The sequence below is a fragment of the Oryctolagus cuniculus genome, chromosome X (genome assembly GCF_051225735.1).
Source record: "Oryctolagus cuniculus isolate XC-2025 breed Fujian yellow rabbit chromosome X, ASM5122573v1, whole genome shotgun sequence".
Lineage (NCBI taxonomy): Eukaryota > Metazoa > Chordata > Mammalia > Lagomorpha > Leporidae > Oryctolagus > Oryctolagus cuniculus.
The window spans coordinates 109,476,657-109,765,014 of record NC_142888.1 but is presented as its reverse complement, the minus strand read 5'-3'; the positions used below and the strand labels follow the sequence as shown (position 1 = coordinate 109,765,014).

The 288,358-nt window shown below is 40.2% G+C and overlaps 1 protein-coding gene, 1 non-coding gene and 1 pseudogene across 14 annotated transcripts; 1 reads left to right on the top strand and 2 right to left on the bottom strand.

Moving 5' to 3' along the window:
• Nucleotides 1-50,227: 50,227 nt before the first annotated feature.
• Nucleotides 50,228-130,452, bottom strand: LOC100344611 (RING finger protein 214-like; annotated as a pseudogene).
• A 2,759-nt stretch (nucleotides 130,453-133,211) lies between these two features.
• On the top strand, nucleotides 133,212-258,426 carry MBNL3 (muscleblind like splicing regulator 3). Of its 13 annotated transcripts, none has more exons than XM_089324353.1 (10): nucleotides 133,770-133,956; nucleotides 188,267-188,404; nucleotides 223,706-223,870; nucleotides 239,448-239,639; nucleotides 240,666-240,902; nucleotides 243,527-243,677; nucleotides 245,970-246,005; nucleotides 248,356-248,450; nucleotides 249,351-249,424; nucleotides 251,207-251,684. In XM_089324353.1, exons 3-9 carry the CDS (start codon nucleotides 223,817-223,819, stop codon nucleotides 249,405-249,407), a joined length of 822 nt encoding a protein of 273 aa, XP_089180479.1. In that variant the 5' UTR covers nucleotides 133,770-133,956; nucleotides 188,267-188,404; nucleotides 223,706-223,816; the 3' UTR covers nucleotides 249,408-249,424; nucleotides 251,207-251,684. The 13 variants fall into 13 exon arrangements, with proteins under 13 accessions (XP_089180481.1, XP_089180479.1, XP_051683757.1 ...); XM_008273217.5 differs by lacking the exon at nucleotides 133,770-133,956 and adding an exon at nucleotides 134,636-134,944 and having other exon boundaries at nucleotides 187,506-188,404; XM_089324355.1 differs by lacking the exons at nucleotides 133,770-133,956; nucleotides 188,267-188,404 and adding an exon at nucleotides 133,212-133,345.
• LOC127485103 (U6 spliceosomal RNA) lies at nucleotides 177,947-178,053 on the bottom strand. The gene has a single exon (XR_007912276.1). It is a non-coding gene; the product is annotated as a U6 spliceosomal RNA (small nuclear RNA).
• Nucleotides 258,427-288,358: the final 29,932 nt, after the last annotated feature.

The window sequence follows — 288,358 nt, the reverse complement described above, 5'->3', positions numbered from 1 at the left end:
TAAAACACTTGTAAATGTTTTAAAATTTTAAAAATTATTTTTATCTACTTTACAGGCAGAAAGGGAGAAGGAGAGGGAGAAGGAGAGGGAGAGGGAGAGGGAGAGGGAGAGGGAGAGGGAGAGGGAGAGGGAGAGGGAGAGGGAGAGGGAGAGGGAGAGGGAGACATGGTGGTGCTAAAACCAGGATCCAGGAACTCAGTCCAGATTTCATATATGGGTGACAGGAACTCAATTACTTGAGCCATCACCACTGCCTCCCAGTGTCTGCATTAGCTCGAAGCTGCAATCAGGAACCAGAGATGGGACAAGAACCCAGGCACTCGAATGTGGGACATGGGCATCCTATAACCAATAGGCTAAAAGCTCACACCCTGTAAATTGGTTTTTAAAAATGTATTAGAGTAACATTATCACCATATTAAGGGACATTTTTATAAGAAAATGTTTTTTTACCATGTTTTTAAAAGATTTTATGTATTTGAAAGGCAGAGTTACAGAGAGAGAGAGAGAGAGAGAGAGAGGGAGAGGGAGAGGGAAGGAGATGCAGAGAGAGAGAGAGAGAGAGAGAGAGAGAGAGGTCTTCCATCCGCTGGTTCACTCCCCAAATGGCTGTAATGGCCAGAGCTATGCCAGGCAGAAACCAGGAGCCAATGTCTTCTACGTCTCCCACTGGTGCAGGGGCCTAAGCACTTGGGCCATCTTCCACTGCTTTCTCAGATGCATTATCAGGGAGCTGGATCAGAAGCAGAGCAGATGGGACTCCAGCTGACACCCACATGGGATGCCGGCACTGCAGGCTGTGATTTAACCCACTATGCCACAAGAAAACGTTTTAAAATTCTACCAGCTGAATACAAATATTTTCATTTCCCCTCACCCAAACATTTTGTATACACTTACAGAATTTACTTAGTTATCATCATGGTAAATATACAATTCTGTATTCTCCTTTTATAAATACTCCTTATTGTTACACAGCTTCTTGTCTATAATTTCCAGTGTCTTCCTATTATTCCAAGCTGCTGTATTATAATTTAATAATTTCCCTACTGTTGAACATTTTAAACTACTTCAACATTCTTCTCTTTGTACTGCTATAACTGGGTTTGTGCATATCTTCTGAATTGTTGCCCTAGGAGAAATTTACCAAAATGAGTTTACTCAGTGTGAGACTGGTAACATTTTATAGATCCTGGTAGAAATCAAACCCTAAAAATATGGAATCGAAGTATAACGATACCAGTACCTATTAGGTATATGTGTTTCCATTAACAGCAATCTAAAAATTATTTTCTTTTGTTTCTTTGTTGAATAATGTGTATGAATGATGTATTTATTCAATATACTATAAGGTATTTGATTCTTAGTGACTTAGGCATTGGGCCAGATGCTTTGGACACTGAGTTGAATAAAATATGGGCTTTACCTTAAGGGAGTCAGAGTTTTGTGACATTTTCATAGGAACATAAATGAAGAATGTATTTAAATTCTGAGTTTACTTCTGTTTTCCTGTAACATAGACATTTCATGCAATTTTTTTCCTACAGAACACACACAAGTTTCCCAAAAGAAATGGTACCTTGCGTTGGTTTTATTTAATCTACATTCACTTATTATGTTCATTTGCAACATGCTTGTTTATTGTTATAATCTCTCTTGTATGTATTGTCAGTTTGTTTTATTGAACAGTATTTTCAAATAGTATTTATAGTAATATTTTTTAAAGATTTATTTATTTTATTTGAAAGGCAGAGTTACTGAGAGGAAGAGGAAGAGAAAGAGAAAGAGAGAGAGAGATCTTCCATGGGATGCTGGCACTGCAGGCTGGGGCTTTAACCCGCTGTGCCACAGCACCAGCCCCTATAGTAATATTTGTGTCAGCTTAGTATCATGATGATGCAAAGCTAACAACCACAATAATATCCTAGCATCCACTTTTCTGGAAGAATAAAATAAAGGATCATGATGTTGAGTTGACAAGTGAAGGTGTTGGTAAAAGAGCATGGTTGTCTATCTCTGAAAGAGTGGCAAGAAGTCATTTTGATAATGACTTAAAAAAAAAGATGTGTAGAGTTTCTTCATGAATCCATACTCAGTTTTGCTGTAGTGCTTGGTTTTAAAATCATTTTATAATTTGCAAGGATTCGTTATCCTTAAAATGTGGTAGAGTACTTCCCAAGCTCTAGAGCAGATTCTTGAGCTGGCTCTTCACGGATTAATGACAAGTAGCATGAAGTAGCAGAAAGAGCATGGACTTTGGTGCCGGAGAAGTCTGGGTTCAAGCCGTGCTTTGATCACTTGCAGCTTATGAGAAGTCTTTTAAAAACTTTGTGGAAAAATGCATATTATGAAAAATATGCATGAATTTCAAAATTTTGCATCAAAATATATTTATTTTAAGTTCTATTTTCCAAGAGTTTCATGAGGTTCCCTCATATTACCTTGTTTATATTTCTACTTCCTCAGAGCCTGCTCTATCATCCATTCTGTGAGAGTTAATCATACCTACCCCTGGAGAAAGTGTTAGTTTTAACTTATATAACATATGTAAAACATTTAGCATAGTACATGGTACATAACAGACATCCCATAAAACCTAGTCTTATTATTGTTGTTGTTGTGGGGTTGGGATGATAAGACACAATTCTAGGAAGGGCTAGTTCTGTTCTCCCTGTTGATTTTAGCATGAATTAACTAACGAATCCTGCCAAAGAGATTCCCCACACTGTAAAAATGGGGAAAATTACTTTAGAAACACATGAATAATATGGTAAAAAGCAAGTGGAATGGTAGAAGCTCTCAAATGCTTTGTGGGCAAAGAGAGCGCAAGGATGCTACTTCTACACTTTGGTATGCTGAATAAATCCGGAAGCCAACCAAGTGTTTTTTGCTCTTAATCAATCAATCAATATGTTTCAAGAGTACACTTCAGTAATATCACCTTTCCATTTACAAACTGAACAGAAGCTCAGGAAAATTGCAAATCCGAGTTACAAGGTCTGGCCTTTAGAGCCCTTGAGCTCAACTTTTTTGTTTTCCAAATGAGGATATAGATGTCATCATTGACATCATCTTTCTGCTTAGTGGAGGTTTGATTCAGAGGGGGATAAAATTAGCGTTCCTTATTCTGGTACGTTTCCATTAGATCAATGGTCTCCAACCTTTAGAACCATAAAGAGGTTGAGAATTAGTTAGACGCACCATGGAGTGCTTGGAAAATGGACTGAAAGCAATTTCTGGGTGCATTTTGTAGTGGTTGTTACCAGGTGGGGATGAGTCCTTTTTGCTTAGTGTCTCTGGAGTGTGTGTGCTGTGACAAAGGCTAGCACTAAAAGGAACACACATGTGAAGAGGCCACTTAGCATCATTCTCCTCGCTGCACTGACACAGCCATTACTTTTCATTAAATAAGTAATATTCTGTGCAATCCACTTACTCATCATTAAAGGTCATTAGTACTCTTTGTCACACGTAAACCATAATGGAGCCCTATTGAGGGTTTTACTAAAGAGCTGCTAATTTTCAAAGGGAAAATTAGTGATACTGGAAGCAGAATTGAGATTCCCCTCTAAAGCTCTTCTGAATATCCTCCCCTTTCCCCTCTGCCCTAGAAAACAAAGTCTCTGTATGGTCACCATAGTGAGGCCTTAGCAGGAAGGGCCTCTGCTCTGGGCACCTCCTCTGTGCTGCAGTTCAATCTTTGGTCACAGGGGAGCACACTGATCTCTCATTTGAAAGCTCCGAAAATATTTGCCAGCTTCTCGAATCTTTTTGGAAGGTAGTCTGTCAAATTTGAGGGCCAGGTCATTTAGCAGGGGGCAACAGGCAACAGAAAATACCGCCTTTTATTTATTTATTTATTTATTTGAAAGTCAGAGTTACACAGAGAGAGAGAGGAGAAGCAGAGAGAGAGAGAGAGAGGGAGAGAGGGAGAGTCTTCCATCCAATGGTTCACTCCACTCCCCAGTTGGTCGCAACTGCCCCGATCCAAAGCCAGGAGCCAGGAGCTTCTTCCAGGTTTCCCACACGGGTGCAGGGGCCCAAGGACTTGGGCCATCCTCTACTGCCTTCCCAGGTCATAGCAGAGAGCTGTATCGGAAGAAGAGCAGCCGGGACTAGAACTGGTGCCCATATGGGATGCCGGTGCTTCAAGCTAGGGCATTAACCCTCTGCACCACAGTGCTGGCTCAGAAAATACCTCCTTTAAACCAGACACAGAGACCAACTCTTGTCTGTCCCAGTGTTTTAATTGAAGAAGTTGTCCTAGGCTAATGTGAATATGCAACTATAGAATAATTTGGCTGTGATAACAAGTTTTTGTTTTTCCTCCTGATGGCAAACATGCTTAGCGGGGCTAGAGAGGTCCCAAGTTTAAAAACATGGCAGAGAAGTAAGGTGGCCTACCTAGATGACATCTGGATAAGAGTTGTGAGAATTCCTTCTCCATTTCTCCACTTTTTCTGCTCTCGCCTTCTTTTCAGTACACGCCATTGGCTTGATTAGTGTCTGCTTTCAAACTGGAAATTCCCTTAAATTTTTTTAAAGTTTGGTGTAAACTGATTGAGTGTATCATTCTGAAAGTTCTGGCATGCACATCGCTGCTATTATTTGACTAGTAATTCAGAGATAAGTAGGATCAAGGAGTAAGAAACCAGAGAAAATTAGAGCTAAAAAGCTTTAAACCCTATTTTTACTAACAAACCTGTAAGAAAACTTACTTTATTTCCTTGGCCATTTGGCTGTTCTTCATTTTAATTTTGGTTTTGACGTGCTAAGTAACAGACAAGTGGATGTCTTTAGATGAATCTTGTTCCTTTGCTGGTTAATCCCAAGACTGTGCTGTGTGTATTCTCAAAGCTTGTAGACATTAAATTCATCAAGAGGCAGCATACTTTGTGTTAGCCAGAAAACAATTCCAGTTGCAAATGTTTTTTAATTAACAGGGGCTTTGTATCAGCTTTCCTATCTACCCGGTTAGCAGTCCCATGTCTGGGCAGGTGCATCCTGTTGTGTATTATGGAACAACAAAGGGGAGTGCAAGGGCAGGGACACTTCAGACAATTATGACTAAATGGCTGCATGCTTCCCCATGCTCCGGCTCCTGCTGCTTCTGTTTCTCCTCCTGCTGAATTACCCAAAGGGGTCTCTATCGAACAAACCATAGCCCCTTTCTTTGATTCACTCATCCATTCAACAAGCACTTGCTGATCATGTGTATACAGTGCTGAGCAAGGAGGGATCATGATCTAAAGCAGAAGGCAGTTATTAATAAACACACAAAGGGAAAATGAGGTGGAGATTTTAGTGCCATAAGTCTTGGGAAATTTTTCCACATGAATTCACTGCATTTTCCTCCTAATGGTGTTACATTCTCTGCCTTTATGGGACTGCCTTTCCCATGCAAATGGACTACTCCACTCTCTGATGTCATAGAATCCCACAGACAATGGTGCTGCCAACTTCCGGGCAACATTTTGACGTGCTAGAGTTGTACGAAAGCCAAGATCAGAACTGTTGTCATACATGTTATATACAGCATACAAGAAATTAGACTTAGCATTTGAGTCATACTGAGGCAACGGTCTTCCTAGTTCCTCATTTTTCTACTTAACCCCACCAGCAGACTCATCAAAATCCCATGTGTGGGGCCAAAATTGGCCTAAAGTGGAGAGAGGCTGAAGTGGGAAGAGACATTCAGAGGTAGTAAGGTCCTCAATACCTTGATACTCATGCTGCGGTCTATGTGTCAGTAGTGTTAACATCACATGGGAGTGTACTCAAAATGTAAAACCTGAGGCTCTACTCCAGGCCTAATGATTCTGGATATGACTTTAAAGAAAACCATCAGTTGATTTGTAAACATGTGGAAATTTGAGAACCATTGCTGTAGATCAGTAATTTTCAAAATTGTCCTTGACAACCACACATTTAATGGCGATTCTGTGCAGGACACATTTCCCTGAATGTGGTTGAAGTCATGAATACTTCTGTACTGTGAGTGAAAAGTGATCAGAGAGCACAATGCACCAACATCATATCCTGGTTGTGAACAAATGATTCGTTTTATCCCCCCTATTTTATAGATAAAGTGAATTGTCTGGGTCTCACATGGCAAGCTCATGGCAGAGCTTGGACCAAGAACCTAGGTCTTCAATGGCCCTTTGTATCAGCCTCGAGCCAGTGACTTCCTGCTCTGCCTTTATAACCCAACTCCTCATAGGCTGTGTTTCTGTCATTTGTATCTCAAGTTCAAGGTGCCAGCCACTAATATCTGCAAGTAGGTAACATGACTGTTTGGTTGCCCATTTACTGTTGGACAGCATGGTGATCTAATCTCTATTAATCATAAAAAAGTATTTGCCTGCCTGCAGTATTCTTTCATTGACAAAGAGTTTTCTCTTCTGACCTTGACCTTCCAGTTTTCTTGCATGTAACTCTTGGGTCCTGGACTTAACCTTGACCTCTGTGAAGAGCACAGTAGTTCGCTTTGAGGTTTCCATGTGAACTCATATCTCCATGTGAACAGCCCCTGTAAAGCACATTCCACAGTGAAGTACCCATACTTAGATTTTTCCAGACTCTAAGGCCTATCTGAGCTCTGGACCCTAGATCCAGATTTTTCTATCTTGTCCCATTTAATCTCCATCTAATGTCTCTAAGGTCAGATCCTGGATACCCCATCTTTTTTTTTTTATTTTCAGAAATATGCAGGCCACAGTAACAAGAAGAGGATATTAAGTAAAGATGGACAGAACATTCAAATTAACACAGGGTGGGGAGAGATTGAAGAGAACAACCTCTTCCCTATGTTAAGAGTTCAATGTCAGTGCTGTGATTTGGATGTAGTTTATCCCCCCGCCCCCAAAACTCATGTTGAAATTTGGTTGTAGTGGTGTTGGGAGATGGGGCCTCTAAGAGGTGATTAGGTCACCAGGTGGGATTGACACCTTTCTCTCCTGGGAATGGATTAGTTCTCACAGAGTGCACCATTATAAAGTGGATTAACTCCTTTGTTTCCTTCCTCTCTTCTGTGCAACCCTACTTTCATTCTTGCTTGGCTTCCCACCATGTGATACCATCTGTCATGTTATGATGTAACAAGGGGCTTCCCAGGTGTGGCTACCTGATCCTGAACTTCCCTGCCTCCAGAAACAGCAACTAAACAGACCTCTTTTCTTCATAAGTTACTCTATCTCAGGTATCCTGTCACAGCAACAGGAAATAAAATGCCCTGACTGATTCAGTACTCAGACTTTAGATGCTCTGAATATTAATGTTAAAAAGACAACATAATATGTAAGTAGATGATGTCTTAATTATAGGACAATTTATTGCCTCTAAATCTTGACAGTTTTGTGATTAACAAAGAATATATCCCTGGACACATCTTTAACAAACATGGCAAAGTTCTGAACCACCTTATGTATCGCTTGTGGATCAAGGCCTGCTCTAGGCACCATGGAAATTTTTTGAAGCTGATTTAAAATATCCTCCTCTCATAGTAATCTCTGGGGCCTGGCCCTTTTGGGTAATGCTTGACTTTTACTTGATTTCTCAGTATCCCAGTATTCTCGCTGTCTGTTCTCTCCCTTAGCAAAGGAGAAATCATCTGCAAAAATACCCAGTGCCACCTAACCCATTGTTAGAGTATCTGCGTGTGAAAAGAGCCATAGAGAGGACAAAAATTAGTGGAAAGGAATGACAGAACTTGAGGCATCAAAGATGGCAGGCTTCTATGGGCAAAGGGGATTTCAGGTACCTGTGAGATCCCATCAGTGGTTGCTTGCTTGCTTCTCCCAAAGAGAAGGTCAACTCTGAAGAGAAAGACCTACCCCTACCTTGCTTCATAAGGAATTAGTAAGGGTAAATTTAGGCCAGAGATATTAAAGTACTTTTGACACAAATCAAATCAGAGATTGGATTGTTCTCAATCTAATATAGCCACTGCATTCAGATCAATTTTTGCCTCAATCCCTCCATCTCTCAAAATGAGAAAGAATATTGTACTGTAGCATGTCTTTGGAAGGATGCTGGGTGGAAAGGAAACAAATGTGTTTATTGTCATGCTCATTGGCCAAAAAAATGTGTGAGATGGTTGCTGATCGTCTTAATGATACCAATGGCATTGCAGAAGGAACAAGTGGTTATTGTCAATCTACATTTCAAATTAGTCTTGGACAAAGAATTTCCCAAGCAGGTGAAAACTTGGCACCTTTGAACCATTCATCAGATAAATGTATCCCCCTCCTGTGCTTAATGGCTTAAGGGAGGAAAGTGTCCCACTTCAACTTAAGAACAGGTTCCAAGCCATTACCCTTGTTTCTTGTCTCAAAACTAGCCTCAAAGCCTTCCTGCAACAAAAGTAATGGCTCCGCAGCACTATTTCTGAAGGTGTGGTCTTGGGATGTATTAGAATCACACACTTGCTACAAATGCAGATTCTTGACTTGGGCATCTTGCCAAACTCACTGATTTAGATTCTTAGAGTGAAATGCAGGAAAATATATTTTAAACAAAAGGATAACTCTTTGGCATACTAATGTATTTGACCCACAATCACCAGTTTATTGCATTCCTCAAATATTGCTACAGGGTAGCGGTTCTCAACCACAGCTACACACTAGAATCACCTGCAGGACTAGGAAAAAACACAACACCTATGGCAAGCTTCATCCCAAAACAATTATGTCAGATTTCCTGAGGAGGTGAGTTTGTAAAGCTCTTCTGATAATCTTACCAGTACAAAGAGGGCTGGGATCCATTGATGTGGGGCCATCACTAGGCTAACTTCCCCTCCCTCCTTGGGGTGCAAAGGAACTACTCTAAGGTCCTCATGCATAGTTTCTCTGATCCCCCACCAAGCCCTTCTCAACCTTCTTGTTTCCGGATACATTAAAGATCAGCAGAACTTACAGATCACTTACTATGTGCTGCATACTGAGGAAGTCAACAATTAAACAGAAACTGACTTGCTCTAGATCACCACCACTCACAGAGGAGACTGGATTGAATTTTTTTTTTTTGACAGGAGAATGGACAGTGAGAGAGAGAGACAGAGAGAAAGGTCTTCCTTTGCCGTTGGTTCACCCTCCAATGGCTGCCACGGCCGGTGCACTGCGCTGATCCAATGGCAGGAGCCAGGTGCTTCCTCCTGGTCTCCCATGTGGGTGCAGGGCCCAAGGACCTGGGCCATCCTCCACTGCACTCCCTGGCCACAGCAGAGAGCTGGCCTGGAAGAGGGGCAACCGGGACAGAATCCGGCGCCCCGACCGGGACTAGAACCCAGTGTACCGGCGCCGCAAGGTGAAGGATTAGCCTATTGAGCCGCGGCACCAGCCTGGATTGAATTTCTAGCATTGTGGGCACTTACAGAATAAATCAGTGGATGGGAACTCTCTCTCTCTCTCTCTCTCTCTCTCTCTCTCTCTCCTACTTCTGCTGCCACTGCTGCTCAAGTAAACAAGACCTGATTTGGGGGGCAGATATTAGGACTAATAGTTAAGATGCCTGTAGGGAGGCCCACTTCTGGGCTTGACTCTGGCTCCAAATTCTAGCTTCTTGCTAATACAGACCCAGAGATGCAGTGGTAGTGGTTCAAAATATTGGGTGTCTGCAACCCATGGAGAGGACCTAGATTGTATTTCTGGCTATTGTGGGCATTTGGAGTGTGAGTCAGTGGATGCCTGAGAGCTCTCTATCTCTTTGCCTCTCAAATAAATAAAGAAGTAAATAGATAATTTTTTTAAAAAAATTGATTTTGAAAGATCCTAGAAGGCATTGTAGTTTATAAGATATTTTGGACCTGTATGAGTTTCTCCCCAGATCCTGAAATTCCCTCAAGTATGAGTTCCAAACTGTTAAGTCTTGCCCCTTAGGCATTGGCCTGTGTTAGCACATGAGTTCTATAGAATAATGGTGCTAGACTGACAAGTCCTGACTCATGAGGTTAAAGAATGAACTGCTCTTCCCTCTGCCAAAAAGCATGTCTTTATCTGAATTCAGTGCCTGTGAAAATCTCTTTATCAAAAAGGTTTTATTGGATTTTATCTGGAGATAACAGAGCTTTTAGGCAGCTCTTTCAGTTCAGGCTAATGTATGGAATAATGTATAACCTGCCCTCTTTGTACAGAAGGACTTACTTAAAGTTAGGATTATGCTGCTTAATCATCCAACGTGGAACACAGGGCATGGCCACCAGATAGCTCAAAGTATCAAAATGTGATATTGTTAAATTGGCAGCATAGGTTAAAAAATGTTAGCTTTTGCTTCTTTTCCTTCCTGTAATAATTAATTTACGTCTTATATAATTTCTCCACTGAAAAATTATTTGTGGATACATTACCCACAGTCTGTTAAATCATGTGCTACATAACATCAAAATGTGTACTTTTCATTAACAGGTAGAAGGAAGTTCTCAGTGGTCATGACCTTGTTTAGTTTGCCATTTAAAGAAACCACAAATAAACCTTTCCCATTTCATTTGCTGGATGCATATGCTCTCAGTCCTAACCTGATCTGCTATGCCTTTCTGAAATCTAGCTTTGTGAGAAAAACCATTTTTATTTTTAACCTCCACTTGGACATGGCGAACGTTTGCCTATAACAAACAGTTTAAGTCTCTAGCTTCTCATTTTTAACATTAAAGCATATTCCTTTTATGTATTCTCATTTTGACATTGCTGTTAATTTTATATTGACTAACAGGAATTTGAAATTTCCTGAATCCTCTTTTCAAAATTATGTTTTATTTTATTTGTTGATGTGATAGGGAGGAAAGGAGGGAGGGAGGGAGAGATAGAGTGAAAGAGAGAGCAAATGAGCGAGGGAGAGAAATACGAATCCATTATGTGGTTCACTCCCCAATGCTCACACCTACTGGGGCTGGGCAGAAGCCAGGAGCCTGGAACTTCAACTAGGTCTGCACATGGGTCGGAGGGGCCCAAGCACTTTGAGCTGTCTTCTGCTGCTTTCCCAGGTACATTAGCAGGGAGCTGGATCAGAAGTGGAGCAAACTGGACTTGAACTGGTGACTATAAGGAATGCTGGAGGTGCAGGTGGTGACTTAACCTGCTACGCCAAAAGACCAGTCCTGTCATTCTTCCTTATAGCTGAAAAATATTCCATTATATGGTTATATCACATTTTATTTATTCACTAATCAATTGATGGTCATTTAGGTTATTAATATGTTTTGGTTATTATAAATAATTCTTCTATGAACATACATGTACACATATTTGCATGGACATGTGTTTCAATTTGTCTTGGGTACATTCCTAGAAATGGAATTGCTGGTTCATATAGTAACAGTATATTTAGCCAATGGGTTCTTAGCCATATTTCTTAACATTCTTTTCTAAGCTTAATTGAATTTAAAGAGTATAAATGAATATACTACATGGACATAATTATGCATAATTTTCCTTCATAGCATTTGTGAAGTTAAATTTAGAACTCACTGTAAGTTCATACAAAAACGTGAATCCTTCAATTGGACTTCTAATTTGATCAGTAGTCATATCTTTTGTAGATACAATGTCTGAAAATTTTTTATCATTATCTGTTTGATAATGCATTAGCTAACATCTATGACCTTCTGCATATTCTTCCCTTAAAATGAATTCACCTGTGGACCAGCCTTGTGGCATAGCAAACCTGAATGAAGCACCTGGTTGCAGCCTGGCTCAGTACTGGCTGTTGTAGTCATCTGGGGAGTGAACCAGTGGATGGAAGATCTCTGTGTGTGTGTCCCTCTCTCTCTCTGTCACTCTGATTTTTAAAATAAATAAATAAATCATTAAAAATATGAATTTTCCTGGAAAGAAGGATGGAAAATAGCTTTTCCCATTTTACAGGTAAGCAGTTTGTTATATTTCTAGTAGGTATGGCTCTTGGTGTGAAAATACTGAAGCTTATGGGGCCAGTGCCATGGCTCACTTGGTTAATCCTCTGCCTGCAGTGCCAGCATCCCATATGGGTGCTGGGTTCTAGTCCCGGTTGCTCCTCTTCCAGTCCAGCTCTCTGCTGTGGCCCAGTAGGGCAGTGGAGGATGGCCCAAGTGTTTGGGCGCCTGCACCCACATGGGAGACCAGGAAGAGGCACCTGACTTCTGGCTTCGGATCAGCATAGCTCCGGCCGTGGCGGCCATTTGGGGGGTGAACCAACGGAAGGAAGACCTTTCTCTCTGTCTCTCTCTCTCTCACTGTGTACAACTCTACCTGTCAAATAAAAAAAAAAGAAAATACTGAAGCTTAGAGGTCCTACTAAAGGGTGGTCGAGGCAGAGTCAAATGGTAGGAAATCAAAATATAGGTCTAGAAAATCTTTGGGAAAACCAGTCCAAGTTTGAAGCTCATTGGTCTTCCAAGACAATTTTGGCAGATAGTACTCAGACAGTAACAACAGCATATTTATGTAGTCCATTTGCATGTGCCTGACATGTGCTAAGTGTTTACCTACATAATCTCATTAAACCTACTTTATAACTGGGAAAATAAAGGCTCAACATGTATAATTAGTAAAATTCAAAATCTAGATCTGTCTGATTCTGGAATCCACACTTTGAATGACCTAAGATGTACTTCAATGAGAGCCTGGATTCGCAGCTTCTAAGATTCCTAGTACCACCCAAGGGGGGAAAAACACAAAGAATTGTTATTTCTGCCTTCCATATATTCTATTCTTCCTGATTACTAAGTGACAGTGCAGTTAAGTGTCTCAAAAGAGTCCTTTCATTTATCAGGTGCCCCACACAGACAGCCTAGAAAGGAGCATTCTGTTCTTCTGGTTATAACTACTGTACCTACAAGTTCTGAATTTTCCCAAAGGGGAAGAAGAGGAAAAGAGGGCCTTCCAACACTTTCCTTGTGCATATCTCAATTCTCACCCCCGGGAACTCCCTCTCTCATACACTAAACGTGGGCAGTACTTAATGATGGCAGTACCCTGATCATGCTATGTTGTTTCTCATCGTTCTTACCTCTGGCCCTTTGCTCAGTTTGCTTCCACTGTGTGGAATGCCTTTCCTCTCCCCTTCACATAAAAGAGTTCCCAATTAACCTGAGGGCTGCTTGCCTGCTCCAGGAAGCCTTCCCTAGCCTCTCATCTGTTATTTTTCTTTTTAAAGATTTATTTATTTATTTGAAAAGCAGAGCTACAGCAAGAGAGAGAGAAAGGGAAAGAGGGAGGGAGGGAGGGAGAGAGAGAGAGAGAGAGAGAGAGAATCTTCCATCCAATGGCCACATTAGATGGGGCTGGGCCAGGCTGAAACCAGGAGGCAGGAGCTTTATCCAGGTCTCCCACGTGGGTTCAGGGCCCCAAGTATTTGGGTCATTTTCCTCTGCTTTTCCCAGGCACATTAGCATGCAACTGGATGGGAAGTGTTGTCCCTGGTACTGGAATCTGCCCCCTATAGGATGCCAGTGCTGCAGACAGTGGTTGAACCCACTGTGCCACAGTGCCAGTCCCTCTTATGTTCTTTCAAAATAGCCCATGTGCATTTTATATTGTGGCATTTTCCCTAGAGAATCTTGATGCTCCAGTTCTGGGTCTCCTTATTTTCACTGTGACCTCTTTAAGAATGGACCCTCAATCTCATTTGTCTGTAGTCCCAGTGCCTAGCACAGTGAGTGTTAAATAAATGTTCATTGAATGAGTACATGAGTGAATAAATGAACTAATAATTATGGAGCACCTATTATATGCAAGGCCTTTTACAAACGTCAGTACATTGAGACTCTCAGACAAAGCTGGAAGGTATGTAGCAATACATCAATGTTGATAGGTGGAAGAACTAAACAGATCACTCAACTAGGATTTTGCAGTGGTGCAATTCAAACCCAGCCCCAGGGACTCCAAAGTCTGGTTCTCTCCATGTACTGTCTCCTACTGTGGAAAACTGACTCAGAATTTCAAATATCTGTTATCTGTGGCCATACCATGGGAATGGTCCCCACTTTCCAGCATTTTAAAATACATGGCACACTGAGCAATAGAATACAACATGTCTGTCATACAACATATTCTGATTTTTCTTTGATATCTTTGTGAATATGGTCACAGAAGCTTGGCTAAAAGTAGATCTGACTCTTTTTTAAGGTGTGCAGATTTTTAAATTTATTTATTGATTTTTTTACTTATATTTTTTTATTTGAGAAGAGAGGAGAGAGAGAATGCTCTCATCTATGGGATCTATGGGTTCATTCCCCAAATGTGTGCAATGGCTGAGGCTGGACAAATCTAAAGCTGAGAGTCAGAAACTTATGTTGGGCCTACTAGGTAGGTTATTGGACTCCAACTACGTGAGCCATCATCTGCTGCCACCCAGGTTGTGCATTAGCAGGAAGCTGGAATCAGGGGCAGAGCCAGGACCTCAACACAGGCACTCCAATATGGGAGCATTGTAATGGCTAGGTCAAACATTCACCCCAAGATCGGATTCTTTATGAGGGTCTATCCTCAAGAGCTTTAAACGGACATTTATTTACCCTTTGTACATGTCAAAGGCAAGAAAAAAGGACTTTCCACTAACTCATAAGTATGGAAAACAAAGTCTAAGGAACATAGCAAAAGGTAACAATAGAGATTCAAAGGTGATGCATCATTTACTGTCATTGCTTTTATAGGATGAGCTTTAAAGGGCTTTATCCGCTTTAATTCCCACAGAATCTAATTGCATCAGCCAGTTGGTGAGCAAAGGCGGCTGCAAAGGTCCAGAGGCTTTTGGAAGTCATTGTTAATGCTTACCTAGAGTGTCTCTTACACCTTCTTTCTGAAGCCCCTGCACATCTTTGCCTGATTCTATCAAGCAGTAATGGAACAGGTTTATGATCTCTGAAGCATTACTGAATACCACCAAATTGGCTCTAAATAGTTTTCTTTTACGTAGACCATTGCACTCAACCAGCACAGACTTCATTCTATTTCTACCTAACCAAGAAATCATCTCAGGCCACTATCATTATTATAGGCCGTGAAACTATGTTCTTTTAAGTTACCATGAGGCACTTTTCCTTTTTTCTCTTCTGAAAGTACTCGGCGTAAAAATATAAGTGGCAGAACCAGAATTAAAAGCCTCATCCTGTTGCAATACCCATGTTCTTTCTACTACATTAAGCTGCTTCTCAAGTTCAAATCCGTAACCCTTACATGCCGTGAAACTGTCTGTTAAATTCTAAGATTTCAGTATCCAAAGCATTTCTTCTTTATGTCCCCTTCATTCCAAAAAGCAAAAACAAAAGTGTTACCGCCCCTAAAAGTTTTTTTTTTTATGTCATTCAGAATAAGTTGTATTCTGCTAACTAGGACTCTAAGATATTTACATTAATGATTTTCGCGAAGACTCTTCTGGCATGATTACACAAAACACTTCAATCTAGCTTGTCCCTAATTACCCAGAAGCCCTTCCTCCCAATCGTCAATATATCTTTATCTAAGGGTAGGAATGCTAGTTCCTTATCCCCTTCTAACACATGTGGCTGTGTTGTTTTATCATTCCTGATCTTCTGGAATAAAGCGGCTGTGGCTGTATTTTCTTACACTGGAGCAGAAAGCTCACCTTCTTTTGATTTTTAATCTCTATGTTGTCATCTACACATGCCCTAGAATCAGATATATCTGTTTTTGAATGAAGAGTTTAGACTTACAGGTATAGGATATGGATGGCTGCTGAGAAAAAGGGAGGAGGAATTTAAACATTCCAATTTCTCAAATGATGGGGGGAATGATGTGATGCTTGCAAACAGCACAGAACTTTTAAAAGCATGCAAAACTAGCTAATGTGTGCCACATTAATTTGTCCAACAAATATTTATTGAGCATCTATTATGTATCAGTCCTATTCTATTGTAAATGCTGGCAATACATCAGTGAACAAAAACAAGAGGTTCCTACGTCAGGCTCTATTCTACTACAGCTAGATAGGTGTTGGGCTCTGTAATTCTATTACAGATACTGGATATACATCAGGGAGTAAAAACAAGGGATTTCGCCTCCCATGGAATTTGTATTCTAGAAGGAAACGAATTGTACAAAGCAATAAATAAAAAGTAATACGTTATATAGTATGTTAGAAGATAGAAGAAGTACTCTGGAAATTGTAACCAAAGATAGAGCAGGGTTAAAGGATGAGTATGTGTAAGTTTGCTCTACAGAAGAGAATGGTCAGCATATACTTTATTGAGAAAGTAACACTTGTACAAAAAGCTGAAAGAAGGATGGGAATTAGCCATCCAGAGATCTAGGGAAAAATATTTCAGGTAGAAGGAAGAGCCAAATATGTCAAACTTTCATCAGTGTATAAAAACCCAAGCCACCTGCTACCACATCAAAGTAATGTGTGTCTTTTCCCTTTTTATATTTAGTTGCATTGTGCCTGTATTTGTAATTATAAAAATCAAGTCTGTCCCTGAAACTGCTCTCTAAATAGCTATCTCACCTGTAGATTAAGTCACCTTAAAACAACGACTAGAGGGTAAAGCCACTGCCTGCAGTGCTGCATCCCACACAGGTGCTGATTCACGTCCCGGCTGCTCCACTTCCGATCCAGCTCTCTGCTATGGCCTGGGAAAGCTGTAGAAGATGACCCAAGGACTTGGGCCCCTGCACCCATGTCAGAGACCCAGAAGAAGCTCCTGGCTTCGGATCAGCACAGCTCCGGCCATTGCACTGGTTCACTTCCCAGATGCCACAATGGCCCAAGCTGAGCTGATCCGGAGCCAGGAGCCAGGAGCTTCTTCCGGCTCTCCGACATGGATGCAGATGGGCCCAAGCCTTTGAGCCATCTTCTACTGCTTTCCCAGGCCATAGCAGAGAGCTGGGTCAGAAGACAAACTCTTTATTTTTAAAACATAAAAAACAAGTGTTTTAATTAAAAAGGGTAGGTACATCAGCAGTCCTGGATACAATCACAAAACAATTGGAAAGTGTGGAAGGAAGACTACATCTGGATATGATCACATAAAGAAAGCCACAGGGTTCCTAAGCCCCATAGAAATTTGGATACAATTTTTGTAACTTTTCAATAATGGAATTTAGCTCTTTCTCAAGCAAGTAACATTTGGGAGGAAGCCCTTTGGAAGGGAGGGGCGTCTCCAGGCTCCCGCACCAGGGACGGTGGGATGACCTGAATGAGAGGACACAGTTGGAATCTTTTTAGCTTGTGTCTTCTAACAATTCTTAGCGGGTAAAAACGCCCATATTGCCCCACAGTATTTCTGAGGCAAGGTAGGGTGGAGCTCCTGCCGCCGCTCTGAGGGATTACTGAGCTTGGATTCCTCTGGCCACTCTCTGGCCTGGGGGTCTGGGGCAGAAGTGGGGGTGGGGGTGGGGGCTGCCTCTGCCAGAGCTCAGAGTCCTCAGAGCTCCGAGCTCAGAGCCAGGGTGCCTGTGCCCACCTGCTGCAGGCAGCCACACCCGGGCACACTTGCTTCTAATTCCCTGCATAGCTACTTTGTGTCACGTGGAACCTGCAGCTCCTCCTGCCTCCGCTGTCACCATTGCCTCAATGCAAGGGTGTGCTTGTGGCCTCTTATACCCACACAGAGGCCCCTCAAACCCTTCTTGGAGCTGGTGAGGAGACTGGTTTTCACTAGATTTTTCAGACTGTCACAATTCTCTATGTCCATTACAACTGGGTATCTAAAACTTAAAACAGTAGATCTGCATTTATTTATCTTTATTTATTTTTTCCTCACTCTCTGAAAAAGGTACAGCTTGCCCAAAGATGGCTAACCAGGAGCAAATCTATGGCCTCTGCCATCTGTAGCCACTCCTCCAGCTATTGGTCTTCTGCTTGCCCTGGGGGTGCTGGCTGCTTTCCTTTCCCTCGCCCCCTGCCTCAGATTCTGGCTCTACCTGCTTTGCATTCCCATTTTCTGAGCCTCAGATATGTGCCCTCTTATCAACACCTCATCTCTGCTTTTGCTGCGCCCAATCTGCCCACCTTTCCTGGAGTGCCTCTTGAAGCCAGCAGTCTCACCCGTTCCTACTCGCTTTCCTCTGTGCCAGTCGCTGCTAGCACTGTCCTTTGGACTTTTGGGGGGTGGGGGTGGAGGGGGTGAGGGGTGTTCCTGCCCCATATAATGTGTCATTTCCCTTCCACCACCAACACTTTGCTCTCCTCTTCCCTTCATTCTTGCCAGGTGTATGTCTTTCCTGCCATTCTGAAAGTTGTCTTTTCCTTTTCCCGATGGTGTTTCTGAAGCACAAACATTGCCAATTTTGATAGCATTCAATTTCTTTTTGCTTTTGTTGCTTATGCTTTTGTGGCTTATATACAAAATGATTGCTAATTTACAGTCTGAAATTTTAATCATATTTTTTCATCTAAGAGTTCTATAGTTTTAGCTCTTACCTTCAGGCCTTTAATTTCGAGTTAATTTCTATACATGGTGGGATGTAAAACTTCAGCTTCACCCTTGTGCATGTGAATATCCAACTGCTCTAGCACTAATCTCTTCCCTTTGAATTGTTTTGGCATGCATGACAAAAATAGATCAGAAATATGAGGGACTATTTCTGAACATTCAGTTTGATTCTGCTGATCTATATGTCTATCCTTACACAAATGCCTCATGCTGTTTTGATTATTACAGCTTTGTTGTAAGTTTTGAAATTAGCAAGTGTGAGTTCTCCAACTATTTTTCTGCCCAAGATGGTTTTGACTATTCTTGGTCTGGCGAATTTCCATATGAATCCTAGTTTCATCTTTTGAATTTTTGCAAACAAACAAACAAAAAACCCAAAAGCCAAACAAGTTACTAGGGTTTTGATTGTGACTGTATATCAATTTGGAAAGCATGACTATCTTAACAATCTTCAATTTTCATATATATGAATATGGCACATCTTCCCATTTATTTACTTTTTCTTTTATTTCTTTCAAAAATGTTTTATAAGTTTGGGTACTTGTGTCTTACACTTCCTTTGTTGATTGTCATGCAAAATATTTTATTCTGTTGATGCTATTTTGAATGTACTTGCTTTCTTAATTTTGATTTCAGATTTTTCCTTTGACACTGTTTACGAATAAAACCGATTTTGTGTATTAACCTCTTATCTTACAAGTTTACTGAACTCTTTTTTAGTACTAATAATTTTTAGTAGATTCTTTAGGATTTTCTATGAAGGAAACCATGTTGTCTTCAAAGAGAGATTTGTTTCCTTCTTCCTTTCTAATCTGTCTGCCTTTTATAACATTTTCTTGCCCAGTTGCCCTGACTAGATCCTCCAGCTAAATGCGAAGTAGATCTGACAAGAGTGAATACAGGGAAAAATTTCAGTCTTTCGCCATTAAGTGTGATCTTAGCAGAATTTTTTTATATGTGTACTTTATCAGGTTTACGAAATCCCTTGTTATTTCTGGCTTGTTAAGAGATTTCCTCATGAACAAGTATGAGATTTTGTTAAATGCTTTGTGTACATTGAGATGCTCATGTGGTTTTCTCCTTTATTCTATTACTATGAAAGTTACATTGATTTTTTTGTATGTTGAAGCAACTTTGCATTCCTTGGATAAACCCCTTTTGGTCTTGCATGTAATCCTTTGTATATACTGTTGCATTCAATTTACTAGTAGCTCACTGGGTTTTTTTTTTTTTTTTTTGCATTTGTATTGATAAGAGATATTGGTCTGTCATTTCTTTCCATGTGATGCCTTTCAGTTTTGTGTCAGAGATAAAATGACCTCATTGGATGAGTTAGCAAGTATTCTTTATATTTCTATTTTTGGAAGAGTTTGCTAAAATTGGTGTTAATTTTTCTTTAAAATTTTTATTAATTAATTAATTTTATTTTAAAATTTTCTTTAAAAATTTTCTTTAAAATTTTTTCTTTAAATATATGATTGAGTTCACCAGTAAAGTCACTGGTGCCTGGGATGCTGCTGCTTCTTCTTTTCTAAAATTACCAACTCAATAATTCTCTTTGCTTATTGTGCATTAGATTTTCTATTTCATTGTGTGCAATTTCTGTAATTTAGGTCTTTGGAGAATTTTGTTCATGTCATCTATGTTATCTGATTTGTTGGCATGTAATTTTTCATAGTATCCCCATAATCCTTTTTATTTCTATAAGGTAGATAGTAATGTTCCATATTTCATTCATGATTTCAGTAATTTGGTTCTTCTCTCTTTTTCCCTTTGTCAGTCTCACTAAACATTTGTGAATTTTCTCAATTTGTTCAAAGAGCCAACTTCTGGGTTGATTTTTCTCTAGTGTTTTCCCATTCCCATTTTTATTTATTCACACGCTAATCTTTATTTTTCCTTCTTGCTGCCTGTCTTGGGTTTGAGTTTATCATCTTCTAGTTTCTTACAGTGGGACTCTGGTTCCTTTCAATTATAATATATTAGCTAAATTTTCATGCACAACTGCTTTGGAAGTTAACCTCCTTAATTACTTTTATGATTGGTTAATATTTTTCTCCTTTTCCCTCTCTTCCTCCAGTATATACCTGAATTCAGTAAATACACTGGTATCTCATCCTCAGTTCCACTGAGCCTAAAATCCATGTTAAATTAGCCGCCTAACACATTCATCACTCCTTGAATCCTAACTCCTTGAAGAAGTGCTCTTCCCCTGAGATCTCGCACTTACTCTTCCTCCATTAAACGTGACTTGTGCTTCTGCTTTCAAATCCATTTCGCAAGCACAGTAAACTGGCCTTTAACCTTCTATTTACTTTGCCTCTTTTCAGTTCATAAAGTCCACTAACATTCTCCTGCCCACAGTTAATACCACATAGTCTGGAATTCATGAATTTCCAGTTCAGGTCATCCTTACTATTGTACTGTGCATGGCTCTGCCCCTAAATCAAAAAGTGCATTATAAAAAAAAACTGCATGTATTTAAAAATCACCTTTGCCTCCAAATTAGCTCATCTTATAATTCCATCTTCCAAGAACTCTTTGAAGTTCCCTGTAGAGTCACAAAATCACTTTTTGCCTTATCCTTCCTTATGCTCAAACCCCGAGCCATGCTGATTTCAATTCTTCCCATTTCAATAATGGTCATTATATATTCTTTAAAAATTTTAATATTAATGAATTTAATTTTTATTAACTTGTAATATTGTATATTATTATGGCATACAGTGCTGTATTTCAATACATGTGTACAGCATGAACTGATCAAATCAAGCAGTTAGCGTTTCCATTTTCTTATCATCTCTTTATGCTTGGAGACTACACACTCCTCTCTTCTAGTTCCTTATAAAATGTAGAGTGCCTTATTCTGAACTATGATTTCACTTACCAACATCACTGTTTTAAATCAAACACTTTTAACATGCCAGAGTTAGTCAAATAGTCTCATAATAATTTTCTTTCCTATAATTTATCCTCTATCCTTTCCCTGCTGCACAAAGTCACAAGCTTTTTTGTTTACACTCTCTTGGCTATGACACTTCCCTGCTCACAAAGCATCAAGGACTCTCTCTTTGTAATGCAATTAAGTCACTGTACATTCTGGCTCCAATCAACTGCACATTGTTCACACATCTATGAGAACCCTAATTACACTGCTGTGCAATTATCCATTAATGTCCCTGTCACCCACATTGAGCTATGAGTTCCTAGAAGTCAGGAACAGTGTTGTATTCATCCTTGAAGCTTGTAGGCTTAAGTTTTATTGAATATTTAATATGTAGAAGTTAACTTGAATAAAATTGTTGTGACTTAGGATCACAGAAGTCACATAAAGGGTAGGATGGTGGAGTGTATAATATCTGACCATTGAACAAAGGCACCCATCTTTCTAATTTTTCCCTCTTTCTTACTCCTCAAATGGAAAACCAAACTTTCAGATTTCAGGATTCCAGTTTGCAGTTGTGGATTTTATTACACTGCTTTGCTCTGGCACATACTCTTACTCCCCTTTGACTCCAGAAATATTCTCTCATGAAACAAGACTGTCAGAGAGTGGTCCAGGTGTTCTGAAAAGGAAATTTTAGGCACACTCTAGTTCCTCACATCTGTAAATGGCTCTCCAGAAGACATGTTCATGCTCTACCTTTCACTGAAAATTAGCATCCTTCTAAAGTCTGAAAATACTGATGAAATCATAGCCTGTGTGCTATTATAGATGTTGGGAATCTACATGGTAAAATGCTTAAATCAAGTCATTTAACATATGCATTACCTCCTTTCCTTATTTTTGTGTGATAAAAAGACTTAAAATCTGCCCTTAGCAATTTTCAAGCATACAATACTTGTATATTGTTATTAATTGTACTCATCATGATATAATAGATCTCTTGAACTTACTGCTACGTTTGGAATTTTGTTTTGTTTCATATTTCCGCACCTCTCCACCCACCTACTTTTGGTAACCGTAATTTTACTCTGTTTCTATGAGTTCAATTTATTTATACTCAACATTTAAGTGAGATCGAGTGTTATCTGTGTTTCTGTGCCTGGGTTATTTCACTTAAGATAAAGTCATTCATGTTCATCGACATTGTTGCAAATGACAAGATATGCTTTTCTAAGGTTAAATAGTATTCTATTGTGTATATATGTGTATACCACATTTTAAACGTCCATTTGTCTATGGATGAACACTTAGGTTTATACTATATCTTGGTTATTGTGGATAATGCTGTAGTGAACATGGAAACTCAGCTATCTCTTCAGCATATTCATTTCACATCTTTTGTATATATACCCAGGATTGCTGGACCATATGCTAGTTTTATTTTCAATTTCTTTTTTTAATTTTTAAGATAACATATTTACAATTTACTTCATAGTCAAGGCCTAATGCTCCAACAAATAACGAGCTCAACAAGTAAAAAGTCCGGGCCGGTGATGTGGTATAATGAGTAAAGCTGCTGCCTGCGGCGCCAGCATCCCAATATGGGTGCTGGTTCAAGTCCCAGCTGCTCCATTTCCAATCCAACTCCCTGCTAATTTGCCTGGGAAAGAAGCAAGAAATGGCCCAATTGCTTGGGCCCCTGCACCCGTGTGGAAGACACTGAAGAAGCTCCTGGCTTTCTGGCTTCAGATCAGCCCAGCTCTGGCCATTGCAGCCATTTAGAGAGTAAACCAGTGGATGGAAGATTCTCTCTCTCTCTCTGTCTTTCAAATAAATAAATAAATCTTTAGAAAGGTAAAAGCACCTCAGTTCAGCAGGAATATAGGTAAAGATTATAAACAGTAATCAAATGAAAAGATGTCCATTTTGCTCATATACAGTAAATTTTAAAATAATCAAAGATTGTTAAAATATAGTAACATATAATTCTTAATGTTTTTGACAAAGATAAAGCAAAGTTTGAGAAAGCTATATTTGCAGAATACTGATCCACATGCATTTCTTTCTTTTTTGTTATTTTTAAAATTTAAGCTCCCACATACAAAGGAGAACATGCAGTATATCTCGAGAAACCTTTCTAATGCTTTCCAGAATTACAGTGTGCAAAGGTTCCCTTCAGTCTGCATTCTCACCATTTTTTTTTTTTGTACTTTGGGATAATAACCATTCTAACAGGTATCAGGTAATCCTATTGTGGTTTGAATTTGCATTTCCCTAATGATTGGTGATGTTAAGCATTTTTTTTCCATAAACCTATTAGACAGTTGTATGTCTTCCTTTGAGAAATGTCTATTCAGGCCCTTTGCCCATTTTAAATTGGGTTATTTGCTTTCCTACTCTTGAGTTGTTTGAGTTCCTTATATATTTTTGATATTAACCCCTTATCATATATTTAGTTTACAAATACTATCTTCAATTCCATAGGTTGCTTTTTTTAACTCTATTGATTCTTTCCTTTGCTGTTCAGAAGCTTTTTGTTAGTTTGATGTAATTCCATTTGTCTATTTTTGCTTTTGTTGTCTTTGTTTTGGAAGGGGGTCATAGACAAAGACCAAGTTCACTGCCAAGATCAAAGTTGTAGAGCTTTGGCCTTATGTTTTTGTCCAGTTGTTTTATCATTCTAGGTATTATGCTTAAGTCTTTAAACCATTTTGAATTGATTTTATATGTACTGTGAGTGAGGGACTGATTCAATTCTTCTGTATGTAGATATCTAGGTTTTCCAGTAACATTTATTGACAAAATCGTCCTTTCTCCATTATGTGTTCTTAGCATCTTTGGTCCAAAATTGGGATACAGATTACTTAAAAGACAGAGGTAAGACCCCAGGAATCACAGAGAAGTATGGGATCAGAAACTCTGTACTGTAAGGGAAGAAGACTTCTTTAATACAAATAATTGCCTATTCTGATATATACAGCTCTTAAATTGAGATTTTATTATATCATATTTTATTAAATCAGGACCTACTTCAATTTATATATACAGCTCTTGTCAAAGTACACAGGAAAAAGGATTGCTGTCAATTTTACTGTCATTTCTAGATGGAGGTTTATGACAATTACTATATACAGTGCCTGTTAATCGCAAAGTAGTTAAATATTCCCAATAGTAGATTTAAAATTTTTGAAAAACCTTCCTCCAACTTTAGTAACATATACAAATTTAGCTCATCATATCTAAACTCTTAAAAATTAGCAGCAACTGCACTCTGGCCTCAGAATCAGCCCTTAAGGCATTCAGATAAGGCTCAAAAAGCCCATGAGCATTTCTCAGGCGTGGAAAGCCAAGACACTCTGGCAAAAAAAAAAAAAAAAAAAAAAAAAAAAACACCCTAAATGAAAGATCTCTGTGAGTGAGATCCCAGCAGAAACAGCAGGCCATCAAAGAAGGAGGCACCTTTGTCTGAAGGGAGGAGAGAACTTCCACTTTGACTATGGCCTTGTCTAAATAAGGTCAGAGTTTGTGAACTCAAGAGGCTTCCATAGCCTTGGCAGCTCATGACAAGAGCCTCAGGTGATTACTGATGTCATAAATAAGAGTGTCAATTGTTAAATCAACAACAGGAGTCACTGTGCACTTACTCCCCATGTAGGATCTCTGTCCTTAATGTGTTGTACTATGCAAATTAATGGTAAAACTATTACTCAAACAGTACTTTATACTTTGTGTGTCTGTGTGGGTGCAAACTGTTGAAATCTCTACTTAGTATATACTAAGTTGATCTTCTGTATATAAAGATAATTAAAAATGAGTCTTGATGAATGGGATGGGAGAGGGAGTAGAGGATGGGATGGTTTGCAGGTGGGAGGGTGGTTATGGGAGGAAAATCCGCTATAATCCAAAAGCTGTACTTTGGAAATTTATATTTATTAAATAAAAGTTTAAAAAATTAGCTGGAACTCCCAAAGTCTATAGCAACATCCAGGCTATGATGTCATCAGTGTTTTCAGCCTTGTACATGGATGTTGCCTGATGTTTTGTGTCATTTACCATAATTAAATACAATTTTAAATTGTGAATTTAAAAAAAAACTTGTATTTCTTTAAAGATACATTATGTTTGATACAAGTTAAATTCTCTGATTCCTATAAGCATTCTTTATTTATCTGAGAGGCAGAAAGAGAGAAAGAAAGAGCTCCCATTCATTGGTTCATTTCCCAAGTGCTGCAATGTCCCCACCATCAACTAAGTCAGGAGCTGAGAACTCTACACAAATCTCCCCTGTGTTTGAGAGAGAGACCCAATTTCTTGAGCCATCATCTGCTGCCTCCCAGGGCACACATTAGCAGGAAGCTGGGGTCATGGGCAGAATTGAAACTCAAACCTAGGCACTCTGATATGGAATTCAGGCATCCCAAGTGGGATGAATCTTAACTCCTAGGCCAAACACCTACCCCCATAAATTTTCTTTTTGCTTATGTTTATCTCCTTAGTCATAACAATGTCAAAGTAGGTGTTACTATTTTACTTTAATACAGATAAAGAAAGCAAATCTAGAGAAATTAAATAATTTGCACAAGGACACAGCTAGTTCCTAACCAAGCAAAGAAACAAATCTAGGCCTCACGCCAACATCCTGTGTTTCCTCTCAGTTCCCTAGTTTCACTTGCCTTATTGCAGGATCTTCTTTACCCATCCTTTATGTAATGGTATTCCTTCTGTTTCTATCTGGGACCCTTGTCTCTTTGCACTCTATGCCCTTTCCTCTTGGACTTAATAATCTTCTCCATGGTTTTAGTTATATGTCATATTCTGAGAACTTCCACTTCAATGCCTCCAGCTCATAGCACTCACCTGAGTCCTAGCCCTATTTTCCAACTACCCACTACTTATATGATATACACTTGAATGTTCTGTCGGCACCACACCTCAAACCCTTTGTGCTGAAGACTGATTTCACCCCCTTCTCCTTGCACCAAACCTACTCCTCATGTATTTCTTGGTCCAGTGAATGCCACCATCTACCTAGTTACCCCAGCCAGAAACCAGGGAGTCTTATTGGGCATCTTCCTCTCCTCCTTCACCAACCCCTCCTATACAACCAGTTGATCACCAAGTATTTATTGTTGATTCTCTTGCCTACTATCTTTCCCAACTCTTCACTTAACTCCATCATCTACTGTACCATCTCTTACCTGGACCACTGCAACACCTGGTAATTGTTCCTCTTGCATCTATACTTGCTATGCTTTCCACTTCCACCAGTTTCAACACACAAGAGAATGATATACTTTCCATTCCCCTGCTTGTAACCCTTGAATGACATCCTATCCCCTGAAAACTAAACTTCTTATCCTGGTATGCCTGCCACAACTCCAAGCAAAAGATTGTATCATGGTCCGGCTGAAAAGCCCATGAGAGTATTTCAGGCATGGAAAGCCAAGACACTCTGGCAAAAAAAATGACCTAAATGAAAGATCTCCACGAGTGAGATCCCAGTGGAAAGAGCAGGTCATCAAAGAAGGAGGTACCTTTCTCTGAAGGGAGGAGAGAACTTCCACTTTGACTATGACCTTGCCTAAATATGATCAGAGTCGGTGAACTCAGGGGGCTTCCATAGCCTTGGCAACGCATGACAAGAGCCTAGGGTGATTACTGATGCCATAAACAAGAGTGTCAATTTGTTAAGTCAACAACAGGAGTCACTGTGCACTTACTCCTCATGTAGGATCTCTGTCCTTAATGTGCTGTACATTGTGATTTAATGCTATAACTAGTACTCAAACAGTATTTTTCACTTTGTGTTTCTGTGTGGGTGCAAACTATTGAAATCTTTACTTAATGTATGCTAAACTGATCTTCTGTATATAAAGAGAATTGAAAATGAATCTTGATGTGAATGGAAGGGGGGAGGGAGTGGGAAAGAGGAGGGTTGCGGGTGGGAGGGACGTTATGGGGGGGAAGCCATTGTACTCCATAAGCTGTACTTTGGAAATTTATATTCACTAAATAAAAGTTAAAAAAAAGATTGTATCATGGATTCCTTCTATGTGCTCCCCATGTACCCTGTGATCAATTGCTTTTCACACTTGATCTTAGCCAAAAGGCCGAGAAGGAATGCCCAATTGCTTTTCAAAACACTCATCCTGGATTGAAATTTGTTTATTTCTTTGTTTCTCTTCTCAACTAAGCTGAAGGCTTTTGGAAGGCAATGGATGTCTTCATCTTGTATCTTCAGAGCCCAGCCCAATACCATTGAATGTTTGTTAAATGAATTAACTCATACAATTTTTTTGTGCTTATGTGTTTCTCATTTGGATTGGCTAGCCCTTAGATATCCATTAGTGAGAAAGTCTGAAGGGGCAAGTCGTTGATGGTCCTGAACTTCTTAAAGCTACTAGTGATTGGGGAAGGAAGCAGAAGGAAGATGTTTTACTTGGAAGAGCTAAGGGACCACTTCAGGTGATCACTGATATCATAAATAAGAGTGTCAATTGTTAAATCAACAATGGAAGTCACTGTGCACTTGCTCCACATGTAGGACCTCTGTCCTTAGTGACTTGGACTATGAGAATTAACAGTAAAACTTGTCTTCAAACAGTACTTTATACTTTGTGTGTCTGTGTGAGTGCAAACTGTTGAAATCTTTACTTAGTATAGAGTTGATATTCTGTATACAAAGATAATTAAAAATGAATCTTAATGAAGAATGGAATGGGAGAGGAAGTAGGAGGTGGGACAGTTTGGGGGTAGGAGGGCGGGTATAGGGAGAAGAACCACTAAATTCCAAAAGGTGTACATATGAAATTTATATTTATTAAATAAAAGCTTTCTAAAAAAAGAACTGAGGGACCAACCAGTAGACTTTTTTTTTTTTTTTTTGACAGGCAGAGTGGACAGTGAGAGAGAGAGAGACAGAGAGGAAGGTCTTTCTTTTTTCCATTGGTTCACCCCCAGTGGCTGCTGTGGCCGGCGCACCACGCTGATCCGAAGCCAGGAGCCAGGTGCTTCTCCTGGTCTCCCATGCGGGAGCAGGACCCAAGCACTTCGGCCATCCTCCACTGCCTTCCCGGGACACAACAGAGATCTGGACTGGAAGAGGAGCAACCGGGACAGAACCCGGCGCCCCGACCGGGACTAGAACCCGGGGTGCCGTCCCCAACCAGTAGACTCTTGCAAACAGCTTAGAGAGTTTAGGCAATGAAAGAAGCTGCACATTTGGTGCTGTGTGGAATACTGTGAGTTCTATATGAACAGACTATAATAATGCTCTTTTGTTGAATTAGCAGAACAGAGCAGTGGAAATCTCTATTTCTCATCTCTCTCTTTTCCAACTTACATTTCTCATTTTCTTCTACAAAATGTCAGATATACCCACCAAAAGTAAGAAATCATTTTGGGGGAGGGGGGAGAGAGAGAGAGAGATGAAAGAAAAGAAATCAATGAATGATTACTATCCAGTTATATAATTCAAGTTTGAGAAAATTGAAACTTTCCTGCTGTAGTTGTATTATGACCATGTCAATGAAATCTTATGGTTGGGATACACCAGTGTACAGAAACCACAAGTGACAAATTATGTTACTCCCAGTGGTGGAGACTGCATTAGCTTGTCACTAAATTGAAAGTTTCAAGGTAGAGTGTGTGTGGGTGTATTTTCATACATAAACTAAATGAAAATTAAATCAATTATCAGAATAATCCAAGCCCCAATTCCCCACAGTTTGCTTCAATTAGATAATTGATGCAATTAGGTGAAAGGTTTGGGGGTAGATTTTTCTGGCTTGAATTATCTCAAATTACTTTAATTCTCCACTTCACTTTGATTATGTAGACCCAGCTCATGCTTGAGTTTGAGTGAATTTAAGTAACTGTTCCACTGCTAGTTCAGATAATTCCCTGCCATATGGACATATTTTTTTTTTGCCCATGAAATGTAATCCTCAGACTATGTTTATTAGCTAATTTCTAAGGGTAAAACCACCACTTTACAGAGTAAACACATAGGGCTTGCTATTTTGATATGTAATGGGAAATAATGACTGAAAATGAATAGTTTACTGAAACTATTCTGGACGGGACATTGCTGCCTATGTTATTTCCCTATTTCTGCTGGAGAGATTAGGCTTGCAAACAAAATGGACTAAAAAAATACAAAATTTATGTAGATTTGGCCTAAACCGAACCTATTTTACTTGAATAAGAACATATTGCCATGTGGTGGGAACACCTGATTTTCTCCAGATCAGATTATTAGCAGTTGCAACCAGCAGTCCACGGGTTTCAATGGGGAGGTCAGTGAAAAAGGATTTGGAGACGCATATATGAAACACTGAAGGTACGGTCTCCTCCGGTCAGATTCTATTGGCTTAGAATTGGATAGAAATTATGGTTTAGTGTGTTTGTTTATTTTGCCTTTTTTTTTGCAATACAATTTTAGATTATTTGGATGGGGAGATAGACAGTGGAAATAAAGACAATAGAGGAATGTTGTAGTCAACACACTAGGAAAGGTAGTGAAAGAAAAATTGGATAGTCCAGGGCCAGTGCACGTGGAAGTGAAAACCCAGAAAAACTCATGACTTGAATCTTCAAGAAAAGTAATAATAATTAAACTAAGTTAAGTGTCCACTGTTCAAGTAGAGGAGTATGTGGTATGTTTTAGCCCAAATAGCTGAAATGTAGCTGATTTCAAAATAAATATAGTTCAGGTTTCAGAAAATTTTTACAAGGAACTACTAATCCCCTGATGATAGTGTTTACATGATGTCGTCAAATCTCAAAAGTACAATTTTAGAGCTGCTTGCTATTCATCTTGTCTCAAAAATGACTAAGCAAAATGAAAATGTGCATGTCCTTTGAAACCTCAATTCTGTCCAGAAATTTACCCCAGAATATAATCACTAAAAAGATGCATGGATGTTAATTGATCTTTCTTTCTCTCTCTCTATCACAATGAAGCATTGAAAATACCACCAACATCTAACCATTGAAGAATAAATACAAAAATTATGAATGACTCATACAATAGATATTAAGGGACAATTAAACATGGTATTGTGGAAGAACATTTAGTAATACTTGAGAAAATTTTCACTTCAGTGAAAATTTATAAAATATCACAGAGCAACATATCAGATGTGATCTTAATATTTTTATTGTATATATTTAAGATGTACAATTTGATTTGGTATGTATCAATGTACATTGTGAAGCAATCATTATAATCAAGGTAATTAATATATTAGGTACCTCACATAGCTTTCTGAGTTGAGAACACTTAGGATACATAGAGCCTCTTAACAAATTTCAAGTCTACAGTACAGTATAGTCACCATGCTATACATTTACTCTCTAAAGGATTTTCTAAAGGATTTGCCAGTCCCCATTGTGCATATCACTTCATGGGCATGTGGAGTACGTTTTAACTGAAGACCTAGATTTTGTTTTTTTTTTTATTTTTTTGTCAGGCAGAGTGGACAGTGAGAGAGACAGAGAGAAAGGTCTTCCTTTTGCCGTTGGTTCACCCTCCAACAGCCGCCGCGGTTGGCGTGCTGTGGCCGGCGCACTGTGCTGATCCAATGGCAGGAGCCAGGTGCTTTTCCTGGTCTCCTATGGGGTGCAGGGCCCAAGCACTTGGGCCATCCTCCACTGCCCTCCCAGGCCACAGCAGAGAGCTGGCCTGGAAGAGGGGCAACCGGGACAGAATCCGGCGCCGCAAGGCAGAGGATTAGCCTAGTGAGCCGCGGCGCCGGCAAGACCTAGACTTTGAAAATGTGGGGAGCAACTCTGACTAGACTAAGTTACTGGAATTAAGACTTATTCTATGCATCTGCTCTCCCACAATATGGCGCTGAGAAGGGAGAAACAACTTCTACGCAGCTGCCTCTTGCCAATTTGATTGACTGAGCTGCAGGAGCTGATCTTGCTCCCGATTGGAGGAGAGCAGCGTACTCGGCGTGTGGGTAGCAGAGTTGGGATTGGTGGAAGAGGACTATAAAGGAGGAGAGAGACAACATGCACCAGGAACATCTAAGGGGAACATCTATCTGAAGGAACACCTGTGCAGCCCCCGAGAGAGCCCGCCGGCGGTGTGCCGCTCCCCCGCGGAAGTGGGGAAAGTGGCTGGGGGAACCGCCCTTCCACGGAGGTGGAAGGGTCGGTAGCCAACCCGGGAAGAACCAGCAGCAAACCCGGGGAGGGCCGAGCAGACGAAAGAATAGCGCAGGGTCCTGTGTCGTTCCTCCGCGAAGAGGGGGAGCGACATAATGGTGCCGTGACTCGGATATGAAGCCTAGGCAGGGTCTAGTGTCGTTCCTCCACGAAGAGGGGGAGCGACAGAAAACATATCCTACTCATCTGTAAGCAATGTCATAGGACTTCAGTGTTTCTTCTCTTATTTTACATTTCAGTTGTTAAGTAATCTGGTATTTAATTTCCTTTAAGGCACCAGATACAAGGTAACATAATCTTCTCCCCAGATGACTTGCATTTTGTTCCAGTATTATTTGTTAAATAGTTGTTCCATTTCCTTACCTTTTACCTTGTAATTCCCTGTATGCCAGTGAAATGGAAAAGATTACTTACTTCAATATTTTTTAAGCACACTGGAAAGTACAAAACAAAAGTGTACCTGCACCCCACATTGGAGTGTCTGAGTTCAATGGCTGGCTCTGGCTCCTGTGTCGTTTCCAGTTAGTGCAGACCCTGGGAGGTAGCTATGTTGGCTCAAATAATTGGGCTCCTACCACTTGCATGGGAGACCTGGATTGTATTCCTGGCTCCCAGCTTCGACCTAGTCAAATCTCAGCTGTTGCAAATGAGTAGAGAAACAGCAGAGGGAAGCTCTCTGTCCAGATCTTTCTCTACCTCTGTCTCTCTGCCTCTCAAATAAATAAATAAACAAAAACGATAGTAGGCTAGACTTCTGATGTGTGTGGTCTGTACCTCAGGGTCTTACATACACACTCAATGGCACTCTCTCTCCTAAACAAGGGGGAGGTGTTTGGTGTAGCTACCAACACACCACTTGAGATACTCATATTCCATGTTGGAGTAACTAAGTTCAAGTCCTGGATCCACTCTTGATTCCAGATTCCTGAAGATGTACATCCTGGGAGCCAGCAGATGATGGCTCAAGAAACTGGCCTCCTGCCATTCATGCGGGAGACCTGGATAGGTTTCCTGGGTCCCAGCTTCAGCGTTGTCCAAACTCCGTCATTGTGGGTTATTTGGGGAGTGAACCTAGTGAGTGGGATATCCCTTTGTGTCCTGTCTCTGTCTCCCTCTCAGTCTCTGTTTGCCTTTCAAATAAATAAAAACACGTAAAATAAAATAAACTCTGTACTTTGCAAGTCTAACGTCTTTACCTCTTCTAATATTGATACATGTGCAAATGAAAATCTAAACTTTTGGGCAAAATTGTAGGCTTAAATTAGATCACACTCAGGTGAAACTTATTTTTTGCCAAATCACTTCAATGTGATAGAAAATTATCTTCGCACACAGGTATGTGAACACTGTAGTACATGCAAAATCTGTATGCAATTTTTTTATGCTACCTCAAGAGTTTTCATCAGCCCATATACTATCATACTATCAACTATAAAATATGACATTTAATTATATTGATAATATGTAAATCAATGTGTATTTTTTAATGTACCCAAACCCCATTAAACTTTTGTTTCTTGGGAAATCAACCAGCAATGTAGCTCTATCATATATCTTGTTAGGAATAAAGTCATCAGCAGTTTGCAAATAGTTTGTCTGGGTAATCTTTATCATCTTAAAAGGTGTACTTGTTCTCTTTACCTAGTAATTAAGAAAATGAGAATAAGAACTCAATGCCAGTGACAAATTAGAAAAATGTGGTCTAGTGTGCTACATGATTCAGAAATTCACCTGAGCCCAAGAATAATAAACAAATCAAACAGTTCCTACTACAAAAGTGATCACAGGGGCAGGTGTTGTGGTATAGCAGATTAAGCTGCTACATGGGATGTCCACATCCCATATGTCTCTGCAAGTGCTTGAATCTTGCCACCCATGTGGGAGGTCTGGATGGAATTCCTGGCTCCTGGCTGCTGTTTGGCCCAGCCTAGGCTATTGCAGTGATCTGGGGAATGAACCAGTGGGTGGAAGATTCTCACTCTCTCTATCTCTTCGTGTGTGTGTGTGTGTGTATGTGTGTGTGTGACACTACCTTTCAAGTAAATGAAAATTTAAAAATAAATAACATTGAAAAAGACCACAGACAGGGGCTGGCATTGTGGCATAGTGAGTAAAGCCTCTGCCTGAGATGTCAGCATCCCATGTGGGTGCCAGTTCAAGTCCTGACTGCTCTGTTTCCGGTGCCGCTCCCAGGGTAAGTCAGTCCCATCTTTGGACCTGGAGTCGTTGCCTTCATGCTCATCAAAATGAAGAGGCTGCTTCTGTGAGTTTAAGATTTCTCTCTGTTTAGCAGTGTGCATTTTAAATTCACTGATGCAGTTTCAAAGTTTATTTCTTCGTAGAAACTGCCTAGAGGGAGAATGTGGCAGGTTTTTGCCAAGCACACACATATATGGATTATGTACTGTCATGTCCAGACGTGACTTTATGGGTGGTACACAATTTTCCCTATCATGGAAAGAATGATGGATGGATTGTTACAGAGCTTGACAGCCCCATGCAACGCAAGCCAAAGCAAGTTCCCCAAAGGCTTAGTTCTCCTTTTTTGCTCTAAAAGTGCACAAGGTACAGGCTGTACCCTGTGCCACTAGGCATGTGTCCAAATGACTTATGAAAAGCCATATGTGATATTTAGATAGAATATAGAGAGCAATATTAAAATCAGATAGACTCCACATTTAAAAAAGATCCTTAAATTTTTTTCATGCTTAATTTCAGAATGCTGAACTTTAAAAAAAAAAAAAACAGATAAGCTATGCATCAGTGTAAGAGTCTGGGAATCTATGATTTCTGTTAAAATGAACAAAGATAGGATGAAAAGATTGACTCACTTGATTATTTACTTTTTATAGAAAAAGAGTGTGGGTGGTATTATTGAGGAATGACCAGGGACAAAACAGGGCTTCAAAAGTGAAATTGCATTTCTCTGTCTCCATTACTTTTCCAATTCCTTCACATTGTATTTCCTGCCTCACACAATGCCTCAAGATGAAATGTCCATAATTAACTCACAAAGCAAAGAGCAATTCTAGGATATTACAAATAATATTAGATCATTAGCTTTATAAATTGAAGAATTACATATTAAGCTCCAATTAGATCTTTCCTTTTAAAGCAAAGTAATAGTTTTGTGACTCCAGAATATGTGACCTTCAACAAAAGAATTCCATTGAAAGAACTCTGGGCAGCAAAATTTGAGTCGCATGTTATTTTCACATGTGCTCTTGTCCAGTACATTGGGAACATTGCCTTTTTTGTGAGGTTAAATGTGGGGCAGTGAGGAGGATGTCTCTAGCAAAGTCTGGGTCTCTTAGTATCTGCAGAAGGAGGGAGAGCTATCTCTACTCAGTTGCCAGCTAAGTCCAGACAAAGTGTACCTGTGTGTCATGGATTTGGAGCAGATATTTCACGAGTCTCAGGAAACTGCCTTGCTTTTGGAGCTTTTAGAATTCATTAAGACAATCGGTGACAGGATGGGCCTATAGAGTGAGTGTATTCCCTTGTGATTTCTAGAGCTAGGATTATACCAGGAGACTTCTAAATATTTGTTGGAAAATGGAATTAAGAAATAAACTTACTTCAATAAAAATTTTAAATATATGAGCTGTTTTTTTCATAATATACCTTTCCAGATGCTTTTAGATTTACATTTAAAACATTTTGTGATATTTTACTTGCTTCATAAGTAAAAATATGTATAATATTTACATTTATAAAAATCAGGGGTAGATATGTTACTATTACATAATGTGAGATTCATGAGAAGGATCATAAAATGAGGAAAGAAGGGTATGTTATTATGCAAGGGGTACAATTAAGTGAATAAACATTTAAAAGTATCTGTATGCCATTTTATTTTATTTTTTATTTTTTGACAGGCAGAGTGGACAGTGAGAGAGACAGAGAGAAAGGTCTTCCTTTGCCGTTGGTTCACCCTCCAATGGCTGCCACGGCCGGCGCACCGCGCTGATCCAAAGCCAGGAGCCAGGTACTTCTCCTGGTCTCCCATGGGGACAGTGAGAGAGAGAGAGAGACAGAGAGAGACAGAGACAGAGAGAAAGGTCTTCCTTTTTCCGTTGGTTCACCCCTCAATGGCCACTGCGGCCGGCGCACCACGCTGATCCGATGGCAGGAGCCAGGTGCTTCCTCCTAGTTCCCATGCGGGCACAGGGCCCAAGCACTTGGGCCATCCTCCACTGCACTCTCTGGCCACAGCAGAGAGCTGGCCTGGAAGAGGGGCAACCAGGACAGAATCCGGCGCCCCGACCGGGACTAGAACCCGGTGTGCCGGCGCCACAAGGTGGAGGATTAGCCTAGTGAGCCGCGGCGCCGGCTGTATGCCATTTTAATTATATATATGTATGTATCTAAACTTCCACATATGAGAAAACGCATGGTATTTGTGTTTCTGTGTCTGGCTTATCTCACATAGCATAATGATCTCCAATTGCAATCATGCTGTTGCATATATTTATTCTTTTAATTTCTTTATCCATTCACTCGCTGGTGGACATCTAGGTTGATTGCACATCTTTTCTATGGTGAGAAAGCTGCAGTGAACACAGGAGTGCAGATATCTGTTTCATATACTGACGTCATTGCCTTTGGAGATGTTTCCAAATACATGGCTGAGTCATATGCCAGATCTACCTCTTAGTTTTTTGAGAAATCACAATGTTATTTTCCATAATGGCTATATGAATTTGCATTCCCACCAAAAGTTTATTAGAAGTCCCATTTTCCCACAACCATGACAGCATTTTTATCTATCCGAAGTGAGATGTTACCTCATTGTAGTTTTGATTTTCATTTCCCTGATGGTTAGTGACAGACCATCTTTTCATGTGTTTGTTAGCTGTTATTCTGTCTTTTCAAGAAAATAGCAATTCAGATCCTTTATCCATTTGTTAACTAGATTAGTTTATTGTAATTGAGGTTCCCGAGGTCCTTCTATATTCTGAACATTAATCTTTATCAGATGCATAGTTTACAGTTAATTTCTCCCATTCTGATGGCTGTTTTCTTTCTGTTGATTAGTTTCCTTGAATGTGTAGAAACTTCTTAATTTTACAAACACTCAGTCATTTATTTTTTGTTTTATTGCCTTTGCTTTTGGAGTCTTATCCTAAAAATCATTGCCTATGCCAATGTCTTGGAATGTTTACCCCAAGTTTTGTTCTATTAGTGTCACAGTGTCAGGTCCTACATTTAGATCTTTGATTCATCATGAATTCATTATGAACTTGGTTCATTATGAATCGATTTCTATCTGGAGCCTAAGACAAGGTATTGTTCAAACTTCTGCACACGGAAATCCAGTGTTCCCAATGCCATTTGTGGAAGAGAATGTCCTTTTTTTTTCCAGGGAGTGTTTCTAGCACCTTTGTCGAAGTTGATTCTAGATGCATGGATTTATTTCTGTGGTTTCCATTCTGTCCCGTTTGTCTATATGTGTATTTTTGTGCCAGTACCATGCTGTATTGGTTACAGTAGGCCCTGTCTTGAAATCTTGTTTTGTGATCTCTTTGGCTTTGTTTTTATGGTCAACATTTTTTCAGCTATTCGATGTCTTTTGTGTTTCTATCTAAATTTCAGGATTTTTTTTTCTTCTAATTCTATGAAGAATGTTATTGGTGTCTTAATGGGGATTGAACTGGATCTGTAAATTGCTTTGGGTAGTAGAGTCATTTTGATAATATTGATTTTTCCAATCCATAAACATCGGAAGTCTTTCCACTTTTGTGTCTTTTTCAATTTTTTTCATTAGTGTTTTTAAATTTTCATGGTAGAGGTCTTTCACATCTTTAGTAAATTTATCCCAAGTTATTTAATTTTTTGTAGATAGCCTACCATAGCTAAATATCCAATCTTTCAGTGAATGGTAGGAATTTACAGCTGTGGGTTACATTCTGATTGGTTTTGGTCACTAGTTGATTAATTCTGGACAGGTCATGTAACCCAACTAAATAACAGTTTTTTGTTCTGTAAAATAGAAATAACAGTAATACTGAGAAGAGCTATTATGAAGAAAAAATAGGATAACTATGGGAGATCTTACAAAGTCTATAGAATCTAAAGAATTCTGAACTGCTTTTTTATATAATTTATCTTTCTTTAACATGCATTATGTTTAATTTTGTATATCTTAAACTCTTAGCATAATTTAAAATTATTTTTAAAGATTTATTTATTTATTTGAAAGTCAGAGTTTCACAGAGAGAAGTGAAGCAGAGAGAGAGAGAGAGAGAGAGAGAGGTCTTCCATCTAATGGTTCACTCCTCAGAAGGCCGCAACAGCCGGAGCTGCACCGATCCGAAGCCAGGAGCCAGGAGCTTCTTCTAGGTCTCCCGTGTGGGTGCAGGGGCCCAAGTTCTTGGGCCATCTTCTACTGCTTTCCCAGGCCATAGTAGAGAGCTGGATCTGAAGTGGAGCAGCTGGGACTCTAACCGGCGCCCATATGGGATGTCGGCACTGCAGGCAGCGGCTTTACTTGCTACGGCACAGCACTAACCCCACTTATTGACATTTTCCCTGATGGTACAAAAGCCATAGAGGGTAAATCTTCTGGTGTCTTGGCATGAATCAAGACAGTGACATCAAACTGTACTAGTCAGTAACTGTATTCTTTACCATCATGACTCACAGTTAAAAAAACCTACAAAGCCATTTTTTTTAACTTTCATTTAATGAATATAAATTTCCAAAGTACGGCTTATGGAGTACAATGGCTTCCCCCCCATAACGTCCCTCCCACCCGCAACCCTCCCCTTTCCCACTCCCTCTCCCCTTCCATTCACATCAAGATCCATTTTCGATTCTTTTTATATACAGAAGATCAGTTTAGCATACATTAAGTAAAGATTTCTTTTTTTTTCAACTTTTATTTAATGAATATAAATTTCCAAAGTACGACTTATGGATTACAATGGCTTCCCCCCCATACCGTCCCTCCCACCCACAACCCTCCCCTTTCCCACTCCCTCTCCCCTTCCATTCACATCAAGATTCATTTTCGATTATCTTAATATACAGAAGATCAGCTTAGTATACATTAAGTAAGGATTTCAACAGTTTGCTCCCACACAGAAACATAAAGTGAAAAATAATAGATGATTTTTTAAATGATGATGAAATCAGATCAGACTTATTGTCATGTTTAATCCCAGCGAGAGTCAACTTGGGAATTGCTAATTTCTTCTTCTTTTTTTTTTTAACAGAAGATCAGTTTAGTATACATTAAGTAAAGATTTCAACAGATTGCACCCACATAGAAACACAAAGTGAAATATACTGTTTGAGTACTCGTTATAGCATTAAGCCTCAATGTACAGCACATTAAGGACAGAGATCTTACATGAGGAGTAAGTGCACAGTAACTCCTGTTGTTGACTTTACAAATTGACACTCCTGTTTATGGCATCAGTAATCTCCCTATGCACCAGTCATGAGTTTCCAAGGCTATGGAAGCCCCTTGAGTTCTCCGACTCTTATCTTGTTTAGACAAGGTCATAGTCAAAGTGGAGGTTCTCTCCTCCCTTCAGAGAAAGGTACCTCCTTCTTTGAAGACCTGTTCTTTCCACTGGGATCTCACTCACAGAGATCTTTCATTTAGTTGTTTTTTTTTTTTTTTTTTTTTTTTTTGCCAGAGTGTCTTGGTACAAAGCCATTTTTATATAATGGTGTTTTTGATAAATTACCAAATATTGTTAACTTTATTAAACCTTAGTTCTTGAGTATCTTTTTATATTTTTATTTTTAAAGATTTATTTATTTATTTGAGAGGTAGAGTTATAGACAAAAAGAGGGAGAGACAGAGAGAAAGGTAGTTCCATCGACTGGTTCACGCCCCAAATGGCCACAATGGCCAGAGCTGAGCCCATCCAAAGCCAAGAGCCAGAGCTTCTTCTGGGTCTCCCACTTGGGCGCAGGGGCCCAAGGACTTGAGCCAACTTCTACTGCTTTCCCAGGCCATAGCAGAGAGCTGGATCGGAAGAGGAGCAGCCAGGACTAGAAATGGTGCCCATATGGGATGCCGGTGCCCTAGGCAAAGGCTTAGCCCACTGCACCACAGCGCCGGCCCCTTGAGTACTCTTCTCTTTTTTTAGCATTCTACGTTACTTAATGGAAACTACATATAATGTGTTTCTCTTGTACACTGAAGTAGGATGATTGCCTTAGGCACTGCTTCTGTGTAGTTGAGGTGTGAGTTGTACTAGCCACTTTTTTAAGTGGAACACTGTTTTGCTTGAAAGAACTATTAGCGTAAAATTATGATTATACAGGCTTAGATATTTTGGAAACATTTTCTTAAAACTAAAGTAAGTGAGCATGCCACTTCAAGGAAAACAACTGATGATATTTTTCCAATGGAGGAAAAAATGTGCTCTCAAGTAGAAATTACAATTTTGAAACAGTTACATCTGCAACTACAGACCTGATAGCTCTCCAGTACAAAAAAACCTTCTAATGAAAGTGGAAGCAATATTTTTAAAAAACATTTTATTTAGCATTTTTATTTGTTTCATTACATCCAGTTTGATTTCTTTGATAAAAAATACTTGAATGACTGATAATTTGATGGGAAATTCAGAGAAATTTTTATTAGAGAAAATATGCTAGGGTGTTTTTTTTAAACTTTTATTTAGTAAATATAAATTTCCAAAGTACAGTTTATGGATTACAATGGCTTCCCCCCCCATAACTTCCCTTCCGCCCGCACCCCTCCCATCTCCCGCTCCCTCTCCATTCCATTCACATCAAGATTCATTTTCAATTATCTTTATATACAGAAGATTGATTTAGTATATATTAAGATTTCATCAGTTTGCACCCACACAGAATATAAAGTGTAAAATACTGTTTGAGTACTAGTGATAGCATTAATTCACATTGGACAACACATTAAGGACAGAGATCCCACATGAGGAGTAAGTACACAGTGACTCCTGTTGTTGACTTAACAATTTGACACTCTTGTTTATGATGTCAGTAATCACCCTAGGCTCTAGTCATGAGTTTCCAAGGCTATGGAAGGCTTTTGAGTTCTCTGACTTCGATCTTATTCCGACAGGGTCATGGTCAAAGTGGAAGTTCTTTCCTCCCTTCAGAGAAAGGTACCTCCTTCTTTGATAGCTCATTCTTTCTACTGGGATCTCTCACTCGCAGAGATCTTTCATTTAGGTACTCTTTTTTTTTTAAAAAAAATAGGGTGTTGAATAAATACCAAAATCATTACTCTTCTCAATAAATGAGATATGTATCCTCTGGAAAGTAGTTTTGCCATCATTGAGCCCAGTCTAATCATGTCCTTGTACTATAGAAAATAGGAGATTCCGTTGAGGAGAGCCTATTTTTCTCATATACAAAAAGAATATCAACTATGGAAAATACAGTTAAACATAATGCAATTTAAATGTGTTAAGTTAAATTGTAATTTAATATGTGGCTCAAGTCCGACTTTTTTCTTATCTCTAAAGTAAAATCTAGGATCATTGTAGATGAAAAAACGCTTTTATATTTTATTTTTAAAAGATTTCTTTGAAAGGTAGAGCAACAAATAGAGAGGGAGAGACAGAGGAGGGGGAGAAAGAAGAGAGAGAGAGAACAAGAGAGAGAGAGAGAGCAAGAGAGAGAGAAATGAGTTTCCGTCTGCTGGTTCGTTATCCAAATGACTGCGTTAGCCAGGACTCAGCCAGGCCAAAGCCAGGAGCCAGGAATTCCATCTGGGTCTCACACCTGGGGAGCACTGGCTCAAGCACCTAGGCCATCCTCCACTGCTTTCCCAAGCACATAGGGAGCTGGATAGGAAGCAGAGCTGGTGGGACTCAAACCAGCACCCCAGTTTAGGATGCTGTCATCACAAGCAGTGGGCCAATCTGCTGCACCCTAGTGCTAGCCCTTAAGTTTTCTAGAGGCAGTTTTTTGACAGGCAGAGTTAGACAGTGAGAGAGAGACAGAGAGACAGAGACAGAGAAAGGTCTTTCTTTCCGTTGGTTCACCCCCCAAGTGGCCGCTACGGCCAGCACGCTGTGCTGATCCGAAGGCAGGAGCCAGGTGCTTCTCCTGGTCTCCCATGGGGTGCAGGGCCCAAGCACTTGGGCCATCCTCCACTGCACTCCCGGGCCAGAGCAGAGAGCTGGCCTGGAAGAGGGGCAACCGGGACAGAACCCGGCGCCCCGACCGGGACTAGAACCCGGTGTGCCGGCGCCGCAAGGGGGAGGATTAGCCTAGTGAGCCGCGGCGCCGGCGTAGAGGCAGTTTTAAAAACATTTATTTTATGTATTTGATAGGCAGAGTTACACACTCACATACACACACACACACACACACACACAGAGACAGAGAAATCTTCCAATTGCTTGATCACTCCCCAAATGGCTGCAATGGCAGGAGCTGGGCCCAGCCAAGGCCAGGAGCCAGGTGCTTCTTCCAGGTCTCCCATGTGGGTACAGGTGCCCAAGCACTTGGGCCATCTTATGCTGCTTTACCAGGCCATTAGCAGGGAGCTGGATTGGAAGGTAAACGGTGGGGACTTGAACCAGTGCCCAAATGATTTGCCTGTGTCACAAGCAACAGCTTTACCTGCAATGCCACAACACTGGCCCCTCTCTAAAGGCATTTTACTTTGTATATTCCCTATAGCACCTGTATTGAATTTTCAAATTAATTTCTCCATTACTTGGTATTTCAGTAAAACTCTATTACACACTATTCATGTTTTTTGTTGATGTCATAACTAATTACCACAGACTCAACAATTTAGAATAGCACCTATGTCACTTTTAGGTCAGAGTCTTGTTGGGCTTAACTGGGTAGTCTGCCAATGGTCTCACACAAGGATGGAATCAAAATGCTGGTTAACCTGGACTTTTAATTGGTTGTCTTGGAGAATCTGTCTCCAGAGGCACTCAGGCCTTTAGCAGAATTGAATTCCATGTAGAATTCTTCCTGTCCTTGGTCAGGATCGTTCTCAGTTTCCTGAGGCCTCACGTATCTATTGACATGTGATCCACTCCATCATCAAAACCAGTAGTGATGCGTTGAGTCAGCAATTTCCACTTTTCCCACATGTCTTTGACTTCATCTTGGCTGGTAACCAGGAGTAGCCTTTGCCTCTAAGAGTTCATGTGATTACATTGGGCATATCTGTATAATAAAGACCAATTTCCTTAACTGGCCAACTTAACTCAATTGTATCCACAAAGTCCCTTTGCTATGCCATTTATCATATTCACAGGCATGACACCAGAGCACAAAGATAATGGTAACCATAATTCTGCCTGCTACACACACACACACACACACACACGCACACACGCACACACGCACACATGCATACGCACACACATGAGTATTTTAGAGAAAAGAGCTATGTTGAAACAATAAACCGGAGAAACAAGTAAAATTGAAAAGAAAAAACAAGTGAATTCTTCGGTGGAGGATTTTAAAATTTTCATATATGAATGTATTATTACAATATATTCTGAGATTTGATAAAGCAGCATTTACAACATCTAAATACAGAACCTTGTTTTTGGCAAATACCTTCAAGAACAAGAGTTCTGTGATACTGAATATTAGAAATTCTGGTATAAACAAATCCCATATACAAGTGTAGGTGCTAAATTCCTAAATAAAATGTTAGCATTTAAAATTAAGCAATCCTTTAAAAGAATCATTCATAATAGTCAAATATTTCTTTAGCTCAAGAACATAATGATGATTTTTAAAAATATTTATTTATTTGTATTTGAAAGGCAGAGTTACAGAGGCAGAGGCAGGGAGAGAGAGAGAGAGAGGTCTTCCATCCTTTGGCTCACTCACCAAATGGCCGCAATGACCGGAGCTGGGCCGATCTGAAGCCAGGAAACAGGATCTTCTTCTGGGTCTCCCACACAGGTGCAGGGGCCCAAGAACCTGGGCCATCTTCCACTGCTTTCCCAGGCCATAGCAGAGAGCTGATCAGAAACGCAGCAGCCCAGACTCGAACTGGCGCCCATTTGGGATGCCGGCACTGCAGGTGGCAGCTTTACCCACTATGCCACAGCGCCAGCCCCTAAAGATGATTTAATATTTGTATAAATATCAATATATTATATTAATAGAACTAATGACTTTATTACATGCTAGAAAGACTTTCAATACATTTCACTACCCTACTTAATAAAGAAATTTTCTTAAAATATGCTTATGTACCATAGTGAGGAGTACATATCTCACAGTAATTGCCAAAAATAATAATTAAAATTTAAATGATACAGGCATATAATACTAAATATTAAGAAAAATAATATCTGCTGTAAATATTTTCTTTGACATTGAAGTTTTTACTAATAATAATTATACATATTTGAAACTTATGGACATCTAGATATGGGAAGCTCAAGGACCTCAGAAACACCCAATCAAAAAAGACCTTGTCCAAGGCATGTTAGAGTCAAATTTTCTAAAATTTAAGACAAGGTGAGAATTCTAAAGAAAGTGAGAGAAAAACAAGTGACTTATAAAGGAAAATCCATTGGAATAAAAGCACACTTTTCACGAGAAATCATATAGGATAGAACAGAATGGGATGATTTATTCAAAGTACTGAAGGATGAAAAAAACTTCCAACTAAAATACTATCTCCAGAAATGCTATCGTTTCGAAGTAGAGATGAGCTTAATGGATGTGAATGTTTGATGTTGCATAATATAATGTATCAACATCGGGAAGATTTGCATTACTCACTGTACCAGTATTTCTCAGATGACCAAGAAAAGATATTAAAAAATCACGTCTGGGTAAAAGATCGATTCTAAGTGCAAGATGGACCAATGAATTTTTTTTTTTTTTTGACAGGCAGAGTGGACAGTGAGAGAGAGAGACAGAGAGAAAGGTCTTCCTTTGCCGTTGGTTCACCCTCCAATGGCCGCCATGGCTGGCGCACTGCGGCCGGCGCACCGCGCTGATCCGATGGCAAGAGCCAGGTGCTTCTCCTGGTCTCCCATGGGGTGCAGGGCCCAAGCACTTGGGCCATCCTCCACTGCACTCCCTGGCCACAGCAGAGAGCTGGCCTGGAAGAGGGGCAACTGGGACAGAATCCGGTGCCCCGACCGGGACTAGAACCCCGTGTGCCAGCGCCACTAGGTGGAGGATTAGCCCAGTGAGCCGCGGTTCCCGCCTGGACCAGTGAATTTTAAAATATGCATTTAGAAAGTTTGTTGATATGATTTCTTTTTTATTTTTTTACTAATGTAGCAATTTTTATTTTTTTAAAAAAATTAACTTGAAAAAGAATCAAATCCATACTGACCATGTCTGCATTGCAAACAAATACGATACAAACACTTGTTTCACATTCTCTTTAGAATTTTAAACCTTTTGACTTTGAAATGTTAACAAATTGTAAGGCAGTTTCTTACTTCCTCCCTCTCTATTAAACTGAGTAATATTAGGAAAAATAAAATATTTATTGAAAGTCTATGTTATTCTTCCATTATCTCAAATCAATTAAATAAATTAAATCAAACCAGTTAAAATGTACCAGAAAGTTTAGGAAATATATTGAGTGTTTGGGAAATAAGCTGTTTTTGGTTTTCTGCTGTGTCAAAGAACTAGCTATCTAGATTTTGTACATATTCTAGAACATCCTAAATCTCTAAATATTTTAAGCCAATGTATAAGTAGTACATAAGTACTGCTTTTCACATCCTACTCACATTCAGTTATTCATGGACCAAGAAATTGCAAAACCAATTATTCTTCATAAAACTATCCTGTATTTTCCAGCAAAGTAGAAGATATAAAAATCTCATTATCTTTACTCCTTAGCTCCATTCAATTGTTCCAGGAAAAGCTGAGAGAGAATGGAGATTAATGGATCCAGTGTCTTCTTTGTTGTGTTTAGTATTATATAGTAGTAAGTTTGAAATGCTTTGTTGATAGTGAAATAGTTATAGCTTTAGGTTCAACTCCAAGCTCTGTTCGTTACTACATTTTTTTTTAAACTTTTATTTAGTGAATATAAATTTCCAAAGTACAGCTTATGGATTACAATGGCTTCCCCCCCATAACGTCCCTCCCACCAGCAACCCTCCCCATTCCCACTCCCTCTCCCCTTCCACTCACATCAAGATTCATTTTTTGATTCTCTTTATATACAGAAGATCAGTTTAGCATACATTAAGTAAAGATTTCAACAGTTTGCTCCCACACAGAAACATAAAGTGAAAAATACTGTTTGAGTACTAGTTATAGCATTAAATCTCAATGTACATCACACTAAGGACAAAGATCCTACATGAGGAGTAAGTGCACAGTGACTCCTGTTGTTGACTTAACAAATTGACACTCTTGTTTATGGCCTCAGTAATCACCCTAGGCTCTTGTCATGAGCTGCCAAGGCTATGGAAGCCCCCTGAGTTCACTGACTCTGATCATTTTTAGACAAGGCCATGGTCAAAGTGGAAGTTCTCTCCTTCCTTCAGAGAAAGGTACCTCCTTTGATGACCCGTTCTTTCCACTGGGATCTCACTCGCGGAGATCTTTCATTTAGGGTTTTTTTTTTTTTTTTTCCGGAGTATCTTGGCTTTCCATGCCTGAAATACTCTCATGGGCTTTTCAGCCGGACCCGCATGCCTTAAGGGCTGATTCTGAGGCCAGAGTGCTGTTTAGGAATCTGCCATTCTATTGGTCTGCTGTGTATCTCACTTCCCATGTTGGATCATTCTATCCCTTTTTGATTCTATCAGCTAGTATTTGCAGACACTATTCTTGTTTATGTGATCCCTTTGGTTCTTAGTCCTATCATTATGATCAATTGTGAACAGAAATTGATCACTGGGACTAGTGAGATGGCATTGGTACATGCCACCTTGATGGGATTGAATTGGAATCCCCTGGTATGTTTCTAACTCTGCCGTTTCGGGCAAGCCCGATTGAGCATGTGCCGAACTGTACATCTCCTCCCTCTCTTATTCCCACTCTTATATTTAACAGGGATCACTTTCAGTTTAGTTTCCACACTTAAGAATAACTGTGTATTAATTACAGAATTCAACCAATAGTATTAAGTAGAACAAACAAACAAAAATACTAGGAGGGATAAAGTATTAAGTTGTTCATCAACAGTCAGGGCAAGGGCTGATCAAGTCACCATTTCTCATAGTGTCCATTTCAGTTCAACAGGTTTCCTTTTTGGTGCACGGTTAGTCACCACCGATCAGGGAGAACATATGATATTTGTCCCTTTGGGACTGGCTTATTTCACTCAGCATGATGTTTTCCAGATTCCTCCATTTTGTTGCAAATGACCGGATTTCATTGTTTTTTACTGCTGTATAGTATTCTATAGAGTATATGTCCCATAATTTCTTTATCCAGTCTACTGTTGATGGGCATTTAGGTTGATTCCAGATTTTAGCTATTCTGAATTGAGCCGCAATAAAAATTAATGTGCAGACAGCTTTTTTGTTTGCCAATTTAACTTCCTTTGGGTAAATTCCAAGGAGTGGGATGGCTGGGTTGTATGATAGGGTTATATTCAGGTTTCTGAGGAATCTCCAGACTGACTTCCATAGTGGCTTCTATGACCCAGTGTTCATTTAGGAGCATGTTGTTCAATCTCCATGTGTTTTTTATATGCTCTAGGGATTCCTGGGTTGCTAATTTCCACCTTCATTCCTTTATGGTCTGAGAAGCTGCATCGTATGATTCTAATTCTCTTGAGTTTGCTGAGACTTGCTTTATGGCCTTGTATGTGGTCAATCCTAGAGAACGTTCCATGCACTGCTGAGAAGAATGTAAAATCTTTAAATGTAGGATTGAAAGTTCTGTAGATATCTATTAGATCCATTTGGGCAATAGTGTCGATTAAATCTGCTATTTCCTTGTTGATCTTCTGTACGGTTGATCTGTCTATTTCTGAGAGTGGAGTATTGAAGTCCCCCAGTACTATTGTATTGGAATCTAAGTCTCCATTTATGTCCCTTAACATACCTTTTAAATAAACCGGTGCCCTGTAATTAGGTGTGTATACATTGATAATTGTTATATCTTCCTGTTGAATTGAACCCTTAATCATTATATAGTGCTCCTCTTTGTCTCTCTTAACAGTTTTTGTGTTAAACTTTATTTTGTCTGATATTAATATCGTTACACCTGCTTTTTTTTTTCTTTTCTGTTGGCATGGTATATCTTTTTCCAGCCTTTCACTTTCAGTCTGCATGCATCTTTGTTGGAAAGATGTGTTCCTTGTAGGCAGCAAATAGATGGGTTTTGTTCCTTAATCCATTCAGCCAGTCTGTGCCTTTTAACTGGAGAATTAAGTCCATTAATGTTCAATGTGACTATTGATAAGCAGTGACTTTGCCCTGCCATTTTCCCAAAGATATTTTCTACTATATGCTTTAAGCTTCCTATGATCTTTTACTGGTAGGTTTTTTTCCTTTACGTTCTTTCATATTGATGGCCGTGTTTCTGTGTTTCTGTGTGCAGCACATCTTTAAGCATCTTTTGCAGGGCTGGACGAGTGTCAACAAATTCTTTCAATTTCTGTTTGCTATGAAAGGTCTTTATTTCACCTTCATTCATAAATGAGAGCTTTGCAGGATATAATATTCTGGGCTGGCAGTTGTTCTCTCTTAGTACCTGGGCTATGTCTCGCCATTCCCTTCTAGCTTGTAGGGTTTCTGATGAGAAGTCTGCTGTGAGTCTAATTGGAGCTCCTCTGAGAGTAATCTGACGTTTCTCTCTTGCACATTTTAGGATCTTTTCTTTCTGTTTCACTGTGGTGAGTTTAATTACAACGTGTCGTGGTGAGGATCTCTTTTGGTCATGTTTATTAGGGGTTCTATGAGCTTCCTATACTAGGACGTCTCTGTCCTTCTCCAAACCTGGGAAATTTTCTGCTAGTATCTCACTGAAAAAGCCTTCTAATCCTTTCTCCCTCTCCATGCCTTCAGGAACTCCCAGAACCCGAATATTGGGTTTTTTAATAGTATCCTGTAGATTCCCGACAATATTTTTTGGATTCCTAATTTCCTCTTCTTTTCTTTGGTTTGACTGTATACTTTCCTGTTCTCTGTCTTCTAAGTCCGATATTCTCTCTTCTGCTTCACCCATTCTGTTTTTAAGGCTCTCTAATGTGTTTGTCATTTGATCTATTGAATTCTTCATTTCATTATGATTTCTCGTCACTATCACATTTTCATGTTCTACTAGTTGTTTCGTTTCATTTTGATTCCTCCTTAATATTTCATTTTCACCAGAGAGATTTTCTATCTTGTCCAGTAAGGATTTCTGTAGTTCAAGAATTTGTTTTTGAAAACTTCCTAATGTTCTTATCAATTTTTTGAGATCTGCTTCTTGCATTTCTTCTATCTCGTCATCTTCATAATCTTGAATTGGGGTGTCTTTATCATTTGGGGGTGTCATAGTGTCTTCCTTGTTCTTGTTACCTCGGTTTCTGTGTTTGTTTGGCATTGTGGAGATATTCTTTAGTTTCTTTGCTGTGGTGTTTTTTCTCGTTATACTATGACTCTAGATTAAGTGGACTGTCTGCTTTTGATGGATCCTTAGAGGCTGTGATGGGTGTGGCCAGAGAGCTCTGTTTGGTTCTTCAGGGTTAAGGGTGTGCCAAAGGTGACTCACCCAGTTTGTTCTCTCACTCGCTCACTCTCTCTCTCCTTTTTGACTCAGAAGGGAAGTAATTCCGCACAGCTGAGTGGAATTGAGGGCAGTTGATGTATGAAATGTGTCCCCTATGGGTATTAGTCTGCTCTACCCCAAGGACCAGACAAAGGTTCTATGCAGCCCTCAGTGTGGTCTCAAATTTCTCAGCAGTCTCTCACCAGGTTGCCAAGGTTACTGAGTTTGTGTACTCGGTGAGTTCTCTCACCCACCCTTAGATTTTCACAGTCTCAGTTCGGTAGCTCCACACTTTCACTAGGTTCTAACCTCCAGTTATTTCTCCCCACGAGAGTCAGGTTTTTCTGCTTGGCTGATGGCAGGCACCACTTAAGTATGTCCAAAATGGCACCTGCTCTTTGTCTTGCTCGGCTTTGTAAGGTGCGTGGAGAGAGAGGCTAGTGTCCGTGCCAGTTCCCCTTATTTATTCATTTTTTTTTCTCTCCTCCAGTCAGCCTGGTGAACTTTCCCCAGCAGGGCTTCAAGCCTCGTTCCCTCTAGGCTCTTTGTTCCTTTCCCTGCCAATGTCTCGGGTTACCGAGGTTTTTGTCTCACCTCCCCTTCCAGCGCTGGCAAGCAGACTCCGAGGCTCGGCTTCCGTGGCTTGGCTTCCACGCCATGGGCATCCTTGCTCTCCGTGTCACACCACTAGATCCAGAAGAGTTTCCTCTGTAATTTTTTCCCGAGCCTTTTCCTGAGACTACAGTAACTCCACTTTTATTAAACTATCTTTTCCCGGACTATCAGTGCGCACCCTCACTATTCCACCATCTTCTAAGTAAATATTTTTAAACATTTTCTAGATTTATTTTTTCTAGATAGCTTTTATATTGTATTTGAACACAGCCATAGGTAGTGAGATCATAATTTTGAGGCCAAACTAAGTATCTTCCATAAAGTCTGCATCCCCCCAAAGAAATGCAAGGTGAAGGGGGAGATTGTTTCTACATTAATATGCATACTTTCATTTATGAACATTTAAATACAGGCTTTCTATATGCATATTACCTATTTAATAAAAATGTACATAGTACAAGTATATCATACTGTATAAATATAGAATTCGAGAAATCTTGAACCTGTACTTCCTGTTCACATCAGTTTCTCCTCTTCTTTCTTCGCAGTCAGGTCCATCATTTCAGAGTTGAGCAAAAGGGACAAGTGTCATTTGTGTTGGTTGGGGCCCAGAATTTGACATACTCTTTGTACAGCACATGGGTGCGTATCATTGGGTGCAGCTCACTGAACTGGACAAGTTTCTGGCACATCAGACACAGCTTACAACTGGCTGGTGCATGTGAAGGCCTTCCCAGATATGAAACTTGGGCAGAAGGCAAGAACATTGGGCTACTGATTTGGGCCGGTGGAGCAGGGTACAAGGCCCAGATCCAACCACATGACTGAGTACTTGCTGCTACCCGCTCATGTTTTGCCAGCTGTGTAGCTACCAACTGGATCAGTTCTTGTATGGTCAGGTCTGCCATGGTGGTATGTGCTGACTTGTTTTGCTGAAGAATATTGGTCATCTGGGCCTTATTGCACTACAGAAACTGAGTCAGCAACTTTTCCAGGATCTTCTGTAGTTTGTCTACTAGTTGGGACCTGGGGGATTTAGAGGAAGCCTTAGCACTGCCCAAGCCTGTGGGACGTGAGATGGGGGTGATAGTGGGCATGCAGAGCTATTTCTTCCATGGGAGCCAGGAAGGAGTAGGGAAGGTTGGTTGGGCTGGAAAAGGGTAGGGTTCAGGATTGTGAAAGACAAGGAATGGGAGATCTTCAGTTGACATAACCTTGGGCATTGTGACCTGCCAATTGGAAAAAAGGCATCTGAGGAGCCAAAGAGGGATTGGGCTGAAACACCTGAAGCATGAAGTCTGTCTCTGTTAGTGGTGGAGGCAGAGGGGGAGTAGGGATTTGAGGAAGCCTGCTCAGTTTGGCTCCATTGCTCACTAACTGGATATGACTATTAAACTGATCTCGAACATTCTTCTTCATTATCCAAATGCCAGTCTTGTCTCCCACTCTTGTTTGGAATGAACTATCTGCAGCGGTGGTGGTGGTGGTGGTGGTGGTGGTGGTGGTGGTGAGGTGAGGCAGTTCTGCCTCCTTTTTGGCTTCTGCTATTTTCAATACCAGCAACACTCGCCAGCTCTCTAGTGATCAGATCACTGCCTTCCAGGCCTGTTCTTTCTCTTCCATAATGTTCTGATTTATTTCACCATCCTGATTGTTGAGTCTATCCAGTTCCATTTCCCACACTTCTCTTCAGCCTTTCTCAAAAAACTTCTCAATTTTGGCTTTCAGGTCCTGATTCTTCTGTAAAAAACTCTTTCTTTTCTGTATCTTCTTTGTTCCTTCTTGCCATGTTGTCACATCTCGAATGGCCTTTCGTATCTCCTGACGATTCTTCATTTCTTCCTCTCTCCTCTTCTGGAGTTTCTTTAACTGCACTTGGAGCTAATTTTCCACTTGCCTCTGCTTATCTAGAGCCTACAGTAAATATTGATAGACATCACATATATAAACACAAAAGTGAGAACTTTTGATAATTTGTAAGACCATGAAAGGATTTTAAGGCCAAAAATGTGAGAATCACCACTGTTTCAGAAACAAGACCACTTTTTTTTTTTTACCATGGTTCTCTATCTCTTCAAGTCACTCATTACAATAAAAACTGGCTTGTTTTTAATCCTCATACTTCCATGTTTCCCCCTGCCCAGGACCTTTGCAAGCTTTGCACCTTTGCACATGCCAATCCATTTGCCTGCAACTGTCTTCTCCAATCCTCTTTCACTTCACTGAGATAAATAAATAAATATATATATATATATATATATATGGCCTTCAAGTTTTAAATCTCTATAGGTTTTCTTTTTTTAAGCTTTATTTGTTTATTTGAAAGTCAGAATTACACACAGAGAGAAAGAGAGGCAGAAAGCCAGAGAGAGAGAGGTCTTCCATCTGCTGGTTCACTCCCCAGTTGGCCACAACAGCCGGAGCTGTACCAATCTGAAACCAGGAGCCAGGAGTTTCTTCAGGGTCTTCCACATGGGTGCAGGGGCCCAAGGACCTGGGCCATCTTCTACTGCTTTCCCAGGCCACAGTAGAGAGCTGGATCTGAAGTGGAGCAGCTGGGACTCGAACTTGCGCCCATATGGGATTCTGGCGCCGCAGGCAGATACTTAGTCCACTACGACACAGTGCCGGCCCTGAGGGCACCATTTCTTTCCTGGGTACTAGCCAGGAGTCATTGTCAGCTTCAAGAGGCAGGAGCTGAGCTGATCTGAAGCCAGGAGCCAGGAGCTTCCTCCAGGTCTCCCACACAGGTGCAGGGGCCCACGTGCTCAGGCCATCTTCTACTGCTTTCCCAGGCCATAGCAGAGAGCTGGATCGAAAAAGGAGCAGCCAGGACTAGAACCTGTGTACATATGGGATGCTGGTGCAGCAAGTGGAGGATTAACCTACTGTGCCACAGCCCTAGCACTTTTAAATGATAAATAAGTGTCATAATATAATCTGTTTTCAACCATTGTTTTCTCATTGCCTTTACCCAAAGCTATATGCTTCTGTGGATTCTGCCTCCCTTGAACTAGTTCATCCTCAAAGTCCCAGCTTGGAAGAATGTATATTTCAAGATTGATTTTCAATCTAATTAAGACTAATTTAAAAATATATATATGCTATTGCTATTTTTATTGCTTTCCTTGTTCATTTGATATGTTTAATCAATCTTTAGCTTTATTCTCTCTCTTGTTATAAAAAGCATTAAAACAACAGGTGCTTGGCTTTCCACTCCAATCCCATTGTTTTTTCTTTTCTCTTTTCTATGGGGCTCATTGTTTTTCTTCTGTGCCCCAGATAGTCTTCTTGATGTGAAGAATTCTGTTGTTTAGTTAGAAGGATGATCTTGTTTTTTCTCCCTTAAGGTAGTTGATCCAGTTATTTAATGAAATCATTAAATGTTCCAAAATGATTGCTGTGATTTTATTTATTTATATTTATTCTAAAAAAGAATATTACTCAAAAATGTTTACAAACTGTTTCTCTTCAAACCTGTACTACGGAAACCATCGCAGCCCTCATAAAACTCTGGAAGATCTGTTCGTTTAAAAGAAAAAAAAGGGACTGGTGCTGTGGCACAATGGGTTAAGCGGTGGCCTGCAGTGCCAATATTCCATATGGGTGCTGATTCGAGTCTTGGCTCCTCCACTTCTGATCAAGCTCCTTGCTAATGCTCCTGGAAGGCAGCAGCAGATGGCCCATGTACTTGGGCACTGCCACCCACTTGGGAGACCGAGATGAAGCTCCTGGATCTGGCTTCAGCCTGATGCAGGCCGAGCTATTGCAGCTATTTGGAGAGTGAACCTGCAGATAGAAGATTTCTCTCTCTCTGTTTCTCCTTCTCTCTCTACCTCTAACTGTACCTATCAAGTAAATATATAAATCTTCAAAAAAAAAAGGGAGGGAGGAAGAAGGCAGGAAAAAAAGAAAAAAGGAAAAAAGAGAACAATGAAGAGGAAAGAAAGAAAGAAGGAGGAAAATTAAACTACACATAAGTCATATTATTATGAATCTCAGTTCAATTCTCCAGAGCAAATGGGAGCTACTGTTAGATCAGATTCATGCTTATCTATTTATTTCAACTCTCTTAAGACAACAATTTAAATTCACAGGTGCTAGGGTTGGTTCAATTATTTTCTTCATTCGTTCTACAACTGTCCACTGATTGATTTTTCTACACACAACACTATGCAAGATGCTATGGAGAATACGAAGAAATTTAATACACGGCTAATTCTTGTTAATGTTCTAAAAAATCATTAAATGCCCTTGTGGGAACAAGAGACACACGAATTTAATTAAAGTTCGTCAGGCTGAGAGTGATTCATGCTTCAGAGGACCTAGTTCTCTGAAGTTCAGATTATGTGATTCACTAAGGAAACATCAGATACTGAAAAATAAAAAAAAAAAAAAACACACACACCAGCAACAAAACTGTCAGAAATGTAAGATTTTCTAACAAAATGATGCTTGTAAACTTCAATGTACCCCCACTCCTCAAGAAACCTCACCACTTTGAATTTGAAGGATAGAGTTTGGCCACTCATCAAGTATGTATTTATGTTTGTTAAATATTTCAAGCATTCAAAATCCACTATCTTCATTTATTCATTCATCTAACAAATTTTTATTGAGTGCTTCACATGTACCAGATACTAGCCTTGGGTTGGGATACAACAGTGAACAACAGTGTCGGGGGTGGGGGGGGGACCTGTTCCACTAGTTTGCCTTTTAGCAAGATGAGATAAAGAAGAAAACAAATAAATCAACTAGGAAAGCGTCAGATAGTGTATATCACACAGTTTGAAGCAAAATCGGCATGTTCTTTCCCAGTATAGAGGAGGGAATATGTGACTCTTTTTTTAACACATTGCCCTAGAAAGGGAAGAATGGAATTAACAGTGCTTTCCTTTTTTCACTTTCTTCTAGATATTGACTGTTAATAAACTCTATCCCCCATACTAAAACCCTTTATTATTATGAGAAATGTTTTTGTACATTTGAAGATTCATAGAATCATAGTCTACTTTCTTCAGGTGGTATCAGTCGTATTATAGTGAGGCTGTATTGTAAGTGTCCAAATCTTGGCAGCTCTGTCAGGTCTCACCTATCTGTTGTCTATATAACCAACATAGGTAATTATTAGCCAATACATGATTTGAGATACCTCAAATTCTTCTGATAGTTATCACAAATGTTGGCAGTTGTTGACAAGTTCATGGTGGTTGTCAGCAGTCATATATCACTTAGCAGAGCCTAGAATCTACAGATGCGGGCCCCAACTAAGCCCAAAAAGGTCTCCTCTTAGACTGAAACCAGAAATCTACACTTTATGTTGGTGAAGCTGAAATACAATGTGCCACACTGCTGGAGATCCTTATCACTGCTCCTGCAAAGTGAGGACACTCTCTCCATTATTTTTGGTTCATTCCCCAGTTGGTCAAAATGGCCGGAGCTGAGCCAATCCAAAGCCAGGAGCCCAGGAGCCAGGAGCTTCTTCTGGGTCTCCCACATGGGTGCAGGGATGCAAGGACTTGGGCCATCTTCTATTGCTTTCCCAGGCCATAGTAGAGAGCTGGATCATAAGTGGAGAAGCCAGGACTTGAACCAGTGCCCATATGGGATGCCCGCACTGCAGGTGGTGGATTTACCCACTACGCCACAGCGCTGGCCCCCACTGTCTCCATTATTAACACCAGTGAGCAAGGCTGCCAACAGAAAATTCTACCCTCCCCTAGGGCACACAAATTCTGTTAGACTGGTATCTGGAATCACACTTAACTTTCCAAAGGCAGGCTTTGTTTTTGTATCTGTGCACCATTATGCATTCCTTATTCAATCCTTCTAAGTTTTGAGAATCTATTTTATTTCTCTCTACTTTCTGGCCTCAAGGTCATTTCAGTCTGTGAGACCACCTGAATGGTGATCACAGGTTAAATGAAATAGGCTCTTAAGCTCATGGAATAAGTTGCTGTTTTGGGGGTTGATTTCTCAACTTTTTAATTTTAATATGCAGAATTAGCTCTTCCCCATTATCTGCTGCCCAGATGTACCACTGCCAAAGGGTTGGGTACATAACCCAAAGCTAAGCCAAATGTTAATCTTGCTAAGATGTACCCGAGGGTGGAAAAATGGCTGAAGCTCAGTTATTTCAGTTGTGTCTGCAAGAAGGCTGTTGAATAGCTCTTGTTCCCCATCCTTGAAGCTGCTTATTCACGCTGTTATGTAAGCTTGGTTCTCCATCTGTACTATGAACAACTTTCTATCAGTCCAATACATTTATTTTCTGCTTAAATTAGGTAGAGTTTCTTGCAACCAAGGGACCCAACAATAGAGTCTGAATGCAAATCATTTATTGCAAACACATATGGCGCAACAAAGGTGTCTCCTAATTCCATTCACATGAAGCATTCAAACTCCAGTGTTTCCTGGTTATAACACCTTGTTACAAAGTGTCAGAGCCTATACTCCTCATTTCCTGGATAACCTATGTCCTGCAGAAAAGAAGAGACTTAGCAATCTATAAAGATTGTCTATTGGGTACAGGCATTGTAAGCACTTAAAAAGACATGCTCCATCAACAGATGAATGGGCAAACAAAATGTAGTATATAGGGGGCTGGCATTGTGGCATTGTGACATTGCGTTGTAGCAGTTTAAGTTGCTACCTATGATGCTGGCATCCCATATACACACAGGTTTGAGTCCCGGTTGTTCCATTTCCCATCCAACTCCCTGCTAATGCACCTGGAAAAGCAGTGGGGGATGGCCCAAGTACTTGGACCACTGCACCCACATCAGAGACCCAGATGAAGCTCCTGGCTTTGGCCTGGCTCAGCCCAGGCCATTGTGGCCATTTGGGGAATGAACTAGCAGATGAAAGATCTTTCTCTGTCTCTACTTCTCTCTGTGTAACTCTCTTTAAATAAATAAATATTTTCGAAAATGTAGTATGTGGAATATTACCCAGTTTTTAAAAAGAAATACATTCTGGCACATGCTGCAACATACATCATGCTTCATGAAATAAACTAGAAACAAAAAGACAACTATTGAATGATACCACTTACATGAGGTACTTAGAGTAGTCAAATTCATAGAGGTGGAAGGTAGAATAGTGGTTGCTAAGGGATGGAGGCAAGGGAGCAATGGGGAATTGAATTACTGTTTCAAGGGTATAGAGAGGTTCAGTCTGGGATGACAAATGTGTTCTGGAGATGGACAGTAACAACAGTTGCACAACAATGTGACTGGACTGAATGTACAATTAAAATGAATAAAATGGTAAGTTTCATGTTATGTATATTTTATGACAATTTTTAAAAAAGAAAAGGAAAAGAATTAGACACAAATGTTGTCCTTAGGGACAAACTCTTTAATGGCATATAAGCCATCTGTATAAATACAATTTAGGTTTAAAATGTTAAACACTAGAGAAAAGGAATTGATAATCTTCCCTGGGAGCTGTGACATGGGTGGGAAAGATTTAATTGGATGTGTCTATTGAACCGGCCATGCCATATGAGATGGAAATGGAGGGGAGGCAAATTTAGGCCATGGGTATAAAAAGTCATGCACATCCACACTTTCCCAGAGAAGGGAGGAGGGGAGAAGAAATGGCGGACCCATACTCTTATCCATAAAACGTGCAGTCTAAATGTGGACTGGGTTCTCAGTCTCTTCTGAGATGCCCACCTGGTCTGTCAGGTGTGGAAGTTTCTGTCTGGTTACTTTTTAAATAAAACTTGGCTACCTTGCTTACCACTACTCTCTGTCTCATGTGGGAATCTTTTCCTGTGTGAAGTCAGGCAGCCCAGAGCAGCCAATCTCCAGTAACACCACCAGACTTGTTGTGACAAGTGAAGGCTCTGTCTTCCGATAGCTCCAATGTATTATGTGGTCAGGAAGGGCCAAGTCCCCCCACCAAGAGAAGTAATGAACGTGTTCCATTACAGGGGCAGCAAGGATGTTTCTTCCACTGTTCAGGAAGTATGCCAAAGGCAAGAGCTTTATAAAGAAAGAACCTCCACAACACGGAATGGAACACAAGTTTTCCTGGATTCCTGCTGGTTCCTCATCCTGCTGTCCTTGTCAGTGCCCAGTCCTGGCCACATAAATCAAGGATGTGAAATGTTTTGTCCTGACTATTGAACCACAGAGGGGAAAAATCAAGGTCAGGGGAAGTAAAGAATCAATCTTTTTCTTCCTCTGGAGGAACAAACATGAGATTTTCAGTCTTTGGGCTTTTAAATTAACAGATTGCATTATACTGCATATTACCTTTTTTAAACCTTGTTTAATGTTATAGTAAATTAATGGATGTTGGGCAAAGAAGGATGGGGAAAACAGATGTTACTGGAACAACTATTGGTGGAAAAAGCAAAAGAGATGGGTATGCTGGGGCTGGCGCTATGGTGTAGTGAGTAAAGCTGCCACCTGCAGTGCCGGCATCCCATGTGGGCGCTAGTTTGAGTCTTGGCTGATCCACTTCCGAACCAGCTCTCTGCTCTGGACTGGGAAAGCAGTAGAAGATCACCCAAGTCCTTGGGTCCTTGCACCCACGTGGGAGACCCAGAAGAAGCTCCTGGCTCCCACCTTCAGATTGGTGCAGCTCCAGCTGTTGTGACCAGCTGGGGAGTGAACCAGCGGGTGGAAGACCTCTCTCTCTGTGCCTCTCCTCCTCTCTCTGTGTAACTCTGACTTTCAAATAAATAAATAAATCTTTAAAAACAAGTAAAAAAAAGAGATGAGTATGCCTGTGGTAACCAAGGCATGAGACTACAGAAGATGCTAGAGACTCCCCTAAATATTTTGGTGTGGCTTCTGGCCTTTGACAAAACTGATTAACATTTTAACAGTTTTTCAAAAGCCAATGAGTAATCTCTCTCTCTCTCCCCTCCCTCCTCTCTCCTCTCTTCTTGTAAGACAACATTTCTGCCTTTACTCCCAAAGTTCAAAATAGATCTTAAAAACTTGCCATGGGACCCCAAATCCCCTTAAGTTGGGTGGTAAAAATACCATCTTAAGTGTTGAAGTGTTCATATGAATAGGATTAAGTGTCTGGTAATAATAATAGATAGAATTAAAAAGAAGTGAATGCTCCAACAAGGGAAAGCTGTCCACACAGCAGACTCACAAAATGACAATTGCTTTAAATAGCACTCTGACCTCTGAAAAGCTAATGAGAGCATTTCAGGAAAGGCAAGACACTGTGGCAAAAAATATCCTACATGAAGGATCTCTGTGAAAGAGACCCCAGTGGAAAGAAGTAACCATCAAAGAAGGTACTTTTCTCGGAAGGAAGGAGAGAACTTCCACTTTGGTTTATTTATTTTTTTTTCCACAGGCAGAGTTAGACAGTGAGAGAGACAGAGAAAAAGGTCTTCCTTCCATTGGTTCACCCCCTAAATGACCGCTACGGCCAGCGCTCTGCGCTGATCTGAAGCCAGGAGCCAGGAGCTTCCTCCCAGTCTCCCATGGAGCTTCCTCCTGGTCTCCCATGCGGGTGCAGGGCCCAAGCACTTGGGCCATCCTCCACTGCCTTTCGGGCCACAGCAGAGAGCTGGACTGGAAGAGGAGCAACCAGGACAGAACTGGCGCCCCAACCGGGACTAGAACCTGGAGTGCCGGCACCGCAGGCGGAGGATTAGCCTAGTGAGCCGCAGCGCCGGCCAGAACCTCCACTTTGGCTATGGCTTTGTCTAAATACTGATGGACTTTGTGGATTCAAAAGGCTTCTATAGCTTATGCAGCTCATGTCTAGAGCCTCGAATGACCACTGACGTCATACATAAGAGTGTTAATTGTTAAATTAATAATGACAAGAGTCACTGCACTAACTTCCCATGCACAAGCTCTGTCTTCAAAGAGTCATATTATAATTTTGTATAAGTTCTCACAGAAGATGTATCATTCTTTGGTGCTTCTTTAAAGTTAATTAAGTTTCTAGAAAAAAAGTAAAATTAATTTCAAATGCAATGACTTTGAAGAGCTCTTTTCTCGACTGTTGAGGAACAGTTTTTTTTTTTGTTTTCTCATGCAAATTGTTGAAGCCTTTACTTAGTATAGAGTTAGTCTTCTGTGTATAAAGTTAATCGAAAATGGATCTTAGTGGAGAATGGAGCTGAGAATGGGAGAGGGAGGAAGAGGAGTGATGGGAATGTGGGTGGGAGGACAGGTATGGTGGGAAGAATCACTATATTCCTAAAGTTGTACTTATGAAATGCATGAAGTTTATATTCTTTAAATAAAAGTTTTCTTTGGGGAAAATAGATTTTAAAAAGAAGCCTTTATTTTCTCACAGGATCAGAAACATTTTGTATATGTGGAAAAGAATAAGTTGTAAGGCTGCTGTTGTGGCACAGCAAGTTAAACTGCCACTTGGTATACCAGCATCCCATATCAGAGCTCCAGTTCAACTTCCAATCCAGCTCCTGGATAGTGCACCTGGGGAAGCAGGGGAAGAATGCTTGGCCCCTGCCACCCATGAATGAGAACCAGATGGAGTTCCAGGACCCTGGCTTCAGCCTGGCCCACCCTTGGTCACTGTGGCCTTTTGGGAATTAAACCAGCAGAAGGAAAATCAATCTCTCTCTCTCTCTCTCTGCCTGTTAAATAAATAAAAGTAAATTTTAAAAAGGAATGACTTTTCTGTTTCTTTTGAAGATTTGGAAGTGTTTTAAATTCACTAGCTATGGCTCCAAAGTTGTGCTATTCTGAAAATAAATTACTTGGTTACCTTATTAACCTTTTCCCTTGTTTTCATTTATTTATTTGCTTATTTTCTTTTGTTTTCTTCCTGGACATTATGAGGAAATAGTGTGACACCTAGGTGAACTGAAACTTCGTGTAGTTACATTTAAGAACAAGTACACGTTTTGCAAGATTGGATTCCATGAACTGAAAATCTTCATTCTGATAACACTTCCCTAGACCAGATGACATATATGGAACACTCAACAGTCTAGAGACAGATTCATGTTTCCTTGGTACCACATGTATCGTTTATCAGTTACTAGTGGCACCTGTCAGTGTAGCATATATTTCTGTAGTTCAGCTCTCAGCAAGATCCTAGTATTGATAAGCCAGTTAAAAAGGTGTGATTGAATCAAATGTTGCTGCTCCTTTTCTTCTTTGTCTTGTGAAAGTAAAAGGTAATATTGCTGTTATCTATAGAATATGATTAAATATAAAGACATTAATTTTATGATACAAAGGAAAAAGTTAACACATTTTCATCAATCTCAATTGAATATATTTTTAATTTATTTGAATGTGAATAACTTAAATATTGAATGAGTTATACTCTTGCTGAGTAACAACTTCCTTAAGCTCACTTTAGTCCTTTTAAAAAGTATTTATTTTCATTTTATTTGGAAAGGAGAGAGAGAGAGAGAGTGAGAGAGAGATTCTCCATCTACTGGATCACTCCCTAAATACTCACAGTAGCCAGGGTTGACTCAGGTCAGGAGCCTGGAATTCAGTCCAGGTCTCCCACATGGGTGGCAGGCACTCATGTACCTGGGCCATCATCTGCTGCCTCCCAGAATGCGCATTAGCATGAAGCTGGATTGGAAGCCAAGGAGCCTAGGCTGAAACAAGGCTTTTACAATTATTTCTCTATTTTGTTATTTATTTTAGATTTATGTATTTATTTGAAAGGCAGAGTTAGAGAGAAAGAGAGAGAGCGAGAGCGAGAGCGAGAGCGAGAGCGAGAGAGAGAGAGATGTCTTCCATCTGCTGGTCCACTTCCCAAATGGCCCCAATGGCCAGAGCTGTGCTGATCCGAAGCCAAGAGCTAGGAGCTTCCTCCAGGTCTCCCACATAGGCCCAGTCCTCCACTGCTTTCCCAGGCACACTAGCAGGGAGCTGGATGGAAAGTGGGAACAGCCAGGACTTGAACTGGTGCCTGTATGGGCTCAACAGACACTGCCTTTATTTCCTGTGCCACAGCACTGACATCTATTTATTTATTTATTTATTTGAGAGCCAGAGAGCAAGACAGAGAACTTATATCTACTGTTTCACTTCACAAATGCTGGTGATGGCCAAGGCTGGGCCAAGGCTCAAGGTAACATCTGGGAACTCAAGGATGGTCTCCCCCTTGAGTGTCAGGAACCCAACTACTTGAGCAATTGCCACTGCTTCCCAGGGTCTGCATCAGCGGGAAGCTGGAGTCAAGAGTCAGAGCCAAAATTCAAAGCCAAGCACTGTGGTGTAAGTCACAGGCATCTTAACTGCTAAGTCAAACACTCACACCTCACCTTGGTCTTCAGTTCAGTGTAACCTTAGAGTCCTTCCACTGCTAAGGCAACCTCCAGTGTTCCTATTTATACAGAGGAACACAATTGGCTAATTCTCAGCTGCTTGTGGCTCATCAGAATCTCATACATGTCTACTTCATCTCACTTAAGGCCTATCATTCCTTAACTCACTAGCTGACTATATTCTTTCTGTTAGTCTACTATGTAGACATTTAGGAACCTCTGATTTTGTGCTACCATAATATACCCGCCCCCCAAAGAGTAACCAGAAGTTTAGAGAAAGTCCTGATTTCCTGATTTATACTACATGAAAAATGTAAAACTTATCTATTACCAGAAGGCATATAATTCTTAAAAGATTTTTATTTTGATTTTGTTTTTCAAAGCTTTAAAATTATTTGAACACACTAAACTGTTTTGAAACAGTTTCAACTTAATACCTTCACAATGGACCTATACCCTTCTGCTTATGGGTACTTGCCCCACTCATCATGGGATTCAGTTAAAATTTTGGGTTAATGTGTGTCTTGTCATTTTTGCTTATTCATCCTGTCGTTCAATCCTTTATTTCTTTTCTGCTACTCCTTACCAAAGCATCATTGCTATGATAACTCTGGAAAGCCTTGTAAGGAGTCAGAATAGGCATTATAATCATCTGTCTTTGGAGGCTCCCAATGGTATCTGATGAACCCCTGAAGACAGGAACCCTCCCACAGTACTATCATCAATTTCTATTCAGAATAGAGTCTCTATTTGCAGAGGTCAAATATTTCATTTAGGGACAGGTGTTTGGCACAGTTGTTAAAGAATTGCTTAGGGAGCTTGCTTCCCATATCAGAGTGCCTGGGTTCAAGTTCTGGTTGTCAGCTTCCTAATGATGTTCACCCTGAGAGGTAGCAGGTGATGGGTCAAGTACATGTGTCAGGGCTACACACCTGGGAAACCTGGATTGAGTTCTGGACTCCCAGATTGGACCTGGCTCAACCCCAGCCATTGCAGGCATTTGGGGAGTGGGCAAGCATGTGGAAGTTCTGCCTTTCTCTCTCTCTCTCTCTTTCTCTCTCTGTGTGTGTGTGTATGTGTGTGTGTATGTGTCTGTCTTCCAAATAAAATAAAAAATAAAATTGCATTAAAAATTTTTAAAAACATTTCAGTTTGCCTAAATCTTAATGTGAGTGTCAGAAATTCCTATTCTTTTCTTTCAAGTTTGGGGCAAGGACATTATGTTTACTTCAATTCAGTACACTAAAGGAAACCCTTACCTGGTCTCTGCCTCAAACTCATCCTAACAAAACTCATTCAGTTCTCCAACCAAGTGTACATTTCCCAAGAAGGGTGCAACATTCTGCTAACCCTCTGAATCTCCATCCCTGTGAAGAAGATACAAAGAATAGTTGGCCCCTTTTTAATTTGTTGTTGTCACTGTTAATAAACATGTACCACCCTATCTTTCCTTGGAATATGAGGGGCTCTTTCATTGATCAGAAGGGTCATATACCAAGGTGCTGGCTGTGTTTTCCACTGAATCCTTGTGAAATCTGTCAGAAGAAGAATGAAGAGGAGGAAAAGAAATAGAAGCAGTTGGAAAAGGATAAAGAAGAGAAGGAAGGGAGAGGAAGAGGAGAAAGAATATATTATCTATCCATTTATCTAACTTAAAATCCAGGAAAATGGTTAATTTTTGCTCCTTTTTAATGAATAGCATTAACTGATTCTCAGCTTTTGTGTGCACGTTTTACTGTTTTTATTTTTATTCACATTTCTGTGGGAAATATCAACTAAGATATAATGCAAACTGATACTATTTGGCATTACTCACTATATAGGAAATCATGTAGAGTTGGGGTAGTAGAGAAAGGAGGTGGGAGTCCACATGTATAGAAAACCTGTTGTATATCAGGCACCATGCTAGCCACTTTTAAAAAATTCTATTGAGGCCGGCGCCGCGGCTCACTAGGCTAATCCTCCGCCTAGCGGCGCCGGCACACCGGGTTCTAGTCCCGGTCGGGGAGCCGGATTCTGTCCCGGTTGCCCCTCTTCCAGGCCAGCCCTCTGCTGTGGCCAGGGAGTGCAGTGGAGGATGGCCCAGGTGCTTGGGCCCTGCACCCCATGGGAGACCAGGAAAAGCACCTGGCTCCTGGCTCCTGCCATCGGATCAGCGCGATGCGCCGGCCGCAGCGCGCCGGCCGCGGCGGCCATTGGAGGGTGAACCAACGGCAAAAGGAAGACCTTTCTCTCTGTCTCTCTCTCTCTCACTGTCCACTCTGCCTGTCAAAAAAAAAATTCTATTGAGATATAATTGTTGCACAATAAACTGCACATAATCCAAGTGTACATTCTAAATTTTGGCATATGCATGCACCCACCATCACAAGGTAACATTCATGATCATTTACCTCCACAATTTCTTATGGGCTTTTTTAAAAACGATTTTATTTTTTATTTGGGAGGTAGAGTTAAGGACACAGAGAGGGAGAGACACAGAAAAAGGTCTTTCATTCCCTGGTTTACTCCCAAACAGCAGCAAGGGCCAGAGCTGGGCCATTCCCCAAACGACCAGAATGACTGGCAATCTGAAGCCAGCAGCCAGGAACTTCTTCCAGGTTCCCCACGTTGGTGCAGGGCCCCAAACACTTGGGCCATCTTCTACTGCTTTCCCAGGCCATATCAGACAGCTGGATCGGAAGAGGAGCAGCCGGGACTAGAACTAGTGTCCCTATGTGATTCTGGTACCGCAGGCAGAGGTTTAGCCTACTACGCCACAACACTTCTATCATTTATAATTACTTTGCAATTTCTAGAATTTTATATAAGTGATATCATGCAGTGTGATCTTTTATGTGTCTGCTTCTCTCACTCAGCATAATTATTTTGAGAGTGTCTGATTTGTTGCATATACCAATAATTGGTTCTTAAATAAGAAAAGGAGGAAAGATGGGAGTGAGGGAGGATGGGAGTGAGGGAGGGAGGGTAGAGTGGGAAGTATCGTTATGCTCTTAAAACTGTATATATGAAACACAAAATTTTTTCTGTTAAAATAAATTTACAAAATAAAAAAAAAACAGTTAATTTGTTTTGTTGCTAAGTAGTTTTCTACCACAATTTGTTATCCATTCACCTGGTTATGGACATTTGGATTGTTTCCAGGTTTTGGCTATACAAATAAAGCTGTTGCAAAGTTTTATGAAGTCTGTGTGTAGAAACATGCTTTGACTTCTCTAGGGTAAATACCTAGAAGTGTAATAGCTGAGTCCTATAACTGACAGCAGGTTGCACAGGAAAAGTAAGTGTCAAAATATCTTTTAAAGTACCCATGACATTTTAAGTTCCTATCAGCAGCATGCAAAAGTTTCAGCTCTCCCACATCACAATTCTCCATTAACACTTGGTATGGTCATTCTTTAATTTTATAATCTTATTGTGAAGAGATATAATGTTATAGTTTTAATTTGCATTTCACTATTGACCAATGAAATTGGACATCTTTTCCCAGTGAAATTGGACATCTTTTCATGTGGTTCTTTTCTTTATTAAAATTTATTGTTATTTATTTTAAAGGCCAAGTTAGAGAGAAAGAGGGAGAGAGAGAAAGAGAGAGATTGATTCCATCCACTGGTACAATCCCCAAATGGCCTCAATGGCCAGGGCTGAGCCAGAACAAAGCCAGGAACCAGCAGCTTCATCGGAGTCTCCCATATGGGTGCAGGGGCCTAATTACTTGGGTCATCGTCTTCTGCTTTCCTAGATGCATTAACAGGGAGCTGGATCAGAAGCAGAGCAGTCAGGACATGAACAGCACCCATATAGGATTCCAGCTCCACAGGCAGCAGCTTAACCCACTACGCCCTAATACTGGCCCCATATGCTTATTTTTCTATGTACATTTCTTCTTTGGAAAAATATTTGTTCAAATGTTTTCCCTTTTTTCTTGATATTTTTGTTTTACTATTTCAGTTTAGAGGGTTTTTTATATATATTATAGTTATAAGTCATTTATTTGGATACAAGTGTTTTATATGGTTTGCAAGTGTTTTCCCCTTAGCCTATGGCTTATAATTTCATTTTCTTCACAGTGTCTTTCAAAAAAAAAGGTTTTATGTTTGATGTACTTAGTTCCTGGTAGTGTATCTAAGAAATATTTGAGTACATAAAGATGTTTTATTTGATCCACTTGAGTTGATTTTTATATAAAGTGTAAGGTATGGATGTTGTTGCATATTTCTGCACCCAGAGATCCAATTTTTCCAGCACCACTTGTTGAAGAGTCTGTCCTTTCTCCAGGGATTGATTTTAGCTCATTTGTCAAAAATTAGTTGGTTGTAGATGTGTGGATTAATTTCTGGGGTTTCTATTCTGTACCATTTGTCTACACGTCTACTTTTGTGTCATTATCCAGCTGTTTTGATTATAACTGCCCTGTAGTATGTCTTGAAGTCTGGTATTGTGAGGTATCAGGCTTTGTTTTTGTTGTTTAAGATTTCTTTAGCTATTCAGGGTCTCTTGTGTTTACATATGAATTTTAGCATTTTTTCCTAAATCTAAGAAGAATGCCATTGATATTTTTATTGAAATCATATTGAATTAGGATCATATTAAAATTCCTCTTGTTAGAATGAACTTTTTTTTAATTAATTATTTACTTGAAAGGCAGAGTTACAAAGAGGCAGAGGTAGAGAGAGGGGGGTCTTCCATTCGCTGGTTCACTCCCCAAATGCCCAAATGGTTGGAGCTGGGCCAATCCAAAGCCTGGAACTTCCTCCGTGTCCTTCATGTGGGTGCAGAGGCCCAAAGACTTGGGCCAACTATTATCACTTTCCCAGATCATAACAGAGAACTGGATCAAAAGTGGAGCAGCTGGGACTCCAACTGGTGCCCATATAGGATGCTGGCATTGCATGCCGTGGCTTACCTGCTACACTACAGTGCTGGCTTCAGTATAGACATTTTGATATTAATCCTTCTAACCCAAGAACATGGAATATTTTTCTATTTTCTTGTGTCTTCTTCTATTTCATTCCTTAATTTTTGTAATTTTCATCATAGAGATCTTTGACATCCTTGGTCAAATTTATTCTAACATATTTAAATTTTTGTAGCTAGTGTGAATAGGACTGATCTTATAAGTTCTTTCTCAGCCATGACATTGTTTGTGTATATAAAGACTATTGATTTCAGTGTGTATTGATTTTATATCCCTCAATTTTACCAAACTTTCTTATGAATTCCAATAGTCTATTACCAAACTTTCTTTTTTTTTTTTCACAGGCAGAGTGGACAGTGAGAGAGAAAGACAGAGAGAAAGGTCTTCCTTTGCCATTGGTTCACCCTCCAATGGCCGCCGCACTGCTCTGGCACACCGTGCTGATCCGATGGCAGGAGCCAGGTACTTCTCCTGGTCTCCCATGGGGTGCAGGGCCCAAGCACTTGGGCCATCCTCCACTGCACTCCCTGGCCACAGCAGAGAGCTGGCCTGGAAGAGGGGCAACCGGGACAGAATCCGGCGCCCTGACCGGGACTAGAACCCGGTGTGCCGGTGCCGCAAGGCAGAGGATTAGCCTAGTGAGCCGCGGCGCCGGCCCACCAAGCTTTCTTATGAATTCCAATAGTCTCTTACATGGATTAAGGATCTAAATCTATAACTTCATACCATCAGATTACCAGAGGAAAACATTGGGAAACTCTGTAGGACATTGGCATAAGGCAAAGAATCTTTGAAAAGACCCCAGAAGCACAGGCAATAAAGACAAAATGAGACAAATGGGATTACATCAAGAGAAGAAGCTTTTGTGCTTCAAAGGAAACACTCAACAAAGCAAAGAGGCACCCAACAGAATGGGAGAAAAATATTTGCAAACTATGCATCTGATAAAGGATTAATATCCAGGATACATAAAGAGCTTAGGAAACTCCACAACAAGAAAGCAAACAATCCGGTTAAGAAATGGGCAAAAGACATGAACAGTAATTTTTTCAAAGCATGAAATACAAATGACCAACAGACACATGAAAAAATGCTCAGGATCACTAGCCATCAGGGAAATGCAAGTACAAACCACAGTGAGGTTTCAACTTACTGACTTAGAATGGCTACTTACTGACTTAAATGGTTACCATCCAAGAATCAAAACAGCAATTGCTGGTGAAAATGTGGAGAAAGGGTACCCTAAATACACTGTTGGTGGGGATGTAAACTAGTGCAACCATTGTGGAAGACAGTATGGAGATTTCTCAGAAATTTGAATATAGATCTCTAACATGACCCAGCCATCCCATTTCTGGGAATTTACCCAAAGGAAATAAAATTAGTATATGAAAGAGCTGTCTGTACCTCCATGTTTATTGCAGCTCAATTCACAATAGTTAAGATATGGAATCAATCCAGATTTCCATCAACTGATGACTGGATAAAGAAAATATGGTGTATATATACGCTATGGAATACTATTCAGCGTTAAAAAAGAATGAAATCTTGTCTTTTGCAACAAAATGGATGAAACTGGAAAGCATTAGGCTTAGTGAAACAAGCCAGTCCCCAAAAGACAAATATATATCATATATTTTCCCTGATTTGTGATAATTAATATACACAGCACAAAAAATGTGATGTATATGAGCAAAATTGACATTCTGAGATTTGATTATTGTTTATATCCCTTGTATATACTCTTGAGGAACAGTGATTTTTCTACTTACTTCTTGTTGATTTCTTTGCTTGGTGGATGGTTAAGCTTGTGATTATAAAATAAACTGAAAGCATGTAATTGTAAAAATTAAAGGAAAAAATAAAAAGGAGGAGTAAGGAGGGTGGGAACATGGGCGGGAAGGGGATAGTGTGGTAAGTATCATGATGCTCTAGCCCTGACTGTTAATGAACAATTTAATACATTATCCCTCTTAGTATTTTTTTTGTCTGTTCTACTTAATATGACTGGTTTAATTCTGTAATTATCAGACAGTTATTCTTAAGTGTTGAAAATTAACTGAAATGTGATCCCTGTTAAACATAAGAGTGGGAATAAGAGAGGGAAGAGATGTATAATTTGGGACATGCTCAAGCTGACTTGCCCCAAATGGTAGAGTTAGAAACATAGCAGGGGATTCCAATTCAATCCCATCAAGGTGGCATGTGCCAATGCCATCTCACTATTCCAAGTGATCAATTTCAGTTCACAATTGATCATAATGAAAGGACTAAGAGTCAAAGGGAGCACATAAACAAGTCTAGTACCTGCTAACACTAACCGATAGAATAAATAAAGGGGAGAGTGATCCAACATGGGAAGTGAGATACTCAGCAGACTCATAGAATGGCAGATGTCCTAAATAGCACTCTGGCCTCAGAATCAGCCCTAAAGGCATTCGGATCTGGCTGAAAAGCCCATGAGAGTATTTCAGGCATGGAAAGCCAAGACACTCTGGCAAAAAGATCTCTGTGAGTGAGATCCCAGTGGAAAGAACAGGTCTTCAAAGAGGGAGGTGCCTTTCTCTGAAGGGAGGAGAGAACCTCCACTTTGACTATGACCTTGTCTAAACAAGATAAGAGTCGGAGAACTCAAGGGGCTTCCATAGCCTTGGAAACTCATGACTGGTGCATAGGGAGATTACTGATGCCATAAACAGGAGTGTCAATTTGTAAAGTCAACAACAGGAGTCACGGTGCACTTACTCCTCATGTAGGATCTCTGTCCTTAATGTGCTGTACATTGAGGCTTAATGCTATAACAAGTACTCAAACAGTATATTTCACTTTGTGTTTCTATGGGGGTGCAAACTGTTGAAATCTTTACTTAATGTATACTAAACTGATCTTCTGTAAAAAAAAAAAAAGAAAGAAATTATCAATTCCCAACTTGACTCTCACTGGGATTAAACATGACAATAGGTCTGATCTGATTTCATCATCATTTAAAAAAAAATCATCTATTATTTTTCACTTTATGTTTCTGTGTGGGAGCAAACTGTTGAAATCCTTACTTAATGTATACTAAGCTGATCTTCTGTATATTAAGATAATCGAAAATGAATCTTGATGTGAATGGAAGGGGAGAGGGAGTGGGAAAGGGGAGGGTTGTGGGTGGGAGGGACGGTATGGGGGGGGGAGCCATTGTAATCCATAAGTCGTACTTTGGAAATTTATATTCATTAAATAAAAGTTAAAAAAATAATAAAATATTTAATGAATAAAAAAAGTATCATGATGCTCTGTGATCTGTATATATGAAATACATGAAATTTGTTCATGTTATATAAATAAAAATTTTAAAATAAAAAGTGAAATAGAAAAAAAATGAAATCCTGTCCTTTGCAAAAAAAATATGGGTGTAACTGGAGACCATTATGTTTAAAGAAATAAGCCAGACCCCGAAAGATAAATATGTTTTCTCTGATTGGTTGCAGCTAATATACAGAGTACCAATAACAAAACTTAATGTACATTGATCTAAACTGACATCCTATGATTTTATAGATGCCTTGTCTACACTGCTGGGGAACAGCAGTGTATCTGTTACTTATTGAGTTAGAGAAGCATTGATCCTGTGATGATGAAGTAAATATGTTATCACAAAAAATTAAAAGGGAGAGGAAAGAAAGGAAGGAGGAGAAAGTGAGGGAGAGAGGAAAGTCTCATTGTATTCTTGAAATCTTATCTATCAAATTCAGGAAATCTATTCTATATACGTTAATAAATAAAAATGTAACAGTAAAAAACACATCTGTATAACCTTATCTAGCTTTAGCTCTTTGCATGGTTGCTTACTTCTCTCTCTCTCCGTCTCTCCCTCTCTCTCTCCTTCTCTCTCCCTCTCTCCCTCTCTCCCTCTCTCTCTCCCCTTCTCTCTCTCTCTCTCCCTCTTACTTTTTATCTGAACAATTTTAGGCTAATACATCACATTTCTTGATATCTAAATACTTCAATGTATGCTATAATTTCTTTTTTTTTTTTTTTGACAGGCAGAGTGGACAGTGAGAGAGAGAGACAGAGAGAAAGGTCTTCCTTTGCCATTGGTTCACCCTCCAATGGCCGCCGCGGCCGGCGCGCTGCGGCCGGCGCACCGCGCTGATCCGATGGCAGGAGCCAGGAGCCAGGTGCTTTTCCTGGTCTCCCATGGGGTGCAGGGCCCAAGCACCTGGGCCATCCTCCACTGCACTCCCTGGCCACAGCAGAGAGCTGGCCTGGAAGAGGGGCAACCGGGACAGAATCCGGCGCCCCGACCGGGACTAGAACCCGGTGTGCCGGCGCCACTAGGCGGAGGATTAGCCTATTGAGCCACGGCGCCGGCCAATGTATGCTATAAGAATAACTTCTTCAAGAAAGTTATCATCTTCATAACTTTATATTGATATGCCACTGTTAACTGATAAACTACCTATTATCCATATTGTACCTTTTTTCTGTTGATCTAATAATATCTTTTTTTGCACATCACCTGTCAGCACCGATGTTAACCTTGGGACAAATATGGCATTTAGTTGTCAAGTTTATTTACTCTTCTTTAATCTGGAACATTCGATACACTTTCTTTGTTTTCTGTGATGCTGGTATTTTCACTGTTCCTTTGGAGGGGTTTGTCTGATGTTTTCTGCTGATTAAACTCAGGCATAAGTGATGGTGTGATGTTCTCAGGGCATTTAATTTACAGGTACACACTATGTGTCTGTCCCACATTTGTGATGTTAATTTGGATCACCTGGTCAAATAGTTATCCAATTTCTCCACTGTATAATTACTATTTTCCCCTTGAAATTAATGAGCAGTCTGCATGGATACACTTTAACTCTATGCAAATACCTTCCTCATAAAAATTCCACCTAGATTTAACATCCATTGATTTTTATTGTATCCAATCTTTATTCCCATGCTTGCAAAATACTGAGTTTTTGGGCCGGTGCTGTGGCATAGTGGGTAAAGCCCCTGCTTCCAGTGCCGGCATCCTATATGGATGCCGGTTTGAGTCTCAGTTACTCCACTTCTGATCCAGCTCTCTGCTATGGCCTGGGAAAGCAGAAGAAGTTGGCCCAAGTCCTTGGGTCCCTGCACCAACATGGGAGACCCGGAGGAAGCTCCTGGATCCTGGCGTCTAATCAGTGCAGCTCCAGCTGTTGTGGCCAACTGGGGAGTGAACCAGGGGATGGAAGACCTGTCTCTCTCTCTCTCTCTCTCTCTCTCTCTACCTCACCTTCTCTCTCTGTGTAACTCTGACTTTCAAATAAAGCTTTAAAAATGTTTAAAGTGCTGACTTTTCAACTCTAGCACTTTCTCCCCAGTCAAGCACTTAGATTTGATTGTAAGTGCTTTTCCTTCTCCTATTTATTATTAATATGAATTCATGATTTTCTACATTTTCTACTATATTTTCTATTTAGTGCTTAAATACTTCAGTACTCAAATCATCTCAGATTTGGCCAGTGGGAGCTGCTCCAGGCTCAGCTTCTGTGTCCCTGTGACATGCCCCTATTATTTTCTGATCATTTCATTGCTGTCTGTATGATATGACCAGATGGCCCAGGCTCGTCTTGTACTTTCCCTGCTCTGGCTCTGGAATCAGCCATTTCTCCACGTTTCCCTGGTTGCTTTAGGCAGACAATGGTGTTAGACACAGATCAAACTCATCAGTATGTATTCACTTGACATGTTAATTTACAGATGCTAAGTCAAGTAGCTGCTTGGAGAGTTACTAGACTAACGTGAGAGTATAGTTTTCACCACAAATTATATTTTATACTTGTCATAGATTTACTAAAATAATATGCCATTAACCTCAACTGATTACAATGTGACCAACACAGTGAATGCGAGAAAGCAGAGCTGCACGAACCCTTTTTTTTCTCTTTATTTTTATTTTTATTTTTATTTTTTGACAGGCAGAGTGGATAGTGAGAGAGAGAGACAGAGAGAAAAGTCTTCCTTTGCCGTTGGTTCACCCTCCAATGGCCGCCGTGCTGCAGCCGGCGCACCGCGCTGATCCGATGGCAGGAGCCAGGAGCCAGGTGCTTCTCCTGGTCTCCCATGGGGTGCAGGGCCCAAGTACTTGGGCCATCCTCCACTGCACTCCCTGGCCACAGCAGAGAGCTGGCCTGGAAGAGGGGCAACCGGGACAGAATCCGGTGCCCTGACCGGGACTAGAACCCGGTGTGCCGGCACCACAAGGTGGAGGATTAGCCTATTGAGCCACGGCCCCAGCTAAGAACCCTTTTTGATCAGATGTTTTGTCGCCTCATTTTCCAGATGGTGGGACTGAGTGCCAGACAAGATCAGGGTATTATCTAAGATCATAAAATCAGACAATGGTAGGTGTCATCTCATTTCTGTACAGTATTATTTTTCTAATACTGTATTACTTGCCACATTTTCCTTCCTAAGAAATCATATCAATATGACTTCTTTAAAAACAATCAAAGTACCTACGTAAGGAAGATCCTTGTGAATTGTAAAGCATCTGAAAGTCTATAAGCTTAGATAATAGCTACATGCTTTGGTTCCAGTCTGAGTATAGCTGTCCACCAAGGGGTTAGTATTGAGCACAATTTCCTTAATAACTATTTTTTTGACAGGCAGATTTAGACAGTGAGAGAGAGAAAGAGACAGAGAGAAAGGTCTTCCTTTTCTGTTGGTTCACCCCTCAAATGGCCGCTACGGCCAGCGCACCGCGCCGATCCAAAGCCAGGAGCCAGGTACTTATCCTGGTGTCCCATGGGGTGCAGGGCCCAAGGACCTGGGCCATCCTCCACTGCACTCCCGGGCCATAGCAGAGAGCTGGCCTGGAAGAGGGGCAACCGGGACAGAATCCGGCGCCCTGACCGGGACTAGAACCCGGTGTGCCGGCACCACAAGGTGGAGGATTAGCCTAGTGAGCCGTGGCGCCGGCCTCATTAATAACTATTAATGATTTCAAAAGTATGGAAGATAGCTCTTCACCAGTCTAGCAGCCTTTAGAAAACATAAAGCTCAGAGCCAGGATTTTAATTAACTAAACCCTCACAACAGTGTGCCCACTGCTTGTGACTCCCATTTACCACACAAGGTTTTAGAAATGCAGTGAGCTTAAGTGGCTTGTCCAGGATCAATATGTAAAATGACAGTAAATAGCATTTGGTGTGAGACCGTGTGTCTCTAACTCCTTGTCGCTGTCACTGGCTCCCTGCTGTTCACCTGAAGGAACTACATGTGTTGGCTCGAGGAGAAGCAGTAGGTCTGGAAAAACGAAAACCGGGTTTATTGCATTTGGCTGACACAGATGTCTGAGGCTGGCAGGGAGCCTAGAAGGGAGGGCTGATGAAGCACTGCAGCATCAGCTTGTAGAATGGGAAGCGCAAGCCTGTGGCTTCTGCACGGCTGGAGCTGTTTCAGATTGCTTGTACAACCCCTCCTCGGCAGTTACTCAGGGAAACTGCCTTGGAATCAGGGATTCGTCTACACATCAGGTCTCCTAAGCTGTGGCTCACTGGGCTATTGGGCAAGGGATGGCTTCTGGTAACAGAGGTTGTATAGACTTATAGGCCCCAATACATAATGTCTGCCGACTGAATAAATAGTACATCTCTAACATATGTGTACTCCTATTTTTCAAATATGTCTAGATGTTGTCATTCACAAAATATTGTTCCTGAACTCATAACAGGTTTTTTTTGGTCATTTGTTCATTTTCTAATTCAAACTATAGCAAAAGTCCAAAATGCTATTGTGGAAGTGCCACAAACTTTTTACGCTTACAATCTAAAAGGCCAGTGTCATCTGGACTATAAAATCACCGAAGGTTTCTTAGGCAACAGAACATTCTCTATCTGCGAAATGCATTTCTGGAAAATTCTACAAAATCCACTTCCACCGCTCAAACAGAAAATAAATTGCTCAGGGCTCTTCAGGACCCGAAAGAGAAAACAAATTAGAGGGAGTTCTGAAAAGTGCACTGGCATGATTAAATAAGAGATGGATTACAAAGACTTCGCATAAGGTAAATTGAAGTGGACATGGATTTGAATAAGCACCAGCAGGAGGATAAACAGGGAGGGGTGATACATAGCATCATGATTACCTGGGAGATGCAAATGCCAAGAATACTGAAGTATTATTTTGCTGTATATGAGCTATAAGTAGGCTATCTGGGATTAAAGAAAGGAACAGCAGAAGTTTGCATTTCCCACAGGTACTTCCTATTTCACAGAAATCACGACACAATGAAATTCAGAATAGAAAAGCAAAGAAGTAAATCCATTGTGCATGCAATATTTAGAAAGGGAGACCTTGGAAAAATTGTGAATGTCAAGGAAAAATCTAAAAGGTAGAGTACATGCAGTAAACTGCAGGATATCTTAAGACTATTTTAAACCAACTTATTCGAAGCTCAGTACAGAAATATGCCAGAGTTCAAAATTATCACATGCTTGGAGAAGAAAGTCCTCTACGGCTTGATGAGCTTTGAGAGACTGCTTATGTTTGTTTTTAATTATGATCAAATATATGTAACGTGAATTTAGCATTTTAAATGCTTTTAATTGTACAGGTCAGTAGTGTTAAATGTGCTCACAAGGTTGTGAAACAAATTCCCAGAAGTTTTTCATTTTGAAAATCTGAATCCATATCCAGTAAACAAAAACTCCACTTTTCTCCCTCAACCTGCCCCTTGATAGTCACCATTTTGCTTCCTATTTCTATGGATTTGGCTATAGCTATCTAAAATAAGGAGACTCATACAGTGCATTGGTCTTTCTGTAACTGGCTTATTTCACTTAGCATATTGTCCTCAAGGTTCATCCGTGTAGTGGTCTGTGGCAAGATCTCCTCCCTTTGTAAGGCTGAGTGATGGTCTCTTGTATGCGTAGATCACATTTTATTCTTCCATTCATCCCTGGAGAGACATTTGAGCTGCTTTCACCTCTTGATTATTGTGAATAGCACCTACCAATGTCTTTTGCTTGTATTTTCATCTTGGTCTTAATCCATTTCTATGAACCCACCTGAGTATATTTGCTGTTCCTTCAAAACCCAAGGAATAGAGAATCAAGTGTATAAAGCTGTACTTTTCCCTCCTCAAGCAAACAAGTAAACAAAAGCAAAAATAAAACAAGACCGAAACAAATCCTGTCACCAATAACTATACAAAACATACAAGCAAAAAGAACCCTGACTACTTAAACGTACTATCACCCTCAAGTCTTGTTAAACTATAGTTATTAAACTATGGTTATTCCCTGCCTCGGAAAGGGTTTGGGTAGGAGGTTATGCTCAAATATCACAGACTTAAAAATAGAAAATTTCTGTAAATTCTTTAAAACTATTTTCAAACCAGTGGGACAATATGGTCTCTGATGGATTCACTTCCTTTGACAGTTTCTTCCCTCTAAAACAAGCCTGGTAACAAATGCGAATACCCCAGACACCTTGAACCATGTGCATTCCTGGTTTTCTTACCTGACTATCAAATCAGAAACTTGAGGGGACTGAACTTCTGCTTCAGTTCGAACCACAGTTTGACTGCACTGTAAGTCATCAAGTCATCTTTGGCTGCCTTGGAATCGAAAGTCCTGCAAAGAAGGCTCTGATTTCTTGGAAATCAGTCATGACTGTAGCTTTTCTATTTCCCCATGGCTCTGACGCATTTCTGGAGCCTCTTCCCTATCAGTGCTCGCTCACTCCGGGTTCCACCTTCCAAGCCCATTGCCCATTGCTCTCCATGCCCATCCTTGTTTTGTCCTATCACCACACCCAATACAACATCCTCTGTTCCCTTCTTCACATCAGAACCTCTGGAATTCTAAGACGGAACTTACTCATACTGTGAAATTATTCATTGAGATGTGTCAACAGGTCATCCCAAGCGACATGTTCCTTTTGTCAGAGGCTTGCAATGACTAAGGCTTTACCTTTAGATTCTGTCTCCCTCTCTCTCTCCCTCTCCCTTTCCCCCTCCCTTCCTTCCACCCTCCCTGGCTCCCTCCCTCTCAAAACTCTACTATTTTCAGGACCATTTTTATTGTAGTGCAGTGGGTTGAGCCACTGCTTACAAGGCCTGCAGTCCATATCAGAGTGCAGGTTCATTCTGCCAGTTCAGGTCCCACTGCTCTGTTTCTGCTCCAGCTTCCTGATAATGTGCTTGGGAAAGCAATGAATGATGGCCCAAGTAGTTGTGTCTCTGCCACTCACATGGGAGACTAGGATGTATTTCCTTGTCCCTGGCATTGACCTGGACTAGATCTGGCTCTTGTGGGCTTTGGGGGAATGAATCAGCAGATGGAAGGTCTCTTTCTCTGTCCGTCATTTTCTGTCACCCTGACATTCAAATAAATAAATCTTTAAAAGAACTATTTCCATATTTGTTGCCTCCTCTGGGAAATACATCCTCACAAAATAAAAAAGGGAGGGAGAGAAAGATTTAATATATTTCTCATTAGGCTTTAAATAATCAAATCCCTGGCCTATACTCATCCATACCCAGCTACAGATGTTCTCTAAATTGTCACGTTTGTCATCTCTCCTCTAGCTTAAATGTTCCCAAACTAACAGGACATTAAATGAGAAAATGCTTCTCCATAAAATGTGCTTATTTTACTATTTGTCTCCCTCCTCATAGCATCCTTCTCATCATCTGTAATGTGTAATCAATTGCATACCCCCGGGAAGGTTGTTCATTGGTCATTTACATGATTAAAGAATGGAGACAATGAGACACTTCAAAGAATTGAGGTGTTTTAATAACCTCCAATTTGAAACTCTTCTCACTACCTACCCCCTACTAACATAATATAATATCATTACCTTCACCCTCTCTGAAAAGAAATTTCAGATGTGCTCCTACGTAATATAGTATTTTATCTATTAAGGATGCCAGGAATATGCCAGGCCTTTAAGCCCTGTGGGATTCCCTATTCTGGCTGGAACAGGAAGATCACCATGGATACATCTCTGCTCCACTGTATGATCAGCAACAGCTGTTGAGCCGGGCTTGGGAGTCCTCTCAGACTGCTTATCACACAAATTACATTAGGTAAAATCATAAGTGCCTTAGTGTTATAAGTGTCAGACAGCTTCCAGTAGCTTTGCCTCAAAGCAGTCAACAGTTCCCAGAATCTCATATAACTGTTTGAAATTCTTTGACCTTTGATTGCTCTTACTATCAAGTTCCTCTGTAGTGCATCTGCACCTAAAAATTCACCTCAAGTCCAGAGTTTAGCAGGAGAATGAAAGCAGGAATTTGGGGAGCACCATGTTCAGAGACATCTTAGAATCCTTGCTTCTTTGATACTGGGTGTCACAAATGTATGGCTCCTACAAAGTACACACGGAGCTTTTCGAGAGTGCCTGAGTTGCTGTAGGATGTATTGTGACCCATTTGCTTTTCAGAAGGATGGTAAACCTTGCAGAATCTGAGGTGGATTGACAGCTAGGAAAGAAGCAAACTACTCTGAGCATCCTCTAGAAGTGTTACAGACAATTAACTACAGCTACATCGCGAGCACAGAGAGCCCGAAGCTCAGGTGATATATTCACAGGGTTTGCCACTCTTCTGCTGTGCTTTGAACAGGCTGAGCTCTGCTTCCGGGAAGAGTGGCATCTGTTAGTAAGGAGAAAAGTGGCACTGGGAACAAAGTGTGATCAAGTTCATCTCAGTGATACCAAGTCAGAGTCCCCTGCAGAGTCCAGATGAACTCTTGGCTGCCTACCCAGCCTGGTCTCAAACTTGATGCAAATGTAGAGCCCGGATTCCTTGCCGAGAAGCAAAACCCTCAATTTCTCATATATACAGCCCCATGGATGACCTTGCCATTCAAACAAATCTTTCCAGATAACCCTTTATTTATTTATTTTTAAGATTTATTTATTGGCCAGCGCCGTGGCTCACTAGGCTAATCCTCTGCCTGCAGCGCCGGCACCCTGGATTCTAATCCCAGCTGGGGCACCAGGTACTAGTCCCAGTTGCTCCTCTTCCAGTCCAGCTCTCTGCTGTGGCCCAAGTGCTTGCGCCCTGCACCCACATGGGAGACCAGGAGGAAGTACCTGGCTCCTGGCTTTGGATCAGCACAGCGCCGGCCGTGGCAGCCATTAGGGGAGTGAACCAACAGAAGGAAGACCTTTCTCTCTGTCTCTCTGTCACTGTCTATAACTCTCTCTCTCTCTCACTGTCTAACTCTGCCTGGAAAAAAAAAGATTTATTTATTTATTTGAAAATCAGAGTTACACAGAGAGAAAGAGTGGTAAAAAGAGAGAAAGAGGTCTTCCATCTGCTGGTTCACTCTGCAGTTGGCTGCAATGGCCAGAGCTGTGCCGATCTAAAGCCAGGAGCCAGGAGCTTCCTCTGGGTCTCCCGTGCGAGTGTAGGAGCCTAAGCGCTTGGGCCATCTTCTACTGCTTTCCTAGGCCACGGCAGAGAGCTGGATCAGAAGTGGAGCAGTTGGGTCTCGAACCGGAGCCCATATGAGATGCTGGCACTGCAGATGGAGGCTTAACCGACTACGCCACAGCACCGGCCCCAGATAACCCTTTATGTATGTACCTTTGTACTTACATGATGGGACAGTGTTTGTCCAGATAGCTGAAAGAATAGAAAAGCAGTAAATAATATAAACTCTAAGCAAACAGAGCAATAAGGAAGAAAACACATTAGTAGGGGACGGCAGTGGGTTAAGCCATCGCCTGCAATGCCAGTATCCCAGTGAGTCCTGGTTCATGTCCAGAATGCTCCGCTTCCAATCCAGCTCCCTGCAAACACACCTGGGAAGGCAGTGGAAGATGGTCCAAGTACTTGGGCCTCTGAATCCATATAGGAGATAAAGATGGAGTTCCAGTCTCCTGGGTTGAGCCTCGTTGAGCTCCTGTTGTTGCTGCCATTTGGAGAGTGGACCAGCAGATAGAAGATCTCTCTGTGTATCTCCCTCCCTCCTTGTAATTCTACCTTTCAAATAACTAAATAAGTCTTAAAAAACAAATACAAAAGAAAATAAATTAGCAAATAAATAAAAATCATTCTCATTTTCTCTATAAACAATGCCATCAGAATCTTCTCCAAGTAAATATACCAAACCTGATGAACTTGTGACTTTCAAGGGCTCCTAATGAAAAAACTAATACAACTTGAAAAACGCCAACCTGTTATATGAAAACTGAAGCAGATCCTCAATCCAATTATTGAATAATTGATGAAAATCAACTGAAAAATGCCGTGCTGGAATAACCAGAGTAAATAAAGCTATGTATGGAAATAGGATTGTCATGAAAAGGAAGGCCCTAAGTTAAACACTCGAGAAACAGCTCTAAGATTTGAATTTTTTTTTTTTTTTTTAATTTTTTATTTATTTTTTATTTTTTTTTTAACTTTTATATAATGAATATAAATTTCCAAAGTACGATTTATGGATTACAATGGCTTCCCCCCCATACCGTCCCTCCCACCCACAACCCTCCCCTTTCCCACTCCCTCTCCCCTTCCATTCACATCAAGATTCATTTTCGATTATCTTAATATACAGAAGATCAGCTTAGTATACATTAAGTAAGGCTTTCAACAGTTTGCTCCCACACAGAAACATAAAGTGAAAAATAATAGATGATTTTTTTTAATGATGATGAAATCAGATCAGACCTATTGTCATGTTTAATCCCAGTGAGAGTCAAGTTGGGAGTTGATAGTTTTTTCTTTTCTTTTCTTTTTTTTTTTTTTTTTTTTTTTTTTTTAACAGAGGATCAGTTTAGTATGCATTAAGTAAAGATTTCAACAGTTTGCACCCCCATAGAAACACAAAGTGAAATATATTATTTGAGTACTCATTATAGCATTAAATCTCAATGCACAGCACATTAAGGACAGAGATCCTACATGAGGAGTAAGTGCACAGTGACTCCTGTTGTTGACTTTACCAATTGACACTCCTGTCTATGGCATCAGTAATCTCCCTATGCTCCAGTCATGAGTTTCCAAGGCTATGGAAGCCCCTTGAGTTCTCCGACTCTTATCTTGTTTAGACAAGGTCATAGTCAAAGTGGAGGTTCTCTCCTCCCTTCAGAGAAAGGTACCTCCTTCTTTGAAGACCTGTTCTTTCCACTGAGATCTCACTCACAGAGATCTTTTGCCAGAGTGTCTTGGCTTTCCATGCCTGAAATACTCTCATGGGCTTTTCAGCCAGATCCGAGTGCCTTTAGGGCTGATTCTGAGGCCAGCGTGCTATTTAGGGCATCTGCCATTCTATGAGTCTGCTGAGTATCTCACTTCCCATGTTGGATCACTCTCCCCTTTATTTATTCTATCGGATAGTGTTAGCAGGTACTAGACTTGCTTATGTGCTCCCTTTGACTCTTAGTCCTTTCATTATGATCAATTGCGAACTGAAATTGATCACTTGGACTAGTGAGATGGCATTGGTACATGCCACCTTGATGGGATTAAATTGGAATCCCCTGGTATGTTTCTAACTCTACCATTTGGGGCAAGTCAGCTTGAGCATGTCCCAAATTATATATCTCTTCCCTCTCTTATTCCCACTCTTATGTTTAAAGTCATAATCATAAACAAATAAAGAGTTGCATATATTTCTTTGTTAGAAAAGCAAACAGAAAAAACATATGCAGTTCAATATCCACTGGGTTAGGCTCTAAGAGGCAACTCAACAATGGGTCACATGCCAGCAAAGAAACACCTATAGATAAACCCTGACCATTCTATTGCTGAAACCTGAAGACTAAAAGGCAGAAGCTAACAAGAATGACAAGTCTGTGAAGGAGCTGGTTATCTTGCTTTATGAAACTGCACTCATTTCTTCTGGCTTCAGTCAGGAAGATCTTTAGAAACGTGATAACAGGATCTCCAGAATGATCAAACTTCGTCCGGTCACAGATGAAGATGACCCAACTGCTGATGACATTAATGCTGCTGTAACCACAGAAACGCTGCCCCTTGAAGGCGAGAATGACATGTCACGCATGGAAGAAATAGACTAAGCTGTGCCTGATAGATGACTTGTACACGTGTTCAATATTTTATCTTCATTTCCTCTGATAATATGTTTTCAAGGATTTTTTCTGTATTTTTGTTAACATTAAAAATCTGTATGGCATGATAATAACTACTTAAGAGGAAGATAAGATTTCTTTCTGCTTCTAAGTGACACTGTGATATGTTAGGCAGAGCAGACATAATAATGCTTTCTAGTTTCACATGGGCTTATTATAATGCTTGTGGTAAGATGTATGTAACTCATCATTAACTTTGTGGTCTAAAGTGTTTAGCTATCAATCCAGATTCCTTAGTAAACCAAATCTTTTTGTCACTGAAGTATTCTAAGATATACCTTGGTGTTTAAAAGAAAAATGTTAGCTGAAATGGCTTGAGTTTCATTTCATAGGATATACTTTGTAAACTTTCCCCTGTAGTTACAGATCCTGCATGCACTCATCCTCTAGAAATAGGCTAAGCTGAAAAAACCTGATGGGAGGAACTCTCCATGGGACTTGTTTCCAAAGAAAAGTATTGTTAAGGGGAACAAAATTATAAACCTATGTAGGTGTGCTGTGAAAGTGTTAAAAAGTAAGTCAGTGAGCTTTTTGGATGCAAATGTAGTGCCCAAGTCATTTTGCTTTAGAAGGTTGTAACAAATACAGATGGGTTTTAAAAAAATGGGTCAGTACAAATATTGCAGCTAGGAGGAAGAGAAGCACCAATGCATGGGGACTTTATCATCAAAACCCAATGTGCATCCCGGAATGTTTTAGCAAGATTTTTAAACACAAGAATGAAAGACAAAATCCAAAAGGAGGGAAAGCATAGGGGATCCTTACAATATTAAAATAAGCCTATTATTTCATTTCAAAATATAGCATAAGAGACATCAAGAAATGGACAGGAGATGAAAAAGTTAACAGAAGTCCTAATGACTGTGAAATGTTGAAGACCATAGGACAGAGGACTCAACAGAGAGGTAACATCTTGTCTACAAAGTTTCCCACATGGGGACCATACAAACCAAGGAATATGGTGTGTGACTTATGTAGTCACACAGGGCCTCACACTTACAAACAACCTACACTTTGTCTAATGCTCTGTTATTGTCTTAAATTTTGAATAGTATTTTAAAAATGGGCTCTGCATTTTCATTTTTCATTGAGTTCCCAAAATCATGTATCCAGTCCTAGCTAGGAAGCTAATACCCAAGAATTTTTGAGAATGGAGGAAAATATAAAGGTGAAAAACATGCCAGATTAAATATACAAACCAACAAAAATGAATGGAAGTTGCCAATATTTCTATGTTCTAAATTCTGTAATACTCCTTGAAATTATTGGTCCATTAATTAGAAATTTCATCTCACATTAATGGTATCTTTCCAAAATTTCCCCATGTCTTTACTGTTGGGAATTTTGTGGTATTTTTAAAGAATTAGTTATTTATTTGAAAGGCAGAGTCACAAAAAGAGAGAGCAGGGAAGAGATCTTTTATCAGCTGTTTCACTCCCCAAATAGCCACAATGGCCATGGCTAGCCAGGTTGAAACCAGGAGCCAGGAGCTTCATCCAGATTTCCCATGTGAGTGCAGGGGCCCAAGTACTTGGGCCATTTTCCAATGCTCTCACAGGTGCATTAGCAGGGGAGCTGGATCAGAAGTGGAGCAACCAGGACTGGAACTGGAACCCACACAAGATGCCGGTGTTGCAGGTGGCGGCTTAACCTGCTATGCCTCAATGCTGACCCTTATGGGTTTTTTTAAAGTGAATTTTCTGTTTTCATAATTCACATTTAAAAATTCAGTTTCTAATATTTTTGGCAATGAAAATGGCTTTACAACCAAAAAACTGTGAATTTTTCATTAAATTATATTTGAAGATTTGTAATCCATACCAGGAGTAGAAATGGTTGAAGCTATCCAAAGACAATTGATGAATTTCTAAAGGATAAAACCTAATGTGGTTGGGTTACAAGAAATATACAACAAGTTGTCTTCCCAGCCACTACTAAATTATGAATACTTTAAATGTCAACTTATTGCTTCAGGGATCACAAAAGCAAGAGGTGCTGCCATTCTAATTGCTTAAAACTTCCAACTTGTTGTCCAAGGGCTTGATATAGAGCCTGATATGTAATCTTACCTTAGCTAAAGGCAATCAGCTGAGCAAGTCATTAATAAGATACTTGCTTTAAGGGTGATGTGCCCACAAAATACATTTCAGAGCTCAATCCTTTAAAAAAGGGTTTAAGATTTGGTGAAGACTGATGGATAAGTAGCAGACTCTAATGAGCTATAGAATGCAGATATATCCAACTTCATCTGTCACTACTATGGAATCAAAGCATCTGGGCTTCTCACTGTTGCCATCTTAGTTGCAGAGGGTACAGGCCATCTATAGGAAAATACATATTGCTTAAATCCAACTATCAAAAAAATTACTAGCTTGGATTATCTTATAACTTCCTCAGTTTGAGCGTGTCTGTGTGAGCCAATATGAACAACTATGCTGGCCAACATTGGCTGGGTCTCTTTAAAGCTTTATGAGCGGAGAAACATGCAAAGGACCTAGAATGGAGGCATCATAATTCCATTTTGTGAGGAAGCAGTGCTAATCAAGCTTTTAGTTACAACTAATTTCTCTCATCACCCCAATTCTTCACGTGAGTTGCCTTGTATATTGTTTAAGAGGCAGTTAACGGAATGGTTAAAAGGATCCCCACCATTGCCACCTCAGAACATATAAAACTCTGAGTAGCAGGTAGTCCTTGGAGAGAGAATACACCGATAGGACTTCCCCATTGTCTCCCAAAATAATGGTGATAAAGACCAACATGCATTTTGCACATATCACTGTCAAATATTTTGTAGCATTATTTCCCTAACTTCTTGAAGTCTAATTTTGCAGATGATGGAACAGAGGCTCAGTAAGGACATACCATGAGTTGGTGGCAGAGTCAAATCTGCAAGTCTGTCTGAATGCAGAACTGGTCTGTTTCATTGCCTCTCAGCAACTGGCTGGAGATACTGTGAGCAGAATGAAAGAAGTACGAGGGAAATTCCCAGAAGTTTGTGGAAATGCTATTAAAAATGAAGTTTATTTCGGTGTAAAAAATTTTGAAATCCATCCAGAGTTTGTTCATTGGTGGCATTTCCCCAAACTTTGGAAAGATTCCTTTGTGTGCATTTCACATGCACTCAGTAAAATCCAGGATGATTAAATTTGGACTCTTCACTTAAATATCTGTATATTGTCACTTCTGTATTCAAAAATTTTCTAGAATAATACATTTCATATATGGAATTCAAAGCCCTCTATCATCTAGCCCCGCCCACATTTCTATATTTTTGAGGGTACTTCAAACAGTTTCTGGAAAGTGCACATTATGAAAAAACTTGTTCATGGGTTTCCAATATTATGTGCCAAAATAAAGTTACCTTTTATTTCAATTTTTCCTCATTTTTCCAAGAACAGTTATGGAAATAAGCATGTCAGTTTTTATCCCAAGTTCTTGCAGCCACAGAGATAAGAATTCAAAGCAGAGACATAAACACAGTGCACAAGTGAGAGCAGAACTCATTTAAAGGTGAGAGAATGAACATGCATTTACACATGAAGTGTGGACAACCACATTGGGAGAGATACTTGTCATGAGTGGGCTAGAGAGTTGCCTATGAGGACAAATCATGGAAGGAGGCCAGAAAAGGAATCAAAATCCAAGGGCTGAAAACCAAAAAGCAAAGGTCCATTCCCATATGTAACAGTTTTACGGGATAGGGGGTGGTCCCCCAATTGGATATACAAATGGGGTGGAGTCTGGGTGGAGGCTAGTGTGCTGTGAGGCTTTCTGAGAGCTTCATGGTGCCTCCATGTGGAGTTTAACTTCCATGTGGTCATCATGGCATCTGCTCCTTCCTGATCCCTGTTGGAATACTGGTGCATCATGGGAAAGTGGTCATGTTGCACTGACAGGTAAGCGGTGGAGTTTGTAAAACTGAAGGCAGAAATTATCAGTAACATCTGCCAGCTCACCTAGTCTTAACTAAGCTTCCTACCTAGATCTTCCATATCAGAACCTTCATATTTCTCTCTACTTTATATCACATATTTTCTGACTCAATCATTCATTGAATAAAAAATTCAGCAGAGGTCTGTATTAATCAATGTGGGCTACCCATAACAAAATACCATAGACTGGGTGGCTTAAGCAATACACAGTTGTTTAAAATGAAACACCTTTCTTTCTTGCCCAATCACTAGTAAGTTTAAACAGTTTAGGGTTACCAACCATTTGTCTCCTCATAATTTGCCACTAAGAGTCTTTAGAGGATGATTCCAATTAGATTGATATCATGGAGAAAAACACAGAAGTACATACAATCGGAGGTCTTGGCTGGGATCTTGGTGTTACAAGACAAACACAATCCCTGCCCTCCTGGCATTGCCAGTCTAGAACACCATGAGCTCTTCTAGCTGCCGCCTTGATGTTTTCACCTTTGTAATTAAACTTCTTGAACAGTATATTCATCATGTACATTTTTGTATCTCCAGCTCACTGCATAAGCAGCTGCAGTGTATCATTTCCCACTCAGGGAAATGCTTCGTACCAAATCCATCAGCTGTCTCCATTTCCCCCACCTCCTACTAGTACAAATCCAATAGACCTAGTTAGTTACATTTTACTTGACATCTCTGGAATGTTTGACATCACTGGCCCATCAGAGTACACGGAATTCTCTCTTCCTATCCTTCTTTGTGGTTCTTGATTTCCCCCTCTAACCTCTCCTACTTGATCATCCACAGTTTCTCACAATGCTGGTGTTTCTCAAGGTTCTGCTCTTAGCTCTCTTTCATTGTAGACCTGCTAAGTAAGTTGAGCCAAATGCATGTTTATTTGTTCATCTTAAGGAAGTAATTCATTTTTTTGTGGCTGCAAAATTTTTCAAACTATACAGTGACACAAGCCAACTCTATGCACAAAGTCTGGTTCAATAAGATTCAAGGAGTTTTTAAAAAATATAATATGAGACAACAGTCATAGCAGAGTAAAACATTCTTGCAACTCCAAGTACAATAATGATTTCTTCCAATGTGGGGTTCCTTTTACACAATGTCATGGACAAGCATGTTGAAGATAATCTATATCCTATTACCACATCAAAGAATAATGTAAATAGGATGTGATGATATAAAAAATAAAATAAGACATAAAATCCTCCCTAATTTTCACTGAATGTCTTGGTGACTAATTCTTCTGGAGTTGTTAAGGTATATTATATAGCTTGGATTTATAATGTGAAATATATAGACGTATATGTATATGTACATATGTATGTATACATATATAAAGAAAGATTAGCTATAGATATCCTGACATTTCTACATATAAATTTGGAAATTTAGATATTTATATATGAATGAAACGTATGAATATCATGGCCTTTGGTAATTTTAGCATCAATCACTCTTACTGGAATCTGCACTTGTGGAAGAAACAGTTATAGTCCCCTTTAGGATTTTTTCTTTCATCCTTGAGAAATCTAGTACTTTGTTCAGGAACACTCTCCTTTCTCTCAAAGTAATCCTGAAAGACACACTGGTCAAATCCAATGCTAATGAAATCTGAGGGTCTAGTGTTTTTATTATTGCTGGAAATCAATAAGTTGTAACTTTGTGCTTTGAGAAAGTTTGTTATATAGGTTGCAATTGTCTAGAAACAGATTTTAACATTTATAGTGGAGGTTAGCGTTCTCTCTCCCCAAAAAGATGCTTACCTCAGACCAAAGGTAGAGGTCGAAAATTTTCTGTGGTAAATTGAAGAGGGCAATAAAGATTGCAGGAGTTGACTATTAAATAAAAAGTGAAGCCATCATTAGATGAAATGGTGTGTTGCAGCCAGTTTATTTATGTTTGAAGTTGAACATTAAATTCCACATACAACCTATCACAGGTGTTTCATAACCTATGATGGTACTTTCCATCCCTGAAGTCAGAAGCCACTTATTAACATTTTATTAAGACTACATCACAGTATTCTCATTGGAATGAAATACTCAAAAGAGTTCTGAAACCACCCCGCAATTAGCTCCTTTGCATATACAAGAGCTAACACCTGCTCTGAAACTATATTTTTCAGGAGGACCTACTGGTCTCCCTGAAAGTGAAAGAAAATGGCTGCTACCAAGAACAACAAGTGAAACCCTGGGGGTGCAAACTGTTGAAATCTTTACTTAATGCATACTAAACTGATCCTGTGTAAAAAAAAAAAAAAAAAAAAAAAAAAGAAACTATCAACTCCCAACTTGACTCTCACTGGGATTAAACATGACAATAGGTCTGATCTGATTTCATCATCATTTAAAAAATCATCTATTATTTTTCACTTTATGTTTCTGGGTGGGAGCAAACTGTTGAAATCCTTACTTAATGTATACTAAGCTGATCTTCTGTATATTAAGATAATCGAAAATGAATCTTGATGTGAATGGAAGGGGAGAGGGAGTGGGAAAGGGGAGGGTTGTGGGTGGGAGGGACGTTATGGGGGGGAAGCCATTGTAATCCATTATTCATACTTTGGAAACTTATATTCATTAAATAAATAAAAAAAAAAAAGAGAAACCTAAAAAAAAAAAAAAGAAAAGAAAAATAAATAAGGCTAAAATATCCCCCTTCATGGCTAGGTGAGAACTACAGGTTGTGAGAAAGAAATATGGGGCAGGTTCATTTTTACAGTGAGGTTGTTTGAGAGAAAATCCCATTGGACGGTCCTGGGATACATGTTATTGGGAGCCTCACAGGGAAAACATTGAACAGTTGTGTGCAAGAGGCAGACAAGGTGAGAGAGGCCCAAGATGGGGACAGGTACCCCAATTGAAACTCATTGACTTTACAGTTTTTTGAAAAAAAAGTTCTACTGATCAACTGAGAAATTATTCTCTCTCCCCCCCAACATTCTGCCTTGCAAATAAATGAATAAATACAAGTTTAATATACAAATTAAATTGTGTAGGTACTATATGAGAGAGTCAGGATGAGGGGCAAACATTTGGAACATCTGAAACATTTTCTGGAACACAGCAAGTATCATGCACTTGTGAAATAAAAAAATTTAAAATGGTGTTGAGGATCTTGTTTTTCTAACTTAATTAAAAATTGGGGGTGGGGATAGGATCATGCCATTGATACAACAAAAGATGTTTCTATCTCTGCACACATGGATTCACCTCATTCCTATTAATGGATGAAGGTGCACGTGAATATACCATAGTTTATTTATTTATTTATTTATTTATTTGACAGGCAGAGTGGACAGTGAGAGAGAGAGACAGAGAGAGAAAGGTCTTCCTTTGCCGTTGGATCACCCTCCAATGGCCGCCGCTGCAGCCGGCGCACCGCGCTGATCCGATGGCAGGAGCCAGGAGCCAGGTGCTTTTCCTGGTCTCCCATGGGGTGCAGGGCCCAAGCACCTGGGTCATCCTCCACTGCACTCCCTGGGCATAGCAGAGAGCTGGCCTGGAAGAGGGGCAACCGGGACAGAATCCGGCGCCCCAACCGGGACTAGAACCCGGTGTGCCGGCGCCGCAAGGTGGAGGATTAGCCTATTGAGCCACGGCGCCGGCTCTATACCATAGTTTATTTAACCAGTTCCTTCAGAATCTACATTTAGGTAATTTCATGTTACTTCCTATTACCTGACTACCTTCCTCCTACATATACCTTCACCCATTTGGGATAGTAACCACTGTCATATTCTAAAATGATTAAAAACTCCAGAACTTATGTGAAAATCAGAACTATGTGTGATAGTAAAATAATAGATGCTTTCTTGTTAAAGTCATGCTTGTCAAAGCACATTCTCATTATTTGCATTGTCATTTTAACAGGGTTCAGAAATAATAGTTAAAGCAGTTTGAAAGGAAGAAATAAGGAAGATAGATATATTTTGGAAAGTAGAATAATTGCCATATTTTGAGGAAAACATGTGAGTGTGGATCTGAGAAATTTGGGATGATTAACTGGAAAAAGAAACAGAATTATCTGCCACACAGTTTAGTATCAAAACACATTTCAGTTCCTATCTTGCCTAACTAAACATTATAGGATTTACCCTATGGCTGTAGTTACGCAGCAATATCTCCAGTGAGTTAAGAATCCATGCTATATACACCTTACAGCTTTTGTGGATAATTATTATGCTTTATTCCTTCAGCCAGAAAATAATGATTATTTACTACATAACCAGTACTAGTCATTTTTCATAATATGATGATAAATAAGATAAATCTTTTGTTTCCCAGGGACTCACAAGTCTAGAAAAGGAGTTAAATCATACATGCAAACAGGTGAAATATCAGATAAGAAATGAGGATCAAGTAGAGTTCTATACTTTAATACACTGATTACAGGAATATGCTACTTTGCATAGCAAAAAGGATTTTTCAGATGGAAATGAAATCATACACATTGAAACAGAAGATCTTCCTGAATGATCTGGGTGAGCCAAATCTAATCACATGGGTTTTTCAAAGTAGAGAAGGTTCTCTGGCTGATATAAGAGAGATTCAGTAGAAGGCAAAGTCAGAGAGATTCCAAGCTTGAGGAGGATTAGAGGCCCAAGGAATGGAGTGCTCTAGGCACCAAGGGGGACCTCAGAAGACAGCGAGAAAGAAATAGGGACCTCAGTCCTAAAGTCACAAGAAACTGGATTCCACCAACAACCTAAATGATCTTGGAAGAAAATTCTTCCCAGAGTCTCCAAGTAAGAGCCCAGCTGGCAAGCACATTGATTCCAGTCTCGTGAAACTTGGAGTGGAGAAACCAGCCTAGCCTGCCTGGACTTCTGACTTACAGAATTTGAAGGGCATAAATTTGTATTGTTTGAAGATGCTCAGTGGGTGGCAATTTGACATGGAAGCAATAGAAGACTAGCAAAAGTGCTTGAGAATTCAGGGTGATGAAAAGATGACCTCATAGAAATGTAATCTGGGAAGACTCATTGTAGGGCAGGTTGAAGGAATATTTGGCTAATCCATTTTTTTCAAGAGTTGCAAGAAGGCTGGAAAGGTGAGCAGGTGTCAAATCACAGGACTCTCACATTCTTAAAGCAAAAGAACCTGAGATTTTTCCAGAGACATCAGAATACCATGGTTTTGAGCAAAGAAATGATATGATTTGACTGGTACTGTGGGTGCCTGATCTGATATCATTATTAAAGATCTTTCTGAATATGTTGAAGATATTGTCCAGTTTGTCTCTTGTGCTTCTCTTATAGATGAACTGCTAGAGTTTGCTGTTTGTGTCCTCCAACATCTCACACATTGAAGCCTAATTCCCTATGGGAGGGTATTAGAAGGTAGAAATATTATGTGGTGATTAGGTTATGAGCACAGAACTCTTATGAAGGAATGCGTGCCCTATCAAACGGATGCCAGAGAAAATACTGGCCCCATTCCATTATGTGAGGACACAAGAAAACTGCCACCTATGAACCATGAAGTGGGACTTTACTAGACACTGATTCTGTGCCCTGATCTTGAACTTCTCAGCCTCCGTAACTGTGAGAAATAAATTTCTGTTATGTGTAAGCCACCAAATCCATGGTTATTTTTTTTTTCTACAGCAGCTGAAATGGATTAAAATGAGGATGTTAGGATCAATTATTCCTTGAATGCAAGAGAAATTAGAAACGATTTTGACCTGATTGAAAAGAAAATATACATATAAAAATTTGTGTGATGTCATGAAAGCTATGTACAAGGATGTTTATTGTGCTAAATGCTTACATTAGAAAGAGAGGGCTGGCGCTGTGGAGTAGTGGGCTGGCATCCCATGTGGGCATCGGTTTGTGTTCCAGCTGCTCCTCTTCCAATCCAGCGCTCTCCTTATGGCCTGCGAAGTTGGCAGAAGGTGGCCCAAGTGTTTGGGCCCCTGTACCCATGTTGGAGACCAGGAGGAAGCTCCTGGCTCCTGGCTTCGGATTGGCCAGCTCTGGCTGTTGTAGCCATTTGGGGAGTGAACCAGCAGATGGAAGACCTTTCTACCTATGTCTCTTCCTCTCCATAACTCTGCTTCTCAAATATATAAATAAAATCTTTATAAAAGAAAAGACAAAAGTCAGGATTGGTCTTGCAGCATAGTGAGTAAAGCCTCCGCTTGGGATGCTGGCATCTCATTTGGGCACAGGTTCATGCCCAGCTGCTCCACTTCCAATCCAGCTCCCTGATAATGCACCTGGGAAAGCAGGTGAAGCAGCAGAAGACGACCGAAGTGCTTGGGCCCCTGCACCCATGTGGGAGACTCAGAAAGATTCCTGGCTCCTGGCTCCTGGCTCCTGGCCTCTGACTTCAGCCTGGTCCAGTCCCACCCATTGTGGCCATTTGGGAAGTGAACCAGCAGATGGAATCTCTTCTCTCTCGCTCTCGCTGTTTCTCTCTCCACCCCATCTCTCCCTCTCTCTCTGTAATTCTGACTTATAAATAAAGTAAATCCTAATAAAATTATTAAAGGAATAAACGAGAGCAACTAGCCTCATAATTCTTCATTCTACACAAATAGAATGCATCCTATGCATGTAGATCCATTGAAACAGGCAAACGACACTTACAGATGTTTGAAACTATATCTCATGTGTTTGAAGACACATAGACTGTCCAGTAGCAATCCACAGTCAGGAATCCTCCCTAAGGTCCAGTTCAGATATATATGGTACTCCGGCTTCCTGCTCTCACTGTCATTTCTCCTCAGGTTCTAGTTAGAGAGACAGATGTTCTCACATGTGTGCAGACCTCAGAGTGGTCCTGAGGATTGGGCCCTGGTGTCAACCTCTCTTTCCTGCTTTTCTTCTTATGGGTATAATCCCAGCGTTGCTTTGGGAAGCTTCTAAGCTCTCAGTCCATCCTCTGCTCCTCACCTTACAAAAATCCACTCAGCAGCTCTCCAGAACTAAACTATATTTGCAGCAATGTCTCCACCAGTCACCCTTCCAGAGGCCTCTGTCCTGATGGAGTTGATGACAAGAAGTCCTTGAGTCAGACAGCAGAACTTTCCCCAGGAAGAGGAGGGATCCTTGTTAAGTTGGGTAGCCAATGCCAGTGGCCAGACTCAAGAGGAGCAGTAAATCTTGCTGTTTGCTCAGGTAGGAGATTTTGCCTAGGCCACTTGGATGAAGGATCCAGCTTTAAGGGTAATAGCCATTTGAATGCTTTTTCACAGACATGATATCCAAGAGGCAGCATAGTCACTGACAGCATCAATTTTGAAGCTAGCTCATGTTAGTTTGTAAACCAACTCCATTTAACCATTGCAAATCACTTTTCTGTGCCTCAGTATCCTCATAGTAACTATAACTACCTCATAGCACTGTTGTAAGCATTAATGAATTGATAAACTTATGAAGCACTTGAAATAGGGCCACAACATTATAGACACAAGACAAGTCTCTACTATTATGATCTCTGCTGACTTGTCATAACCTCTCTATGAACATTCAAGGCTGCATTCAGTCTTCTCCAAAAGCAAGCGCGCACACGCACACACACACCCCTTAGCCACTCTGAGAAGACTCCAAGGCTCATAACAATTTCATGAACAAATTCTGGGACTGGAAAACAAAATGTCAGCCTACAAGCAAGCAACTACTTTGTTGATCCCTGATGGACATTAACCAGTGCACCTTGTCTGAAGCATACAGCTCTGCATTTCTCTTTTAATGGAAGGAGGTTAATCCAATCCAATCATAACACACTTAGACTGGACAGATTTACTGGATTGCTTACGTCTGGAAGGATATGAATCTTTTAAAACACTTACATAAAGCAATTGGCCTTTGAACGGCAGACTACTAAATTAGTGAATTCACTATTTCTAGATGGTCTGATAATAGAGGTTAATAGGACAGCTAAACAAACAGGCAAGAAGCTATATGGAAGTAGGGACCCCAAATTCACAAACTAGGACAAAATGACCAGATATCTAGATTCTATCTACCTCCAAGGCAGTTCTGCCCTTTTACTATTATGTAAAGTACTAAATTTAATATTAGGTAAAGCACAGTCTTATGTAAAGTATTAAGGATGTGCGTCAATTGAACAACATAATGATCCAACAGATATCATCAGGGGACAGAAACTAAGCAACGATGTGCAGAAAAGTAACAGTGAATGAAACCCTGGTAACCAACTTGTCTTTAACAGCACTGATACTAAGATGGAAAGAAAGCTGCTGCACACTGATTCTTCATTGCAGCCTCTACACGCTGCTGATTACACCCATTCCTTGCAAGTTTCTGTAGATTTTTACTATTCCCATTTTGTGGATTCTGAAACAGATTCCACAAGAATTCTCAAAATGCCCAGAAAATAACCAACCAGGAAATTTGCCAGCCCACCAGTTCAAAATTTGATAAGGCAACACTCGCCAGAAAGCCTAATGCTATGTGTGCTATGTCAGTAGAGTAATTGTTTTGGAAATTTCACCACTGCTCATGGACCCCCTAGTATGTTCCAGAGGAAAGTGGGAGATGAAGAGGGGGGAAGGAAGATTAACAGAGCAAAAAGGACAAGCAGCAAGGACACAGTAAAGTCACATGACAACGCATTGCTTTGAATTTTAGCCCTTTGTGTGGATCACTTCTACTCAGCTATGACAAAAGCAGAGAGGCAAACAACTGACCAATTTATCTGAAGCATTTGGGAAGGTAGAAAAACACTGAAATTTGGTTCTAGCCCCATCACCATCATAGACAATTCCCAATTTCTCTGTGCTTCAGTTACTTCCTCTATTCAAAAAAAAAAAAAAATGAGGAAAAGTGGGACTTCCGGAATGATGGCTTAAAGGAGCTCAGTGAATCCTCTCTCCAGAAAAAAAATGGAACCACTGAAAATCATATACAACGATCATTTTAAGTCTGTAGTTATTGTGTTGAGGTCACATAGAAATGGAGAAATAGTCATCCAAGTAAATTTACTAATGATTACTAATTTACTAATTTACAGAGAAAACTTTGAACATCTTACCCACTCCTTTCAGCTCCATACTTTGGAAACTCTAACCCAGGCAATGTGTAACCAAGAAGACAAGAGTTCCTCTCTCCACAGATCCTGGTCTGACGTCATGCTTTCACTCTGGGAGGATGAGAATGCAGGTGTTTCTCATTCCTCCTGCACCATGGTGCAGAAGCAATAGTCTAGGCAGGTGTGGGACCCTCTTCCCCCATGAAGCCTCCACTTTTAAGGCAGCAGCTCCATTCCAGGTGTAGTAAGCCAAGAGCCCTCACCTAGGTCATCCCAGCCTCAGCTTGCTGTTAGGATTACTTCAATGCCAGGAAGATGCAAGCCAGGGTTTGAAAACCCCTCCATTACCAACCTCATAGGGTGGTATTCTTCCTGCAGGAAGAGGTGATCCCTGGCCCCAGCTTTAGGGCAGTGGCCCTAAAGGTGAAGAGCTCCATAGCTCTGTCTGAGGTAACTAACTTCACTTGGAACAGTCTATGGAGAATTCCAAGCCTATGGGTGTTCTTGAAAACGTTGGAGATCTTAGTGAGGACCAATTAAGAGATCCCAGAAACCCCACAATAAAAGTAAAATAGCAGAGGATCCAGAAGTTCAATAGAGAAAGAGATGTTTAAGAAGATCCCTTCTAGCATCGTAGTTATATCTGCTCAGTGAGGAAGACTGAGCATGTGATAGACTGTGGCCACTGAAAAGCAATTAGGACAGAACATGGACAGGCTTGAAAGCTTTCCCCAAGCAACATAAAGACCTCTCAATGTACTGTGGAAGCTTCATGGACACAATCAGTATCCAAAGTTGCTACAGTAAATGGTCTACAATGTCCAGTTTTCAATTAAAAATTGCAAGACATATAAAATAAAAAGTAACTGTGACCCATTCACAGGAGGGGAAAGAAGGCAATACAAATTGCCTCTGAAGGGGCTTAGATTTTGGTCTTATCAGAAAAAGACACTAAAGCAGCTATTATAAATATCTTAAAATAACTAAGGGAAACCTTGCTTAAAGACTTAAAGGAAGGTACGATGACAATGATTTGGAAATTAAAAATATAGTAAATAGGTAGATATTCTTCAAAAGAATCAACTAGAAATTGTGGAGTTGGATAATAGTTGCATATTTGGAATGAAAAAATCACCATAGAAGTTCAGACAGGGTTGATATTGCAGAAAAAAGAAATAGCAAACTTGAAGATAGATCAACAGAGGGTACACAATCTGTAGAACAAAAAGGAAAAAAATGAAGAAAAATTAACAGATTCTCAGGGAAATGTGGGCCAGCATTTCAGCACACCACTGTTGTAGATGTTTTCCTTTTTGCAGTTTTCCTATCACTTTCATTTAATGCTGTTATTACCTTAACAGTGATGATGCAAATACAAACACACTTCCTAATTTCCTAAAAGAGAAACCGTTAAAACACAAGCGTTTCGTAACAGGCTTTAAGAATAAGAATGATTTGTTACTTGTAGCCTTGATTGCCTGGTATATCTGTCAGTTCATTCACTGAAGGATGAATCCATTGTGAGAAGAGCTAAGTGGTAGAATTATGAAGCCAGCATTTGGGAGCAAGTTTGCCAACATTTAATTCCTATTTTAGAATTTTGTGAAAGTTAGAAATTGTACTGTCATAGCATTTCTTATAAACTCCAAAAGCTATTATGAATCTGCTGTCACCTTTCCAGAAATTATTTATCGTGTTTAAACATATATAACTGAAGGAATAATAATCATCATCCAGTTCCAACTGAAGAAAGCAAAGCCAAAAGTAGAAGAGAAGAAAATTATTTCTAGACTCCCTCTAAATCACTTTCAGAGTCCTATTTTAATAGTTTGCCTGGAGACAGGATGGAGAGTACCAGTTTTGTTCAAGGCAGGCAGCCTAATAGCTTAGCCGCTCAAATTACTGAGCAAAAGCTGATAATTTTCAGAAATGGGTCTGGAAACAGAGTGGAAAACATTATGCTCCATTTCTTGTATAAAATCATTATTCTGTGTCACATGTGGACCACTATGTCTAGGTCTGGGGAGGATTCAGAAGAAGTGGAACTGATAAAGTTTCTGCATAGTTTTACAGGAGAGTAGCAGAATGATATATATTATGAAAAAAGTAGGTATAAAAATTATGTGAGCCCAAGAACAGCAAGCACTGTGTTAAGTGACATAAATTGTCACCAAATCCTAGAATATTACTGATCTGATGCTTCTTCTTGAAAACTGGAAGTGTTAGACTATATACAATTAAATGAAGTGAAAGAAGAAGTGACAATTAGCAGAGCAGTGTTGAGAATTCAGGCTATAGTGAGATCAAATGCAAAGCCTGAATCTGTCATTTACTGGTTCTATGACCTTGGGCAAGTTACTTACCCTTTCTGTTCTTCAGTTTCCTTATCTGTGAGACTGTGATTGTAATAGCATCTACATCAGTAGGATTTCTGTGGATGTTAAATGAGTTAATATTGCTATTCAGTAGAACTACGGAAGTGTTTATAAAATTGAATACCAAATTTAGTAATGTTTACTTTTTTTCAAAGAACAGTAGAGCTCATATATAATTTTTACAAGCATTATCTTAGTTAATCCTCCCACAGACTCTCTAAGTGTGCATTTTTAACCCCACTTTAGAAGTAAAGAAACTGTTTCAAGTGCCAGTGATGGTAACACTAGCTATCACACATGGAGCATCTATAACATACCAAGGATTTTGCTTAACATTTCCATAATTTTCTCTTCATTCCTTGGACTACCTCTGAGTGGTAGGAACATTTCTACAAATGTATATGTAGAATATGTAGTATGTTATATATGTGTGCATGTATATACACATATGCACATTATATACCTATTATTCATATGTGGATTATTTTATTTGTATTTTGGAATTATTAGGTAGAAGTTAAAGACATGATGCTCTTTTGTTCCCAAATACTTCATTGTGTATTTACCAAAAGCAAAGAGATTCTTGGGCATAACCAACAATATAATGACCAAAATTAGTAAATTGGGGCAGATATTTGGCACAGCAGTTAAGACGCCAGTTGGGACACCTTCATACCAAATTGGAGTCCCTGGGTTAGAGTCTTGGCTGCACTTCTTATCCAGCTTCCTGCTAATGAATACCTTGAGAGGCAGCAGGTAATGGTTCAAGTTCTTGAGTCCCTGTCACCCACGTGGGAGACCTAGATTGAGTTCCTGACTCCTGACCCAAGCATAGCTATCATGGGCATTTAGGGAGTGAACCAGTGGATAGAAGAGCTCTCTCTTTCTCTCCTGCCACCCCCTTCTTCCTTTCAAATAAAGAATTGTAAAATAAAAATACAATTAGTAAATTAACATTTATACATGTGGGACTGGCATTTGGCTTAACAGTTTAGAAGCTGCTTGGGATGTCCACATCCCATACCAGAATGCCTGGGTTTGATTCTTGGCTCAACTCCTGATTCCAGCTTCTTGCTAATGCATACCCTGAGAGGCAGCGGGTGATGTCCCATTTAGTTGAGTGCCTGCCACTCTCACTGGAGACCTAGTTTGAATTCCTGGATCTTGGCTTCACCTTGGGCTAACACCTGGTTGTTGTAGACATTCAAGGGGCTGGGGTTGAACCAGCATATCTGAGATGTTTCTTTGTCTCTGTCTCTCTCTGTCACTATCTGCCTCTCTATATCTCTGCTTTTCAAATAAATTTTTAAAATTTAACATATTTATTTATTTACTCTACAGTATTCATTTTTTGCCAACTGTCATACTATACTATTATAACAAATCCAAAATGTGATGCATTCCATTTTCATATATATTTAGTATCCTTTAAAGTGAAACACAGTTTTTGGGTTTCAAACACTGACATTTCTAATAGTACTGACCAGTTATAAAATATTCCTCAGTTTGGATTGGTTTGATGCTTACTTATGATTATATGCAGATTATGATCTTTCAGCAGAAACAACCCTGAGGTGATGTTGGATTCTTCTCAGTGAATCATATCAAGAGGTACATGATGTCCTTCACTCCCATCCCTTGAGATGTTAGCTTTGGCCATTGGTTAAAGTGATATCTATCAGAGTTTTCTTGTGACAAAGTGACTAGTTTTCCCCTTTGTAATTAATATATTTCTTATAAGAAGATATTTTAAAACAGTGAAAATATCTTGTTAGTCCTCAAATTTTTACATAATAGATTTAGTTGATTTTTGTTTTGAACAGTTATTACTATGATGGTTGCCAAATGATGATTTTTCATCATTGTTCCATCATCACTTCTTCATTTATTGGTTGACTTTCTATTCTAAAAAGACCTTCCACTTCTTCTTTTATTTATTGTATATTTATTTATTATACCAGTGTGAACTCATATGTTCTTATTTTATTTAGTGGAATGAAATCCTTTACTATCATTCACTTAGAAGATCAAAATATCCCTGATTTGGTCAAATGGAAGTCCTTTAAGTATGGCTTTTGTTTCCTTTGAACATATCTCTACCAGACATCAGATTTTTGTTTGTTTGCTTGTGTCTTTCTTTCTTCTACTTTCTGGCACACTAGGATATTACAGACTCATTTTGTTCCTTTCCAGCCCCAGCCTCAAGGACAACCATTTCTCCAAGGAGTCTTTATTCCTTAGAATACTTAGAAACCAAGATGTGGGTGCTAGGTGTGCCCATGGCTTCCTGGGCATCATCGTTTCCAGGCACTTGCAGCTGATAAAGGTAGAAAATATAAGATACAGACATAGACACAAACACACAGAGGCACATATGAGAGAATTTCAAAGAGTTCGCCAGAAAATGGAATTAAAACGTAAATTGATTTTGGTGCAATAATTTTTTAAATCCATGCACAGTTTGTTTGTAATATGTATTTTCCATGAACTTTTTGAAAACTCCTCATACATGTTTATCTACACACTTATCTCTAGCTGTATTTAAATCCATGAATTCGCACTGATACACTGCAGAGTCCATTATATTTTCCCATTTTCCGTATTTGTAACTCCTTGTTCTAATTATAAGAAACTTGGTTTCTTTTATCCACAATACTTGCTTATTTACTTAGTTTGGTCAATCCTAGAATACATAGAAAGTGACTTCAGTATAACTAACCTATCCCTCTGAGGAAAAGAAGCCTACAAACTAGAGTTCAATACTATGTTAGAATTATTATCAACTATGTTTCAATTATTTTCAAGGTTGCATTGTCCAATACTATGTTCAAAAGTTATTTGAGGGTGAGAGTAATAGTAGCAGTAGCAGCCAAGTAACCCAGCTTTGCAAAGTCTCTTGGCACAAAGAAAGAGCTCAAGAGGAGATCTGCAAGGTTCTTAGATAACCCTGCCCCTATGAAAGTGGAAAGGAAGTCAGAAAAGGCAACAGGAAAAGATAAATCCTTAAACAAAACAAAACAAAAATGCAAAAGGGAACAGGGAAACGAAACAAAAGGGAAAAGGGGGAACGAAGGGCAAACGTTGCAAAAAGAGTAAGGAATAAACTGAAGATTTAACTGCAGAAACTGAGAACACAAATAGAGGAGAGGGAAGCCTCCAAAGAAGCAGGAGATAAAGAAGACAAGTCTGATTAACACAGACTAGTCTCATCAACTATTTTGTAAATACAAGCTTTATAGCAGCTCTAGGCACTTGTGTAAGAAGAAGAGAATGCTACCTCATCACATGTGGTTATAAAATGTTTTTATTTAAGAGGTGAAATCATTGTTTGTTCTTTTTTTATTTCTATGACAATCAGAAGATAGCGAAACATTGAATTATGGGAAGTTTTGACTGTCATGGGTGTCAACTCAACATTCCATAGATTGGAAGGAGAGAGTTTTTACATCTGGTAATATAAAGCATACTGGAGGGCAATGTAGAATCATAGACATGCATTTACTATGTCTTGAATATTTACAATTGCTTCTATTCCCAGGTTGTTTTCCACTAGAAATGTTTCTTAAAGGAAACTTGTTCCTGCTTGGCTCTCCCAATCAGAATTCTGTGCAGTTGGTTACATATTTGTTTGTGGTAGTCCAGTTTCCCTAGTATCTTCATTATGTGCTGTGAAAGGTTGAAAATCTGTGTATCTAGTGTATCTAGTATGCATGATATTTAATTGTGGATTAATGTAGTTTATAATATACCAGATTATCAATTATTTGAAGGTATTGGTGATATCCTCTTAAGGAAAATTAGCCTGTAATTTTTGAACTGGTATTTCATTGAGAAAACTGTTTAGTCTCCAAATTTTAAGGGGAAAAGTCACTGAAATAATGATTTAGAGAAGAATTACAATTATCTAGCTTTTCAGATTTTTGCTATGTATATTAATCTGAACAGTTTTCCAAAAGGTCTGTGTCCTGATCCTCTAAACAGCCAATAAATTCCCAAGCATGGAAGAAAAAAGTTATTCATGTTAGTTGTCTTTTTCCACTCCAGTACAATTATTCTGTCCATTTACAGATAATGTTTGAGGCCCATGCTGTGCTGTAGTAAGTAAAGCGATTGCCTGAAATGCCAGCATCCCATGTGGGCATTAGTTCAAGTCCTGGTTGCTCCACTTCCGATCCAGCTCTCTGCTCTGACCTGGGAAAGCAGTGCAAGATGGACCAAGTGTTTGGACCCCTGCACCTGTGTGGGAGACCCAGAAGAAGCTCCTGGCTCCTGGCTTTGGATCAGTGAAGGTCTAGCCATTGTGACCAATTGGGAGTGAACGAACAGATGGAAGACTTTTTTTTTTTCTCTCTCTCTCTCTCTGCCTCTGCCTCTACCTCTCTGTAACTCTGCCTTTCAAATAAATAAATCTTTTTTAAAAAAAGATAAAATTCGCCGGCGCCGCGGCTCACTAGGCTAATCCTCCGCCTTGCGGCGCCAGCACACCGGGTTCTAGTCCCGGTCAGGGCGCTGGATTCTGTCCCGGTTGCCCCTCTTCCAGACCAGCTCTCTGCTGTGGCCAGGGAGTGCAGTGGAGGATGGCCCAAGTACTCGGGCCCTGCACCCCATGGGAAACCAGGGTAAGTACCTGGCTCCTGCCTTCGGATCAGCGTGGTGCGCCGGCCACAGAGTGCCAGCCGTGGCGGCCATTGGAGGGTGAACCAACGGCAAAGGAAGACCTTTCTCTCTGTCTCTCTCTCTCACTGTCCACTCTGCCTGTCAAAAAAAAAAAAAAAGATAAAATTCATTTATTTCAATTTATGTTCCATTTTAGGGTTTCTGCCAGTCTTTGTTGATTTTATTGCGCGCTCTCTCTCTCTCTCTTTATCTCTTGTGTGAAACATTAACTTGATTCTGAAAGTTGGAAATCTTCAAAAAGGAATACTCAAAGCTGTCAAACCCACTCCACTCCACTCCTATCTATCTTTTCCACCATGTTCCTGCCCACAAATGTATTTGACTTGTCAAATCACCCAAGTCTTTGAGATCTTTTTATTCCATACTTTTATATGACCACTATTACAAATGTAGATATCCGATTAATGGTGTATAGTATCAGTTTCTGCAAGTTGAAGCTTTACTTCTAAAATATTATATATCATACTATCCTATCTTCTTATAACTTACTTTTGCCATTCCACAAAATTTGGTGAACTATTCCATACCAATAAACATAGTTATCTAGCTTTCATTTTTACTTACTTTACAGTTGTGTGAACAGACTAATTTACTTATCCACTCTTTACTGTTGTGGGGAGCAGCTCGGACTAGACTAAGTTACTGGAATTAAGACTTATTCTATGCATCTGCTCTCCTCTGTGGGGAGCAGCTCGGACTAGACTGTTACTGGAATTAAGACTTATTCTATGCATCTGCTCTCCTACAGTATGGCGCTGGGAGAGGAGAAAACAGCTTCTACCCAGCTGCCTCCAGTTCAACCAATAAACTGTAGGACTTGCTCCTGATTGGAGAGCAGCGTACTCGGCGTGTGGGCAGCCGAGTTAGGATTGGCGGACGAGGACTATAAAGGAGGAGAGAGACGGCATGCACCAGGAACATCTATGGGGAACATCTAAGGGAACCCGTGCAGCCCCCGAGAGACCCGGCCGGCGGTGTGCCGCTCCCCTGCGGAAGTGGGGAATGCGGCCAGGGGGAACTGCCCTTCCACGGAGGTGGAAGGGATAGTAGCCAACCCGGGAAGAACCAGCAGCAAACCCGGGGAGGGCCGAGCAGACAAAAGAACAGCGCAGGGTCCTGTGTCGTTCCCCCATGAAGACGGGGAGCGACATAATGGTGCCGTGACTCGGATAGAAAACCTAGGACGGATAGGAAACCTAGCTCGGATAGGAAACCCAGGACGGATAGGAAACTTAGGAGGGAAGAAACGGGAAGAACTGGGAAAATACCGGAGAGAGAGACTAGCAAACAGCCTAGGGAAAAGCCGGACGAAAAGGGTGCCGGAAGAAGCTATTGAAAGCCTAGGCATAGATTCAGATACGGACTACAGGGGGAAGCTGGGAGAAATCTCTAAGGTCGAAAGCGAAAGTGAAAGCTAGAACAAACAGACTCGGATGCAGACTGTGGGGAGAGGCCAGGAGAAATGAGGGAGGAGTATTGTTGGAAGAAAGCTTGGGGAAACATACCGGGTAGAGAAAAATGTTAGGGAAATTGAAGCCGCGGGGGGCAGGCCGAGGCGGAAACGAAAGCCACTTTGGGGTTCTCAAGTTAGCCCGGGAATAGGGGGCGAAAAGTTGAAACCAGAAGCTGAGACGTAAGCCAGATTGGGATCCGTCTGATTAGCCCGGGGAGCAAAGGACGGGAAGCCAAACCGTGGGGCGGAGACGTACGCTGGGTTGAATTCGCCAGGCTAGCCCGGGGAACTTGGATTGAATGCTAGTGGTGGAGACGCAAGCTACGCTGTGTTACTCGCGGAAGCCGCCGCGTGCAGAGAGAGCACGGGGCGTGAGTAGATAGGGAACGGGGCTGGCGTAGGCCGTGGTTCAGACGCGAAAGGGTTAAGCGTGGAGACCGCGGAGCGCGCAAAGCCGAGCCGCGCAAAGCCGGGAAGCTGCGCAGATGAGAGAGGCGCGCGGGCTGAAGCGGCGCAGAGCCGGGAACCCGCCGGCGGGGCGAGGTGCCGGGAAGCTGCGGGGATAAGAGAAACAGAAGTTTTAGAAGTAAAGTGAGAAAAATAGGAATGCTGGAAGATAGAAGTAAAATGGGAGAAGTAGGAATGCCCGGAGATAGAGAAATAGAGAAAAATAAGGCCTCCCCTCAACATGCCAATTAGAAGGCTTGGATTCGGTCTGCCCGATTAGTGAGGCGATGAGCACCTGGGCGGCTAGCCGCAGGTCACCGAAGACAGGCACGAATTAACATCAGTAAAGCTTCCCCACAATGCAACAATTAGGAGGCTTGGATTCGGTCTGCCTGATTTAAGGCGGTAAGTGCCAGCAAAGCTCGACCAGAGTATGAGCTGCAGGTCACCGAAGATAGGCACGAACCAACACTAATAAGTCTCCCCCACAATAAGGCAATGAGAAGGCTTGGATTCGGTTTGCCTGATAGGTTTTGTAAGTCCCCTGCAGGCAGAGCAGAGCATGCGCTGCAGGGCACCGAACACAGGCACGCATCAGCGCCTAAAAACCTCCTCACAATGGCGAAGAGAGGACCCGGATTCGGTTTTCCTGATTGATAGGACTTGTAAGAACCTGTGGCAACTCTAGCAAGTAGAGCAGAGTGTGTGCTGCGGGACACCGAAGACAGGCGCGTATCAACGCCAAAAAAAAAAAAAATAAAAAGAAAGGGGGATCTGTGGGGAGCAGCTCGGACTAGACTAAGTTACTGGAATTAAGACTTATTCTATGCATCTGCTCTCCTCTGTGGGGAGCAGCTCGGACTAGACTGTTACTGGAATTAAGACTTATTCTATGCATCTGCTCTCCTACAGTATGGCGCTGGGAGAGGAGAAAACAGCTTCTACCCAGCTGCCTCCAGTTCAACCAATAAACTGTAGGACTTGCTCCTGATTGGAGAGCAGCGTACTCGGCGTGTGGGCAGCCGAGTTAGGATTGGCGGACGAGGACTATAAAGGAGGAGAGAGACGGCATGCACCAGGAACATCTATGGGGAACATCTAAGGGAACCCGTGCAGCCCCCGAGAGACCCGGCCGGCGGTGTGCCGCTCCCCTGCGGAAGTGGGGAATGCGGCCAGGGGGAACTGCCCTTCCACGGAGGTGGAAGGGATAGTAGCCAACCCGGGAAGAACCAGCAGCAAACCCGGGGAGGGCCGAGCAGACAAAAGAACAGCGCAGGGTCCTGTGTCGTTCCCCCATGAAGACGGGGAGCGACAACTGTGAAACATCAAAGTTGTTTCTCCATTTTCACTAATTCCAATAGTACTGTAATGAGCATTTTTGTACACAGGGTACTTTGTACACATATGTTAGACTTTTTATACTTTAGACATACACTTAGCATTGGAAATGATAAGTAACCAAGAGCACAGCTTTCTTGAATAGCCTATGTGTCTTTTTGGTATAGAAGTTATGCTATCAAAAAAAAAGAAGTTATGCTATCCATATATATGTATATGTATATATATATTTCATATATACAGATTTCCTATATTTCATATATACAGATTCAGGTGTTTGAGCATTTTCTAGAACTCCCCTATATTATCATCCAGTATTGATGTGCTCCATGCCACCATCTATTTTTTGCCTTCAAATAGTTAATATCAAACTGAATAGTATTAATAGTTACAAATTTATGAAATCTGTTTTGGTCATTTATACTTTTTATGAAATTGCCCATTTCATCGAAGTTTCCAGTTCCAGTGGCATAAAGTTGTTCATAGTAGTCTGCATTGTTTCCATCCTAATTCTTTCTTCTTATCTCCCATTTTTGTCCATGTGTGCCTTTTTTCTCTTTTTTGTCTTGATGAGTTTTCCCAAGTATTGTCCATTTTATCTTTTCAAGTTACCAGTTTGTGGTTTTGGTGGTCCATTCTATTTTTCTTTGACTACAATTTTATTGTATTTTTTTTTTTTACTTTTTATCATTTTCTTTCTTCTACCTACTTTGGATTAACTATATTGTGTTGTGCACTAGTTTCAATAACTTAATATTCTTATTTAAAGTTAAATCTTATCTTGAAGTATTGCTTTAGCTGCAACTCACAAGTTGTAATTTATTCCATTACTATTTGATTTGTGTATTTTTTTTTTTATTTGACAGGTAGAGTTATAGACAGTGAGAGAGAGACAGAGAAAAAGGTCTTCCTTCCATTGGTTCATTCCCCAAATGGCCGCCATGGACAGTGCTGTGCTGATCCAAAGCCAGGAGCCAAGTGCTTCTTCCTGGTTTCCCATGCGGATGTCCTTATTATACCCATTATGATGAGGGGCCCAAGCACTTGGGCCACCCTCCACTGCCCTCCTGGGCCACAGCAGAGTGCTGGACTGGAAGAGGGGCAACCGGGACTAGAACTCGGTGCCCATATGGGATGCCGGTGCCGCAGGTGGAGGATTAACCAACTGAGCCACGGTGACAGCACTGAATTGTGTATTTTGCTAATTAACATTAGAATTTCTTTGTTGATTCATTTTTTGATTTATTTCTTGAGATACAATTCACATACAATAAAATTCACCATTTTGAAATATAAGATTCAGTATTTTTAGTATGTTAACAAAAGTCTGCAGTCATCACCACCATGTTATTCCAGAATATTTTCATCACCCTAAAAAGAAAATTCCATATCCAGTAACAGCCAATCACTATTCTCTCCTCATCCCAGCCCTTGGAAACCAATAATCTTTCTGTCTCTATGGATTTGCTTATTATTGACATTTCATATAAATGGAATCATACAAAATGCAGCCTTTTGTGTGTAATTATTTCACTCATCATAATGTCACCAAGGTTAATAATCCAAGTAACAGGTATGTATATCAGTACTTCAATATTTTTGGCTGAACAATATTACATTGTATGGCTATTTCACATTTTGTTTATATATCATCAGTTGTAGGATATTTGGATCATTTTCACTTTGAGGGTATTATTAATATTGTTGCTATGAATATTTGTGTGAACATATGTTCTCCTTTCTCTGGAATATATGCTATATACGTAGGAGTGGAATTGTTGATTTGTACATTAAGTCTACATTTAACTTTTTCAGGAATGGCCAACTTGTTTTCCAAAGCAACCACACCATTTTACATTCCCAGTAGCAATATATGGGAGTTCAAATTTCACCATATTCTAACACTTGCTATTGTCTCCCTTTTTTATTATATCCATACTAATGAATGTGAAATGGTATCTTACTGAGTTGTGGTTTGCATGTTCCTTATGGCTAATGATGTTGACTATCTTGTCATGGTCATTTGTATACCTTCTTTAGAGAAATATCTCTGTAAATTAATTGCTGATTTTTGATTGGATTGTTTGCCTTTTACTGTTGCATTGTATTCAATCTTTATGTTTTCCAAATGCTAGATCCTTATTAGATATATGATGATTTACAAATGTTTCCTTTCTTGCTGTGGGTTTACTTTCATCATAGGGTCCTTTGACATGAAAGTTTTTAATTTTGATGAAGTAAAATTTTATTACTTTTTCCTTTGGATTCTTGTGCTTTAGGTGTCATAATTAAGAACCCATTGCTCAATCTAATTTTTTTTTATTTTTATTTTTTGACAGGCAGAGTGGACAGTGAGAGAGAGAGACAGAGAGAAAGGTCTTCCTTTTGCCCTTGGTTCACCCTCCAATGGCTGCCGCGGCCGGCGCGCTGCGCTGCGGCCGGCGCACTGTGCTGATCCGATGGCAGGAGCCAGGTACTTATCCTGGTCTCCCATGGGGTGCAGGGCCCAAGGGCCTGGGCCATCCTCCACTGCACTCCCTGGCCACAGCAGAGAGCTGGCCTGGAAGAGGGGCAACTGGGACAGAATCCAGTGCCCTGACCGGGACTAGAACCTGGTATGCTGGCACCGCAAGGCGGAGGATTAGCCTAGTGAGCCGCGGCGCCGGCCATGCTCAATCTAATTTTACAAAGATTTACATCTACGTTTTCTTCTAAGAGTTTTATAACTTAAATCCTAAATGCAGATTTTTATTCATTTTGTGTTTTGATTTATTTTTCACATATATTAAGAGGTAAGAGTCCAACTTCATTCATTTGTGTGTATTTATCTAACAATTCCAATAAGATTTCTTATAAAGATTATTCACTCCCTCATCGAATTATTTTAGCATACTTTCCAAAACTCTACTTACCATAAAGCTACCAGTTTATTTCTGAACATTAATTCTATTCCACTCATGTAGATATCTGTTTTCATGCCAGTATGTATGAATTACTGTAGCCATGCACTAAACTTCAGGAATAGGAAACTGTGAGACCTCCACTTGGTTCTTAGTGTTCAGGATTGATTTGTCTTTCCTTGGACCCTTGAATTTATGCATGAATTTTAGGAAAAACTTATGGATTCCTGAATAAAGGCAGCTGGGGTTATAAGAATTCTTGTTTAAATCTATATATTAATTTGGGGAGTATTGTCACTTAAAAATGTTATCTTCAAATCCATGAATGTGAAGTATCTTTCCATTTATTTAGATATCATTAAATCCTTTTTCAAAGATTATTTTCATTTTCAGGGCATAAATTTGCGATTTTGTTAAATGTGTTATTAATATTTTATTTCATTTGATTCTGTTTTCAATGGAATTGCTTTCTTAATATAATTTTTATTGCTCATTAATAGTGTACAGAAATACAATGAATTATTTTCCAGTATAATCTTATTTAAGTATATACTAAGGTAGATGTATTCTCCCCTCCTTAAATATATATCTAATATTATAGACTTCACATATGTGTATATATATATTGTATATATACTATTACAGACTTCAAGGTAAATACTACCTCATGAACATCTTTGGCCTTATTATCAAATTATATTGTTAAATTTAATCATCAAATGTCAAGTAAGTACCATGTGCTGTGTAGAGAATGGATGTGTATACTGAATAACTTGTGAACTCTACCCTTCAGAAGTAACATATAAATAGATTAGAAATCTAAAATATGCTATATTTTACTAGAAATAGGACAAAATAATACAGAATGTGGATTTACTTCATATTACAATTTGTTTTTTACATATCAATTCTATGTTCTAATGAATTTTTTTAAAAAATTTTTATTAAGGAAGACCTTTCTGTCTCTCTCTCACTAACTCTGCCTGTCCAAAAAATAAAAAATAAATTAAAAAATAAAAGATTTTTATTTATTCATTTGACAGGTAGAATTACAGACAGTGAGAGAGAGAGAGAGACAGAGAGAAAAGTCTTCCTTCCATTGGTTCACTCCCCAAATGACCACAATGGCCGGAGCTACGCCGATCTGAAGCCAGGAGCCAGGAGCTTCTTCCTGGTCTCACATGCGGGTGCAGGGGCCCAAGCACCTGGGCCATCTTCCACTGCTTTCCCAGGCCATAACAGAAAGCTGGACTGGAAGAGGAGCAACCGGGACCAGAACCGGTGCCCATATGGGATGCAGGCGCCGTAGGCAGAGAATTAACCTAGTTCGCCACAGCAGTGGCCACATGTTCTAATGAATTACTCTTGTAATTTTAGGATTAGAGCTTGCAGAGTTCATTTACAAGTTCTAATAATTTTCTTCTGAATTACATGTGATTTTCTTATATGAGAACAGACTATAGACAACTTCTCTTTTTCTAGTCTGGATGCATTTCATACAGTTTTCTTCCCTGGTTGCTCTGGCTGTAACCTCTAATACAATGTTGAAAAGAAGTGGTCAGAGGAGACATCCTTATCTTGCTACTGATCTTAGGAGGAAAGCTTTAAGTGTCACTGCTAGTAAAACGCTAATGAATATCAACTGTAGATTTTTCATTGATGATTTTGCACTATCATCTTGAGACAGTTCCTTTCTGTTTCTAGCTTGTTGAGTGTTTTATATGAAAGGACATTGTGTCTTAACAAATGATTTCTAGCCTATATAGAAATAATCATGCCATTCCTCTCTTTATTCTATAATATGATATATTACATTGATTTTTGTATGTTGAAGCATTCTTGCATTAATAAGATAGATCCTACTTACTCATAGAGTATAGCATTTTTATATGCTGCTAGGTTCTGTTTGCTAATAATCTGTTGAGGACCTTTGCATCCATATTGATGAAGGATATTGCTTTGCAGTTAAATTTTTTTTGTGATGCTTTTGATCTGGCTTCATTATCAGTATAATGTTGGTTTCATAGAGCTAGCTGAGAAGTAAATCCACTTTGAGTTTTTGGAAAAGTTTGTGAAAGAGTGCTGTTAGTACTTCTTAAAATATTTGGGAGGTTTCACAGTGAAGCCATTTGAGGTTGAGCTTTGAGATTGTTAAAATCACTAATTCAATCTATTTACTTGTCATAAGTATATTAAATTCTTTATTTCTACTAGAGTTGGCTTATGCACTTTGTGTCCTTTAGAGATTTGTCCTTTTCATCTACATTATCCAAATTTTGACATACAATTGTTTACAGTATCCCCTTATAATCTTTTTTTATTTCTGTAAGAGTGGATGTAATATCAATCTTTTTATTTTTAAAAAATTCATATAAAGGGAACAAATTTCATGTATTTCATATATACAGTTTTAAGAGCATAATATATGTCCCACCCTATCCTCTCTTCCCTCCCTCACTCCCACCCTACTCCTTATTTTTAATTTTTTTTTTAATTTTCACAATAGCATACTTTTAATTTACTTCACAATCACAGCCTAACCCTCCACCAAACAAAGAATTCAACAGGTATCAAGTAGAAAAACCATGCTTCCAGAAGAGTATAGAGATGGGCTATAAACAATAATCCAATCTCAAAATGTGCATTTTGCTCATATACACTACAGTTTTTTTGTACTCTGGATATAAGTTACCACAAATCAGGGAAAACATATGATTTTTGTCTTTGGAGGACTGGCTTATTTCACTAAGCCAATCTCCAGTTGATCTACTTTGTTGCAAAAGACAAGATTTAATTTCTTTTATAATGCTGATTCTAGTAGAACGATTTTTTTCTCTTGGACAGTGTAGCTAAATATTTACCAATTTTATTTGTCATTGTAAAGAACCAATTTTTGGTGTTGGATTTCTATATTATTTTATATTCTTCATTTTATTAATTTCTGCACTATTTTTTTATTTTTTCATCTTTTATTTAATAAATATTAATTTCCAAAGTACAACTTTTGGATTATAGCAGCTTCCCCCCATAACCTCCCTCCCACCCACAACCATCCCATTTCTCACTCCCTCTCCCATCCCATTCTTCATCAAGATTTATTTTCAATTATCTTTATATGCAGAAAATCAACTTAGTATATACTGAGTAAAGATTTCAACAGACTCTACTAATTTTTAATATTTCATTTCCTCTGTGTGTTTGGATTTTGTTTGCTCTTTTTTCCTAGTGTCTTAAGTGGAAAGATTACTTATTTGAAGTTTCTCTTGGTTTCCAATAAAAGTTTTATAGTTATAAATTGCCCTCTAAGCTCAACTTTTGCTGCATCTCATCAGCTTTTTGTAGTGATTTTATTCACATTAATTTCATAATACTTTATCTTGTGCTTTCTTCTTTAGCCCAGTGTTTCTTGGGCTATGTTGTTTAATTTTCACATATTTGTGGTTTCTCCAAATTTCCTTCTGTTATTGATATCTACTTGCATTCCACTGTTGTCAGAGAACATATTTGGCATGACTCCAATTTTTTCGAATTGTTTTACAGTTTAGAAAACAGTCTACCCTGGAGAATGTCCTATATGCTTTTGAGAAGAATATGTAATCCACTGTTATTGGGTGGCATGCTCTATAGGTGTTTGTTAAGACTATTTGGTTTACAGCACTATTTAAGTATTCTGTTTCATTGATGATCTATCCATTATTATTCTATTGGTCTCACCTCATTGCAATATCCAATATTATAATTGACATATTGGAGTCTCCAACTGACATTATGGAGCTATCTCTCTCTTCAATTCTGATAGCTTCATTTTATGTAATTTGGAATTCTGTTGTTAGGTATGTGTATGTTCATAATTATCACATATTCGTGGAGATTTGACTCAATATATCATAACAATATATAGCCTTTTTTCTCCTTAATATTTTTGTCTGAATGGGCCCCTTTGTCCGATATTAAAGTAGCCATTTCAACTTTCTTTTTATTATTATTTGCATTTTATATAACTTTTTCTGGAACTCTGGAAATAAACCAAGAGCTTGTGGCAATCCAGAGTTCTAGAAAAGTTGGTTCTGAAAAGTGTGTTTTAAAATTTGTTTTAGAAAAGAAATTCCATAGGTTTTTACTCTGCCATCTTTTGCTGATGTTGCTGCCTGACTCTTTTTTTTAAGGACATTCAAATTTTTTCCCAAGTTTCAAATTTTAAGAGATTTTGTTATTGATCTATGGCATGACTACAATGTGATCTGACATTGAGTTTTATATGAATAATTTGATTTTGTTAATGGATAGAAGTTTTTCTTTTAACACAGAATTTTAGAACTCAAAGAAAACATAGTTAACCGAAGTTTAAGTAGAAGGCTTTTTAATTTCATTTGTTGCTGAAAATATTTCATATCCATGTCTGTCTCTCTCCATATGTATCAACTTTCATGGGTCACTCAGGACATAGACACTAATGAATGCAATATAAAATTTCTGCACTGGTTGAGGATTTTACAATGTCCAAAGGCTTTCATTCAAATACATGCTTTGGTGACAAACTGACCTGATTTCAAACACAAGTCCTACTACTACTGTGTGATTTAAAAAAAAAAAAGATTTATTTATTTGAAAGTAAGAGTTACACAGAAAGAGAGGGAGACACACACAGAGAGAGACAGATCTTCCATCTCCGGGTTCATTCCCATATGGCTGAAAGGGTCAGCACTGGGTGAGGCTGAAACAAGGAGCCAGGAGCTTCATGTGGGTTTCCACGTGGGTGGCAGGGACCCAAGCAGTTGTGCCATCCATTGGTGCCTCCTAGGGACTGTTAGGGGCCCAGACACTGGACCACATTCCACTGCATTTCCCAGGCCATGAGAAGGGAGCTGTATTGGAAGTAGAGCAGCCAGGACACAAACTGGCTCCCTTAAGGAATGCTGGTGTTGCAGACTATGTGACCTTTGACAAGTTACGTAACTTAGTGTCTTGAACAAGTTATTCAGCATCACTAATCCTCAATTTTATCATCTGTAAATTAAAATACATTACAACTTTTACCTAGTTGTCAGAATTAAACAAATGACAGAATGTTCCAGAATGGCAGGAACAGAAGATAAATGAAGGAATAAGTGTGAAATGTTAGCTGGGACCAGCTCATAGAGGTAGGCATGTGGGAAGTGCTTCCCCTATTTTATGTAGCTATCATACGAAAATCATAGAAAATGACTCAATGGGAAACTAACATACCCTCTCCTTCAGAAAATTTGTCACTATTTGTTAATGAACTTGGCATGCTATCTCTTGCTTTGTTTTTATTTGCTTTTCTCTGAGTAAAAAGTAATGATAGCAACATTCTTTTAACTTGAGAGGTCTAGTTCGTTGAGTTTCAATTAATTGAAGCTTACCTGTTACCAAAAACAAAAAAAGACTTTATTTATAGAAATAACTCATGATCCCCTGAAAACATAATTCTGAAAGGAAAGGAAAAAATATTCTAAGCACTCAAATGAGAAATTCTGTATGTGATTCTTTATTTTAAGGGTATTGAATGGCATCAAGTACTATTTTTCTTTAAAAAATTCATCCAGTGAAATATCACTCAAATAAACAAAAAGTCAGCATCTTCATTCCCTTCATTTAGCTAGCTCTGGATAAATGTGTTTTGTGTTAAAATACCAGTACAAGAAGAATACAAAATATGTTTTTAAAGATGTATTTATTTATTTAAAAAGGAGAGAGAGAGAGAGATCTTCCATCTGCTGGTTCACTCCCCAAATGGCTGCAATGGCCAGGGAGGATTCAGGCCAAAGCCCGGGACAGGAACTCAATCTGAGTCTCCCATGTGGGCATCAGGGGCCCAAACACTTGGACCGTATTCTGCTGCTTTCCCGTGCATTAACAAGGAGCTGAATAAGAAGCAAAGTAGCTTAGACTCTAATGGGCAATTCGATATGGGACAGCAGGGCCACCAGTGGTGGTTTAACCTACTGCACCACAATGACAGCCCCAGAATAAAAGAATCTTAAGTTTGGGATGTGTGTTTATTGCAGTGGTTGACATCTCTTGGGATGCCTACATCCCATATCGGAGTCACTGGATTCCAGCCTCCTGCTAACGACCACCCTAAGAGGTGCTCAAGTGCTTAGGTCCCTGCCATCCAAGTGGGAAATACAGATGGAGTTCTCTGTCTCTGGGTCTCTCTTTTTAAAATAACTGAAATAAAATGAAAATAAATTGAGTTTGAGTCAATTGGGAGAAATTAGGGGTTGCTAAGAGATTCTCCTTCATTGAGTTTAAATGTGATCCCATCTTCTAGAGCTTAACTTTTTCTTAATAGCATCATTTGCTGTTGAGGTAGAAAAAAAGTGAACTGTTAGCAAAATGTAAGCCACTCCATTCTACTTTTTAAATTTATTTATAAGAGAGAGAGAGAGAGAGAGAGAGAGAGAGAGAGATCTTCTAATTTTCCATCTGCTGATTCACTTACCCAAATGCCTGCAACAGCGAGAGACTGGACAGGAAGAAGTTGGAAGGTTGGACTCAATCCTAGTCTTTCCCATGGGTGGCAGGGACCCAAGCAGTTGTGCCATCCATTGGTGCCTTCCAGGAACTGTACTGACAGAAACCTGGAGTTAGGAGTCAGAACTGAATATCCCACCTAAGTAATCCAATATGGGACATGGGTGTTTTAACCTCTAGGTCAAATGCTGACCTCTATTCTGCTTTTAAATTCGTCTTGACCTTTTTTGCTCTTTTAATCTAAACTCAAGCATCCATTTCTTTCATCTTCCCCTTCTTCAACTCTTCTTAGTGTTCCCTTTATGGATTATAAAAGATGAATATAAAGCTGTGGTTTCATATACTCTGTGGATATGTATAAATACTTCTGTTTATTTACACACACAAACATGCACTTTACTCTTCAATGTGCACTTTGGGGTGTACAAAATATATCTCTATATCTCACTTATTTACCATTATAGCTCTTGGAAGTCAGAGGTTTTGTTTCCATTGTAAGAAATGAGAAAGCCTAGATTTTAAAAATCCAGCATAAGCTAAGTTTTCTCCCCCCCACCTCCCATTTGAATAACATTCCATGATTTATAGAAGTAAAGGCTCTCCCTGTAGTGGCATGCACTTATTTCAGTGAGGCTCAGAGGCTCCCAGTATGTTAGCCTTTCTCTTTGGGAACTGCCAAGAGAGGTCATTCATATGGCTCTGAGTGGTGCAGAAGTTTGATCTTCCAAGAGTGGATTTAAGTTTTGGAAACGCACACAGCCTCTGGAAGCCAAGTCTAATGAGCAATGGGGTGAGTGAGTGGTGGGTGGGAATCGAGCTGGGCAGTGTTGTTTTTGTTCACCGACTAGGTGTTGAGAGGAGGGAGTGAATGTGCTTTCCCTGTGTGACTCACAGACTGGCACTGAAGACGTTTCCCCAAGAGGAGTTTCAAAACGTGGAGTACCAGCAGTGAAGAGGGCACTTTTGAAAGACAAAGTTCACTTGGATGTTTCAAGTGCTGACCATTTTGCTGAAACAAAGCACAGTGTTCTCAATGCTTTTTAGGCAAGCAGCGCTCATTACAGGGTAGCTACCAGCTTGTTCCCTAGTGATTTAAGTATAATTTTACTTTCACTGACCTCACCTTTTGTAAAACAAAGACTTCAGCCACTCGAAGGAGTCACGTATTGTGAAAACCCTAGGCCCTGCCTTGTTAAAAATGTTTGGCCCCTCCTGTCCCCTCAGTTGGCATTACCTCCCGGGACAAAAATGAAGACTGAATTAGGTGTCCCACTGATAAAGGAGACGTCTTAGTGGAGAGCATTGCCTGTGCTGATTGGATTGAGAAATTTCTTCTTTTTAATGAAACATTTTAATATTGATTAAAATCCTCAAGCCAAAATAAGACAACCAACAATGTACCCCAAGTGAGCTGAAGAATTTTGATTTCTGGAAAAATGCTTCCAGAGGAAATGGTTATGGTTGTATGTAAAGATATATGTACATATTTTTGGCCTACAATGTTTATATTTTTTCCTTTATCCATCTATCTTTTTAAACCCAGAAACCTTTTATTTAAGGTATATAAACTTCATGCATTTCATAAACACAAATTTAGGAACATAGTGATCCTTCCTACGCTACCCACCCTCCCACCCGCACTCCCACCCCTCTTCCTCCTCCCTCTCCTGTTCTCATTCTTATTTTTTACTAAGATCAATTTTCAATTAACTTTATACACATAAGATTAACCATATACTAAGTAAAGAGTTCAACAAATAGTATGAAAGAAAAAAAAAAAACTGTTCCTCAACAGTCGAGACAAGGACTATTCAGAGTCGTCGCATCTCAAAGTGTAAATGTCACTTCTATAAATTAATTTTAGGTATTCTATCAGATTTCAAAAGTTAGGTAACTTACTGCACACATTTCAGATGTGAAGAACTTGGTTGCATATGGATCATGTGACAGGAACGGTAACTCAGCTTAGCACTGAGAAGCAAATGTAGTCCTTGACATACTCAACATCATTTTAATCCTGTGCTGTCACAGTGTCAAAAGGACTTAAGCAAGGATCCAGGAACAGAAAAATGCTGAGAAATACATGATGGAATTCAGGAGAAATCACACTCAGGAATATTTAAGGAGTAAGCAGAGTTGTGTGATGCCTTGCTTTGCCACTGACATGAAGGAAGTCAGATCTTGGTGGCAGGGTGTGCAGCCCATTTACGCACAGCACGCTGCATAGCAGGGGTAGGAATAAGGGATGGGGAACATTCTGTACTTTCCAAGAGGCTAACTCGAGTTTCAAATTCCAGTGAAGAAGCTCTCATACTCTTTGTGATGCTTTGTCTGGAAAGGGCAAGTATCTAGAGACTGCCCTTGGTTACTTAGAGTTCTTGGAAGCTACAAACCCAAGGCCACCAGATTCAGGCTTTGCCATTGCATAGTTCAGGGGCATAGCCAGGGAGTGCAGTCCTTGGACCATTATGCGGTAAAGATGCAAACAAATAGTTCTGTAAGAATGTTCACTCATGAATAGTTTGCAGGGCTAGCAGATACTTCTGCAAGAGACAGGGAGCCCTGTAGACAGATGGTACTGGCCAGAAAGGGCTACCCTTAATGCAGGCTTTGACTTTTGACTTTTACAGCTGAGGTTGGACTGCGCTTTTCCTTTTGAGCTTTAATCTAGCCTTAGTTCTTCATTATACACTGTTATGAACCATCATCTCTTCCATGCTCTGCCTGTCTAGGTCCAGTGTTAGGAGAAACCAGCAGTCCTTCCTTTTTTACCCTATATTTTCCTTCTTGTCTGTCCATTCCCTATCCCCCAGTAAAAGCTTCTGCTTCATGATTGTTGACTGTTAGCCCTTTGAAATTTACCAGAAGAAAAACCCAAGAACAATTTCAAAAAATGTATGACTCAAGTACATTTTATTTAATGGCCACCCAGATAATCAGATCCATCAAGTAACTGGCAGGGAGCAGGCTTAACCAGTAAAGTCATTATCTGCAGGGCTGGCATCCCACAGGGGCACTGGTTCAAGACCCTGCTGCTCTTCTTGAGATCCATCTCCCTGCTGATGGACCTGGGAAAGCAGTAGAAGATGGCCCAAGTCCTTGGGCCCCTGCACCTACATGGGAGACCTAGAAGAAGCTCCAGGCTCCTGGCTTTGGTCTGGTCCAGCCCTGCCCGATGTGGCCACTTGGGGAGTAAACCAGCAGAAGGGAGATTTTCTCTCTCTCTCTCTCTCTCTCCCTCTCCCAACTTCTCTCTCTCTCTCTCTCTCTCTCTGTGCCTCTCCCTCTCTCTCTCCCTCTCTGTAACTCTGCCTTTCAAATAAGTGAATATATATCTAAAAAAAAGTAAGTTGTTCTATTTAATACTATTGGTTGAACTCTGTAATTAACACACAATTATTCTTAGGTGTTTAAATTTAACTGAAAAGTGATCCCTGTTAAATATAAGAGTGGGAATAAGAGAGGGAGGAGATGTACAGTTCGGCACATGTTCACTCGGACTTGTCCCAAATGGTAGAGTTAGAAACGTGCCAGGGGATTCCAATTCAATTCAATCAAGGTGGCATGTACCAATGCCATCTCACTAGTCCAAGTGATCAATTTCTGTTCACAATTGATCATAATGACAGGACTAAGAGTCAAAGGGATCACATAAACAAGACTAGTGTCTGAAAATACTAACTGATAGAATAAAAAAGGGAGAGAACGATCCAACATGGGAAGTGGGATACACGCAGACTCATAGAATGGCGGATGTCCTAAACAGCACTCTGGCCTCAGAATCAGCCCTTAAGGCATTCAGATCTGGCTCAAGAGCCCATGAGAGTATTTCAGGCATGGAAAGCCAAGACACTCTGGCAAAAAAAAAAAAAAATGACCTAAATGAAAGATCTCCACGAGTGAGATCCCAGTGGAAAGAACAGGTCATCAAAGAAGGAGGTACCTTTCTCTGAAGGGAGGAGAGAACTTCCATTCTGACTACGACCTTGCCTAAATATGATCAGAGTCGGTGAACTCAAAAGGCTTCCATAGCCTTGGCGACTCATGACAAGAGCCTAGGGTGATTACTGATGCCATAAATAAGAGTGTCAATTTGTTAAGTCAACAACAGGAGTCACTGTGCACTTACTCCTCATGTAGGATCTCTGTCCTTAATGTGCTGTACATTGTGATTTAATGCTATAACTAGTACTCAAACAGTATTTTTCACTTTGTGTTTCTATGTGGGTGCAAACTGTTGAAAGCTTTACTTAATATATGCTAAATTTATCTCCTGTATATAAAGAGAATTGAAAATGAATCTTGATGTGACTGGAATGGGAGAGGGAGCAGGAAGATGGGAGGGTTGCGGGTGGGAGGGAAGTTATGGGGGGGAAAAGCCATTGTAATCCATAAGCTGTACTTTGGAAATTTATATTCATTAAATAAAAGTTAAAAAAAAAAAGAAGTTGAAATTTCAAGTGGAATCTCAAGAAGACTACGTTGCCCAGAAGGTGTGCACTCCAAAGCTGATTTCTAAGTATACAGATGCAGGAGGAACAATGTGGAAATCGCTTACAAATACTTCACATAACTAATTACAGCCATCAATGATTATAGAAGACAGGGGTTTCTGTGACTTAGATCTGATGATTGCATCACATAATCAGTTTTTGTGCATCTAGGTGAAAGGGTGCCAGTTAGTATAAAACAGACTAGGGGCTGGAGCCATGGTTAGTGGGCAAAACTGCTGCTTGTGACACCGGCATCACATATGGGCAATCGTTCGAGTCCCAGCTGCTCCACTTCTGACCCTGCTCCTTGCTAATACATCTGGGAAAAGCATCAGAAGATGGCCCAGGTCCTTGGGCTACTGCACCCATGTGGGAGACCTGGAAGAAGCTCCAGGCTCCTGGCTTCTGCCTGGCCATCTGGGGAGTGAACCAGCAGATGGAAGATCTCTCTCTCTCTCTCTCTTTCTCTCTCTCTCTCCTCTCTCTGTAGCTCTGACTTTCAAATAAATAAACAAATCTCAAAAACATAATAAAATAGGCTGTATTTACCAAAAAAATACTCTATCATATATGGGCTGCCTTTAATGAGCTGTAAAGAGTTTTGTTTTTTCCTTTGGTTTGGTTTGTTTTATTTTAGTGTAAACACTGACACTAGTTGGTGGAGAATTATGAATGTCCAATTTTCCTCTTTGCCCTAGGAAAGAAAAAAAATGGATTTGAGCCCCAGGATGGAGAAGACAAAGTTGGATAAAATATTAGGGGGAGGCTCTATACAAAATATAATAGACATTTAGTGACTCGCCTACAATTTCTCAAGTTCTTCTGACTCTTTCTGTTATCCATTCCTGAACCTAAACAAAATTTTATTTTAATCAAGGTAGGAAAGTATTGATGCAGCCTGTAGTTGAGAGCTCTCAGAAAATACCGAATCCAGTCCTTTTCCCTCATGTATTCATTTGTTTCTTCTTTTCTTTATTTATTCATCAAATACTTTAAAAAGTTTTACATTTTAAATTTATCATGTGCTGTAACATTCCACGCTCCCCCTCCCCTCGGGAGAATGGAATTCTGTTTCCGTGAAAATCTTTGTATGGATGATTGGTGTTTCCTTTGGTATTTATGGAGGCAAGATAGATCTGTTAGTAATATGCTACAGTGTGATCCCAAAGGCTTTTATGCAGCAGGCCTCAGGCAGTTTCACTGCACTACTGCACACCTCATTTTATTCAGCAGTAGTGGTGGGCTTGTGAATTATTATTTTTTGTAGCTTACTTTAGCAAAAGTTATCATCTTCCCAGTCGTGCCCCCATGCTACATTGGACAAAAATCAGTCCCTTCATTTTCCATTCTGTCTGCTCATGAACTAATATATTATGCCTTGAACTCTTTCAGAGAAGGAGCCAATATCTTACTAATATTTGTGTCACTGTTGCTTTACGCGCAATGAGCTACTTAAAAATGTTTGATGGAGGAGGATGGTCATTTGGCCCAGCAGTTAAACAACCTCTTGGAATGTGTGAGTGCTTGGGTTCAAGTTCCAGCTCTGCTCCAAGTTCCAGCTTCCTGATAATGCACAGCCTGGGAAGCAATAGGTGATGGCTGGGTGCCTGCTACCCATGTGAAAGACCCAAATTGAGTTCCCAAATCCTGCCATCAGCCTGTCCCTGCCTCAGCTATTCTGGCATTTGGCGAGTGAACCAGTAGATACGTGATGTCTCTCTGATGGGCTGTCTGTCTTTCAAACACATGTAAATAAATTTATAACTTTTTTTTACAGTTAAAAGATAAGTTTATTTCAAGAAAAAAATCTTCAAATCCATGCATTTTTTTTACCATCATTGGCCATTGTTAAATCGTATTTTGTGAAGTTTTTTTTTTAACTTTTATTTAATGAATATAAATTTCCAAAGTACAGCTTATGGAGTACAATGGCTCCCCCCCATAACTTCCCTCCCACCCACAACCTTCCCCTTTCCCTCTCCCTCCCCCCTTCCATTCACATCAAGATTCATTTTCAATTCTCTTTATATACAGAAGATCAGTTTAGCATACATTAAGTAAAGATTTCAACAATTTGCACCCACATAGAAACACAAAGTGAAAAATACTGTTTGAGTACTAGTTATAGCATTAAATCACAATGTAAAAGCACACTAAGGACAGAGATCCTACATGAGGAGTAAGTGCACAGTGACTTCTGTTGTTGATTTAACAAATGACACTCTTATTTATGACATCAGTAATCACCCTAGGCTCTTGTCATGAGTTGCCAAGGCTAGGAAGCCTTTTGAGTTCACCAACTCTTATCTTATTTAGACAAGTGGAAGTTCTCTCCTCCATTCAGAGAAAGGTACCTCCTTCTTTGCTTCTTTGATGACCTGTTCATTTCACTGGGATCTCACTCGCGGATATCTTTCATTTAGGTGGTTTTGGTTTTTTTTTTTTTTTTGCCAGAGCGTCTTGGCTTTCCATGCCTGTAATACTCTCATGGGCTTTTCAGCCAGATCCGCGTGCCTTAAGGGCTGATTCTGAGGCCAGAGCTCCTCCATCAAACATTTTTAAGTAGCTCATTGCGCGTAAAGCAACAGTGACACAAATATTAGTAAGATATTGGCTCCTTCTCTGAAAGAGTTCAAGGCATAATATATTAGTTCATGAGCAGACAGAATGGAAAATGAAGGGACTGATTTTTGTCCAATGTAGCATGGGGGCACGACTGGGAAGATGATAACTTTTGCTAAAGTAAGCTACAAAAAATAATAATTCACAAGCCCACCACTACTGCTGAATAAAATGAGGTGTGCAGTAGTGCAGTGAAACTGCCTGAGGCCTGCTGCATAAAAGCCTTTGGGATCACACTGTAGCATATTACTAACAGATCTATCTTGCCTCCATAAATACCAAAGGAAACACCAATCATCCATACAAAGATTTTCACGGAAACAGAATTCCATTCTCCCGAGGGGAGGGGGAGCGTGGAATGTTACAGCACATGATTAGAAAAATTCAGAGCTCACTCCGCTTTCCCCTCTCCTTGGGCTTATGCTGCTTAACCAGAGCCATCCAGGGGTCTAGCCATGGGTTTTCAGAAGCCTCTTTCAAAGTGGGTTGCCACTAAGGCTGTTGGCCTGGCTCTAACAATGTTAACCTTAGAGCTGGCAATAGGCTGCATTTCCAATTCTCCGTAACTGAGAGCTTAGATCTGTTAGCACGTGTGCTATCCTCTCTGAGAGCAGAGGAAAGTCCACTCTCAATAGGGAGGAGTTTTATTGCATCAAAGGAGAAAAGTTGCCCCTTCTCTCCCGTGAGTCTGAGCCTCATTCCCCAAACAGGTTACCTTCTACAAGTGTTACTGGAGTTACTTAAATGACCACATTCAAGGGGCTTCTTTATAAACTCTTAAATAGTAATGACAGACCCATTCTGGAAGTCTGGTTTTATTTCTTGTTAAGTGTAAGGAACTATTATCTTACCCTATTTCTTGATCATTTTAAGTATATTTGTGAGCTAGGTCCATATTCCTTTTGTAAGTAAGATATGTATATCACAGGAAAAAGATGATGGATGGATTTATCAAAGAATATGCCATAAATTTGAAGTGCTGGAGACAATGATTCTGATTGTCAAACTAAGATTTAATACTTTGAGGAATCATATTACATTTAAAAACCAAATATGAGAATAAAATAAGCAAAATATTGTACCGCGAAGTTGTTTTCTACTAACTGTCACTTCCTTGGAAATGTTAGCTGTGGCAAAATGAAAGATTATAATTATATTTATTTTGAGCATTTCCCTTGAGATTTTATTTATTTGGTAAACAATTATATAGAGCTTCCTGTGTACTTACACTGTTCTAAAGCTTTAAAAAGTTCTAAGTTCAGTAATCTTTCTAACTACACTTTGAGTTATCTGCTATTATTGTTTCTGATTTACAGATATTAAGTGGGATTTTGAAAAATTCAAACTTATTAAGAAAGATAAGAAGTTACATGTTTATTTCCCATGAAAATTGAACAGACCCATATTTTTCTTCCAGTGAAAATGATTAGGGCAAATTGCCCATTTCCATTTTAGTGGGAAATCAAACTTGGTGGTAAGCCCTTGATCCTGACTTACCTTCAACCCCACGCTTCCCTCCCTCAGGAACACGTATCATCATTGGCTACCTGGAAGAATACATTATGTAATTACAAACTATGTCTCAGGAGTGAAGTGGAGGTGGGGTCCCTGGAGCACAATATGCCAGATCTGAGTGTTATTTATGGCTTCGTGTTCTCCTTCTCAAGCATTCCATTGTCTTTTTGGCTAATTTAAGTTGTGGAAAGGAGGAAGACCAATGGATCCAATTGCCAAGGCAGAAAGAGTGTAGATGGATATGAAGTGCCATGTTCATACCGTAACAGGTGAACACACCTCTGTAGAATGTTGCAACATTTCTTGTAATCCCAGCTGGGCCTCCCTCCCTCGAGCAGAGACAGCAATTATGTGTAGTGGTTTTCAGATGTAAACAAATGTTCATGGGGGACTGGCTTATAATCAGCCGAGTCATTTCATTTATGGCTTGCTTCAATTTGAAATGGAAATGGAGCCCATTCATTTATTGTTTCAGCAAGTGTTTTTAGAACTTATGTACATTTCTTTCCTTTTACAGATCTGACTGTGCAGTATATTTAAGGCTCAGCCAACTCTTCTTTTTTATTAAAGATTTTGTATTATTTATTTGAAAGAGTTACAGAGAGAGGTAGAGACAGAAAGAGAGGTCTTCCATCCACTGGCTCACTCCCGAAATGGCCACAATGGCTGGATCTGAGCCAATCTGAAGTCAGGAGCCAGGAGCTTCTTCTAGGTCTCCCATGTGAGTGCAGGGGCCCAAGCATCCTCAGCTGCTTTCCCAGGCACATTAGCAGGGCATTGGATCAGAAGTGGAGCAGCTGGGACTCAAACTGGTGCCCACATAGGATGCTGACACTGCAGGCAGGGACTTTAACTTGCTGCACCACAGTGCCGGCCCCTTGGCCAACTCTTTAGAAATAGAGTATGTCTTAAAAATAGTTATCTCATTTTGTACTCATCTACAGTATACCAGTGTGTGGTTGGTCATTTTCTATTACCATTATTTTTTATAACTCAGTATCTTCTTACTGGAAAGTAATAACAGAACACAGAAAATGCAATGTTTATGGGAACTTTGGTGGTGCCATATTGCTTCTTTGTCTTTTAGTCTCTGTCTTGATCTCTCTTTCTCTTTTTTTTTGTGCATTCTTTTTTTTTTAACTTTTATTTAATGAATATAAATTTCAAAGTACGGCTTATGGATTACAATGGCTTCTCCCCCATAACGTCCCTCCCACCCGCAACCCTCCCCTTTCCCACTCCCTCTCCCCTTCCATTCACATCAAGATTCATTTTAGATTCTCTTTATATACAGAAAATCAGTTTACCATACATTAAGTAAAGATTTCAACAGTTTGCTCCCACACAGAAACCTGCTAATACTAACTGATAGAATAAATAAAGGGGAGAGTGATCCAACATGGGAAGCGAGATACTCAGCAGACTCATAGAATGGCGGATGTCCTAAACAGCACTCTGGCCTCAGAATCAGCCCTAAAGGCATTCGGATCTGGCTGAAAAGCCCATGAGAGTATTTCAGGCATGGAAAGCCAAGACACTCTGGAAAAAAAAAAAAAAAACCACCTAAATGAAAGATCTCTGTGAGTGAGATCCCAGTGGAAAGAACAGGTCTTCAAAGAAGGAGGTACCTTTCTCTGAAGGGAGGAGAGAACCTCCACTTTGACTATGACCTTGTCTAAACAAGATAAGAGTCGGAGAACTCAAGGGGCTTCCATAGCCTTGGAAACTCATGACTGGTGCATAGGGAGATTACTGATGCCATAAACAGGAGTGTCAATTTGTAAAGTCAACAACAGGAGTCACTGTGCACTTACTCCTCATGTAGGATCTCTGTCCTTAATGTGCTGTACATTGAGGCTTAATGCTATAACGAGTACTCAAATCTCTTTCTCTTATTAACCACACTTCAGAAAAGGCTTTAAAATAACATTATCTGTAAGAATAATTTTTGAAGATCTCAGAAAAAAACTAACACTTTATATCAAATGATTTAAAAGCCCAAATATCACCTTTTTTAGTCACTAGTTAGTCTGAAACCAAAACGGTGAAAATGGATGGACAGATGTGAAAAATGTGGGTTATGTAAGATCAGAGAATTCTGGACCGCTGTGACCCATCACATGCTTATCCTGCTCAAAACTTTCTAAGACCACTCACTCCATTGAAGAGCTATGGTCAGGATTTCAACTGAAAACTCTGAGGAAATGCCAGGCACTTCAGAAGATGAAAAGAAGCAAGTGAACACCTTTAGAAGAGACATACAAATTAGTTTGGAAAACAAGGTTACATGGAGGGAAAAGTTCAACTCATTAGGCATGGAGTCTGTGACTATTAGGCCATGAATCAAAACAAAGAGTGGACAGGGCAAGTTTCCCAGGGAGCTGGGGACTTTAAGAAGTCTTAGAAAAGAGGTAAGAGGAGGACATAGAAAATGTGCTATTATTGAAGGATTTGGGTATGTCCTCTTTCTCATACTACTGGCCTAATCCTGGGCAAGATTATTTTACAAATATTTGCATAACACTCCAAATGTGGCAAACACTATTCTAAGTGTTTTGTTAATATTAACTCATATAAGTCTTATAATAATTTTGTGAATCTGGCTATTATTATATTCATTTTTACTGAAGAGGAAACTGAGGAAGAGAGAGGTTAAGTAACCTGCCTAAGATCTTACAGCTAATAAATGACTAAGGTAGGGGTCAAACCCAGGCAGTCTGGGTCCAAGTCCATGCACTTAACTTCTATACTATGCCATAAACTGCTCAGCTTTTCTGATTGTATGTCTTTCATTCGTAAAAATAATAGAGGCAATAATTCCTTTGGGTCCTATTGTGAAGAAAGTATGTGATAGGTTCAGTGAAAGGATCTGGCACAAAAAAGATTTTCAGTAAATAGCTGTATCTTCCAAAAATTCCCCCTGTCTTAGAACCTCAGCTTTATTTTGGTTCTTAGAATCAATTTTGCCTTGTTATTTTCTTGAAGAAATGCTCCTGCTCTGCTTAGAATTTCTATCCTTGCTTCTCCATTGCCCATTTCTATATTCCAGCTCTTTGGTACTTTCTTTGTTCCTGTTATGTAACCTCACCCTATGCAACAGGTCAGCTCCTACTAGTTGATTATTGCACCAGACCTAGCTGTGTACAAAATAGAGTATTCCTGAAACAATAGGAGACATGTTGCTATGGTGTCTGCTCTAGGCACTTATAATTCAGCAGGTACTTCATAAATACTCATTGATTGCATGGTTCACCCTTTGCTGGGTGATGTATGGAACACAAAAAAATAAGAAAAAAAGAAAAATAGGGGCCAGTGCTGTGGCCTAGCAGGTAAAGCCACCACCTGCAGTGCCAGCATCCCATATGGGTGCTGGTTTGAGTCCTGGCTGCTCCTCTTCTGATCCAGCTCCTTGCTAAATGGCCTGGGAAAACAGTGGAAGATGTCCCAAGTGCTTGGGCCCCTGCACTCATGTGAAGACCTGGAAGAAGCTCCTGGCTCCTGGCTTTAGATTGGCCCAGATCTGGTCATTTTGGCCATTTGGGGAGTGAACCAATGGGTGGAAGACCTTTCTCTCTGTCTCTCCCTCTCTCTCTCTCTGCCTTTCAAATAAATAAATACTTAAAAAAAAAAAGAAGTGGGTTATTTGTACCTGGATAAAAAGGCAGCACTCTTGATCTATCTGGCAGTATTCTGAGCACTTCATACACGTTATCTCATTTAACTCTCACCATAAACACCGTGGAGTGGATACTATCATTATCTCACTATTCAAATGAAGAGCAGAGGCACAGAGATGGTGACTTCTTCAAGGTCACAGTGCTACGAAATGAACCCAAGCAGTGTGGTTTTTTAGTATCTCTGTCCTTATACATTATGCGGTATTAATCAGTATCTCAGGGTCAAGTCCCCTCGTGCTGCATAACCTCAGAAGGTAGACCAGAAACAGTCCATGGCTCACAGAGACTCATATCGTTCTCAGCATACTTCAGTCATGCCCGATGTTTAGCAGGGCAGAGGTAGGCCACTGACCTGACGCTCTGGCAATGCTCAGAAGAACCTAAGTGCCTCTGAAGCTGGTATCACCCTCTTCCCTTCCGTGCTGTACATGGTTGACAAGGAACTGTCTTTAGAGCCCTTCCTCTTCCCTTTGACCCTACACCAGTAAGGGAAGGAAGGCCCAGATCTGGTGGATAATGTGAAGGTTTGATAAAAACAGCTGAGGTGTTATTGGTTCTATTTTTTTTTTAATGAAAAGAAGATTCTTTAAGGGAACCTTCCAACCATGACTATAGCCAAACCGGTCTCTTCTGAAGCTGAAGGACACAGTGTGCCTCCAAATCTGCAATCCTCTGCAGCTTCTCCCAGCGATAAAGTGCTTACTATGTGCTGGGAACTGTCAAATGCTTCCAAAGTCTTGTCATGTTTAACCCTAAAATATATGAGTAAAAGGAAGGTTGCTAGCATTGTTTTCATTTTACCTCTGAGGAAATCAAGAGAGAGAACTTGCCCAAGGTCATGACACTCCCAGTGCATAGCATTTAGATTCTTGCCTCTTGTCTGCATTCATGCACTACCATTCAGTTTCATCTCAGGTTCCCTGATTAAAGGCACTCACTCAGACTGCTATTGCATTGACAATATCGTGAATGCAAAATACAATGAGATCGTAATTATTATATCAACATGTTGCATGAGAATTAGAGTATGTTTCAGCATGGTGAAAAGATAGATATTGGAACTCAAAAATTAGAATAGCAAGGGTTCCTTGTACATGCAAATGTAAATCTCTCCTATTGTTCATTTGGTGATGATAAACTTAATGGAATTACTATATGGAGTATTTTCCACTTGACATAGTTTAGGGCATTGAAGAAGCTTTTGGTTTAGCCTTGCCCATGCATAAATAATTAAAAGACAATTCAATTTGGACATCCTTTATAAAAGAATTTAAAAGTAATGAATTCAGCTCATTCACTTTTAACATGAACAAAAGCAATGTTTTATTCAACAGATAAAACAAATAAAATACATTCCACTCCCATATTTTAAACATTCCAAGAACAGAGGCACAAAAAAGAGCTAATATGGATTAAAGAGAAAAAGGTGGAGTTAAAAGGGGGAATAGAAAAGAAAAATATAGTAGGGATAGGGAGGAAATGAAAGAAGAGACAAAGGGTTAAAAAAATGTTCATGGAAACTGAAAGAATAAATGTTGACATATACAAAGAAAGATAAATAGAAATGCCAAAAGGTGAGAGAAATAGACATAGTTCATTTCAAATAGAGACCTTCTCTTATTGAATTACATTAATTTATGTTCCTTAATGGATAGATTGCCAAAATAATAAGATAAATAAAATAATATTACCATGTTAACTTGTTTAACAATCTAAGTATAAACCTTTGGACTCTCATGATTATTATTCTTATGAATATGTATTGATGCAAAATGAAAAATATAATTTTTGCATTGTAACATTTTATTAATATTATTTTCTACATACTTCTCTTTTTTTATAATGTTCAAATCCTTCCATTCCATTAAAATATAATAAATATCTTAAACCTTTCCCTTTTGTTAGATATTTAGGTTGTTTTAGATTTTTTTTTAGTATTCAAGCTAAGTTTACTTTTTTTATTCTTTTGAATTATTGCCTTAGGGTAATGTTCAAGATTGGAGTTCCTGGTTCCAAGACTATGAACATTTTTGTGATTCTTCCTTTAAAAATATTTTATGTATTTGAAAGGCAAAAAGAGAGAAACTCAATCCGGGTCTCTCAAGTGAGTGATAGGGACTGAAGTATTTGACCCACCACCTGCTGCCCCCCAGGGTGCACATTAGCAGGAAGCTAGAATCTGAAGAAGAGCCAGGATTGGAACCCAGGCACTCTAACATGGGATGCAGGTATCCCAAGCAGTGCCTTAATCTCTGTACCAAATGTCTACCTCATTTTTGGTTATTGACTTGGTTTGCAATGCCACTAGCAACTTTAACTTCTTCTAGAGCCCACATAGTATTGAATTTTGCAAATTGTTATTTTTGGCAGCTTAATTAGTATCAAATGAAACCTCGTACTTTGAACCATAAAATTACTTATTTATTTGAAAGCCAGAGAGAGAGAATCTTCTTTCCTCTGGTTCACTCTCCAAATGCCTGTAGTACCCAGAGTTGGGCCAGGCTGCAGCCAGGAGCCTGGAACTCCATCCTGGTTTGTCATGTGGGTGGCAATGGCCCAAGTACTATCACTGTTGCCTCCCAAGCTGTACATTAGCAGGAAGCTGGCTTGGAAGCAGAGCCAGGAATCGAATTGAAGTGTTCCCATATGAGATGTAGGCATCCCAAGCCTGGAAATGACATTGTTTTTCCAATACGAGGGTACTTCAAAAGGTTCATGGAAAAATGGATTTAAAAGGTTGGCTTGTCTGGGTACAAAAAATTGAAATTCATGCATACATACAAGGCATATTCACAAAGTCTTTGAAAAATACATATTATGAAAAAACTATACCTGGATTTCATTTGCACCAAAATAAACTTATCTTTGAATTCAATTTTTTTCCTCATTTTCTTGTGTACTTATTGTCTAGTAGTTAAAAGCATGGGCCTTGTCATCACAGAAAACTGATTTTAAATCATTGTTCTGCTACTTGACAGCTTTGCTCTTTTGCTGTTTTGGACAAGCCTCACTCTTCCTGTTTTTCACATGGGAACATAACACTACTAACCTTATGGGGATTGTTGTGAATAGTCAAAGAGCTAACGTGTCAAAGTGCTGAGTACAGTGCCTTGGTGTGGAGCAGTCCCACATTACATGATTACTCTAGTAATTAGCAAATTCTGACATGAGAGTGGACCTTGGGTTTTCTTTCTATGTTATCCTCAACTTTTGTATTATTCTTACACTTTTATTTCATTTTTCTCTCTATCGTTCATACTACATTTCCCTTTGAGGATAAATTTAAGAAATATATCATATTTTTCAATAATCAAAGATAATTTGTATAATATACTCTTCAAAGTCTTGGGAGGGGGGAATCATTTCATAAACCCAATTGGCCCTTGGTGTGTTTTGGAGCACCTAGTTCTTTGATATTTGTCCTGTTTTCTCCTGTGTGTACTGGAATACATATAGATCATTTGGACAATTTTGTCCAACTGAAAAAAAGAATTTGAATTTAAGAAGTGTTCTTTTCAACCTGAGAGTTGTTGGTCAATTTGTTAGCTATGTTTGCAATTGCTTTCGTGTTCCACTACAGTCAATTACTTACCAATGGGGGCATGTTCTGTGAAACTTATCATCAGGTGATTTTGTCTTGTGCGAACATCAGAGTGTACAGACACAAACTAAGACAGCTACAATGTCACTAGGCCATCTAATCTTAAGAATCCACTATCATATGCAGATTGCTATTGCCCAAAATATCCGTATATGGGGCGTGACTGTAGTTATTGGATTCCTTGTCTTTTTCTCTGTCAGAAATAACAGTCTGCAGCATTTTCCAAAGGGCTCACCTTGGAAGCCGACATTTATTTGATTGCCTAAATCTTTTTAACAACCAGATTCTGTGTGCCCCCCTATCCCCACCCCCGTTTCTTTAGGCCGAACCTTTGTGTGAACCCAACTCCAAATTCCCAACCCTGAATAGAAGGGCTTTTCAGGAATGAATGAATAATCAGCGTCTGTAGCTCTTGAGCCACCCTTCAATGGCCAGGGGCTTCTGTATGGAATGACCACAAGAGCGGCTGTGGGGCTGCAGCCTGGGAGCCCTGGCTAGAACACAGCAATAGTCAATAGCACTATTGTTGATAGCACCAGGCTAATTCCACAGGTTCAAAACAGGACAGAAATTCTTCACCTTTTGTCCATGGCATGGTCCTCCCCATATGTCCAACAATTCACACTATCTTTTTTTTTAATTATGTGACATAGCAGAGGGGTAAAAGGCTAACTCTGATAGACTATATTGAGGATTCAAAACCTCGAAACTATGGCGCACCTGACTTAAGAGAAAGTTTAACTTTTTGCCTATCTGTCATCTTTTAAAACACAGTAACAAATTTTTAGCGGTGGATGACAATCATCCTTTTGTTATTAAACCATTACATACCTTTCAGAATTCTTTCCTGCATCAAAGATAGTTGCATTTATTGGAAGAACATGCTACTTGAGAGGCTGCTACATCCTTCTCCAGAGTGTTAGCCTTCTATTTTTATGTGTAAGCACCCATTTCAATCATGAAGATGTGGTTAGGCCAGGGGCAGTGTGTTCTCCAGGTGTGTTTAAATATTTGCTTACCTGCCTCCATTTGACTGGTTGATGAAGAGGGAAAGGACTAAAATTCTAAATTCAGATGTTGAATAAAAAAAAAAATACACTGACCTTTGAAGATCCATCAGCCTAGTGGTTCTGTAATGATCCCCAAATGCAATGGGAGAACAGGTGTAGGTATTCTGAGACTAAAATGTACATACATTATTGTAAGAACCTATCCAGTGCATCAGTCAGTCCACGACCCTATTTTTCTTGGGTCATGCCCCCAATCATGCCTAAAGGGAAGAACAGAAGAGAAAATGTTGGCTAGTTCTAACCACTCTAGTAAAGTGGAAAGTAATTCCAAGGTGAGTCTACCCCAGAGAGCAAATGGACCTTTTTAAAATGCTGAGAGGCGGGAACAGTAATTTCCTACCGCCTTTGAAAACACTCCCTGGTGGCTTGGTGGCATGGAAATTTGCGTAGCTTCATTTGTGGAGGTCACGGCACCCTGGATGAAAGGCAGACAGTTTACCAGGCTAACATTTGTTTATAAGGTTGCTCTCCCTTCCAGTATAGGAAATAGAGAGTAACAAAGTTTCATTTGCAGTTTTCACTGACCAGAAATTTCAAGCAAGACACAAGGCTTGAAGCGAAGAACCAGCAAATTTTATATATATCCGTCCTACACATACGATACAACAGTTATTTCTGCACCACGATCACAATGCAATCGAGCCACTCTGCGTGGTGTGAGGGAAATGCAGAATGTCCCACAGGAGCTGTGGCTTGCAATGGTGGACAGAGGTAAGAGAACTGGTGTTGACCCAAGTTGTGTTCAGTATAAAGACTCCTTTGTTGACTCACTGCGATAACAGTTCCTCATTTGTTAGATCACTGAGTATAAAGTTCTATAATCCAGCCCTGCCCTTCTCCCCAGCCTACTGCAGTAGCCAACACCTCCTACTGTTAGCTGTGGCAGTTCCTGGTCTGCCAGAGGCACTTCCTATATGTCAGACAAATTTGACTTTTATAGTAGTGCAGCTAATTTGGCAAGTCGAAGGCAGGCGGGGCAAAGTGGTCAGGAATTAGAATGCCCCCCCCCCAAATGACTAGAAACTCTATGCTATTTGCCTTATGCTAGAATTTTGCCTGTAATTGCTGAGTGTCAGATAGTGTCCCTGCACAGTGTCCTGATGACTTTTCACAATAGTTGTCAAAGACCCTTGGAGATTTTCTGAATTATTTGAAGGGCAGTTTGCACCCAGTCTTCTCCTCCCAACCTTTAGGATCCTGCTCCTATTATCTTGCATTTAACAAACACAGATTGATTTCTCGCCTGAAATTAGCTGGAGAATTCTATTTGGATCAGTCCGGCGGAATTAAAAAGTATAATTAGCCTGAGACTTCACTCCATTCCTCAACCTAAGGGCTCCTGAAATATCTCCTGCAATGTTTTTGCACTTTCTGCAGAGCATGTGGAACTCTGTCCTAGGGCAAAGAAGCAGTTGATTGCAGGAAAGCAGCCATGAATTGCTATGAGCTTGTCACTGACAATCTTGCATATGCGTGCATTATCAACGGCAATTGTCCTCATAAAATTAAATAAAAAGCACGCGTGTATTATTGTGGGGCTCCAATTAAGGGACAGCTGGTGCTCCTATTACACTTGCATTAAGTGGAAACTTGTAATTTAGCTGTCCAGATGCACACTTTTTAATCAAAATATAAAACTGCGGTTTCTTTATCTATTTTCCATTCAAAACTATCTGCAGCTTTACCTCGGGCTCCTCCTACCCAGTACACTCCATGGAACAGAGGGAACTATTTGCACTGATCAACATTTCTCTTTCTGAAGTTCTTAGAAGGAAATAAAGGACGGGGGCATTGACAGAAGCGAGAGGACAGCAGGAAGGCGGCCGGTGAGTATTTATTCATTCAGCCTGCGGCGAGCCGCTGTATTTATTGACTAAGGTCGCTTTTGGAATTACCTATTTCGCCTCACCGGTCTCTGAACGCTACTGCATTTCTCATTGGCACTTCAGTTCCTGAAGCTCCAGAAACTTTGCTGCCGCCCCCTCCCCCTTCGGGGATGTGTGCATGTTCCGTTTGTTTTCGCTTTTGCAAAACCTGAGCATTATGATCTGCCTCCCACCACCACCACCCCCATCCCGCTCCTTAATGAGACTACAAAGGGCATGGGCGGCGGGGGGCTGGGCCGCGGGGTTTGGGGGAGAAGCGCCACACCCCCCTGAGAATAAAGCCCGCGCACTGCGCTCTCGGAGAATCACGCACGAATGCACGAATCACACAAAGAATATATTTCGCGACGAAACAGCGCCCTACAGGAAGAAAGTGCCCGCACGGGGAGCGCGATCAGGAGCGCGACTTTTTGGCGCTCTTTGGGAGCAGCGAGAAGGGAGGCTGAGGACAGAGAGTCCCGGGGTGGGCACGGGAGCTGGGGCAGCAAGCGTCCGAATTCCCGCGCGTTCCGCAGCGGCAAGCCGGGACTGGGAGCCGCGCGCCGAGCCAGGTGAGAGTGGTGGCAGCGGCTCTGCTGGGTGCGCCGCGCTACCTGGCCGTGCAGGGCGGGGTCGGGCGGCCAAGGGCGGCCGCGCGCCGCTTCCCAGCCCGGAGCGGCGGCTGCCAGCGCGAGGCTCCAGAGCCTGGCAGAGTTTCGCGGGAGTTGCCGTTTTGGCGCCCAAAGCCCCCTCGCCAGCGCCGAACGCTGGGCGCGCCCCGTGTGTCGGTCGCGGGTCACGGAGAGCCGCAGCCCCGGTGCCCGGGCCCACTCGGGCAGGGGTCAGGGGGCTCTCCGAGAGAACATCTGGTAGAGGGCACGGGCCAGGGCGCAGGGCACGCCTTTGGCCAGGGCCGGGCGGAGTTTGGGCCGGGGTTGCCATGGCAGCCGCTAGCCCGGGCAGGAGCCCCACGCCCGCCCGGCCGCAGCGAGGGAGCTGGGGCGCTATGAGGTGTGCTCCAAATGGACTGAACCAAGAGGATGGGAGACGGGGGGAGGGCCGGTCCGGGGTCCCCGTCGCCTCCCCTAGCCCGCCGCGCTGTCCCGAGATAGGACTCCAGTGGAGTCGAGAAAAGAAAATATTCTTTCCTGCCGGCTTGAAAGGAGGCTTGCAAAAGCCCCGGGGACGCGTGGGAAGAGGGGAGCGGAGGGATTGTCGCCTCCGTCCCGGAGTCCGCGTGTACATGTCTCTGGACTTGACATTTTATACCCCACAGCGGCCGACTTGGAGCCGGGTTGCCCGTCCCAGCCCTGAAGTTATGTAGGTGGGGCGGGCTTTAATTTGCTTATATCTAATGATTTCAGGAACCTCGCTTTAAAATGGCGGCATTCAGTATGCACCACTGCTAAAGGCTCTCCCGGCACCGGGGCCACCTCGCGCAGCGCTGCTTTTGCTTCTGCCGCTAACAGATGGCATTTGCCACTGTCGCTGCTTCTGCCCCTACCGCTGCCACTGAGAGCAAGGGCCCCTTAGCGTCTGGGTTTGCACTAGCTGCATAAGGTAAGGCTGGAGCTGGGTTGGGATTTGGGACAGTGGCTGCCTTTCTAGGGAAATACAATGTCTTTGAAACTTTCTTAGGTTTTTGGTTTTGTTTGGTTTGGTTTGGTTTTTTGTTTTTTACAAAATGACAGCTCGAAGAGAAATGAATCCCGAAACTTTGCTGGGATTTTAGAGCTTTGATTTTCTTTTTTCGTCTTTCTCCTCCTCCTCTTCCTCTTCTTTTTCTCCTTCACTTTCTTCTCTTCTTCCTTCCCTCTTTCCTTAACTTCCTCCTTCTTTTATCCCTTCCTCCACCCCCCTACTTTTTTGTAATTGAAAAGAACCTCTTGCATGGCATATCACCCACAAATGCCTGTAACAGTTTATTTCCCCATTTTCATGCGCTACCATGAGTAATGCCACGGCTTCCTTGCAGAACCCTGTGTCTTCCCACTCTGAAGCAATACTAGCAGCTAGCATTTAGTACTATTGGTACCAAGCACGTGAGAGTACATTTTTAAGACACTTAAAAACATGACTTGACTTTTAAAATATTCGAACAATAAATTTTTATGGTAAGAAAAAGAAATTAAGCCAGAGATCTCATGGAAATTGACATTTAGGTTACTAATTTGTGTGGTTTTATAATTACTGTAGTTTGACCTACTGTGTATTGCTCTGAGCACTGTCTCCTGATGGGTACCAATAGATACAATGGATGAATTTATTGGGGCTGTGAAGTTATGTGTTTTAGAGGACTGCTTTTCTCTTAGTTCTTCTTGAGTTGATGTTTGTAAATTGGGCTAGGATCTCCAAAATCTCTCCGTACACTTGTATAGGGTTCATGGGAAAGCATCAATTAGAACAAAGCTATTGCAAGATTGAATTCTAAAGAGCTCAGTAATTTTTTACTATGCTGGCTGCATGGTCTAATCAATAAGTATTTGGGTGATTATCGATACAGTGGTTGGAAAATTGACTGTTGATATAGGTGTATAAATGGCTGGTATCCATGCTTAATACAAATCATCCAAGTTTGGGTTTTATTTCCTCTGTGATAGAAAGCATATTAACGCTGAGGTTTACCAGAGACCTCAGATTTGTCTTGAATGTTTTCACATCATTTCTTTTGCCAATGCAAATCTAGTCCTTGTTGTTTCAACTCCTTTAAAAGTAATTTCTTTGCATGACTTTCAGAGGATGCTTTCATATTTAGCCAAACTTCTCTGAGCACAGACTAAATGAGTCCAGCTGATGTTATCCTATCTTTTCCCACTGGTTACTTCTTCCAAAACACTAGAAGCTTCTTGGTTGACAGATACTCAGCTACTGAATCCAGCAAGTGACTGGGAAGGGGAGAGAGAGATTGGTATGTGTTTTAGGAGTTCTCTCCTGGCTCTTTTGAAGTTGCTATTTGTAAATCGTGCTCAGATCTCCACAGGCTCTCTGGAGGCATGTATAGAGCTCATGGAAAAGCATCAATTAAAACAAAGCTATTGCAAGATTTAATTTTTTAAAGCACAGGGCAGTTTCCCTGCCCAGGTGCTATAGTCTACCTAGAAACAAAGAACTGAACTGCTCACAGTGGAATTTATAGGTGTAGTACATTTCACATCAGTTTTCCAGACTGTTGTTGAGAGAGTCTTTTGAGGCAATTCACTGTTTCACATCTGAGGAGTTCCTACAGGTAGAGCAGTAGGTACTTGCTTTTTTTGCAGTGGGCAGATGACAAAAAACAACTTCTCCCTTTTTAGGGATTACCTGCTTAGATCACACGGTTCGGTAAGCTTTGCTTCAGGACGTGCTGTCTTGCTACTTCAAGACTTTGGACCAGAGGCATCCTTTTGTTTTTCCAAGAGAAAATACTAATATTAGGGCCAAAATAGACAAGCTAAACTGGTGTCAGAGACATTAGGAGGAACTTTGACCACTGGACGTTCTGCCGCCTCCTATAGTGATGAGATCCGAAGCTGTTGCTGGAAAACCTATGTGAAGGAGCTTGTTTAGGAAAAAAAAATATTCTGGGAAAGAATTGATATCATGCTAATTAAAGGTGGTGACTGCATTCTGTGCTCTTCTTTGCTGATTTTAGTACTCACAATGACTCCTGGGACTTCTGCAAACTATCTTTCTCCCTCAAGTGTCCACTGCACACGTTTTACAACATCTGTTTTGTAAGGAAGCTAAAGCCTATGATTATGAGCTGGTAACTAAAGTAGCTTTGGTATTCCCTTGCACGCACTCCACCTAAATAATACTTTGCACAAAGTAGGTGCTTAGTAAATGCTGAACTAAAAAGGAAATTGGATAATTTTTAGACTCACAAAGGAACAAATTTTGTTTATAGCTTTTAATTTACACCAAAGATATTTGTGTGAATTTGCAAGAACCCAAACATTTAAAGTCGATTAGAATGCACATGTTCCTAATTGCCTGCATTCTATTTGCCTCAAGTGGGTTCTCTCTGTAATTCTAGACACTCAGATAAGTCATCCTTTTGAGCAGTAGGTGTATTACTGGCTGTCCAGCTACACAATATGAAAAAGTAATCACAGCAGCTTGGGAATAAAACAGATTTTGTCTTTGGAGTGACTGTGCAGTATTGCGCATGCTCGAAAAGTGACAGTCTCGTGGCTGATGTGCACATGTTGACAATATAGTTTGAAGTACAATTTTTTTTTGTTCTTCACCCAGCTGTCTTTTTTTGTGAGGGGGGAAGGGAAGGAAGGAATGGAGTGAGAAGACTCAAAGTGATGATTTTCATTCATAAAATTTTATACTTATCCTGCTTATAGCACAATAAATTCAGGAAGGGAGCAGAATTCTCTGTTTCAAATAAATAATGCTGTCTGATAGAATTACAAACAGGGAATGGGGCATACATAGTAGACAGGAATAAGTTACAGTACATGTTTGACAAGTCATTCAATCCTGTAATTAAAGTTAGATAATGGTCGCTGCCATGTTAAAGCTATCAAGTGTCTGAAAGAGCATGCAGGCTGCACTCACCTTCACTTTATCCAGATTCCTCTGCGCTGCTGAGTTCTCTTACGCCACTTTCTCCTAGGTTAAACAGATGCATTTCCCCCCTTATAAATGTATACAATGTCAAGAAAACAGAAATCAGGAGTTTCATTTCTTTGTGGGCTTTTGTCCCTCTTCCTGGGTGTGATATGGCTCTCCCTTAATGAATGGGAGGAAATGTGAGCCTCAGATAAGGTGAAGTGGATATTTACCCTCTAACAGAATAAACTGTGTCTGAGAGCGAGTAGTTTAATTGTCAACTAACTAGCCAACCAGCAAACATAAATTATGACCAAAAAGAAAGCAATTAGATCTCCATTAATGTGGGCTTTTAGATCTTCCGGAAAACAGATGGCTTCGTGGAATCCTACTCTTCCTGCCTAGTTATATGTTGTGTCAAGATAGCCAAATGACAATGCTGGGAAGGCAGCTTTGTGAATCAGGATAAATAAGGTATCAATTACCTTATCAGGTGTTAATGACATCCACATGACCTAAAAGGGATCTGAAAAAATTATAAATCTATCATTTAGTTCTACTTGGTATTAAATTGAGTGACAGTGTTTTTAAAAGATTGGTGGGGAAAATAATACATTCTGGAAAGTGGAACCTTATCATTTTTATTTAAGAAATAAAGGTACTCCCAAATTGTCTGGGCACACAAACACAAAAGCACACACGTGCACAAATCAGTGGTCAGTTTAGAACAATTTATACAGCCAAGCATTGATACCTTAATGGAAGACTGTGGAAAAACACCTGTTTTTTTTTCCTATACCATTCTTCTGATACTAAGAATGAAGGAAAAAATGTTCGCAGTAAAGTATAATAAATATTTGACATAAGTGATGTCTCTCTGAGGCTCAGGAAAAGAGCCGGAGCACTGAACGTTCAACTCCAGGCAGTTACATATCAGAAAAAGACGATGCATTGCTCAGTCTTCAGGCGGAAGCAAGAGTGAAAGGAGACCTGATTTAAATGTGTGTGTGTGTGTGTGTGTGTGTGTGTTTTATGTACTATGTGGAATGTATATGTTCTCTTTTTGTATGTGCTTGTCAAGAAGCCCCAGTGTAGTAATTTCAGAACTATTTGTAACAGCCATGAAAACAATATGTTAAGGGGGAAAGGAGCCCAGTTAGAAATTTAGGGCTCAATTAGTCATGCTTGTTAAAATATTATGTCCACTCTCAAGTCCTTCATGCATCAACATTCAGTTGGCTGATAAGTAGGAGGAGTGATTTGTTTCTGATTTTAGGCAGGCATTTGCTTTATGTCCATGCAGTGAATGGACTTGAAAGGCCCAGAAAGAAAGGCCCTCCAATTGAGCAAAGCCAGTCTGGACAGAAATGCATTGGGTTGGCACTAGAAACTTTGGAGAGGCCGTTTGATGTCCTAAGACTGTGGGACCATCCTAGAAAATGATAGTTTGCTGGATCTTGTTTTCCATTTTTGTGCCACTGAGATGGGATTAAAATTGGCCCCATCCGATTCTTTGAATCCTGAGCTTCTTGGCATTGCCTGCAACTGAGGCCTCGAGTTGGGGAAGATGATTCAGGCCCATTCAACTTTCCTTGAATGTACCATTAAACTCTTATCAGGTAGATTATTGGGTCTTTTATCTCATATTTCCAATGCCTGGTACATGGCAGTTTCTCCTTAAGTTTGTTAAATGAGAGAAAAGATTAGTCTTTCTGGCTAGTTTTTGGCGTTTTATGAACCCACTTCTTGTAATTTCAAGTAGCATCATTTCTGTTTTTTTATTGACAAAAGACAACAGCAAGGAAAATAAAAGAAAAAGAAAAAAAAGAAAACCTGAACACTAGACTGAGTGTCCCGCTAGAAGTCGCAGTAACAAGTGTCACAAGTCCAGGCAGGAGCAAGCAACAGCAGCTCTTTGGGCTGACACCTTGAGGATTAGCCTGAAAAGCCAACGAGTATTTTTCTGCCACCTGGCATTGCATTTAGTAGACCTCCTGCAGCACAGACCAGGGCTATCAGTCTTCAGCAGAGGAGCAGTTCTTTCTGTTTCACCCGATGATACAGGCACAAAATAAGAAATCCTGCGACTCGGATGCCTCCTGTCATGTGCAGTTCAGAAAGCAATGAAGTCACAGATGAAACCCAAAAAAGGACACCGGGAGCTGTCTCATTTTCAGTCAGACACTGATTGCCCATTTAGAGGTTGGATTTGCATAGGTTTTTATTTCCCAAGATACAGGTATGAATAGCTCCTCTTTTGACTGCATCCAGAAAGCAAAGTCCACACAGCAGAAGAGACAAGAGCTGCCGTTTCACATCCACCACAATCCCCTTTTGTGCACAGAGTTGCATCTGTCTTTAGGTAGAGCGCTTACAGTTCTCCTTACCTACCAGTATGAAGAAACCCAACAAGAGGGTGTCTAGGGGAGTGGGGTGGGAGGGGTGGCCTGCCAGATTGCTCCTATGGACCGCAGAGCCAAAGAACCGGAGAGCTTATGTTACACCTTTTGTTTTGGAGTTTTCAACCTTCACGAGGGAAAACAAACAAACAAACAAACAAGAAAGCGAAACAAAAGCACCGTGTGTTGTTTTAGCTTGGCCATTTATCTCATAGTGTAATGCTTGAGTTATTTGCTTCACACATGGAGAAAATGAGATTGCCACGTAATGTTAAGGTGGCTGCTTTGTTAAGATCGGGTTTATGGACTGGATGGAGGTTTTTCCGAGTTCTGTTTAAAATATGCAGAGACACATTCAACAAGACCCGTGTACAGTGGTGGGGATCTCGTTTCACCTCAGTACCCAGGTGAAGAGTTTTGTGTCCTCTGGAAAGCAGGTGCTCAGTAAATGGCTTGATTGTGGCTACTGTTTTGTTAAATGGTGCATTAGTGTTTTTCCGAATTTTTGTTGTCTATGATCTCTGATGATCCCAAATATGGCAACATTTCTTTGCAGAAGTGATTTTCAGGAAAAAAGTAAGCTTCCAGCATCGTTCCCCAAGTTATTGGAAAGAATTGAATAGAAACCTTATTAGCTCACCCACAGTATGAAGTGAAGCGCAGTATACACTATAGAGTCATGTTGTCTTATGTCTAAAGGTTTCAAAATACAGAAAATCCTGGGGAAGGAGGTGAAGTGGGGTTCTAAGATCCTAGGTAACTGGATCTGTTTCATGAATGTCTATGGTGGTGGCCTACACTGCAGACAGAGGCTGTGTCAGTAAGGCCACAAGGCAGGGTTGGGGCTGGACTCAGATTGACAGCTTCCCCTGGGAGATCCTTTTCTGAGAAGGAGCTTGAATTCTGTCACTTTTGACAGAGTGACTAGCTGCCCCTCTACCATGTATTAATCCTCGTTGTTTTGCTGGGGAATTTACATGGATCTACTGAGTCAATGTAGCAATAATACTGGGGCAAAAGGCTTTACTTCCTTGCTACAGTGCCCTCTCCAAAGCTCCTTTTGTGATTAGGATGTAGACAGGTTGGAGAACTGCCCTTCAGCTTGGCTTTCACAGTGTTGGAGAAAGATAAGAATACCCTTGTATGTTAAGCGTGTGGTGATAATGATGAGCATGCTAGAATCTAAAATGTGACCTGATTAGAGAGTACTCACACCTGCATACACTTTGAACTTGTAAAAGTCATTTTGTGGGATGATGATGATGGTGAGAGATTGATAGAGAGAGCTGCCGTCTAACAAGCTAGTTCTCTGGAATATTGTAGTCTGCTGTTCCATCACTCACTAGGCAGGTGCATGAAAATTGTGGTTCTGAACACCAATCCTAACTTACCAGGAAACAAGTAAGCCAGTTAATATCAGATTCTGTATACTTTGACTTAACGTGGCCTGCTCTCCCTGCATTCACTAAAATGCAGTAGTTCAAGTGAATGGAAGTGTGATTTGTACTAAGCGATTGGGGTAGGGGGACAGGTACATTATTCACTTGTAAGCTTAAATCACATAATAACTTTCCTTATTGCCTTGTGTTGACCCCCAAAGAAATATCTGCAGTATTTGTAGCCATCTAAAAAGCACAGTTTACACAGAGGCATTCAGAAATAGTGACAAGCAGTGATTGGAAATGTTGGTTGCACTGGTCTCCTTCATAACTTAGTGATTCCACAGCTGGCTAAGTTTCTTTTGACTTCCTGTTAGGGGGCTCTTTGGGTCAAAAGTAGCTGTGTTTTCCATATAGAGTTTTTTTTTTATTATTATTCTCTAAGACTACAATAAACCTGTCACTGGGCTACATGTTTTGTATATTTTATGGACTGTATCATATGGTTTGAGTTTAATTTTGGAGGCAATGCTTTTATAATCAAGATTTTCCCCCGACGCGTGCAGTTTGGGGTCTGGGATTGCATGGGTCCTCAAAAGTTTATGGCTTTCTTTACACAATAGTGATTGCTGAGGCGGGCGTTTTCTGCCTGCGAATGACCAGTCGGAAGGACCAACAGTCCCAATCCAGGGAGAGAGGACCATTCATTAAATGTCACGACGGGACCAGGCTGCTTTTCTCATATAGTGCTGGGAGGAAAGTGAAACCACATTGTGCCCTTTGAAGAGCCCAAAGCAGCATGGGCAGAGCTAGATATGGGTGTGTGGCCTTGTGGTGTGGAAAATGAACCCAGCTTCTTTTCCTGATAGGAACAAGCTAAGGTTGCCAAACTGGAGCTGAGCTGAGAGGGTATTTCCTTAGGATGGTGGCCCAGTGGAGAGAGGCCAATACAAAGATGAGGGCTTTGAACTTGCCCTTAACTGCCTGAAAATTCTCAAGTTGTTACAGCTACTTTAAAAACCTGTAAGATCACATGATTGAGTTTCCTCATTGGTTGACTAAATGATCATTACTAAAGTGGACAAAAACTTGGAAAGGAGTGGAAAGAATGATTGCTTTTCAAAGTCAGTTTAGCAGGATACAGATATTTTATTTTTATCTCCAAATATAACGCAGGTAAATGATATACATGAAGAGAGCCTTGCCTTTTGGGGAATTACCCTTGAGGGCTATAATATTAACCATTTAACCCACCACATTGCCAGGAAACAGTTTTGTCCCCAGTGTAAGTCTTGCCTGCTATAAAACAGCTGAGGTGTGAAGAGTTTGGCATTGATTTAGAGCAGAAACAGAGTAAGACTCAGGTTGGCTTCACATCCAGGAACCCCTGACTTCCTGGCCTGTCCTTTACGCTCTTGCTTTCCTAAGCCTTCAATTTGCCAACATGTTCAACGCTTATAAAACAGATCAACATCTGTTCTGAGTTCTTGTCATAGGCACTTCCACATGAAGGAGATTGTGCGACACTCTTCGGCTGCTGCCGTTCCAGAACTTGGTATGGTGCTTTACCTTGAACATTTAATTTCTTTCAAATCTTCCAAACTTGGTGGGGCATGGCAAAGGCGAGCTGGACCTCTAAAAGCGAGGCAATCATTGAAGGCTAAACACCTGGCTTTCTTCATGGGCTTGAATAAACTGTCACATGCAGAACAAACCAAATATTACGTTTCATTTTTGAGTCTGGGCAATGTCATTATATACTTTTTAAAATATTCAGTAATTCACAGATTGCTAGTCATTACCAGTTCACAAAACTGAGGAGTTTTATGAAGTTTGAAATACTCTACAAGTAAACTATATACCCATTACTGTTGTTATGAGAAGTTTTTGCCTCAGGCAGATTTCTAAACAAAAAGGGGACTGATGGACTAAAATGCGTATGTATTTAAATGTGGGATTTTATTTCTTGAACACTGCTAACTTGGAATGTTAAGATACACTAAAATTTTGCTACTTCATATTAAAGGATAGTATCCTGATTTATAAAATGTGTTGGACTAAGAGCAAGTAAGATTTTTCCAAGTTAGGAGTCTTATTGGCCTCAATATTAACACTCCTTTCTAATTAGCAACACAACTGAATTTGAATAACCATCCAAAAAACTTTAGAAGTAGATTGTTCTAAGAGGTTAAATACTGGGTCTGGCACTGTGGCATAGTATGTTAAGCCTCTGCCTTCAGTGCCAGCATCCCTTATGGGCACCAGTTTGAGTCCTGGCTGCTCCACTTCTAATCCAGCTCCCTGCTAATGTGCCTGATAAAGCAGCAGAAGATGGCCCAAGTGGTTGGGCCCTTGCATTTACGTGGGAGACCCAGATGAAGCTCTTGACTCCTGGCTTTGGCCTGGCCTAACCCTGGCCTGTTATGGCCATTGAGAGAGTGAACCAGCAGATGGAAGATCTCTCTCTCCCTCTCTGTAACTGTGCCTTTAAAATAAATAAATAAACCTTAAAAAGAGAAAAACCGGAGCAACAAGGCTGAGGTGCATGGGGTAGAGGGGGTTGGTCCACTTCCATCCTCTGGTTCAATTCACTCCCCAAATGGCCACAACAGCCAGGACTGGGCCAGACCAAAGCCAGGAGCCAGGAGTTTCATCTGGGTCTCCCATATGGGTACAGGGGCCCAAAGACTTGGGCTGTTTTCCACTGCTTTCTCAGGCACATTAGTAGGAAACTGGATCAGCAAAGTTTTGTTTATAAGGTAATGTGTGCATTTCAAGCTAGTTCAGGTTCGTGAAATAGTAGCATCAAAATTAATGAAGATTTATTCTAATATATATGGAGCCAACAGCATTACCTTGTGGTATCATAAAAGATTTTGTTCTATTGTTACAGTCTTCAAGTGGTAGGCAACAACTCATTAGTGCATAATGCAATTTATTTAGTAGGTTGCCACTACATTTCTTTTAAATGAAATTGCATAAAACAGTAAGAAGATATTAGGATGTGTCATGGTGTAAGGTTATATATGAGCAAAATGTCTTTAAAAAGTTCATGGGAAATGTGTATTATGGAAAACTATGCATGGATTTTAAAAATACTTTGCATCAAAATGAACTTGTCCTTTAAATCTATTTTCCATGAAAGGGTTCTTTGTGAAGTACCCTGTGTGACAGATCTTCACTTAAACTTCAGTGAACTGTGATGTTAAGGTGAGCACAAGAGCAACAGGCTGGGGTAGCGCATCAACTCCTTCTCCTTAGCCAAGCTGCCTTCACCTGCATCTCGATTCTCATGTTTTAGGTGAGACTGTTTCAAATCCACATATATATGCACTGAGTTAGGGTGTAAAGTGTGTTTCTTATTATTTGTTGCTGTTGGAAAGGTTTTTTCTTTTAAAGATTTATTTATTTACTTGAAAGAGTTACATAGAGAAGGAGAGAGAGAGAGAGAGGTCTTCCATCCGCTGGTTCACTTCCCAGATGGTTGCAACTGCCAGAGTTGCGCTGATCTGAAGCCAGGAGCCAGGAGCTTCTTCCAGGTCTCCCACATGGGTGCAGGGGCCCAAGCATCTTCCACTGCTTTGCCAGGCCATAGCAGAAAGCTGGATTGGAAGTGGAGCAGCCGGGACTCGAACTGGCGCCCATATGGGAAGCCGGCGCTGCAGACAGCGGCTTTACCCGCTACGCCACAGCATCAGCCCCTGTCGGAAAGGCTTAAAAGCCCATGTTTTTAGTGGTTGTTGTTTCAAACTGGATCAGAAATGCTTCTCCTGTTTTTTCAAGGAGATGGTAGTCAAGGGATGCTGAGACTGCCGTACTGAGTGATGTTGGTTAAGTACGTTGATAGTGCGTGTCTATTTTTCAAACCGAGAAGTAAGATATTGCTCTGGGTTAGGTATAAGATTTAATCTCTGTAGCCTTTTGGAGTGCTGGAGAGAGAAACTTTCTGTAAGTATTAGATATTTACCCATGCTATAACTAGAACATGGGAACAGAAAATAAAATTAACTAGGGACAGAAGACAAATGATTAAAGCTCTGGGGATGGCTGGGTATGAGGTGTTTCCAGAAAAAAAATAATTGTCCAGATTTTTAAATTTATTTTTAATTAATTTTTAATTTTATTTTTAATATATTCAATACAGTTCATAGATACAATTTTAAGACTATAATATGATATAGTAATATTCTCTTCCTCTCTCCCTCCCTCTTCGTCTCTCTATCCTTTTTTCTTCTGCTTTTGAGATAGCATATGTTTAATTTACATTTTTAAATGTAGGGGAAAAACCAGTTTATTTTAGGTGAGTTAAGTGTAAGTTTAAAGGGTTCACAAAATTGTTTTCATTTTTGAAAAAAGACTTATTTATTTATTTGAAAAAGTTACAGAGAGAGAGGGAGAGAGGAAGAGAGGGAGAGAGGTCTTCCATCCTCTGGCTCACTCCCCAAATGACTGGAACAGCCAGAGCTGGGCCAGGCAGATGCTAGGAGCCAGGAGCTTCATCAGGTCTCCCATGTGGGTGCAGGGGCCCAAGCACTTGGACCATCCTCTGGTGCTCTCCCTGGCACATTTAGCAGGATCGGAAGTGGAGCAAGCAGCGCCCATGTGGGTTGCCAGTGCTGCAGGCAGTGGCTTAACCTGCTGCACAGCAGCTTAACCCTCTGGGTCACAGTGCCCATCCAGGTTTTCAGTCAAAATTGGTCATATCAAGAGAGAATATATTTTCAAAATTAAAAGATGCTGATTCATAAAGAAATATAAATGTATACATTTACCATATTCCAGAAGAACCCTTGTGGGTGGCTATTTTTTTCTACAATGAGAAAGGCACACACTAAAAAGAAATTTTAATGTTGACATAAGTTCATTGGAATACCCATGCAGGTGCTCACACATATACTGTGTGTCAACAGTGACACACAAATGGATACAAATCACTGACACACACATTGATACAAGTGTGATGACATATCTCTACAGATACACACGGAAAGTCTGTTAAATACTCTTAGAATATTAATGTGTATGATAATACAAATAAAGAAGAGCCACCTAGCTTTTCTATTTTTTGTACCAATGGGAATTGAGCTCAGTTGTACGGAAAAATATTACCCACCTGACCAGTTATAAGATTACGTACAGAGTATAATCCTTTAGGAGTTTAGAATCATCCATAGAATTTGGGAAATTTGGGTAAATGCCTTTGAACTCAGTAGCTGTTGGAGAGGGGGAGGAAAATATTGCTTTCTGGGGTACTATTACATCTCCAGTAGGAGAAGGGCCTTGTATTCACCCTCTTCTCTTTTTCTCATTTTCTCCACATTGCCATCAAATCCCCTTCTGCTCTGGACATGTTGCAAGCATGGAGGCCTCTTCTCATGTGCATTCTTCAGAGCCCCAAACAACTGCTGCTTTCTGAACTCTGAAGACTTGAAATGCAGTTAGGCTTTTCATAAATATGTAAATGGTAAACTTAAGTTACTGTTCTGAAAATAAAATCTCAGCTCCAATTAGTTAGCAACTAAACTCAGTGATCCTAAATGAGTTTGTAGCTCCCTCTGCAGATATAACACATTTAAAGCTTGACAAGAATAGAAAGAGACTTACACATCTAATGGGTGTGTAATTAGCAATCCATTTATGAAATAAGATGTAAAAACAAATTAAGCACCATAATACAGAGTTATACCATCACCAAAACAAAAACAGAAACAAAAGCCAGCCCATTATATACGTCACTCTATTTGTAACAATAGAAACTACAAAATGTTAATGGGTGAAATTGCATGAATTTCCAGATCCTGGGAATTTATTATTCAGTTTGTTAAAGCTGTTTAGAAAATAACACTACGTATGTTTTGAGGTCAGAGGATCCCTTTGCCTGTGGTATCTATTTCACTATAAACAGTATTGACAGAGAAGAATAGAGCAGGTTGAATAAGGTGCGTGTGGTATAAGTGTGAGTTATCCAGAATTGTCAGCTGGAGCAAGCACATGTTGGTTGTGTGTTTCAGGCAAACAAAACTAGTCATTGTTTTGGAGTGTCAGTGTATGAGGGTGTGCCAATGGAATCCCAGTCTGTCATTCATTTTGCACAGCATTCTCGCTTTCCTTATTCTGTTAAGGAAATAGAGCATTATTATCTATTGTGCAACACACCTCCCAAATTACATTTAAAACTACAAACAGAACTCAACACCTTTGACAGGTGAGTTTATTTTGTTTATTCTGAATGGAAATTTTCCTCAGGGGATAATGAGATTGTAAGGACAGACTTTCTTCTAGAACAGAAGAGAAGGAGGGACAGAGACAAAGAGATGCAAGATTTGCTAGTGTTTTGCTTGTGTCTTCTCTTATGTCACATTCCTCATCTTCGTGGGACTCTCTCTATTGGCCAAAAGAAAGTTATGACTTTGGTATTGCTGTTAGTAGAGTTTTTTTCCTAACTGATGCATGAGAAAACCCCTTGGTTTCAAGAATAGAAATCATTAGCACTTTGCCAAAGCCTGTAATGATTGGGCAACCAAAGCCTGATCGTCTCAGTTCTGAAACAGGAGCTCTGGTTCATATTGTTTCTCATGTGGGATAATGATTACAGCTAAACAAACAGCCCCCACCCCCGTTAACTGTCTTGAAATGACATATTTTTTGTAAAGTGAAAATAAGTTGGGTTTCCTGGTATCCCCATAAAGGGAGTCTCATGAAGCATGCATTCAGACATCTTAGACTTCATACTTTAAGCTTTCCAGAGTAGGACAGACTAAGAAATGGGGAGCTAGAAAGTCAAATCAACAGCTTTGCTTCTGCGCTATTAAGGGTCTTCTGATTTCTTGGTGTGTATAGCAGTAGAGAGTTTAACCACGTAGTCATGAGAGGCCTGAGACTGCCCTTGACACTTCCCCAGGCTGGCCTGTCCATGTAGGGTGACATTGGCTCTGACAGTACCTGGGCGGCAGGAGAACCAGCATTTACAACCACTTTCACCTCCAAGCATATATTCTACTTTTAAATCAATCTTCATATCTGTAGGCAGGAGTTTATATACAGGAATAAAAGTTGAACCCCCATTTTCACACCCAATAAAAATGTCCTATAATAGGTGTTTATTCATAGTCAGCTGACATTTATTGAACAATTACTGTGTGCCAGATGACCTGCTAAGTACTTTCATTTTGTTATGACAAAATTTCCTTTAGTTATGAAATACAATTGGTTCCAGCCAGGCAAGTACTGTCTTTGGAATCTATTAGATAGGAGGCTAAAAAGTGCATCCTGCAATGTTTGCTCACTTTTTACATACAACATTCACTTCCCCCCTATCACACAATAAATTATTCTTTGTCTATTCATACTCTCTTTATCATTTGGGGACCGTTTCATGACCCATGACCTGTCTCTTCCATCACTGAAGGCATTTATTTCCTTATAAGTCAGGTCAACCCTAATCTCTTAACTATCTTGACTTAACAAAGGGGTGGTTCAGCTATCTGGTGGATGGTGCCTTAGGGAAACAGAGGAAGAGGCTTGAGAGGTAGATGAAGTTTAGGGAGTCAGGAATGTGAAGTAGTACAAGGTAAAATGTCACAGAAGCAAAGGGGAAAGATTTCTTGAAGAAGAGAGAAATTAACAAATGCCACAGGAATTAAGTAAATTGATAGCACTTGTGTGAGAGACGAGAGACTAGTATGCAGTGTGAAAAAATAAAAAGTTGGAAAATGAGAGTGGTAATGATGGTTTTTGGGAAATTTAGTGATGAAGGATGAGAAATGCTGGAACTTCACAAGGGAATTGAATCAAGGAAAGGAAGGATTTTGTTGGTTTCAGGCTCAGAGTGAGTTAGATGTGCTCACTGACTGATGAGGAGGAGGCACAAGTGAATACAAGAAGTGTTTGTCCAGCATGAAATATGTATTGAGCGGCTGGCTACTCTACTTGTCCAACACCTTGTTAATATGTATGGTATCATTTGTGCACTTTTCTTAAGTCATCCATGCAGAACACTGAAACCTACATTTTGGGTGTTTATTTTTCTTTCCCTTCAGATACTGAATTAAGCTTGTCATGAAAGAACTGGGATAGGTTTGAACAGCAACAACAAAAACAGAGTGGAATTCAGCCAAAGTAATGGATCAGATTATTTTTAAGTGGCTTCAGAGACAAGACTGCTACTGAATTAGTGAACTTGTGATTGACATCTTATTACAGCTCAGGTTCAATGAAAATGATGTAGAGGGTGGGAGAAAGCTCTAAATAATAATGAGAATTTGAATATCTCTACCAAGTACATGAGTATAGTTTTACTCTATAATTTGCCTTTAGACTGGGATTCAGTGTCTGTCCATCATAAAGTTAAGAAATTTACCATGGGTAGCACCTGCCCTGTATTATCCCTAGCAAATTCATTTTTTGTGGACTTTTATATTTCAGTGCATAATTTTTTAAAGACTCATTCATTTATTTGAAAGTCAGAGTTACAGAGAGGAGAAAGAAAGAGAGGGATGGAGGAAGGAAGGGAGAGAGAGAGAGAGAGAGAGAGAGAGAGAGAGAGAGAATCTTCCATACACTGGTTCAAACCCCAAATGACCACATCGGCAGATGCTAGACTACGCTGAAGCCAGGGGCCAGGAGCTTCCTCTGGGTCTCCCAAATGGATGAAGGGGCCCAAGCACTTGGATCATCTTCCACTGCTTTCCCAGGCGCATTACCAGGGAGCTGAATTGGAAGTAGGGCAGCTGGGTCTCGAACCAGCGCCTATATGGGATGCAGTTTAACCTGCCTAGCACACACCCCTCAATATGTGATTGTTAAAAAAATCCTTAGGTCCAGTTTCAGTTTCATTCATTTTAATCACCTACCTCATTTTCTCTTTTGGAAGAATATGTTTTGTTTCTCCTTTTTCAGAAGTTGATCATTATTGGCAAATTACATCTTTAAATTCAGCCTTGAATTTTATGTTGAGAGGCTGATTCTGGTCAATGAAAAGTTGCTGCTTTGATGTTCTGCACATTTCTTTTTTATTTTGAAGACAAAAGTGTTGCAGATTTTGTTATATGTTGAAAATGTTAATCCTGGAAGTCCTTATAGAGCTACTAATTACCTAAAACACATTTCTGAAACTTTTTATTTTGCCAAATTTCAGGGAAAAGTTTCTTAGGTGGAATGCCTGAGAACTGATAATTGAAACAAGTGCCTCATTCAGAGGATTAAATTGCTTTAAAACTACATTCTTGAGGCCGGCACTGTGGCACAGCGGGTTAAAGCCCTGGCCTGAAGCACCAGCATCCCATATGGGCGCCGGTTATAGTCCCAGCTGCTCCTCTTCTGATCCAGCTCTCTGCTATGGACTGGGAAAGCAGTAGAAGATGGCCCAAGTCCTTGGGCCCCTGCACCTGCGTGGGAGACCTGGAAGAAGCTCCTGGCTCCTGGCTTCAGATCGGCGCAGCTCCGGCCGTTGTAGCCCTCTGGGGAGTGAACCAGTGGATGGAAGACCTCTCTCTCTGTCTCTACCTCTCTGTAACTCTCTTTCAAATAAATAAAATAAACCTTTTAAAAATACCCTACATTTTCTCTCACATGTACACACATATAAAGAATGGATGTGTGCATTCTTTAAAATTTCAGTTTCTGGCCTTTTTTATGGTACATTTCAAGTTCCTGTGCACATATTATTTGTTGATGAGAATTTAAGAATACTATCACAGAAATCAAAATACTGCCATGCATCTTCATGCCAAGAGAACACACTAAACAAAATCAATAGTAACTTAGATTGAGATACCCCTATATTGTTGAATGTATTCCTAGAATGACTACAGAAAATGTGCTTTTTTAAAAAGAGATTTATTTATTTATTTGAAAGTCAGAATTACAGAGAGAGAGAGAGAGAGAGAAATCTATCTGCTGGCTCACTCCCCAGTGGCTGTAACGGCCAATGGTGGGCCAGGCCAAAGTCAGGAGCCAGGAGCTTCATCCAGGTCTCCCATGTGAGTAGTGGGGCCCAAGCACTTGGGTCATCTTCCACTGCTTTTTCCAGGCCATTAGCAGGGAGCTGGATTGGAAGTGGGTCCGCCAGGATGTGACCCAGTGCCCATATGGGATGCTGACATTGCAGGTGGCAGCTTCACCTGCTATGCCACAATGCTGGCCCCAGAAAATTTCCTTTTTATTTCTTATTTATGGTTTCTAGTTTAAATTTCTTTCTTACAGGTTTATACTGGAGAAAATAGATATTTATAATATCCTATATAAAGAATCAAATAAAATGATTTCACTTTTAAGTTATGGAGACTATCTACTTTATTCAAGTAAAATATTGAGCAGAACCAAACTCTGAAATAACACCATGAATAGGCTTATTAAACCTGTGATCAACAGTTTGCAACTGTTTGCTCGATAATTGGTAGGACTTCAAAAGCAGGCAAGTCTTTCTCACAACAGGGGAAGTTTGGTTTTCTAGGACTTGTGGTCTTTGAGAGGTACTTATTGACTTCTTCGGATCAAATTCTATTCAATTTCTTTTTAATCGATCTCATCAGGTGTTCCTTTTGTCTTAAAAGGAAGCTTGCCGGCTGGCGACATGACTCACTAGGCTAATCCTCTGCCTTGCGGTGCTGGCACACCGGGTTCTAGTCCCAGTCGGGGCGCTGGATTCTGTCCCGGTTGCCCCTCTTCCAGGCCAGCTCTTTGCTGTGGCCAGGGAGTGCAGTGGAGGATGGCCCAAGTGCTTGGGCCCTGCACCCCATGGGAGACCAGGAGAAGCACCTGGCTCCTGCCATCGGATCAGCGCAGTGCGCCGGCCGCGGCGGCCATTGGAGGGTGAACCAACGGCAAAGGAAGACCTTTCTCCCTGTCTCTCTCTCTCACTGTCCACTCTGCCTGTCAAAAAAAAAAAAAAAAAAAAAAAGGAAGCTTGCCTTTGGCCATTTAGCCTCAGTTCCTGGTACAACATCAGTGTTCCTAAATATTCATATTGCTATCCAAAGGTCTGTATCTTGTTTTCTTGGTAAGAATTCGATTCTTCCAGTATTTGAATTGAAAAGTGTACCCTCATATTTGTAGATCAGTTGGCATAAATGGGTAGGAGACTAATTTATCCAACTCCAATCAACAAGCTACACAACTTCACATGGAAAAGGCAGATCTCCAAAATTCCTGGAGAAAAGTCAGGGATACCACTTCTGTGTGACTTCTGCAACTGACTTTCTCCAACATATTGACCCTGGCATCCTTCCAAAGCAGATTTTGCCCAAGAAACCACCAGACCTGTAGCCTTGGAAAATTTCTTCAGCAATAAAATATATTCAATACTGTGTCTTCGTTAGTAAAGCATATTTATGGATTATATATTTATTATCTCAATTGCTCTGGAATTATTATACACATATATTATACACAGAGATATATACAGGAATAGTGTTAACTTGTATGTTAAGCCTTATAGTAACTTGGACTCTTTGTCAATTATATCTTCTTATGTAATAACTGAAGTAAAATAAATCTGTTGATCATGCTTTTAAATTTAAATGTAATATTCACTGTTAACCAATTTTTAATTTCAGAGTGAACCTAACCCATTAGGGAGAAAAAAAGGAAAAAAAAGAGCAATGTTGAGATTGAGAAGTGGTGGGAAGAGGTATTCTGTACTCGTTTCCAGTAGTATCAACTACTTACTCAGTGGTAGACTATGTGGTAAGCAGGTTACACACATCATGTCATCTAACCCTAACAGGAGCCTTATGAGGTTGGTGTTCTTCTTTAGCTCTTTTTTACAGATGGGGAGCCTGAGGCTCAGAGAGATTAAATAGCATGTGCCCAAGATATTCTGTTAGTAAACAGCAACGTCAACACTTGAACTTACTTCCCTAATTCCAAAGTATATGCTGGTGGGCCCTAAGGTTATGTTCTAGAAATCTAAAACAATTTGATTGGGAATTCAAGGTTCCTGCCTGTGTCTTTCACAATATAGTAGCCAGGTGGGATCAAGCACTGTATAAAGATATCGCTGCTTCCATGAAGTAAAACATCTGCAATGACCAGAAGCCACAGGCTGAATTACAAAATTAGACGCTGTTAAAAGTGGAGGGGAGAGAATATTATTTAATGAATTGTACACTTGTGAGAATTCAGGCTGCTCAGCATAATGTTGTCAGTAATAGTAACCCTAAATGTTTCAGATTTTTAAAAATTATGTTTATGGTAGAATTAGCTGTTATCTAATGGTGGTAGTTCTTGGTATTTTCATAAGAGTATTTTGTTTAGAAGATCTTGATATAAATTGTTGAATGTATAGAGCACAGCTCATTTTATTATTTTTTAATTTATTTATTTGGGAGCCAGAGAGACAGATATATAGAGAGATCCCATATACTGATTCACTTTCCAGATGCCCAAAACAGACTGGGCTGAAGCCAGGAGTACAGTTCAAGTCTTCCAGATGGGTGACAGGAACTCACTTACTTGAGCCATCACTATTGCTTCCCAGGGCTAGCAGGCAGGAAGCTGGAGGTGGGAGCTAGAGCTGGGGATCAAACCCAGGTACTCCAGTGTAGGACGTGGGTGTTTCTTACCTACTTACTCAGCACTAGCTTCCCTGCAGAGCACATTTTAAGCTACTCATAGTTTTTCCCCTGATATTTGGCTCCCTAGAATTTTTCTATTCTGTTTTCCTTTGTATTCCATTTTCAACTGCTGCATATTCTTTTGCTTTTCTTGTTCATTTAGCAGACTTGATTGAGCACATACTTTGGATGAACCATGATTCTAGGTGCTGAGACTACAACCCTAGTTAAACATGCAGAAGAAGTTTAGTATTAAGTGAAGGGACCTAGACTTTTTTCTATAAATTGAGCATCACAAAGCACAAGTATTTTTGTTGCTTTGGATGTCCTTTTTTAGCCTAATCATGTTGTTTCAAAATTGTAGCGTCAGGGCCAGCATTGTGGCACAGTGGGTTAACGCCCTGGCCTGAAGTGCTGGCATCCCATATGGGTACTGGTTTGAGACCCGGCTGCTCCACTTCCAATCCAGCTCTCTGCTATGGCCTGGGAAAGCAGTGGAAGATGGCCCAAGTCCTTGGGCCCCTGCACCTGTGTGGGAGACCCGGAAGAAGAGCCTGGCTCCTGGCTTCCGATCGGCACAGCTCTGGCCATTGTGGCCAATTTGGAAGTGAACCAGCAGATGGAAGACCTTTCTCTCTGCCTCTCCTTTTTCTGTGTAACTCTGACTTTCAAATAAATAAATAAATCTTTAAAAAATAATTGTAGTGTCTTATTATAGCCAAACAGTATTTATCACTTGATGACTAGGTAAGCAAAAGTGGTATATCCACAGAATAGAATATTATAAAGAATAAAAAGCAATGGTATACTGACACATGCCATAGCATGTTTGGGTGAACCTTGAAAACGTGGTGCTAAGTGAAAGCCAGACACCAAAGACCACATACTGTATGGTTCCATTCATATGAATTATCCAGCATAGGAAAACCCATAGAAACACAAAGCAGATTAGTGGTTGGAGGGAGGTAGGGGAGGGATAGTTAGAGGGTATGTGGTTTCTTTGGTGTAGGGGTGATGAGAATGCTATAAAATTGTACGGATGGTTTTAAATATACTGAAAACCAATGAAGTGTACTTTTCAAAGGCTGAATTATATGGCATGAGAATTATAGCTTAATCAAGCTGTTACTAAAAATTGTACTGAGACTGGTTAATATGCCTGAGTTCCGTATCGGAAAACCTGGGTTCACTGCCCTGCTCCAGCTCCTAACTGCAGCTGGATTCCTACTAATGTTCACTTTGGGCGGCCCTGGTGATTGCTTAGTACTCGGGTCCCTGCCACCTACCTGGGAGACCCGGGCTGATTCTTGGCTCCTGGCTCCCCCCACAGTCCATCCCCAGCCATTGCGGGCCTTTGGGGAGTGAACCAGCAGATGCTTCCCTTCTTCCTCTTTTCCCCCTTCCTCCTCTCTCCTCCTCCCTGTCCCATTAAAATGTCATACTTACTAAGATATGTTGAAAGTTAGGCTATCTCCATTTTAAGAATTTTAACACTTAAGCAACAGCTAAATTGAGGGGAATTACTTGTGTATTTTTCAAGAAGGGCAATGGATTAGAACCATTTTGGATTCCCACTAATTCTGTGAGCTTTGGAGGGTAAGTTGGTTTCTTTTTCTTTTTTATTAAAGAGATTTATTTATATATTTGAAAGTCAGAGTTACACAGAGAGAGGAGAGGCAGAGAGAGAGAGAGAGAGAGAGAGAGGTCTTCCATCCACTGGTTCACTCCCCAGATGGCTGCAGTGGCTGGAGCTGCGCCGATCTGAAGCCAGGAGCCAGCAGCTTCTTCCGGGTCTCCCATGCGGATGCAGGGGCCTAAGGACTACTACTGCTTTCCCAGGCCATGACAGGGAGCTGGATCAGAAGTGGAACAGTTGAGACTCGAACTGGCGCCCATATGGGATGCCGGCACCGCAGACGGCAGCTTTGCCCGCTACGCCACAGCACCGGCCCCATAAGTTGGTTTCTTACCTGAGGATCCACACTTGACCATGTGTGTTCTGAGGAGCACTTTCCTATTTTGGTCCTCTCATGTATTGGACATTTTGCCATGCTGCCTGACATGTGGACCAAATCTTTGCTTTCCCACCATCCAGCACAATGTCTTCCGTATAGAACATGCTCACTATTTCCATTGGCTTAGGAAGTAGTTGCTGAGAGCCGATATGCTATGTTAAGGTAGATGCTGGAGAAGAACACAGTGTATCTTCAGGGAGCTCATAGGCAGGCGGGCAGCTGAGCAGGAGTCCAACTACAGGGTGATCAGTATTGGGAGGGAGAAGGGCAGACATGTTTGATGAGGATGCTGAAACCATGAGGATAGTTCTGTGCCTGGATTCAGCTCATTCACTTATTCATTATTATTATTATTGACAGGCAGAGTTAGTGAGAGACAGAGAGAAAGGTCTTCCTTTTTCTGTTGGTTCACCCCCCAAAGTAGCAGCTGCGGCTGGCACATTGTGGCCTCCACAATGTGCGGATCTGAAGCCAGGAGCCAGGTACTTATCCTGGTCTCCCATGGGGTACAGGGCCCAAGCACTTGGGCCATCCTCCACTGCACTCCCGGGCCACAGCAGAGAGCTGGCCTGGAAGAGGAGCAACCGGGACGGAATCCAGCGCCCCAACCGGTACTAGAACCCAGGGTGCCGGCGCCGCAGGCAGAGGATTAGCCAAGTGAGCCGCGGCGCCAGCGGGGCTCATTCACTGTGATTTGCCCATTCCATTTGGGGCATTCTCCTCTACAATTGACAACATCCAATAAAAAGCCTCTTGCTTTTTACTAGGACAGTGAAGTGAAACGGCACTTTTCTAATTGGCTAAATGACAATGTGTTTTGATGTAAAACGTATGAAATTACGTATTCAGTTTGTGAATAGCACTTAACTTGATCTGTTGTTAATATTGCCAGTCATCCCCAAAAATCATATTACATGAGTATCTTAGTAGTATCTGAATAGTCTTTATGACTTTATAATAATTTTTGAAGATTTTTAAAATTTATTTTATTCAAAAGGCAGAGTTACAGAGAGAGTGAGAGACAGCAAGATAGAGAGACAGATCCTCTATCTGCCGATTCACTCCCAAAATGGCAGCAACTGCCAGGGCTGGGACAGGCCGAAGCCAGGAGCCCAGAGCCTCATCCCAGTCTCCCGTGTGGATGCAGGGGCCCAGGGAATTGGGTCATCTTCCACTGCTTTCCCAGGCACATTAGCAAGGAGCTGGATCAGGAGTGGAGCAGCTGGGTCTTGAACCCGGGCCCATATGGGATGCTGGCGCTGTCTGCAGTGACTCAACCAGGTACGCTACAATGCAGGCCCTAGTACTTTAATGCTTTATGGATCAAAATTCATAGTAATAAGTCTATAAATTTGAAGCTATGTTTGTGTACTTTTGTGTCCGTGAGAGGTAGTACAGAGTAGGTATTGACAGCAAGCAATCTGGAACATGTATGAATTTGATTCTGGCTCATCCACTATGTAACCTTGAATCAAGTTGCTTAATCTCTCTGCCTCAGTTTCTTAATCTCTAAAAGGGGACAGTACTTTAACTTCCCTTTCAGGACTGCTATGAGGAATAAATGAATTAATATACGTGACAGTGCTAAGAACAGTGTCTGGCATGTATGAAGCACAATGTGTTTGCTGTTTCATATTTGATTCAACTGAAGTTCCATGCTTTATTAGTTTGTTCTTAGTAAATGCCATTCAAATTCTTGGAGATTGATGTGAAGATTTCTATATGGAGTGGATAGTCTTTGAGTCTCCTTATACTGAAAACCAACTAGGTTCTCTGGTATTTTTCTCCAAAAGGAGAGGTGAAATTTGACACTTCAGCCTGTTCCTTTTTATGTGCCCAGAAAGTTTTATAGCAAATCAAATCCCTATCTCCTACCAGTTAGCTTGATAAACTCTTGGTAACTCACACATTATTCCACAGCCAGGGGATCAGTGATTTAAGCATGTTCGATGCATAGTTAAAAATCCACAAGAAATAAAGCATACAACAGGATTGGATTTATAGTTATTGACTGCATTGATGCCATTCTCTTTGCCAACTTCGTGATTTACATGGAGATTGTTGTTTTATTTTTTCATCAGCCTGTAGCATAATTGGCCAGTATGCTGTCAAGGAGCCAATATTTAGTGGTGACTTTCAGTCTACTATTGCTAATAAAGGTTTTTGGCAGTGTTTAGGAGATCTCCTTGGCCAAAATAATACTGACACATAAAAAGTCATTTAAAATAACAACAAATTAAAATGGAACTGTTTTTGCCTTAGTGTAGGTCATTGTTAACCTTGCATCTTTGGACACTGCTTCACCTTTATTGTTGCCAGTGCAGTGATGATGTCGTCATTTTCAAGATTAAGCACAAGTCGAACCTAGAAAATGACGTGAAGGAGTGAAGGAGCCAGTTCAGCACAGAAAATGGAAACTTCTTGGGATAAGACACCATACTAAGTGCGGCTTAGTCCGGGGACTAGAGGAGATCCAATTTGCTCTTGTAACCTTTGTGGACCAAGTTGTTAACAATGCCCTCATCATTGTGTTTTGATCACAATTTTATCTTTCTCATCAAATGTAAATCTACTACTGCTGTGCTTCCTCTGTACTGGTGAGTTATAGATCCCACTGTATAATCGATATTCATTTTAATCAGAAATTTTCTAAAATAAAATGTGTTTAGCTGGGTTTAGAAATTTACCAATCAAATCTTTATAACACACTGTATTTATCTCTGTAAATCATGTCTTCATTGACTAACTCTCTAGAGATTTCCCTAGGATAAATAAGCAGAAGTGGTAATAATCAGCTCCCTTGTATTTCCTAATTATTGACATCACTTTTAGTTGCATTTTTTACTTAAGGAGGGCTCTCTAACTAGGAATCGAAACTGTACTTTGTCCTAGATGGCTTCCTGAAAAATCTAATCCTTTCTATTGCTCATTGACTCAAGTCCAACTAACCTCCTATATACTCGTTTACCCAGTGTAGTAAACATGCAGGGATTTGAATTTGTGCTGTTAACAAGTGTGACAGTGCAGTAGTGCGCATCAGTACAGCCAGAGTAGTGAAATCAACACAGCCCACAGAACTGATTCTACTGCTCACCTCCTGGATATCTCCATGATTCAGCAACCCAAAGAGCAGTGCCCGGCATGTTGGCACCAGCTGCTTGGTGTGTGTCCCTGCTGTAAGAGCTGTTTTAATATTCAAATACCATCCTTGTTTTGTAGCCTATTGTGAAGTCAACTCCTGCCACACCACCCATGCCGTTGGAGCCCTGTAACTTTCACCATCTTTTCCTGAATTGTTTTCCCCTGATTTTTTTTTTTTTTGTCAGCAACAGCTAGGATTCTGCAAGAAGAGTCACATCCCGTAAAAAGATGGGCTACTACCTCCAGACCTCAGGTTCTGTCAGACTGTCAGATTTCGTGAAGGCCAGGCCTTCAAGCTTTTATACTGCACTCACAGGAAAGCTCCCTAAGAGTGGCATTTGTGTTTAACACACAGATTAGTGCACTTGATTCATCACCTTACCTAGAGCAACTGTTCACTACATTTTATTTGACTGAATCTGGTTTTATAAAGCACAGAAAATTGAATTGGCGCATTTGCAAGGGATTTAATAGAGGCAGGTACACGTGGGAATCATAGACAATAAATAGGTACCAATGAAGAAGACAAACTCTAAAAAGGAGACGTGAAGACTCCAAATGCACAAGCATTTGGGGCCATTTAACAATATGCCCAACATAACCTTTAAAGCATTAATAACAGTTTTTCTAGATCCTCATTAAGAATAGTTAATAATAAAATCATTAATAATAGTATTTCCAATGATGATCTAGAAAAACTACTAGAAAAAGCAAAATTTTTTTTTCACTATCCTCTCTCTAAAGGGAATACAACATTTTACAAAGCATTTCGAAAGATTCTTATCCAGACTGATTAAAGAAAAATTAATATTCATGTCTAAGGCTTTTTTCTCATTTCTTTTTTATTGATTCTGCTCCGTGCCTGATATCTTTCCAATAAATGAGGTGTTATTGTAATAAGGCATTAATGTGAACTTACGAACTTTTGTAGTATCTGATAGACCTGCAATAATGAGTAAGAAATATTTATCATGAAATTGGAGTGCTGAGAAAATTATTTGGAAACCAGAGTCAGCATTATAAAAAGGTACAGAGTTGAACATACCTTGTCCATAATGCTTCAGACTAGAAGTGTTTCGGATTTTTTTTTGTTTTGGAACATTTTATATATATAATGAGCTATCTTGGAAATGGGACTCAAATCTAAACATGGAATTCATTAATGTTCCATATGCATCTTATACACAGTCTGAGGGTAATTTTATACACCATTTTTAGTAATTTTGTGCATGAAGCAAAGTTTCATTGTGTGGAATTTTTCACCTGTGCCGTCATGTCAATGCTTGCAAATTTTCGGATTTGGCTCATTTTGGATTTCAGGTTTTAAGTTTAGGGATGGTCAGCATTTTATATTTTGATTTCAGTAAAAACACTTCTAAGTTCAAAGAATGTTTTTGTAGAGTGAAAGAATAAAGAATATTAATATTCTGGCTGGCCCCGTGGCTCACTAGGCTAATCCTCCGCCTGCAGCACCGGCACACCGGGTTGTAGTCCCGGTTAGGGCTCCAGATTCTGTCCCAGTTGCTCCTCTTCCTGTCCAGCTCTCTGCTGTGGTGCAGTAGGGCAGTGGAGGATGGCCCAGGTCCTTGGGCCCTGCACCCGCATAGGAGACCAGGAGGAAGCACCTGGTTCCTGGCTTCGGATCAGTGCAGCGCACCGGCCGTAGTGGCCATTTTGGGAGGTGAACCAACAGAAAAGGAAGACCTTTCTCTCTGTCTCTCCCTCTCTCACTAACTCTGCCTGTCAAAAAAAAAAAGAATATTAATATTCTGTGTTTATTTTCAAATGAAATGTAGCATAATAATTATTACATGGGGTGGGCGTTTGGGACAGCAGTTAAGACACCATTTGGAATGCCAACATCCCATATAGGAGTGCCTGAGTTCGAATCCTGGCTGTGCTTCCAATTCCTGCTTCCTGCTAATAAGCACACTGGAAGGTAGCAGGTAAGGGTCAAGTGCATGGGTCTCTGCCATCAACGTGGGAGACCTGGATGTATAATTGGGTTCCTGGTTTCAGCTTGACCCAGTTCCAGCTGTTGCCAGCATTTGGAGAGTGAACTAACAAATGGAGGATCTATCTCTGTCCTGTCTTGATGTCTTGCAAATAAATGAAAATAAGTAAAATTTTAAAAGATTTCTTAGACATCTCACTAGTAATAATATAAAGTTGCTTAAGAAAAATCTAAAATGAACTGCTGTCGCCATTGAATTTTGATATGCCCACCTTATTTTCCTAAATACACATTTGTATTTGAAAGGAAAATTGTTTTCTCTCATCAATATCATACATGCTCCAAAATATCTGCACATTTTTAGAAATAGAAACGTGGACTAAAAGAAGAATAAAGAAACAGAACACTAAGTTTTTTTTTTTTAGATTTTTTTTTATTTATTTGAAAGAGTTACAGAGAGAGGTAGACAGAGAGGTTTTCCATCCACTGGTTCACTCCCCAGATGGCCACGACGGCTGGAGCTGCGCCGATCCAAAAGCAGGAGCCAGGAGCCTCCTCCAGGTCTCCCACGTGGGTGCAGGGGCCCAAAGGACTTGGGCCATCCTCTACTGCCTTCTCAGGCCACAGCAGAGAGCTGGATCGGAAGTGGAGCAGCCGGGTCTCGGACCGGCGCCCATATGGGATGCTGGCGCTTCAGGCCAGGGCGTTAACTCGCTGTGCCACAGGCCTGCCCTGACTAAGTTTTTTGAGGTTCAGTGCACTAGTGGGAGTTTCTATTCAAATTATCAATATTAATCCTTGCATGAGGATTTTCCAAGTGTTGTGCATATGTGAGTGCTCAAAATACCCAGTGTTATACATAGGGAGAAAGAATACTATGCAAATAGAAGTGTCTCTTGTGTGTGCATAAGGAATGACCCATGTGTGTACTTTACAATTACAGCTTTTAAAAATTAAGTTCAGCTTTGTACCATTTATGGTGCAAGGAACAATAAATTCTAATTTATTTATAAACACTGTCACTACAATAGTGAAATACACACATAATAATTCACAAGATGTAACCCTTCAGGGTTGTGTATGTGTAAGTACATACTCAACTGTGATTGACCAGTGGAGTGGGTGTGGGGGACTCTTAATAGACCCCGTGTTAGAGTCACACATTTGTGCTAACATATTTTTGAAAGCCTTCTGTGTAGTCAGTACTAAAGTATCTGTTCTATTTCTTTCTTTTTTTTTGTTCATCGCTCTCTTCCTTTTCCCTCTTGTACCCTGCTGTACCATATCAGCTTCCATCTACTTTTAGAAAACATTTTTGTTACAACAGATGGTTTTTTAAAACATGCCCTTTGGGGCCGGCACTGGGGTTTAGTAGATTAAGCCTCCGCCTGTGGCGCCTGCATCCCATATGGGCGCTGGTTCATATCCTGGCTGCTCCTTTCCCAATCCATCTCTCTTTTATCATGTGGGAAAGTAGCGCAGGATGGCCCAAGTCCCTGGGAGCTTACACCCTTATGGGAGACATGAAGGAATTTAATCTCCTGGATCCTGGTTTCGGGTTGGCCCAGCTCCGGTGAAACCCAATTGTCAGAATTCACGAGCACCAAGAATTTTGTTTGTGCCCGGTCATTAGGAAGAATAAAATATGAATTGACAAGAGATTAAGTATCAGAAGAAGTACTCCAGTTCTTCAGTAATGAAAGATTTAATTAGATTTACTATATGCCACTTACTAAGTCAAAAAAAAAAAGATGACTAATATTTTGAGAAGATTGCTATCAAAAGTGGTTTCTAGTAATTGGTAATTAGTACTTCCATTACTTGTATCTATTTTGTATGTCTACTGAGTTTGGACACTAATATACCTTATATTTTCATAGAACTTATGAAGAAAAACTATTTCTTTGTCATGTATCTATTTCTATTTCATAACCTCACGCTGCATTCTTCTCATCCCGTAAAAAATTGCAGCCAGCCTTTCTTAGGTGCAGTGATGGCTTAATCTTTGTTAACTCTGGGACCTAAACATATAATGTTCAATTCATTTTGAATGAGAAACCCACTCATTTTGTGAATCTTTTTATTGACAGAATTTGTGAGTGACACAGTTGATTCAGTTGTGGTGTTCTGTGTATATTTTAAATACCACAAAACTAGCAACATCTGTCATTGCAAATGCATGTCTTTATATACTTTGTGGCATTTTTATATGATTTCTTCTTAAATTGTTTGCAAAGCCAGCTTGTGCGAGGCTGCTTATTTTGAACTGGCCACTGTGCTTGCAATTCTACTACTTGCCACTAGGTGGTGCCTGGTTATAAACTGTAACCGTGTGTCCTATGCGAGGATAATAGAATAAGTTTACAGCACACAACTGACTGTTTTCTATGAAAATTAATTAATTATTAAAATGGTCATTATAAATTTACAGTTACAAATCATAGACTGATGCTCAGTTTTAAATATTTAAGTAAATGAAAGTGTATAATTATAGTACTTCTTTTCCACTTAACTTTAATGTTATTAATTACTCCATGTGTTTTCTTTGGTTTGTCCTATAAGGTGAACACTTCTTTTCACTCAAAATATTTTCCATATGTCTATATACAGCTTCCTGTATTTGCTTATAGCTTTCTCTTCTACTACACTGATTGTTTTGCTACTGGTTTTAATTGCCCTAAATGACTATAGTCTGATCTCTTTAGACAGGTGACATTAGTTCCTGACACTTTTAATAGAGGAAAGGACTGTGTAATGTATTGAGTTTAGTGTTTCAGTTAGTTTAGCTCCTTTCTGTCCATCAGATATAAGATTCCACCTCTTTGTCCGCCAACAACATATGCACACACCCCAAGTGCACTCACCCACCCCACACACACACTGATTTCTACAAGTATAACATACACATGTAGATATGTGATTGTGTCTTTCTTTGGTTTCTGAAAAAAATCCTGTAGTGATCTTCCACCAGGTAACCGCTAGCTTCCATCACTCATTTTAACTTCTGCTTCCTTCTGGACTTTGTTGCCTGAATTGGTACAAACAGCTAGTTTGCATCAAATAGTAAAGATGATCTATTAAGCACCTAGCAGATTCCCAGCAGCTTTATCGTTTGCTCTGCAGAGGGAAGCTGTTACTTTACTTCTTCTGAACTTTTGAAAGCATTCATTTCAACTTTCCATTCAAAGAATTGGAACTGTTTTTAAGTGGAGACAAGAGTGGATTCATTTCTTATGATCACACATGTATGTATTCATGGCATGAAAATTGAAAGTTTAACTGTGAAGGGGGGAGCAGAGAGGCAGAGAGAGCGAGAGACAAAGACAGACACAGAGTTTGATTAAGAAAGGAGTTGATTGAAGTTGGAATTAAAACCTTTTCAAAGTTGTAGAACAAATTCTGGTCATCAGAACTGAACTCTTAAGCTGACTCTATCACTAACTCTCTTTGCAACTATGACTAAATAAACTGCTGTCTGTAGTCCTGTTCTCTTCTCTGAAAAATTAAGGGGTTGCCTGTAGATTATCACTGCCCAAATTGTGAGTTTGTGACACAGGCTTTCTTTTTTTTTTTTTTTTTTTTTTTTTTTGCCGCTGTGGCCGGCGCACCACGCTGATCCGAAGCCAGGAGCCAGGTGCTTCTCCTGGTCTCCCATGCGGGTGCAGGGCCCAAGCACCTGGGCCATCCTCCACTGCACTCCCTGGCCAGAGCAGAGAGCTGGCCTGGAAGAGGGGCAACCAGGACAGAATCCGGCGCCCGACCAGGACTAGAACCCGGTGTGCCGGCGCCGCAGGCGGAGGATTAGCCTAGTGAGCTGTGGCGCCAGCATGACACAGGCTTTCATATCAAAGTAAGAATGTGTTAGAATGCATCTTAGCTTTTGGTCTGCTTGTGGTCATGATTGAACAACTCAGCAACCAATAAAAACACAGAACTGTACGCATGATAGAAAAATCTAGATCCATCCTTTTTTCTTTTTCACTCCTGTGTTTCCAGTATCTGCTGCTATCAATGTAGTGCTTAACATTTGGAAAATCTTGGTAAATCTGACACTTCCCCATTTATGTTCAAGGCAAACAGGAACCGTGTAGTGATTATTTCTTTTCTTTGCATACATACAGTGACTATGATTTATAAGAAATATTACCTTTGGATAATAGAGAGTAATTTAAGAGGCCACAGCTTATCATTTTCTATTTCTAGGAACTCGTGATTATAAAGGAGGTGGGATTCAGAATTTAGTCATATGCTGCTTCTAATAGTTTTGGGGTATAGGATTATGTCCCCGATGAGATTATAAACTCATTGAGGGAAGAGACTACCTTGAATGTATTTTATGTCACCCAAAGACCAAATGCATGCTACCCACAAGGCACACAACTTAGCAATGCATTTCCTCTCTGCTACTATGATAAAATGTTACTGACTCATGACATCTTAGCCTCGTGTGGTTATTTTGAGGTTTCTAGTCTAACTTTCTGCACAGTGTAATAGAAATTCAGTGAAGAGGAGTATACCACCTTTCGATAGTTTTCACCTATGAATCCTTCTGGAAAAAAAAAAAAAACAGAAAACAAGTAAAATGCTTGCCTTTCTTTTTATTCATCTCCAGAGTTTCTCACTTTGTAAGTTATTTGTATAAAGAATTTGATGGCTTCAGAGTAAACAAATAGCAAATTATTTTAATTTTTTTAGTCACTGAAAAATAATGGGGTGACTTTTGTCAGATTCCTAATTCCATATTGAACAAAAAGAGTTCAGGTGACTTATTTCAGAGGCTCTCAATTAGTGTTTATTTTGTGCAAAACATTGTTGTAAGTGCTTTATAAATATTGACTCATGTCACTCTACAAAACAGCCCTCTGCCATAGATACTATTATTGACATCATTGTATTGATGACAAAACTGAAGTATGGATTGTTAAAGTATTTTTTCCAAGGTCTTTCAATTAGTTTGTGAGAGGTGGAATTAGGAAGAACTTCTTCTGATTCCAGAGTCCCCTTGTTACCTAGTCTGTTAGGCTAGGATCTCTTTTGCAGGTTTTAAAAAAGAGCGATGACATCGACTTTTTTCTTTTTTCTTTTTATGAGTAAGTGCCCAGGTGAAGTTTCAACTTTTTTGAAAATCTTTATTTCTATATTGGATATTAATCTTTTTTAAAAAAATTCTGGAAAAGATACCGTCCAAAGATTTGGGAAGGCACAGCTTTCATCGGTTTTTACCACCTTGAAGCACTGTACTTTTATTTTGATTCTGTAAACCTTTTGCCTATTTAATTAGCCGACATTGCTGATATCTGGATAAGTTTTACTCCAGTCTCTAAGGATGCTGTTACATCAGCTCTGTATTCTGTCGCTAGGGCAGCTGTGTACTTTTTTCCATCCAGGTCCTTTGCACTCTCCCGCACTGAATTTATTGAAGTGCTCCTTTGGCTAAAGTCAAACCTAAAACGCCAAGCAAATACCAACGTTTGTGCATTTTTAAAAAAATTTCTTTGAATTCCTAACAGTTTTAGGTCTCACACTACATCTGATACCAGTTTGATGTCATTTGGTGGGATTGGGGGTCTGTTGAGTGCCTCATATGTTTTATTCTTGCTGGGAAACAGATACTGATATTAACTATCTTGAGTCACATAATGATACAAAAAAGCAGACTTTCTTCACTTTTTTGAGCCTTAGCTTCCTCATTTCTAAAATGAAAAAAAAAAAAAAGAAAAGAAAAGAAAAAAAGGAAGCCGAGCCTGTTAACTGCCAGGCATTAGACTACACCCATCTCTGAAGGAATTTACAGAAAGATGCAAAACTCTGATTGAATGGGCTTGTGGTGGAAAAGCCTGTTTGGACAGTGTTTTGAGCACATATTGATTACTTTTGCTTGGTGAACATCAGAAGCTTGTTCCAGAAGAATCAGGAGGATTTCCTCTGCACCCCCTCCCCCTTTTTTCCCACTAGACTCACAATTTATTTCTTGGCATAAGGAAGCACATTCCATATTTCTCTAAGACATTAAAACACATTTTAAAAAAACTTCATGTTGTATTAGTCTTTCAGGATGCAAATTTTGAAGTGTGCTATGGGAATTATAGTCTGGGAGACTACTAAGGTACATGAGAACAGCTACCATGTCTAATGTCTTGTGCATAGTGTTTAATATGTATTTTGAAAACAAATTAAGGAAAAATAGTAGATTTTGAGGGTACTTCAAAAAGTTCATGGAAAAATGTATTCAAAAGATAAATTAATGTTGTGAAAAAATTTAAAATTGTGCACTTTTTCATAATGTGCATTTTTTATGAATTTTTGGAGCCCCATCATATGTAAATATTCAGACTCTTTTTTAATAAATGATTTATTTTATTTATTTAAAAGTCAGACTTAACAGAGAAAGAGGGAGAGAGAGAGAGAGATCTTCCATCCTCTGGTTCACTCCCCAAGTGGCTGCAGTGGCCAAGACTGGGCCAGGCCAGAGCTGGGAGCCAGGAGCTTCATCCAGGTCCCCCATGTGGGTGCAGGGGCCAGAGCACTTGGGCCATCTTCCATTGCTTTTCTCAGGCCATAACAGAGAGCTGAATCGGAGGTGGAGCGAGGGGGACTTGAACTGGTTCCTATATGGGATTTCAGGCAATGGCTTAACCCATTAAGCCACAATGCCGACCCCAATATTCACTCTTTACACACAACTGACAAGTTTAAGTTTTATTTAATGAGTAACTACTGAAAGCTTGCTCCTACTCTTACTATTTATATAATATTCAACCCTAGTTGTACAAAGCATTATGCTGGAAGAGGTAGTAGAAAATACACCTAGAGTTCCCAAAGTAGTCAATTCAAGTTAGTATTATGCCTGAATGCACTCATTGAATCCAGGGCAGTTTGAACACAATGGTGGAGGTGGAAGGCACATTGCAGCACATGCAGGAGTGATTAGGGGTGAGGAAGAGCAGGTATCAGATGGAAACATCTCAACAATGAAAGTTTCAGATGCTTTCCTTGAGAAAGGAGCGGAGTTAAAGCATAGAAAAGTCACATGGAAGTTTGTTGGACAGACAGAATTGCAACACAAGAGATAATGGTCAGATGCCTGAGAAACATGGTCAAGGAATGGATGGGTTCCTAATGGTACTCTTGGCCCATTTGTCAATAGCTTTGTGGACCTAGACATGGGATTTTTTTTAAAGACAAAACATATATGTATCTGGATCTCTAAAATCATGTCATTTATCCAATAAGATTGTTTTCTGGAAATTTGGTTGAAATTTGGATTGTAAGATGTAAACATGAGGGGCTGTGCCTTATCTGTGTTTGTACCCTCTGCATCCAGCTTTGCAGCTCTGAGTTAGTTCTTAATAGATGGTTGTGTAGTGAATAAATTAATGAAATATTAATTATGACTAGCTACTATTGATCTACATTCAGTAACTGGATGGATGCCATCTAGTCTGAATGGTTTAGAGGCCTTCCTTTTCCTGCCTGAAGATAATGAGCTAGAATTCTCAAAATCCATGTGCCTCGCTCCATGTGTCTTATTTGAGTCTTGATAAATTGATAACCTGAGTTGGTCTTTTTCAGTGGTTACTAATGTGAAAGTTGATTTGTTGCCTGAGGCTTGAGTGTTTTCAGTGGAACAAGTATTCAGTAGCACATGTAATTGGTACTTTTATCCATATTAGGACCCTGGGAATTTAACCTCAGTTTTATGTCAGTTTGAATTGAAGAAGTTTGGATTTGTTGAGAACCTTTATGAACTTAGGTAGGATTATACTGTTATTTTAAATAGGATCAAGTCGTTTGGTCCCCTTCATGTATATATTGAATTACATGGCTGTCAAATGTAATCATTTAAAGCATTCAGTACTTGATGATATAAATGATATAATGTTCACTTTAATTTCCTCAGCACTCCTCTAATGTGTATGCACAGTATTTCAAATTGATGAACACGACATGGTGACTAAAGTATAGGATTTCATCAGTTTTGATGGACATTCTCTTCACTTCAGCACAATTATAAGGGCTCTCTTTAAGTTACTATTTAAGCCCCTTTTCCTCCTCAGCCTCCACCTTCTTTTTTGCCAGACCGTTTAAACTGAGTTGACTTGTTGGGATGATTCTTTATGTGGCTCTATATATGTATATATATTCTTTATATCCATATATGTTGGTACTTACCTTGCTGTACAGACTTCCTTGTTGATTTGACCACAGCATTTCCCTTGAATTTTATTTTCAAATCACTGCTCTGTTACTCAGATCTTTCCTGAAACCCTCTTGTGGTGAAATTTTTTTGTATCTTGCCTTGTCTTTATGACTTTCATACTCCAGATTTTGTATCGTAAACTTATAAGATAGCAACAGAGAAAGTTGAGTTTTTGGAGGCACTGACAATCTTGGTGTAGTATTATCTATTTCCAAATCCTGGTTAAAAGTTTTCACTTTGATTTAGATAGTCGTTTTTTTAAATTTTTGATAGAAAAATTTTATTGTTGGAGGAGGAATTTATTATGTCCAAAGGCTTTTATACTCCCTTTCTGCCCGTTGGATGCCAGATTTCTGGACTACATGTTCTCTTGAAGAAGTGATTTTTTAAAAAATATTTATTTTTATTTGTTTGAAAGGCAGAGTTAGAGAGAGAGAGAGAGAGAGATATCTTCCATCTGCTGGTTCACTACCCAATTGCAATATAAAGGCTAGGGCTAGGCCAGACCGAAGCCAGGAGCCAGGAGCTTCTTCCAGGTCTCGCTTGTGGGTGAACGGGCCTAAGGCCATCTGCTGCTGCTTTCCCAGGCACATTAGCAGGGAGCTGAATTGCAAATGGAGCAGCCAGGACTCCAGCCGGCACCCATGTGGGATCCGGTTGTCTCAGGCTTTACACACTACACCAAAATGCTGGCCCCAAGGGGTGATTTTAAACCCAGTGTGCCAAGCATTTTCTCACTTACTTGTTAGACATGAGTGAGAAGAAATACTCCAAATTATAAGCCATTCAAGATCCTCTGGCTTTCATAGGTAGGGCGTAGTAAGCTTTCATATTATAATTGCAAGAAGCTGAGAATTTAGAGGTTTTTAAATCGTTGCCCATGTATTTCTTATGATTATTATGATTTCTGAGAACTTTAAATATTGAAAAATTCAGTACAGCTCTTTGGTGACAGTGTAGAATTGAAATTTTTTTGAGATAGATTTTTTTTTAATTTTAAATTAGGGATAGGGCCAGCGCCGTGGTTCACTTGGTTAATCCTCCGCCTGAGGTGCTGGCATCCCATATGGGCACTGGGTTCTAGCCCCGGTTGCTCCTCTTCCAGTCGAGCTCTCTGCTGTGGCCTGGGAGAGCAGTGGAGGATGGCCCAAGTGCTTGGACTCCTGCACTCTCATGGGAGACCACGAAGAGGCACCTGGCTCCTGGCTTTGGATCAGCACAGCACTGGCCGTGGCGGCCATTTGGGGAGTGAACCAACAGAAGGAAGACCTTTCTCTCTGTCTCTCTCACTCTCTATAACTCTACCTGTCAAATAAATAAAAAAAATTTTAAGCTAGGGCTTTAACCTTGCTCCATAATAGCATCTATCTCATAGGATGTCAGAGATGGTTGAATGAGATAATGAATATAAAATGCTCAGCAGAGTGTCCAGCACAGAATATGAGCTCCCTAAATGTTAGCTATTATTAACATCTAGAAATACAGATTAGTTAGCAACCAAGATACTGGCTTTAGAATATATCATACAATGTACTTAGCAAAGGTAATTTATCCTCTTCATTGGGTTTTAGTGGTTATTTTGTAAACAATGGACTCACTCTTGGAATTTTTAATAAAATCCCAAATATCCCAGTTGATTAAAATTAATGTGGAGATTATTTTGTATGTAGACTGTTTAATCCTGACCAGAGGGTAGCAGGAGAAATGGGGTCTCTTGGGTTGAAAAAAGAAAAAGGGAGGACAAAGTCAAGCATGTGTCTAATAGAAGTATGTTGCATATTGCAAGTTTTGCCTGGCAGCAGACTGTGGCCAGGAGATTCAGATGCTTAGAAGTGGAGTCGAGTAGAGAGGACTAGGTAGAGCATGATAAAAAAAAATCAAACAAAAACAAGTTCAAAGTGTGGACAGCCTGCAAAAGAGGCAAGAGAGAAGCAGCTGGGAGAAAACCATGTGTGCCAAGAGGATTTTGTTCTCTGGAAGAGGATGTCAAAGCAGTTGCGTTGAAATTAATGGAATACACGGAGGTCAATAAAACCTTAAGGGGCCGGCACTGTGGCACAGCAGGTTAACACCCTGGCCTGAAGCTCTGGCATCCCATATGGGAGCCGCTTCTAGTCCCGGCTGCTCCTCTTCCGATCCAGCTCTCTGCTATGGCCTGGGAAAGCAGTGGAAGATGGCCCAAGTCCTTGGGCCCCTGCACCCACGTGGGAGACCTGGAAGAAGCTCCTGGCTCCTGGCTTCGGATCAGCGCAGCTCTGGCCATTGTGGCCTTCTGGGGAGTGAACCAGCGGGTGGAAGATCTCTCTCTCTGTCTCTACCTCTCTCTGTAACTCTGTCTTTCAAATAAAGAAAATAAATCTTTAAAAAAAAAAACCTTAAAAGCTCAGAAGCTAATGATTGCCTTTCTTCAGCAATTGATAGTTACAGAGAGTGCCCTACCTGTATACAGTGCTACAGAAAAGCCTACATAGCCAGGAATTAAGTTCTGACTTGAATGTGGCTTGTCAGTGAAAGAAACTCAATGAAACAGGACAATTAGTTTAAACATATGGGAATCTGTCTGCCCATTCTGACCATAACTGCCACAATAGCAGACCTAATTAAATTAGATCATGAGCTCTTCATGTGTACACTAAAAATGTCAAGCACTTTAGCTCTAGTAGATGAACCATTCTGAGCCTCTGTTCTGGGTGAGAATCATCAGTAAGTTACTTGGTCCCTCACTGGCTTGGAGAACTTTGTGTGAGTTCATTTAGAGTACTTTGACGTGTTTTCATACTTAGTATGTACTTGATTATCTACCCTTGCTTTTTAAAACCTGGAATCTGTATTTAAATTATGTGCCTTGCAAAAGTAAGGGCAGAAGATATTTCCTCACATACTGAGGCAAAGCAGAATTGAAATGGATAAATTTATAAGAACTGTTCCTATTGAAAGTGAGTATGAAATTACAGGGTTGAGCTGTTGAATTCCGATCTTACGGTATAATTAAGCCAATCTTCTTTCTAGTTCCCTTCTACTTTGGAGTGTTTGAAATCTTTCCATTGAAACTTGTTGAGACTGCCCTTGGGAGATAGAAGAGAGTACCTAGGCCAAAAGATGACTTTATAATCACTCTATTATTCTTACACACACACTTCTTTATTATTAATAATGCCATTGACTGTCCTAAATTCAATTAGACTTTTTAAAGATTTATTTATTTATTTGAAAGGCATAGTTGTTAGAGAGAGGCAGAGAGATAGAAAGAGAGAGAGAGAGAGAGAGAGAGAAGAAGGTCTTCCATCCACTGGTGATGGAAGATCTACTCTCAGATGACCGCAACAGCCGGAGCTGTGCCAATCCAAAACCAGGAGGCAGGAGCTTCTTCCAGGTCTCCCACTTGGGTGCAGGATTTGGGCCATCTTCGACTGCTTTCCCAGGCCATAGCAGAGAGCTGGATCAGAGGTGGAGCAGCTGGGACTTGAACCGACACCCATATGGGATGCTGGCACTGCAGGCAGCAGCCTCGCCCACTACGCCACAGCACCAGCCCCTAGAATATGTTTTTTTTTTTATCTTTTATTTAATGAATATAAATTTCCAAAGTACGACTCATGTGTTACAATGGCTTCCCCCCCATACCGTCCCTCCCACCCACAACCCTCCCCTTTCCCACTCCCTCTCCCCTTTCATTCACATCAAGATTCATTTTCGATTATCTTAATATACAGAAGATCAGCTTAGTATACCTTAAGTAAGTATTTCAACAGTTTGCTCCCACACAGAAACATAAAGTGAAAAATAATAGATGATTTTTTTTAAATGATGATGAAATCAGATCAGACCAATTGTCATGTTTAATCCCAGTGAGAGTCAAGTTGGGAATTGATAATTTCTTTTTTTTTTTTTTACAGAAGATCAGTTTAGTGTACATTAAGTAAAGATTTCAATCGTTTGCACCCCCATAGAAACACAAAGTGAAATATACTGTTTGAGTACTCGTTATAGCATTAAGCCTCAGTGTACAGCACGTTAAGGACAGAGATCCTACATGAGGAGTAAGTGCACAGTGACTCCTGCTGTTGACTTTAGAAATTGACACTCCTGTTTATGGCATCAGTAATCTCCCCATGCACCAGTTATGAGTTTCCAAGGCTATGGAAGCCCCTTGAGTTCTCCGACTCTTATCTTGTTTAGACACGGTCATAGTCAAAGTGGAGGTTCTCTACTCCCTTCAGAGAAAGGCACCTCCCTCTTTGAAGACCTGTTCTTTCCACTGGGATCTCACTCACAGAGATCTTTTTGCCAGAGTGTCTTGGCTTTCCATGCCTAAAATACTCTCATGGGCTTTTCAGCCAGATCCGAGTGCCTTTAGGGCTGATTCTGAGGCCAGAGTGCTATTTAGGACATCCACCATTCTATGAGTCTGCTGAGTGTCTCACTTCCCATGTTGGATCACTCTCCCCTTTATTTATTCTATCAGTTGGTGTTAGCAGATACTAGACTTGTTTATGTGCTCCCTTTGACTCTTAGTCCTTTCATTATGATCAATTGTGAACTGAAATTGATCACTTGGAATAGTGAGATGGCATTGGCACATGCCACCTTGATGGGATTGAATTGGAATCCCCTGGTATGTTTCCAACTCTACCAATTGGGGCAAGTCAGCCTGAGCATGCCCCAAATTATACATCTCTTCCCTCTCTTATTCCCACTCTTATGTTTAACAGGGATCACATTTCAGTTAAATTTCAACACTTAAGAATAACTGTGTGATAATTACAGAATTAAACCAGTCATATTAAGTAGAACAGACAAAAAAAAATACTATGAGGGATAATGTATTAAGTTGTCCATTAGCAGTCAGGGCTATGCTGATCAAGTCACCATTTCTCATAGTGTCCATTTCACTTCAGGAGGTTTCCTTTTTGGTGTTCAGTCAGTTGTCACCGATCAGGGAGAACATATGGTACTTGTCCCTTTGGGACTGGCTTACTTCACTCAGCATGATGTGTTCCAGATTCCTCCATTTTGTTGCAAATGACTGGATTTCGTTGTTTCTTACTGCGGTATAGTATTCTAAAGAGTACATATCCCATAATTTCTTTATCCAGTCTACCATTGATGGGCATTTAGGTTGGTTCCAGGTCTTGGCTATTGTGAATTGTGCTGCAATAAACATTAGGGTGCAGACCGCTTTTTTGTTTATCAATTTAAACTCCTTTGGGTAAATTCCAAGGAGTGGGATGGCTGGGTCGAACGGTAGGGTTATATTCAGGTTTCTGAGGAATCTCCAGACTGATTTCCATAGTGGCTTGACCAGTTTGCATTCCCACCAACAGTGGGTTAGTGTCCCTTTTTTCCCACATCCTCGCCAGCATCTGTTGTTGGTAGATTTCTGTATGTGAGCCATTCTAACCAGGGTGAGGTGAAACCTCATTGTGGTTTTGATTTGCATTTCCCTGATTGCTAGTGACCTTGAACATTTTTTCGTGTGCCTGTTGGCCATTTGGATTTCCTCTTTTGAAAAATGTCTATTGAAGTCCTTGGCCCATCTCTTAAGTGGGTTGTTGGTTTTGTTTTTGTGGAGTTTCTTGATCTCTTTGTAGATTCTGGTTATTAACCCTTTATCTGTTGCATAGTTTGCAAATATTTTTTCCCATTCTGTCGGTTGTCTCTTCACTCTCCTGACTGTTTCTTTTGCAGTACAGAAACTTCTCAATTTGATGCAATCCCAATAGTTGATTTTGGCTTTGACTGTCTGTGCCTCCCGGGTCTTTTCCAGAAATTCTTTGCCTGTGCCAATATCTTGAAGGGTTTCTCCAATGTTCTCTAATAACTTCATGGTGTCAGGACGTAGATTTAGGTCTTTAATCCACGTTGAGTGGATTTTTGTGTAAGGTGTAAGGTAGGGGTCTTGCTTCATGCTTCTGCACGTGGAAATCCAGTTTTCCCAGCACCATTTATTGAATAGACTGTCCTTGCTCCAGGAATTAGTTTTAGATCCTTGATCAAATATAAGTTGGCTGTAGATGTTTGGGTTGATTTCTGGTGTTTCAATTCTGTTCCATTGGTCTATCCATCTGTTTCTGTACCAGTACCATGCTGTTTTGATTACAACTGCCCTGTAGTATGTCCTGAAGTCTGGTATTGTGATGCCTCCGGCTTTGTTTTTGTTGTACAAGATTGCTTTAGCTATTCGAGGTCTCTTGTGCCTCCATATGAATTTCAGCATCATTTTTTCTAGATCTGCGAAGAATGTCTTTGGTATCTTGATTGGGATTGCATTGAATCTATAAATTGCTTTTGGGAGAATGGACATTTTGATGATGTTGATTCTTCCAATCCATGAGCATGGAAGATTTTTCCATTTTTTGGTATCCTCTTCTATTTCTTTCTTTAAGGTTTTGTAATTTTCATCGTAGAGATCTTTAACGTCCTTGGTTAAGTTTATTCCAAGGTATTTGATTGTTTTTGTAGCTATTGTGAATGGGATTGATCTTAGCAGTTCTTCTCAGTCATGGCATTGCTTGTGTATACAAAGGCTGTTGATTTTTGTGCATTGATTTTATATCCTGCCACTTTGCCAAACTCCTCTATGAGTTCCAATAGTCTCTTAGTAGAGTTCTTTGGATCCTCTAAGTACAGAATCATATCGTCTGCAAAGAGGGATAGTTTGACTTCTTCCTTCTTGATTTGTATTCCTTTGATTTCTTTTTCTTGTCTGATGGCTCTGGCTAAAACTTCCAGAACTATGTTAAATAGCAGTGGTGAGAGTGGGCATCCCTGCCTGGTGCCAGATTTCAGTGGAAATGCTTCCAACTTTTCCCCGTTCAATAGGATGCTGGCTGTGGGCTTTTTATTAATTGCTTTGATTATATTGAGGAATGTTCCTTCTATACCCAATTTGCTTAGAGTTTTCATCATGAAAGGGTGTTGAATTTTATCAAATGCTTTCTCTGCATCAATTGAGATAATCATATGGTTTTTCTTCTGCAGTCTGTTAATGTGGTGAATCACATTGATTGATTTGCGAATGTTGAACCATCCCTGCATACCAGGGATGAATCCCACTTGGTCTGGGTGGATGATTTTCCTGATGTGTTGTTGTATTCTATTGGCCAGAATTTTATTGAGGATTTTTGCGTCTATGTTCATCAGGGATATTGGTCTGTAATTTTCTTTCAGTGCTGCATCTTTCTCTGGCTTAGGGATTAAGGTGATGCTGGCTTCATAGAAAGAATTTGGGAGGATTCCCTCTTCTTCGATTGTTCTGAATAGTTTGAGAAGAAATGGGATTAGTTCTTCTTTAAATGTCTGGTAGAATTCAGCAGTGAATCCATCTGGTCCTGGGCTTTTCTTTGTTGGGAGGGCCTTTATTACTGTTTCAATTTCTGTTTCAGTTATGGGTCTATTTAGGTTTTCTATGTCTTCATGGTTCAATTTTGGTAGATTGCATGTGTCCAGGAATCTATCCATTTCTGATAGGTTTTCCTGTTTGCTGGCATACAGGTCCTTGTAGTAATTTCTGATGATTCTTTTTATTTCTGTGGTGTCTGTTGTTACGTTTCCTTTTTCATCTCTGATTTTATTGATTTGGGTCTTTTCTCTTCTTTTTTTAGTTAGTTGGGCCAATGGGGTGTCAATTTTGTTAATTTTTTCAAAAAACCAGCTTCTCGCTTGGCTGATTTTTTGTAATGTTTTTTTTGGATTCAATCCTGTTAATTTCTTCTCTGGTTTTAATTATTTCTCTTCTCCTACTAGATTTGGGTTTGGTTTGCTGCAGTTTTTCTAGGTCCTTGAGGTGCGCTGAAAGCTCATTTATTTGGTACCTTTCCAATTTCTTGGTATAGGCCCCTATTGCTATAAATTTGCCTCTCAATACTGCTTTTGCTGTATCCCATAAGTTTTGATATGTTGTGTTGTTGTCTTCATTTACTTCCAGAAAGTTTTTGATTTCTCTTTTGATTTCTTGAATGACCCAGTGTTCATTCAGGAGCATGTTGTTCAGTCTCCATGTGTTTGCATACTTTCTGGGGTTTCCTGAGTTGCTAATTTCCAGCTTCATCCCGCTGTGGTCTGAGAAGCTGCATGGTATGATTCTAATTCTTTTAAATTTGCTGAGACTTGCTTTATGGCCTAGTATGTGATCAATCCTAGAGAAGGTTCCATGCGCTGCTGAGAAGAATGTGAAGTCTGTAGATGTAGGGTTGAAAGTTCTGTAGATATCTGTTAGATCCATTTGGGCAATAGTGTCAATTAAATCTGCTGTTTCCTTGTTGATCTTCTGTCCGGATGATCTGTCTATTTCTGAGAGTGGAGTATTGAAGTCCCCCAGTACTATTGTATTGGAATCTAAATCTCCCTTTAAGTCCCTTAACATCTCTTTTAAATAGAAAAATATGGAACGCTTCACGAATTTGCGTGTCATCCTTGCGCAGGGGCCATGCTAATCTTCTCTGTATCGTTCCAATTTTAGTATATGTGCTGCCGAAGCGAGCACTAGAATATGTTTTAAAACTAGTTTATTTTACAGTTCTTCTAATTTTTTAAATGAAGTACCTGTAATTTCCAGTCCAGCATAACTCATTCTGAGATGTCAAGAGAAAAGTGAAATTCTTATCTTAGAAGCCTCCAAGGAAGTGTATGCTCCAGCTTGCATGAAGATTGGGAAATGGCAGGCAATTATTAGCAAACCAAAAAAATATGTCCTGTATATGCTCCCAACATTACTCTCTTAACTCTTGACTAAATCTGTCAGCTTTCCACTGGACTCTAGGCAATTGGATTATAGATATAATATTTCAGTCATGTGCGTGATAGGAATTGAAATAGTGTCTCAAGCAGCAGTAACTTGAGAAACAAAGGGTTAGAGCTCCTGTATACACTTTCCTATAAATTTTTCTTTCAACATGAACTGTTCAAGTCTACTAAAACATTTGGTGTTGTTCTTTGAAATCAGAGCACATTTGAGACTCAACACTTCTGACCACAGAAATTTTTTCTCTGTTCTTTCGTGGGTTTTGTAAGTGTTCCTAAAAATGAGTGCTACTGAGTATTGAGATTGAAGATCTGAATTGATCAGTTATAAATATCAGTGCCAAGTTCAGGTAAGGAACCCCTCCCTGGATGCCTACTAGGAACAGTGATGAATCCCTGTACACCACTAAATGACGTAGATGCTACCCTTAGTTCACGTCTCTGTTATGTGACTCGTATGCTTGACTGTAGAGTCACTTAAGCTGTTTATATGTATTTAGCGGGGAAACGAACATTCAGTGATCACTTTTGATTATTATCTTGCAGTGTGTGTGTGTGTGTGTGTGTGTGTGTTGGAGTGGGGTGGGGGTGCACAGTAAATGTTCAACCAAATCTTATCAGAGTATACATTGGCCTGGAAGATTCAATCCAATTCAGTTCAGTAGGCACTTGGGAGTAGCATGAATGAATATTGAGTTGGTGGTTAAAATCCTATAACAGAAATTTATAGGATGTGATTACAGCCTAAAAGTTACTATTGGAATTCAGCTTCTGGAATGAACATATTCTCTAGAAAAATCTAACTTAAAAAAAATCCCAGTGTAAATGTCAACTTTTTGAAAGCTTCTATTATAGAAATTAAAATTGAAAAATATTTTCATCAATCCAGAAAATAGGAATGCAGTTATATGTCCCTCATGGTTGGGGTCATTGATAAATGGGTAGTCAGCAAAATGCACACTTTTCAGCCTACTTTTCACACTGTCCAGACTTGAATCATTGCCTGGCATGGCTTTATGGAGCTTGTGAAGTGGAGAGAAACACAAACCTTTATCCATTTCCCCTTTGTCTTTTGTTCTTCCAGAGTATATTGGATCCATGGACTTTCCTCCGATTGTGTTGCAGGCTCCTTAAGTGAAGGAATTTTCCAGGGGATAATCATTGTTAATCTTCAACAACTGTGGCCACTACATTTCCAGTTGGCTTAAAGTCTTCAGAAGAAGCATCTATTTCTATAACAAATATACACTTTTCTGAGGTCACTTTCTAGGTGCTTCAGGAACAATCCCCATGTTATTTCTCTTCCTCTCTGTGAACTTGACATCCTAGCCAGCCTGTGTGTGCTCACCAACCTGCAAGTGTCCAGTGCTCAATCTGATATTCTCACCTTCATCCCCGCTGTTCCTCTTTATTAAGAATACTCTCTGCCTCTTTGCGCTTACCTCCCTCCTTCTCAGCCTCCAAGACCCAGCTCCACCTTCTTCTTGAAAACCCCATTGACTACGCCAGACCTTGGCGACATTCTCTTCCCAGAACTCTCATCCCATTTGTTGTTAATGGTACTGGATTTTGCTCTGGATTATCTACATTGCTTGCTTTTATTTTCTATATGCTGTTCTTACCTCCGCTTCTTGAGTGCAGAGTCAGTGCCTTCAAGTTCTGATTCTCCAGAGGCACCTGACACGTGTCTGTGCAAATAGTTGGCATATGATAAATGTTTGTTGATTGATATTTTCCTTCATGAATGCTTTTTAAAGGCCTCAATTACCTTTTTAATAAATATTTGTTGAGTGGATAAAATGAACGATGGATATGTTTATTTATTTTCTGCTCCCCTTCCATCCCCACCAGCTGCCACCCCCTAGAATGAAGTATTGAAAGGACAAGAATTTTGTCTTGTTCACCTTTGTTTCGCAGCACCTAGATCAGAGCCTGGGTCATATTAAATGCCTGATAAATAATGAATTGTCAGCAAAATCACCCAACATACATTAAATATAATAAGTCTTGTGACTCATTTTCTTTTCTTCCTCCCTCCCTTCCTTCCTTTTTCTCTCTTTTTTTTCCTTCTCTCCTAATCTCAAATGCTTGAGCATTACAGGACTAGAATGGCCAAATACATCAAGGTCCCCCTCATACTAAAGCATAAATCCAGTTTTTGGTGAAAAATGATCTTTTCACGGCCCTAGGATTTCTATCCCATGCATACAAGGAAGCATTTAACCAGCATTATTTAATAATAGCTATATTTAGAATGTGAGTTTTAAGTTGCTTTTATGTTACATTGGATTAATTTAAAATATTTAAATGGCATTTATAAACAAGTTCTCCTAATTTCACATGTTATTTTAAAAAAGACACAGCTTAAAAATAAGTTAACTCCTTTGACAAACAAAAACAGTAATATGCATTGTTAATTCTGTGTTCAAAAGAGATGTTGTAGCAAGTATATTTTCTCCTGTGACCATATGTGTGAACTGAAGTGGGTTGTTTGTTTTATGAAGTAGAATACCTTGACTTACCTGCTTTTTTGAAAAGGTATATGAAATTTGTTATCCCAGCGGTATTCTGGGAAAAAAAATGCAAAGACACTTGACAAACAAAAAGCTGAATGAAAAAGTTCTGTACATAGACAAAATATCCTTATTTTTATGGGCCGTCTTTTCATACTGAAGACTCAAGATTCCAGAAGCCTATAAAGTCATGGTTTCCATCTGCAGTGCTGAGCGCTTGAAGAATGTGTGGTGGTGACCCACCAACCAAAACACGTGAGGTGAACAGAACCCGAAGCAAATTCAAAAACTGGAAGGCTTTTAAATCTTGACAGTCTGCCAGTTCAAGCAGTGTGTGGCAGGTGTGTCATATATTTGTAGAGCCAAAATAAATGGCCACAAGAAATTCAGAGGCAATACAGATGTAAGGAAAACTTAAAATAGAAAGAAAACAGTGTTTTCATTGTTTATTCAGGAGGTTGATAAATGCGTTTAAAGGAATGCCTCTTAAGTGATTGTTTTAGATGCCAAACTGTGTCTTTGTGATCTAGGACCATGCATTTTCTGTACGTCTGTGTTATGTGATGGCTTGAGGCGGGAAGGCAAACGAAAGGATGAGACAAGGACAGTGTAGGAAAAGTGGGGCATAAGTAGCTGCTAGCAGTGGTCTTGCAAATGGCTCTGGAACCATTTACTATTTACTCTAGATTAGCGGACACTATTTGTTACTTTGGTTTTATCTTCAAGACAACTTCCATGAGAAAATACATGAGTCCTTAAACATTTTACTTTTTTTCCAAAGGTTTCACTTAATAGTGGGTCTAGTGTATATGTGATTTTATTTATTTATTTTTAAAGTTTATTTGGAAGACAGAGTTACAGAGAGGGAGAGGAAGAGAGATGCAGAGAGAGATCTTCTGTCTTCTGCTTCACTGCCCAGGTCTGGACCAGACCAAAGCCACCAGACAGGAGCCAGGAAGCAGGAATCCCTTTCAGGTATCCCACGTAGGTGGCAGGGACCCAAGTACGTAGGCCATCTCTTGGTGCTTTCCCAAGCCATTAGTGGGGAGTTGGATGGGAAGTGGAGCAATCAGGACTTGAACTGGCACCCATATGGAATGCCAGCATCTCAAGTGGTGGTTTAACCTGCTGCCACAACGCTGGACTCTGATTATTTTAAAGTTCACTGTATTTGACTGAAATGGTAATTTATCAGTTTGATTACTATTTATAGCCCTTGCCTACATTATCACTGAACGAAGGTCTTTTTACTTGTTGAGCTCTTTATTTAGTGGAGCTTTTAGCCCTTGATAATGTTACTTACAAGTACTTTTTCTCGAAAAGTAAAAGCAAAGAAGGAAGAAAGGAAGGAAAGAACGAATGAATGAATGAAAGGTATATCATTATATTCTTAGAATGATATCTATGAACTATGTTGAATCTGTCCTCTTTGTATTAATATTACATTAATATGAAGAAATAAAGCATCAGAAAAAATTAAATAAAATCTGAATCTAAAAAAAGGCTTTGTATTTTCTTCATATTATGGCTTATATAAGATTCTTATAGGTAAGCATTCATGAAAAATCAAAATGAACTCTTCTATTTTTGAGGAAGAATACTTAGGGAATGGTTCTTCCTATGACTTAAAGTGAAATCTGCTGCCTCCCACCCCACCCCGCCTTGTTCAATTCCATCACACTCTTGTTAGGCAAAAACATTCCAAAGATGAACCTACTATTCAGAAATAGACAGGAGTTATTTGGGTATTCCATATTCTTAAAAGATCTTGTTGCTATCATATGAGCAGGAGTAAACCATTGTTTACAGACAAGGAATACACTATCAAGAATCCCAGCTATCATCATCCCAATGTGAAAGCTAGAATTGTGAGAACATCTTCAACTTTACAGGTCCAGTGGATTCAAAACTGACACAGGTGGCCAAGGCTCACCCAGAGGGTGTTCAACTGACAAAATTTCTTCACAGCATCATAGTACAACAAAAGGGTTAATGTTAAATTACCATTTATACTCAAAAAGAAAAGGAATCCTGGGGAATGCTGTGACACTCTTAACTTCCAGTGAAAACATGGAGCTAGCAAAGCTAAGACATGATTTTGACTGTTACAGACTTTACAGTGTAATAAAGAAAAGTTAAGGGACCCAATAAGCTAGAAAAAGGAATAGTGTGGTATGTAGCATAAAAGAAGTTTTATGGCATGATGGGGAGGGTGGGCCCTGGAGTCATACTGCCTGGATCTTAACCATGTCTTGATATCCTACTAGCTACCTGAAGTTATGCAGATTAAATGATTTAAACGGTCTCCACATTCATTTCCACATCTATAAGATGAGAACAGTATCATCCTTTAGAAGAGAATCCACAGATCAACAAGACTAAGTGTGAATAGTTTTGAAGTGTTCTTCTCAATTACTTCCTTCCATGCAATCGTATTGAGTATTAAAAAGTATTCTTACATCACAGTATTTGATGCATCATTCCTGGTGCATTAAAGACTTGTGTTGAAGTCAGAATACCTAGTGTCCACTTCTAGCCCTTCATTAATGCTAACCATTTCATTTCTCTCTGCCTTTGGTTTCAGTGAGCATAGGAGATTCTACAGGAGCAGGGATCTTATCAGCTTGGTTCAGGATTTAGACCAGTGCTAGGAACATAGTAAATGCTGAATAAATGACTCACCACAGCCCAGAGATGTGCTGAAAGTGATAAGACATCAATCAGGAATGTAATTTTGAGAAAGAACTGTAATTACTCTACAGAAGCGATTGAGTTTCCTTGTTTAAGACTTCCAAGGGAGATAAGAAGTGATTTCTGTTACATGTCTCTGCTGGGGTCTGTGAATGAAATTTGAAATATTTTGCCTGGAGTAAAGGCTCGGCCACTTGAAGCTTTGTCACTTTAAATAAGTAAATTAACCTCTATGATCTTCATTTCCTTCACTGAAATTTTTAGATTATCATTCAGGCTTTAGAGTATTTGAGTATTTTGAGAGCTCTTGAGATCGATGAAATACAAACACTTGTAAACTGCAAACAAAATATGGTAAAAATGCACTAAGAAGTGATAACTTTTTGTGTTCTACCTTGGAGGATCATAAATCGTAAAAAACAAAACTGTATTCCTACTCTTCAAATGTAACATAATTAAGATAAACTTGTATTATCCCCCAAAGTTCTTAAAAATCCAGGGAAAACACACACCACTTCCTGTCTTTTTTATTCATCAGATGAGCAGTGTCCTGCAGGAGAAATCCTCCACATCTTCACACCAGCTCCCTTTAGTTGTTGCATTTAGTTTCTTCTGAGCTAGCCCCCAGAGTAGTTCCATTCTGAAGGAAGACATGTGCTGGCTAGAACTGCTTTCAGGAATTGGCCAGGCTCCCATCAGAGGTTACAGGCCAAAAAGAAAAAAAGAATGAGAAAATTCCTTCTTCCCCATTCCATGATCTTCCATAAATGTGTGGCCAGAGGCCAATTCCTGTTTGCATTTTTCATTTGGAGAAGTTCAACAAGCAAAGTTATTATTTATTATCTATTTCTATACCTCATGGACCTCTGTAAAAAAAATCTTACTCCAGAGCCTCATTGTTTATGTTCTGAGCAAATCTGCAATATATATATCCTCTTTCCATTATTTTACTTCCAAATGTGTTTAGGCAACCTCTGTGAGAGTACTTCACAAAGTTCATGGAAATGGAATTGAAAGATAATTTTATTCTGGTGCAAAAATATTTTGAAATCCATGCATATGTGGTGCCTTCAAAAGTTCATCAGAAATGTATATGAAAATACTATACAGAACTTATAATTTAGGGGCTGGTGTTGTGGCACCACGATCCCATATGGGCGCTGGTTTGAGACCTGGATGCTCCACTTATAATCCAGCTCCCTGCTAATGTGCCTGGGAAAGCAGTGGAAGATGGCCCAAGTCCTTGGGCCCCTGCATCCATGTGGGAGACCCCCAAGAAGCTCTTGGCTCCTGGCTTCAGCCCCACCCATCCCTGGCCTTTGTGGTCATTTGGGGCATGAACCAGTGGATGAAGATCTCTCTCTTTCTGTCTCTTCCTCTCTCTCTGTGTAACTCTGCATTTCAAATAAATAAAGTAAATATTTTGAAAACATAATGTAATTGTAGAATTAACTTTGCATACATCTTTCAATATAAATTTACAAACTCACAGTATACTCTTTCAGAGTACTTTTTAAACACTAAGTCAGTTACAATGTGGAAACATTTTCCCTTGAAATTCAACTTAGTAATACTAATGAGAAGAATTTGGGTCAAAGGAGAATTTGTGTCTATTGGAGTAGCCAATCCAATAACTTATCAGGCTTCTCAAAAGTTTTTTAGTTGTTGTATCTCTTTAGTTTTTTTTCTAACTAGCTTTAGGGGCTGATATTGTAGTGCAGTGTATTAAGCCAAAGCCTGGGATACCAGCCTGAAACGGCATTCCAGGCTCCTGGCTTTGGCCTGGCTCAGTCTCAGCCATTGCAGCCATTTGGACAGTGGACCAGTGAATGGAAGATCTCTCTCTGTCTCCCTCTCTGTGTGTCTCTCCCTCTCTTCCTCTCTCTGTGTATGGCTGCTACAACAGTAAGAGGAGCTATAGAAATTTTGGAGGAAATCCCTGCCCTGTCCTTTAGGTCTGTTATTCAATGGGTAACACTTATTCAACATCCATGATTGCTTATTAGGCTTTCCAGAAGGAAACTGGAAAGTTCACTATGGTCGATATTGTGGCAGTAAGAAAAATGGCAGTAAAAGTGACAACTGTCTGCCATGGAAGGAGGAGAACTGAAGTACTTCCAAGGACATTGATGACACCTAGTCTTTAACCGGAGGCTAAACTACATTCAATATTTGTTTGTAAGATGGCAAAGCTACATATAATATATTTTTGAAAGGTTTCCATGGTGAGTTACTCAGAGAAAAAACATGTTTGGCTCTTGAACAGATTAACTTTGTCTTTTTCTAAAAAAAAAAAAAAAAAGATTGATTGATTGATTTGAAAGTTGGAGTTACAGAGAGAGGGAGAGAGAGAAAGAGATCTTTCATCTGCTAATTGAGTCTCCACATGGCCACAACAGTCAGGGCTAAGCCAGGTGGAAGTCAGGAGCCAGGAACTCCATCCGGGTCTCCCACGTGTGTGGAAAGGGCCATCTTCCCCTACTTTCCCAGCCACATCAACAGGGAGCTGGATCGAAAGTGGAGCAGCTGGGACTTAACCAGGATATGCTATGCTGGCCTTATAGGCAATGGCTTAACCTGCTGTGCCACACAGGCCCCTGTGCTTGAATTTTCTAGATATTTTATTTACTGATGATATCTGGAAAAAAAATCAAGGGATATTGAATCTAATCTTGTATACAGAAAATGTCAGATTTTGCAAAGTTACTAAACATGTTCAAAAATTAAATGAAATATTTTCAAGAACTTTAATTCTGTTTTTTTTGTGAAGTTAAAAATTAGCTGATTTTTTGATACTTAGAATCTGTTTTTGCAATTATTCAGTATTATATTTCAGTATGTGTTATGGTCTGATGCCAGTAAATTAATCGTTCTGTATATTCCCAGCTCATTTTTTTAAAAATTACTGTTAGTTGATAAACCAGATTAAACTACAAACCTTAAATGTGTGTGATATTTACTGTTTTAATGTGTTTAATGTATTAACAATGCTTTCTGACACGTTTGTTGTATACGTGGAAATATGTTTTCTGAGTTGTTACAATTTTCCTTCATAGAGCCATAGGACAGCGTGCCCAGAGAAAAATCCACTATATTTTCAAAGGAATTTTTTCCTTTATCTGAAGCACATTTTACATTTTTATCCTCTGCTCTACTTTGTATATAGTGAGTCTCTACTTGGTTGTGTGTGTGTGACCGTATTATATGATTATCAACAGTTATATTCCAAATACTCATACAAGTTACCTCTTAGAACAACTTAAAAATCTTTTAGCAATTCCTGTTTTCTGGGTTTTGGGAACAAATCATCTAGATGTCAACGACGCTATAGTAAAGTCAGTTTAAAGACAGGTCTTGGGGGAGGGAGTGGGCCTTGTGGTGCAGTGGATTAAGATGTGGACATCCCAATTTGAAGTGCCACTTGGAGTCATGGCTGCTCTACTGCCTGTCCAATTCCCTGCTAATGGGTGTGGGAGGGCAGTGGAAGATGACCAAAGTATTTGGGCCCTTGCTACCCACATGGGTGACCCAGATCTGTTTTTCTCTTCTCCCTCTGTTTCTCTGCCTTTCAAATAAATAAATCTTTAAAAACAGGTGTTTGGTAGCCCCTAGAAACTGAGGACCCATAAGTGGATTATGAATGTCATGTTAAGCCATGGCACTTTTTGTGCAGTGGACTCTCAAAATGAATTTCTGCCCTAAACAAATCAAAAAGAAACAATCCTTTTAAAAAATCATTTACAAAATGGGCTCTTGCCCAGTCTCATTCTGCAACAGTAGATATAAGTGGCTACTTCCTTCCACTGTACCGTTTTACACTGGGAAATGCCCCTTTCTTTGACAATAGCTGGCTGTAATACATTGCACTGTCAGTGTCAAGATTAGTTTCCTGCTTAAAGGGCATATGGTTACTTCGCTTCCTAGTGTAGAGTTTAAACTAGAAGCCTTGTACTGTTTTAGCTAATTTTATTTTATTTTTTATTTTTTGCAGGTTTGGAAAAGTGCCTTTTCTGAAAATTCTGCTGCTTGGATTCTACTCTAGAGCTGTCTCTTTATTAACCCCTCTCCCTACCATACCTTTCCTGGTTCCCTGTCCGCCTTCCGCACAGAACCTGGTGTGCTTGTAGTTCACTGTCAGCAACTTGTCCATTTCTGTTTTTCTGTGATTCTCAATTTACTTAGTGATTTTTCCCTCCCCTTGATTTTTGCAACAAAACTGTTTTTGGGCTGTGACACTCTCCCCAGTCTTATTCTTTAAAGCTAAGAAATAGGGAGGAAAAGTTCTCTCTCCCTAATCTGACATCATTCTGCAAATTGAAGGGCAGCCAGCAGCATATGCTTTCTGTAAGAATAATTGAAAACATCAACTGGAGAGCACAGAATTCTTTTGAAAGTGTGCCAATTATTTGAAGTAAATTCAGCAAAGGAACCAAATAAAACATTCAGTGTCTTAACCTTAACAGTTGCCTTCTTAGGAGTTGGTCTCTAATTTGACTCTTAGTTATTCTGATACAACTTGTATTTTATAATTGGCTTTTTGTTTGACTAGACCGGATTTGACTTAAGTGAAAACCTAAGTGCTCACAATTAGGCATCTCACCAAAGCAGCCTGTTATCTCTTCATAGTTAGCTTGCATTCATCTTTAATCCTTTAATAATCTGCAGTAACGTTGTCCTAAAGAGGGTGCACTTGATTTTCAATTTTTTTTCAATATGACGGCTGTCAATGTTGCCCTGATTCGTGATACCAAGTGGCTGACCTTAGAAGTCTGTAGAGAATTTCAGAGAGGGACTTGCTCTCGAGCTGATACAGATTGCAAGTTTGCCCATCCGCCAAGAGTTTGCCATGTGGAAAATGGTCGTGTGGTGGCCTGTTTTGATTCTTTAAAGGTGAGTCTCATCTGACTACACATCATTTGAATTTGTAGATTTCTGTGCTTTTAAGGTACAATGTGCTTTGAAATGAGTAAAATTAGTAACAATGCACAAGTGGTAAGATTTGTTCGTTATGCTTTAAGACGAAATGTGGACTTTGTATGTTTAGAGTTAAGGCAGTCTAAAGCTCGGGCCACCAAAATGCACTTATGAAAACAGATACTCTTAAACAATAGGCGTTCACGCATTGCTGTAGGAGGTAGGCATTGCAGTGCTGCTATCATTGGCTTCTTTTGTGTCTTTTGTAGATATTGAATGCAGCATCGTAATCCTCCTACATCCTAGAGAAGGCCTTTACTGATTTACAGTGTAGCTTATTATCCACGCAGTCAAAAAATACATTTGTCAAGGACCAGTTAGCTTTCTGAGGATTCATAAAGTCAGGCTGATGGAGTGTAAGGTGAAAAATTTCTCTGTCCAGGAGGAGAATGATGGCAATTTAAAATTTCTCAAAGTATATTTTGAACTTTTAACTTAAATGTAGTGCTACAAAATTAGATTCATTTCCTTTCATTCCTGAAGAGCTGATTGACCATTTTCAGATCTGTGAGTACATTTTGTAAGGAAAATCCTGTTGCCAAGGTCAGCAACCTTAAATAACATGTATTAGAGTATAAACAAAATATGAGGGCAAATGAGGTATCGTATAGAATAGGACAGATATGATGGCAGAACAAGAAAATGCCCTGATTTTCATGTTTTATTCATAGTTATCCCTAAATTAAGGGTAAAGATGTACAAATTAAAGCATAGAAGCAAAAGACTAGTAATGGATTACAGGTTTAATTAATAAGATTTGCTATGATGCATTCATGTTTTTCTTTTTTTTTTTTTTTGCAAAATGCATCTAAATGAACTAAGCTTAACAAGAACCTTTTCAATTTCTTGGTATTGTTTTACCCTCATCATGACCAATTTTACCTTATTAACATTTTTATTTATGGCTGCATTAGCTAATAGAGATGTATTTCTTCATGTGATAGCTTGCTCAGAAAACATCGTCTTGAGTGATATATTACTTAAGTAGTTATTTATACTTATTTCACTTACTAGTCTTTAATGTGGACCATCCTAGAGCAAGGATGGAAACTTGTTCTACCAATAAAGGTAGATTTTTACCATTGAAAACCTCTGAATTGCTTTATTTGCAGCAGATATTATGATGAAAGGACTTATATTTTCATTTCATACATCTACAATTGTTTTATCTGCAGAAACAGTTATCTGATGTATGATACATACATCATGCATCTGCAGTTGTCTTTCTGTAGTTACCTTGTGCATTAGTTAAACTGACTGCCATAGTACTGGGCGATACCTTGAACTGCAAAAGAGCACTGGACAAATTGCAGGGGGAAGAGGCCTCTTTCATTCAGTCCATGGAGGGTCTTCCACTGCACTAGACACTTTACACATGCTGTTTCAAGAGATGTGGGGTGCGATCCCAGATCTACCATGTTTGACCTTGGTCCACTTCACTTCACAAACCTTGAGTGACTTCACTTTTAACAGCTGAGTAATACCTCTCTACCTAACTTCTGTGGAGTTACCAGTGATATAACACAAACGAAAAACCATGTATCACCTCTAACATGAATTAAATGAAAGGTCACTTTCTTACTAGTAACTCTTTGTTTCAGAAGTTCTTCAAAAAAGGTTCTATTTAGTTAGGGTTTATTATTTAAAACTATAAAAAGGTTTTGTTTAGTTAGGGTTTTATTATTTAAAGTACAAACTCATGTTCCAAATGGATGTACCCAAATCCAACTGTCATTAAGTGTGATATAAGTTCTTCAAATGAAGTATCACTGTTTTTATGGCTATCCTCTCATATAGAGTTTCTTGCAGGGTTTGTAAATTCTGTCTTTTCTGGAATCATAGAATGTAGTAAGAAATGTGTGAGATTCCTAATCATTTATATACTTCAGGTCAGTGCTCCTGTATAACTCCAAACGAGTGCCATAAATTAAACACTGAAGAAAAGTAACATGGAAAGTGATTGTATATAAAATGCATACTGCATTCCACTCTAAGGCTTAGAAAATGCTTAATTCAGAGACTAAATAGATAATGGGTGAATATTAATAAGCCACTTAATTATTTAAATAAGCTATCTACTCACTATCTACTGTTTTTAAAATAATTTATGCAGTATGTTAATATCTTGATAACCAGTCACACAAAATAAAGATGATTTCCATAATCCTTAGATTTTCAAATTTTAATGAAAAGCTTTATATTTCAAATATACAAAGCCTTTCGAACAATTATTTAATTTGCCATTTATATAGCACATTCATCAGAGTTACATGTTTGTACAAAGCTTTGTAGTCATATTTTATATTATTTCTTATCCATGATATGCATGAAAGCTATGCTAAGTTGAAGGCAATTGACCTGTGTCGATTGTACTCCTGTCATAATCTACAATACAAAAATAACATACCTCACTGCTAACTGCAGCATTTGCTACCCCTCTTGAATTTGGATAATTGAAACATTGTCGAAATTCATCTGTGCTTATTTCGAATCATTTGATGAGTTTTCGGCTGCATCTTTTTTTTTTATGGTTTGTTTGTTTGTTTTGTTTTGTTTTGTAACAATTCCATTAGTGCTAGCTACTCTACTAGATAATGGTTCTTTGCGTTAATAATGGGTCAGATAGATAAAGTGTCATACTCACCTCATAAGTGGAGGGCAGGCTGATTGTTCTGCAGTGCTGTGCCCAGCATTACATGAATGTTGAGTGTTCAGGGATGAAGATTATACCGTCTTTAGACAGAAGTCTAGCCAGTGCATCTATAGGTTAATTTCCAGCTACATAGATGACTCTCATGCCATGTTGGTTTGTACCTGGGTTTGACTCAGTTGTGTTGTCTGCTTGGCAAAATTTAAATTCAAAAGTTCTCTTCAACATATTGCCTCAAACATTCCTTGCTGATTTCTTGATATTATGGGTTGCATTGATGTAGGTTGGTATTTTTAGTGAACAATCATTGAACTTACCAAAGGATAACCTTTTTAAAGCTAAGTCCATCTTTGTGATTGTTCTCATAGCCAAGTTACTCCGCTTTGATGGTATCATGAGGTCTTGAATCTTCCACTCCATACCTGAAGCAGTCATCCATTATCCAGGAAGGATCTAAATGTTGTCTTCATCTCCTTGTGACTGAACAGCAGCCATCACATCTGACAACCCTACTCACCGCTTTAGGTAGTTTTATAACAAGAGTTTCTGATAAAGGCATAGCAGTAGGCATAATCAGAGGATGGTCCCATCAACCCATATGCATCCCTAAAAGATGGGAGCTGGTTGAGGAATGCACTTGTAACAACCCCATGCTGTGTCTTCAAGTACCACATATGATCACAAGTATGATAACATTTGGACAAGTGAAACCTATTTTATAGACATAGAGATATTAATTTATTCTTGTGGGTCAAAATGGCCCACATTACCAGTATAGTCTGTCCTAGCATTACAGTCATAGCAGTTTTTAGTAGTTTAAAATGTTCCTTTTTTTGACTGAATATTTGCTCATCCCTGTTTGCTAAGGGAAAGCTTACCAGAAACTGGACTCCTAGCAACAAAATCCCAAGGGTCACTGTATCATGCAAGACTCCGCACCATTTCTAAGCTCTGTCAGGGAGTCCGCCTGCACTATAGGGACACATAGGCAGTGCCTGTCTTTCTGAACACTAAAAAAAGTTTCACTACAGGCTCCCTATCTTCTATTACACTGACCTTGAAAAGGGAGTATGTTTGACTGGTAAAAGTCAATGCCATTTTGGATATTTCAAAAACCTCTTCTGAAAGAAAACTAGAATTCCAGTTAGTACTCAAATATAAATTGAAAGCTGGACCTCACTTTTAAATTTTTGCATTTTGAAATAATTTTAAAATTCCAGAAAAGTTACAAAATTATTACAAGGCGTTTCTGTAAAGCCTTCACACACATTGCCTTAATGTCTACAGCTAACATACCATACAACTCAGTTATCAAAAACAGGGCATCAACGCTGCTACAAGACTCTTCACTAGAGACCTTATTTAAATTTCACCAGTTTTCTCCATCATGTCCATCTTCTCTTCCAGGATCCAACCTGGGATCCCTCATTCCATTTACTCCTCATGTCTCCTTAGTGTCTTCCCATCTCTGACAGTTTCTCAGCCTTTCCTTTTCTTTGGATGAGTACTGCTCAACTTTTCTGTAGAATGCGTCTGACTTTGTGTTGGTCAAATATTTTCTCGTGATTAGACATATAACCTGTATTTTTGGGGGGGGCAAGAGAATCACAGAAAATGTGTGCACCCACATTTATATTTGAGGCTATGTGATGTTATCCCTCATTATTTTAACCTTAATCACCTGGTTAGGGTGGCACCTGCTGTGTTTCTCCTCTATAAAATGACTTGCTTTCCTGTTGTAAAAATTGATAAATATCTCCCCTACTACTTCACCATCCCCTACATTATGCTGTTGCTTGTAAGGGGAATCCCCAAATGTCAGATGTTAAAAGGCAAACAAGTGACCATCTTAGAAATATGAGCAATGCACTTCTATAATCACAGTCAAGTAAAAAGGGAAATGGAGGTAAATGAACCAACAGCATGACAAAGAAAACAACAGCACCAGACCACCAGAAAGACAGGACACTGGTGAGTGGGAAGCCCCAGAAGTGGTGTGACATGCGTGTTCTTGTCATATGCTTTGCCTACAGAGTGGCCTCTGTGCTAGCATTGGTGCCCCCACCTACCTTTAATGTATGATCTTTATGCTTCCATTCTCAAAATAAATAACATTTCTCCTTTGTTGAGTTCAGCATCTTCATGAGGGAAACAAAAACGCAAAAGAAGTCTTAAGGAGCATACACAAGATAATCAAATATAAATGAAATGTAAATGCCATCTCCCCTCCCCAGTAACACAGTTAACATTTGTACTTTTCCCTCGTCTTTCTTATGCAGACACCACACAGACCACGTCTTGCCTGCTGCTTCTTGGCAGACCACACTTCCTCACTCACTGCCTTCCCTGCTCTGGGACAGCCACCATCCTCCCCTCTGCATTTATCCTTCCCATCAGCTTCATGTTCTGCCCATTTCCGCCCCTTCATGACCTTTGAACAATATAATAGTTATTATAGTAATTTCCCCCATCAGAAAATATGTTAAAGATGTATTTATTTATTTCAAAGGTGGGGTAAGAGAAAGGAAGTGAGAGAGGGAGAGAGAGAGATCAATCTTTCATTGTTGGTTCACTTCCCAAATGGCCATAACAGCCTAGGCTGAGCCTGGATGAAGCCAGGTGCCAAGAACCCATTCTGAGTACCGGTTGGGTAAGCTGCTGCCTGTGGTGCGGGCATCCCCTATGGGTGCTAGTTCACCTCCTGCTTGCTCCACTTGCAATTCAGCTCCCTGCTAATGGCCTGAGAAAAGCAGTGGAGGATGGCCCTGCACCCACATGGGAGACCCAAAAGAAACCCCTGGCTCCTGTCTTTAGCCTGTCCCAGCCCCAGCTGTTGTGGCCAGTTAGGGAGTGAACCTGTGGATGGAAGATCTGTCCCTCCCTCTAACTCTGACTTTCAAATAAACAAATAAATAAATAAACATTTTTTAATTAAAAAAGAACTCCACCCAGGTCTCTGACATGGATGCAGGGGCCCAAGTACTTGGGCCATCTGCTGCCTTCCCAGGCACATTTACAGAGAACTGGATCAGAAGTGCAGCAGCCAGGACTGGAACTTGTACTCTGGTATAGGATGCTGGCAGCAGCTTAACCTGCTGAACCACATAGACAGCTTATCAGAGAATTTTATTTTTTTTTCTCGAAAACTGGAATATACAAAGATGTTCTTAGAACCCAAACTGTAATTACACTGTCTATCAAAACTCTTTAAATGTCAGTGTACATCCTTCCACGTTGGTGTATCGCCTTCCAAAGTTTTTTTTTTTTAATTTCAACTGTTTCTTTTTATAAAAAGATTTACTCAATTATTTGAAAGGCAGTGTTACAGAGAAGAAGAGGTAGAGAGAGAGAGACAGAAGTCTTCCATCTGCCTTGGTTCACTCCCCAGATGGCCACAATGGCCAGAGCTGGACCAATCCGAAGCTAGGAGCCAGGAGCTTCTTCCGAGTCCCCCATGTGGGTGCAGGGGCCCAAGGACTTGGGTCATCTTCCACTGCTTTCCCAGGCCATAGCAGAGAGCTGGATCAGAAGTGGAAAAGCTGGAACTCAAACCAGTGCCCATATGGGATGCCAGCACTGCAGGCAGCCACAGCACCAGCCCTGCAACTCTTTCTTAAAAGGAAGCTGTGATCTGTTCCCATGGAATGCTAAAGGCTGCTCCTACTCATGAAGGAGTAATGGTTTAGAAACATCCACAACTTCGGGGCTGGCACTTTGGCATAGCAGGTAAAGCTGCCACCTGCAGTGTCCACATCCCATTTAAGTGGCTGCTCCACTTCCGATCCAGCTCCTTATTAATGTGCCTGGGAAAGCAGTGGCACATGGCCCAAGTCCTTGGGCCCCTGCATCCAAGTGGGAGACCCAAAAGAAGCTCCTGGCTTCAGACCAGCCCAGCTCTGGCCATTTATGGGAGTGAACCAGTGAGCGGAAGATCTCTTTCTCTCTGCCTCTCTGTGTGTGACTCTGCCTTTCAAGTAACTAAATAAGTCTTAAAACAAACATTCCCAATCTCAAAAGATACATTTTTTCAATCCGTGTTCATCCGTCAGAAAGGATGTCTCTGAAGACTGTGATAACGATGAGAACCTTCCGGTGTCCTGGCTGCCCGCCCCGTGCACTGGCTCCGATGCACGCTGTGCAGACCGCCTCCGCCCACCCCGCGCAGCGCGCTCCCGATGGGCCGGCAGCGGACCCCTCCAGGCCAGGAGGGAAAACATGAGGCCCCCGCCTCTGTCTCGCCCCGGCCAGAGGCCAGAGCGCCTTCACCTTCTGCCCGGCTCCTTTTGAAAGCCTTGTTTGCATTTTCTTTCCCGAATGCGCTCCTGGTAATCACAGAAATGCACTCCTTGCACTCAGAGGAAAGCAACGTCATGGTTAGAAAGGAAGTGCGACGTTCAGTCTAATTTTTGCAGATTAGAACCTACAGAGGAATTGAGAACTGAATTGGAGCTGAAAATAAGGAGTCCTGCTGTATCCCAAACTCCTTCCTCCCCCCTCGCCCAGGGTCTGGATCTCGTCCATTCCTGCAGCGGACGGGTCCTGCGCACCTGTTGTGTGCCGGGCATCGTGCTAGGTTCTGGCTGTGAACTAGCAGCACGCCCCGCCCCACGGAGCAGACTTTCCAGCCGGGGAGCGGGGCAGAGGCAGGCACGGGAAGAAGTGACTGTTCCGGGCAATGACATATTGTGAGGTGCCAAGGAAAAGGGAGCGGGGAGAAGGCACAGAGAATGGCAGGGCTGCTGTGGTGGACTAAGTGGTCAGGAAGGCCATTCTCTAGGGAGGTGATATTTGAGTAGAGGTATACAGGAGGTGAGGGAGTGAGTTACGGGGTTTTCTGACAACACAACTTTTGCAAAGAAGCAAAAGCAAAGACCCTGAAGCATGAGCGGGCCTGATGTGTTAGAGGAACCTCAAGGTCACCAGTGGGGCTGCAGAAGGATGAAGAGAGAAACCGGAGGTGATGAAGTCAAAGAGATAATAGGTTGGGAGAGTATTGTAGGGCTCTGTGTATTAAGCTAAAGACTTTGGATTCTATTCTAAGAGCTGGAAAGATTGATACAGGAAATAAGGTGACACAAAGGGCTTTATAACTTTTAAATAAGAAAGTAATTTCCTTTGAAACAAATAACTCCTGGTTGTATGTGATTGCAGATCCAATGGTGCCCAATACCCAACCATCCCTCAGTATCTCATCCTTAAGACTTGTATTTCAACTCCAATTTATATGTCAGCAGTGGGAGGTTATCAATAGGGAAATGCCATGTTATGGAAGAGTTAGCAGATTTGGATGTCTCCAAGGAATCTCTTAACCACCCCTGAGGAAAGTGGCCCTCATTCATTTTGTCACAGATTGATTGATGCTTGTGCTGTGTCCACCCAAAATAATGGACCATGCTAGCCCAGCTCATCAGGGTTGTTTTGCACAAAGGTCAAGATCGATGATGTATGTGAACCTGATTTCATTGTTGGGGTCCAGAGTTTCAGTTGCCATGGCCAGTTGGTAGCACAATGTGCTTATGTGACCAGGACCCAACAGAGCCTCATAACTTGAGACTTGAACTGGACTTCCCTGGGCAGAAACATTTCATACATACCCCTGCTAGGAAAAGAATGAATGGCATTGGATGAGGCAGGAGACCTGTGCTTGCCTGCTTCTCTGCATTCCCTCATACCTTTCTTTCCTGCTGCTTTTTCTCTGTGTCCTTTGCTGTAATAACTCTTACCTGTGACTGTAAGTTTCTGTTGAGTCTGTAAGTCCTTCTGACAACCACTAAGGCTTTTCCATATGTGAAAATGTTTCAAGCATTATTGACTTGTGATTTTTTAAAACTTTTTTTTTGCTTGCCTTTTTATGAGTTTTTTTGTTTTGGTTCAGCTTCTTTTTTAAAAATTTAGTTTTTGAATGTGTAACATATTTTTATAATTCAAACATTTTGCAAAACAACTAGTCATCAATTGATGAACAATCAGAATATGGTACATGCATACAATAGAATATTACTCAGCCATAAAAAGGACCAAAGTTCTTGTTTTTAAAAAAAGATTATTTATTTATTTGAAAGGCAGAGTTACGGGGTGGAGGGGAGAGACAGAGAGAGAGAGATCTTCATCTGCTGGTTCACTCCCCAAATGGCTACAATGGCCAGAGCTGAAACAGGTTGAAGCCAGGAGCCAGGACCTTCTTCAAGGTCTCCCACGTGGGTGCAGGGGCTTTAAGTACTTGGGCTAACTTCTGCTGCTATCCCAGGCTATTAGCAGGGAGCTGCATTGGAAGTGGATTAGCTAGGACTCGAATCAGCACCCAGATGGGATGGAGACACTGCAGGCAAAGTTGTAACCTTCTATACCACAGTGCCGGCCCCGAAAACAAAGTTCTAATACATTAGATAATATGAGTGACTCTCACAAGCATTATGCTAAGTAAAAGAAGATAGATACAAAAGGTCACATATACTGTGATTCTGGTTTTTCAAGGGTTTTTTTTTTACATGACAAAATGGGATTTATTTCATGATTCAATTTGTGTAGTGATTCAATATTTTCAAACCAATTGAAATAATCTAGCATATTGACACACTAAGGAAAATCATACAATCATATTGGTTGATAAAGAAAAACCATTTGATAAAATCCAATGTTTATTCATAATAAAAACTCTTGGTACCCTGAAAATATTTTTTTATTTTTCAAGGGTTATTTTATTTATTTGAAAGAGTGACAGAGAGAGACAGAGATTTTTCTATCCACTGGTTCACTTCCTACATGGACATACTAGCTGTGGTTGGGCTAGGCTGAATCCAGGAACCAGAAATTCCATCTGGGTCTCCCATGTGGGTGGCGGGGGCCTTATTACTTCAGACATCATCTGATACCTTTCAAAATGCATTATCAGGGAGCTGAATTGGAAGTAGAGCAGCTGGGGCTCAAACCAGAACTCCAATATGTGATGCCTGTGTCACAAACAGCAGCTTAACTGCTGCACCACAGCACTGGCCTCTAGGGCATATTTATTTATTTTAAGGAGGGGAAAAAGAGGATCCAGGAACTGCACCCAGGTTTCCCAGGTGCACTTGGGCCATTGCTGCTTTCCCAGGCACATTAGCAGGGAGCTGGATTGGGAATGGAGCAGCAAGGTCTTGAACTGGCCCCCATATGTGTGACCATATGGGATGCCAGTGTCACAGGTGGCAGCTTAACCTGCTGCATCACAGGGCTGGCCCCTGTGTGATTCCAATTATTTGAAATACTTTGAAGTGAGAAATACATAGACGCAGAAGGCGGGTTGATAGTTGTCAGAGGCTTGTATGAATGAATGAGTGAGGGAATAGTGTAACATGACTACCAATAGGTATGAAATTTCTTCTTGGGATAATAAAGATGTCCTGGTATAAGATAGAGGTTGTTATAGAACTTTGTGGGTGCATGAAAAGGGTGAATGTTATTATATGTGAATTACAGCTCAAGAAAAATGTTTCTTAAAAAAAACATAAAAGGCAGGCTGGTGTTGTGGCACAGTGGGTTAAGCCGCCTGTGACTCTGGCATCCCATGTGAGTCCTGGTTGGAGTGCCGGCTGCTCCACTTCTGATCCAACTCCCTGCTAATGTGCCTGGGAAAGCAGCGGAAGATGGCCTCAGTGCTTGGGTCCCTGACATCCACATGGAAGACCCTGATGGAGATCCAGGCTCCTGACTTCAGCTTTTTCCAGCTTCAGCTGTTGTGGCCATTTTGGGGAATGAACTAGCAGATAGAAGATCTCTCTCTCTCTCTCTCTCTCTCTCTCTCTCTGTGTGTGTGTGTGTGTGTGCATCTTTTTCTTTCACCCTGTCTTTCAAATAAATAGTCTTTAAAATAAAAAGTATAAAAAGATATTACTGAAAATTTTCTCTCTTTTCATTTCCCCAGTCAACCAATTGACCTCCCAACGGGTGTGTTTAGTTTTCCCTTTTCCATACATATTCTTTGTATATAGAAACAGGTAAGTCCATACCTATTCTCCCAGTTTTTACACAAATAGTAGCATAGTGTTCTTATTTCTATTTATTTTCACTTAAAAATATTAAGTCAAAAGATGGGAAAAGCTATATTGTGCTGACACTAATCAAAAGAGAAACAAAGGTGCGATATTTATATTAAAGATGAAAGAATTGTACATGAACACTGTGTTCTAGTTAGTGAATCTGTTCCTTGTAGACATATTAAGTGTACATACATTTATACTAAGGTCGAATAAAAAAATGAATAGAGAGTAGATAATGAGAGCCTGGTCAGAGAAAAAAGCCTAAGATAAGAGGCAGACTAGGATGAACAGAGTGCAAACAGCAGTATGTATACAGATAGATACAAAAGTAGATACAGACATCTGTGTATACAGTGGTTAGTATTCATGCTTTGTGTTTCCCCACTCCACCAGTGGGAGCAATGACATTCTAATAGCAATGAGCACACCTAGGGCCTACATCTAATGCCATTCTCAAAAAAAAAAAAAAAAAAAAACCTGGCCTCCTTTTTGTGGAGGCTGCCTGTGGGTTGAAGTACTGAAACTGCAAGATGGGCCTGTAATGTCTTTGGGTGCCAGAAAGTAAAGTGTTTGAAAGAGGGTGCAGGAGAAGTCCTATTAATAAATCTAGAACAGGGGCCAGCACTATGGCATAGTAAGCTAAGCCTCTACTTGTGGTGCTGGCATCCCCCATGGGCACCAGTTTATGTCCCAGTTGCTCCTTTTCTGATCCAACTCCCTACTTATGGCCTGGGAAAGCAGTGGAATAAATGTGGAACAAATGAAGGAAACCCAAAGTCACCCTTGGACAAACACCGTGATGATAATGGCTGCTGGCAAGATCCATTGGTGTGTGCTAAGACTAGTGGGTAAAAGTTGGAGGAGAAACAGGATGTTATCATTTGCCTCAGAGTATCTCTGCCAGAATATTTACCAATTGAAAAGGAAAAACAGTCACAGCACAGTGGAGAAACTCAGCCAATGTCCTAGTAAGCTAGGCGTTAAGTTTAACATCATTACTGATATGCTGTCTCATCCCCCTGCACCCTCTGATGTGATGTCTTTCTATGGCTCTCTGGCCCAAAAGGCATCATCTTGGATCTAGTTCAGGGGGAAAACCTTTGAGAAGGCCAAAGGGCATGGGAGGCATTCTGGAGAAAAACTGAGTAGCGCCCATTGAAAGTGGCATGGTCTCATGAAAGCCAAACAAGCTCTCGGAGACGAGAGGAGACGAAGGAGACTCCACAAGTGAATGCTCTGGGGGACCCTGCGCCGGGGCCTGGAACAGAAAAAGGACATGATGGCAAAAAGTGAGATTAGCTTCTTAAGTCTTTTTTTTTTTTTTTTTTTTTTTTTTTTTTTTTTTTTTTTGACAAGCAGAGTGGACAGTGTGAAAGAGAGACAGAGAGAAAGGTCTTCCTTTTCCGTTGGTTCATCCCCCAATGGCCGCTGCGGCCGGCACACTGCGCTGATCCGAAGCCAGGAGCCAGGTGCTTCTCCTGGTCTCCCATGGGGTGCAGGACCCAAGCACTTTACCATCCTCCACTGCACTCCCAGGCCACAGCAGAGAGCTGGCCTGGAAGAGGGGCAACCGGGAGAGAATCCGGCGCCCAGACCGGGACTAAAACCCGGTGTGCTGGTGCCGCAGGCGGAGGATTAGCCTAGTGAGCCTCGGCGCCGGCCAGCTTCTTAAGTCTTACGCAAATATCTCCTGTCATTTGAGGTTCAGAAATTCAGTCACGATTTTGTTTTGTATCCTTTTCTGTCTTTTCTGTAAAATAACTTTGGGTGTGGTAAGGAGAAAAGTCTGAAATCCAGGAATTAGCTGACGCTAAAACTGAGCCCCCAAAAGCTGGATGAAATAGTTTTGAAACCACTCATATCCTAAGTAGCTCTTTACAGACCTATCTAATCAAGGCTTTTTGCTGTGGAAGAGAGACCATCAGTTTAAAATTTCTACCACTCACAGATGAGAAAACTGAACACTCAGTGAGAGTCACTTATCCAAGATTACATACACAATTATCAAAACAGTCTAATGACACTAGTGGTCTTTCCAATCATTTTTATCATTTTCCCTATAGAGAAGAAAATGGAGAAAACATCAACGGACTATTGTTTTACTAAACCAAAACTTCTGACTCTTGACATGATCATACTGTCCCAAATAACACTGGCATGTCCTGCCTGTGAAGTTATGTGGTTATTTGGGTTTTTTATTTTTTGTGTTTTTTTTAAGCAGTTATTTTTATTTATTTGAAAGGCAGAGTTAAAGAGACATGGAGAGACACAAACAGAGAGAGAGAGAGAGAGAGAGAGAGAGAGAGAGGTCTTCCATCTGCTGCTTCACTCCCCAAATGGCTGCAATGGCCAGAGCTGGGCCAGGCTGAGTCCAGGAGCCAGGAACTTCTTCCGGGTCTCCCATGCAGGTGCAGGGGCCCAAGCAGTTGGGCCATCTTCTACTGCTTTCCCAAGCACATTAGTGGAGAGCTGGGTCGGAAGTAGAGCAGCCGGGACACTAACTGGCACCCATATGAGATGTCAGTGTTGCAGGTGGTATATTTACCAGCTACACCACAGTGCTGGTCCCTCAATTTTTTTCTACTTAAGAGCGCAGCATGAGAGGGAAGCCAACTATATTCCTTTCCTAACCCCTCCCTCTTTTACTGTTTCATGATAATTTTTTTAGATTAAGATTTTAACATTCGTATTTAGTTCATTGACAGTCACTTGGACAATTAGTTTTGAAATGGAGGAGAAAAAGAAACTGGGTGTTCTTTTATTTCTAAACAGTTATCTAACTTTTTTGATACTAAATGTTGTTTAATCAGTTAAGTGTCAGGACATAGTTGTTTCTGCTTCTTTGTCCATTTTTCTCCTCAAACACTACATTGCTGAGTTAGCCAGGCAGAATCGGAGGTTATAACTGTGGCTGCGAATCACATACATTGTCACTGCATATAATTCTTCGATGACTGGTTCTGTCACTTTCTCATCAGCTAGTTAGACACTTGTCACTGATCAGCTGAAAATATTGCCATAGCAGTCCAGCTTTATAATTTGTCAGGTTTTTTTTTTTAAAAAACAATAATTTGAAATCTGACCCAACTTATTTAAAACATATTGTTTTATGAAATTATAGCTCAAGGTTATTTTTCTCTCCATTCCACAGCCCAGTTGCAACTGGACATCTGGTGAGCAGACTCAGAATAGGGTTAGGGATGTTTTCTCCAACCACAATTTGAAGATACCATTAAGACTGACCTTTGTGGTCGGTGCTGTGGCTTAGAAGGTTAAGCCTCTGCCTGCAGTGCCAGCATCCCACACGGTCACTGCTTCCTGTCCTGGCTGCTTTACTTCTAATCCAGCTCCCCACTGATGTGCCTGGGAAAAGCAGCAGAAGCTGCCCAAGATGATCCCTACATCCACATGGGAGACCCAGATGAAGCTCCTGGCTCCTGACTTTGGCCTGACCCAGCCACAGCCTTTGCTGGTGGGAGATCTGTGTCTCTCTCTGTGTATCTCTGTCTTTCAAATGAATGAATGAATAAATAAATAAATAAATCTTTTTTAAAAAACTAAAAAGACTAACCCGTTAGCATGGAACAGCATTAAATAGGAGAGATTTGAGAACTGTCTATTGTATGTCAACTCTTGTTTGGAAGAAACTCTTATATATTAGGAAATATATACCTGATTATACTTGGCCATTAATTAATTCTCTTCCTATAGCACAGCTGTATGAAGTCATTACAAATAGTGTTTCATACCAGAGTTTTTATGAAGTGTGAATAAAAAGTGCTTCTGTACTTCTGGAAATTGGAATTAAATTTTCTAAGAACATGACTTTGTTCCTAGAACATCATTCACTTAAACTGCTCTACTTGCCCTTAAAAATGAGCTTTCTGCTTGTATAACACCTGAGGTGACCTTACTGCCTCAGTGTGTCGCTTGATCCTTGATGTATACAGTTATATATTCCAGAAGAATCTTAGCCATCTGCTCTTTTCTCATTATCTGCAAATAATCTTTTCATTTTCTTCTGTTTCATCCACTATGTAATCTGTTTCTTAAATTTGTGGTTTTGTTATTGCTGCTGTCTAATACAGATTTGCCGTCCTGCTTGGAGTTTTCAATGCTTTTATTTCTTTGCCTTCCATTCTCACCCCAGGATTGGGTTTTGCTGCTGCTATATGTAATTGAAAGTTTTGCTTGTGCTTTTTGCTGTGCTTCTTGATATTGCTTTTCCGAAAGTCAGTAAATGATTCCACTTCTTCATCAACACTGTATTTTCTAAATGTTCTCCCAGATTTGAGCTTAACCATGCTGTCTCTCTAAAAAAAAAAAAAGTAAACTATTTTTCAGTACCTTGTTTATGATGAGTTTGTATACTATTGCTTGATGTCACGCTAATCTGTTGGTTTGTAGATAGATATGGCTACAGGATCCATTTGTTAAAAACTGTTAGGCAGCTGTAACTTGGTCAGGGGCATTTAAATTTATATGCCTTAAATTGGACTTCTCCTCTATCATAAATGGGCTTTTTTTCTGTCAAAACTCAAATTTTTATTTACATACTGGAAGCTGGTAGAAAAATTAATTTTTTCACCCACCTATAATCTTAAAGATAGATAATGGACGCTGTAGTTTCTGCATTGTGAAAAGCATTCATAAGTGTGAAACTATAGGATCCACAGTAAACATATTAAACTGTGGTAACTATGACAGATTCCTCAAGCCACAACATATCTTATGTGTTTGTCATGACTTGCTAGCTAATTGCATACAAGTAATGTTCTAATTTCTCTCTTTAATATGTACAAGGGCATACATAAAACCTTTTCTTCAGTGACTTTAAACTCTACTCATCATTTATTTGCTTCTAAATACATTGTGCTACCACTATCTCTTAGTTGCAATTCCTTGTCAGAAAGTAAATTCTTGTAAGATTACATTGTTTGAACACCACATTGTCACATTGTTTTAAAAGCTTTATGCATTCTTCTGTTTGTGAAAGATAGCAGCACTGAAATAACAATTTGAGAATTTTTGCTATCTCTATGAACTCTGCTTTTTTGTTTTAAACATTTGACACATTTTCCTAGGTATCCCAGAAATTGTTTTTCTGTTGTTAAGGTTTATGCTTACCATTTTAAAAAAGATTTATTTATTTATTTGAAGTCAGAGTTACAGAGAGAGGGAAAGAAAGACAGATCTTCCATCCACTGATTCACTCCTTAGATGACTAGAACAGCTGGCTCCAGGCTGGACCGAAGCCAGGAGCCTGGAGCCCCATCCAGGTCTCCTACCTCTGTGGCAGGGACTCAAACACTTGGTCCATCTTCCTCTGCTTTTCCCAGGCCATTAGCTAGGAGTTGGTTGGCAGTGCCCATATGGTATGTGGTGTCACGAGTGGTGGCTTTACCCACTACACCACAATGCTGGTCCCCAAGATTTATGCTTATCACATACTGTACTTCGATGATGAACACAGAATTTTTTACAGATTTTATAAAAACATGATCTGTAGATTTTTTTGTAATTTCTTGATTATTTCATTTTTTTTTACTAGCCAGCACAATGTCCTACATAGAAACAAATATCTTAACTTCAGTGTAACTGAAATATTTTAAAACCATGTCCATCTTTATTCTGCCAGTCCCCCACAGAGGAAGGATTTTGTTTTGGAATGTTGTCTTATTTTTCAAAGGAGCCTGAGTCTTGAGCAATGCCTTTTCCTTTGGTGAAGTAAGTAGAAGTCACAGAAGTAACCTTTGAAATATTTAGAGTGAGGCATGGTATCAGCAAGTGGCATAAACAGAAAAATGTTGCCTTGTAACGACACTGTAACAAGGGCTTAAGCAAATCATGGGAACTACTGCTTCTGTCTCTCTTCCTCCGACAGTAAGCAGCAGCACTCAATTTGTGGGACTATGGGTTCTGGTTTACTACAAAGATTTGAATAAATGTACAGAGGTTATTTAGTACTGAAAGTCCTGCTAAGAGCACTAAGAGTTCTATATACATCCAATTCCCCAAAGAAATTATTCCTTCAACAAGCATTCATTGAAATCTATTACTGATTGCAAGGCACTGGGATCAATCAGTAGGATGTGGAATACAAAGTGATGCAAGACATGGTTCTTGTCTGAGCTCAAAGTATGCGGTTGCTTGTGTTATGTGCCATAAACCAGGCACAAAGTCATAGCCAAAAGTGTCCAAGGGGAGTAGCAGAGACTGAGATGACATCCAGCTGTGGTGGATAAAGATGCAGTCATGGCAGGGGTACTGTTCGAGGTATTCTTTGAAGAAGAGGATCAGAAATGTGGCTAATCTGAGCAAAGACAGCAAAAACTTTTATGTGTTTGGGCAGTTAAGTGAAACTCTGAGCTTAAAGTGCAGAGACATGGTCTTAGAAGTCAGTGAGGAGTGTGGGCTTTATTTTGTTGCTGTGAGAAAAGCAACCCATTTTTAAGCAGAGAAAAGACATCATGAGCCTTGGCAAGAAAACTGGTCGAGCAAAAGAGACTGGACAGAGGGAGGACTTTATAGAAAACCGGTGAAGTATCGAAGGCATGAAAAGCTATGGATTTGGATGAAATGTGGTGATGGAAAGGGAAAGCTGGCGATGGAATCGAGATGCAGGTGAAGGCAGCTTGGCTAAGGAGAAGGATGCGCTACCCCAGCCTGTTGCTCTTGTGCTCACCTTAACATCACAGTTCACTGAAGTTTAAGTGAAGATCTGTCACACAGGGTACTTCACAATGTTCACGGGAAAAACAGAAGGAAAAGATAAGTTTATTTCGGTGCAAAAAAATTTTAAGATTTATTTATTTATTATAGAGGCAGAGTTAAAGAGGCAGAGACACAGAGAGAGGTCTTCCATTCACTGCTTCACTCCCCAAATGGCCACAATGGCCGGAGCTGAGCCAGGCTGAAGCTAGGTGCTAGGAGCTTCTTCTGGGTCCACCACATGGGTGCAGGGGTCCAAGCACTTGGGCCATCTTCTGCTGCATTCCCAGGCCAATAGCAGGGAGCTGGATTGGAAGAGAAGGAGGAGCAGCTGGGACAGGAACCAGTGTGCATATGGGATGCAGGTGCTGCAGAGGCCCAAACCTACTATGCCACAGCGCCATCCCCCCAAATTTTTAAAATCCTTGCTTAGTTTTTACATAACATGTACTTTCCATGAACTTTTTGAAGATCCCTGAGCATTATAGAAAAGTTTTTTGGACAAACTCTGTTAGATATTTTCCAAATGTTGTTTCTGAGCACTTTTACTGTTGTATGTGGGCTTTTAAAAGAAAATTCTGAGTGCCCGCCATCAAATGTCATTTTTAAATAATTAGTATGCCAATCTAGTATTGTTAAAGCATTCTTTTGTTTTAAAATGTTTGAATTATAAAACTGATGGATATCTTGTAAATCAAGATATCTTTGAAGCATTTTTAGTTCTAATAAGGTCATTCTGAGTCAAGAACAAGGTTATAATGTGCAGAAAAGTGTTTGGTGAGGTGACTTCCTAGTCCAATAAAAATATATATTTAAAGTTAATAACCTGCTGAAAGTACACAGTGAGGTTTTTAAAGTCCCAAGAGTTTGAATAAAGAAAGACAAAGAAAAGTTCTGATAGAACCTATGCACTGACTCTTTAAAAAAAAACTCAATACCGAGAATTTAATCTGTGCTAGTGCTTTTCCTTTGTTTAAAGATGTATTTATTTGTTTTGAAAGGCAGAGTAATAGAGAGGGAGAGACAGAGAGATCTTCCATCCTTTAGTTCCTTTCCTGAAATGGCCACAGTGGCCAGGGCTGGGCCAGGCTGAAGTCAGGAGCCTGGAACTCCATCTGGGTCTCCCACATGGGTGGGAGCCTGCTTTCCCAGGTACATTATGGTATAATTCAATGTTAATAGGTAGCTGGTGAAATAAAACCAAAACCACTTCCTCAATTTGACAGAATTCTCAGATTGATAATTTTGCACTCTGGTGGCATGTGACATTTATCCTGTCTGTTGCCCTGATAGCAGTTGTGCTCTTTGGGTTTGCTATAAGAAAAGAAAAATATCTTTTCTTTTAAGTCATTTCCCAGCCTTTCTGGAAGAAGGCAACTGTATGATATAAGAGTCAGTCAACAAGGGAAGAGGCTAATTGTATTTCTGATCTCCTTGTTTGCAGTTTATTAAGCTACCTGAGTGTTATTCTTTTAGACATATTCATGAATGTATTCTGTGTATTCCACTATTGCAAACTGGGCGCTTCAGGTTAAAATAGTCTCTGGTGATATCGTGATGTTCAGTTAGTGCAGCTGAGGCTCCTCATACCACAGATATGACTTGATTTATTTCCTTTACTAGGATAGAAAGAGTGGTGTTTGTGGTGTATTTTCCCCTGCTGTCTCACTGAATGGGCAACTAATGAAGTTTGTATTCAGTGCTTGTTTTCATGTTTCAAATTCAAAATATCAAAATATCAAATTTCAAATTGATATTTTAGGTTTGGATTTATGCACTCAGAATTGGGTCGTTCACTTATTTGATATGACAAGTATTTTCCTCCTTTGAGTTTGTTATTTTTCCAGATTTTTTTAGGGTATGAGGGAAAGAGATAATGCTTCCAAATGATTGGGGTTTCTGTGATGAATAAAGGTAGGAATTTATTGGAGAGCTGAGTGGGAAATTATTAGAAAAAATTTTTTTGCCTGGATTTAAGTACAGAGCAAATACTCAGACTGAGAAGAGTAATCTGGAGAGGTTTGTAGAGCCAATGGAAGTGGCATGTAATACAGAGTTCTCATATTCTTATATTAGCTTTTATAAACATTAAGTGAACGTGTTTCCTAGAAATAGAAGAGATTTTTGAGAAACCCAGCTCTTCTTTTTCTTGACCTGGACTGGGTTTCTTTTCCATGACTGCTAGCATCATTAGTGCTATCAGGAATGGGGAATTAAGATGCCCAAATCCCTTCAATGTGACCTTTTGGATACTGAATTGTCAGTAGCATTAGAAAACGTGAATAAGGAGGTGGATTTATTGGGACAGTATGGACAGTATGGCCTTAATGGCAGAAGTTTTCAAAATTGTGGTGAGCGGACCAGCAGTACCAGCCTTACCTGGGTACTTGTTCTAAATGGAAATTCTTAGTCCATGCCTACACCTACTAAATCAGAAGCTCTGGATTAGGCCTGGCACTTTGTGTGTCAAGAAATCTTTCAGGGACTGGCATTGTGGCACAGTGGGTTAAGCCACTGCTCAAAAATGCAAGCATCCCAATATAGGAATGCCAGTTCAAGTCCTGGCTACTCTGATTTCAATCCAGCTTTCTGCTAATGCATCTGGGAGGAAGCGGAAGATGGTCCCAGTGCTCCGCCCCTGCCACCCACTTGGGAGACCTGGATGGAGTACTGAGCTTCACTTTGGATCAGCCCTGGCTATTGTGGCTGTTTGAGGAGTAAACCAGCAGATGGAAGATTCTCTCTCTCTCTCTCTCTCTCTCTCTCTCGTGCGTGTGTGTTAGTGAGTGTGTGTTAGTGATTCTGCTTTCAAATAAATAAATGTTTTTTTAAAAAAGAAACCCTTTTGGTGGTTTACATGAACACAAAACTTTGAGAAGGATTGGTTTGGAGAGAACTTAAGGAAAGTTCAGGAGGGTGTTAATTAAGGCTGATGTTTCAAAGTTTCAGAATTTCCAACTCTCTGTTCTTTCCCCAGCGCTGCTTCTTCCCTGCCCTCTTGTGCAAATGCCTTCTTTCAGGGGGTTATTGTTTATATTCAGATCTGAGGGAAGGGAAGTGGCACCTGTTCTGGAAGACGTATGTCTCTAAGAAGACGTAAAATGTCTAGGAAGGATATTTTATTTCTCTCCCCAAGGAACATCACAGTGTTTTTGAGCTGAGAGAAGGCCTAGAGAGGGACTAAATGAAATACAGCACTTCATTCGTGTAATCCAACATTTCTCCAAATTCCTTGGCCATAGAATACTATTGTTGTAAAGCATGTAGAAATCTCTCATGCAATACTACATGCTAGGTGATTGGACACAAATTATGTTACTGTCTAAATATTTGAAACCAAAAGGAAGGCAAATTGTTTTATTTACTATTCTATCACTTGTCGCTTTCTTTTTAAAGATTAGTGACTTTTTTATGCCCAAATCTATATTGTTGCTAGCAACCACAAGTGGACTTTCAAAGTTTCATTGCAGCAAGTGAGAGGAAAAATATGCATGTGTGTGTGAGTGTGTGTGTGTGTATATATATATATATATGATGGTCAAACATATTTCCCATGTTTGAGTCATTCTTGGCTCAAAAAATTTAAAAAAATGAAAAATTGGCTCAAACATTTATAAACAGTTTTATAATGAAATTGTTTTATTATTTTACCAATTCAGGTAAATGTTATTTAGGATCCCTTTACTGTTCTTTGCTGTTAGTAATTTTAAGTGCACTTAGCATTTTCTCTTCCAGTCTGTTGTTTGTTTTGCTTTATCTTTCTAACTTACCAGGGGAAAATGAGTTATGTGATTCCTTTTTTTTTAAAGATTTTTATTTATTTATTTGAAAGACAGTGTTACAGAGAGAGGTAGAGACAGAGAGAGAGGCTGATTTCTTATTATCATTTTAAACATGTGTTATAAATAAAATGGAACAGTAATTGTGGCAAGCTTAGAATAAAACATTATCACTCAAAGCATGCGATACTCCAAGAGTTTTCATATAATAGAAATTACTTTGAATGTTTTATGGTTGTAAAGTGAATTTTCCTTATCCACATCTTAAGGCAAAAGCTTGTGTTAGGAGGGACACTGTGGTGCTGTGGGTTATTCTGCCTCTTGGGATACTGGCATTCATAGCAGAGTGTGTGGTTTGAGTACCAGGTACTGCATGCCTCTATTCTGGCTCCTTGCTAATGCTCTTGGGAGGCAATGGGTGATAACCCAAGTACTAGAGTTCTTGCCACCCACATAGGAGACCCAAATGGAACCCCAGGCTTCTAGCTTTAGCCTGACCTAGCCCTAGCTGTTGCAGGCATTTGGGGAGTGAACCAACAGATGGACGATCTCTCTCTTTCTCCTCCTGCCTCCCTCTGTGCCATTTTACCCTTTAAATAAATAAATAAATAAATATAAATAAACATTTTTTTAAGTTGGTAAAGGATAATCTCTTGATAAACTAGTACTGTAAATGGGCACTGGGTTATTGCTCACTGAAAAGAAAAAGGAGCAATAATTATTTTCCCCTTTTAGTTATTTGCAAGGGTGAGATTAAAGTCTGAATCCGCTTCTTTATCCTCTGCCATTTTACATGCTATGCCATTAAACTGTGGAAGCAGTAGCTGTTTAACAATAATATTCAGTTCTGATAAGAGAAGCAATCTTAATTTTTAAACATTATGTGTAAATTCCATCCCTAGGCACATGATAATCTATATTACTCATGTAATCAAGAATTTCAGGTATAATAATGCGTTACTTCCTGTGGGGAGGTAAAATTATTTAAAAGTAGTTATAAGCAGGTGCCGCGGCTCACTAAGCTAATCCTCCGCCTGCAGCGCTGGCACTCCGGGTTCTAGTCCTGGTTGGGGCACCGGATTCTGTCCCGGTTGCTGCTCTTCCAGTCCAGCTCTCTGCCGGGGCCCGGGAAGGCAGCGGAGGATGGTCCAAGTGCTTGGGCCCCTGCACTCGCATGGGAGACCAAGAGGAAGCACCTGGCTCCTGGCTTCCGATCGGCATAGCGGCCATTTGGGGGGTGAACCAATGGAAGGAAGACCTTTCTCTCTGTCTCTCTCTCTCACTCTCTAACTCTGCCTGTAAAAAAAAAGTAGTTATAATGTGTCTGAATTTCTAATACTTAATTCTCAGGAAACATTTTAGTTCTATTACAAAGAACTAATAAAGAAAAACAAATATAAATTTTTAAAAGTTTATTTTACTTCCAAAGGATGGTAAATTTTACTTTGTTCCTATATTCTTTTAAAGAATTTATAAATACGTAATGTAGGAATTGTGCCTAGAGAAGTTAATTAATGGAATTGGAAAATAATTTACCCATGATCCAGAAGTAATTAGAATCTGAGGCACTTAAATTCCAACCTATCCCTCTTTCTAATAAAATATTACATTCACATTAAAATTTAAATGTATTTCATCTTTGCTTAGAAACAAACACATTAGAAGTCAGAGCATGAAGAGCGTGTGACCTGGTTCCGAACACTCGGTTCATATTACCATGGATTTATTTCTTATTGTTCTAATTTTCCCTATCCTACTGTCTTTAAAAGTCTGAGTACAGTCTTGGGCTCTGCATGCTCACTATCTAGCCCCTTCCTGTAAGAGCCAGATTTCCTACTGTCATTGGCAAATGTTTGTAATACTACATTTTTTAAAGCTGTGGGCAAAAACCTAAATAATAAATTGTAGAATAAAATTGTGATGTTACCTTATTGACATGTTTACATGACACAGTCACATATTCTTTTGTATGTGAAAAACTTTACAATTTTATTTGGTGAATACATTTTAAGGCATTTTGTTTATGTATTTACTTATGGGGCAAAATCACACACACACACACACACACACACACACACAGAGGCAGAGACAGAGAGAGCTGCCATCTGCTGGTTCACTCTCCAAATGCCTGCAAGGACCTCCCAAGGCAGGAGCAGCAGCTGGGAGCCAGGAACTCAACTTGGGTCTCCCACGTTCTTGAACATCACCTGCTGCTTCCCAGCGTGCTAATTGACAGGAAGTTGGAGGCCACATAGAACCAAGATACTCCTATACAGGATGAAGGCATCCCAGTAATATTTACTTGACCAATAAGAAATTGCCAATATGGAAAAGAAAATATATAAACATAACTCTTGGTCCTAGGCTACATTTAAAGCACAGAAAAAGTCAAATCTTAGCTTCAGTTCACCCTCACTTTGTACTATCTCAACATGTATCTAGTTTATGGTCATTAAATAAAACACCCGGCTAAAATGGAACTTATAATGGGATTGTATTTTGTGAGTCTGTGTGTGTAGTTTATGTGAGCTCTCATTTGTCTGGGTTCTCCGCCATGGGAGCAGCAACTGTTTGACAATCATCTGGTTCTGATAGGAAGAGGATGCTTCTCTTTTTAGAATAGAGGGCGATGAAATGCTTTAGGGGAACACTTCATCCCATTTTCTGATAAGGTTGGCCTTTTGTCATCTTCTGGGGTCTCTCTAGCTTTGTGATAGTGTCAAACCCACAGCACTCAGACACTAGTAGTCTAAGTGAACTTGCCTTTGAACGGCACTTATGTGTTTCCAAAAGGTTCTTCTCTTAGGGTGGTCACCAAGTGCACAGGCCAAGTGTTTCATCAAGTTGTACTTCTACCAGTCCCCTACCTGCATGGGATATTGCCAGACTATTCCCTTACAAAAAGATATATTTGGAAATATATATTTATTTGGAAAGCAGAGTTATAGAGAGAGGAAGAAAGACACAGAGAGATGGGGAGGGGGGAGAGAGAGAGAGAGAGAGAGCGAGCTATCTTCCACCTGCTGGTTCACTCCCCAAATTTCTGCAATATAACCAGAACTGGACGAGGCAGGAGCCAGGAGCAGGAGCTTCATCCAGGTCTCCTACATGGGCCATCTTCCGCTGCTTTCCCAGGAGTATTAGCAGGAAGCTGGATCAGAAGTGGAACAACCGGGACTTGAACTGGTGCCCACATGGGATGGCAGAATCAAAGGTCACGGCTTAACCCTGTATGACACAGTGACGACCCCAGACTGCTCCTTTTGTCAGGTCATGGTCATTTGTGCTTAAGCTGTCGTGAGCTACCACCTGAATATTTGATGTTGCGTCTCCCAAACTAACTGGCATTATGCAATTGTGCAAAATGTTACTAGAGCTAACTGGGAAGATGAGAAACAACCCTGTCTTATTTGTTTTAGGGTCAATGAAGAGCCCTAGGTATGTAACAGACTATCCCATTTGCCACATACTTGTCTACTAAGCACTTTCTGGACATAGCTACCAGCCAGTTGATGTGCCATCTTTCTAATGATCTTAGAGGGACAACAGTAGCCTGGGAAGTAGAAATATCTGTTGTTTTTTTCCTAAATATTTATTTTATTTATTTGAAAGACAGAGTTAGAGAGGAGGAGAGTCAGAGAGAGAGAAAGAGATCTTCCATTTGCTGGTTCACACCCCAAATGGCCACTGGTCCAGGCCCTATGCCGGTGCCAGTTAAATTTCTTTTATTAAGATTTATTTATTTATTTGAAAGACATAATTACAGAGGCAGAAGCAGAGAGAGAGAGAGAGAGAGAAAGCGGGGGGGGGGGCGGTCTTCCATCCCTGGTTCATTCCCCAAATGGCTGCTGCGGCTGGAGCTGCGCTGATCCGAAGCCAGAAGCCAGGAGCTTCTTCCGGGTCTCCCATGTGGGTGAAGGGGCCCAAGGACTTGGGCCATCCTCCACTGCTTTCCCAGGCCATAGCACAGAGCTGGATCAGACATGCAGCAGCTGGGACTCGAACCAGAGCCCATACGGGATGCCGGCACTGTAAATGACAGCTTTACCCGCTACGCCACATGCTGGCCCCGAGTTAAATTTCTTTAGCCAAAAGAAGACTCATGCTTAACAAGAGAAGGACTGATTTTCATCTTTGTGCCCCTAATTACAAAATGCAGAAGTAAATCAATAACTATGTCTGCCCTTTATGTAACCTTTGGGTGGAGGGGTATGTGGCTGGCTACAGAGACATAATTATTTAATTTATTCTTAGAAGTACACTATGAACTGCAAAGATAAATTGTTCAAATGTGAACAATACTGATTGCCTTTCTTATATTCTCCTTATACATTTTTCTAAGTTAATTTCTTCTTTGAAACTTTCTTTTTACCTAAGGACGGGAAATTGAATTTTGCCAAGTGGAAACCCCACGGTTTAAGCTTAGTGTAAAAGCAAGACCCTTGGAAATTGACGAGATTGGCAAATACCTTCCTACTTCTCAAGTTTTAGTGCAGTGAAACTCACTTGAGACCTTTAAGTCATGGAAAACCTAAAGTAACTGGCATGGTTTCAAGGTACAGAAGTCACAGCGGGGATCAGAAGTGGAGCAGCTGGGATTCGAGCTGGTGTCCATATGGGATGCCAGCCCTGGAGGTGGCAGCTTAACCTGCTGAGCCACACCACTGGCCCCTCAATCAGTGTTTTCATAAGGATATTCTTTTGGTGAAAAGGGGGGCGATTAAACAGTGTTGGGAAATGCTGGGTTGAGAAAAATTAACAGATTTCTTGACCCTAGCACTGTATGAGAACCTGCGCTGTTCTCTGGTGTGTTGTCAGTCTCTAAGAGAGGAATACAGTATGGTATCTCTTACAACCATTGGAGTGGGAAGACCCAGCTTTTGAAAGTCCTATCTTGGGACTGGTGGTCTGCGGTACACACTCTGGCAAAGGCTGAGCTGAAGGGTCGCTAAGAGGCTTTCCTGCTTTTTCACTTAATAGGTCAAGGCTATGCCTCTAAGTGTGCAAACTTCCCCAGCAGAGTACAATTTCAGTCTTTCTGACCTTACTAATTCTCCCTCTTTGATAATTGCAGTGAAAGTGTTTGCATTCTTAATGAGTAAAAGATAAATTCAAGACTGTGTCAAGTAATTGATTCCTTAATGTCTACCCTTGCCACTTTTGTGACAGTCTGTAAGGCAGGACTATTATGGATAGCCACTTTTCCTGAATATATTATTTGGCTCATTAAAATTAGCCATACCCCTCTAGTTTTCTCTCTCTTAATATAACTAATCAAGGACAGATTACAAAAGATATCTAGGCAAATAAAAAGTATTCCTCTGCGTGTTTTGAATGTATGAGTGCACAGATAGTATGTGCACATTTAGAAACATGATACTGAGCAGTCATTTCCTGGGCTTTAATAAATGACTTTTGCTTGATTTCGAGTATTCCATAGAAAAAGCTGAACCAAAAAGCTAAGCCACCTCTTAAGCCTGTATACACAAATAAGAAACTTCAGAAACAAAAATGTTATCTTGATGTGCCCAAAAAACATTCTTTACATTTCGAGTCAGAAATTAGGCGAGTCTGGGTCACACACCCTGCCCCTCCTGGTTCTAACCTAAAGGGGGAGCTCCAGCAGGCATTACGGTTATTTGCATATACAGTGGCGCCACTGTGGGTGGGAAGGTGGAGTGGCTGATAAAGTAGCAACTTGGTGGGAGGAGCTACCAAAGCTTTGGGTGGGAGGAGCTATACTATCAAAAATATCTTTCTCCACCAGCCAACTTCCTTAAGTTCCTTGCAGCTGATCAGGTAAGTCTTCTGCTTTACTCTGGACCATTGAAGGAGAGAGTTCTCTCTTAGGAGAAAACCAGGGTGAAATCCCTTGAGGGGGCTGCCTAGGCCCTTAAGGTAAAAAAGGCGAAGTGCGTTTTCGAGGGTTTGACTTTTTTTAGTTCAACTCACCAGGATAGAAGAACAGATAGGGAGAAAGTTGCCAGATAAGATATTGCGTTGGGTCTACTTACACCAAGCAAAAAAATATTGTTTATCCGAAATTCAAATGTAACTGGGAGTCTTGTATTTTTATTTGATAAACCTGGCATCCCTAGATAGAATTCCCCTGCAGAAGCCGTAGCCGGGAAGAAAGGGGGCCAGCTGCTGGCTTCTACAGTACCGTGGGAGGGGACCGGGTGGTAGGATGTCCAGAAGAAGGAGGCAAAGGACCTCTCAGAGCAGATTTGATTAATGGACCTTGTTTCAGAAGGAAGCCTATGTACTAAGTACTTTTTAAAGTTGTATGATTTTATGCATGTTTTATTTCTTGAAGTAATAAATTGAATGGCATTACTCCCCCCCTACTTTGTTTTTTTTCTGTACTTAATGCCATTTTATGTTGGCTGTCTTAAACTGCTCTCAAGACAGCTCCTATGAATGCTTTGCATCACGAATGCCTTCTAACTTTTATTAACTTGGTACTTCGTTGTTTGGGGGTTTCGATTTGATTCTGGGTGTCAGTTTTGTAAAGAAATAATGTATTCTTGATGAGCTTATTACTGACCAGACATGCAGTTAATATTTTTCTAAAGCAACTGAAGGTATTCAGTTAGAGCAGGATTAAAAACGTGCAAGTGGCATGCTGGGGGTGGGGGGGGGAGGAAGCAGATTTGGGGGACTGATGGGGCATTCTTGCTTTCATTGCGAGGCGCAACTAGGAGTTTTAGTGTTCTTTGCTTTTCGAAAAAATGTCAAATAAAAACTTGAAGCTCATGCTTATTTGAAAATAAATGTGAAGGAAGCTGGATGGTGGGCCACCACGTAAAGCCAGGAACGTTTTTCCCTTGTGAGCCGGCATATGCAATAAACAGTCACAGGGAAGGCCCCGCTGGCTGAGATTTTCTTAAAGCCACATATTCCACCTTTTTGCCTAAGAATCTTCAGGGAATTTGACCTCCAGCTCGTTCAGAGAATTTGGGGTTGGGGGCAGGGCAGTTAGAGAACACAGTTTCTTCTAAACTGACCGTGCGATTAGATACGGATCTGTTGCTGCTGCTTTTTGTGCAGCCAGGGGGGCTTTGTGTCCTGGGGGGAGTTCTGGTGACCAGAGACCCCTGGAACTTGACCAACGCTTGTGTGCCTCCTGAGCACCTGTTACTTCTTGTTCAGCTACAGTAAATGGCTAGCATTTTTCAGCCATCATGGGCGCATATTCCTCAGGGTTTATGTTCATAGCAAAAAAGGAAAAAAGTTATGAATTAGCTATTTTTGGGGGGACCTGAATAGAATAAGGGTTTATTTGGAACAGAACCAGGAACAGCCTGAGTCATGTGTTGAGTTCTCTTCTTGGAGGGAGAAAAAAGAACGTATAGAAGGACATAGAAAGAGAGCACAGTGGTTTAAGCTGCTGCCGGAGTTCCTAGGCATCCCCTATAGGAACGCCGGAGCGCTGGTTCAAGTCCCAGCTACTTTGTTTCTGATCCAGCTCCCTGCAAATGTTCCCACTCCCACGGGGGGGGGGGGGGGGGGGGAGGACTAGACAGAGTGGAGTTAGGCTTCTAAAGCACAGTAAAATTACTCTCACAAAAGTGCTGCAGACGTGTATGGGTTGGCTACTATTCACCAGGCTCTGATACATTCCTGAAGACTGAAGGATTTGGAAGACACAGTCCTGTCTTTAGATAGGCTCCCAGTCAAAAACGGGGGATAGGCATGTAAACCATTTATCGACGGACACAGTGATAAGTGCTATGACAAAACTGAGTACAAGGTGCACTTGGAGGCCCAAAGAAAAGACAGATAACTGAGAGTGGGGGTGGGAGGAATGGCTTCAAGACAGTCTCTACAGAAGAAGAGATATTCGGACTCAGAATCCATTTTGGGTGGTGAGGGGTTGAGAATTTGGCTTTTGTATTTGCTGAGCTGCTGGTGAATTAAGACAAATCACCTCATTCCTTTGGCCTTCATTTTATCTGAGATAAAGGTACACAAGATGTTCCCTACAATCCAGTTCAGCCCTAAAATGTTTCAATTCTGGGAATCAAATTATCGCAGTGGGCTATTTCAGAACAACAGTGGGATTGTTGAACCTAATCTTCTCCTGGTTTTTGGAGGTCACAATTGAAAAAGCTTTCCAGATGCAGATAGGAAATAAAATTATTTTACTCTTTCCAGCTTCTTGTGTAGTCACACTTGATACCTACTTTGCACCAAAGCCGTTGTTTCTATGAATTGTGTCCAGAAAATAGGATGCTGGGGCCGGCATTGTGGCACAGTGGATTAAGCTGCTGGTATGCTGTATCAGAACACCGGTTCAAGTCCCAGCTACGTCAGTTCTGATCCAGCTCCCTGCAAATGCCCCAAGGGGGAGACCAGATTAAGTTCCTGACTCCTGGCTTCAGCCTGGACCATCTCTGGCTGAGGTGGCCATGTAAAGAATTCAGCCAGAGGATTGATCTCTTTCTCTCTCTCTCTCTTTCTATATCTCCTCTCTCCTCCTTCGACACTCTGACTTTCAAAGAAACAAATCTTTAAAATCAAAGAAAAGAGATGGCATGCAATACTGGCTAAAATGGTGGGGAGAGGTCTGTGTTCAGTCGAATTTGGCCTTCAGTATATTCCGGAAAAGGTGGATTAAACATTTTTTCCCCAGATTACTTGCCAGCATTTCAAACTTAAAATAAAAGTTGTTTGTAGGAATTTCATGATACTCTTTGTGCATATATACCCATATTTATAGGTTATAGTATATTTGGAGGAGAAAATGATACAGATTATATCCATTTATGTAAAGACAGAATTCTAAGGGGAAGAAAATGAGAAAATTGTCATTAGTATGCTGATATCTGGCAAATACTCAGTTTATGTTGATGTTGTCTCATTTATAGCTCTTTCAGGTTTTTCCTAGCTTTTAATAGGTCTGTGGTGGTTGCAGGAACCAGGCAAACCTAGTTCGTGCAATTTGTAGTTCTCAAATCACTGGTACTTTCTCTGAAAAGCCCTGGCTATGCACGTAAGTATGTTACTATGGGACGCTATCAATAGGGATTTTCATTTAACACATGATCATTAAAACGGAATAACAGTGCTTTTCTTCGTAGAACAAGTATCTGTTCCATGCCTTTATTTAATATTGAACTTTCAACTCTGTGGTCTGGCAGATCAGTGGGATTATGTCTTTGAAAAGGTAATGTAGTTATATGAGAGAGGGTATATGGGTTACTTTTTCCATATAACTCCAAATGTATTTGAAGAGGCAAGTCATTGTGCAAACATCTGTTTTTAAGCTACTGTGACTGACAAAGGGTAATTTCCAGCTTCCTAGGGTCCTTTTCTTATTTTGATGGATGCTAGAGCTTTCAGGAACATCAGAAAGTACATTTCACAGGGGTTTCTTACCACCACGTGCATGGGAAGTCTTGCATCTGACAGACTTCAGCTCTCATAACTCCCAAAACTTAGGTGGGATTTGAATCTCTACAATGCTACTTTTCTCTCTGAGTCAAAGGCTTTGTACTCATTTATGAAAAGCCTGAAGGTAGGAAAAAGGCAGTAGATTGAATTTGGGAGGTTTTGTAAAGGCTCTGCGACGTTTTCCTTTGTCATCAACTTTTTGATGCAGATGTAGTTCAGAAATGTCATTGGCCATTTTCTCCTCCTGCTGCTTTTTGGCTGCATTTTCAGAGACAGTAGATGCAAAGGGGAGCTGGAAGATTCCTAGGTGTAGGAGCACTTCTTTCAGCAGAGAATCACTTTCCTATTGAATCACTTTGCTATTTTCTTAACTCAGTGACTCAGTGAAAGACCAGATGAGAATGACAAAATGAAGGCCAAAAAGAAATGTAAAACAGGGGAAATGTAAGTGAGCAGGAATGAGTTTGTACTCTAATCTCTTCGATGTTTAATTGTGTGTAGGAGAGAGAGAGAGAGAGAGAAAGAGAGAGAGATTGATTTGCATGTCTTGACTTGCCCTAACTGCTGTTTTTAGGATATAGCCTGGTCTGCCAGAGAATGGTGACTGTCACAGGTACAACATAAGAGTCATTTCAACTAGTACATGGCAACTCTGTACCTGCCAGTTTCGGGAGCGATTTTTTTCAGAACCAAGATAGTGTCAGATTGTTATAGACTGAGCATAACGGGGTATCCTGTGACCCTCTCAAGAGCGCTTAGCTGGCCTAGGAACCCATTGGAACCTTTGTAGTCCACAGTCACTGGTTTTCAAAAGGACAGGAATCCCAGGTGATTACCTATTCTGCTGGAACAATCCCTCCCCCACCCCGACTTTGTCAGGTCCGTGCACGATTTACCAAAACTGTAATCCCCTACAAGGATTAGAAGTGTTACCAAATGTCAAAAACAAAGTTTGGTCCCCTCCGAATGCCAATTAACGTACTCTGGCCTATAATTAAGTTTCAGCTTCTTGAGGAATGAGTGCTCTACAGAGGAGAATTATTATCACCAAGAGTTGTGCATGTAAATACATTATCCTGAGTTCTAAAGTCATTTTGAAAAAATATGAAGAGCTTGGTTTTCTTCTGAAACATTGTATTCCACAGATAACAGAGATATTAAATTACTTGGTCTTCCCATCTATTGTTTGGATTGAAAATGCATATTTTTATAAGCTTTCTTTACCATAAGCAGCAGTCTCTGGTAAGGTGGCATCACTGCACATTTGCATTGTTATAGAATTAAATTATGGATTCTGTCATTCAAAAAAGAATGCTTTATAAATCAAGGAAAATCTCATAACTAAGATGAATAAGTTTCTTTAAATCCCATGCTACTTCATATTCCATACTTTAGTTTTATAGCCCTACTTGATGTAATTTTTAAAGTGTAATTGCCTTTTTTCCCCTATTTCTGTGTACTATTTTTTTTTGCTTTGTAAAAATGTCATCAGTTTCCCAAGAAAAAGCTTAAGGAAAGTTACCATAGGTGAAGGGCAATGGCATAAAAGCACAAAAGCAGGTTTAATTCTTTATCTGTATATCCACAGAAGGCGTGTCAAATACCCTCTACCCCCACCCCGTTCCGTCTCTCATTGCATTCAGTACAAGTGATATTAAAGTCCTAAATTCTAGCAAATGGTAAAATTCCACTTTTTCCTTCTTTTAACTGGTCAGTTGCTTGGAGTCCCTGACTATGAAAGGGAGTCCTCATTGTATTTTTGGTTCTTTGCTAGCGTGGTTATACATTGAAATCTATGGTTGTGTATGCTAACTGTGAGAAAGAGCAATCCAAAGCAATCTTGCTCAGCAGCTGCCTAATTTCTTTTCTCACATGGTTCTGTGACTGCCCCAAAGCATATGGAGATTGGGTAATATCTGAGTATGCAGCAAGATGAAAAATAGTCAAAGGAGAAGGAAGGTCAGGAGTGCAGTTATTTAGACCTGATTAGGGGCAGGATATCCAAATGCAGCTGCAGTTGGTAATAAAAAGGACTGAAATGCAGAAGAGAGGTCAGAGGTAGAGATAGAGATTAAAGATCAGAACAATTGCAGGGATAGATGGGACTTTGGAACAACATCGTTTCTCCAGGGAAAAGAGATTAGAGAGCAGAAGATTTAGGACTGAGCCTTGGGGAAATCTTTAATGTTAGGGTGTGGGAGGAGGAAGAGAAACCCCAAAGTAGCATGCTTGACTGAGAAGTCACAGAGTGCCACTGCCTCCTCCAGGCTGTTCATTCTGACCCAGATAACCTCAGTTATGTGGGTGGAGGGTGTCCAATCCCAGTAGGAAATTCCTTCTGACTCTCTTTGCCTTGGTGCAGTTCATATGGCAGGAGTAAAAAACAGCTCATGGTTTCTCTTGAGGTACATTGATGGGGATAAGTAAGACCTCCATTACTGGGATTTTTAGCATGTAGGACATTTTCCTTACAGTGCGTAAAGGTGCTGAAATTATGCAATTACTCTTGGACTACTTAGGAATTCAGGAGGATTAGGTTAATATCATTCTCGGCTCTTACTACCAATAAATTTCTTTTCTGGCATTTGAGAAAACTTATAAAGGTACACTGAGACTATTAAGATGTTACTGGATTTCCTAAATCATTTATATCAATTTAATTAATTAATGGGAGAAGTAAAAGGATCAAGTCGACAAAAAACAGTAACACATCTTAAATTCTCACACAGTTTGATACTCAGCATCTTGACAAGGGAAGCAAAACAATAGAGCCGCCTGGTCTCAGTGAACTAACGGTTTGTGGGTATGAGGTAGAGCTGGATAAGAGGAATAAGTTCTAATGTTCTGTAGCACAGTAGGATAACTGGTTGACAATAGTTAATTGTATATTTTGAAGTAGCTACTAGAGAGGATTTTAATTATTCCCATCGCAAAGAAATACATGTTTCAGACATTAGGGCCATACCGATGACCCTAATCTGATCATTGTACATTATAAAAATGAATTGAAATGTCACACTCTGCTCCATAAATATGTACAAGTACTATGTGTCTATTAATAACTTAAAAATATTTTGAAGACTGATGAAAACACCAAAAAACAGCAGTAGCAATTTATCTGACTTTGCATTATATGCTTTTTAAAAGTTTTGAAAGACACACCTTGAATTTCAGTAAAATCACAGGGCTGCTTTAATAGTAAAATAACTAAATATGGAGAAGTGATTGCATAACTCACTTAAACATTATAAATAAAGGATATACATATAATGTGTTGAATGGAAACACTTGGTGAACTGACTTTTTTTCTCCTGGGAATTCAGGAGGCCTAGCAACTTACACTTTTGGGTTGAAAGACAGACAGAAAGAATAGAGGGAAGGAGGGAGGGAGGGAAAAGGGAGTGGGAAGAAGGGAGGGAGGGAGAGGGAGGGAGGGAGGGAAGAAGGAAGGGAGGGAGAGGGAGGGAGGGAGGAAGGAAGAGAGAGAGGAAGGAAGGAAGGAAGGAAGGAAAGAAAAAAAAGAAAAAAGAAAGGAAGAAAGGAAGGAAAGAAAGAAAAAAAAAGAAAAGAAAATAGAAGTTTCCTTTTTAATCTCTCCCTCTTCTTCCCCCATAGCCTAATGTGCTGTTAAGAGTCTTAGCATCCGTGGAAAAAAAAAATCACTTGTCACTTGCACTTATCTTAAAGTCTTGTGATGGACCTGATGATCCAAATGAGAGACTCATTAGCTCTTTTGTATAGTGTTCATGAGTAAAACACAGTAACAGGCCACATTGTGCCAATGTAGTAAACAACTAGAACAATGACATCCTTTGCTGTCACATTAATAAACACCATAGTAGACAGTGGTGCCAGTAGTTAGGTGACACGAAAGGCATGTTCAGCTCCACAGGCCTGACATATCCTGTCGTGCAAGTGTTTAAATTCTCAATAAAACCAAATCATTGAGACTCCCAAGTACAATATTGCCTCAGTTGTCAAAGTGATCTAGGGCATTGCCTTCAGAACATAATGAACAGCATGACTGGCAGCTATAACAATTTATTCTTTGATTAACCGAATGTCATTGGATTTCAGGATGTTTCTCACATTGAATGGATTTGGGGAAAAAGAGCTTTGGAGCCTAGACTGTCCCAAGTACTAGAGTCCAAAATTTATGTACTTCTGCATGTGCAATTCTTAAATAATTTTCTTGATTCTTTGTAGATGAATCCTGAATCTTGCTTAATTTGAACATGCATTTTACAACCCATGTTGGAATTTTTATTTAAATGTATAATTATATGATGATATACTATTCATAGTGTTTTATATTTTAAATATAAGTTGATGCATATCAAAGTAGAACAGAGCAGACTGGCTAAAAGAATGAGTTTGAATCAGAGCAACTGGATTTTAGCTTTGGTTTCGTAACTTTGTAGCTGTGCATCCATGGACCAGTAACAGCCTTTTTTTTGGTCTGCTTCCTCAGCTTGAAGATGAAAATTATAAGTATCAATTTTACAGGATTAGTGTGAAGAGTAAACGAGTTAATTCACATAAAACGCTTACTACTTTTCCTGGCACATGCTAAGAGCTTAATAAGTAAACATTTATTAATGCTTTAACCATATCAGATTTTTAGAAATACTAAAGGAAAATCTGTCTGATTCTCCATTATCAGGGTCGGTGTACTCGAGAGAACTGCAAGTACCTGCACCCCCCTCCACACCTAAAAACGCAGCTGGAGATTAATGGACGTAACAATCTGATTCAACAGAAGACTGCCGCAGCCATGTTCGCCCAGCAGATGCAGCTTATGCTCCAGAACGCCCAGATGCCATCACTGGTGAGTCACAGCTGTGTCTTTGAAAGCTGCCAGCAATTGCCTTTTACAAAATTGTTTGAAAGGGGGAGAGAGAGAGAGAGAGAGAGAGAGAGAGAGCCAGAACCAGTGAGTGTGCACTGCCTCTGGTTTACTCCTCAAATGCCTGCAACAGCCAAGGCTGTGCCAGGCCAAAGCCAGGAGCCAGACACTCTATCCACAACTCCTGTGTGCATGATGGAGACCCAATTCGTGAAGTCATCACTGCTGCCTCCAATAGTCTGCATTACCAGAAAGCTGGAATCCGAGAAGAACTGGGTATCAAACCCAGGTCCTCCTGCATCTTAACAACTACACCAAACACCCATCCCAAACCTGTGTCTTTGAAAACTGCCACTGTGTGTGTGTGTGTGTGTGTGTGTGTGTTTAAGAACACATATTTATATTGGAATAACTTTCAAAGGTATTGGAAAAGTTCCTTACAGGATTCAGGGTGCAAGCTAGTATGCTAATTAGCACTATAGAGCTGTGCATTTGAGGGGAGCAATCAGGTGTGTTGCACTGGAAATTTGGTTGCATTTGTGCATGAGTTCAGTTTATACAGCAACATCAATGAAGAAGAAGGTGAATTTTAAGATTAGCAAATTTGATTATTATGACATGGAAATCTTTAAATTCTAAGAAATTGATTCAAATAAAATTCTCTGTTCTTTGATAGAACTTTGTTGCTTTTTAATAAACTTCTTATTTTGAAATAATTTTAGAAATGTATTAAAAAGTTGCAAAGGTAGTACCGAGACTTTGTCTATTACCACTCACCCAGTTTCCCCCCACTAAAGCCTGATATTACCATGGAAGTTTTGATTTAAAAAAAAGAAACTGACATTTGCACATTATTATTAACTATACTGGCCTGGTATTTGATGATGGTTTTACTTTAATCTACATACAGTTTTCTTTTGCAGAAACTAAGAATATGGCATCATTCTAGACAAGTGTCTAGTATTTTTGTGGGACAGTAAGTTTAAATAGGTCCTGTAAAAATAATAAAACTATAACTGTTCATGTTGTCCTATTAGAATCCATCTTATCCTGACATCTTAAAATATAACATTGTGTTTTGGTTCTACACCTCTCAAGGGAAATGCAAATGGTCCTTTTTCTGCTATGATTCTTCACATCTCTAAGTTAGCTCAATAGTTTCTCACTCTAATTCCATCTGGCTCGCTTCCTTTAAACCAGTAACAAAATAAATTTGAAAGGATTATCTTACCTTTGTAGTGTTTCTCATTCTGTAAGTGACTGCGATAAGCACACTGAAAGCTTCAAGATTTTATATATATATATATAATAAAGCTTCAAGATTATATATTATATATATATATATAGTATTTAGATGCAATGCACATATAAGACCAGAATAATCTGTTCTCAGAATCCAAGATGATCTGTGCTGATATGGTACCCTTTAATTAGTATATCTTTAGAGCACAGAAAATCAGTTGGGAAGGCATTGATGAATTGCTGAAGCTTTGCACCATAATATTCCTTCTCTAGAATGTCCAGACAGATTTAAGGAAAATAGCTTTCATATCTCGTACTATTAGTTTGTTAAAAATATTAGCCTTGAAACTCAGTACTTATTAATTAAATTGGTGAATTAATTCCCAGGAGGTCACCATTGAGCTCTTCAGAGCCTCTTCTTGACCCTTAGTAAGACTTCATTCACAAGGCTAAACTCCTCGTTCAAACTCTTCTTCTGGACTTTGGTCCACCCAGGTATCTTACCTTCCCGCCTGTGTCTAAGGGAAAAGGGAAGAGAAAGCCTTCTGGCTACTGAGAACAGTATGAAACAAAACCACAGAGAGGGGAACATATTTTTTGAGTCCAGAAGCGGTGAGTAGATGGGGGAACAAAAGGGCTTTTGCCTTTCCAGCTTTCTAGAGGTATAATCGATAAGTAACATTGTATATGAGATGTCTTCTAAAAGTTCATGGAAAATGTAGTAAGGAGAAAACTATTCAGGGATTTCAAAACGTTTACAGCAAAATGAACATCTTTGAATCCCATTTTTCCATGAACTTCCTGAAGTATCCCCATATGCCTAAGGTATCCAACAGGATGTTGGGATATCCGTGTGTATCATGAGATGAGATGACATAGATGAAGCTGGAGGCATTATACTACGTGAAATAAGCCAGGAAAAGATAAATACTGCATTGTCTGATTTTTATGTGGAACCATTCAAAGAGTTGGCCTCCTAACAGCGGAGCAGAAGAGTAGGTGCCAGAGGCTGGCATTGGGAGGATGGGAGATGTTGGTCAGAGGTTACTATAGCAAAGGAGCTTTTAACTCACCACTACTACTTTTACACTGTCTTGGGAGGTCCCCATTTCAAACTGAACAACGAATAGGAACCAGATTTGATTATCAAATACCTTATCCCAACACATCTTGTAGGAATGGAACATGTCAAAGTTAAGGGACAGTGTTAGGGCACCAGCCAAATGCCCTGTTGCAGGGAATCAGGGAGCAAATCCAGGGTAAAGTAAAGAGAAGTCAACTCTGCACCTTCTGTTCAGTCTCTCCTGGCGTTTTCCCATTCTAAGTCTCAACCCTTCATGAGAACAGGGCGTGGCTTTTTTAGAATCCAATGAGAAAGTTTGTAGCTTCTTGTGCTAATTTGATTCTGCATACTTTCTATAATAGAATGCATTTCCTTTTTTTCTTCATTGAGTATAATTTCAGATTGCAAAAGATGACTGATAGCACTCACAGGAGTACAGTTTATTTTATAGCATTTCACAAGATACAAGGGATTCCTTAGAAGACCCCAGAGAACAATTGAAAGTTGTTTTTCTACTTACAGATTATTTAATGACAGCTTTTGTGATGTGACAAAATGATAAAGGGTTAATTTCTACAGTTATTATCTATACAAAAAACTAACCCTGAGATGGCTCATGTGCTCTTCTGTGGTTTAGGAAGCTGCTTTGTAGATGTGTAGTAATTGAGCTAGAGTGAAACATTTTGAGTGACACTTACCAGTCTGATTTGGAAATTTCATTAGTATGAATTCTGACATTATTACAGAAATTCTATATAATTTTACATAATTTTTCTGGTACACACTCTCTCTTGCACATCTCTCTATCCCTTTTAATCACCCTACCACCATGCTTGTTCCTAAAATAGTCCAGCTTTTGTTAAAAAAATTTCCAGTCCTTTTATTTGTATGCAGGGCCTTCAGAAAGTTCATGGAAAAAATGCATGTTCTCTTTTAATGCCATTTTCCATGAACTTTGGGAAGTGTCTCATATGGTTACATATTTGTATCAATGACTTGAACTTCAGGTCTCCATAAAGCATACTTTGACTGTTCCTAGGATACCAGAAGAGTTTATCTATCTTTGCACAATTGAATATGACTTGCGTATTGTAAAGCTGTTAGGTAAAGGGAATGCCAACCTAAATGGGATGACAGCTACAGAACAGATTCTATTCATACTGAACAATGAATAAAAGCCACACCTAGTCAATGTTGGTGGAATGCTAGGAGTAGCACACAAGTTGCTTCACAGTATTTATTAGGTCTCTGTCAACATTTGCTAGTATAAAATTCCACCTCTGAAAGTTTTTTTGCTGCCTTTATTAAGAAAGCTTAGCAAGTGAAACAAAGGGTGTGACTCCTTGGTATTATTCAGCGCAGTTTAAGAGAGGTTGTTTCTGATGTTCACGGCACAAAAGTTAGGAGTTTAAGAATGCCCTTCAGCATAATCAGGAGGCAAACATGAGCACCGGAGAAGAATAGTAGGAAAACTAGGCACACTGCATTACTCTCCATCAAAGCTCCAGTTTAAAAATACCTGTTTCACAACTAGGAATTTTAATTATGAGGAAGTTTTCTCAGGCCCAATTGTGGTGTGCGTATGTATAAAGTGGATGTAATGTTCTAAGGCTATTCAAACATTTTATGTATATATTTTGCATATCTAGACCTGGCCATATCTGGGAAGTTTCTTTAGCTTTTTCTCTTTGGATGTGGTGTTTTCACATGGGAGCAGATCTTGATACACAGTAGAGTGTATTCACCTGCTCATTTATACAGAGGGTGTCAACACATTTAAAGTTTCAGTGGAGTGTCCCAAGTCCTCTGCTTCTGCTGTGGGCTTTTCATGGTTTGCTTTCCTGTGGCCAAGTTATGGAGTGCCACATGAAAGCCATAAGGATTTCACTTCAGGGTTTTCCTCTATCTCAGATTCAATCATCGATGCCTATCTGAACCCCAGCCCACTTTCTACATCATTTTAGTAATTCCATTGGTCAATTATGTTACTCAAAAACATGCTGATATGTTTATCTGACATTAAATGGTAAGGAATGAAGGTGATGTAACACTTCAGAAGAAAAAGAAAAAAAACCAGGAATTTCAAGTAGATAAGAGGAAGATTAACACTAGTTAATGAATAATATTACTTTTAGACTCCAATGTTCCCAATGGTTTTCTTCTTTAATAAAAGCTACAAGGTATTATGCTCATCTGTGGAATTTTAGACTAGGACAGCTTTAAGTGCCTAGAAATAAAATTGAAAAATACTTAACTACTTTTTTAAAAAAGGTATTTGAGAGGCAGAGGGAAAGGCAGAGACTGCTCCCATCTGCAGGTTCATGCTAAAAATATCTGTGGCATCCAGAACTGGGCTGGGGACAGGGCGGAAGCTGGCAGCTAGGAACACAGTCCAAGTCAACCAAGTCTTGTGTGAGACAAGAGCCAGATTATTTGGGCCATCATTGCTGCCTCCCAATGAAGGCATTGGAAAGATGCTGGACTTGGGAACCAGAGCCAGGAATTGAACCCAGGCACTCTAACGTGGAACATGGGTATCTTAACCACTGGGCTAAATGTCCTTTTCTCTTATTCATTTTTTTAAAGATTTTATTTATTTATTTGAGAGAGAGAGTTACGGGGGGGGGGGGGGGCAGAGAGAAAGGTCTTCCATCTGCTGGTTCACTCCCCAAATGGCTGCAACAGCCAGAACTGGGCTGATCTGATCCAAAGCCAGGAGACAGGAGCTTCTTTTGGGTCTCTTACTTGGGTGCAGGGGCCCAAGGACTTGGGCCATCTTCCACTGCTTTCTCAGGACGTAGCAGAGAGTGGGATCAGAAGAGGAGCAGCTGAGACTTCAACCAGCACCACAGGCAGCGGACCAGTTCCTCATTTATTTTTTTTTTAAAGATTCAGTTACTATTCATGTTCTCATAAAAGTACAAATATAATCTAAAATTAACTTGGCACTTTAAGAAACATGAAGATAATTCTTATTCTTCTGGCTGCCTTCCATCCCTCCTCCCATTTTTTAATATATATACCCTTTTTTTAAAGATTTTATTTATTTATTTGACAGGTAGAGTTACAGACAGTGAGAGAGAGAGAGAGAAACAGAAAGGTCTTCCTTCTGTTGGTTCACTCCCCAAATGGCCACAATGGCCATTGCTGTGCAGATCCAAAGCCAGGAGCCAGGAGCTTCCTCCTGGTCTCCCATGCGGGTGCAGGGGCCCAAGGACCTGGGCCGTCCTCCACTGCTATCCCAGGCCATAGCAGAGAGCTGGACAGGAAGAGCAGCAGCCGGGACTAGAACTGGCACCCATATGGGATTCTGGTGCCGCAGGCGGAGGATTAACCTACTCTGCCACAGCACCAGTCCCTTAATATATATACCCTTACTGTCTTTGTAACAACCAAATAAAGTGCTAGCAATAAATTGAAAAAAAAAAAAAAGATTCACTCTTTTATCTGAAAGGCAGAGAGACAGACAGACAGAAAGACAGAGAGATTTTTCTATCCACTAGTTCACTCCCCAAATGAGAACAGTAAGAGCTAAGCCAGGCTGAACCCAGGAGTACAGAATTCCATCCGGGTCCCCCACACGGGTGGCAGAGGCCCAGGAACTTGGATCATCTTCCGTTGCCTGCTCAGGTACATTAGCAAGGAGCTACCTCGAAAGCCTAGCAGCCAGGACTCCAGCCGGCACTCATGTGCGATGCAGGCATTGCAAGCAGCAGTATAACCTGTGGTGGCGCAATGCCAGCCTCTCCTTTTATTTACTGATTCATCTTTTTAAAAGAAGCAGTAAAATGATTTAGTAGTTGAGTACAAGAAGATAAACTCTTTCCGCACCAAGATACATCATACATTTTGCAAATTTATGTCAGAATCCCAATTTTTCTGGTTCACATAAAATCACTTTACCGAGAGAAGTAGCTATGCAGTACATAGAGGGTAGTTCTCAGCATGACTCTTTTGTGAAAAATTACTGTGAAAAATGTGGGCCAGGCATGTGTCGATACAGTGGACAAAGAAATTATGCCCAGATTCCAGATCACCAGTGTCATGGTCAGTACAGAAATGACTGTCCATTTTAATGAAATTCTGCAGCAGGCTTGTCAGTTTAATTCTCTGTGGAATTAGAAATGGTGGCATGTAGTTCCTTCATTTCCATGTGCTGACATTACATGTTTTGGGAAGTGATTTTTGCAAGAATATCCCAGATAGACATTATTCTATAATTATAAGCTTAATAGGCTCTTAATATAATTATGACTTTTATTATCATGGGAAGTTCCACATTGCCAGAAGTCACATCTCAGTACACTATTGTGCTATGACCCTGAAATTCTACTGAGATTTTACTTCATCTTCCCAAAGTTTAGATAAGGTTTTACTTTTAGATATAGCAGCTGAAACCTAACAGTATTCTTTAAAATTATTTATATATTTATTTGAGGGGAAGACAGAGAAAGAGAGAAAAAGCTCTTTACCCACTGGTTCACTCCCCCAGATGACTCTTATGGCAGGGTTCCGTGGAGGCTGAAGCCAGAAGCTAGAGAAAAAAAAATCCAATTCTCCCACGTGGGTGGCAGGGACCCTACTAGTTGAGCCATTACTTGCTGTCTCCCAGGGCCTGCATTAGCAGGAAGCTGGAGTCAGGGGCCTGGGTGTAGAACCCAGATACACCCATCTGATATGAGGCATCTTAATCACTAGGCCAAACACTCACCTGACTTATCATTATTTATTTGTTCAACAAACACAATTCCCAGAGGTGGACTTCCCTTGAGGCTAATGAAAGTTCAAGGCCTCTAATTTCCAGGATCTCTTTGCAAGACCATGAGAGAGGGACCGTCAGCAACATCTTTAAAATAAAACGTGTTTGTAAAATTCGAAAGATTGTTTTTCTTCAAGGTCCTTGCCCCGACCTGGTGGTCTGAGTTTTATGCCCCCACAGACCCTGGATTCAATTCTGATTACAGTTTCTAGTCCGAAGTAGAGAAGCTACTCAGGACCTTTCCCGAGACTGAGTGGGTTACACAGCAGAAAGATCATTTTATAGCAGAGCAAAACAAATCTACCAGCCGTGAGTTTTCTACCTTGCCCAACACTGTTTATATGTGACATGAAATCTGCTTTTTCAAAAGTTAAATGGGAACGCTATACTTTTGTGGCCAAATAGAAGACACTAAGACTTGGTAGCTTTTATATGGGTTTTGTTTTATTTTGTTTTATTTTGTTTTATTTTATTTTATTTTATTTTATTTTTTGCTAGTGACAAATCTCAGCATTTTCCCTTATCCTCCCTTATATATCCCCACGGGATGAATTAAATGTAATCTCCTTTTGGCACATTTTGTGTTCTTCACCTCTGGGGCTGGTTAGCTCAGTTTGGTTAGAGCCTCGTACTAATGAGGCCATGCAGGCTTGTTAGCTTCACTGTCATGGTCACAGTCTAAGCTATAGACAGCTTCCTCAAAAAATTGCTTGCTGTTAATCGCAAGTGAGATGCAGGCTGGGAATTTCTAAGGCTCTGTGAAAATCTTTTTTCCCTGACAGAGGATAAATAAAGCAACAACCACAAAGCCACTGCTTGACAATCTCATCTAGAAAGGGTGATTTTTTTTTTTAAATCAAAACCATTTCCTTGTGCTGTTTCATATGTTTCAGTAGCTTGTCAGTGAGGGGGCCTCAGGACACCTATAAAAAAACCTATGGTTGGGGCTGGTGCTGTGGCATAGCAGGTAAAGCCGCTGTCTGCAATGCCAGAATATCATATAGGAGGCAGTTCGAATCCCGGCTGCTCCACAATGCGCCTGGGAAAGCAGCAGAAGATGGCCCAAGAGTTTAGGCCCCTGCATTCATGTGGGAGACCCGGATTAGGCTCCTGGCCCCTGGCTCCTGGCTTCGGCCTGACTTAGCCCTGGCTGTTGCAGCCATTTGGGGAGAGAACCAGCTATGGAAGACCTATCTCTCTCTCTCTGCCTCTGCCTCTTCCTCTTCCTCTCTGTAACTCAGCCTTTCAAATAAAATTTAAAAATCTTTTTTAAAAAAAGCCGTGGTTGTTCTACCACCTGATCAGATTAAAGAGGTCCCCCAAACATTCCTAATTTTCTCTGACAGCCTTTAAGGATCTGCTCATTGCATTAGCAATTTGTTAGTCTCCTGCAACTACACACTACATATTTTAAGAAGTTACATATTTTGATTGATAGTTATTACCAACCCATTTTTCACAACTGGATACCGTCTGCTACTAATAATCTAGCCACTCTAATTTAAAATACATATGCATCCTACATATACGAGATACGTTATGTGTATTTTTGAATAAAATACCCTAGGCTTTTCATACTGTTTGCTGTAGCATCTTACTTCTTTATCAAAAGACAGTTTGGAAGTGCCATCTGCCTAAAGTCTTCCTCACTAAGGAGCAAAACTGATGAATTTCTTCAATCTTGCTGCCATTACATTTCAAACTGCCTTCGTTTCTTTCTCACTGTGACTTTTTAATTGGATTTTTCCATTTGGTAAACCAAAATTTAACCAATACTTTGGGGATCCCCTTTCATTCAATTCAGTTAATATTTCTTTTTTAAAAAAAAAGATTTATTTTATTTGTTTGAAAGTCAGAATTACAGAGAGAGAGAGAGACAGAGAGAGGGAGGGAGGGAGAAGTCTTCCATCCACTGGCTCACTCCCCCAAATGGCCACAAGGGCCAGAGCTGCACCCATCCGAAGCCAGGACCCAGGACCCAGGACCCAGAGACAAGAGTCTCTTCCAGGTCTCCCATATGGATGCAAAGAACAAGCACTTGGGCCATCTTCTGCTGCTTTCCCAGGCACATCAGCAGGGAGCTGGATCACAAGAGGAGCAGCCAGGACTCCAGCCAGCGCCCATATGAGATGCGGTGCTGCAGGCAGCAACTTTATCTGCTATACCATAGTGCTGACCTCGGTCAATACTTCTTGAGCATAAACTCTCTGCTAGGTATATAAATGGGAAAAAAGGGTGAATAAAACCATAAACAAGAAACAGTGTTAACCCTCCAGGAATTTATGATCTAACAATAGTAAAATGTTGAATGCATATTTTTCTAATCTCTTTTTTAATGTCTAATTTGTACTTAATCCTCCATATAAAAGCTTTGGGATTTTCTTTTTTCCTCTGTGGAATTATCATTTTATTAACCATGAAAAGTTTTGTTTTGGTCGCAATGGCATTTGTTTTTTGTGAAATTCCTGATAATTTTAACTGTTCGCTGGATCTTAGCCAAAAGGCAATTGATTTTAACTCTTAACACCAATTTATCCTAGACGTGCAATGGAATCTTCAAAGTGTCCAGGTATTCTTGCTCAGCTTAGCATGTCCCATTTATTAAAAAAAAAAAAAAACACACACTTTAGGGGCCAGTGCTGTGGTGTAGCCAATAAAGCTGCCATCTGCAGTGCCAGCATCCCATATGGGCGCTGGTTCGAGTCCCAGCTGCTCCACTTCTGATCCAGCTCTCTGCTATGGCCTGGGAAAGCAGCAGAAGATGGACCAAGTGCTTGGGCCCCGGCACCCACGTGGGAGACCCGGAAGAAGTCTTGGCTCCTGGCTTTGGATCAGCTCAGCTCTGGCTGTAGCAGCCATCTGGGAAGTGCACCAGCAGATGGAAGACCTCTCTGTCTTTTCATCTCTCTCTCTCTGTAACTGTCTTTCAAATAAAATAAATAAATTAAAAAAAAAAAAAAGAACCACACTTTCTTACTCTTCTGTAACAAAAGCCAAATCGCTTTACTTTTGAGTTTTCAAATTTCCTGCTTAAGGAAGAAGTCAGTTTCTGTCTTTCTAGATTCCTCCCTCTAGTAGTCATCTGATGTTACACTGATTGGTGTTTAGGTACTCTCATAACTCCTGGCCAGCTGTTGCAGCTTCTCCCACTAACTACAAGCAGATCTGAACCAGGATTTGTGCTTTCTGTAGTGGTGCTCTTTATACCTTTTTTTTTTTTTAAGATTTTATTTATTTATTTGAGAGGTAGAGTTACAGACAGTGAGAGGGAGAGACAGAGAGAAAGGTCTTCCGTCCGCTGGCTCATTCCCCCAAATGGCCATAACGGCCGGAGCTTCGCTGATCCAAAGCCAGGAACCAGAAGCTAGGAGCTTCTTCCGGGTCTCCCACGTGGGTGCAGGGGCCCAAGCACTTGGGCCATCTTCTGCTGCTTTCCTAGGCCACAGCAGAGAGCTGAATTGGAAGTGGAGCAGCCAGGACTAGAACTGGCGCCCATATGGGATGCCGGCCCCGCAGGTGGAGGATTAACCCACTGCACCATGGTGCTGGCCCCCTTTACACATTTTGTACCACAGTCATTCACTGATACTTTGCCTACTCGCTTGTCTTTAACTCTTCTTCTTACTTGGAGACATCTGTGATTATTAAGGTCAGAAAGGTCGGGCCTAGGTGAGGACCATGATTCACTTTTGACCCTCAAACTTTGCTTCTCTTGGCTCTCTCCAGGGCCACAATGACTTATTCATTGACAAGGATGATTAGCACTTAAACTCCACTATCAGCTTGCACCTGTTTGTAAATTGACCTCTCAGTTTTAGAGGGCACAGTTAACTAGTCTGGAGGTTTATGTGGGCCTCCAGCAGTCTGCCTGCTGTCTATTTCAGTCCCAGTGCAACAGTGCTGTGGATATAACCTAGCAAAACTTGTGAAACAGACATGATCCAATTGAGCCCCCTGCAAACAGTAAAGTCCAGTGGAAACTACAATTATGCATTTCAGTGCACTTTGAGTTTGTCTAAGGATAGACATAAACATGATGACCAGGAAAGGGACTTTCTTTTACACTGCATAAATGCTTACAAAGGAGCAGTAAAAGAAAGGTATTATGAGTGCTAGTAAAATTTAAGAGTGCTATTTTTCTGGTATTAAAAGTGAGTCAACAAATTGTTACCAAATGTTTATCCTTCTATAAAAGAGAATGTTTGGTAGTGTGCCTGTAGGCAGGAACTCAGAAATGGGGGAGGGGTCCCAGTTATTCTGTTGAATTCAGGAGAGGCTTTAGTTGAAGTGACTTTTTATTAAAGATATTTTATTTATTTATAAGTCAGAATTACGGCACGGTGGCGGGGGGAGAGAAAGAGAGAGAGACACACACACACAGAGAGAGAGAATCTTCCATCTGCTGGTTCACTCCCCAAATGTCTGCAATGAACGGGGTTGGGCCAGGCCAAAGCCAGGAGCCAGGTGCTTCTTCCAGGTCTCCCACATGTGTGCTGAGGCCCAAGGACTTGGACCATCCTCCGCTACTTTTCTAGGCCATTACCAGGGAGCTGAATCAGAAGTGGAGCAGCCAGACTTGAACTGCCACATATATGGGATGCTGGCGCTGCAGAAGGCGGCTTAACCTACTATGGCACAAAGCCAGCCCCAGCTGAAGTGACTTAAAGTATTTTTGCATTCATCTAGTTATAACTGCTACCAACCCTGGATATTATTGAGATAATTACAAGTAGATCTAATCTGTTAGGGAAGCACAAAGATTGATTAGCATAATATTTAATTTTAATTATGCTAGAATAACCTGTTTTTAAGTAATAAGTCAGTGTTTCTAAAATGTGTGCAAGCTGGACATATTTATTTGAGGCATGTTTTTTCATTCAATTACATTGTTATTCAAAGGTACTTAAGGATGCTTTCAGACCAAAATGTGATGGGTTGGCCTTGAAAAATCCTACTTTTACAGGAGTCCAACCACTGTTTCCCCATCCTCATTCACTGTGTAGTGATTGTTCTATAATATGCAAACAGTTGAGAACTCTAGCTTTAGCAACTACTACTTAAAGGGTATTTTAATGAATACCCTACTATTGGTTTATGAAATCAGACATTTTCAGCTTGTAGAATCTTGTCATGGATGTTAAATTCATATCAATAGAATTATGTATAATAGGCCCTTACTCCAGGAATTGATGGAGTATTTTATTTTTGGGAATTCTCCAGAGGTGGGGTAAGCAGACTTTGCTGTATGTGGCTATATGGTAAATATTTTAGGCTGTGGGAGACAAGACACAGCGTTAAGGATATTATATACATATGTTATATAACAAGACAGAAAACAAATACCCATGAGTTTCTGTAATACAGGTCTACTAATGAGCACAGTGGAATTTGTGGATAGACACTGAAATAAGAATGTCATAATTTTCATGCATTATGAAATATTATTATCACACTTTTTTTAAAGATTCATGTATTTATTTGAAAGTCAGAGCTATAGAGTTGGAGGGAGAGACAGAGAGCAAGCAAGATCTTCCATCCACTGATTCACTCCCCAAATGGCCTCAACGGCCAGGGGCTTCATTTCAGGCTCCAGCGTGGGTGCAGGGGCCTAAACATGTGGGCCGTTTTCTACTGCTTTCCCAGGCCGTGAGCAGGGAGCTGATTGGAAATGGAGCAGCCAGGACATGAACTGGTGCCCATATGGAACGCTGGCATCATAGGCAGCAGCTTTACTAGCTAGGCCACAACCCCAGCCTCTGCTTTCATTTTTCCGACCATTTAAAACTGTAAAACGTAATCTTAGCTCACTGACTATAAAAAACAAGGCCATCCCAGCCTTAGTTTGCAGATCCTAACTCTAAAACATTTAGGTTCTTAATCAGTAGGTTGTCCATAATCCCATATGAGGCATGAGTGACATGGGGGTCCTTGAACTTCTGAGTACGCATGCAATGTTTTGTGCATTCAGGAGTTTTCCTGTGGGCAGGGCCCACAGTTTGCATCTCATTCTCAGAGAAGTCCCAGACTCAAAAAAGATTAGGACCCACACTTGTTGTGGAGACATTTGGTTAAATTTTTGGGGAAATTTCCTGAGGGAATGATAGTTCCTAGGCACTGTGCAAGTCACTGGGAACTCCTGAGAATTTCTCCCAATGGAAGTAATACTGCTGGAGACATGGAGGGAAAATAATTGTGGGGTGATCTTTATCATAAAGTCTAATATCTCCAAATCCTTGTTGCTCTGATAAGATGTAGAAAGATGAAAATCCATACCTCTGGTTCTGGGAGGAGAAGCCTCTTCATATTTTTTTAAGTGTTTAGTACACAATTTAGGTTTAGATTTAAAAATCTGCGACATATTTAACATGCTAAGAATGTTTCCCTTTAAAAATAAAGATGAACCCACACGGAGGTTTATTGCAACTCTGTTGACATCAAAGACTGTGAAATAAGTATAAGCAGGATTAAGTTGCTTATTAAAACTGAACCTGGGAGCTTGCAAGGTACCTGGTTTAACCCTTGGCTGTTAGTCAAAACTAAGCCCTGGAACGTTCAAGTTAGTGAAACATAGTGGTCACCCTGGGGCAGAGGTGGTAGTGAGAAAACCGAACCGGCCGTGTGCGAATGAATAAGCAGCTCAGCACTTCTGGCCTCTGCTCTGGGTTTGAGAATGGAAGAACTTGTTTCTCCTCAATAAACAATGTTACAGAAATCTATGTTCAAGGAGGAAATGGTTCTAAATGGATGATATTAATTTTATAAGCTGAAGATAGTCCTGTATAGTTTGTAAATAAACCCCCCAAAAATCTAAACCTTTCAGTAAGCCCGTTACATTTTTATATAGACTGATAATTAATTTACACCTTTTTTTTTTCATATACTTGGAGCATGTGACAAGCCTTAGAGGGTTCACATGTATTCCAAAGGAAGCAGAAGTTATCCATCAGAGTCTTGCTGATTTTTGAGATGACTGTGAAGCATTGACTTACTAACGTCTGCCTGTTGCTGACGCAGGCCTGGGTGACTGTAAGAGGTTTCCTTCTCATTCAATAGCATAAGGTCACATTAGCTAGTTCCTGGAGCTTCCCATCTCATTCCATGAGAAGCATTGTAGATCACAATCCTTAGTTTGGGCGAGGTCAGCCCTTGGCGATTTGCCCTTAAGCCTTGAAAGCCTCTCCCCTGACTAGCCTCATCTTTTGTCACCTGGCGTCTACCCTTTCTTCTTAATCTCTTGCTCTTGGTGCCTGCTTTACTCACCCTTTTGGGTATTACCAGTTCTTGAGCACATGCAGTTAGTGACACACAGTGAGGCACCACCACTACCTTATAGAGTCATGATTGGCATGTGTTACATTATTAAGTGTACTGCATTTAATCATGATTGATGATTCATTCTGTAAAGTGTTAACATTTGTTGAAAAATTGATCATTGATTTTTTTAACCTATGCATTGGTCATTCACTAAATATTAGGTACTATAGGGGAGACAAGAACACTTCCAAAGAATCCATAACCACGTTGAGAAGGAAAAATGCCCACATGTGGCACAAGGTGCAAAACAGCACGGTGAAGTGATAAATTACGTGGTTGCCAATAATAACAGCAATCTACATAACAAACTCTTTAAATCCAGCACATTGAAAATTGAAAAACCATTACTGGCCCATTGCATTTTTAAGACTTTCCTTTACAAGTTATACTCTAGAGTGTGTACCTCACATGCCTACCTACCAGGAATCACTGTAGCATTTGTAGGGCCTCCTTTTGAACTGTGAGTATCATCTGGCCCCCTCAGTAAAGACCAGTTAGGCAGGTCAGATCAGTTTGTAAAACAAGACCTGCAATATATATAAAAAAATGATGACCATATCAATCTCATTTTAGATTAATGGCAAGAAGTTGTTAAAGCATTCACTATTTCTAATCTACCTCTTTCTTCCTCAAGTCCTTACTGTCTTTCATAATTGTCAGCAGGCCAAGAAAAGAAGCAAAACCAATGTTTTTAGTAGTAACTGGTGGGATGTGTGGTAGGACAGGCAGCCTTAGAGCCAAGCAGCATTGATGGGGAACAGGTAAGTAGAAAATATGGGGCTTTCCAGGGTCCCTGGAGCCCACCTGCAAAGGCCATGGCTGTGGGAGGAGATAAGGGATATTGTTCAGATCTATGATGTCATTGATGACATGGTTTGTTGGTAGAAAAAGAAGTGCTGAAGAAAACACACTTGGAACAGATTCTAGCAATGAGATTTAATTGGGCTAATTAGTTTGATCACCTTATCAATTAATATGTTACTTATAAAGAATTGCTAGTTTAAAGGAGCTCCTATATGGGAATGAGTATGAGACTAAAAATCAGAAAAAACAATGGTAAATTTTGATATGACTTTGGTAATTCTGATATTTCTAAATTAATGCCTTTTTGCCTCCCTCTGTAATAATAGCATGAATCTGTTGATGTGTAACACCTTTATTCTTTTCTCTTAAACCTACAGAATTCTTTTCCAATGAATCCGCAACTTGCAGCTAATCCTACCATGGCTTTCAATCCTTATTTACCTCATCCTGGGATGGGCATGGTTCCTGCCGAACTTTTACCAAATACACCTGTTTTGATCTCTGGAAATCCACCTCTTGCAATGCCAGGAGCTGTTGGTCCAAAACCAATGCGTTCTGACAAACTGGAGGTATTTGTGAAGAAATATATAAGTACCTGTAGAATAGCTACTAACCTTATACAGAGGCCAATGTCTTTTAAATAAGTACACCCTAGATTTTTGGCTTATGGAATATAACCCAGAAAAATATTAAGCATTCTACTATTGTAATTATATCCCATTATGCAATGCACTGAAGTTGTGTAGTAGGTCAAACAATGTTTTTCATCTACACAGCCTGTGGCACAGGAAATCTGCATGGGAATGCTCTTTGTACCCAAGCTCCAGCTTTACAGAATGTGATTAATGTACTTGTATTTATTAATAAATCTCTACTTGCTAGATAATCAAACTGAAAAAATCTAAAGCTGTTTCAACATTTTAATAATCATGTCTTGTGTCCTTTAAATGTACTTAAAATCAGTGAGTTTTCAAATTGACATGGGTAAATGTATTAAAATTTTATCTCAATAAAGCAATAAAATACAAAAAAGAATGGTGTACTAGATAGCAAATATCACTTGATGCCTAAGAAATCTAAAAGAAATTGCAAGCATCTTATAGATTTATTCAAATTCCTCAAGTTTTCCTTAAACGCCATTCTTCGTGTGTTGACATAAATGACTAGTCAATTTTTCAGTCAACTCCATTGGCAGCCCCATAAATGCTTGCTAGTGTATGAAATGATTCACAAAGTTCAAGGAATTGGAATTTGCTGCAAAAAAGTTTTGAGATCCATACATAGTTTTTTTCATGATACACAATCTCCATGAACTTTTTTTTGATGTAAGGAAAACAGACTGTTTCCTTTTGAGGAAAATGGAAGTTACTTTCTAGGAATAACAATTCTCTGTTTACATCTCACGGTGAATGGGCTTGGGATTATCCCTCATCTTTTTAGATTTTTCCTAAATAAATGTATAGAATTTTAATAAATAAAGGTATAGGACAAAATGCATAGGATTACCCCTACATGCAGTGGCAAAATAAACAACGCCCAATCACCTTCCACTCATCACTGTCATCTGTGCGTGTGTGTTTTGTTTCTTCTTCAAGGTGTGCCGAGAATTTCAGCGTGGAAATTGTACCCGTGGGGAGAATGATTGCCGCTATGCTCACCCTACAGATGTGTCCATGATTGAAGTGAGTGATAATACTGTGACAATCTGCATGGATTATATCAAAGGGCGATGCTCCCGCGAGAAATGCAAGTACTTCCATCCTCCTCCACACTTGCAGGCCAAGCTCAGGGCAGCTCATCACCAGATGAACCATTCAGCTGCAAGTGCTATGGTAAGTGCGGGCCTGTTTTCAAACGTCCCACTTAAGGAGGTTCTCCACATATCGGGTTGACACTTCCCTTGTTGCAACTGGAACTTCACAAAACAAGCCAATCCCTAGCCCCTATGAAAGTGACCCTCATGTCTCCTCTCTAAGCCAAATACCCCAAATTTTTTCAACGTTTCCTTGTGGGTTATGGTTGCAAGGACAGACCAGTATTTTGTGCACTGTCTCTGCTTTCCCAATGACTCTGTTCTTTCAGAATGGAACCCATTACTTTGTGAAGAATGAGAGCACCAAAGTAGAACTTACTCTTTCCTTTGATCTGGACAACACACTTGGCTAATGCATGTTTTTTTTTTCATTAATGTATCTGAAGAGGGGAATTTTAATGTACGAAAAGAGTAAAGGATCCAGAATGTTCATTGCAGAATTTAAGCCTTCAATTTTTGATGACTTAGACTGGTTGCATAGAATTCAGAAATGGCATGGGCCTATTAAAATACTTGAGTACAGTTGCTCTATTAAAAATAAACAATCTCGTGCACAGGGGATGTACAAGGAATGGCTTGCTTGTGCCATATGCACTCGAACCTGCACTCAGGCATGGGGCCTTCCCATGTACCTGCTCATTTCTGATGATCTGTATGTGTTTGGTAAAATGTGTACTCAGATTTCCACTTAGATGGATAAATATTATAAGGGGTCTTCAAAGAGCTCATGGAAAATGCATGTTATGAAAAAACTATATAAAGATTTCAACTCATCTTTTTAATGCAACTTTCCATGAGCTTTTTGAAGTACCCTCATACAGTGGGCATGCGATTGGTATTGTGAACATCAATATAAAATTCCTTTCTGAGTAACTGATCAGAGCAGGTCTTAATGGTAAGATCAGATTAGCCCATAGGAATTTGTTTGAGGTAAGTCTAAGTAAACAACGGCTTTAAGAAGAGGTTTAAGGTCTTCATTATCCATAGGAGTAAGGAGGTCATGGCAAGACCCTTTTTTTGCACCAGAAAGGCTACTCAATCAGAACAAGTGTTCCTGTCTCCTTAAGAATTTGGAACATACCTGATTGTTGTTGATGGTATAAAAAATTTTTTTTTGACAGGCAGAGTGGACAGTGAGAGAGAGAGACAGAGAGAAAGGTCTTCCTTTGCCGTTGGTTCACCCCCCCAATGGCCGCTGCAGCCGGTGCTGCGGCTGGTGCATCGCGCTGATCCAGTGGCAGGAGCCAGGTGCTTCTCCTGGTCTCCCGTAGGGTGCAGGGCCCAAGCACTTTACCATCCTCCACTGCACTCCCGGGCCACAGCAGAGAGCTGGCCTGGAAGAGGGGCAACTGAGACAGAATCCGGCGCCCTGACCGGGACTAGAAGCCGGTGTGCGGTGCCACAGGCGGAGGATTAGCCTAGTGAGCCGCGGTGCCGGCCGATGGGATATATTTTTAAAGTAATGTGCAACTTGCTGAGAAAAAAAAAAAAAAGATGTAAAGTAGGGATAGCATAGCATTTGGCCTAGCAGTTAAGACACTCGCATCCTACCTCTGAGTGCCTGGGTTTGAGTCCTTGCCCCGGCGCCTGACTCCAAATTCCCACCAGTGAGCATGCTGGGAGGCAACCGTGATGGCTCAAGTACTTCAATTCCAGCTCTTGATTCCCTGGCTTCAGTCCTAGCTGTTGTGAGCATTTTGGGAGCGAATCAGCAGATGGGAGCTCTCTAGCTCTCTACGTCTCCAATATTAAAAAAAAAAAAAAAACATAAAATAATATTAAGGTTCTCCAACAAATCTGATTCAGGGCCATGTTTGAGAATTAGAAGAACAGTGGGATTTTCAAGCAACCATAGATGTGAATGGAGGGTTTACAAATGCTAATGGATTTTAGAATTTAGCTTTATGAGGACTTAAAGCAAATGGCACACACTGAAATGCCCAGGAAACCTCCATACATGAGAAGTGAATACATTTTGCTAACTGTTTGGTACTTGGGTGAGATAGGCAGTGGGGGAGAAATGCTTCATTGGCATTTTCCGTACATGAGAATTAGGCATTGGAGGCCCTGAACCTGAAGTCTGTGTATAAGTTGGATCTGGGTTATGGGGCTGGAGACTGTGATAGTCCACCAGCATGTGTTTTGGGTTTTATCACCCACGTACCTCAATCGCCTACATTCGTATTACAGTTATAACTGGTGGAAACCTCTTTCCTGCTCTAGCTGTTGTTTCTGCTAATTTCACTTTGAAGGATTCATGGGTGAACATCCCTCAGGTGTCAGTTTGTAATTATGATTTGCTATAATAGCTTTGTGTCACATCATGCCTTAAAAAGGTCTAAATTAGTGAAGTTGAAAAACTTTTTTTCCCCTGTATTTTAATTTTCTGTTTAGGGTTAACTACTCATCTAGTTAAACATTAATCTGTACAGTTGGTTTCTATGCTGTGAGCCCATTGCTTGTTGAATGCCTTGCTCAAAGGAATGCCGGTGTAGAGGATTCCCTGGCCATACCTTCTAGAGCTGTTGCTTGTTTGAATGGTTTTTTTCTTTTTCTCTCTATATATCTTTCTTTCTTATTTTATTTTATTTTATTTTATTTGCTTTCTGTGGTACTAGTGATTAACCCATCTCTCCCCCACAGGCCCTTCAGCCTGGTGCAATTCAACTGATACCAAAGAGATTGGCACTTGAGAAGACCAATGGTGCCACTCCAGTCTTCAATCCAAGTGTTTACCACTGCCAGCAGGCTGTGGGTAACCTGCAGCTCCCGCAGCAGGCATATATCCCTGCAGGTGAGAACACAGCTCTGGGCATGGCGAGTTTAATGATATTGTGAATGTGTACAATGCAAAGCAGCTTCCAAAGAGTTTTGCTGGGAGGACTGTCGACATGTATTTTGATTAGAAATAAAACAAGGCAAGCATGCTTGATCTACTAGTATCTAGAACGACCTGTTTTTCTGTGATTCTTGAAATTTAATGTTTGAAATCAAATTGGGAGAAAGTATTCACATTTTTCTTTTTAGCAGTTCTTATATTTTTGCTTCTTATGATTGATTTGCTTGGTTAAGTCTTAAACTAATTTCTTGATTCTTAGGTATCATTTTCACAGACATAGTCTGCAGTAAAACAAATTAATAACTTCCCTTAAGTGTTGAAAAAATCTATACCCCATGTATCCTTAATATACTAAAGGTGGCTATAGTAGCTTACCCATACATACATTTAGGGAATAGCATAGTATATTTAAAACAGACGGTTTTGGCCTCCAACTCTTGAACATAATGTAACATAAAAACATAGCAACTTGAAACTATAGCAAAATATTTTCTTATGCTTTACAGCATATTTTAGGTTACCTCCTGCATTCAACTGTGTTTAATATTATGACAGTTTTATACCAAGTTGAATAGAAAAATTTAAATCAGAATTTTGTTCAAATAAATATATGTGCAGGGAAATAAATTTCTTCCAGTGGTCATTACTTTAAGAATGAGCATACAGACTGCTAGAAATAAATTGAAAATACTAACCACTGTGAGTAGTGCATTGTTAAAATGCTAAAGGCTCCATTTTGTTAACTATTAGTAAATGAAAATGACTTAGGTTTTAAATATTAATTCAAAAAGCTTTGTTAATTAAACACACCAAACACATAGCATTGTATACCTGAGTTTGAAAAAAACCCATCAGTTAATTAGTATACTAATAAACTGATTAATTTGAAAAGAATCCATAAAAAACCCGGTCTTTAATTAAAGATTGAAGTAGTTCTTTATGACATCATTTAAATTATGGTCTTGAAAGTGGGCATTTAGCCTATTAGCAGAGTTACCCGTGTCCAATACCAGAGTATCTGCTTTCAAAACTCAGCTCTAGCTCCCGACACCAGCTTCAGCTAGTGCAGCCCCAGGGATACCACAGTGATGGCTGAAGTGATTGAGTTCCTGGCAGCTACGTGGTAGACCTGGATTGAGTTCCCAGCTCCCTTCAGCCAGCCCAGTCCCCATGATTTCATGCATTTCCGGAGTGAACCAGCACAAGAGATATCTCTCTCTCTCTCTTCCCCCTCCCTCCCTCCCTCCCTACCTCTCAAATAAATGAAAAATATTACTTATACTTTTTTCACACATTTTTATCATAGTTTCTGCCAGGGAAATGTAATTCCTTAGTACATATTAACATCACTTCTTAAAACTAACCATTGATAGCTAACAATTTAGGACTTTTCCTCTAAACCTTCAAAAAAAAGAACATAATTTCTGCAGTAGCAGTGAAAACCATTTTGATTGAAGTGACTTTATTTCTGGCCTTTTTCTTTTTTCAAAAAATGCGGTAATTTATTTCCACATTAAATCACTCCATTTTCAGCCGCTGCCTTCCAGCTATACTTCTTATAGCTATGGAACAAATTCAGTAGCCCAGGAAGTCTAGCCAAGGTGAATGAACATGATAAAATGCATGATGTTCAATTTAAGTTTTTAAAATCCTACAGTTACTTCATTTAAAAGTTACATTTTCTTTGCCATAGTTGGCCAAAGGGAAATCTAGACTTCAGAGCCAAAATATCAGAAAGACCTCTTCCTCTTTGTTAAGAGCAAAACCAAATCTGTCCAACTGAGAGCGCCCTTTTAATGGAAAAATCATTGTAATGTGTATCTTCACAGTCAAGTCCTCAGTAGCAATGAGGTGGAGAAGGCAGTTTTAATACATTAATGCTCTAAATAGAAATATGGCCACCAGATAGTAGATCCTGGAGCATAATTTTGAAAGAAATATGTGTAATAAATATTATTTTTGTGATAAAAAACTATTTAGGATGTGTATGTCCAAAATAAATAGGTAATTTCAGTGAGATCATTCCTTTTGTACCTAAGAATCCAAGAATTAAGTTTCAGTACCTGAATTTGAGATTTTAAAGCTAATCTGAATTTGTAAGCATGGGAGATGACTGGGTTTGCATGTACTGATTAATTGATATTGCCAAGAAATTATCTTTCTATTTAAAATTTATCTCTGTCAGTAAGCTTTGATAATGAAATATCTCTTTTCTTTACTTTCCACGCTTTTCTGCATGGTGTACAGGGCCAATACTGTGCATGGCACCCACTTCAAATATTGGTAGGTTTTGTACAAAAATTCTTTACTTCTTCAAGTCTGAAAAATTGTTCTATTTTTACCATGACAAAAAATGAATGACTGGATGATGTAGCTGAACTTTTTCTGGATATTTAACATTTCATATGGAGCTTTATGTTTCTTCTCTTTGTGGAATCAAAATAATCCTACTTTCTCAAGTCCTGGTTGGTTGCCACTGTGGCCAAATACTGAGCCTGACATTTGTGCCATATTTGTGTGCTAAAACTAGCAACTAAAATATTTTTAAATGTTTCTTTACTAAGCCAGACTGAGCATTTTGGTTCTTCACTTTACATCTGTTCTTTTAAAAAAGAGTAAAATATTTCAAAGGTATAATTTTGGAAGTACAGGTAAACAGTTTCTTTTCTCCAAATTCATGCAACCTAAACCATTCAACACTCACATGTGGAGAAAGGCTGAGTTGAGCAAAGCTAGTGCACTCTGCAGTGTTCTGTGATGAATTCTGATGTGTTGTAGGATGAAGCGTTGTCTACACAAAAACTAGGCACAGGGGAATCATTTCAAATGGACTCTAAGACAATTACGTGATTGTAAGCAACCAGTCACACACAGATCCTTTACTTAGCCACCAACACAACATGTTTGCCCTCTCTAAGCCATTTTGTACTTCACTAACAACTGAGGAGGGTAGGAATGCAACCAAGGAGTTCACAGCTGCTATAGTACTTATGGGCACAAGGAACAAATAAGTGTAGGGACAGATGATCCCATCTCCCCAACTCGTTCAATCTGACTCCTCCTATGCCTTTTGAGAGAGTTTCTACTACCTTAACTTCCATCCTACTGTGCACCAGAGTAGATAGCCAAGCTCAAAAAGCATTAACAGGCTTCACTAAGATAAAACCAAAGGTCAAAATAACAACCACAACTACGTAGTAGCAGCACTCACTAACACAACAAAGTCTGAACCCTGGACATGGAAGCCTCTGTTATTGAGGGACTGGCTGATCCCTGTAGGAGTTAACAAAATTTCCCTTAATACTAAGGAGAGCATAATATGCATCTGATTAGGCAAAATTCTTCTGGTGTAAGAAGTGTGTCTCTGCCTTCACATTTTGTGCCTGTCTTCTCCGGGATGCTCCCCCTGTCCTGTTCCCTTTAGAGCTTGCTTAGGAATGCAAACTGCATGCTTTAGTGGTGCTGCTTCCTGTACAGTCGCTGTGCTCCCAACGGGAAGACAGGAGTGCTTCTAGAATTGGCTTGTGAGACAATAAAGGATGGCTGCAAGTAACTGGAGAAGAGTGGAAGGGAGAACTGTAGAGTGTCTAGAGTGTCTGGTAATGACCACGTGGATGGAGTACACGTCTGGTTCCCATGGCATTGCCCATGCTGATTTTTCCTCTCTCCAGCCATGTACTTTCTCTGTAGACTTTCAGGAAATCTGAATTCAATGGATGTAGACATGATAAATTATTCTATATGCATGCTTGCCATTCCCACATTGCCATTCACACGTGAATTCCCTGGTTTGCTTTCCAAAGTGAGCTAGAAATTAGAAAAGCATTCAAAAGGCTTTCAGAATGAGAGAAACTAGAAAAGACATGGAGAAAACATCCTGAAAGAGATTTTGCAGCTGCTAGCTATTGTAGCTGTAGTATTTGCTGTGAAGACAAGATTTACTATGAATTCCTTCATGTATTTGTTTGATAAACAGCCAACCTTTCCTAGGAGTTTGCCAAAGGCATACTTAAAACTCCGCACACATAGACCACTGTATTTTTCATACCTGTTCCCCTATCACATACTGGAAAATTGAACAATCCTTTTTTTTTTTTTTTTTGCATGTGGATCCGGTAAGTATACATACATAACTGTCTGTTTGCACCTGCAAATTTAGTGGCTGCACTGATGTCCATAAGACAGTGGATCCAAACAGCAGTTCACAATTTCTACTCTCCTTTTGAACATGCAATTGAGTTATTTGTCTCTTTAACTAGCTTCAGCTAGATAGCACTGGTAACATCAGGTTTTTCGGTCCATATGTACTCATATATAACAGTTCTAAAAATTTGGCCTTTTGAGTTAACTATATTGTGATACTGCTCAAAAACTTACTAAATGATAAGAATGATTCCATGTTCCTTAATGGTAACTATAATTGGCTTTCCCCTTTTCTCTTTTTAAATTTCCCCCTTCCATGCTGTGTTGCTTGGCACTGACTGATTGCATGTTGCGCCCTGGTGTTCCCATCATGATGATGTCACATGGCTTGTTGCTGTGATACCTACCACGCCCCATTCCGTCGTACATGTCATGGTTGTATAAATGCTCCACCCTCCCGTGTGTTGCTTCCGTGGTTTCCTACTGAAAGTGCCCATGATGCACGGTGCTACACCTACCACTGTGTCTGCAGCAACAGCACCTGCCACCAGCGTTCCCTTCGCTGCAGCACCTACAGGCAATCAGGTTTGGCCATTTATTTCACCTGTTGAGACCTAGTTAACTACATTGTGTTGGTAAGGCACAGTATATGCTTTTAGGATTGGTGAGAGACATGGGTCTGCATTCTTGTGTGTTTCCTAAGCAATGATCACATTCAGAAGTTCTAGCTTTGTGTGTATTGTGGAGTACTGTGTGTGCTTTGCTGCTCACCTCTAGGTTCATCAATAGCTTTACTCATTTTTACTTGAAGACCAGACACCCTTTATAGTCTATATCCAATTATTACTCCCACACCAATCCTCAAATGTATATACTGTACTAAATATTCCTGAAATGCTTCCTCATTGGTCAAGATGAAAATATTTTGTTTTATTGCCATTTTTGGTTACTGTGTTTGAATTTTGACTTGGTACATTCATCGCCTTTCCCTTCAGGTTCACTGGAAAGAAAGCAAGATACCACATTTCTTTCCAAGGCACAGATATCCTTATCGTTACCAAGTGATTACATCAGAAACTCCTCCTCACACAGACATTAGATGTGCTTGTGTTGTTTTGATTTTCATTTGCTTTCTGGATTCCCAGGCAGAAACACAAGGCAAATTAGAAGTAGAATAAATTATTGTCTAATATTATGGCATTTTTGCCTTATTGAAGTGCTAACTATGCTAACAGACTGCACGTTCCACTTCTGTTTGAATTATAACTATGATAACCATGAAGCGCATAGGGCATTAATTCACTAGCAGAACAACCCATGTTCTGATCTGTGCTTTGCAAAAGTAAGTATTAGTGGAAATGGCTAATATGTCCACATTATTTATGTGAAATGTTTTATGATTATTGATTACCATGTCCAAGCAGTTAACAAAATAGAATTCTCTCAAGAAACTATGTTAATCTAAAATCTTTTTTACTACTATAGATACCCCAATTATCAATAGATGAACTGAATAGCAGCATGTTTGTTTCACAGATGTAGAAGTTACCAGTAGAACAGTAAGTTTCTTTAAGTATTAATATAAATAATATTCATAGGCTATATCTTTTATTGACACAATTGGCATTTGTTGCAAGCTTGGGTAAATATTTTCACTAATAACCATTGCTTATAATATAGAGCTTCATTTACACATTCTAAATTCTCTAACTTGAAGTGTGAGAGTAAATATCCCTTTTTTAAGTTTAGAGATGATAGCCGGTACTGTATTTTCCCAGTGAGCTTATAAATTCTGATGCTCTCCTGTTATTAAAGGCATGCTTTGTTAACCAACAGTACAGATCACTTTGGAATTTTAATTCTTTAACATTATTATAGCTTCATTTTTTAACTGAAGTAAAACAGAGTAAATTTTTCAGGATTTGACTAAGATGATTCTCTTAAAGGCAGTAAACACCATGCTCCTCTTTAACACTAGAGAAAACAGTGCTAGGATGATATGCTGTATTGCATATGCATTGATACGCTGCTTCCCATGCAATGAAGTGAGAATTCTTCCAGCATTTTTTAATTTTGAGTGACATAAATTAATAATGTCATCATTATTTTCATCAGATGTGTGATTTTTAAAAACTTTTTGTTGTTGGCTTTTTCCCCCTTCACTTTTGATCTCCTTTTACATAGTTGATAGCCTGTAGTGTCACATACTTAACCCGAGTAATCACTCACTTGGAACGTGTTACTTTTAAAGCCACTTGGGACTTGTGGGTATCTTAAATCTAGGCATTAACTAAACAAGTGTACCAACTCTGAATTGCATATGTTAGTCATTGAAAGTTTTAATTCTCACACCCAGTGTGTGTCATTTGATTGAAGGAGACAGAAATCATTTTGCCTAATGCACTAGTTCCCTACATTCCAGATAATCCTTCTTTCCTGCTGATGACACATGAGCCTAGAACACTAAGTATTCAGGACACAGTCAATAGCTGACTGTACCTTAGGTAACTAGGTTCCCTCAATTGTAAGGAATGTTTTCAAAAGATACCTTGGAGTGAATATGGAATAACTGATAGACCTACACATTGTAATAGTTTTCAGGGCTGTCATTTGGAATAGTGGCAACTTGAAAATAGCACCAAACATGAGAATGTAGGTTTGGCCAATGCTTGACCAATTATATGGGTTGTTTCACATCAACGTAAATGAAAGTTGTCAAATACAGTTAACTTCCCAACAGAACATGTTTGGGAAGAGTGATTCTTCTTTCCTTGATCCCATTAGAAAATGTAGAGGTGTTTGGCAAACCATAATTACTTCAGTAATGTAATTTGTATTGAAAATTTCTCTAAAGGTCAAGAATGTAATTTCATACAATGCTATAAATACCAAGATTTCACACTTGGGTTTTTCTGCATGGTTCTAAAACATTCTGATAAAAAGATTAAAGTTTATTTAATATTTGTGTGTTTCAAAATGTTTGGTATTGAACATTTTCTCAATATATGCCTGTTGAAGGAGGTAGACAGCTGGGTGGATGACCAGCAGTAAATTTTGGCAATGTATAGGTGATGCTTGAAATAATGGAGTGCACCTCTATTAACTCTGGGCAGTTCCCAAAATTAGTACTCTGTTGGAACTTCCCATAGACTGTCATAGCCGTACGGCATGCAGTGGACATTGCCAACAGTCCCCTTTTCACAGAGGTCGAGTCTGAAATTCAGAGTGGGAAATATCTTGCCTTAAGTTTGTTCACAAGACCGGAACAAGGACCACAGTCTCCTGACTCCTAGTTCAATAACCCTTCAATGTTTCTCACTCTTTCTTTTTTTCCATTTCAGTTGAAATTCTGAACAGCAGAGTTATGGAGTATCGGAATCTCTCCATGAGAACCTCCATATGGCCTTTCTATATATGCTCTCAAATGTCCTCTTCTACCAACACAACTATAAGCATGGTGCAGTCGATATATTAAGCAAAGCAAACATACCAGCCAACAAATTCACTAAAATAAAGCATTAAAAAATCAATGGGGATGTTAAAAACAAGAGTAGAAAACTAATAACTACCATCTGTCTTATTTGAATTATCAGGTAGAACATGACCATGGAATTTTGTAACTTGCTATGTTATTCTTTGCGACTTTCCAATAACCTTTATGCTAAGTGAATTTCTACAGTGAACTGTATGCTTACTGTACATTCTTGGTGGATAAATGTTCCTCTGTTTTTGAAGTGTTACCTTATTGTTTTGTTTACATGATCATCTATTGGGTTGATTTAGGATTTAACAAATATAAACAGCATCATTTTCCTCATTGTTGTATTGTGTGGTGTTAGGTTTTTTACCTACTGTAGTGTTTTGTATGTGTGGTGTTTCATTTCAACTACAATGTTATTAGTGGGGGAGAGACATATATGTGGTTGAAAAATATGACAGTGAATTCATGTGAATATGCTCTCTCTTCAGAATATAACTAGTCCATAAACATGCATGTGGGTAATTTGCTCCTGCAGATCTGACCTTGCATAATGCAATCAAATTGCTGAATTTTTTTGAGAAAGAAATAATTACTTCTTAATAATTAACCCCTAGTTCACTCCTCTTGAATAGTGTGAACAACAAGAATTTACCTTTTAATGACTTTCTCAGCATTTAAATTTAAAATTTAAATTGAAAAATTATGTAAAGTTACCATTTTTATGGCTCAAGAATCTTCTAGGTTGAATGTCTAAAACTGAGCCATTTGTCATCTTCAGCTGAGAAACTGGTACTTGGGGGCTTAAAGGTATGAAAATTACAGGTTATAAGTCAAACACAGGGAGAAGGGTGTGGAGATGGTTTTAACATACTGGAAAGAAGTATGTAAAACCATCGCAGGGTAACCTTTTATGCTAGTGCCATTTTCCCAATGCAAATGACTCCTGCTCTGTTTAGACCACTCTTTAAATAATAAGACACAATCTAGCAAAAGTCAGTAATGGTGAAAGCAAATTGGTTCCAAATAAGGCCTTTCCTCCTCAAATGGACAATCTTCTCTATTGATCACAGAGGAAGCCTGAGTACAAATTTGGAGAAATGGCAGGAACAGAAGGCAGGGTGGCATTGGGCATCTTTCTTTGATTTGTTCCAAAGAACTAGGAAAGATGGCCTCAGCTGTCTTCAGCATCAGTTTGAGTTTCCCGTTTTGTTGTAAGCCCCCATGATACATGATGAGCACCATTATCCCTAGTCTCTTGCATTACAGCCAAGCCTGTTGGTTTGAATTTGTTTGCCTTTATGTAATAGAGAGGTTTTTAGTGCCCTTTGGATGACATAGAATGGCAATACTCCACAGACTTGAGATGAATTCAAACTACTAATACTTGGGAAATAATTTTGCAACCAAGTAATATTGTAACTCATTGTTTCCTGTGGTATGTGGCAAACCTCTTCCACTCTACCCAGCTACTTACTAACATTACTACTATAGAGTCATGGGAACATGATTATTTTAGATCAGCTTAGATAGATTTTATGCACCCATGAGAATGTATAAAAACATCAGATTTTATATATTGTATTTTTGGTGCCACAATTTTCTACATTGTTGGCATTTTAAAAGTTGCTTTGTAAATTAAAGAGAAGAAAAACCTCAAAGCCCTCAGGTTTTGATCAAATTCAACAGTTTTGAGAAAAACACAATTTTAAAATGAACTTGTTGTTTTCTTCCTTCATGAAAATGACAAGCAAAGAGAAAACCTGATTTAGCATACCTTAAACCAGCCAGCAGTGTTTTGAAATGACAAAAGAATGGAGTTGGCTGAGATCTTTTCACAACTGATGGAATTGAGGTCCAGGGCCTGTGACTTGCCCAAGGCTGTGTAGCCATCATGGAACCCGGAACTGTCAATCCTGACTCCCAAATCGTTCCTCCTTTCCACCTTGTGTCTGATTTAGAACATGTGAAACTTTAACCCAAAGCAGATTAGTTTGGTTCAAAACACATAAGAGCAAAATTCTCTCTCTGGTAGTTGATATCCTCCTGATCACAATTGGCAATCTGAATCTCAATAAACGGTAGTTAGCTTGTCTAGATGTATATTCCTTAGTGGAGATAGGAACGTATTTTGGGCAAAATGGATTTTGTGTACTTTGACATTTTGATGCAACATACTATCTCATTTAACTTTTTAAACATAGACAATAAACCCAGAGTTCAACTGTTTTCATGTTGCTTGAAGCACTGTAAAATGATAATGACTTATTTTTAGTAAAAGTTTCAGTGAAAGATGTTCAGGGTTTGTATTTTTGGTGCCACAATTTTCTGTATTGTCGGCATTTAAAGAGTTGTTTTGTAAATGAATTTAAAGGAACAACATTCAAAGCCCTAAAGTTTTAATCTAATTCAACAGATTAAAAATGCAATTTTAAGATAGCACTCTTTTAATTACTTGTGCAATGACTTATTCATATTATCTTTGTTCAAGAAAAGAGAAAAATAAGTCATTAGACTATAAATTCCCAGTTAAAAAGACAAGTCACAAAACTAATCAGTGACTCTAAACAAAAATTTACTAGATGACTTGTATATATAAAATTCTAACCACTTGTGATTCCTAGTTAACATTTTATAAGCTTTGTATTTTACAAGGGGCTCTATTTTTATTTATCCAAAACTATTGTTTTTGGCCATTTCTCTCAGTCTTTTGCAAAGTATGCAAGAGCACTGAAATGTGGATAAAACGGGTCAGGTATACAGAGAAAATAATCTAAAAATTATCTTTTAAGAAGGTTTTAGTAGTATCAATTAATAAAAGAATACTATGTGACCATAAGTATATTTTAAAGAGGGATTAAGATTAAAATAAATGGATTCATAAAATTGCTATTTAAATACAGTATTTACTTTTGCAATTGGAGCATGATTCAACAACCAGCTGTTCCATTTCATTTCACTTTTCTAGATTAGAGTCTTTAATTTGTAGTCACTTGTGATGTGGAAAGCTCTCTTCTCACTACTCCATCCACCTTCTCCATCTGTTTTTGAACATGCGAAAGCACTTTGATCTTGCCGAAAGTGTTGTCCTACACCGCTAGGCTGTGTTCATTAATGGGAGGCCTCACCTCAGCTGCTCTCCAATTGGGAAAAAGCAAGTACCTCCTTCCTGCCATGAGCGGGAACCAAGTGAAATTAATCTTTACAACTTGAATCTGTTTTCAGTGGCCTGAGCAGTAAGCACAGTGAAGTCTGAATAAGGAACAGCATTTACGTTACATTTTTGCTAAGTAAGAGAGAAGGCTCCTGTGCTATTTGGAATGTTTTTTGCTTCTTTCTTTCCCCTGTTGGAGAGTGCAGATGAGGATGCTCTTGGATAAAATGCAGCCTTGAGTTCTGAGTTCTTTCAGTCAGTAAGCCACTTGGTGGCACACACAATAGAAATAGAAACTGGAATCTTCATTCTTTTTCTCTCTCCTATATTTCACATCCATAGAAAGCAAATTTTATGAGGGAAATCTGAGTTCTCAGTTTGGATGGATACCTTTAGTAAGATAGTGGCCTACCTTTACCAGTGTCTGCCTAAGGCAGTAAAACAAATAGCATGTAGAAGAGTATAAGGACTTCTTTGCAAATTTAGTTGATAGCCTAATCAAACTGTCAAGATAACTGCAAATGTAGGTTCTGAGCACCAAGTGGCTGATTGGTGCCCTGTTTTCTGTCTTTTCTTTGTTAGTTTTTAGGGTTTTTATTTCATTACATTTTTATATCTCTACGTAACTAATGAGTTGCATTTTGAAGGAGAATTAGAGAAAATTTAAGTTTTGACTCCACGTATTCAGCTTGCCTACATAGGTTCCAAATTGACAAACTGTAGTCCATAACTATTCTTTACAGTTCACAGTTTAAGGACACTTTTCACTTTATATACAAATAGTAATTGTTAATTATATTTAGTTGTTGCTTTGGCAACAAAACTACAACATGGCTACCTTTAGAAATTCTGTGTGTATGTGCGTGAAAATTTTACTTGTAAACTCTTTGTGGTTTGTGACAGTATGAGCATGTAGAAGATACAGTGCAAAATTCAGAAAAGAGATTTTTGTGATTGATTCTCTCTTTTAGATCCCAAAATCCTATGTGAAAGCTGAATTTGTATCCTTGTGTGACTTTTTGGTTAAAAAAGTTTACAACATGTGGATTCTAGAGTCAGGCTTTATAGTTTGTAGAACTTGTTGTGTGGATAGGGTTATTCTACAGTATTTAGACTTGAAAACACGGTCATTGCATTTATGATACATTAACTGGTCTTTTTTTTCTCATAACTTTATTTATTCAAAATTATCTTACATAAATAGCATAGTTCTAGCTGCAGAAGTGGTTTCCTAGAATGATATGCACATGTATTTCTATATGAAGATTAAAGCATAACTCAAGCATATTATGAAATTAGTTCTTACTTGTAAAACCACACATAAAGATACTGTGGAATGACCCCTTAACAGTGTTTAAGAGACATATGCTGCAGTTAACTGATTGTCTCAGTTAGGGTGCGAATGTGTGAGACACACCTTTTTTGCACTTATGTACATAGTCCATGAAAACAATCCTTGCAGCTTTTTTTAAATATAAGAAGTCTGTGATAATAGTGGGAAAGTTAGTAAGAGAGAGTTGTTTCTAAGGCTTTGAGAAGGAGGGTGTTTTCTAGAAGACTAACCAAAAGCATGATGTTGCTTTGCTGGTGTGGAGGCTTTTTAGTCCACTGTAGTACACCAAAAGGGAAGACTGGTACCAGTTAAAGGTCAAGGTCAGCTAAGAGCTCTGAACAAGAGCAGAAGTACTTCACCTTTCAGCAGGACCACTAGCAAAGATTGTTTTTTAAATTAATCCTCACCAAAACCACATGAACACACACACACCAGTAATGATAGTGACATATCCTGTAAGATACAAGGTACATATTCCCATTGTGATCGAATCAGATTTCATTATTCACAGCAAATTATCAGTTCATCTATATATCACTTACTATGTATTTAAGTGACAATCAGATTTCTAAGGTGAACCAGAGATCCAGAACCACAAACCAAATTGACAACTATTGAAAGATTTCATTTAAGAATTAAGTATGGGCAGCAGTCGAGTCTTTTATTCCCTGCAGCAAAGGAAAAGATGCTCCTGGCACAACTTTATAAATAGTTTTATTTGCATTATGCCTGTTCAGTGGAAGCTGTTTTCTGACCTACCTTTGCCAGATTACAAAGTACTGTACTGTGCCACTTCAGCCTCCCACCCCTTGGTTTTGACTAAATATAACAGAACCAGCCCAAATCTTACTTAACACAGGAGCTGGAAGACAATGTTTCAATCAGCTGAACTCTGCCAGTGTCAGCTCCCACACCACCTACAGATAGCCATTCAACTTCCTGATGCCCCAAGGCAACGAGGCCTAGAAAAGGTGGGGTTTAGAAGGATTAAGGGATGTCTCGTCACTCGGACTTTGAGTCCTTCACATCTTTGGGCTGTAGCTCTTGCCCTGGAGTAGGAGATCATCCTGAGGTTGAAGGAGTTGGTATTGGGTGATTGTTACCCATTTTAATAGCTCTCACTTCAGAGACAGAAAAAGAAGCCAAAGCCAGAAAGCAATCCAAGCCTTACAGTTACCCATTATCTCAGGGCCAGTTGGCTAGAAATTTCTGCCCCTCCCATCCCAAGTCTGTAGTCCTTTAGACTTAGTCATACGACAACAGCCTGACAATCTGACCAGCATTTCCATTGATGATATTTAACCACTTATCCATTTCGTAAGTAGGAGCAACAACTTCAGCCTTATCCCCATCATAAATTTCCACTTTAACCCATGTTCCTATGTTAACATCACCTTGTGAATGCAAAAGACAACAAGAATATATTTTCATAAAATTAATAGAGAGATGAGAGCCCAAGTCAGGAAGAATTATCTCTAAGATTGTAGGAATGATGCTAGAAGCATCACAAAAGCTTTCCAGGGAATTGTTGGTGAAATGTGCATCAGGCCACTGGGGCACACTCTTTGGAGCTTAAGCACAGTGGCTATATATAAATGGACAAAACAATTTAGGGAATGAAATATGACAAATGGCTATAAATAAGACCAAAAACTAAACTCCATTATTAAGCCCAGGAAAGAATTTAGTTTAACTATTTCATAGACTTCAAACCCCCAACTTGTCCTTGCTTCTAAGAGAATTACTCATTAATACTCAAAAAACCAGGTTATTCCAATTCCAGAGAAATAGAGAAATTTCATCTTTAAATAGAACCCATCCTCAATATCATAAACCTAAAAGAGAAAGTATCACTATGAAATAAGTGAAATGAAATATGAAATAAGTCACCACTCTTTGCAAATACTACAAAAATCCTTGCTATTCATCTTAAAAATACCTCTGTAACAAGATATAAAATCAACCAAACTTTCAGTCAGCTTTTTTTCTCCCAAAACACATAGCATAAAGATTTATCTATCCTAGAATGCATGGTTCCGAAGCTTTATTTTGTATACAGTGGCTATTTGTTAGTGATGGAAACCAAATTATTTTGTTGCTATGTCTTTTGTTTCTAACAGTTGAGAGAATGATGTGACCATGATATTGTTGCTGCTTTGATTATCAGCAAATAAGCCATTTGTCCTCATTCTCCCAAATTACATTTAAATTAAGATTTTTTTAAAAAAAAGTATAATGCTACGTATAGAATTTTTAAGGGCTAACTTTATGAATTCATATAACAACAATTCAGAATAATGTAGAAAATGAGAGCACATATTTGGGGCCCAAAAATGGTAACTTAAAAATACCTATAATAAGAACATGATTGGGCTTTTGCAAAATTACTAATTTAAATAATGATCAGAATATTTTATGAATATAAACTGCCTCCAAAATGCTCATTCTCTCAACTGCAGATGCTTTGATTTTTTTTGCTTTTTTCCAAGTTATTGTGCTTTAATGCTTGTTTGTATTTAGAAGTGTGCATTATGCAACTCATTTTAGTATGCTACTTACTTCTTTTCTTGTTATTTTAATAAAGTATGTAAACTTCCTTGTTATGTCTTTTTTTATGAATCCATATTCACACATTAGGAGTTCACTTAGAAGCTATTTACATCCTAGTATATCAATGGTTAGTAATGGTTAGTAATTCTAATATAAAATTTCAATCTATGATTTGTTTCAATGTTTTATTTAATACATAGAGTAAATTTATTTCCAGATATACCTTCAGTGTTTTGAATTATATAGATAATACATCCATTGTGTTAAATGTATTATTGCTATAAGAGGAACAAAAGATAGACACATGTATTTTAGTAAAAGAAAATAAGAATTTTGAGATAATGCTTACTGGTTTCTATTGTGCCTCAGAAATTCTAAGGCATATTCTCAGATACATTATTAGAAGTTTGTATGTCCCAGTTATTCATTTGTAGGCTGCACCTTCAGTATAATACATGAAACAAGTGTTGTTCATTTCATCCTTTTCAACATGGGCAGCAACAGTTTCTTAACAATGAGATGCATGAATTAAAATGTTCTCTCTCACCTAAAATGATCATCTACAAATGGTGTGGGAATGAAAGGCTAATCATTTTTGTTATTGAAAGCAGCAAATGCAACTTGGTAATACTTTGTTCTATAACACTTCAAAAACACTAATCAGGAACTCTGCGTTGACCACCCTTCCATAATTGGGCCACTAGAAGACTGGGCCACTGGGAAGAGAGTTTGGGTCAGAGGTTGCAGCAGAGTATTGTTCACGTGTCTATGACAGTGAGGAGGATCAGGAAGGAGAGAGTCTTTCCCTAGTATCAGCTGTACCATACGGAGCTCTCTTGCTGATTGCGCCCTACTTTATTGTAATGTGGTCGCCACTACTGTATTTGTTAGTGAGCCACCTTTGACCCTTTGATGTGTTGTACATGCTTCTGCAAGTCTGACACTCTTAGCACTAAAACCAGTTCAGTATAAAGACATTTACAAGAGGTCTTTGACCTCTGCAGAATTCAGCCTATCTCTTTCTGTTTGAAGCTGCTGAATGATAGGTTAAAATTTCAGGGCAGGCCTTCCTGATCAAATGGAGACTTGGAGTTTCTATTGGATGGAAGAAAGTTGACCAACAGGCAAAACTATATATAAGTCAAGTTGATCATAGGTACTTTTCAACTTCTCTTCACAGCATCCTTTTAAGGCAAGCCCTCATTTTTCCCTCATGGTGGCCTCTGGCCTTCCAAAATCCCTGTGGTAGCAATTTATCATGGGCTGCTTACTCATATGAATCTAGAATCTTCCCTTTCAGAACTTTCCTGGTTGGCATCTCAGGCTTTGGAGAGCAGTTCCTAGCTGAGATGTAAGATGTCAACTACAATGTTAAAAAATGGTAGTGCTTCTGTACTACTTCTCCTGGGAGTACTTGTATTGAAAAGAGCTTGCTTCTAGGCCGGCGCCGTGGCTCACTAAGCTAATTCTCTGCCTGCAGCGCTGGCACCCCGGATTCTAGTCCCGGTCGGGGCGCCGGATTCTGTCCCGGTTGCTCCTCTTCCAGTCCAGCTCTCTGCTGTGGCCAGGGAGTGCAGTGGAGGATGGCCCAAGTGCTTGGGCCCTGCACCCCATGGGAGACCAGGAGAGGCACCTGGCTCCTGGCTTCGGATCGGCGCAGCGCGCCAGCCATGGCGGCCATTTGGGGGGTGAAGCAACAGAAAAAGGAAGACCTTTCTTTCTTTCTCTCTCTCTCTCTCTCTCACTGTCTAACTCTGCCTGTCAAAAAAAAAAAAAAAGAAAGAAAAGAAAAGAGCTTGCTTCTTAAATGGTCAGCTATCAGACAGTTGCATGCGTGGTTACAAGAGAGAGGTTTTTCTGAAGCAAACTTCTAGGCATTGAATCAAATCATTTTGGATGAGTGGTGCAGTCATCCACCACCTCAAGAAGGCTGAAAAGGAGGGTTCTAATTTTGTTATTGTCGGGAAAGCTCTGATGTAATAATAAACCTAAAATAATGCCTGGTTATTTTAGATAGCATGCTAAAATTCCACGGGTCAGAATCCAATCACATGGTTAACATCTGTAGACAGCATGACACAGTGATGGGACCAATACTGTGATTACATTTTTGGGGGCAATCCAATGTCTGTACTGGCAAACATCCAACAAATGGACATAGAGACTCCCAGATTTTTCTTTCAGCACCTGACATATACTCCCTTAGGCAGGATGACAGTGGGTGTCTGGGAAATTAAAGCCATGAGTTCCAAGCAGTGTATTTTGGATAGAAAGGGCAGCCACCAGAGTGTAAGAGAAGGTTTGTGGGAGACACAGAGAGGCTGATTCCCATTCATACAAACGAATGCCCAAAGCGGAAGCACAAAATTGTGATGTGCATGGATAAATCAGTGTAAGAAAGAAGTTCTGATCAGTATAGCCCAGCATTATGGTGTTGTGGATGGCAACAGAGCACAGTGCAGGGGCAGACAGGGCATCTGGATCAATGCATCACATACACAAACACACACACTCCAAGTTTTTGTGATGAAAGAGAGGAAGGTGTCTCCTTGTAAGTGATGCAAAATGCTGCCTGCAGGTACAAGGGCATAGAGAAACACTGGGGAAAATCAGAGTAACTGGATGAGTAGCAATAGCACCTGCTAAAGAAGGCAGCCTGTCCATTAACAACTGGACTTGAGGGACTGCCCAGTGGCCCTGAGGAGCCTCTGCTGTCAGTGTCCTGGAGATCTTATCGCTACAGAAGATGATCAGTCCATCTAGGATCAATGTTGACATCAATAAGAAGGTGGGCAAGAATACAATCAGGACTTGGGACTCTGCCTTTATCCTTTGCAACCTGAAGCATTGAACAATTCTTTGTTGGCAAAATGGACAGTTAAGAGAGAATCATATATGTGCTATTTGTGTTATGTGTATATGTGTGTGTATGTATGTGTGTATATATATATATATATATGTATAGCCATATACATATATATATGTATAAAGTGATTATGGATGTGCCTTTGTTAACTATTTAATAAATATGTGTATAGTTCAAAGTGTCTTGGCTCTTCTCAATCTCTAATAACAAAGTTCAAAATTCAAGAAATCATTTATGTATTGTTATGTTTGAAAAATCTGAACCCACATCAATACTCAACACTATGGGGCTCTAGGTAGGGGCTGCCAATAAATGAGGCATTTGTACTAACAACCACATTCCAATTTTACTATTAGTGTAAAAGACCTCACTGAAACTACAAAGCAAGTGTTTCCTGTAAAGCAAGCCAATAGACATAACAGCCTATAATAGTAGGGATCACCTACTAAACAACTCCTTTTACTGAACGGATACCATCAGAAATATTCTGGCTCCAAAAGATGCTTGAGCTTTTGAGAGCCGTTGGGATGAGATTGTGGGGCCAGAGGAACACCCAAACGATTTAGAAGACAATGGCCGAGGAGTGCCGCATGTTTGGCCAAAGCCACTGTTGCTGTCCTCCATGCTTCACTTTGTAGAGAAATGTTGCCCCAGATATTGTTATGTGGCTTGGTGAAAAATCAGCCCAAGGATAACTTTTTGAGTAATAACAGACTAAAGAGGACTTAAAGAGTATTTTAAAATTATTCTTGTGTGCACATTCACTGCTATGGCACTTAACACTTTGCCCTTCCAATCCATCCTCATTACTGCCAGATCCATTTTTTTTAAAGGAGAACAATGATTCTTCTACATCCCTCACTAAAGGTCTTCCACAACCCGTCCCTGCCCAGGGAATAAAGTCTACATTCTAACATAGCACTCTTTCTTGAACTGGCCTTCCACTTGCTCTCTAGCTATATCTTTTCCCTGTGCCTTTTGTGACTTGTCAGAGAAAACCAGAGGTGGAAAGCAGTTTAATGAGGTACGAAGAGGTTTTATCCAGGACTTTTTCAATAGGGGGAACTCATTCTTCAGTAGTGAACTGGGATCAGTTCTGAATACAAGGGAAAGTAGGAATTTACAGCCAGGAAGCAGGGTGGAATGGGTGGATCAGACATCACATGTGGACGGGGCAGAGTACAGAGAAATCTGACTAAAATTTGTTCAAGGGGCAACTCTGGCACAAATCAAACAACTTCTAGGGAAATAGGATTTGAGAATTTGTCTCAGAGAAGTCGAGAGTAGAATGGTGGTTATGAGAGACTGAGAAGGAGGGTGGGAGGGTTGGCAGGGGAATAATGGGGAAAAGTTATTCATTCAATTGTAGTTGGTTAGGAGTAAGAAGGTCAATGCTCTGTTTCAAGTAATGATAAACTACTGGGTCTGGAGCTGTGGTGTAGCAGTTAAAGCCGCCACCTGCAGCACTGGCATCCCAAATGGGCACTGGTTTGTGTACTGACTGCTCCACTTCCCACCCAGCTCCCTGCTAACATGCCTGGGAAAGCAGTGGAGGATGGCCCAAGTGCTTGGGCCCCTGCACCCCATGGGAGACCAGGAAGAAGCTCCTGGCTCCTGGCTTCAGATCAGCGCAGCTCCAGCAGTTGCTGCCATCTGGGGAGTGAACCAGATGGAAGAGCCCTCTCTCTCTCTCTCTCTCTCTCTGTAACTCCACCTTTGAAATAAATAAATCATTTTTAAAAAGGGACAATGAAAATTTTTTTTAAAATGATACACTACTGAACATTTCTCTATATTAAAAATCACAAAACTAGAAGACAGGATCTGGACTGTTTCACCATAAAGTAATAATAAAAGTTTAAGGAGATAGATATCCTTACCTTGATTAGAAATTACACAATGTAAATGTGCATCAAAACCATGAATAGGCACAATTTTTATGTATCAGTTTAAAATAAAGGGGAAAATGCTGTTTGAAAACAGAATTTCTGACCCAGAAATTCTCTCCACAAAAGTAGTAAAGAAAGAAAACACTTGAACTGAGTAAGCCTTAAGGCAGAATGTGATGTACACCACAGGGAAACCCCTAAGAAGTTGTGAAGACAGAGAGAGCCCATTCCCTTATATAGCCAAGCAAACACAACCTATTCAGTACATGTTCTCAAGACAAGCAATAAGTAGTCTTCAAACAAGAGGACTTGACACCACCATTTGGCACACAAAATTTTGTCCAAACTTTATCATAATAATTTGGTAGACCAAATATTAGTTCTCTGAACTCTCCCCCATCCCTATGTGATGTCTGATCCACCCACTCGACCCTGCTTCCTGGCTGTAAATTTTCCTACTTTTCCTTGTATTCAGAACTGATCCCAGTTCAATATTGAAGAATGAGTTCTCCCTATTGAAAATGGTCTCTCCGGAAGAGAAAGAAATTTCTCATATGTTTATTTTATTTACTTAAAAGGCAGAATAAGGGGCCAGGGCTGTGGCATAGCAGGGTAAAGCCACCGCCTGCCGTGCCAGCATCCCATATGGGTGCCCATTTGAGTCCTGGCTGCTCCACTTCTGATCCAGGTCTCTGCTTTCAGCCTGAGAAGGCAGCAGAGGGTGGCCCAAGTCTTTGGGCCCCTGCACCCACGTGCAAGACCCAGAAGAAGCTCCAGGCTCCTGGCTTCGGTCTGGCCCAGCCCTGGTCGTTGCGGCCATTTGGGGAGTGAACCAGCGGTTAGAAGATCTCTTTCTCTCTCTGCCTTTCTGTAACTCTGCCTTTCAAATAAAGAAATAAATCCTTTTAAAAAAAAGGCAGAATGAGAGACGGGGAAACAGAACCTTCCATCTGCTGGTTCACTCCCCGAGATGGCCCCAGTGGCTGGGCTAGTCCAAACAGAAGTCACAAGCCTGGAACTCCATCCAGATCTCCCACATAGGTGGCAGGGGCTCAGGTACTTGGACTATCTTCTGCTGCCTTCCCAGGCCCATTAGCAGGAGTCTGTGTTAGAAGCAGAGCAGCCAGAACTCCAACTGGTGCTCTAATATGGAATGCTGGTGTAGTCGCAAGTGGTGGCTTAAGCCACTTAACCACAAGGTCTGCCCCTTCTCATATGTTTAGACAATAAGTAGTTTTGAGCAACGGAGCAAGGTCATGGCTCACCCAAAAATTCTCCTATGGGAACTGGAAGATAGGGGTGCTATCTCCCTTGAAGTTTGAGACTGGGAAAGAGGCTTATTTATTTAGTTGTTATAAAGATTTACGCGCATTTGAAAAGGACAGAGAAGGAAATTTAAAAGGGGAGGAGGGGAATGGAGAAAAGTCTCTTCCCTTATTTTCAACAGGGATAACTAAGTTGGTTTTAATTTATATTCCCCTCGACACTGCTTTTCCAGATACACACCTTGATTCCCCACATCGCTGTGCCATTTTTCTCTTCAGTTGGAACACTTTCCCCTCTTCTTCCTCTTATTTGTAAACTCACCCTTATATATAACTCAAGTTATAAACCAATGATCAACTCTTATCAACTCTTCCTCGAGGTCTCCTCTGGTCTGACCTGATAACCTAAGATGTAACTAATATTTCCTTAGTGCTTAGCAGGTGATCTCAATTTTCAGTAACCATCTCCCCTACAGTGTTTCTGACATAGTCTATGTCCCCATCCATTAATTTGGGCTTCTGAAGAGCAAGAAGCAGCTCTGGTTGATCGTGGTATCCTTTATGATACCCAGGAGAGTAGCCACACAGTAAATATACAATAGAAAATTTCTAACAAATAACTAAGAAGTCAGGGTACTATTACTGTAAAGCAGGAGAAAGTCTCATTCAGATATAAGTAATGATACAAGAGAATTTCACAAATTCCTATTTCGGAAGGACAACTGGGCATCATGGAACTGGGAAAATTATCAGGCAGCTTGTTTGTCCTCTACTTGTCTCTGCCTCACTCTCTCTGTGTCTGTCTCTTCTCCAGTCTCCTGCTTCTCTCTGCAAATCAGCCTTCTCTACTTACTTATCAGCACTCAGGTGATTCCTTAGAGTTACTTACAGAACAGTAGCCATTGTTAAAAGGTGTAGTCAACAACAGGCTGCACCAGAGCGCCGGGAGGGTTTGTAAAACGCATAGACTCAGACTCACACCAGAGTGTTGCAACGGATCTGAGATGAGGTGCAGGAAGTAACATTTCTAGCAAGTTCTCTGATGATTGATTTTGATGAGCTGGGGCAATGCTTTGAGAACCATTGGCTATATGAACTTCAAACTTGATCTCTTGCAAATAATTGATTTAATAGTGGGTGCCAGTATCTGACTTTTATGAGAGAGAATCTGATTGCTCCAACTTGAATCAAATGTTTATTCCTCTTACATTCTATTGTGACCAAGAAGTTGGAGCCACTTGGTTGGTACATGAGACAGGTTGTCTTTTGGAGGCTGTGGGTTAGGGAGTTTTCAAGAAGATGCATCATTGCCATGACTGCTTTTTTTTTTTTTTTTTTTTTTGACAGGCAGAGTTCGACAGTGTGAGAGAGACAGAGAGAAAGGTCTTCCTTTTGTTGGTTCACCCCCCAAGTGGCTGCTACGGCTGGCACATTGCGGCTGGCGCGCTGCGCTGATCCGAAGCCAGGAGCCAGGTGCTTCCTCCTGGTCTCCCATGGGGTGCAGGGCCCAAGGACCTGGGCCATCCTCCACTGCACTCCCAGGCCACAGCAGAGAACAGGACTGGAAAAGGAGCAACCAGGACTAGAACCCGGGGTGCTGGCGCCGCAGGCAGAGGATTAGCCTAGTGAGCCGCAACGCCGGCCCGCCATGACTGCTTTTAAAGTTGGAAGATGTCCCACACTGAATTAGATCCTTAGCCCATGCAGTTTAGTTCTCCACAGCTAATGCTGCCTATAAGAATATAACACGCATGTATTGGGCATCTTTAGCCAGTCCTTGCAAAGCGAATCAAAGCTTATGTCCAGGCACAGGCATTTGGCACAGTGGTTAAGATGCCATCTGAAGTGTGGTCTCTTTTTGTGAGACCCTCAGCTGTCCGTCTGGAAGAGTGACGGTGTCTCTGAACAAGAAACACCAGAGACCAGCCTGATGAGCATGTCTGTTTATTAGCAATCAGGCACACACGTTTATAGGGTAAGAGGGGGTGAAAAAACCTGGGGTACTAACAGCAATTCTATAGGGAAGAAGGGCAGCATGTCAAAAGGCCCCTAACCAATCGACTTATAGGTCACGTAGGCCATGTAGGCTCCTTTGTGCAACCGAACCACATCTGGAATGTGGGAGTTGCTTATCGGCTCTCTTTATCAATCGTAAAGGCACAGCCACAAGGCTTCCAACAGGAGAGGTGGGTGGGGGAAATGGGCCTGGAGTTCCTGACGCCTGCCAGCAGCCAGGTTATGGGGTCCCTCCGGGGAGGCATGGTGTGCCATGCCCTCTCATCTTCCTACACGGGCAGGACAGCAGTCCCATGGGATCACCCACACCGAAGTGCCTGTATCCTATGTCAGAGTGCCTGGATGCAAGTCAGCTCTGCTCCCAATTCTAGGTCCCTGCCAGTGAACACTCTGGGAGGCAAGACATGATGACTCACTTGGTTGGGTCCCTTCTACCCATGTGGGAGACCCAGATGGACTTCCTGGATCCTGGCTTCTTCTTGGCCCAGTCTTGGTTCTTGTAGTCATTTGGGAAGTTGAACCAGGGGATGGGAAATCGCTTGTCTGTCTCTCCATCTGTCTCTTTCTCTGTGTCTTCCTTTCAAATAAAGTAAATGAACTAAAATCAGTAAATAATACTTAGAAATGTTTATATACAAAACTAAACTCATAATCTTCCCTCTTAAGTATGTTGTTCCTCCAGCGAATTCTGCAAGCCAGAAATTCCTTTGAATCCTCCTTCCTCATTCCTTATATCCAATCGAGCAAGTCCTGTGAATACTATCTCCTAATTATTTTCTTTATTGTTTCTATGTCTGGTTAGTTTCACTTCACACCCTACTTCTGGTGCAATTTTCTCCCATCTGTTCTTTGCATGAGCATCAGACTGTGCTATCTAAAACAGTTTTCCAGCCTTAGCTTTTGGAACAGCTGTGCTGAGCCTGCTAGACGAAGCCTGGGCCTGTCATCTCTAGCAGCATGAAGCTACTAGTCTACCTCCCTCAGAGTGCCATGCAAAAATTATCATGTTATGTATGCCGTGCTGTGACATGAAGATGGATTGGGAAGCTCAGATCTAAACCAGAAATTGGACTATGTAAGTCCTCTGCTTAAAACCTTTCAATGACAACCCATCATTCTCCATATAAAAACCTAAATGTACCTTACCATAGCCTACATCATCTGATATGATCCAGTCCTCATCTGCCTCTTCAGTCTCATCTCTTTCCATTGCCTGACTTGGACTTACTTAAACAGCAGGTCAGTGCTTGTAGGTCCCAGCACCCACCTGCTGCTTCACGCCTGCAAGTCATTGCTTGTGGTATTTTTTCTGCCTGGAATGTCCACTCCCTCCCTTGTTGCCTAGCTAGTATCCTTTGAGATTTTATCTAAGAACATATCCCCTAGGAAAACTTTCTCATTTACTTACCACCCCCACTAGTGTAAACCTTTTGAAACTCTCAGAATGTGATATAGCAAAGTAGTCGTTTAACAAGGAAGAGCTAAGGTCACCAGCCCCTCCTTGTGGCTTCACCCGGTCTGCCCAAACCCTGGTCCCTTGTACTGTGGAAAACCAGTTTCTATGAAACTGCCACCTAGAACCAGCGCTAGCCAAAAATAATCTACATGACTGCTGACTACATCCCCATAATGACCTATGGCTAATTGTAACAAAATTTCCATGGCTGATGCTCCTATTTCCATGTACCTGACACCATGACACTTCTTATATTTCAAAAAAATGGCAAGATGGGTATACTCAGTTCTCACCCAAAGTACCATCCCATATGAATATTCATTTAAGGGCCGGTGCCGCGGCTCACTAGGCTAATCCTCCGCCTGCGGCGCCGGCACCCTGGGTTCTAGTCCTGCTCGGGGCGCCGGACTCTGTTCCGGTTGCTCCTCTTCCAGGCCAGCTCTCTGCTGTGGCCAGGGAGTGCAGTGGAGGATGGCCCAAGTCCTTGGGCCCTGCACCCGCGTGGGAGACCAGGAGAAGCACCTGGCTCCTGGCTTCAGATCAGCGCGGTGCGCCAGCCGTAGCATGCCGGCCGTAGTGGCCACTTGGGGGGTGAACCAACGGAAAAAGGAAGACCTTTCTCTCTGTCTCTCTCTCTCTCACTGTCCACTCTGCCTGTCAAAAAAATGAATATTCATTTAAAACCCACCCCAGATACTACTACTTATGCCTCCAGATCATATTAAAAGATGGCCCTTGACCTCATTGGGTGCAGTTCACTCTTGAGTCTGCCTGCACTCTCTCTTGATTATATTTTTGCTTTGCGTGCAAATAAATCTTAGTCCTCTCTTAACCTGTACCTATGTCTCTTGGTCAAATTCTTTATTGCATCAGAACAAGAACCAAGAGCCAGCCATCCATGACATTTGTGGTGAATCAGCCAGGTAGTGAAAGCCCACCCAGAAATCAGGCATGAAGTCTTTCCCTCAACTCTTGTTTCCCTTGCACTTGAAAGTCTTGGTTTCATCATATCTTATACTCTTCAGTCTGTCATGATCTACTATGGACAAACTCCTATTAAGTCAACCGTGTCTTCTCTCTGCAGCAACTGTTGGAGGCAGAAGGCTGAGAGACAACACCGTGCAGACAGAACACCGTGCAGACAGAACACAGAAGATTGATAAAGTGGTTGGGACTTGCCCTCAGCCCATGCAGTGTCCAGAGGGTCTCCATGTTTCAATCACCACTTGGCCATGGACATTCTACACTGCAGGCATTTTCTTTCACTTTTGCCTTCTAAGCATTCAACAGTTTTGCTCCTTTGGGTGAGTGCACCATTAAGTATTTTACCACCATTACTAATGAGTTGTTTGGTCCCCTTGGAGAAAGCCTCTAGCAAATAAATTCTGCCATCCTCTGACCCCTGAGAACCATTGCTGTCTCTATGGAAAACCTTTGACATATGGACACCCTTGTGTTCCTGGCTCCAACACACCCTCATTTACTTGGGGCTTCTGTTTCCTCCCTCACTTGTTACAGTGTTGTCATCCATCATATCTCTGGGCACACTCAGAGTGAGTGGTCTGGGTGTGGTCCTGAGACATGACTGATGGGAGTTCCAAGAAATACTCCATTCAAGAGTCTCTTGGTATTCTTTGAAAGAATAACCTCTACCCACCCTTCAAGTGATAACTTTTAGGATTATTTTAAGAGTCATATTGAACTGCTACAGGATGGACCTGAATTATACTACCACCCTACGTAAACACTAAAAATAAGACCTAAGGTCTCTCAAGATCAACCTCATACAATCTCTTTCAAGGAAATCCCCAGGATCCATGAACACGTGGGAAAAATAAAGGTGCCAAAGGATGCTTGGGTGCCATGCATCATATTCACAGGGATCCCAGGTCCAAATCAGTCCATAAAGAGCCCCAGGGACACACTGGAGATCCTGGGATGCCCAAATCTGACCTAGTCCGCTATGACTCACTCTTTCACTTTTTCCCTAGGTCATCAAGAGGCTTTTCAACCATGGGAAACTAACTCCCTGTTCATTCTCATGGATTCATTCCTGGGTCGCATCTTTAAAAATCAAGAAACCTTTACACTACATGTTCTAAACAAGCTAAAAAGATGGTTGTCTTTTTCAGCACTGTCTGGCCACTATACAAGCTAAAGAATGGAGAAACTTGGTCACAGAAAGGACCTTCAACTTTAATGTTACCCTTTAACTTGACAACCTCTGTAAAAGACAACAAAAATGGTCAGAAATTCCTTACATTCTGATCTTCATGACACTATTTCAAAACCCCACCATTAGAGGGAGCTATAGGATCTGTTATGTTGTACCCTTTTAGTGACACCAGATTCAAAAGGGCAGAAGATAGATACGATGGATGACCCACTATTGAGTGGTTCTCCACTATCCAGAGCTCAGTTACCCCAAGCTCAGTTTGTCCTGTTGTCAGAACCATCCACAGGGGAAAAAATTCTCTCCATCACCATCAGGTCTCAATTTTCTGTCATCTTCCACTAGCTAGCAGTCTCTGCTCTACAACCAGGCCTGTTTCATCTACTAGAGTACAGTCTGGCTAGACACTCACACTGGGGCTTCCTATCATCCACGTACAAGTAAGCTCTGTCTTCTGACAGAAATGGCTAATAGGGATGTTAGGACAATTGGAGTGCCTATCCCTTTTATCAGGACTAAGTTCAATCAATGTAAACAAAGGTACAGAAGCTTTCAGAAGACCTCACTGAATTTACTGGGGAGTTTCAGGCCCTAATCCTGCCTTTGATGGGACCTTGGTGTCCTGTCTACTTATTGCACCCCAGAGGGGAAACTGTGAATCTTGGACCAAGGCTCAAGCCCAGGCTGACTCCATAGCAGCTTAAAAGCCTAATCAGTATGATGTGGGAGCCACAGAAGTTCCACAAATCAACCCTAACTGGAATTATCAGCAGGGCCAGGAAGATTTGAAGCACTTAGATCATGCAGTGACCTGTCTAGTTGCTGGAATGAAAAAAAATGCATTATAAGACCCATAGGGGCCAGCACTGTGGTTCAGCAGGTTAAAGTCCTGGCCTGAAGTGCCAGCATCCCTTATGGGTGCCGGTTCTAGTACTGGCTGCTCCGCTTCTGATCCAGCTCTCTGCTATTGCCTGGGAAAGCAGTAGATGGCCCAAGTCCTTGGGCCCCTACACCCACATGGGAGACCCAGAAGAAGCTCCTGGCTCCTAGCTTCACATCAGCACAGCTCCAGCTGTTGCTGCCATCTGGGGAGTGAACCAGCGAATGGAAGATCTCTGTCGCTACCTCTCTGTAACTCTTTCAAATAAATAAAATAAATCTTTAAAAAAAAGACCCATAAATTATGACAAAATCAGGAGGGTAATACAACACAAGGAACAAAATCTAGCCATATTCCAGTGATGACAGGTAGAGGCCTTGAAAAGATACACTAACATAGATCCCAGCATCCATGAAGGAAAGATCTTAGTACCCATTCTATCAGTTGGTCAGCCCTAGCTATTCAGACGAAACCAGGAAGTGGCAACAGAATCCAAAGTCCCATGAACCAGATGCTAATACAGCATTCTTAGTGTTTACTTATAGAAACAAAACTTAAGTGAAAAGAGAACTTCAACAAGGGAAACAACAGTCTAAACAATAGTCTCATATTATAGCAGCAACTGTAACCACTGCACTGTGACCTCATGGCCAACCTAGGGGGTGTCCAACCATGGATGAAAAGTCTAAGAGAGAATATTTTGAGTGCAGAAGCTGGGAAATTGGGGCAAGGAATGTTCCTGCTTTAAAAACATGCGCAGTTCCTGCCCTTGATGTAAACAAGTGAGGCAATGGAAATGGGTGTGTCCCTGGTTCTGAAGGGAAGGAAGGACTTCAGTTCCCTGGTGTCCTTATCCAAGGACTGCACTTTGGCCCAGGAATTCGGGTGGCTCCCACAAGCCATATGGTCATCACACTCTCAGATCCCTGGGTGACCCTGGATGTTACAAGTAGGAAGGTTGCTCTTCTAATTGATACAGGAACCATTTACTCTCTTCTGAATTTCCATGCAGGACTCCTATTCTCAAAAACCTGCGTCATCATGGGAAATGATGACAATTTATTTTGTCTCTGGTTGGCTAGATAAAAGATATACTTATTTCCCATCAGGTGTTGGCAATGCTAAAATGTCTAACTCTTTACTTGGCAGAGATTTGATATCCCCCCCAAACACTTCTTTCAGGTTAATCACCACTATACCTACAGCTTTTATTATGATATCGATGAATATCAATCAAGATCCAACTTGAACAATCTTCCTGTTGGAATTCAAAATAAAGCAGATCCTTGGATATCAGGGCACATGTGAGTGGACTACACATCTGCTCCAGTCATAGTCCTCCTAAAGGACAAGGCAAAGTTTCCTCATTAAAGTAAATACTCTTTAAAACCAAAAGTCACATGAGAACCCCTACCTTTGATTGATAAATTTCTTAACCATGGAGTCCTTATTCCAGGTCAGTTCCCTTGCAGTCTCAGTGTTAATGCTAAATAGAGAATATCAAGTGGTTCAGGACCTAAAGGCCATAAATGAGGCTGTCATCCTAGCCAGATACCTGAAGGCACAACTTGGTTCACCTGAGAAATTCCTTCTTTTGTATACTCTTAACACTCAGAATCCCAGTAGATGTTCACCTTTGAATGTACAAACCCACCCTGAAATATGACTTAACAGTACACCTGGTGACAGCCCTTCCCCAAAACTTTAGGGATACCCTCCATTTGTTTCGCAATACCTACACCAAGGAACATAGAGACCTCAAATAAAAGACTGGAATCATTTTAGAATATGTAGATGTTATCCTCTTCTGCAGGTCTTCTAAGGAGGACTTGGATGAAAACACAATTCAGGTCTAATTTTTTTAGAGGAGTGAGAATATAAAGTTTCACTAACCAAAGCACAGATCTCTTAACAAGAAGTAGCCCACCTGGGATTTGTCCTGATCCCAGGAAATCATGCCCTCTTCCTTAAGTTAAAGTAAACCATACTACATGTAGGGCCACCACAGGCAAGGAAACAGCCAGACATTCCTTTGAGAATGGCAGGTTTCTGCAGGATCTGGATTCTAGGATCCAGGTTGGTAGCCAAACTCCTATATGAGGCCTTAAACTCTCCTGATATTGAACCATTTGAATAGACAGGAAAACAACACAAAGCCTTTTTGAAGGAGTAAAAGTCTTCTGACAATAGCCCCCATGCTAGGGATAACTAATTTAGATAAGCCCTTCGCTGCATTTGTAGCTGAAAGAGAACTGCCTTGGGTGTACTCACCTAAAAGTTGAGTCTACTTCCAAAAGCAGTGGCCTACTTTTCTAAACAGTTGGACTCAGTGGCTATGGATGGCCTAGATTCTTGAGGGCAGTTGCTGCTACCACACTTCTGGAAGAGGAAACCACCACATTGATTTAGGCCAGCCTCTTGAAGTTCAAATTCTATATCAAGTACAAGGGGATCTAGAGATTAAATGACACCAAAGGCTAACAGAAGGATGCCTTGCTAAATACCAGACTCTCTTTTAGATTAACCAGAGGCAACTCTCATAGAGTGCCAAGTCCTCAATCTAGCTACTCTTCTGTCATCTAAACATACTGGAAAGCTAGCTCACTCTTGTGTAGAGACTATAGACAAGGGCCAGTGCAGTAGACCTGATCTACAAGATGAACCTCTGGAGAACCCAGCAACTACTGATAACTGTAGTTTCATGAAGGATAGAAATAGAAAGGCCAGATATCACATAGTAAATCTTAGACAAGTTATGGAGATCCATGCATTACTGCCCAATATCTATTTTTTTTAAAGATTTATTCATTTATTTGAAAGTCAGAGGTACACACAGAGAGAAGGAGAGGCAAAGAGAGAAAAAAGGACTCTCTTTCATCTGCTGGTTCACTCCCCAGTTGGCTGCAATGGCTGGTCCAAAGCCAGGAGCCTGGAGATTCTTCCAGGTCTTCCACGTGGGTGCAGGGGCCCAAGGACTTGGGCCATCCTCTACTGCTTCCCCAGGCCGTAGCAGAGAGCTGGATTGGAAGTGGAGCAGCCAGGACTTGAACCGATGCCCATATGGAATACCTGCACTGCAGGCAACAGCCTTACCCACTACACCACAGTGCCAGCTCTACTGCCCAATATCTAGACTCAAAAGTCCAAACTCATCACCTTGACTATAGCCTTAAAACTGGAGAGTCAATATTTACAGACTTCAGAATCTGTCCTTATGACAGTCTGGTCTGGTTGAAAAGCCCACGAGAGCATTTCAGGCATGGAAAACCAACACACTGTGGCAAAAAATGTCCTACATGAACGACCTCTTTGGGTAAAACCCCAATGGAAAGAAGTGGTCATCAAACAAGAATGTACTTTTCTCTGAAGGGAGAAGAGAACTTCTACTTTACTTATGGCCTTGTCTAAATACTGACGGAGTTTTTGGATTCAAGAGGCTTCCATAGCCTTTACAGCTCATGTCAAGAGCCTCAGGTGATCACTGACGTCATACGTAAGAGTGTTAATTGTTAAATTAACAACAGGAGTCACTGTGCACTAACTCCTCCATGAAGGACCTCTGTCCTCAAAGAGTCGTATTACGAGAAAACTGGTTCTCAAGATTTATTTCATATTAGTGTATTAAATGGAGGATATTCTTATGTCTTGTAAGTTTTAGTTATGCCTAAGTGTCCAACTCCATTGCTTGTTTTTTTTTTTTTTAGGTGCTTCCTTAATGATGAAACTTGTTCTCAAGGACTTACTTTCTTTTAATGTATCAAATGGAAGATATTCTTATGTCTCATAGTTACATCTATGTGCTCACAAAAGATGTATCATTCTTTAAAGTTAATTAAGTTTCTCAAAAAAAGTGAAATTAATTTTGAGATGCAATGACTTTGAACAGCCCTTGTCTCATCTGTTTTTTTTTAAACTTTTATTTAATGAATATAAATTTCCAAAGTACAGCTTATGGATTACAATGGCTTCCCCCCCATAACGTCCCTCCCACCCGCAACCCTCCCCTTTCCCATTCCCTCTTCCCTTCCATTCACATCAAGAGGAACATTTTTTGTGTGTGCAAATTGTTGAACTCTTTACTTAGTATAGAGTTGGTCTTCTGTGTATAAAGTTAATGGAAAATGGCTCTTAGTGGGGAATGGGACTAGGAATGGGAGAGGGAGGAGGAGGAGGGGTGGGAATGTGGGTGGGAGGGTGGGTATGGTGGGAAGAATCACTATATTCCTAATGTTGTACTTATGATATGCATGAAGTTTGTATTCTTTAAATAAAAGGTTTCTTTGGGAAAAAATTTTAAAAATGATAGACTACAAATACTCTTTCCTTGTGTGACATGCACACACATCAATTTAGACAGAAAGAGGCTTACTGAGTGCAAATAACTCCCCTTTAAAGCATGGCTAAGAAATTTTTTACTCTATTCCATACAGTTTTGGAGCCTCTAAAGGTGGCTGTAATAAACTGCAGGAGCCAAAAAAAGGGGAATAGGTATGTCATCAGATGAAATGCACTGGCAGATAGGGCAGCAAATAAGGCAGCAAATAAGGCTGCCACTTGGAAGGTTCCAGAAACGGCTATAATACCCTAGCCTTTAGAGATAGCTGGAAGCCCCTACTATAAAACAATATAGAGGGCCGGCGCCCTGGCTCATCTGGTTAATCCTCTGCCTACGGCGCCGGCATCCCATATGGGCTAGTCCCAGTTGCTTCTCTTCCAGTCCAGCTCTCTGCTGTGGCCCGGGAGGGCAGTGGAGGATGGCCCAAGTGCTTGGGTCCTGCACCCACATGGGAGACCACGAGGAAGCACCTGGCTCCTGGCTTCAGATTGGCGCAATGTGCCAGCTGTGACGGCCATTTGGGGAGTGAACCAACAGAAGGAAGACCTTTCTCTCTGTCTCTCTCTCTCTCACAGTCTAACTCTGCCTGTCAAATAAAAAAATAAATAAAAAATAATGTAGAATGGGCTCAGCAATGAGATTCACTATTGATCCCAAAGGGTGCTGGACTTTAGATCATAAAATCGTGCTCCCGGTAGTCTCTCAGTGGAGAATTAACAAAGACATGCATGTCTCCATCCATCTGGGAAGACAGACCCTAAATCAAATAGTCTGTTGTATTTTGGGAGAAAACAGAATACATCCCGTTATAAAGGAAGTAACCCAATCCTGTCTCCTTTGTCTACAGAATAACCCTGGGAGCCATACCAAATCACCTCCCTTACTCACTCCTGTAAGAAGGAGAGGAACCTACCTTGGAGAGGATTGGCAGATAGAGTTCACTAACAGACCCAATGATCACAAATATTTACTAGTCCTCATTGATACTTTGGATGAATACAAGCCTTTCCAGCCCAAATAGAAAAGGCACAAAAAGTGTCCAAAGTCCTACTAAATAAAAAATACCACAAGTTGGGATGCCAAGTTGTTTCCAGAGTGACAATGATCCCTCTTTTGTGTCCAGAGTAACTCAGCAGACCACCAAAGAGATTCTTGGAATCTCTTACCACATCAATGCTTTCTGGAGGCCCCAATCTTCAGGCATCATAGAAAGGATCAATCATTATCTTAACAGAACCCTAGGTAAGCTATGCCCAAAGACCTCAGAATCCCAGTTGAAGCTGTTGCCTGATGTGATCCTTAGGATGAGAGTTGCATCTAAGACAACCTTAGAGCTTAGCCCTTTTAAGATGCTATTTTGGGGAGAGGGAACACTGTGGCACAGCAGGCTAAATTGTTGCCTACAACACTGGCATACCATATGGGAGTGCCAATTTTAATCCTGGCTGCTCTTCTTAGGTGCTAATGCACCTAGGAAGGCAGTAGAGGATGGCTCAATTACTTGCGCCCCTGCCATCCATGTGGCAGACTAGGATGGAGTTCCTGGCTCCAGGCTTTGGCCTGGCCCAGCCCTAGTCATTGCAGACATTTGGGGGAGTGAAACAGAGGATGGGAGATTCTCTCTGTCTCTGTCTCTCTGTCTCTGTCTCTCTGTCTCTCTGTCTCTCTCCTTCTCTCCCTCCCTCTCTTTCTCCCTCCCTCTCAAATAAATAAGTCTTTTTTAAGAAAAGATGTTATACGAGAGGCCCTTCCTCACCACTGACCTCCTTTTTGATTTAGATATTCAATAACAAATCAAACATGTTATCAAATTAGATCAGTAGCAGAAGGCTCTGACAGAATATGGCAACAATATTCTTCCAGCACCAGATGTTAAAAACCATGAACAAACAATTTCCCAAGGATATTTATTTTTGTTAAAATCTTAGTTAGAGGATTCCCCTGTGACCAATTACAGCCCAAACGGAAAGAACCCTATCAGGTGCTAGTAGCACAACTACTGAAGTTAAATTACAAGGAATTTCTAGCATATACATCTGTCAAGGGTTAAACCTCTACCCCTTGAGTCTTCACAGGCACATCCAGAGGAGAATTCTGCTTACTCTAATGAGCCAATCAAGGAACTCAAGTTTATCTTCAAAAGGCTAAAGATAAGTAAAACTTTTTCTTTTGCCATAAACTTCTCTGTAAAAAAAAGCGACATTAAAGCTGTTATGTTTCTAGCTGACATGCGTTTCCTACTTCATTTATCCTCCTTGAGAAATTCCCATTGGCAGAAAAACTTCCTGGTAGACTTTTCCACTATAATAGCAAAAGGAGAAAATCTTACTACATGCTGTGAAGTTGCTTTGAGAAATCTGTGTGCTGCCTTGGGCAATTTCACCCAGACTTCCGGTCAGGCTCTAGAGCAACTTCAATATTCTTTTGATTCCCTTGCTAAAGAAGTCATAGACAATCAACTAGCCCTAGATTGCCTACTGCCCATACAGAATATAGTATGTGCACTGATTAATAAAACCTGCTCCATTTACATGAACAACAGTAGTCTCATGGAAGAAGATATCAAAAGGCTTTGTGAACGGCTAAGTGGCTCCATGATTTTGATAAGGGAAGTCCCTTGACTTCCATCACCAGGATAGCAGCCAAAGTGCTCTCTGTTCTCTTACATAGTTCTTATTTTCATTTTTAATTATCTTTATATACAGAAGATCAACTTAGTATATACTAAGTAAAGACTTCATCAGATTGCACCCATACAGACACACAAAGTATAAAGTACTGTTTGAAGACCAGTTTTACTGTTAATTCGCATAGTACAACACATTAAGGACAGAGATCCTACATGGGGAGTAAGTGCACAGTGACTCCTGTTGTTGATTTAACAATTGACACTCTTATTTATGATGTCAGTAATCACCTGAGGCTCTTGTCATGAACTGCCAAGGCTATGGAAGCCTCTTGAGTTAGCCAACTCTGACCTTATTTAGACAAGGCCATAGTCAAAGTGGAAGTTCTCTCCTCCTTTTAGAGAAAGGTACCTCCTTCTTTGACGGCCCGTTCTTTCCACTGGGATCTCACTCACAGAGATCTTTCATTTAGCTAATTTTTTTTTTTTTGCCAGAGTGTCTTGGCTTTCCACGCCTAAGAAACTCTAATGGGCTTTTTAGCCAGATCTGAATGCCTTAAGGGCTGATTCTAAGGCCAGAGTGCTGTTTAGGGCATTTGCCATTCTATGAGTCTGCTGTGTATCCTGCCTCCCACGTTGGATCGTTCTCTCCTTTTTAATTCTATCAATTATTATTAGCAGTCAGTGGTCTTATTTATTTGATCTCTTTGATACTTAATCCTATCTTTATGATAAATTATGAACTTAAACTGATCACTCTGACTAGTGAGATGGCATTGGTACATGCCAGCTTAATGGGATTTGGAGTCCCACGGCACATTTCTAGCTCTGACATGGTTCTTACTCATGCTCTTTTTTGGTCCATATATGCTCATTCTAATTGTTAAATTTGTTCCAGAATCCATTTAAACATGTAAAATCAATGTAAACATGATGGCCATGCAAGGATTCCAGCCATTACCCATGCTTGATGATGAATCTCTAGCTCCTCAATTGGAACCTCTAGATCAGTTAGCAAGGGATTTTTCACTCCCTAACTAGGCAGATACAACACCTTGATACAGGATTAAAAATTACAAAAGGTGGATCTTCCTACCTCAACTTACCATAAGGATTAAGGGACAAAAATATCCAAGAGCAGAAAAGATGATATAGGCAAGGAGATAGCTAGCAAGGAAGACCTGCAGTCACCAGCCCCTCCTTCCAGCCCTCCTCACTCTACCCAAACTCCTGCCTACCTTGTGTTACAGAAAACCACAATTTTCACAGTTTTTAGCAACTGGCACTGACCAAAAGTAATCAATATGGCTGTCAACTACCTTCCTAAGATGGCCTAGTGCTAATAATAATATTACAATAATAAAGTTACAAAATTACCATTACTGACACTCCTACTCCCATCATGACATTTCAGAGACTTTCAAAAAAAGGGAAAAGAAATGGACGGTACTAAATCTCTGCTCCCAAAACACTACCTGTTATGAATATCTAATTATACCTTGCCACAAACATCACACCCTCAGTCTCCAGATAATATAGATATGACTCTGAAGCTCATTGAGTACAGTTCACTCTCAAGTGTACGTACACTTGCTCTCAAATGTGTACTTTCACTTTACATGCAAATAAATCTCTTTCCTCTGCTAATCCTTACTTATGCTTCATCCTCAAATTTATTCTTGTGTTGGAGACAAGAATGTGGACCCAGCCATCTCACAACAATAATAGCTTGAACATGTCATTGTCATGGGACATACCACATTGTGTTTAAATTTCGTTTTTGCTTCTCTCACTAACCTGTGAGTTTCTTGAGGATAGGATCTGTATATCATTCATTGCTGTATTTCCATCCCCCAGTACAATTATTAAAAAGTAGTAATATACAATTCAACAACAATAACGAAACCCAACTGGAAAATGGGCAAAGGAGTTCAGAAGATATTTTTTCCAAAGAAGTTATACAAATGGTCAAAAATTACATCAAAAGATGTTCAACATCACTATTCATTAGGGAATGTAAATCAAAACCACTATGAGACACCACTTAACATCTACTAGGATGACTATAATGGGGAAAAATGAAAATAACATGGTAAGGATATAAAAATTCAAACACTTGTGCTTTGCAGGTAAGAATAAATAATGGTACAGTAAGTATGGAAAGTAGTATGGCAGTTCCTCAAAAAGTTCAAAAGAATTACTATATTAATTGTGGAAATTGTTTAAGACACATCCCATATCATAGCATCTGAGTTCAAATACTGACTCTGCTCTCATTCCAACTTCTCACTAATGTGCACCGTGGGAGGCAACAGGTGAGGCTTAAGTAGTTGGGTCTCTGTTACCCACATGGGAGACTCAGATTGAGTTCTGGACTCCTGGCTTTGGCCTGGCCCACTTTTGGCTCTTATGGCATTTGGGAAGTAAACCAGCAGATCTATGTCTGTCTCTGAGTATGTTGCTATGCCTCTCAGATGAAATAAATAGAAAAAAAGAATTATCATATCAACCAGCAATTCCACTTCTGGATATGTGAAGGAACTTCCAAAAGTTTGTGGAAAAATGGAATTAAAACATTATGCTTATTTTACATGAATTTTTGGAAGCCCCTTTGTTTACTTAAAAGAATGGAAAACAGGTTCTCATACAGACATCTGTACATTCCTGTTCATAGCAGCATTATTCACAATAGTCCAAAGATGGAAGCAAACCACTTGTCCCTTGATGGATGAATGGATAAGCAAATTCTAGTGTATATATACACACATAGGTACATATACATGTGTATGCGTGTATATAATTATTTACACACACACATACACAAAGGAGTGTTCTAGACTTTAAAAATAAGGAAATTCTGTCATATTCAACATTAACAAATCTTGAAGACACTAAGTGAAATAAGCCAGTCACAGAAGGAAAATACTGTATGATTCCACATATGTGAGGTACTACTGTCAAATTCATGGAAAAAGAAACCAGAATGGTGATGCCAATTGCTGACTTTCTCTTACAACTGCAATGGGGGGATTAAAACTTACTGCAAGGTGGGGAGACACAAATGAACCAAGGTAAGGAGTGGGTGCTTGGGAGACTTCTCTAGGAGATCAGGCTTTTGTCAGGTCCTAGTCTTGTGCTTATCTTTGTTTCCTTCCTCTTACTTTTTAAAAACTATATATTGGGGGAAATTGTTTAGGCTTTCTTATTAAGGTTCTCATTCATCTTGAATGATTTAGAGTGGCATTAAGGGCGAATTTGCAAAACTGCACGTCTCCCCTCTGCTTTCATGTGTATTAATTTCAGTCCCAGCTTTTTGGCTTTTTTGCAGGCTATTTGTGCAGGCCACAGAGGTCACTATATAGTCCATCATGCTCAAATTATTTTACAGGTGCCTAAGACTCATATATTCTTTTAAAAAAAAGGTTTCTCAAAAGGCTTCCATAGCCTTGGCGACTCATGACAAGAGACTAGGGTGATTACTGATGCCATAAACAAGAGTGTCATTTTGTTAAGTCAACAACAGGAGTCACTGTGCACTTACTCCTCATGTAGGATCTCTGTCCTTAATGTGCTGTACATTGTGATTTAATGCTATAACTAGTACTCAAACAGTATTTTTCACTTTGTGTTTCTATGTGGGTGCAAACTGTTGAAATCTTTACTTAATATATGCTAAACTGATCTTCTGTATATAAAGAGAATTGAAAATGAATCTTGATGTGAATGGAAGGGGGAAGGGAAAGGGAAAGGGGAGGGTTGCGGGTGGGAGGGAAGTTATGGGGGGGGAAGCCATTGTAATCCATAAGCTGTACTTTGGAAATTTATATTCACTAAATAAAAGTTAAAAAAATAAAAAAAAGATTTCATTTATTTATTTATTTAAGGGCAGAGCCATAGACAGAGAGAGGGAGAGACAGCAAGAGGGAGAAATAGAGAGAAAGATCTTCAGTCTGCTGGTTTACTCTCAAATGGCCACAACAGCTGGAGCTGGGCTGATCTGAAGCCAGGAGATTCTTCCGGGTCTCCCACATGGGTGCAGGGGCCCAAGCACTATCCTTGCAGGGGCTGTCCTCTAATGCTTTCCCAGTGCATAGCAGAGAGCTGGATCAGAAGTGGAGCAGCCGGGACTCGAATTGGTGCCCGTATGGGATGCCGGCACAGCAGGTGAAGGCTTTACCTGCTACACCACAGTGCCTGCCCTGTCTGCTACTCTTACAATGTAGATAATTTTCATCTCATTTCTTATGATCACAAGATGGTAGTTGTACCTCCAGGTATTTTTGAGTATTTTCTAGGCAAAAATAAGGAGCCACCAAAAGACTGAAGGATATGTCACCTAAATATGATTATTAACAAAAGAAAAGAAACTTTACCAAGGGCTGGTCATGTGGTGCACTGGGTTAAGCTGCCACTTGCAAGATGGGCATCTCAAATCAGAATTCCAGCTACTCTGATTCTGATCTGCTCTGTAGTAATATGCCTGGGAATGCAGTGGAAGATGGCCCAAGTACTTGGGTTCCTGCCACCATGTGAGAGATCCAGATGGCGTTCTGGGCTCCAGTTTTTGAGTTGGCCAACACCTTCCTGGTTGTTGCAGGCATTTGGGGAGTGAACCAGCAGATGGAAGATGTGTGTGTGTGTGTGTGTGTGTGTGTGTGTGTCCCTCACTCCTCTCTGTCGTTCTCTCTTTCAAATAAATAGCTTTTTTAAAAAAAACTTTCCCAGAAATGCCAATCAGTGAGTTCTGACATTAACTCATTGGTTAATACCAAATCATATAGCCAATCATGTGGCCTCTATAATAGTAAGGAAATGAAGGAACGATAAGATTATATAGTGGTGTTGGGGAATCAACCTATAGTGTCTGCTATAATTCACCACATTTAGTGATCAATATTTATATATGTCTTTTGTTTTCCTTTAGTTAAAAAATGAGACAGGCCTAAAGTCTTCTCTGACGATGGCTTTACCTTGAAGCTAGACGCTCTCGGATGTTGTAGGGTCCCCTTGATAAAGTGGCTCTTATAACCCATAACTTAAATTGTAAGTGGTCTTTTCCTCACTTAACCACTATAAAATGTTGTAGTTGGAACACGATAGCTACAATAAAAATTCCATTTATAAAATTCATACAAGGGAAACACACAGCAGTCATTGGTCCAAAGCTTATGTCAAATCCTGCTAGGCAGGAATAACAAGAACTTCTTGTCCAGGCAGTGAAAAAGGGGCTTCATGAGCTAACTAACTATGCAGCTTCTGGTTTCACTCTCTGGGAGGATCTCCCTGAAGCATTTTCCTTCATTAAAAAAATCTCTCCTTGAGGGAGCCCTTCTTTTTCATCCTTGGCCAGACTTGAGGCAATCTGTGAGACAGTACACTGGAAACTATACAGTTTCACAGTATTTCCTATTGCATACCTTGGGTTTGCTTAGGAAATGAACAGCCACATTTTTTGTTGGTTTGGGCAATAGAGTTCCCTCAAAAGCTTAACCTTCCAATCAAATTCCACGTGCAAGTAACAGTCAAATATCAAAACATAGTGCCTAAGTCTGAAGCCTCATCCCCCGTTGTTTGTTCATCTCTGTAGCCTAGCCATTCCTCTAGCACTAAAATAACCTTGCTAAAGACATCACTCATAATAAGGTTGTTATTAGCGGTTTTGCCTCTTGAGTTGGCAGGTAATTACTAAGAGAACTTACTTAAGAAATGCCTAGACCAGGGCCTGTGCTGCAGTGCAGCAGGTAAAGCCACTGCCTAGAGTGCTGGCATTCCATAAGGGTACCAGTTCAAGTCCCGGCTGCTCCACATTCAATCCAGCTCCCTACTAATGTGCCTGGGAAAGCAGCACAAGAAAGACCAAGTACTTGGGCCCTGCACCCACGTGGGAGAGTCAGAAGAAGCTCCTGGCTCCTGGCTTCAGATTGGCCCAGCTCCTGCTGTTGTGGCCATTTAGGGAGTGGACCAGTAGATGAAAGATTCTCTCTCTCTCTCTCTCTCTTTCTCTCTTTAACTTGGCATTTCAAATCTTTAAAAAGAAAAGAAAAGAAAAGAAAAGAAAAGAAAAGAAAAGAAAAGAAAAGAAAAGAAAAGAAAAAGACCAACAGTTGTGTCTTTTCCTGTGGCTGCCAATTCTTTGCCACTGATTGTACCAGCTACAGTTTTGAGATACAGAAGCTGTTGATTCTTTTGAATTTTGTAAGTCTCTAAATTACAGGACAATTGATCAATTTAGACTTCAAACCACAGGCAGAAATCACCTATCTTAGAAATAGTGTTTTCTTAAACAAAGATTTATTTATTTATTTAATTGAAAGGCAGAGTTATAGAGAGGCAGAGGCCGAGAGAGGGGGGTCTTCCACCCTCTGGTTCACTCCCCAAATGGCAGCAATGGCTGGAACTGAGCCAATCTGAAACCAGGAGCCAAGAGCTTCTTCCAGGTCTCCCACGGGGCTACAAGGGTCCAAGGACTTGGGCCATCTTCTACTGCTTTCCCAGGCCATAGTAGAGAGCTGGATAGGAAGTGGAGCAGCCAGGACTTGTACTGCCTCCCATATGGGATGCTGACACTGCAGGCAGTGGCTTTACCCGCTATGCCACAGCACTGGCCCCAGAAATAGGGATTTTATATATATATATATACTTGCAGATTTTCTCCATTCTGATTTGAGTTAATTCTTCTTTTATAGAACTTTGATGCAAGCAACAGAAAGTAGTAAATATCAACATCCTTTTTTTTCCTGCCTTCTATGAGCACTACAGTAATTTCTTTTTGCACATATGTTTTATCCTCCATTGTTCAGAATAGATTTCTGTTTCCCTGAGCTTTCTTCTGGATCTATCAATGCCTGGGTTCACATCCTCAGGGCTATGGCTTGAATATGATTTGTCCCCACACAAACGCATGTTGAGGCTGAATTTCCTAATGTGCCAGTGTTGGGAGTGTGTCCCTTAAAAATGCATAGTTAACAGAAAAGTATGCCTTTCTCTCGAGACTTGGAAGGAATGAATGAGTTCTTGCTTTTGGGACCAGCTACATTCTTTGATTCTTTGTATATCCCACTTCTCTTTCGGCTTCTCCACAACATTTTGATGTAACATGATGGCCTCAACCGAAATCAAACAGATATTGGTGCCATACCCTTGGACATCCAGAAGAGTGTGCTAAATAAACCTCTTTTTCTTTATAAGTTGCCCAGATTCTGGTAGCTGCAGAACAAAAAAACTAAGATACTCAGTCATATAAATTCAAATCTCCTAGAGAGAGAATACTGCTGATTCACTTTGGTGAATTATATATACATCATCCAATCAGATATGATCAGAGGGGAAGGATTGTGTACTAGAAATATGGCAGACAGAGTTCTCCCTTACAGCTTTTTAGTGTTATTCCAAAGGGGGGAAATTGAATTGGCTGGTGTCTATTGCAGATAGAATCCTAAATAATTATGATATAAGATAAATACCATGAAAAGGATAAGGCTTAGGTGCCATAGAAGTATAAAGGAAGGACCGATTTCCAACTGATGAAACTTTAAGGAAGGAGAAGTCGCTGTTACCAAAATTTCCAAAATGGCAGCCCTTGGATCGGATTCAGTTTGTCATTTTTTTTTTTCTGGAATTATTTGCCAACATTGAAAAATCAGAATGTTTCCTATAATGATGAAGATCTGGAAGTTCTCTTTAAGGAATCCAAAGATCTGCCAACACTGGTACGATCTCCTGTAGCTGAGAAGCAGCAGTTCCTCCTAGATGAAGAAAATATTCTCGAAGTCATCAGCTTCCAGTTGGCTAGTCCTGGTTATTGGCATTACCTGCCTGTCTTTAAAGCGTTCCCAGCACTAACAGCTTTCTGCTGAAAGAGTAGCACAACATTACCAGCCTCAGAAAGGCCTACAAGAATGTCTGTAGGAATTCCTATGGGGATGTCACACTCCAAAAAATGCATGTATTATGCAACTCATCCCCTGCCCATTATGGATAAAATACCCCTCCCTCTGTGTATATCTTTGCTACAATTCTCCAATTATCATGCTGCCAACCGAGACTATTTCTACCCTCTTCCCAACACCATAGCAATCCACGAAGTCAAGTTTTGCTATGGTATCACCAACAATGGCTTGAGGGTACTTCAAAAGCTGTTTCTATCACATTGCATCCTTAAATATCAGCGCTTTTATTTTACAATCATGCTTCAACAAAGCTGAGGAGGGGAAAGCGTTTTCCATTTTGTTCGGTATTTTTAAAGGATGTCTCCAGAAGGCTCTCCTTCAGCTAAAAGTGTTCTAGAGAATACTATTCAGCTGTGTGTTCTATACAGTGTGTTTCAGAAGTAGAAGGAAACTCATACAAACTTTCCTACGTATCAATGCCTAATATACTAGTTTTCAATATCAGAAATGCCTTGATTTTGGTCTTGCAGCTTAAAATAACTGTAGGAGAATTGATGTTTGTTAAGACATCCAGTTTGTTGTACTTTGTCATGGAAGCCCTAGGAAACTAATACAGATTCTCAGGTGACAGATATTATGCAGCCCAATGTCTTACCATAGTTTGAAAGACTTCTGAATGAATAGATTCATAACAAGTACTGCAGTGGGAAGAGTTTAGCTGCTCCCCACTCTACCCCGCTGGCTTTTTATCCCACTAAGGATATTTCCTTATAACTTGTTTCTTAGCACCAATTTACATATAATTTAGCCTAATGTTGTAAGGAAGAAACCCTACAGTCTTATTTTCGGTAATAGTGGTTCATTGTGTGATTTTAGGGATGGTATTCTACAAACTGATCTGCAAGAACTGTCATATTTTAAAATTTTTTAAAATACCATTTATTCTAACTCCACAAGTTCCATGCTGTCATAAAAGCGAAAAATAAAAACTAGAAATTCCAGAGCCGTTGTTGTAGCATAGCAGGTAAAGCCACCGCCTGCAATGCCAGTGTCCCATGTGGGCATCAGTTGGTGTCCCAGCTGCTCCACTTCCAATCCAGCTCCTTGCTGATGGCCTGGGAAAAGCAGCAGAAAATGGCCCAAGTGCTTGTACCCCTGCCACTCACGTGGGAGACATGGAAGAAGCTCCTGCTCCTGCTTCAGCTTGATCCAGCCCTAATCATTGTGGTTATTTGAGAAGTAAACCAGCGGAGGGATGGAAAATTCTCATTCTGTCTCCATATCTCTCTCTCTCTCTCTCTCTCTCTCTCTCTCTCTCCCCCTCTCCCTCTCCCTCTCTTCCTCTCTCCCTCTCTCCCTCTTTCTCTGTAGCAGTTTCAGATAAATAAACCTTTTTTTAAAAAATAGAAATTCCCACCATTTTCAGGAGCTCCCTAATCACACATAGGTGATCCGTGTGACAACTGTCAAGTATGGAGTGTCTCTAATCCTAGTTCAAGCCTGAATGGTGGTGTGTAAGCAAACAGCCACACTTACTCCATGACTGGATTAAAATTATGAGTTTTGGGGCCGGCGCTGTGGCGCAGCGGGTTAACGCCCTGGCCTGAAGTGTCAGCATCCCATATGGGCACTGGTTTGAGACCCAGCTGCTCCACTTCCAATCTAGCTCTCTGCTATGGCCTGGGAAAGCAGTAGAAGATGGCCCAAGTCTTCGGGCCCCTGCACACATGTGGGAGACCTGGAAGAAGCTCCTGGCTCCTGGATTTGGATTGGTGCAGCTCCAGCCGTTGTGGCCAATTGGGGAGTGAACTAGTGGATGGAAGATATCTCTCTCTCTCTCTCTCTCTCTCTCTCTCTCTGTGTGTGTAACTCTGACTTTCAAATAAATTAATAAATCTTAAAAAGAGTTTAAAAAATAGTTTATAACAAGGAGAAAAATTTTTTAAAAAATTACGAGTTCTGTGAGACAGTGGCCCTACTTCATTATTCCCTAGCTGGATGCTGTAAATCCTCCCCAAGGCTTGGAGAAATCTCTCTGCTTCTGCCCGATCCAGAGGCAACTTCCTCCTTTCTTTCTTTGAACGTAATCCCTACAATGTGCTCAGGATTCTAGGTGAGCAAAAGCTCTGGAAATAGACTTTAAGCCTGACAACATGATCTACCTTCTCCTCAGGAACGGAAACACAAGGGGCCTGTATTTTCATCTGGAATACAAGAAAGTAAAGATAGAGAAAGAATGAATACAATATCTAAACAAATTACCCTGCCTCATTTAGTACCAGAATAAAAATAATAGCAATAACAGCTTGTATTTTTGTTACACATACTATGTACCAGTCACTGACATGTATTATCTCATTTCAGCCACACAATTTGATCTGATAGGTCCAATATTATCCCTAAATTATAGATGGAAAAAGCTAATGTACAAAGAGGTTGTGTCACTGGATAAGGTCACATAGCTACTACCAAGTGGTGGAGCCAGTATTCAAGCATAGATAATGTGGCTCCAGAGCCTGTATCCATCTTAATGCTCTACTGCCTCCCAGTGGAAAATATTATCTTTTAGCTACACAGTTATT

Bases quoted from the DNA above. Each gene is read 5' to 3' on its own strand.
- MBNL3 (XM_008273217.5), top strand. From the start codon at position 188,228: ATGACGGCTGTCAATGTTGCCCTGATTCGTGATACCAAGTGGCTGACC. The intron at 188,405-223,705 runs GTGAGTCTCATC...CTCCATTATCAG, and splicing joins CCTGTTTTGATTCTTTAAAG to GGTCGGTGTACTCGAGAGAA. The intron at 223,871-239,447 runs GTGAGTCACAGC...TTAAACCTACAG, and splicing joins ACGCCCAGATGCCATCACTG to AATTCTTTTCCAATGAATCC.